Source organism: Anolis sagrei, chromosome 9, assembly GCF_037176765.1.
Source record: "Anolis sagrei isolate rAnoSag1 chromosome 9, rAnoSag1.mat, whole genome shotgun sequence".
NCBI classification, from domain to species: Eukaryota; Metazoa; Chordata; class Lepidosauria; order Squamata; family Dactyloidae; genus Anolis; species Anolis sagrei.
Genome location: NC_090029.1, coordinates 18314459 through 18602816, shown reverse-complemented (window position 1 = coordinate 18602816; position 288358 = coordinate 18314459). Strand labels below are relative to the sequence as shown.

The following is a 288358-nucleotide window of genomic DNA, read 5'->3' as shown; positions in this document are numbered from 1 at the left end:
AAGAGAGGGGAGGCCAGGGGACAGTACCATCTTCTCTCCTGCATATGCCCTCAGCTGGAGACCCTTCCCCTAGCACCAACTGACACTCTAGGCCAGAGCGAAGAGAGGGGAGGCCAGGGGACAGTACCATCTTCTCTCCTGCATATGCCCTCAGCTGGAGACCACTCCCCCAGAACCAACTGACGCTTTGGGCCAGAGCGAAGAGAGGGGAGGCCAGGGGACAGCACCATCTTCTCTCCTGCATTTACCATCAGCTGGAGACTCCTCCCCCAGCACCAACTGACGCTCTGGGCCAGAGCGAAGAGAGGGGAGGCCAGGGGACAGCACCATCTTCTCTCCTGCATATACCATCAGCTGGAGAACCCTCCCCTTTGCACCAACTGATGCTCTGGGCCAGAGCGAAGAGAGGGGAGGCCAGGGGATAGCACCATCTTCTCTCCTGCATATACCATCAGCTGGAGACCCTTCCCCTAGCACCAACTGACGCTCTGGGCCAGAGCGAAGAGAGGGGAGGCCGGGGACAGCACCATCTTCTCTCCTGCATATACCCTCAGCTGGAGATCCCTCCCCCAGCACCAACTGACGCTCTAGGCCAGAGCGAAGAGAGGGGAGGCCAGGGGACAGCACCATCTTCTCTCCTGCATATACCATCAGCTGGAGAACCCTCCCTTAGCACCAACTGACGCTCTGGGCCAGAGCGAAGAGAGGGGAGGCCGGGGACAGCACCATCTTCTCTCCTGCATATACCCTCAGCTGGAGATCCCTCCCCCAGCACCAACTGACGCTCTGGGCCAGAGCGAAGAGAGGGGATGCCGGGGACAGCACCATCTTCTCTCCTGCATTTACCGTCAGCTGGAGATCCCTCCCCCAGCACCAACTGACGCTCTGGGCCAGAGCGAAGAGAGGGGAGGCCGGGGACAGCACCATCTTCTCTCCTGCATATGCCCTCAGCTGGAGATCCCTCCCCCAGCATCAACTGACGCTCTGGGCCAGAGTGAAGAGAGGGGAGGCCAGGGGACAGCACCATGTTCTCTCCTGCATTAGCTGGAGACCCTTCCCCCAGCACCAACTGACGCTCTGGGCCAGAGTGAAGAGAGGGGAGGCAAGGGGAGAGCACCAACTTCTCTACTGCATATGCCCTCAGCTGGAGACCCCTCCCCCAGCACCAACTGACGCTCTGGGCCAGAGCGAAGAGAGGGGAGGCCAGGGGACAGCACCATCTTCTCTCCTGCATTTACCATCAGCTGGAGACCCCTCCCCCAGCACCAACTGATTCTCTGGGCCAGAGCGAAGAGAGGGGAGGACAGGAGACAGCACCATCTTCTCTCCTGCATATGCCCTCAGCTGGAGAACCCTCCCCTAGCACCAACTGACGCTCTGGGCCAGAGTGAAGAGAGGGGAGGCCAGGGGACAGCACCATCTTCTCTCCTGCATATGCCCTCAGCTGGAGAACCCTCCCCCAGCACCAACTGACGCTCTGGGCCAGAGCAAAGAGAGGGGAGGCCAGGGGACAGCACCATCTTCTCTCCTGCATATGCCCTCAGCTGGAGAACCCTCCCCCAGCACCAACTGACGCTCTGGGCCAGAGCGAAGAGAGGGGAGGCCGGGGGACAGCACCATCTTCTCTCCTGCATATGCCATCAGATGGAGACCCCTCCCTTAGCACCAACTGACGCTCTGGGCCAGAGCGAAGAGAAGGCAGGCCAAGGGACAGCACCATCTTCTCTCCTGCATATGCCCTCAGCTGGAGATCCCTTCCCCAGCACCAACTGACGCTCTGGGCCAGAGCGAGGAGAGGGGAGGCCAGGGGACAACACCATCGTCTCTCCTGCATATGCCCTCAGCTGGAGAACCCTCCCCCAGCACCAACTGCCACTCTGGACCGGAGTGAAGAGAGGGGAGGCCAGAGGACAGTTCCACCTTGTCTCCTGTGCTATTCTAATATAATATAATATAATATAATATAATATAATATAATATAATATATATTGTATAAACATATAATATTTATAATATTATAATGTAAAGCAATATAATAATAATAATAATAATAATAATAATAATAATAATAATAATATGATATAATTATATATTTATATTACATGTAATATTACTAATAATATTACAATATAATTGTTATAGTATAATACAGCAATATTTATAACTGATATTGTGCTATACTAAATATATAATATATTGTATGTATATATACCTTGTGAGCTGCTCTGAGTCCTCTTCAGGGTGAGAAGGGCAGCATATATATGTCGTAAATAAATAAATAAATGAAGAATTAGCAGAAGTAGAGGAGGAAGAAGAGCATGAAGTGGAAGAAGTGGAGGAGGAGGAAATTGAGGAGGAAGGACATGGGGAGGTGGAATAAGAGGATGAGGAAAAGGAATCAGAAGCAGAGGAATGGGAGAAGGAAGAGCAAGTGGAGGTAGAATGGGACGAGGAACCATGGGACGAGGAAGAGGAGGAAGAGGAAGAAGAGGAATATTAGAAACAGCTAGAAAAAGAGAATATTAAGAGTGCATATGAAGAGCAAAGAGTCAAAGATATGGATCTCTGGGAGCAGCAAAAAGAAGAACAGATCACAACCATGCAACTAGAACGTGAAAAGGCCCTTGAACATAAGGATGCATAAGGATGCAAGAAGACAGTGATTTATTTATAACTAGACTTCAAGACTGTAAGACTGTAACCTTATTTCTAATATTAATATCAACATCCAACGTGAAAAGGAACAGAGTTGGAACAGAGTTGGAACAGCGTGAAAATCTGTGAAAAAAGACATTGTGATTCCTTGTGCTACTTCAAGAGACAGAGCAGAATCTGCTCATGAAGACAAAGTGATAAAGAATGTATTCAGGAGGTACTTCATTGGCTGGTTGGATTAAAAATGGTGAATAAATGTGGCAAGCTTTGATTTATGAGAGTGCACTTCCAGATGACTGTGAAGAACAAGTAGAGCGGCCCATAGACCTAACTACTAAGAACATTTTTGTAGCTCTGATGGAAGAAATTGGAAAGATTTTGCTGTCAAGGATTCAAAAAAAAAAGCAGCGATTTATTTATAACTGGGCTCAAAACAGCAAGAAGATCTGTTTATGAGGAAAAACTGAAACATTTCAAGACTGGCAGAGGAAAGGTATAACCGCTTAGAAGAACGCAAGAGACAACTCAAAGAAGAAAGGCATACTACCTTGTACCAGGAGAAAGAGGAAGAAGAGCAACGATTGCAAGAAGAGAAGTTACTTAAAGAGCAAAAAGAAAAAAAAGTGTTCAACGCAAAAAACGTGAACAAGACATGCTTGAATATCAGAACGTGTTAAAAACCTAGAAGAGATAGAAAAAAAGATACGCCAAAGAGAGTTGGAGATTGGAGAGAGAGAGAGAGGAGAAATACTGAAGATCTACTTTCAAGGAAGAAATCCCATTGGGGTGACAGAGATGGTGAAAGCACTTGGATTAAGAGTCAGAGGCAGAATGGAGATGTCCACCACCAGAAAGGGACTGGTGTCATGGAGAAGCAAGGTGATGATGTAAAATCCGTGAAAAAAGACAGTGTGATTCCTTGTGCTACTTCAAGAGACAGAGCAGAATCTACTCATGAAAGAGCCGTAGACAAAATGATAAAGAATGTATTCTGGAGGTACTTCATCGACCGGTTGGATCAAAAGTGATGAATAAAAGTGGCAAGCTTTGATTTATTAGAGTCCACCTCCAGATGACTGTGAAGAACAAAGTAGAGCGGCCCATAGACCTAACTACTAAGAACATCTTTGGAGCCCTGACGGAGGAAATTGGAAAGATTTTGCTGTCAAGGATTCAAGAAGACAGCGATTTATTTATAACTAGGCTCAAAACAGCAAGATCTGTTTATGAGGAAAAACTGAAACATTTCAAGACTGGCAGAGGAAAGGTATAACCACTTAGAAGAACACAAGAGACAACACAAAGAAGATGTCCACCACCAGAAAGGGACTGGCGTCGTGGGGAAACACGTGATGATCTAAAATCTGTGGAAAAAAAAGTGTGATTCCTTGTGCTACTTCAAGAGACAGAGCAGAATCTGTTCATGAAGACAAAGTGATAAAGAATTTATTCAGGAGGTACTTCATTGACCAGTTGGATCAAAAGTGGTGAATAAATGTGGCAAGCTTTGATTTATTGGAGTGCACCTCCAGATGACTGTGAAGAACAAGTAGAGCGGCCCATAGACCTAACTACTAAGAACATTTTTGTAGCTCTTATGGAAGAAATTGGAAAGATTTTGCTGTCAAGGATTTAAAAAAAAGCAGCGATTTATTTATAACTGGGCTCAAAACAGCAAGAAGATCTGTTTATGAGGAAAAACTGAATCATTTCAAGACTGGCAGAGGAAAGGTATAACCGCTTAGAAGAACGCAAGAGACAACGCAAAGAAGATGTCCACCACCAGAAAGGGATTGGTGTCGTGGAGAAGCACGTAATGATGTAAAATCTGTGAAAAAAGACAGTGTGATTCCTTGTGCTACTTCAAGAGACAGAGCAGAATCTACTCATGAAGACAAAGTGATAAAGAATGTATTCAGGAGATACTTCATTGGCTGTTTGGATTAAAAATGCGGCAAGCTTTGATTTATTAGATTGCACCTCCAGATGACTGTGAAGAACAAAGTGGAGCAGCCCATAGACCTAACTACTAAGAGCATTTTTGTGGCCCTGACGGAAGAAATTGAAAAAATTTTGCTGTCAAGGATGCAAAAAAAGCAGCGATTTATTTATAACTAGGCTCAAAACAGCAAGAAGATCTGTTTATGAGGAAAAACTGAATCATTTCAAGACTGGCAGAGGAAAGGTATAACCGCTTAGAAGAACGCAAGAGACAACGCAAAGAAGATGTCCACCACCAGAAAGGGATTGGTGTCGTGGAGAAGCACGTAATGATGTAAAATCTGTGAAAAAAGACAGTGTGATTCCTTGTGCTACTTCAAGAGACAGAGCAGAATCTACTCATGAAGACAAAGTGATAAAGAATGTATTCAGGAGATACTTCATCGGCTGGTTGGATTAAAAATTGTGAATAAATGCGGCAAGCTTTGATTTATTAGAGTGCACCTCCAGATGACTGTGAAGAACAAAGTAGAGCGGCCCATAGACCTAACTACGAAGAGCATTTTTGTGGCCCTGACGGAAGAAATTGAAAAGATTTTGCTGTAAAGGATTCAAAAAAAGCAGCGATTTATTTATAACTAGGCTCAAAACAGCAAGAAGATCTGTTTATGAGGAAAAACTGAAACATTTCACGACTGGCAGAGGAAAGGTATAACCGCTTAGAAGAACGCAAGAGACAACTCAAAGAAGAAAAACATACTACCTACCTACTACCAGGAGAAAGAGGAAGAAGAGCAACGATTGCAAGAAGAGAAGTTACTTAAAGAGCAAAAAGAAAACAAAACGTGTTGAATGCAAAAAACGTGAACAAGAAGACATGCTTGAATATCAGTATGTGTTTAAAAACCTAGAAGAGATAGAAAAAAAAAGATACACCAAAGAGAGTTGGAGATTGGAGAGAGAGAGAGAGGAGAAATAATGAAGATCTACTTTCAAGGAAGAAATCCCATTGGGGTGATAGAGATGGTGAAAGCACTTGGATTAGGAGTCAGAGGCAGAATGGAGATGTCCACCACCAGAAAGGGACTGGTGTCGTGGAGAAGTAGGTGATGATGTAAAATCCGTGAAAAAAGACAGTGTGATTCCTTGTGCTACTTCAAGAGACAGAGCAGAATCTACTCATGAAGGAGCCATAGACAAAGTGATAATGAATGTATTCTGGAGGTACTTCATCGACCGGTTGGATCAAAAGTGATGAATAAATGTGGCAAACTTTGATTTATTAGAGTGCACCTCCAGATGACTGTGAAGAACAAAGTAGAGCGGCCCATAGACCTAACTACTAAGAACATTTTTGGAGCCCTGACGGACGAAATTGGAAAGATTTTGCCAGTGAAGAATTGTCACTAAGCAATATAAGAGAATAGTCACATTCCAGAGGATTGATGTTCTCATATACTATGGTTTTCCTGGCTAATTTCCTTGGCCAGTGATACAAGGGCCTCTGCCACTATGCATTCCTCCAACAAGTTACTTTTATTTTGTTACAACTTATTTTTTTATGTTGTTTCAATGACTCCACATGAGTCTGTTTGAGAACTGTTGTTTGTAACTTTTAGGATCACAGAATTCATCTCGTAAGATTTATGCAAACTTTTCCTGATTCTTCAACAAAATATTGGACAGAAATGTCAAATGGGGGTTGCTGATAGGTTTATAATGTTGTCATATCACAAATGTTCTTGCAGCAACAAATAAGAGGGGTTTTGTTAAGTTCTGTTTTGGGGTTTATACATAACTTTTAGGATCACAGAATTCATCTCGTAAGATTTATGCAAACTTTTCCTGATTCTTCAACAAAATATGGGACAGTAACAAATAAGAGGGGTTTTGTTAAGTTCTGTTTTGGGGTTTATACGTATCTTAGTTCAATACCCAGTTGCCCTGACTTTATATAGAAGAGAGATTTTATATAGAAAGCATATCCAGAAACCAAGTGAATGTCACCTGTTTAAAATCACTCAAATGTTAGTCATAATTATTATTAAGGATGACCGGAGTTTTCCAGTATTATATAACTGTTGTTCTGTGTTTATATTAAGCCTTAGTTTTTGTTGTAGATGTTTTAAAGAAATAAAAGATATTCATTTGAAAAAAAAATAATTGTTATGTTTGCGGAGGAACTAAAATGGGAGAAGCTTGGCCTTGGGAATCGAGAGAAGCTACAGTAGAAGATTGGAAGAGTCAGAATTTGACTGAAAAGAATATAACTTTCCATTTTTATTAATAATTTTTATTTTAAAAATGAAACAGAAAAAGGTGAAATTTTTAACAGCGAAAGTGGAAGAACATGATGTTTGTATATAGAAAAGGAGTAGAAAGAAAGATTTGGGAAGTGAGGGGGGGGGGGAGAAAAAAGAGTCCTATTGAGGTAAAAAAAAATAAAAAATAGAAAGTAAATCCAAAAAGGGAAAAAATAAGTAAGGAAAAAATTGAAATAAGGAAGGAAAAAAAGGTGACTTCCATCTAGTCTTTGAAGATCTTTAATGTCTTTTCCAATATATTTGTAAAATACTTCTTCCTTGTTGGTTTTTCTTTAACCATGATTTACTCTTTAATAAATGATCTTTATTTTCCGTTGTCTAAAGTAACTTTTTCTTTGGAATTCCTTGGTTTAGTGTTAGCCAATAAGTTAGTTCATCCATAGTTATTCTCTCCAAAATTTTATTTTGCCAATCTTCTCTTTGGGGTATTTCTTTCTGTCTCCAATTTTTAGCAAATACAATTCGGGCTGCGGTAGTTAGGTAGCTGTAGTATTCTTCGTGTCACAAACTCACCAGCCAGCAGAGTTCCTGAGGTAACGATGTTTATTCGAGGCAAGAGTAGGGATAAGAACAACCTTTACTACAGAGAGAGAGCTTTTATCACCCATCCAGTAGTAGAATACATTTCAGGTGTGGCCACCAAAGGCACACTATACTACATCGCCCCTTCACAACATAATAATTACACATTTTACAAAGAATACATTTTATATTAGTATTAAAAATACATATCAAAATTACAAGGAATAACTCATTAAAATCTACAAACTTCATTAACATAACTAGACAGATGAGAAAATACACTTGTCTTCTTTGGGGCCAGAGGTCACTAGTACTTAGCCCACCGTTGAAGATGGTCTTTACCACCATCCTTCTAAGGAGTATACCTTACAGGTTCAAACACTGGCCTGCCATACGATGTTACATATGTTGGCTGTCTATCTGTTGTTACGTGTGCATCACTTTTGTTCACAGAAACCCCTTTAAAACCATTATGTGTTGTGTCTCTTTGAATGATAGATTCAGGTATCTGTTTCCATAGTTTTAATTGCCACCTATTACGCCGATATACACAACCTTCCAGATTCTTTATTAGATATGACCAAAATTGTTTACATTTTTCTATTACCACGGCAGGAAGCCATCTTTCCTTGCGGTCATTAGATTGCATCCATACCAAATCTCCCTCTTTTAATGGTTGGAGGGGTCTTGCTGTTCGATCATTAAAATGTTTTTGTTTCTCCTGAGCTCTTTGTAGATCTTGGCGCACATTAATAGGAATCCTGGGACATAATAAGCCAGTTGTTATAGGAAGTTTACTTCTCAACATTCTGCCCATCAATATTTGCGCAGGGGAGTACGATAATCCTGTCACAGGTGTATTCCGATACTCCAACAATGCTGCATACAGATCCCCACCTGCGTTTCCTACTTTGTGTATAAGTTGTTTTATGGACTGAATGGCTCTTTCTGCCATTCCATTTGATTGTGGGTATCCTGGACTACTAAAACACTGTTCGAATCCCCATTCTTTAGCAAATATCTTAAATTCTTGACTTGCAAATGGCATATTATCACTCACAACAGTTAATGGAGTTCCGTGTCGAGCAAACACGGATTTCAGCTTGACTATGACTGTTCTTGCAGTTTTATCAGGTAAACTTATTACTTCTGGATATTTTGAAAAATAGTCAATCACCAACAGAAAGGAATGGTTGTCCTGTTCAAATATATCCACTCCCACCTTCCCCCATGGCACTTCCGGAATCTCGTGCGGTTTAAGTGGTTCCTTTTGATTATTTGGGGCAAAACTGGCACATACAGAACAACTTCCAACAATCAACTCAATATCTTTTGACATGCCAGGCCAGTACATCAACTGTCTTACTCTTTCTTTAGTTCTCTGAATCCCTTGATGGGACTCATGCAGCTGTGCAAGTACATTTTGTCTTTGGCTTGCTGGAATGATTATTCTTTCTCCCATTAACAGAACCCCATCCCTACACCATAACTGATCTTTAACCGGCCAAAAGGATTTTGCTATTGGAGCTACCTTTCGCATATATTTTGGCCATCCTTGCTTTAGGTATGTTTGAATCATCCTAAGTTGGGGATCAGTTTTTGTTGCTTCTTGCACTATACCCTTTTTTCTGGGTGCATGGCTAAGGTGTTGACTTCGTATATAACTTTCTAATCTCCCATCGGGTTTTCCTGACTTCCAGGCAAATCAACAGTGGCTCTTGACAAGGTATCAGCCAGATACATAAATTTACCTGGGGTATATACAATATTAAGCTGATATATTTGAAGCTGCAACAACATTCTTTGCAGATGAGCTGGGGCACTGCCTATTGGTTTTTTATAAATTGAGTCTAGAGGCTTGTGATCAGTTTGAACTAGAACAATTTTACCAAACACATACTGATGAAACTTTTGGACTGCATATACAACAGCAAGCAATTCTTTCTCTATTTGGGCATAATTTTTCTCTGTTGAACTGAGTGACCTTGAGGCATAGGACACTGGCTTATTGTCCTGCAGCAGACATGCTCCTAAGCCATCTTTTGATGCATCTGCTTGAATAACAACTGGTTTTGTCACATCAAAACATTGCAGTACAGGTGCATTGCATAATCTTTGTTTGATAGAATCAAAAGCTTTCTGATGTTCTGGCATCCATTGAAAAATTATATTTTTCTTTAACAAACTTCTCAATGGTGCTGTCAACTCTGCCTCTTTTGGAATGTATTTTGCCAAATACTGTACTGATCCTAAAAACCTAAGCACCCCTTGCCTATCATTGGGAGGTTTCATTTCTTGAATTGCCTTTACTTTCTCCGTGTCTGGCCTGACTCCTTCTGCAGTCACAATGTGGCCCATGTATTTAACAGTATCTACCCTAAACTGGATCTTTTCTTTGTTAAACTTGATATTCTTGGCACGTGCTGTTTCCATTACCTGGAGTAAAAACTCATCATGTTGTTCACTTGTCTCAGCTACTATAATCATATCATCAGCAATCATATATACACCTTTTATATGCCCAAATGTTTCTTGATTTTTCTGTTGAAAAACTTCACTTGAGGACTTGAGCCCAAATGATAAACGATTAAAACAATACCTTCCCCAAGGCATATTAAATGTACATAATCTTGATGATGCTTTATCCAGCTTTACCTGCCAATAGCCATCTTTCTCATCTATTATTGTAAAGATTTTCTTTCCAGCTAGGTGACTTAGAACTTCCTCAACTGTTGGGATGGTATAATGTTGTCTTCGCACTGCCTTATTTAGATCTCGAGGATCAAGACATATACGCAGATTCCCATTATTTTTTTTCAGTAATGACAAGACTGCTCACCCAATCTGTGGGTCCTACAACTTTTGTTATAACTCCTATACTTTCCATCTGACTGAGAGTACCTTTCAACCTGTCATGTATGGCAAAGGGCACTCTCCTACATCCTTGGATAACAGGAACCACTGTTGGATCAATATGTATGTGGTGATGTCCTTGAAACTCACCAAGACCTTGAAATACATCTGGGTATAAGCTGAGCAATTTTTCTTGTGTTAATAACCCCTCTGCCTGTACCAGATCTACCCTATGAACTAAGCCCAAATTCTCACAAGCTGGTCTACCTAATAATGGGGTTGTTGAGCAATCTGTCACATAGAACAATAGATTATACACTCCCTTTACTGTTGTGCATTCAAACTCAACTGTTCCGATTGGTTGTATTCTTGTTCCACCATATGCTACCAGCACTACATTACTTTTAGACATTTGCTTTGTACCGGGTATTCTAGAAAATATACTAAATGGTAACACATTTGCTTCAGCTCCAGTATCTAATTTAAAATTAATTATACAGTCTCTTATGGCAATATCAGCATACCTCCCTACCTTGTTTGCTACACCTGTATTTATCATTTCTTCATCCAGCTTTCCTATCATTAGATTACTTACATTCAACTCATGAATGTGTTGTCTGGCTTGTGTACTCTCAGGATTGGTGACCCTTGACCTGCATAATTTGGCATAATGGTTTTTTTTACCACACTTGTTGCACGTCTTTCCAAATGCTGGACACCTACGAAGTTCATGAGCAGTACCACAATAACCACACTTGTTCTGATTTTTCCATTTGCCACTGTGTCTTGACTCTCTGACGTTAAGAGCTTGAGTTGCAATTTCTTGGTTACCTCCCTGAGTCTGTTGTAGTTCACACACTTCTTCTGATGTTATTGCCATAGTTCTCAGCTGAGCTCTAGTTATCTCATCAACACGGCATATCTCCACTGCCTTCTCAAGTGTAAGATCAGCCTCTTTCAACAGCTTTTCTTTTAGTCTTTCTTCCTTGATGCTGAAGACAATTTTATCTCTTATCATGTCATTAACTGCCGTTCCAAATTCACAGCTGACTGCCTTCAGTTTCAGTTCAGCAATAAATTGCTCATTTTTGACCCCAGGACTATGTATATGGTTCCAGAAACAAAATCTTTCAAAAACAATGTTCTTCCGAGGTAAAAAAATAAGTCCTAAACTGTTCCAGAACCTCTGAAATATCATCTGGGTTCTCCTCGGCAAAAACAAACATGTTATATAAAGAAACAACTTCCTCTCCCACACAATGTAGCAGGATAGCTATCTGCCGCTTCTTTGATACACTTTCAAGTCCTGCTGCAGCAAGATACAACTGAAAAGCCTGTTCCCACCATCTCCAGTTCTCTGGCATATTGCCTTGCATAGCAAGAGGAGGACGCCGAAGACGAAATATGTCTTGTTATTCCTTATCTGGGAACTCTAGCTTCAGAGTTGCAACAAAAGAGAGGTTTATATCCCACTTCTGACACCATGTAGTATTCTTCGTGTCACAAACTCACCAGCCAGCAGAGCTTTTATCACCCATCCAGTAGTAGAATACATTTCAGGTGTGGCCACCAAAGGCTATGTCTTAAAGGCACACTATACTACAGTAGCTAAACAGTATTTCTTTGTTTTTCTCTCCATCAAAACCAAGCATTCCTATCAAGAAGAACTCTGGTTCTCTTTTTATTTGTGTTTTAAGAATCTTTTGTATGTCATTTTGTATCATATTCCAAAATTCTTTGGCTTTTGGGGCACTGTGGACTCAAAACAATGATGGATCTGGACCAAACTTGGCACAGATGCTCCATATGCCCAAATTTGAACACAGATGACGTTTAGGAGAAATAGACCTTGACATCTGGTAGTTGTAGTTACTGGGATTTATAGTTCACCTACAATCAAAGAGCATTCTTTATATTATTATATTATATATGGTCATCTATCTATCTATCTATCTATCTATCTATCTATCTATCTCAAACCAGAAGCTTCTCGAGGATAGCAGTAGAGTGTAATCAAATTACAGGAGCAGAGTCAAGCTTATTGAAAGGACTATGCTTTGTTTACACATCTCCACTGTAGGATGAATTCAGTTGGTCACTGTTTTATCCAATGCATTGCACATCTAGGATATGTAGTTCGGCAATGTTTGCAGCCTCTGCAAAAAGTTCATGTACCTAACCAAACTTTAACTCCCAGGAGGAGTCCACAGCATTGAGCCACAGAAGTCAAAGTAGTGTTATGCTGCATTAATTCCACAGTGTAGATGCACCTGAGGGCATTTCGGACTTGACCATCAGACACTTTGTTTTCCAACTCTTTTCTTGGGCCTCTTCCACTGCCGTTCAACTCAACGCCATTCTCCAAAGGATGCCCCAGTGATCACTGCATTCTTGGTTAAGTGATTAAGGTTTTAAAGTCCTGAAAGAAGAATGGAAACAATTGAGAGGAAGGGGGGGGGTTACTATCTGCTTAAGGGCTCCAGAGGATGAACTTAATGGCAAGAGCAGCTATCCAAACAGGGCTGGGAAGATTCCGCTTAATTACGGCAAGATTCTGGACAGAATTCCATTGCCATGAGCAACGCAATCTGGAAATGGGTTGTTGTAGTTTTTTCAGACTATATGGCCATGTTCTAGAAGCATTCTCTCCTGACGATTCACCTGCATCTATGGCATCCTCAGAGGTTGTGAGGTCACCTCACAACCTCTGAGGATGCCTGCCATAGATGAAGCTGGAACGTCAGGAGAGAATGCTTCTAGAAGATGGCCATACAGCCCGAAAAACCTACAAGAACCCAGTGATTCCAGCTGTGGAAACCTTTGACAGTGCAATCTGGGAATACTTAGGCTGGGATTGATGGCAGGATTGCTTGGTCAACGATGAATCTGAGTTACCTTCCTCCCCAGAGTTTCCCATTATTATGTTATCAAACATGACTACTCCCCATCCTCTCCAAAAATAAAAAGGATCTATACTTTGGGGATCTATAGTTTGCTAAAGACTTCAGGCTGAAATGATGTTGTTATTGTTCATTCGTTCAGTCGTCTCCGACTCTTCGTGACCTCATGGACCAGCCCACGCCAGAGCTCCCTGTCGGCCATCACCACCCCCAGCTCCTCCAAAGTCAGTCCAGTCACTTCAAGGATGCCATCCATCCATCTTGCCCTTGGTCGGCCCCTCTTCCTTTTACCTTCCACTTTCCCCAGCATAATTGTCTTCTCTAGGCTTTGCTGTCTCCTCATGATGTGGCCAAAGCACTTCAACTTTGTCTCTAGTATCCTTCCCTCCAGTGAGCAGCCGTGCTTTATTTCCTGGAGGATGGACTGGTTGGATCTTCTCGCAGTCCAAGGCACTCTCAGAACTTTCCTCCAGCACCACAGCTCAAAAGCATCAATCTTCCTTCGTTCAGCCTTCCCTAGAGTCCAGCTCTCACATCCATAGGTTACTACAGGGAATACCATGGCTTTGACTATGCGGATCTTTGTTGCCAGTGTGCTGTCTCTACTCTTTACTATTTTATCGAGATTGGAATGATATACAAAGGTAAAGTCTTGGCCACCCTATAACAGGACTAGCAGCAGCATGGACCTTGCTTCTCTCTGGCTATATCTCTACACATCTTATCAAGTTTTATATATATTTATAGCAGTTAAAGTGGAATCAAACTGCATTAATTTGGCAGTGTAGATGGACTGGATAAGATCCATTAATTTGGCAGCTTCTTAATGCTTTGCTGCCCTCCAGGGGTGGAAACCATTATTGGCATAAATACAATATTACATTTATTCTTCTTTCTGTCGACTTCTTTCTTCCTGATCAATGCATTCATTCAGATGTAATATAATATTATAATAGTATAATGATATAGTACGATATAATCTATATAAATAAAAATGTAATGTTCATTTGTGGGATTAACATAACTCAGAAACCACTGGGCGAATTGACACCAAATTTGGACACAAGACACCTATCAGGCCAACAAGTGACCATCACACATAAAAACACTGAAAAGTACAGCAGAAGAGACTTAAAAAGCCAAAAACCAAAAATACATTACAACACATGCGCAAAACCACATACATATACAAACACACATATCTACATATATACACAAATATATACACACACACATATACACACATACACAATACATATACACAGACTGGACCGCAGCAACGCATGGCAGGGGATGGCTAGTAATACAATAATTGTATATTATATGTTACATGGAATATTACTAATAATATAATATAATAATAATAATAGTGGTATAGTACAAAATAATAATAATATATAATAATAATATTGTGCCATGCTAATAATACAATATATTATATAGACATATATTAATAATATTATAATGTAATATAATATGCTAATAATGATACAATACAATAATATATAATATCGTAATATAATAATACGAATACATTAAATATAATACTACTGACAATACATTCATATATAATGATAATACTTTTTAAAATTATTATATATTTGCATATTTTAAATTGTAATGTTTTTGAAAGTCTCCGAATGAAGAGATAAAGCGGGATACAAATAAACAAATAAATACATAAATACATAAAATGTAAAGTGTTGGGCCCTTTACTATGCAAATAAATAAATAAATAAATAAATAAAGTGATGTACTCCAATATGTAAATAAATAAATAAATGCAAAGTGACTGACTCTAATATGCAAATAAATAAATAAACTGCAAAGTGATGGTGACATCGAGCTAGAATTTGGAGGCTCCTGCCCAGGAGAGAGGAGCTCTCAGACCCCCCAAAGAGGATCCGAACCCTTGGCAAGCGAAGAGGAAGAAACCCAGAATTTTCCCTGATTTTTCCCAAATAAATCTCACCAAAGTTGAAGAAAAGCCACCGAGTTGTTTTCTATTGCGATCCAGCTGGAAAGGATGTCAAACTGCGATAGTTCATCAGGAGAGACATGCATGCAGTACATTTAGATACATTTTTATAGAGAAACAGAGCTTTCAAAGTTCAAATTTCCCACCCCTCGCCCTTCAGCCGGCTGATTGGATGGGGTCATCAGCTGGAGAGGAGGTGTGGCCGGCTTGGCTGTGCCTCCGCCAATCAGAAAGCCAGCGCTGCTTCCAGCCTGCAGCCAATGAGAGTGGAGGAGGCGGTCCTTGGGCAGAACAATGAAAAGAATGTCCAGATGATTGAATTAGGCTGATTCCAATTGTCCAAACGACAGGCGATAAATCTATGAAAACATTCCTCAAAAGCTGGTCTGGTCTCTTGAAAGGATGTGATATGCAGATGCGGATGGCATGATTGCCAGCCCCAGTTTTTCCCTGGTCGCAGATATGAGTCCTTTGTGTAATCATATGGTTTTCCCAGTCCATGGGGGAAATGCAAAAGGGAAGGAAATGGGAACATCCTGGCCTCTTTTGAAAGCAGGGTGACCCTTGTTTGACCGTTTCTCCAAACGGTCCCCTTCAGTGGTCTTGCTCTGAGACTGAAGTGGGCCAAGGTATGATCATGCAATTAGTTCTTTGTTTAGATCCAGAGTCAATAGGGAAGTGCCTTGGGGTAAGGGTTACCCAAGGTCGTTGATATGCTGAAGATCACAAAAGGTGGCTTCCTTATATTTTCATATGTAGCAAAGGGGTCAGGGAGATACATAGGGAATAATAAGACATAAAGGGAATTTCATATACCCATCCCACCCACCAGAGTCCAAAGGAAGAAGAAAGTCCATAAGCATAAAATCATAATATCCCTTGATCAGGAGAAGGGAGTCCATAGGGCTTGAGAAAAGTTCCATAAAGTTTGCAAAGTTCCTTGAAAGTTGAAGAAAGTTGTCCAAAGTGGTAGAATCCAGAAAAGGCAAATGGGGAAAGGTGTCCCAGTGTCCACTGAGTCCTCATAATCATCCACCAGCTCTGGAGATCAAAATCAGGAGGAGAACTACAGATCCCTTCACACCAAGGACCAAGGCGCCCCACCGACATCTTAGGGGTTCCATGGGTTGACCGTGACAGTCTCCCGGAATCAGCAGGCTCCTTGGACATCCACAAAATGGTGGCAGCAAGGCAGCGCCTTGGGAATAACATCTGGACTCCATGGCATGGTTTTGGGGACAAAAAGGGTTATTCCCAGGGCAGAAAGGACAACGGAGCGAAACCGAGATAGCCATTAGTCTTAGAATTCTCCCAGGAGAAGATCGGCACCGTTTTTGGAGCAATCCGTTAACTCACGGATACCGGGGCCCGAGGGGTTTCCATATCTGCGGTTTGAGGAAACACAGTTCCGGCCTCCCTGGGATGCAAAAATCGTCGGATCTGATGGGCTCATTTGGCTGACACTTTTATGAATCCATGCTTAATTTTAACCGGGAGGCTATAAAAGCAGTTTTATAAGGATGTTTGCCAGGCTGGAAAATGGTCTGTAAAATTGGGACACCAATTGGGAATTGGTGTCCACTAGTAGTAACCCCAGTTACGATGTGTTTATGGTGGAAGAGTGAACCCACTTTGGATTGAAGTTGGAAAGGAACTGTATTCAAAGTGCCCAAAACATTTGAGACAGCGACTTTAAAGTTCAGACTAAAGTCTGGAGGAGAACGGTCACCCAATTGACCAGGAAGCTACGGAGAGAACACCTCCACTATTTATTTATTTATTTACTGTATTTGTATACAGCCCTTCTCAGCCAATTGGCGACTCAAGGCGGTTTCCAACAAATCAGTATACATAAGAACATAATATAGATTAAATCTGTGGTGGAGTCTCCATTTGCCTGGAGAGCCCAGTTTAGGTGGTTCTGTTCACCTTGGAGAAGGTGGGGTTCAGGGTTAGGGTTAGATTCTTTTTGCACAGTCTGCCAGGGCTTTAATGGTGCTCCTCTTTTGACTTGGGTGATGGTTGGAGTTTTTATGTAGTTATCTATCTGTGTGTGTAGGTTTTCTGTAAATTATGTAACCCAACTGTTGATCTGGTTTGCGGATGACTAGGAAGTGAGTGGAGGTACTTCAAGGCCAGGAAATCAGAAGATGCTTACTTCTTGGGAGGAGAGCAATGTCCAATCTCAATAAAATAGTAAAGAGCAGAGACATCACACTGGCAACAAAGATCTGCCTAGTCAAAGCCATGGTATTCCCTGTAGTCACCTACGGATGTGAGAGTTGGACCTTAGGGAAGGCTGAGCGAAGGAAGATCGATGCTTTTGAACTGTGGTGTTGCAGGAAAGTTCTGAGAGTGCCTTGGACTGCGAGAAGATCCAACCCGTCCATCCTCCAGGAAATAAAGCCCGACTGCTTACTGGAGGGAAGGATACTAGAGACAAAGTTGAAGTACTTTGGCCACATCATGAGGAGACAGCAAAGCCTAGAGAAGACAATTATGCTGGGGAAAGTGGAAGGCAAAAGGAAGAGGGGCCGACCAAGGGCAAGATGGATGGATGGCATCCTTGAAGTGACTGGAATGACCTTGAAGGAGCTGGGGGTGGTGATGGCCGACAGGGAGCTCTGGCGTGGGCTGGTCCATGAGGTCACAAAGAGTCGGAGACGACTGAACGAATGAACAACAACATCATCAAGGAATATGCAGTACCACTTAAAAAAATATTTTATTTATTTATTTATTTATTTATATCATTTCCCCCCGCCCATATCAGCCCAAAGGCTACTCAATCGGCACAATTCAATGCCACACATAAAAATACATACATCAATAAAAATAAAACATCACATTACATTATATCTCAAAACATCAAACCAGTGAACAATAAAAAAATTAAAACTATGGTGCATATGGGAAAGGTCAGGGGGGGTGGGGGGGAGAGGGGGTACTGGGGGAGGGGAAGGGGGGGTAGGTTGGGGAATAGTTTAAAAAAAAGAACTTCCATCTATTCAAGGAGGATTTTTACTAGTATTTTCAGGTTTGTATTGTCGAAGGCTTTCATGGCCGGAATCACTCAGTTCTTGTGGGTTTTTTCGGGCTATATGGCCATGTTCTAGAGGCATTTCTCCTGACGTTTCGCCTGCATCTATGGCAGGCATCCTCAGAGGGTGAGGTCTGGAGCTGGGAAAAAAAAATCTTATATTTTCAGGTTTATTTCTATAGCGTTTCTTCCTTCTTTGTGACTTAGTTTTTGTGATTTTACTCTTTTTAGTAAGTGATGTCAATTTTCTGTTTCCTAAGGTAGTCCTTCACCGGATCCCAATTCGTAGGTTTGTTTGGAATTCCATAGTTTGGTGTTATCCATCTTTATTGCTTATTGAATCCAAATCTGGTGGATCATCCTGTTGTTGGCGAATTGAGGAATGTCATTTTTACTCTTTATATGTGTGTGTGGGGGGGGGGGGGGGGCTAAAAAAATCTTATATTGTCAATGGCTAGGGTCATCCTATTGATCTACTCACATTTGCTAGGTTGGCAGGCCTAATAGCGGGAGCTCACCCCGCTCCCTGAATTTGAACCACCAACTTTTCAGTCAGCAAGTTCAGCAGCTCAGTGGTTTAACCTGCTGTGCCACCATGTGCCCTGTATACATTGGTTGTTGTTGTTGTTGTTGTTGTTGTTGTTGTTGTTACTACTTCAGTCAATAACCATCACCAAAAGTGAACAAACGTCAAAATAGGATTATGACAAATATTTAAGTATTAAGAAACATTGTCAAAAGCAGAGTTAAAAGCCAGTACTGAATATTATTAAAAGCCACCAATGACAGATAAGACCAAACTTGGCACACAGAGCCTCCATGACCAATTCTACATCCTGGTGCCGTTTGGAAGAATATCTCTGGATACTATTGAAAGCCTAGCAGAAGACACAGAGAGGCCCAAAGAAATCAGGTATCATCAAGGAATATGCAGTACCACTTAAAAAAATATTTTATTTAATTATTTATATCATTTTTACCCCGCCCATATCAGCCCTAAGGCAACTCAGGGCGGCGAACAATCGGTACAATTCAATGCCACATATAAAAATACATACATCAATAAAAATAAAACATCACATTACATTATATCTAAAAACATCAAACCTGTGAACAATAAAAAAATAAAACTATGATGTCATATTCAGTCCTCATCCATTCCATCATTTTAGCTGTTCCTAGGTGGTTTTCCAATTCAAGGTTTATCTTGTTAAGCTGAGGCTCCAAAAGCTTCCTCAAAGAGCCAAGTTTTCAGTTTTTTTCAAAAGCTTAGGAGGGAGGGGGTCAATCTGATATCCCTGGGCAGGGAGTTCCACAGCCAAGGGACCACCACAAAGAAGAAGGCCCTGTCTCTCATCCCCACCAGACGTGCTTGTGAAGCGGGTGGGATCGAGAGCAGGGCTTCCTCCGACATTCTCAAATCCTTAGTGGGTTCATAGGGGGAGATGCGTTCGGGTAGATAAGCTGGTAGAGACAGTAGTCAACCAAGGTCCTGGTAACTCTAATCAAGTCCCTATTCCCACTATCCAAGTACACTTCTTACAAAATGGAACACTTCCAAAGCTGGAAGACTTCCACGTGCCTCCAGTTGACTCACATCATCCCATCAGACCTGTCAGCTATCACTGCTGTCTTGGAACATTGCTGGCTGGCTCAATAAGATGGCTGACCACTCTTTTGGTGATTTGATTGGGAGATATGACATAATCTTGTCACAAAAATTGAATGTGCAGATTTGATCAATGTGGATTTAATATGATGTGTGGGAATGAATGGAAGAATGGAAGGATGTATGGAGCTAATAATTTTGGAAACAGCAGTAAAAGACCCAGGCCTGCTTGCTGGACTTTTAATTAAAAGTAAGCTGTGATAAGAACTGGGACAGTGATAACAGAAATGTTTGCAGCATTCCTTATGTTAAGAAGGAAGCCAGCGCAAGCCTTGTGTTTGTTTGTCAACACCAATCAAGAAGATCAACATCTGGCCAGGAAACTGAGATGGAGCCAGGATGGAAGATGTCTATCATTCATTTACAACAGGGGTCCTCAAACTAAGGCCCGGGGTCCGGATACGGCCCTCCAAGGTCATTTACCCAGCCCTCACTCAGGGTCAGCCTAAGTCTGAAATGATCTGAAAGCACACAACAATAATAATAACAACAACAACCAGGCACAGATTAACACCTCCCAGCAAGAGATTTTCCCAGGCTCAGGCAGGCCTTCAAATGCTAATGAAGGTGATCAGTTAAAACATTCACACCTAGCTGCAGCAGAGAAAAGGTCTTTGCCCCACCCCAGCCATTCCACAGATATATAAACCCATTGTCCTAATTCCAACAGACCTCACTACCTCTGAGGATGCTTGCCATAGATGCAGGCGAAACGTCAGGAGAAATGCCTCTAGAACATGGCTCTATAGCCCGAAAAAACCCACAAGAACCTAACAACAACCCTATCTCATCAGCCACAAGCAGGTCCACACTTCACATTGAAATACTAAGAAGTTCATATTTGTTAAAATTGTTCTTCATTTTAATTATTGTATTGTTTTAAAATGGGGTTTTTTTTTTGCACTACAAATAAGATATGTTGCAGTGCGCATAGGAATTCTTTCATGTTTTTTTTTCCAATTATAATCCAGCCCTCCAAAAGTTTGAGGGACTGTGACCTGGCCCTCTGTTTAAAAGTTTGAGGACCCCTGATTTACAACTTTGGGACGACATCAGCAAAATATTCCTATCAAAGACTCAGTCTTATCTTGCTCAAAGTCAAACCTGCATTTTGGACTTTAGGATTGCTGATTTCCAAAAAATGAAGGAAACACTGAGCAGCATTCCGTGGACACAGATACTAAAAGACAAGGGAGTTACGGATGGATGGGAATTTCTCAAGAGTGAAATACTTAAGGCGCAATTGCAAACCGTGCCATCACAGAGAAAAAATAGGACAAGTGCAAAGAAGCCAGAATGGATGTCCAAAGAACTTCTAACTGTGCTTAGGCACAAAGGAGACATACACAAGAAGTGGAAAAAGGGAGAAATCACCAAAGAAGAATTCAAACAAATAACCAACACCTGTATGGAAAAGGTCTGCAAGGCTAAAGCACAAAACAAGCTCAGGCTTGCCTGGGACATTAAAAACAATAAAAAGGGCTTCTTTTCTTATGTCAGTAGAAAAAAGGAAAAACAAGGAGGAGATAGGGCCTCTTTGAGGAGAAGATGGGGCAAAGCTGACAGGGGATAGGGAAAAGGCAAAACTACTTAATACCTTCTTTGCCTCGGTCTTCTCACAAAAAGAAAGTCATCTTCAACCTCAGCAAGATGGAGTGGATGAGGGATTAGAGGACATCCAACGCCAAATTGGGAAACAAGTCATCCAGGAATACCTGGCCACTCTAAATGAGTTCAAGTCCCCAGGGCCAGATCAACTACACCCAAGAGTATTGAAGGAACTAGCGGAAGTCATTTCGGAACCATTGGCAATCATCTTTGAGAGTTCTTGAAGAACGGGAGAAGTTCCAGCAGATTGGAGGGGGGCCAATACGGTCCCAATCTTCAAGAAGGGAAAAAAGGATGACCCAAACAATTACCGTCCGGTCAGCCTCACGTCGATATCAGGCAAGATTCTGGAAAAGATTGTCAAGGAAGTGGTCTGCAAACACTTAGAAACAAATGCAGTCGTCGCTAATAGTCAACATGGATTTATCAAAAACAAGTCATGTCAGACTAATCTGATCTCTTTCTTCGATAGAGTTACAAGCTGGGTAGATGCGGGGAATGCCGTGGATGTAGCGTACCTGGATTTCAGTAAGGCCTTCAACAAGGTCCCCCATGACCTTCTGGCAAACAAACTAGTCCAATGTGGGCTAGGCAAAACTATGGTTAGGTGGATCTGTAATTGGTTAAATGGGCGAACCCAGAGGGTGATTCTCCACAATGCTTCTTCTTCATCCTGGAAAGAAGTGACGAGTGGAGTGCCGCAGGGTTCCGTCCTGGGCCCGGTCCTGTTCAACATCTTTATTAGTGACTTAGATGAAGGGTTAGAAAGCAGGATCATCACTATGCTTAGGGAAAGAAGTTTTGGCGTTCTGGAACTATGCCTTGGCAGGCTGCAGGAAAGCAGGGTCAGGCATAACAGGTGTTTCTCCAAGGAGGGAGAAAAGGATATGGTAATATTTGAATGTCTGAGGACGAATGCGTGTACATGTGGTGTCAATGTTGAGTGAAAATGGAATTCCTCTTTGTTTGTTTGTTAACCAATATAATTGCAAATCCGATCTAGTTGCATAGAATCTGTATGTCTGTATGTCCAATGTCATTCTTTATCTAAATGTTTTCTGATATACCCTCTCACAGTGGGAATTGCAATAAAAAGAACCTATGCTTTAAAGTCATTGAAAAGTCATTCACGACAATCTTCCTACAAGAGACTTGGAACTGTGGCCATTTAGAACTAACTGGGTTCGAATCACACCTCCTTAAAGCAGAGCCCAGTGCAAGGGGAGGTCGCCCTAAGGGAGGACTCGGGATATTAACTTCTACAAAACTTCGGGTCATGATCTCTGGCCTTGATCTCTTGCCCAAAATTACTGCTAAAGTTGCTAGCTTCTGTGCAGCAGCAATAGCTTGTCAGTGCAAGATGCTGTCACAGTCTTAGAAGGTTTTAATAGTCATTTCAATTTTTACCATTGTCATTTTAGCATCTAAATGTTTAATACCATTTTAACTATCTTAATACTGGGTTTACAGTTTGCTTTTGACATTGTTTCTTAATACCCAAATATTTGTACATTTTTGATGCTGGTCATTGACTGTAATAAACAAATAAATATTTATTATTATTATTATTATTATTATTATTATTATTATTATTGGCAGTCAGGCTCTGTAGCTGCAAGGCTATTCAATGCTAATCAAGACTACCAATTGCATTATTCCCACTTGCCTCTGATAAGTTGGGGCCCCATCTACAGTTTGTGAAGATCTGGAGACTTGCATTATTGCATTGTGGCAGTTCAACTGGGAGCAACAAATGCTACTTCATTCAAAATCTGGCCAAAAACAAAACGAAAGAAAACCAAAAACCAAAAATGGAGAATTGAGAAAAATCCATTTCCTCACCTCTTCCTGATGCATTGAGAAAGACTGCTGCCCCTTATGGTTAAAAGACTGAAAAACTACTCTTGGACCCAAACGAATGTAGTAACCCCAGTGGATGCCCAGATTTTAAGTGTAGAATTCAATGGAATTTAACTAATGGGATGAAGTCCAAAAACGATGTCCATTAGACAAACGTGCCTGAATTAATGGCCAAAATGCACTTTGATTGTAGGTGAACTAAGAATCCCAGCAACTACAACTTCCAAAAGATTTATCCCCTCCCCCAACCCCACCAGTATTCAAATTTGGGCGTATCGGGTATTTGTGCCGAATTTGGTCCAATTAATGAAAAGACATCCTGCATATCAGATATTTACATGACGATTCATAACAGGAGCAAAATGACAGTTATGAAGTTGCAGCGAGAATAATGTTATGGTTGGGGGTCAGCACAACATGAGGAACTGTATGAAGTTCCATATGTCAGGAGTCCTGGCTGTGGGTTCACGGGTGGGAAGAGCGAGGTGGCGGGATTGGGGGAAAGGGGGGCATTTTGATGGAGGAGATTTCAGAAATTGTATAGTTCTTTGTTTTTGTTCATCTAGTATATAACCCTTTCTCACTGTTCTTGTGGTTTTATTTTACAGCCATGCCTCTCTTCTGGGCAAAAAAGACAAAAGTAGTGCCATTCTCCACGATTCAGCAACCTAGAAGACACCATAGAAAAAACAAAGTGGCACCTTTGCCAGCCTTGCATCAAAAGAGCACACACTACTGGGCCAACAAAGTAGAACCGTGTTCTTCCTCATCCATTGCCTCTAGGAAGGAACCCCCCCAGAAGCCTGAAAGACTATTTAAGAACGTAAAAGAGAGCCTTTTTTCATTCCTAACACCTGAGAAGAAAGAAGAGGAGGAAGAAGAAATAGAAGAAATAGAATATATAGAACAGAACATACAAGAAGTAGAAGAGGAGGAGGTAGATGAAGAATTAGTAGAAGAAGTAGAGGAGGAGGAAGAGCAGGAAGCAGAAGAAGTAGAGGACGAGGAAATTGAAGAGGAAGAAAATGGGGAGGCGGAAGAAGAGGAGGAGGAAAAGGAATCAGAATCAGCAGAATGGGAGAAGGAAGAGCAAGGGGATGTAGAATGGGACGAGGAACAATGGTACGAGGAGGAGGAGGAAGAGGAAGAAGAGGAAGAGGAGGGATATTAGAAACAGCTAGAAAAAGAGAAGAGGATTGATTATTTTGAAAGAGCAAAACACTTAGAAGAAATCTCACTGATTAAGACTGCAAAGAGTCAAAGATATGGATCTCTGGGGGCAGCAAGAAAAAAAAAACCCTGTTAACAACCATGCAGCTAGAATGTGTTAAGGCCCTTGAACATAAGGATGCAAGAAGACAGTGATTTATTTATAACTAGGCTTCAAGACTGTAAGACTGTAATCTTTTTTCTAAGATTACTATCAACATCCAATGTGAAAATGAAGAGTTAGAACAGCGTGAAGCTGAGGTTCAAAAACGCTTGGAAATAAGAAGAGGAGACATTGCGCCAGGAGGCAAAAGAGAGACAAAAGGAACGCATTCTGCAAGAACATGAGCAAATCAACAAGAAAACAGTTTGGGAACCTTTGGAGCAGATCAAGAAGACTGAGCTTGGAGCTTAGGCATTCAAAGATATTGACACTGAAGATCTGTAAGAATTGGATCTTGACTTCATTGTGGCAAAACAGGTTCAACAGCTAGAAAAGGAGAAGAGGATTGATTATTTTGAAAGAGCAAAACACTTAGAAGAAATCTCACTGATTAAGAGTGCAAAGAGTCAAAGATATGGATCTCTGGGAGCGGCAAAAAGATGAACGGATCATAAGCATGCAGCCAGAACGTGAAAAGGCCCTTGAACATAAGGATGCAAGAAGACAGTGATTTATTTATAACTAGGCTTCAAGACTGTAAGACTAATCTTTTTTCTAAGATTACTATCAACATCCAACGTGAAAAGGAGGAGTTGGAACAGTCTGAAGCTGAGGTTCAAAAACGCTTGGAAATAAGAAGAGGAGACATTGTGCCCGGAGGCAAAAGAGAGACAAAAGGAACGCATTCTGCAGGAACATGAGCAAATCAAAAAGAAAACAGTTTGGGAACCTTTGGAGCAGATCAAGAAGACTGACCTTGGAGCTGAGGCATTCAAAGATATTGACAAGATCTCTAAGAATTGGATCTTGACTTCATTATGGCAAAACAGGTTCAACAGCTAGAAAAAGAGAAGAGGATTGATTATTTTATTTATTTATTTATCGTGTCATCAGCAACCATTGTATTACAATTCTAACAGAGCAAAACAAACACAGAGATTAAAAAGAAAAAGAAAAAAAGAAAGAAAGAAAACCACACAGATTTTGTAAATTTGGTATTTGGTTAAATGTCCTTTGACCAGTATCTGGCCGCTTGGAGTGCCTCTGGGGTTGCCGCAAGAAGGTCCTCCATCGTGCATGTGACAGGGCTCAGGGTGCATTGCAGCATTGATTATTTTGAAAGAGCAAAACACTTAGAAGAAATCTCACTGATTAAGAGTGCAAAGAGTCAAAGATATGGATCTCTGGGAGCAGCAAAAAGATGAACGGATCATATCCATGCAGCCAGAACATGAGAGACAAAAGGCAAAAGAGAGACAAAAGGAACGCATTCTGCAGGAACATGAGCAAATCAAAAAGAAAACAGTTTGGGAACCTTTGGAGCAGATCAAGAAGACTGAGCTTGGAGCTTAGGCATTCAAAGATATTGACAACGCAAAGAAGGAAGACATGCTACCTACAACCAAGAGAAAAAGGAAGAATAGCAACAATTGCAAAAAGAGAAGTTACTTAAAGAGCAAAAAGAAAAAAAGTGTTGAACGCAAAAAAAGTGAACAAGACATGCTTGAATATCAGAACGTGTTGAAAAACCTACTAGAGATAGAAAAATATATACGCCAAAGAGAGCTGGAGATTGGAGAGAGAGAGAGAGAGCCGCTGAGAGAAAGAGAGGAGAAATACTGAAGATCTACTTTCAAGGAAGAGATCCCATTGGGGTGATAGAGATGGTGAAAGCACTTGGATTCAGAGTCAGAATCAGAATGGAGATGTCCACCACCAGAAAGGGACTGGTGTCATGGAGAAGCAGGTGATGATGTAAAATCTGTGAAAAGAGACAGTGTGATTCCTTGTGCTACTTCAAGAGACAGAGCAGAATCTACTCATGAAGGAGCCGTAGACAAAGTGATAAAGAATGTATTCTGGAGGTACTTCATCGACCGGTTGGATCAAAAGTGATGAATAAAAGTGGCAAGCTTTGATTGATTAGAGTGCACCTCCAGATGACTGTGAAGAACAAAGTAGAGCGGCCCATAGACCTAACTACTAAGAACATTTTTGTAGCCCTGACGGACGAAATTGGAAAGATTTTGCCAGTGAAGAATGGTCACTAAGCAATATAAGAAAATAGTCACATTCCAGAGGATTGATGGTTCTCATATACTATGGTTTTCCTGGCTAATTTCCTTGGCCAGTGATACAAGGGCCTCTGCCACTATGCATTCCTCCAACAAGTTACTTTTATTTTGTTACAACCCATTTTTGTATGTTGTTTCAATGACTCCACATGAGTCTGTTTGAGAACTGTTGTTTGTAACTTTTAGGATCACAGAATTCATCTCGTAAGATTTATGCAAACCTTTCCTGGTTCTTTAACAAAATATGGGACAGAAATGTCAAATGGGGGTTGCTGATACGTTTATAATGTTGTCATATCACAAATGTTCTTGCAGCAACAAATAAGAGGGGTTTTGTTAAGTTCTGTTTTGGGGTTTATACATAACTTTTAGGATCACAGAATTCATCTCGTAAGATTTATGCAAACTTTTCCTGGTTCTTTAAAAAAATATAGGACAGTAACAAATAAGAGGGGTTTTGTTAAGTTCTGTTTTGGGGTTTATACGTATCTTAGTTCAATACCCAGTTGCCCTGACTTTATATAGAAGAGAGATTTTATATAGAAAGCATATCCAGAAACCAAGTGAATGTCACCTGTTTAAAATCACTCAAATGTTAGTCATAATTATTATTAAGGATTACCGGAATTTTCCAGTATTATATAACTGTTGTTCTGTGTTTATATTAAGCCTTAGTTTTTGTTGTAGATGTTTTAAAGAAATAAAAGATATTCATTTGAAAAAAAAAAGAATTGTTATGTTTGCGGAGGAACTAAAATGGGAGAAGCTTGGCTTTGGGAATCGAGAGAAGCTACAGTAGAAGATTGGAAGAGTCAGAATTTGACTGAAAAGAATATAACTTTTTTATTTATATTTTTTATTAAAAAAAGAAACAGAGAAAAAAAGGTGAAATTTTTAACAGCAAAAGTGGGAGAACATGAACTTTATATATAGAAAAGGAGTAGAAAGAAAGATTTGGGAAGTGAGGGGGGAGAGAAAAAGGAGTCCTATTGGGGTAAAAAAAAAAGGAAAGTAAATCCAAAAAGGGACAAAAATAAGTAAGCAAAATATTGAAAAAAGGAAGAAAAAAAAGGTGACTTCCATCTAGTCTTTGAAGATCTTTAATGTGTTTTCCAATATATTTGTAAAATACTTCTTCCTTGTTGGAAAGATTTTGCCAGTGAAGAATTGTCACTAAGCAATATAACAGAATAGTCACATTCCAGAGGATCTGATGGTGGTAAAGCAAGTTGAGTGTATTATATACCTGCGGAATGTCCAGAGTGGGAGGAGGAACCAATGTAATTAACCAAGTGTAAAGGATGCAATTAGCAAGCCTGATTTGCAAGTGTTTGAGTGGGATCCATCCATTAGTGTGTAACTTTATTTATTTTATTTATTTTTATGTCAAAAGCATTGCATATGTAAAACAAGTATGAAACTGATAAAATAAAGGGAACATAAGTAGCTAAATAGTTTTAGACCAAAAACGGGCAACAGTGACTGTATTATCTATTAGGCCTGGGTAACAACGGAAAAATTTGTTTCTAAAATCGATTCGTTTTTTGGGGTTTTTTGCGTTTCGTTATTTAAAATAATTACAAAATTTTCCTTTTTAAAAGTTTGATATTTACGAAATTTCGTTAATATTAACGAATCAATTCGTTAAAATGGCGGACACGGTTGCGCAACGTGAAAATAATAGTTTTAAATAATAGTTTTAACCTCGGAGAAGGAAAGAGGGGGGAAAGAGAGAGAGAGGAGGGGTGAGATCTCTATTCTGGTTTGACAATGCTTCTCAATAATAATAATAATAATAACAACAACAACCCACTTTCTGCCTTCTTGCATGTAAGGCCCAGTGAAAGCACTACTGAAAGATGGCCATCCATTCTTAATAATAATAATAATAATAATAATAATAATAATAATAAATATAATAAATATAATAGTTTTAACCTGGAGAAGGAAAGAGGTTAGGCAAGCAACAGGCAGGTCTCTGAGTGCTGCACTGCTGTGTCTCTTTGCCCAATGCACATGCAGGCCAGAGTGAGGAACGAGGTGAGGTGACGACAGGAGGAGAGGAGAATTTGATCCACTTAAGCAGAGGCCAGGGACCCGGAGGTGGGGTAAATGCCGACCGCTTGCAACCAGGGAGAGGGGAGGGAAACAACTATAAAACTTGCACCAGACATACGGAAATAATAACGAAACAATTACAAAACAATTACGAAATAGCTTTAAAAATTCGTTTAGTTTTTTAGTTGCTCCTGAATGGTTTGTTATCGCTTCGTTATCAAGAAAAATAACGAATTATTAACGAATTACGAAATTAACGAACGAAACCGCCCAGCCCTATTATCTATACCTTTAAGCAATTCTTCCTCTGTGCATGAGGCAGGGCATTGTGGGAAAGCATACAGATGCGGAGTTGTTTGTTCTGCTCCACAGTTGCACAAGATGGACGATTCTTTTAGGTGGTACAATTTTGCCAGATTGTCTTTTGATCTGCCCACTCCCCTTCTGAGTCTGTTCAGGGACTTCCAAGTTGCCCATTCTTAATTTGCCCCTGGAGGCAGACCCTTGGCGGGGGGGGGGGCATCCAGTTGGAATTGCCTGATTTTGCTGCCCACAGGGATATTCTTGCTATTTCTGGAGGAACATTTGGCACTTTTTAGTTTTGCGCATTGGCTGGAAAAAAAATGGCAGGTTTGCTTCCTTTCTGCACTATTTTATTTATTATTTATTTATTTACTTTACTTGTATACCGCACTCTCTCAGCCCGTAGGCGACTCAATGCGGTTTACAGCCAGGACAATATACACAGTGCACAACATTAGCATTTAAAACAGTAACTAAAGCAACTACATAGATATAGCAATACAACAGTACATCAATATAACATCTATACATCTATATAACTAATCCATCACGTCTCATCAGTAAAGTCATAATCCGATCTCCTCGTCCATTATTCCAAGTTCCAAGATCAATCAGTTTGTTGCACTGCTTAATTAAACGCCTGTTCAAAGAGCCAGGTCTTTACTCTTCTCCTGAATGCTAGCAGGGAGGGGGCCGATCTAATGTCTGCGGGAAGGGTGTTCCACAGCCGAGGGGCCACCACTGAGAAGGCCCTGTCTCTCGTCCCCACCAGCCGTGCTTGTGAGGCTGGCGGGATCGAGAGCAGGGCCTCCCCGGACGATCTTAATGTCCTAATTGGTTCATTTTAACATCCTCTCCATGCTCACTAATCATGTCAAACTCCAAAGCAAATGCTATTTCAAATAACATAAGCAATTAACTCTCTGGTGTTGACATGGCTGTTTAGTGTCAACATTGGTTCTGCTAGCATGGCAGAGCTGCTATTGACATAGAAATCCAAACTGAGCAAAATAAAAGACCCAGATATTAAACTTTCTACAAGAATGGCATATATAAGTGGAGTTTTTCTGGGTTCTGTCTTGCCTTTTTCTACACAAGACCCGGAAGTTTCATAGAATTATTCAGATACAATTGAAGTCGACTATGACACCCCCCCCCCCCCCCCCAAATAAGAGATAGTAACTTATTGTTTTGATAAGGACAAGGACATCAGGCTGGATAATAGGGGTCAAGTCTTGGTCAATTTGCAAAGACACTAACAACAACAGGGACCTTTCCCATGTCAGATAGTGTGTACATTTAATCAAGGTTTTATGCCCTAAATTTCATATATAGCAGAAGGTAATAAATTTATCACTGAAAACCATGCCACAAAAGTTATTTGACTTTTTCCACCTGAGACACAACTGGGCTAGAGAATCAATGGCTCTCCAATTGGTTTCCCATCTCAGTCAATGACTCACAAACAAAAGGAACTCCCTTTTGAGCTGAGACCCATTTACATATCAAGGCTAAAGGTTAGCCAAGAAAAACATTATGCTCTCCATAATTTATGAGATGGACTCTGTGTGGCGGTGGGGAGGGTTGATATTTCTTTCCCCCTCTTTTTGAATGTATGCCTTATGAACCCCATATATATGTCTGTATAAAATATGAAATGCCACCTCTTCATGACCCCAGCACACCAAAGATCTCAGGAAAATCTTCTCATTTCCTGGCATAGATAATACCCTGACTGAAAGGACTCAACAGAAACCTCTTGCATGGAAAATACAATAGGCACACACCTTCAGGCTTTGGAGCATGGCCACCTGAAGGATGTGCCCCATGATGATATAATCATTCTTCACAAAGGGGACATCCTGCCTTCGGGAGGATTTGGATGTCCCAACTGCCTCACCCATTGTCTTCATCCCCTTGGTCAAAATCAGAGACAAGATATCATCAATTGATCCCATATCCAGGACTAAGGATTAGTGGGGTCTGGCATCCATGCTAGACCAAGGTGTTTATTTCATACACTGGAACAATACAAAAGGCTAACTTGAGGACTCTTGGAGTTATCACCAGCAGTTGGACAACCATTAAGCCATTTAAATTCTCTCATTTCTTTCATCCCGGTTCTTTGTTTCCCGCCTGGACCGCCTCCTCATCCCCCATTGGCCAAAATTGACGCTGGCTCCCTGATTGGCCGAGGTGCGGCAAAGCCAGCCGCACCTCCCTTCCAGATGATTACACCCACCAAGCAGCGTGAAGCCAGCAAGAGGGTGCAGGAGCAGTAAGTTTGAACCTTACAGTACTGTTTTCTCTATAAAAATGTACCGTTCTGCCTTGCAAAACATGTCAGCTTTTGGCAAGGAATTGCAGCTCTACATCCGTACCAGCTGGGATGAAATAAAACAACTCGGTGGCATTTTCTTCAACTTGGTGAGACTTTTATTGGGAAAAATCAGGGAAAATTCTTTAGTGCTTCTTTCTGTCTCACCAGGGCAAACTGACTCTCTCTGGTGGGTCTGATTGGTCTCTGCCCCCTGGCAAAGACCCCTAAATTCTTGTTCGATATCACAATGATGGGCAATATCATCCCCTCTTTTTAATTATGCTGCCTTATGTTCTAAGAGCTTCAACATGAAGTACACTAACATGATCAAATCCATATATATATACTCTGTTCGTTTTGAGTGGCATCATAATTCAAAAGAGATGGTTGAACAGAAGCTCTCCGAAGCTCTAGGTGCTCTTACCAACTGATCCCTAATCCATCTAAAACACAGACATGCGCCTTTCACCTTAAGAACAGACAAGCATCCCGAGCTCTGAGGATTACCTGGGAAGGAATCCCACTGGAGCATTGCAACACACCCAAATACCTGAGAGTCACTTTGGACCGTGCCCTGACCTACAAGAAGCACTGCCTGAACATCAAGCAAAAAGTGGGCACTAGAAACAACATCATACGAAAGCTGACTGGCACAACCTGGGGATCACAACCAGACACAGTGAAGACATCTGCCCTTGCGCTATGCTACTCTGCTGCTGAGTATGCATGCCCAGTGTGGAACACATCTCACCACACTAAAACAGTAGATGTGGCTCTTAATGAGACATGCCGCATTATCACGGGGTGTCTGCGTCCTACACCACTGGAGAAATTACACTGCTTAGCCAGTATTGCACCATCTGACATTCGCCGGGAAGTAGCAGCCAATAGTGAAAGGACCAAGGCAGAGACATCTCCAGCTCATCCCCTGTTTGGGTATCAGCCAGCACGTCAACAACTTAAATCAAGACATAGTTTTCTTAGATCTACAGAGACACTTGCTGGAACACCCCAGCAAGCGAGAGTCCAAAAGTGGCAGGCCCAAACCCAGCACCTCAATTCATGGGTGATACCAGATGAGAGACTCCCACCTGGGCACTCAGAAGACTGGGCAACTTGGAAGGCGCTGAACAGACTGCGCTCTGGCACCACAAGATGCAGAGCCAATCTTAAGAAATGGGGCTACAGGGTGGAATCCTCGGCATGCGAGTGTGGAGAAGAGCAAACCACTGACCACCTGCTGCAATGCACCCTGAGCCCTGCCACATGCACAATGGAGGACTTTCTTGTGGCAACCCCAGAGGCACTCCAAGTGGCCAGATACTGGTCAAAGGACATTTAACCAAATACCAAATTTGCAAAATCGGTGTGTTTTTTTTCCTTTTTCCTTTTAATCTGTGTGTTTGTTTTGCTCTGTTAGAATTGTAATACAATGGTTGCTGATGACACGATAAATAAATAAATAATTCAAAAACCACTGGACTAATTTTCACTAAATTTGGCCACAAGACATCTACTAACCCAAGGAGTGACCATCAGTTTTTTAAAAAATGATTTTGTCATTTGGGAGTTGTAGTTGCTGGGATTTATAGTTAACTTACAATCAAAGAGCATTCTGAACTCCACCAATGATGGAACTGAACCAAGCTTGGCACACAGAACTCCCACGACCAACAGAAAATACTATAAATATTAGAAACCAACACTTTTTCGTTACTTTTCCAGATCACCAGACTGGACCACAGCAACATGTCATTTGTTTTAAAAAGTGTGTTTCATATATTGTATATGGTCTATCTATCTATCTATCTATCTATCTATCTATCTATCTATCTATCTATCTCAAACCAGAAGCTTCTCGAGGATAGCAGTAGAGTGTAATCAAATTACAGGAGCAGAGTCAAGCTTATTGAAAGGACTATGCTTTGTTTACACATCTCCACTGTAGGATGAATTCAGTTGGTCACTGTTTTATTCAATGCATTGCACATCTAGGATATGTAGTTCGGCAATGTTTGCAGCCTCTGCAAAGAGTTCATGTACCTAACCAAACTTTAACTCCCAGGAGGAGTCCACAGCATTGAGCCACAGAAGTCAAAGTAGTGTTATGCTGCATTAATTCCACAGTGTAGATGCACCTGAGGGCATTTCGGACTTGACCATCAGACTAAGAAGAGTTGGCCCTTTGTCTTCCAACTCTTTCCTTGGTCCTCTTCCACTGCCATTCAACTCATCGCCATTCCCCATGGATGCCCCAGTGATCACTGCATTATTGGGTAAGTGATTAAGGTTTTAAAGTCCCGAAAGTAGAATGGAAGCAACCGAGAGGAAGTGGGGTTACTATCCGCTTAGGGCTCCAGAGGATGAACTTAATGGCAAGAGCAGCTATCCAAACAGGGCTGGGAAGATTCCGCTTAATTACGGCAAGATTCTGGACAGAATTCCATTGCCATGAGCAACGCAATCTGGAAATGGGTTGTTGTAGGTTTTTCAGACTATATGGCCATGTTCTAGAAGCATTCTCTCCTGACGTTTCACCTGCATCTATGGCATCCTCACAACCTCTGAGGATGCCTGCCATAGATGAAGCTAAAACGTCAGGAGAGCATGCTTCTAGAACATGGCCATACAGCCCGAAAAACCTACAAGAACCCTGTGATTCCAGCTGTGGAAGCCTTTGACAGTGCAATCTGGGAATATTTAGGCTGGGATTGATGGAAGGATGCCTTGGTCAACGATGAATCTGAGTTACCTTCCTCCCCAGAGTTTCCCATTATTATGTTATCAGACATGACTACCCCCATCCTCCCAAAAATAAAAAGTATCTATAGTTTGGGGATCTATAGTTTGCCAAAGACTTCAGGTTGAAATGATATACAAAGGTAAAGTCTTGGCCACCCTATAACAGGACGAGCAGCAGCATGGACCCTTCTTCTCTCTGGCTATATCTCTACACATCTTATCAGGTTTTTTATATATGTATAGCAGTTAAAGTGGAATCAAACTGCATTAATTTGGCAGTGTAGATGGACTCTGGATAAGACCCATTAATTTGGCAGCTTTTTAATGCTTTGCTGCCCTCCAGGGGTGGAAACCATTATTGGCATAAATACAATATTACATTTATTCTTCTTTCTGTTGACTTCTTTCTTCCTGATCAATGCATTCATTCAGATGTAATATAATATTATAATAGTATAATGATATAGTATGATATGGGCGAATTGACACCAAATTTGGACACAAGACACCTATCAGGCCAACAAGTAACCATCACACATAAAAACACTGAAAAGTACAGCAGAAGAGACTTAAAAAGCTAAAAAACAAAAATACATTACAACACATGCGTAAAACCGCATATATACACAAACACACATATCTACACATATGCACACATATACACACATACACAACACATATACACAGTCTGGGGCGCAGCAAAGCGTGGCAGGAGATGGCTAGTAATATAATAATTGTATATTATATGTTACATGTAATATTACTAATAATATTGCAGTGTAGTGGTTTAATACAATATAATAAGAATATATAATACTAATATTGTGCTATATTAATATTACAATATATTATAGACATATATTAATAATAATATTATAATGTAATACAATATGCTAATAATGATACAATAGAATAATATATATCGTAATATAATAATACGAATACATTAAATATAATACTACTGATAATACATACATATATAATGATACTACTTTTTTATTATTGCATATTTGCATATTTTAAGTTGTAATGTTTTGAAAGTCTCCGAATGAAGAGATAAAGCGGGATACAAATAATGAATAAATCCATAAAGACATAAAACGTAAAGTGTTGGGCCCTTTAATATACAAATACATACATAAATAAATAAAATGTAAAGTGATGGACTCTAATATGCAAATAAATAATAAAATAAAATAAAATGCAAAATGATGAGACCTTTAATATGGAAATAAATAAATCAAAAGCAGCATGATGGGCTCTAATATGTAAATAAATAATAAAATAAAATAAACTGCAAAGTGATGGGACCCTTAATATGCAAATAAATAAATAAATAGCAATATTATGGGTTCTATATGCAAATAAATAATAAAATAAAATAAACTGCAAAGTGATGGGACCCTTAATATGGAAATAAATAAATAAATGGCAATATTATGGGTTCGAATATGCAAATAAATAATAAAATAAAATAAACTACAAAGTGATGGGACCCTTAATATGGAAATAAATAAATAAATGGCAATATTATGGGTTTGAATATGCAAATAAATAATAAAATAAAATAAACTGCAAAGGGATGGGACCCTTAATATGCAAATAAATAAATAAATAGCAATATTATGGGTTCTAATATGCAAATAAATAATAAAATAAAATAAAATGCAAAGTGATGGGACCTTTAATATGCAAATAAATAAATAAATAGCAATATTATGGGTTCTAATATGCAAATAAATAATAAAATAAACTGCAAAGGGATGGGACCCTTAATATGCAAATAAATAAATAAATAGCAATATTATGGGTTCTAATATGCAAATAAATAATAAAATAAAATAAAATGCAAAGTGATGGGACCTTTAATATGCAAATAAATAAATAAATAGCAATATTATGGGTTCTAATATGCAAATAAATAATAAAATAAACTGCAAAGGGATGGGACCCTTAATATGCAAATAAATAAATAAATAGCAATATTATGGGTTCTAATATGCAAATAAATAATAAAATAAAAATGCAAAGGGATGGGACCCTTAATATGCAAATAAATAAATAAATAGCAATATTATGGGTTCTAATATGCAAATAAATAATAAAATAAAAATGCAAAGGGATGGGACCCTTAATATGCAAATAAATAAATAAATAGCAATATTATGGGTTCTAATATGCAAATAAATAATAAAATAAATAACAATATTATGGGTTCTAATATGCAAATAAATAATAAAATAAAATAAAATGCAAAGTGATGGGACTCTTAATATGCAAATAAATAAATAAATTAATAACAATATTATAGGTTCTAATATGCAAATCAATAATATAAGAAAATGCAAAGTGATGGATTCCTTAATATGCAAATACATAAATAAATAAACAAAATGCAAAGTGATGGACTCTAATATGCAAATAAATAATACAATAAAATGCAGTGATGGATTCTGTAATATGCAAATACATAAATAAAACAAAATGCAAATTGATGGGAGTTTTAATATGCAAATAAAAAATAATAAAATAAAATGCAAAGAAATGGGCCCTCCCATTTGGTGTACTGCGCATGCTTGCAAGGCTCCCTGAGTCAAGGGAATGCTTCCGCGCATGCGCGTTAGAGGGCAAGCAAACGGCACTGCTGGAGGGGAAACAGTGAATGTTTTCGAAACGGCGTTACTGAGCATGCGCAGGGCGGTGCCCAACCAAGGGCAAAAGGCTTTCCGTGTTGGTCACGGCTTCGAGGCTTCAGTGGGCGTTACTGCGCGTGCGCGGAAGGAGCGAGCGACGCATGCGCAGTAAGCTTATTGGGTAGTCCTCTAATCCAGCTCAGCGTTGCAACAACCTTTTGCAGAGGTAAGAAGGAAAGGACATCAGATATAATATATATATATATAATATATATTTAAGGTATACAGGGTATAGAGATGCATGATGATAGGAATAATAATAATATGGAATATAACAAGAATATGAAATATTATAAGACTAATATGAAGTATAATAATATAGATAGGAATATGAATAATAATGTGAAATATGAATAATAATATTAATATTAATAATATGAGATATAACAAGAATATGATATATAATAATAATATGAAGTATAATAATATAGATATGAATATAAATAATAATAATGTGAAATATGAATAATAATATAATATAAATAATAATAATATAAATAATAATAATGTGAAATATGAATAATAATATAATATAAATAATAATAATATAAATAATAATAATGTGAAATATGAATAATAATATAATATAAATAATAATAATATAAAATATAAGTATATTATGAAATATAAATAATAATAGTAATATGAAATATAACAAGAATATGAAATATTATAAGAATAATATGAAGTATAATAATATAGATATGGATATGAATAATAATATGAATAATAATATAAATATAAATAATATGAAATATAAGTATATTATGAAATATTATTATTATTAATAATAATATGAAATATAACAAGAATATGAAATATAATAAGAATAATATGAAGTATAATAATATAGATATGAATATAAATAATAATAATGTGAAATATGAATAATAATATAATATAAATAATAATAATATGAAATATAAGTATATTATGAAATATTATTATTATTAATAATAATATGAAATATAACAAGAATATGATATATAATAAGAATAATATGAAGTATAATAATATAGATAAGAATATAAATAATAATAATAATGTGAAATATGAATAATAATATAAATATAAATAATAATAATATGAAATATAAGTATATTATGAAATATAAATAAGAATAATAATATGAAATATAACAAGAATATGAAATATAATAAGAATAATAATATGAAGTATAATAATATAGATAGGACTATAAATAATAATAATATGAAATATGAATAATAATATAAATATAAATAATAATTATATGAAATATAAGTATATTATGAAATATAAAGAGGAATAGTAATATGATATATTATTATTAATAATAATATGAAATATAACAAGAAGATGATATATAATAAGAATAATATGAAGTATAATAATATGAATATTAATAATATAAATATAAATAATAATATGAAATATAAGTATATTATGAAATATAAATAAGAAGAGTAATATGAAATATATTAATAATAATAATAATATGAAATATAACAAGAATATGAAATATTATAAGAATAATATGAAGTATAATAATATAGATATGAATATAAATAATAACAATATGAATAATAATATAAATATAAATAATAATTATATGAAATATAAGTATATTATGAAATATAAAGAGGAATAGTAATATGAAATATATTAATAATATTAATAATATGAAATATAACAAGAATATGAAATATAAGGATAATAATATAAAGTATAATAATATAGATATGAATATAAATAATAACAATATGAATAATAATATAAATAAGAATAGTAATATGAAATACATAAATAATAATAATAATATGAAGTATAAATAATATTATAAAATAATAATATGGATATGATAATAAACCAAATATAATAATAATGAGTCCCTGTGATTAAACTGCTGAGCTGCAGAAATTGCATACTGAAAGATCAGCAGTTCGAATCTGGGGAGCAGGGTGAGCTCCCGCTGTTAGCTCCAGCTTCTGGCAACCCATCAGTTCAAAAACATGCAAGTGTGAGTAGATCTGGCGGGAAGGTAAGGTTCTCCATGCAGTCACGCCAGTGGCCACATGACCTTGGAGGCATCTACAGACAACGCCTGCTCTTCGGCTTAGAAATGGAGATGAGCCGGCGTTGTCCATAGGCGCCCCCAAGGTCATGTGGCCGGCATGACTGCATGGAGCGCCATTACCTTCCTGCCAGAGCGGTACCTATTGATCTACTCACATTTCAAACTGCTAGGTTAATAACTGGGACGGCATACAGGGAGCCCACAACTCCCATGTTATGTCAGCTCCACTGGCTGCCTGATTGCTACCAGCCATAATTCAAAGTGCGGGCTTTGGCCTATAAAGCCCTAAAGCCCAGTTTACCTGTCTGAACTTATCTCCCTTTACGAACCACTGCGGAAACTAAGATCTTCTGGAGAGGCCCTGATTTTGGTCCTGCCACCATAACAGGCGCATTTGGCAGAGACGAGAGACAGGGCCTTCTCAGTGATTGCCTCTCGGCTATGGAACTCCCTTCCTGGCAATATTAGATCAGCCCCTTCCCTCCTGTCCTTCAGAAGGATGGTGAAGACCTGGATGTGGGACCAAGACTTTGGGGCAGGGCAGTGAGGCAAAATGGTGTCCTGAGATGGTTTTAAAGCAACTTTTAATGTGAAAAACTTGGCTTTTTGAGCAAGCTTTCCCAAATGCAGGGTTGCAGACAAACTGATTTTCGGAACGACTGGATATGCGATTGGACAATGATTTTAGTCAATGAGACGCTGAGGATCTATATTTTATTGGTTTTATTATTTTATTTAATGTTAAAAAAGGTAAAAGTAGTCCCTTGACATTAAGTCCAGTCATGTCTGACTCTGGGGTGTGGTGCTCATCTCCATTTCTAAGCCGAAGAGCCGGCGTTATCCGTAGACACCTCCAAGGTCATGTGGCCAGCATGACTGCATGGAGCGCCGTTACCTTCCCGCCGGAGCGGTACCTATTGATCTACTCACATTTGCATGTTTTCGAACTGCTAGGTTGGCAGTTTAATTTAATAAATTAAATTATTTATTTAATGTTATTTATGCTAAATGTTTTAATTGTTTTTATGTTATTGTGGGCATCGAATCGTGCCATTTGTAAACTGCCCTTGGGCTGAGAATGGCTGTATATAAATATAGTAAATAAATAACTAAATATCTTGATTCCAGTAAGACCTTTATTCGACAGAGTCCCCCATGACCTTCTTGCAAGCAAACTAGTCAAATGTGGGCTAGGCAATGCTACTATTAGGCGGATCTGTAATTGTTTAAGCGACCAAACCCAAAGGGAGCTTCTCTTCATTGGATCCTTCATTGCGCGGCCATATTTCCATCTACGAACCCACATGATCCCTTCGATCTTCCGGAGAGGCGCTCCTTTCACTCCCGTGACTTGCGGGGACGAGAGAGAGGGGCTTCTCTGCGGTGGCCCCCCGGCTCTGGAACTCACACTGGCAATCTTCAGGAGGAATTTGAAAACCTGGTTATTCCAATGTGCCTTCAGTAATTGAATGTAAGATTCTCCCTGACCACACTTTGCACAAAAGGTCCTTAGAAGCACTTTATTTTATGGTTTGTGCAATGAAATCCTTCCTCATTCCCAGAGCCTCCTCCTTATAATTTACACAGTCCTATCTCCCAGTGTTTTAAACATTCTTTTAAAACAAATTATCCTTGCATCTGACCCTGCCTAGTGAAATTTCCTGTGTTTTTAATGCTTGATTTTATATTGTTTTGTCGTATATTATTTTGATTTTTCATTTTATGTATTTTGCTTGGTTTTATTATGTTTTGTGTTATATATTGCTTGTATTGTGTTATATATTGCTTGTTCAATTCCGAGCACAATTCAAGGTGCTGGTCTTAACCTACAAAACCCTATACGGTTCTGGTCCAGTGTATCTGTCCGAACGTATCTCCCTCTACGTCCCACCTCGGAGTTTGAGATCATCTGGGGAGGCCCTGCTCTCGACCCCACCACTCTCACAAGTGAGGCTGGTGGGGATGAGAAGCAGAGCCTTCTCAGTGGTGGCCCCCCACCTGTGGAATTCACTCCCGGGGGAAATCAGAACAGCACCAACCCTCCTCTCCTTCAGGAGGAGGGTGAAGACATGGCTGTGGAACCAGGCCTTTGGGCAACCAGGCAATTAGACAATGACAACCAAATAAGACAATCAGATGTGTAAGATCGGCAGGATTGTCGAAATGGAACCAAAACAGATCTTTGAGTTAATTGTACACTGATGGGTAGGAGGAAGATCCAGGTTTGTATTGTTTTTACTGATTTTATCATTTTACTGATTTTATTGGATAATGTTGAATTGTGGGAATTTGTACTGTTATATTTTTTTTTGTGATGATTGTTGTGTAGCAGGCGTCTAAGTGCGCCTTGCAGCTGTAAGCCGCCCTGGGTCCCCTTCGGGGTGAGAAGGGCGGGGTACAAGAACCCCAAATAAATAATAAATAAAAATATTGTATTGATGGGTGTGGCCTCATGTAAGCCGCACTGAGTCCCCCCGGGGGAGATGCAGGTTTGCAGCTTGGGAGTAACCCTGGACTCATCGCTGAGCCTGGAACCCCAGGTTTCGGTGGTGGTCAGGGGAGATTTTGCACAATTAAAACTTGTGCGCCAGCTGCGCCCGTACCTTGGGAAGTCTGACTTGGCCAAGGTGGTCCACGCTCTGGTTACATCCCGTTTAGACTACTGCAATGCTCTCTACGTGGGGTTGCCCTTGAAGACTGCTCGGAAGCTTCAAATGGTCCAGCGCTCGGCAGCCAAGTTACTAACAGGAGCGGCTCTCAGGGAGCATACCACTCCCCTGTTGCGCCAGCTCCACTGGCTGCCAATTTGTTACCGGGCACAATTCAAAGTGCTGACGTTAGCCTATAAAGCCCTAAACGGTTCCGGCCCTACTTACCTCTCCGAACGCATCTCCACCTATGAACCGACCAGGACATTAAGATCGTCTGGGGAGGCCCTGCTCTCGGTCCTGCCTGCATCACAGTCGCGCCTGGCGGGGACAACTGACAGGGCCTTCTTGGTGGTGGCCCCTCGGCTGTGGAATGCCCTACCTGCAGACATCAGACAGGCCCCTTCGCTGTTGGCGTTCCGGAGGAAGGTGAAGACCTGGCTTTTCGAACAAGCGTTTGGCTAATTAGTGTAATGGAATATAGGAACACGGTGCAATCGAACATAGGAATATGGAACAAAGGTTACGAGAATGGATTCTGATTTGTTGTTGAGACGCTATGATAATGATTGTTTATTGATATTGATGTTTACGTATAATGTATAATGTGTTTTAATTTGCCTATGATACTGTTTTGTGATAATTTGTATTATGTAAACCGCTTTGAGTCGCCTAAGGGCTGAGAAAAGCAGTATAGAAATAAAGTAAATAAATAAATATAAATAAAGTTTTATTATTATTATTATTGTACCATGAAGAGGGTTCAGTCCTGGACCCAGTACTGTTCAATATTGTTTCCTGCACAAAGGCAGAAGGGGTATGGTCCTTGGGCTCCCTTCCGACTCTAGGATCACTCAGGTTGTGTTTTCTCTTTGATAGGAGCCCTCCGGGGGATGCAGGAGCCAAATGCCAAGGATGCCGCCACCTCCGAAGAGCGGGTCCAGGAGGCCATCCAGAAGGACCTCTTGGCCGCCGACTTGAAGTGCAGCTTCTTCGCTTCAGCTCTGCAGAGCTACAAGCGGGACTCCGTCCTGCGGCCCTTTCCTGGGCTCTACGTCGCTGAGGAGACCAAGGACTTTGAGGCTTTGGTGAGTTTAATGCAAAAGCAAGTCTCTGAGTTACCAACATCCGACTTATAAATGGCTCCTAGTTACGGACATGGATGAGACAACCGGAAATGAGAAGAATCTACCTTTTAGGAAGGGAAATCTAGTCCTGGAAGAGTTATAGTGTCTAGTGTCTAGATCCAGAGAAGTCATGCTACCTCTCTATTCTGCCTGGAATATTGTGTCCAATACTGGGCACTACAATTGAAGAGAGATATTGACAAGCTGGAATGTGTCCAGAGGAGGGCGACTCAAATGATCAAGGGTCTGGAGAACAAGCCCTATAAGGAGCGGCTTAAAGAGCTGGGCATGTTTAGCCTGAATAAAAGAAGGCTGAGAGGAGACATGATAGCCATGTATAAATACGTGAGAGGAAGTCACAGGGAGGAGGGAGCAAGCTTGTTTTCTGCTGCCCTGGAGACCAGAACGTGGAACAAAGGCTTCAAACTACAAAAAAAGGAGATTCCATCTGAACATTAGGAAGAACTTCCTGACTGTGAGAGCTGTTCAGCAGTGGAACTCTCTGCCCCGGAGTGTGGTAGAGGTTCCTTCTTTGAAAGCTTTTAAACAGAGGCTGGATGGCCAACTGTCGGGGTGCTTTGAATGCAATTTTCCTGCTTCTTGGCAGAATGGGGTTGGACTGGATGGTCCATGAGGTATCTTCTAGCTGCATGATTTTATGTTTATGGGAAAAAGATGTCTCCACTGAAGCTGTAACTCAAATCCTTGTTTTTTCCAACAGTTTGTGCATTGGGGAGTAGGATTCAGTCATGGAAAAATCTGATTAAACAACCCTAAAGATGGGAAATCCTGTCTGATCTTAGAAACTAAACAGGTTAAACCAGGTTCCTGTTTGGAATGGTGAATCTGTGCTGAACATTTATAGCTTATGGGATTCATGGAGTCTCTAAGGCTGGATCTATATACCGTCAAAGAATACAGTTTGAACTTCATTATATGATCAAAGTAGTAGTAGTAGTAGTAGTAATAATAATAATAATAATAATAATAATAATAATAATAATACAGTTTGGACTTCATTATATGATCAATGTAAATAATAATAATAATAATAATTATTATTATTATTATTATTATTATTATTATCTGGGCATACTGCAGTTGGACAATATCAAGCATGGGCATGTGAAAAATGTGGTCAGCAAAGAATATATCCAAAGAGTCAGAAAGATTTTGAAGAGCAAATTAAATGGTGGAAATTCGATCAAGGCTATCAACACCAGGGCCATCCCCATCATTAGATACACTGCTGGGATTGTGAACTGGACACAAGCAGAGCTGGATGATCTGGACAGAAAAACAACTGATGACAATCCACTACGCATTTCATCCGCGTAGTGGTGTCGACAGACTTTACCTGCCCAGAAAATCAGGAGGCAGAGAGAAGAGGGCTTCTGCAAGTGAAACAAATGGTAGAAGAAGAGAAACACACACTGGCAGATTATGTGAAAGGCAGTCAAGAACCAACATTGAGGGAAGTCCATAGTAGTAAACTGCTTAAAGTGCAAAAGACAAAGAGTGAATACTGTAAAAACACAATCCAGAGCAGAAGAGAAAACTGGCGAAAGAAGGCTCTCCATGTACAGTTCCTGGGAAAAATTGAGAGCCAAATTGACAAAGAAAAAACATGGATGTGGCTCACAAATGGAACTCTGAAAAAGGAGACAAAGGAGGGCCCGATTCTGACAGCCCAAGAACAAGCCATTCGAACCAATGCCATCAAAGCCAGAATTGAAAAATCGATGACAGATCCCAAGTGTAGACTCTGCAAGGAAGCAGATGAAACAATAGATCACATCCTCAGCTGCTGCAAGAAGATTGTGCAGACAGACTACAAGCAGAGGCATAACACCGTTGCTCAGATGATTCATTGGAACTTGTGCCACGAATACCATCTGCCTGCAACAAAGAACTGGTGGGATCACAAGCCGGAAAGAATTACAGAGAATGAACACGCCAAACTCCTCTGGGACTTCCGGATTCAGACAGACAGAGTTTTGGAGCGCAATACCCCTGACCTCATAATCATGTTAATAAACAAAGTATGGATCGTCGATGTCGCAATCCCAGGTGACAGCAGGATTGAAGAGAAACAACTGGAAAAGCTGACATGATATGAGTATTTAAAGATCGAACTGCAAAGACTCTGGCACAAGCCAGTCAAGGTGGTCCCAGTGGTGATTGGCACACTGGTTGCAGTGCCTAAAGAACTTGGCCTGCACTTAAACACAATCAGCACTGACAAAATTACCATCTGCCAGCTGCAGAAGTCCACCTTACTGGGATCTGCATGCATTACTTGCCGATACATTACACAGCCCTAGACACTTGGGAAGTGTCCGACGTGTGATCCAATACAACAGCCAACAGAGTGTCTTCTATAGACTAATCTTGTTGTGTTTCAAATAATAATAATAATAATAATAATAATAATAACAACTGTATTTATATACCACCCCATTTAACTTGCTAACTTACAAGAGGAAATGCTTTTAGAGCAGTGGTTCTCAACCTGGGTCCCCAGATGTTTTTGGCCTACAACTCCCAGAAATCCTAACAGCTGTTAAACTGGCTGGGATTTCTGGGAGTTGAAGGCCAAAAACATCTGGGGACCCCAGGTTGAGAACCACTGTTTTAGAGTGTTCCACGTTGTTATATCTCCCGTGCAATGATGATACATTGCATCTTGCAGTCCTCTGGGTGGTATGAACCAAAATGCAAAGATAAGGTGCCATAACTAGGTGGAGATGTTGCTCTCTTTCACTTCTGGGGTCTCTAGGATTGCAGAATGACCCATAAATCCCAGAAGTGAATGCTTTCTCCCTTGGTATCTTTGCAGCTTGCAGATACAAATGCACTTGGGAGCCTGAAAGACCTGTGCGAATCCGCCCACAACGTTGACGGAAGGATCTGGGAGTTGCTCAGCTGGGTTTTGTCCTCTAAGGCCTTGCGTATACACAGCACCAGCAAAACAGAGGTGAGAGTCTTGCTCTTAATGGCGAATGAAGCCTTTGAATCCTTACATTTTGTACAATCCATCCCAAACAACTTTGAGCAACATGGCAAGGTGTTTGGGGGCTCTCCAGAGATCAGAGTAAATGTTAAGGATCTTAAAAGCAGGGTGAGGAAACCAGACTTGGAATAGAGCTCACCACCTAAAACAATTCTATATTATGATGATTATTTAATAATTCTAAAACGTAAAACAGGTGTTGACCAACTTCAGCCTTCCTCCAGGTGTTTTGGACTTCAACTCCCACAATTCCAAACATCTGTGGCTGGATGGCTCTTTGTCAGGAGGGCTTTGATTACATTTTCTTGCCCCAGTGAAGGGAGTTGGACTGGATGGCCTTAAGTATTTTCTGATGGTCATGGGGCTTCTGTGTGGGAAGTTTTCCCAATTCTGTCATTTGGGATCCAGAATGCTCTTTGATTGTAGGGGAACTATAAATCCCTGTAACTACAAATCCCAAATGTCAAGGTATATTTCCCCCAAACTCCATCTGTGTTCATATTTGGGCATATTGAGTATTTGTTCCAAGTTTGTTCTGGATCTGTCATTGTTTGAGTCCACAGTGCTCTCTAGATGTAGGTGAACTACAACTCCCAAACTCAAGGTCAATGCCCACTAAACCCTCCTAGTGTTTTCTTGTGGTCATAGGAGTCCTGTGTTCCACGTTTGGTTCAATTCCATCGTTGGTGGAGTTCAGAATGCTCTTTGATTGTAGGTGAACTATAAATCCCAGCAACTACAACTCCCAAATGACAAAATCAATTTTTTCGAGTGAAGGACATACATAGGGTTGTTAGGTGTATACTGTCCAAATTTGGTGTCAATTCGTCCAGTGGTTTTTGAGTTATGTTAATCCCACAAACAAACATTACATTTTTATATCTATCTATCTATCTATCTATCTATCTATCTATCTTCTAAGCTGCTCTGAGTCCCCTTCGGGTTGAGAAGGGTGACACACACACACACACACACACACACACTCATATAGATAGATATATAGATAGATAGATAGATAGATAGATAGATAGATAGATAATCCAATGCAATATTTTGAGGGTTGGGGATGATGCATGCCTTCAAAGCAAATAACCTTGTTGCATCTCAACTGGTGTTGAAGTACAAGAAGATCCAAGAGCTGACGGGAGCTCCCAGTGTGCCGGTAGCCGAGCCAGACTTCCTGTTCGAGATCACCTATTCCAGCCAGATGAACGCCAAATTCGAGGAGACCAAAGCAGGGAGGGACCTCCTCTATGCCTTCCACGGGAGCCGCCTCGAGAACTTCCACTCCATCGTCCACAACGGGCTGCAATGCCACCTGAACCGGGTAAGGGACGAGTCTCTGGCTTGCAACAAAATCAGAACTCTGAAAGAGCCCCGATCCGTCTGAATAAGCAGCAGTCAAGCTCCCAGCATTCTTCCTCTTTTGCTGTTCCCAAGCAGCCTGTGTAGATACCAGCATGTTATCACAGTGCATCAGATATTGCCTGAGGAGATGCACAGGATTTGGAATGACATATCAAGCAAGAAGCATCTCAGATGTTAGGACTTTTTGTAGATGTAAATACTTGTTTTCTGCTGCCCTGGAAACTAGTACTCAATGGAACCATGGGTTCAAATGGCAGGCAAGAAAGGAGATTCCACCTGAACATTAGGAAGAACTTCCTGACTGTTTGAGCTGTTCAACAGTGGAACTCACTGCCTCAGATTCTGGTGGAAACCCCTTCCTTGGAGGCTTTTAAACAGAGGCTAGATGGCCATCTGTCAGGAGGGTTTTGATTGTGTGTCCCTTGATGGCAGAAGGGGGTTTGACTGGATGGTCCTTAGGGTCCCTTCCAACTCATTTATGATTCTATGTCCCAATTTTTCTACGAACTTGCTCATGTTTATGAGGCTGGATGGTCATCTGTCAGGAGAGTTTTGACTGTGTCCCCTTTAATGACAGAATGGGGTTGGACTGAATGGCCCTTGGGGTCACTTCCAACTCATTTATGATTCTATATTCCCATTCCTCTACGAACCTGCTCATGTTTATGAGGCTAGATGGTCATCTGTTGGGAGGGTTTTGATTGTGTCCTCCTTAATGGCAGAATGGGGGTTGGACTGAATGGCCCTCGGGGTCCCTTCCAATTCATTTATGATTTTATATCCCCATTTCTCTACAAACATGCTCATGTTTATGCGTCTGGATGGTCATCTGTCAGGAGAGTTTTGATTGTGTCCCCCTTAATGACAGCAGGGAGTTTGACTGAATGGCCCTTGGGATCACTTCCAATTCATTTATGATTCTATATCCCATTTCTCTATGAGCCTGCTCATGTCTATGAAGCTGGGTGGCCATCTGTCAGGAGGGGTTTGATTGTGCTTTTCCTGCATGGTGGTTTGGGGTTGAACTGGATGGCCCTCAGAGTCCCTTCCAGCTCTTTGAGTGTAGGTTTTAACCCTCAATGCAGATGTTGTGCCTGTATTGATTTCTAGCTGCCTTGAATAATAATAATAATAATCATCATCATCATCATCTTTATTGATACCTCGCCACCGTCTCCCCAAAGGAGACTCGGGACGGCTCACATGAGGCCAAGCTCAAAAATACAATACAGCTGACTGTAATGCAGGCATGGGCATGTTTTGGACTCCAACTCCCACCATTCCTAACAGCCTCAGGCCCTTTCCTTTTGTGCTTTTCCATAATGGATGAGAATAACGGCTGTGTGTTTTTGGGAAAGGGAGGGTGCCAGGGTTTGGTCTGCTCGCTCCATGTAAACCGGCTTCCCGCTTCTTTCAGACCTCCTTGTTCGGGGAAGGTACCTACCTGACCAGTGACTTGAGCCTTGCTCTCCTCTATAGCCCCCACGGACTCGGCTGGCAGCGGAGCCTCATGGGCCCCGTCCTGAGCTGCGTCGCCGTTTGCGAAATCATCGACCACCCGGACGTCAAGTGCCAAGTCCAAAAGAAAGGTGAACCCTTTGGAGATAAATAAATATAATAACAACAACAACCCAAGATAGGCAGCCCCGGGGTCTGGGACTGAGCCCCGGCTTGCAGATTTCTAGCATGAAAATCCCCAAGGGTGTCTTGCCATGTATGAATATGCAAAAGGATGCCCTAAGGAAGAGGGAGCAGGCTTGTTTTCTGTTGCTTTGGAGCCATGGGTTCAAATGACAGAAAAGGAGATTCTAATTGAACATTACAAAGAACATCTTGATTGTAAGAGCTATTCAACAGTGGAACTCTCTGCCTCAGAGTCAGGTGAAATAGAGGCTGGCTGGCCATCTGTCGGGGATGCTTTGATTGTGCTTTTCTGCATGAAGGCAGAATGGGGTTGGACTGGATGACCCATGGGGTTGCTATTATTATTATTATTATTATTATTATTATTATTATTATTATTATTATTACAATTTGTTGGGGATGCTTTGATTGTGTTTTTCCTGCCAGGCAGAAAGCAGTTGGTCTGCATGGCCCCTGGGCTTGTTGTTTTTGTTGTTGTTGTTGTTACAAAGGCTGGTGGCTATCTGTTGGGGGTGCTTTGATTGCGCTTTTCCTGCATGAAGGCAGAATGGGGTTGGACTGGATGACCCATGGGGTTGCTATTATTATTATTATTATTATTATTATTATTATTATTATCACTACTACAAAGGCTGGGTGGCCATCTGTTGGGAATGATTTTATTGTGTTTTTCCTGCATAGCAGAATAGAGGAGGTTGGACTTGATAACCTTTGGGTGGTTTTTGTTATTACAAAGGCTGGGTGGCCATTTGTTGGGGATGCTTTGATTGTGTTTTTCCTGCCTGGCAGAAAACGGCTGGTCTGGATAGCCCCTGGATTTCTTGTTGTTGTTACAGAGGCTGGGTGGCCATCTGTTGGTGGTACTTTGTTTGCCCTTTTCCTGCATGGCAGAAAGGGGTTGATGGTCCCTTGAGTTTCTATATTTTTATTACTACTACAAAAGCTGGGTTGCCATCTGTCAGGGGTGCTTTGATTGTGCTTTTCCTGCATGAAGACAGAATGAGGTTGGACTGGATTGCCCTTAGGGTTGCTCCTCTTGTTGTTGTTGTTGTTATTTTTATTGCAAAGCCTGGGTGGCCATCTGTCAGGGGTGATTTGATTGCATTACAAAGGCTGGATGGTCATATATTGGAGGTGCTTTGATTGTGCTTTTCCTGCATGAAGCCAGAATGGGGTTGGACTAGATGGCCCCTGAGGTCTTTTCCAACTTTATGATTTTGTGAGTCTTCTTAAAAGGATTTTTCCCTTTCTTTTTCCCCCTGTAGATTCTAAAGAAATAGACAAGAAGCGAGCCCGAGTGAGGAACAGCGAAGGTGGCGACGTCCCCCAGAAATACTTTGTGGTGACAAACAACCAGCTGATCCGGGTGAAGTACTTGCTGGTATATTCGCAGAAGCAATATCGCAGGTGAGTGCCATGCCGCTTCTCGGCTGCGGGAATGGTTTCTCCGTTCTCACACCGAGTTTGTGCTGCCTTCTATCAAGCAAAGTCTCAGTGTAGTATATAATTATAGTGGAAATGGTTGGGTAACTTTTTTAAAAAAAGGAAAAACACATCCGAAGAAAAGATTTATGGAAAATAACTACATTTCTATATAAGAAAGTTAGGGCCTCTCTCTGTCTCTCTCTCTCTCTCTCTCTCTCTCTCTCTCTCTCTCTCTCTCTCTCTCTCTTTGGAGACATCTTGTCACTCTCCATGCTCACAGGAGAAGAGCAAAATGGGGCTAGAAACTTTGAAGAGAGAGACAGGCAAACAAAGGGTGCAATGGGCGAAGAGCCTAACCCAGTGTTTCTCAACCTAGGGGTCGGGCCCCTTGGGAGGATCGCGAGGTGGTGTCAGAGGGGTCGCCAACAACCATCAGAAAACACAGTATTTTCTGTATTGTCAAAGGCTTTCATGGCTGGAATCACTGGGTTGTAGGTTTTTTCAGGCTATATTGCCATGTTCTAGAGGCATTCCCTCCTGACGTTTCGCCTGCATCTATAGCAAGCATCCTCACAACCTCTGAGGATGCTTGCCATAGATGCAGGCGAAACGTCAGGAGAGAATGCCTCTAGAACATGGCCATATAGCTCGAAAAAACCTACAACAACACAGTATTTTCTATTGGACACAGGGGTTCTGAGTGAGAAGTTTGACCCAATTCTCTCGTTGGTGGGACTCAGAATGCTATTTGATTGTAGGAGAACTATAAATCCGAGCAACTACAACTCCCAAATTTCAAGCTCTATTTTCCCCAAACTCCACCAGTGTTCACATTTGGGCATACTGAGTATTAGTGCCAAGTTTGGTCCAGATCCATCATTGTTTGAGTCCACAGTGCTCTCTGGATGTAGGTGAACTATAACTCCCAAAACTCAAGGTCAATGTCCACCAAACCCTTCCAGTATAGATAGATAGATAGATAGATAGATAGATAGATAGATGACCATATATAATATAATAATATAAAGAATGCTCTTTGATGGTAGGTGAACTATAAATCCCAGTAACTACAACTCCCAGATGTCAAGGTCTATTTCTCCTAAACGCCATCTGTGTTCATATTTGGGCATATGGAGCATTCGTGCCAAGTTTGGTCCAGATCCATCATTGTTTGAGTCCACAGTGCTCTCTGCATGTAGGTGAACTACAACTCCCAAACTCAAGACCAATTTCCACCAGACCCGTCTAGTATTTTCTGTGGGTCATTGGAGTTCTGTGTCCCAAGTTTGGTTCAATTCCATCATTGGTGGGAGTTCATAATGTTCTTTGATTGTAGGCGAACTATAAATCCCAGTAACTCCAACTCCCAAATAGCAAAATCAATTCCCCCCAACCTCTTCAGTATTCAAATTTGGACATATTGGGTATTTGTGCCAAAGTTGGTCCAGTGAATGAAAATACATCCTGCATATCAGATATTTACATGACGATTCGTAATAATAGGAAAATGACAGTTTGAAGCAGCAACAAAAATAATGTTATGGTTGGGGGTCACCGCAACATGAGGAACCGTATTAAGGGGTCGTGGCATTAGGAAGGTTGAGAACCACTGGCCTAACCCATCTGCCTATCTATTTCCTCGATGAGGACTATAAACTTGTGCAGGATGTGGTTGAATTCCAGCATTGGTTTTACATGTTTTTGTAGAATCATGTTGATTGAGAGAGACCCCAAGGGCCAATCCAGTCCAACCCCCTGCTATTCATTCGGGAGGGCACAATCCAAGTCCTCCCAACAGAGACCCGATCCGTCATTGCTTTCTCCTTCCCTGCAGGTGTTCCAGCCAATCGTGGCTCTCCTCACACCGCTTTGCCTTGATGATGAGCCTCTACCTGCTGCTCCTGATGCTCATCGGTGCCAGCAACTCCCCGGCTTTCCTTTCCTATTGGAGCAGACTCTTTGATTCCCGGCGATGATGAGCTCGGAGAGGCTCTGCTCACTTCCACCCAAATGCCTTAATAACAAAACTTTCCTGAGCGGCCGTCAACCCTGCATTTCCGGACCAATGAAGAGGCTCGAGTGGGACATGTTTCCGCCGCCTTCATTCCCCGGCATGGCTTTTCATATTGTATTGGTTTGGCCTTGCTTCCCTTCCCGAGAGTCAGGAAGCAGCAACCTCTTTGTTATGGACTTTTTGGAAGGCCAATGGGACGAAACAGCAGCCGTTTTCCTGTTGGATAAAAATTCCCAAATCTGGGCTGTGTGTCATCCGCCATCGTGTAGCAATATCTCTATTCGTTTTGCAAAGAAGGGAGTCTGTTCTTTAACCAACATCTCGTGGGGAGCTTTTGTTTTGTTTCCAACCTGAGCGTCTGAAGCACCAAAATGTGGGGTTTGATGACGTATACGAGGTGGCGCAGTGGGTTAAAGCACTGAGCTGCTGAGCTTGTTGATCGAAAGGTCGCAGGTTCAATTCCGGGGAGCGGCGTGAGCTTCCGCTGTCAGCCCTAGCTTCTGCCAACCTAGCAGTTCGAAAACATGCAAATGTGAGTAGATCAATAGGTACCGCTCCGGCGGGAAGGTAACGGCGCTCCATGCCGGCCACATGACCTTGGAGGTGTCTACGGACAACGCTGGCTCTTCGGCTTAGAAATGAAGATGAGCACCACACCCCAGAGTCAGACATGACTGGACTTAATGTCAGGGGACTACCTTTACCTTTTACCTTACGAGTTAAGTGACAAAGAGTGGAAGGTCCAGGATCCATCAACATTGCCATTATAATGCAGATTGAACTGCAATATATATTTTTGTCGTGTCAGGAGTGACTTGAGAAACTGCAAGTTGCTTCTGTTGTGAGAGAATTGGCCGTCTGCAAAGACGTTGCCCAGGGGACGCCCGGATGATTTGATGTTTTATCATCCTTGTGGGAGGTTTCTCTCATGTCCCCGCATGAGGAGCTGGAGCTGATAGAGGGAGCTCATCTACCTCTCCCCGAATTCGAACCTGCGACCTGTCGGTCTTCAGTCCTGCCGGCACAGGGGTTTAACCCACTGCACCATCGGGGGCTCCACTGCATTATATGGTCAGTGTAGACTCACATAATACAGTTGATTTTTTTAAATTATTATTATTATTATTATTATTATTATTATTATTATTTTGTTGTGTCAGGAGCTACTTGAGAAACGGCAAGTCGCTTCTGGTGTGAGAGAATTGGCTGTCTGCAAGGATGTTGCCCAGGGAATGCCTGGATGATTTGATGTTTTTATCATCCTTGTGGGAGGCTTCTCTCATGTCCCCGCATGAGGAGCTGGAGCTGATAGAGGGAGCTCATCCGCCTCTCCCCAGATTCAAACCTGCGACCTGTCGGTCTTCAGTCCTGCCGGCACAGGGGCTTAACCCACTCCACCACCAGGGGTTATTATTATTATTATTATTATTATTATTATTATTATTATTATTTGAAACAACAAGATGAGTCCACAGCAGACATTCTGCTGGCTGTTGAATTGGATCACACGTCGGACTATTATTATTATTATTATTGACACAAAATCACAGTATGTCACAGCAAACGAGATCTCTATGCTGGATTTCGTATCACAAAATCACAAGTCGAACACTTCCCAAGCGTCTAGGACTGTGTGATGTATTTTCGAATGATACGCGCAGATCCAAGTAAGGTGGCTTTTATTGTTATTATTACTATTATTATTATTATTATTATTATTATTATTATTTATTTGAAATACAACAAGAGAAGTCCGCAGCAGACATAATCACTCTGCTGGCTGTTGTATTGGATCACACGTCAGACTGTGTGTAGGACTGTGTGATGTATCGGCGAATGATGCATGCAGATCCCAGTAAGGTAGCCTTCTGCAGCTGGCAGATGGTAATTTTGTTAGTGCTGATTGTGTTTAAGTGCAGGCCAAGGTCTTTAGGCACTGCATCCAGTGTGCCGATCACCACTGGGACCACTTTAGAATCATAGAGTTGGAAGAGACCTCGTGGGCCATCCAGTCCAACCCCCTGCCAGGAAGCAGGAATATTGCATTCAAAGCACCCCTGACAGATGGCCATCCAGCCTCTGTTTAAAAGCCTCCAAAGAAGGAGCCTCCACCACACTCCGGGGCAGAGAGTTCCACTGCTGAACAGTTCTCACAGTCAGGAAGTTCTTCCTAATGTTCAGATGGAATCTTCTTTCTTGTAGTTTGACTGGCTTGTGCCAGAGTCTTTGCAGTTCGATCTTTAAATCCTCATATTGTGTCAGCTTTTCCAATTGTTTCTCTTTTATTATTATTATTATTATTATTATTATTATTATTATTATCTTTATTTATATCCTGCCTTTTCTGTCCGTGAGGACTCTAAGCAACTAACAATCCCACACTTTAGGCAAGTTTTAAAAAGTTTCAATAGCAAAGAACAATTCAAAACACAAATAATTCCACAATTATTTTAGTATTGCTTCACAAACCAAACTGGGTTCTACTTGTGACTATACTATAACTCTAAGCAAGGTCTACATGAATGTTCAAAGGAAAATAGTACACATGTCCACTAATTATAAACACAACAACAAGAATCCCAGGTACACTATTCTTGTTTCGGGAATCCTTCAGGTTGTGAGTAGTCTTTTGGCGTATATTTTCTTCATATATTCCGCCAAAAGACTACTCACAACCTGAAGAAGGATTCCCGAAACAAGAATAGTGTACCCGGCATGTGTACTATTTTCCTTTGAACATTCATGTAGACCTTGCTTAGAGTTATAGTATAGTCACAAGTAGAACCCAGTTTGGTTTGTGAAGCAATACTAAAATAATTGTGGAATTATTTGAGTTTTGAATTGTTCTTTGCTATTGAAACCATTGTTGTTATATTGTTACATAGATATCTGTGCATTATAGAAGTTTTAAAAAGTGCAATGCAAAAGTAAAAAAAAAAACACAATGAAATAGAAACATATCGAAGGCTTTCATGGCCATGATCTGGAAGCATTCTCTCCTGCCGTTTTGCCCACATCTATGGCAGGCATCCTCAGAGGTTGTGAGGTCTGTTGGAAACTAGGCAAGAGGGGTTTATATATCTGTAGAAAGTCCAGGGTGGGAGAAAAAACTTGTCTGAGGCAAGTGTGAATGTCGCAATTGGCCACCTTGATTAGCATTGACTAGCCTTGCAGCTTCAAAGCCTGGCTTCTTACTGCCTGGGGGAATCCTTTGGGAGGTGTTTCTCTTTGTCGTCTGACATAGTAGTTATTAGAGTGGTGCAGCATTTCTATGTTCTCAAATAATACAAACTACAGACCCACTGTAGATTGGGAAAGGCGTACGGCAAGGCTGCATCCTCTCACCCAACCTCTTTAACTTGTATGCAGAACACATCATGCGATGTGCGGGGCTTGATGAATGCAAAGCTGGGGTGAAAATTGCTGGAAGAAACATTAACAACCTCAGATATGCAGATGACACCACTCTGATGGCCGAAAGCGAGGAGGAGCTGAGGAGCCTTCTAATCAAGGTGAAAGAAGAAAGCGCAAAAGCCGGGTTGCAGCTAAACATCAAAAAAACCAAGATTATGGCAACAAGAATGATTGACAACTGGAAAGTAGAGGGAGAAAATGTGGAGGCCATGACAGACTTTGTATTTCTAGGCGCAAAGATTACTGCAGATGCGGACTGTGGCCAGGAAATCAGAAGACGCTTCTTGGGAGGAGAGCAATGTCCAGTCTCGATAAAATAGTAAAGAGTGGAGACATCACACTGGCAACAAAGATCCGCCTAGTCAAAGCCATGGTATTCCCTGTAGTAACCTATGGATGTGAGAGCTGGACCTTAGGGAAAGCTGAGCGAAGGAAGATAGATGCTTTTGAACTGTGGTGTTGGAGGAAAGTTCTGAGAGTGCCTTGGACTGCGAGAAGATCCAACCAGTCCATCCTCCAGGAAATAAAGCCCGGCTGCTCATTGGAGGGAAGGATACTAGAGACAAAGTTGAAGTACTTTGGCCACATCATGAGGAGACAGCAAAGCCTAGAGAAGACAATTATGTTGGAGAAAGTGGAAGGCAAAAGGAAGAGGGGCCGACCAAGGGCAAGATGGATGGATGGCATCCTTGAAGTGACTAGACTGACCTTGAAGGAGCTGGGGGTGGTGACAGCCGACAGGGAGCTCTGGCGTGGGCTGGTCCATGAGGTCACGAAGAGTCTGAGACGACTGAACGAATGAACAACAACAACAGACCCACTAAGAAATTCCAACAAATGCTCCGTTCAGCAAAGACAAGAGGGATCCTCTCCCCTCTGCAGGAGTCTACCATATCCCATGCAGCTGTGGACAAGAAGTCTACATAGGGATCACCAAATGCAGCATTGCCCAAACATGAATCAGAAATGACACACAACATGCACCTGTGTATCTGAGTCCTTATTTTGAAAACACACCAAGGAACAAACAGAAACAGCTAGAGTTTGGAAACATTATTCTTTCTGAATTTGGTTATTTGCCATTTGCAGAATTTTCCACCTGAGTTATTCAAAATGAACTTGTGGTCCATGATCTGGTGCTTGTGAAAGAGCTATTAATTGCTGGTCCTTGGAGACTGTCCAGGAGGAGCAGTGGGAGCCAACAAATACAAACATTGTCCCATGTTTCCCCCCACAAAGTTGGGAATTAAAATGCTCCATCTTTTCCAGGGGCAGCCTGAAAAGTCTCCGATTGTTTGGACTGAGTCAGTACAGGTTCCCATTCATGAACAAGAACCAGGCAGCCCATTCTTTGGAATGGGCCATTACAACCAGGAGTTGCATTCTCAATAGACTCAAAGGGGTATAAATCAAATCCATTAACAGTGTTCCTTGTGTGCCCCACTTCACATGTGCCTGCTCCTTTGATACCCTCATTTTCACAATCAGTTCTTATATTTAGTTTCTGGCTCCTCACTTGTCCAGTTGCAGTTGGAGAGTTCAACATTCATGAGTGAATGGGTCCAGAGGACCTTCGCAATCCAAGCGCCTGACTCTTAAAAAGCAGTATGCATCGTCCCGCCGTTGGAAACGCTTGAACGGGGCCGGCTCTGTTCGCGGTCCTCTTTGTTTTTGAGTTCTGTAATAACGGCCAGGCTTTTCTCCTGGTGGGTCAAGGTGAGCTTCAGGCCCTTGAGGCACATCTTCATGTCCTCGCGGAAGGACGGGGTGTAGAGCCCGTAAACAATGGGGTCGGTGCAAGTGTGCAGCAGGCCAAAGAGGAATAGGAAGTGGCTGACGTATTCTGGCATTTGGCGTATCATGTCGGGCTGGAACCAGTACCACAAGCCCAGGAGGTAGTACGGAGTCCAGCAAACGATGAACGAGGCCACGATCAGGATGGTCATGGTGAGGGTCTTCATGCGGGCCTTGGAGATGTGGCCGTCCTTCCCTCTGGCTAGACCTGTGGGGAGAATCCCAGAGGGGTTAATAGTGCAGAAAAGGAGCCAGATTGGCAACTGAATGGCATAAATGTGGTGGAATTGAAAGCTTTATCTCTATGTGGGGCTGTGAAAAGCTACAAAAAAAAATTAAGAATGAGATGGAGGAAATATTATAGATTAAAAAATAAGAGTTGAACAAAAAACAATTATTGACTCAGAAAATAGGAGGGTTGAATGAAAAGTAATGCCTCCACCTTCGTTACTTGGGTTTGAGTGGGAATCTATATAAATAAAAATGTAATGTTCGTTTGTGGGATTAACATAACTCAAAAACCGCTGGACGAATTGACACCAAATGTGGACACGGTGTCTCTCAGGCCAACAAGTGACCATCACTCAAAAACACTGAAAAACACAGCAAAAGGGACTTAAAAAGTCAAAAACAACAAAAAATACAACACACACGCAAAACTACATATATACACACACACACACACATATATATATATATATACACACACATATACATACACATATATGCATATACACACACAAAACACAGAAAGGAGGAAGGAAGGAAAGAAGGGTAGAGAAGGAGGGAGAGAAAGAGGGAAGGAGAGAAGGAAGGAAAGAAAGAAGGGTAGAGAAGGAAGGAAGGAGAGAAAGAGGGAAGGAGAGAGGGAAGGAGAGAAGGAGGGAGAGAAAGGGAAAGAAGAAGAGAAGGAAAGGGGTAGAGAAGGAGGGAGAGAATGAAATAAGTGAAAGAGGGAAGGAAGGAGAGAAGGAATGAAAGAGACAAGGAAAGAAGGAAAGAGACAAGGAAGGATAGAACCAAAGAGCAAAGGAAGTGAGAAAAGAAACAGGTAGAGAAGGAAGAAAGAAGAAGGGAAAGAAAAAGGGAAGGAAGAAGAGAAAGAAGGAGAGAAAGAGGGAGAGAAGGTTGGCCACAGCAATGCGTGGCGGGTACAGCTAGCATTTTAATGAATGAAATGCAGAAATAATCCTTAGAATGTGCTCTTTAACTACCACTATTCACTTTTCTACATAATCACCAGACAATTGGATACATTTCTGCCAACAATGAGCAAGTTTTCTGAAACTGTCACGGAAGATGTCGACACTCTGTTTCCTCAAACAGCGTCTCACAGTTCTCTCAACGTCTTCATCAGAAGCATAATGATGTCCCCACAGATCTTTCCTTATCGGGAACAGATGAAGTCAGACGGTGCTAAATTTGGGCTGTATGGAGGATGTCGTACGGTGGTGATATCCAGTCTCTGAAGTTTCAAGTCTGTGCACTTTCATTTCAGGCATCAGCATCCTGGATACCCATCATGCACAGATCTTCCAAAAGCCATATATATATGGCAACCGAAAGATACTTTTAATGTAGGAGAATGCAGCCCTTATCAATTCTCATCATCCTAGCCAACCGTAATGAATGATATAAGCTATAAGTAATGAATGATATATGGCATCTACCTCCAGCCAAATCTGGAGGTAGATGCCATAGGTGCTTCTTATGTTGGAGGATTGCTGGGTTTTAATGCTCTCTCTGTAAAAGAGCTGTCCAACTTCTGAACACAACAATGTGCACCTTGTTTAGCTCATTAGAAGTGAAGCCTGGAGGGAATTCAATGCCCCATTGACATAGGCGCTCTACCCTGGTGGCGCAATGGGTTAAAGTGCTGAGCTGCTGAACTTGCTGACCGAAAGGTCGCAGGTTCGAATCCAGGGAGCGGCGTGAGCTCATGCTGTTAGCCCTAGCTTCTGTCAACCTAGCAGTTCGAAAACATGCAAATGTGAGTAGATCAATAGGTACTGCTCCAGCAGGAAGGTAACAGCGATCCATGAAATCATGCTGGCCACATGACCTTGGAGATGTCTATGGACAACACTGGCTCTTCAACTTAGAAATGGAGATGAGTACCACCCCCCCAGAGTCAGACACGACTGGATTTAATGTCAGTGGAAAACCTTTACCTTTTAACTACCTGCATGCTTTGTCTGGAGAGTCAACCTTTTCCTATGCCTGCTCTAGTTTATCTCTGATGTCTTTAACTCCATGGTGGATGTGTCTTTGGGAACAAAGCCAATTGAAAAGAGAAAATACAATAAGATGCGTAATTGCAGAACCCATATCCATAATTTTCACAAATATCTGTGCCCAGGGGAAAATGGTCTCTAGGAATTTGCTAGATCCTCGATGGTATCTTGGGACTGGAAGTCAGGCAATTTAATGACACTCGGTCATATACATGGTTTCAGTTAACCACAGTCCAGCTGGGAATCTAGATGCAGGGATTTGACAGTATTCGATAAAAGTCAATTGGCTATCCACACCAAATAGTCAAGAATCCTAGACTCACCTTGGTTAATTTTCAGCTGCTTGCTAATCTCAAACAAGATGCGGATGTAGCAGACGACCATCACGCTCAGTGGAGTGACGTAGAGAGTGGTGAATGTGAACATGTTGTAGGTGGTCTCCTGCCAGCGTTCTTTGAAGCTTCCATGCGTCACGCATTGGGTGAAATTGGCCCCTGGGACGGTGTAGAGGTGGAAAAGGAAGAGCTGGAATGGATACGGAGAAAGAAATTCAGACTTCTCTGGGAGGCCAAGATGCTCCCAGCAGTTATAAGAAGGAGAGTCCACCTAAACATGAGGAAGAACTTCCTGATCATAAGAGCAGCCCAACAGTGGAACTCTCTACCTCAGAGGAGGCTCCTTCTTTGGAGAAACAGCTCTCACAGTTAGGAAGTTCTTTCTAATGTTCAGGTGGGATCTCCTTTCCTGTAGTTTGAAGCCATTGTTCTGTGTCCCAATCTCGAGAGCAGTAGAAAACAAGCTTGCTCTCTCCTCCCTATGACTTCCCCTCACATTTTGATATATGGCCCTCATCATGTCTCCTCTCAGCTTTCTCTTCTGCAGGCTAAACATGCCCAGCTATTTCAGCCGCTCCTCATAAGGCTTGTTCTCCAGACCCTTGATCCTTTGAGTTGCTCTCCTCTGAACACATTCCAGCTTAGAGTCAACATCTCCCTTCAGTTGTGATACCCAGAACTGGACACAGCGTGATTCCAGGTAAAGTGGTCTGACCAAGGCAGGATGGAGGGGTAGCATGACTTCCCTGGATCTAGGCACTAGGCTCCTATTGATGCAGGCCAAAATCCCATCGGCTTTTTAAGACACCATATCACATCGTTGGCTCATGTTTTAACTTGTTGTCCATGAGGTCTCCAAGATCTTTTTTACACTATGCTTGGCCATCAAGCCAGGCATAGTCCTCCATTCTGTATCTTTCTTACCTGAGGAGAGGCCAACAAGACACTGAGCACCCAGGCCACAGAGAGCATAACCCGATTGCGACGACTGGAGTTTGCAAAGGAGAACGGGCGAAGGACGGCCGCGTGCCTGTCCAAGCTGATGACCACCAGTACCAGGGCAGCTGAGTACATGGCAAAGAGCTTGAGGAAGTTGAGGAGCTTGCAGAGGCTGTCTCCGGCATACCACTGGATGGTGATGTTCCACACAGCGTCCAGAGGCATCACGATGGTGGTCACCAGCAGGTCAGCTGCGGTCAAGCTGAGGATAAGCAGCTGGACATGAGACTTGCGCCTCTTCCGGGTCACGCTGTACAGGACCACCGAGTTGCTGCAGGCCGCCACCACGAAGAAGCAGCTGGTGACTACCACCCGGGTCCTGGCTGCCAAGGTGAAGACGGGTTCGAGCCAAGCCTCCTTGGGGCACGTGGAGAGGGACGAGTTCTCATCCGGAAGGCTGCATCCTTGGAGAGCGTTCATCGACGGTTCTCCGTCAGCCATGACCTGAAAACACAGATTACATTATGTAACACAATGTTTATTCCTGGGTTATCAATATCATTTTCTAATTGGTTCTATCATAAAAACATGGGAAAATGTATTGCTGAAGACTTTCATGGCTGGAATCACTGGGTTGTTGTAGGTTTTTTGGGCTGTATGACCATGTTCTAGAAGCATTCTCTCCTGGTGTTTCACCTGCATCTATGGCAGTCATCCTCAGAGGTTGTGAGATCTATTGGAATCTAGGAAAATTGGATTTATATATCTGTGGAATGTCCAGAGTGGGAGAAAGAACTCTTGTCAATTGGCCACCTTGATTAGCATTTGATGGCCTGACAGCTTTTAGGTGTGGCTTGTTCCTGCCTGGGGGAATCCTTTGTTGAGAGGTGATTAGCTGTCCCTGATTGTTTTTGTTTGGAATTCCCCTGTGTTTGAATTTTGTTCTTTATTTAGTGTTATAATTGTAGAAGTTTTTTTAATTTTATTTTTATTTTATTTAAGTAAACATACATTTGCAAGTGTTTGTTGCATATAGTGCAATACTTTCTATCTATTAATGTTCTATAATCCTTTATCTCATAATATATTTCTATTAAGGGGTCACAGTCTACTATCTAAATATTACATACAAAGATATCATAGATTCTTACTTTACATCCACTTCTTCCTTGTCTATAGTCTTATAGGACCCTCTATATACATTTTTAATTTAACTTTATATTAAGGTGTTGAATCATTGGTTGTCATTCATTAACGAAGTTGTCTAATATTTCTCCTCTTAATAATACAGTTATTATAATTGTAGAAGTTTTTTAAAAAATACTGATAGCCAGATTTTGTTCATTTTCATGGTTTCTTCCTTTCTGTTGACATTATCCACATGCTTGTGGATTTCAATGGCTTCTCTGTGTAGTCTGACATGGTGGTTGTTGGTGTGGTCCAGCATTTCTATGTTCTCAAATAATATGCTGTGTCCAGGCTGGTTCATCAGGTGCTCTGCTATGGCTGACTTCTCTGGCTGAAGTAGTCTGCAGTCCCTTTCATGTCCCTTGATTCGTGCTTAGAAAATGCTGCGTTTGGTGGTCCCTCTGTAGACTTGTCCACAGCTGCATGGTATACGGTAGACTCCTGCAGAGGTGAGAGGATCCCTCTTGTCCTTTGCTGAATGTAGCATTTGTTGGATTTTCTTAGTGTGTCTGTAGGTAGTTTGTATGTTGTGTTTCCTCATCAGCTTTCCTATGCGGTCAGTGGTTCCCTTGATGTATGGCAGGAACACTTTTCCTCTGGGTGGATCTTTGTCTTTACTCTCGTGGCTTGTTTTCTATGTTTTGCAGCTCTTCTGATGTCTGTGGTGGAGTCTCCGTTGGCCTGTAAAGCCCAGTATAGGTGGTTCTGTTCATCTTGGAGGAGGTGGGGTTCGCAGATTCTTTTTGCACGGCCTGCCAGGGTTTTAATGGTACTTCTTTTTTGACTTGGATGATGGTTGGCGTTTTTATGTAAGTATCTATCTCTGTGTGTAGGTTTTTTGTACACTGTGTGACCCAATTGTTGATCAGATTTGCAGATGACTAGAGCATGTAGAAAAGGCAGTTTTCCTTCATTTTCTTTTTCCATGGTGAATTGCTGTTTGGGTGGATGGTGTTAAGGTGGTCCAGGAACATGTTTAGTTCTTCTTCTCCATGGCTCCAAATGGTGAAGGTGCAATCCACATATCTGAACCGTATAATGGGCTTTTTTTGTTGGTGTTTCCAGGGCTTGTTTTTCAAAGTGTTCCAAGTAGAAATTTGCTATGACAGGGCTGAGAGAGCTCCTCATAGCTCCTCCATCTTTCTCTTCATAGAATTCATTGTCCCACTGGAAGTAGCTTGTGGTGAGAACCCCCATGACCAACAGAAAATACTGTTTTTCTGATTTCTTTGGCAACCCCTTGGATAGCCCTTTGCGACTCCCCCAGGGGCCACGAACCCTAGGTTGAGAAACACTGCTCTATTATTTGTTTGTTTGTTTGTTTGTTTGTTTACAGTATTTCTATTCCGCCCTTCTCACCCTGCAGGGGACTCAGGGCGGATTACAATGTACATATACATGGCAAACATTCAATGCCGTAGACACACAACATATATAGACAGACACTCAGAGGCTATGTAACATTCCAGCTTTTTCATGAGGGTATTCTGGCCACCAGGGGAACTGTTGCTTCACCGTCAATTTCTGACACTGATGAAGTACTTCCTCATTCTTTGCATGCTTGCTGGAGATTTTTATGGCGTTGTAAATTAACCTCCCTGCATAAGCAGAAACTAAATTTCCTACTTGACAGATGCAACTGTCTTTCGGGCTGTAAAGGTTGACAGCAAACTTCACAAATTGGTCAGAAGCTCACTCCAACCTGGGCTGACTTCGAACTCATGACCTTAATGCAACTGACTCCCAGCCAGCTGTGCCACAGTCCTATGTGATGAGGTAGCTGGAATATAGTCCAGCTTTGCCATAAACAGCTACTGAAACCAAAGTTCTGTAAGTACAAGGAGACTTGCTCACAGGGAAGTTAGTATATAAGACGGAATTTTTTTAAACCTAATCTCCCCATTACTGCAGCAAAATGGATGGGGGGGAAAAACCTGAGAGTGTGCCAGGAAGGGGTAAATCAATGCCAGGAAGTGCTCAGCATCATGTAAAACGCCAGCAAATACCACTCTGCCGATCAATAATTAAAATGTGAAGTCAAAGCAGAGATAGGTAAACAAAAACAGGGTCAGGCAAATGAATATTAAAAACAGAGCTCTGCAAAGAGAGACCAGCTCAGCCAGGAATGGAATGGGCTGCGGGTTTCTTTAGCAAGTTTGTTGTAAAAACACGCATACATACATGCAAGTGATCTTTAAAGATTCCAAGTATATCAGAATCAAAAAAATCAGAGCCAAATTGATCGGCTGGCTGAGTCAGCTCCTGATTTCAGGGATGTTTTATTCCCAAGGCTGATTGTTTCCATGTAAGAGGAGCAGTGGAAGCACACTGGGTTTTGGTCTTTCTGGAGCAAAGTGTTGAATCTTATCCATCGAATTATTACAGCACCCCATCAGCCCAAACTGGGAGCATATTGGCTGCTCCACAAGCACCCCTCTGGTTAATGTATTCTTTTCCTAGTTTCCAACAGACCTCAGAACCTCTGAGGATGCCTGCCATAGATGCAGGTGAAATGTCAGGAGAGAATGCTTCTAGAACATGGCCAGACAGTCTGGAAAACTCACAACATCCCTTTGGTTTCACTCCCATTAACAGAACAAGGCTATGATCTAAGCAGAGCAGGAATATCTTCATATGGAGATATGGTGCATCAGCACTACACAACCCCCCATGCACACTAGCAACATTTACACTTGCCTCAAGCAGACAATAGTTCTTTCTCCCACCCAGGACATCATTCCACAGATATATAAACCTCACTTGCCTAATTTCCAACAGATCTCACTATCTCTGAGGATGCCTGCCATAGATGTGAGTGAAAAGTCAGGAGAGAATGCTTCTGGAACATGGTCAGACAACCTGGAAAACTCACAGCAACCCATGCCAACTATTATGTGCCATTGTGCAATGCACAATGGCAATATTCATTGCGCAATTGTGTTGCAGTGCATAGCCACAATGTTCATCCAGTAGAGCAGTGGTTCTCAACCTTCCTAATGCCACAACCCCTTAATACAATTCCTCATGTTGTGGTAACCCCCCCACCCGTAACATTATTTTTGTTGCTACTTCATAACTGCCATTTTGCTACGATTATGAATCTTAATGTAAATAATTGATATATATTTTCATTCACTGGACCAAATTTGGCACAAATACCTGATATGTCCAAATTTGAATACTGATGGGGTTGAGGGGAGGGATGATTTTGTCATTTGGGAGTTGTAGTTGCTGGGATTTATAGTTCACCCATAATCAAAGAGCATTCTGAACTCCACCAACGATGGAATTGAACCAAACTTGGCACACAGAACTCCTGTGACCAAGAGAAAATACTGGAAGGGTTTGGTGGGCATTGACCTTGAGTTTTGAAGTTGTAGTTCACCTACATCCAGAGAGCACTGTGGACTCAAACAATGATGGATCTGGACCAAACTTGGCACAAATATTCAATATGCCCCAATGTGAATACTGGTGGAGTTTGTGGTAAACAGACCTTGACATTTGGGAGTTGTAGTGTTGGGATTTATAGTTCACCTACAATCAAAGAGCATTCCGAACCCCACCAATGATAGAATTGGGCCAGATTTCCCATACAGAACTCCAATGACAACAGAAAATATTGTGTTTTCTGATGGTCTTTGGCAACCCCTTTGACATTCACCTCGTGACCACCCCTCCAGGGGTCCCAACCCCCAGGTTGAGAAATGCTGCAGTAGAGTATTTTTCTGTGCTACAGGGTTGAAATGGATGCCTTTGAGGTCTCCTTCAACTTCATAATCCTATGGTTTTATGAATAGTTCATCCACTTGAGCAACGCAAGTGAGGCAAGCTGATGTTGCTAATGGAAAGCCAGTCTTAAGATGCCAAGCAAGCATCTCAAATGAGTATCCGATAAAAAGAAAGCAAGAGAGCATTCAGAGAATCATAGAGTGGGAGAGACCTCCAAAGGCTACCCAGTCCAACCCCATTCTGCCATGCAAGAAAATACAACCAAAGCATTCTTGATAGAGACAGCATGGGCAAACTTTGGCCATCCAAGTGTTTTGGACTCTAACTCACACAATTCCTAACAGCCTCAGGCCCTTTCTTTTTCCCCCTCAGCCACTCAGGCTATTAGGAATTGTGGGAGTTGGAGTCCAAAACATCTGGAGGGCCCAAGTTTGCCCATGCTTTTGATGGAGCCTTTGCTTTAAAAGCTCCAGAGAAGGAGACTCCATTATTCTCCAATGCCGAGTCAATACCCCAAACTCTATGCTCCCTTCAAGTGCCATCTACCGTACCTGGACACCCTTTGACCTTGAAAGGAAACAGGAAGAAATAAGACCAGGTCTCATTGTCTCACCTCAGCTGATGCCAAGTACTTCAAACTCCCTCTCTCTGTTGTAGCATCTCGAGTCTTCGGTGCAACCCAAGATCAGAAAGGTGAGCTCTAGAGCTTTGCTGTGGCACTGTTGTGCCAAGGTCTTCTCTCCAGACGAAACACCCACGAGAGCCACCGCCAAGGAGAGACAACTATTGATGGGAGATAGAAAAGTCACACCAAGGATAGCAAAGCCCACCCTGTTGGCCTCGGTCCCGTCTGCTCCAAGCAGCAAAGTGGTCTTGTCCGAACGGAGCACCGAGCTAAGCGGTGGAGCTGTGCAGCAGATAGCAAAACACAGCGCTTGCGGCGACTATTTTTATTCCCTCTGCAGCCAGCCAAGATTTTCTCTGCACCTACGGCAGGCGTATTGCTTTGGATTGATCCGAGAGTTAGGGGAAGAAACCAAAGCAAAGGTCAAGTTCGCGGACAGAGCCATGTGAGGACAAAGCCTTCGGTATATACGGCATTCTGGTCTAACATTATAGGATAATATACATCAGGTGCAAGGAAGTTTTTGGGAAAGGGAGGTGCAGGGGGAGTCACTTTGTTGCAGTATGCCTTTGCTTCTGACCTATGGAGAAGCTATAATGGGGTTTTTTTGGCAAGGTTTCATCAGAAGGGAATTACCATTGCCTTCATATTCTCTCCTTACATAAGGTCACAAATAGCTTTACATACCATCCCAGAAGTAGGGCCAGGTCTAACAGTTTGAAGTTACAGCACAGTAGGCTTTGTTGACTATTAGATGGACATTCTTGGCCTAAGAGCAATTCAGCAATAGAACCAATTGCCTAGAGTAGGAGTCCGCAAAACTAAGGCCCGGGGACTGGATATGGCCCTCCAAAGTAATTTACCCGGCCCTTGCTCAGGGTCAACCTAAGTCTGAAACAACTTGAAAGCGCACACAACAACAACAACAATCCTATCTCATCAGCCAAAAGCAGGCCCACACTTCCCATTCAAATACTAATAAGTTTAAATTTGTTAAAATTGTTCTTCATTTTAATTCTTGTATTGTTTTGAAGTGTTTTTTGCACTACAAATAAGATATGTGCAGTGTGCATAGGAATTAATTCATTTTTTTTTTCAAATTATAATCTAGCCCTCCAACAGTTTGAGGGACTGTGACCTGGCCCCCTGTTTAAAAAGGTTTGAGGACCCCTGGTCTAGAGGTGGTGGGGTCTCTTCTTTGGACAGCTTTTTGTTGGGAATGCAAACATGGGCAAACCCATGCAAGTATGGGCAAACCCAGGCCCAGGGGTCAGATGCGGTTCCTTTGGGATCTTTTCTCAGGCTCTCCTCTCTCTCATCATCCTATCCTTCCTTCCTTCTCTCTTTCCTTCCTCCTTCTCTCCCTCTTTCTCCTTCCCTTCCACCGTTTCATCCTTCCCTCTCCCTTTCCTCCCTCCCTCCCTTCCTTTTTGTCTTTACTTCCTTCTCTCTTCTTCCCTCTCTCCCTCCCTTTCCCTCCCTCCATTCCCTTCCAACCTTTCATCCTTCTCTCTTTTCTTCCTCCTTCCCACTCATCCTTTCATCCTCCCCTCCTTCGCTCTCTCCCTCTTTCTCCTTCCTTCCTTCTTTCCTTCTTTCTTTCTTTCCCTTTTGTCCTTCCTTCCTTCCTTCCTTCCCTTCCTTCCCTCTCCCTCCCTCCATTCATTTCCACTCTATCATCCTTCCTTCTCTCTTTCCTTCCTCCTTCCCACCCTTCCTTCCTTCCCTTCTTCCCTCCCTTTTGTTCTTCCTTCCTTCTCTCTTTCCTCCCTCGCTTTTCTCCCTCTTTCTCCTTCCATCCTTCCTTTTCACTTTTTCATCTTTCCTTCCTTCCATCTTTCCTCCCTCTTTCTCCTGCCTTCATTCCTTCTCTTTTGTCTTTCCTTCCTTTTGTCTTTCCTTTATCCTTCTCTTCCTTCCTTCCATTCTTCTCTTCCTCCCTCCCTCCCTTCTTTCCTTCCTTCTCTCTTTCCTCCCTCCCTCTCTCTCTTCCTTCCCTTCCTCTTTCTTCCTCCCTCCCTTCCACCCTTTTGTTCTTTCTTCCTTCTCTCTTTTCTTCTCTTACTTCCTTCCATCCTTCCCTTCCACTCTTTTGTCCTTCCCTCCCTTTTGTCCTTCCTTCTCTCTTTCCTCCCTCTTTCTCCTTCCTTCCCTTTTGACTTTCTTTCCTTCTCTCTTTCCTTTATCCTTCCCTTCCTTCCATCCATCCTTCTCTTCTTCCCTTTCTTCCTTTCTTCTCTTTCTCCTTCCTCCTTAACTTCCTTCCATCTTTCCCTTTTGTCTTTCCTTCCTTCCCTCTTTCCTCCTTCCTTCTCTCCCTTGTTCTCCTTCCATCCATCCTTTCCTCCCTTTTGTCCTTCTTTCTCTCTTTCCTTTCTCCTTCCCTTCCTTCCTTCACCGGGAAGTCAATCCTCTTAGCAGGGAGTGCTAGCATGTGACTCCCCATGCTAGAAAGTTTGTCCAGGCCTGCTCTAGTTGGTGACTCTGCATGGAGTCGAACCTCATAACCCATAGAGTCCCTTCCAATGTTATGATTCAATGGTTCTGACTTCCTCAATCACTGTCCCATGTCAGGGCTCTTACCTTCTTCAAAGAGCTGGATCATACAGATAGTGCATTTAAGTCTTATCACAAGCAGCGCATAAGCATCTTTCCAGGGTCATGCTGTGTCCATGTCCTTCTGCATTGTTTTTGGTGCCTGCCCTTGACAAAGTATAGAAATTGCCATTATCAAAGAGATGTAAACAGCTGGAGATGAAACGGTGGACCTTCTTGGAACAGCGGCCGGTCAGGTCACCCCACCTGCAAATGAAAACAAGCCTATTTGTGAAAGGCACTCAAGTTCATTTCAGCCCACGTTTAGAAGCAAAGGTGTGGGTGTTTTGAGGGACGTGTCCGAAGGAGAAAGCCAACGTGTTCTGTTCTGCTTCTTGGAAACGAAGCTGTTGACATTCTAAGGGTTATTTCCCCTGCTAGGTTACCATGGTCCTGTTTTCCAGATTAGGCCTGGTTTTAATCCTTCTTTTATCCCAGGGGAGGAAGGGGAGGGGGGGGGGTGGGCAACCTGCATCATGGAGCACATTTGAATCTACTCCATATCACAACCATTTCCCCACAAAGACTAGACACAATATAGAAATGGCCTCAAAGAGCCAGGCATCTCCAGCCAAGACATGCAATCCAAGCCACCAGCTAGGTTAATCCTTGCCAACAAATGGAGACTTGCTAACAGAAGTGGCTGGAAATGTGTAATTGTGTGTGTTTGTGTGTGTCATTTTTTTGTTTCCAAAATAGGCTGGAATTATTTTAACATAAATCGACTTACACCTACAGGTTGAACTTTCCCACTGTTTTGCAATGAAGGCATTTGTGTTTCCGGCATGGCAGCAGAGTCCCCAAGCATTCCGAGCTCTGAGGATTACCTGGGAAGGAATCCCACTGGAGCATTGCAGCGCACCCAAATACCTGGGAGTCACTCTGGACCGTGTTCTTACCTACAAGTAGCACTGCCTGAATATCAAGCAAAAAGTGGGCACTAGAAACAATATCATACAAAAGCTGACTGGCACAACCTGGGGATCACAACCAGACACAGTGAAGACATCTGCCCTTGCGCTCTGCTACTCTGCTGCTGAGTATGCATGCCCAGTGTGGAACACATCTTACCACACTAAAACAGTAGATGTGGCTCTTAATGAGACATGCCACATTATCACGGGGTGTCTGCGCCCTACACCACTGGAAAAATTACACTGTTTAGCCAGTATTGCACCACCTGACATCTGCTGGGAAGTAGCAGCCAATAGTGAAAGGACCAAGGCAGTGACATCTCCAGCTCATCCCGTTTGGGTATCAGCCAGCACGTCAATGACTCAAATCAAGAAATAGTTTTCTAAAATCTACAGAGACATTCGCTGGAACACCTCAGCAAGCGAGAGTCCAAAAGTGGCAGGCTCAAACCCAGAACCTCAATCAATGGCTGATACCAAATGAGAGACTCCCCCCTGGGCACACAGAAAACTGGGTGACTTGAAAGGCGCTGAACAGACTGCGCTCTGGCACCACGAAATGCAGAGCCAACCTTAGGAAACGGGGCCACAAAGTGGAATCCACAACATGCGAGTGTGGAGAAGAGGAAACCACAGACCATCTGCTGCAATGCAACCTGAGTTCTACTACATGCACAATGGAGGACCTTCATATAGTAACACCAGAGGCACTCCAAATATGGTCAAAGGACATTTAATCAACTACCAAGCTTGCAAACTTTGTGTTTTGTCTGTCTGTCTGTTTGTTTGTTTGTTAAAAAATGCAATGCAACTGTTTGGTTTGCTCCTGACATGATAAATAAATCAGCAGAGTCCCGCATGTAGTGCTGGGGTTGCCAGTTTAGGGTCTTCTCTGTGTTTTTAGTGCCAAAACCTAAGACCTATGGAGACAAGATAAGGAAAAATTAATCTTGTCTAAAAGTAAGACTTTGAGATGGAAAATCATGAGAAGGAAAGAGGAGGGTGAGCCCAAGCACTACAACACATGAGAACTGAGTCCAACAAAGCATGTTTCTCATTTGGAGAGGAAAAGCTGGGCTCAGGCCAGATGCTGAGATCTTGCCACCCTATAAGATGCCGTTGTGCATTGATGCACATTAAGTATTTGTGTGCATTTCATATCATAATTGTTCGGAGCCCATGGTGGTGCAATGGGTTAAAACCTTGTGCCGGCAGGACTGCTGACCAAAAGGTTGGTGGTTCGAATACAGCAGGATGAGCTCCCATCTGTCAGCTCCAGCTTCTCATGCAGAGACATGAGAGAAGCCTCCCACATGATGGTAACACATCCAGGCAACCCCATGGCAACAATTCTCTCACACCAGAAGCAACTTGCAGTTTCTCAAGTTACTCCTGACACGAAAAAAAAATCAGAATTGTTCTACAGTGCTCTTGATGGCCTATGGTTGCACATTGTGTACACATAGGCACTGCACATAATCACATATGCATCCAGCACAATACACATTTAAAACAGCTGAAGACATACCTTTGCTCACTGGCTTACGAGGAGGAGGAATAGTAGTTGGTAATACTACCATTATACCTCTGATTAATAGCTGGCATACGTATCCGTACCCTGCTCACCCTACCAGCTCAATTATTAATCCATTTGCCCCAATGATCAATCAATTTGCCCCAAAGAAATGGGAAATTATTGTTTCCATTTGATGTTTGGTGTTTTGTCTTATGTCTGTTATAACAGGCTGTGCTTTTTATTTAATTTTAGTTTGTTAAGTTGTAATTCGTATTTATATGTTGGATTGTATACGTTTTGTTAATATGGATGTATTGTTGTTGTATTCGGGCACTGAATGTTTGCCTTTTATGTTTGGAATCTGCCCTGAGTCCCTTTGGGGAGATAGAGTGGAATATAAATAAAGTTGTTATTATTATTATTATTATTATTATTATTTATTGATCAATATTGCAATTCACTTTATTTGTCATGTCAGGGCAACCAGTCAATTATTTTCCATTTTTAACAGAACAAAGCAAACAAACAGATAAAATACAAAATTTGTGAGTTTGGTAGTTGATTAAATGTCCTTTGACCAGTAGCTGGCCACTTGGAGTGCCTCTGGTGTTGCTGCAAGAAGGTCCTCCATTGTGCATGTAGCAGGGCTCAGGTATCAGCCAGCACGTCAACGACTTAAATCTAGAAATAGTTTTCTAAGATCTACGGAGACACTTGCTGGAACACCTCAGCAAGCGAGAGTCCAAAAGTGGCAGGCTCAAACCCAGAACCTCAATCCATGGCTGATACCAAATGAGAGACTCCCCCCTGGGCACACAGAGGACTGAGCGATTTGGAAGGCGCTGAACAGACTGCGCTCTGGCACCACAAGATGCAGAGCCAACCTCAAGAAATGGGGCCACAAAGTGGAGTCCACGACATGTGAGTGTGGAGAAGAGCAAACCACTGACTACCTGCTGCAATGCAACCTGAGCCCTGCTACATTGCAATTCACTAATGAGAATGCCCTTGGTCATCAAGGGCAAGATGGATGGATGGCATCCTTGAAGTGACTGGACTGACCTTGAAGGAGCTGGGGGTGGTGACGGCCGACAGGGAGCTTTGGCGTGGGCTGGTCCATGAGGTCATGAAGAGTCGGAGACGACTGAATGAATGAACAACAACAAATGAGAATGCATCCTATGCCTACCAAGAGACTTGGCTTGGTGCCACTGCCTGGCTTTTCAGGTGGGTTTTCGGGGTCATTTGCAGTTATGGCAATGTTCCCATAATCGTGCATGTGAATCAGAAGCAATTCAGGTTGGCTGATGACATCGCAACTGTCTTTGCCTCCAATTGTTCTCTAGCTACAAGAATGAAGTTGTAGATCAAAAAGCAGAACATTTTCCAAGGTATGGTTTTGTCCAAGCTTGAATATTCTGGATTAAGAATCTGCCGAGCTTCCAAGTGTTTCTGGATGGCAAATCCCGGCTGTAAATGGTGGCGAATGTTTGTAATAGGAGTCTGACAACATCTGGAGAGCTACCGTTTGCTCTCCAGATGCCTAAAAGTCTAATATGCTTCCTTTGCTGCTTATCCAGCCCATCTTTTCCTTGTCCGTGTTGTTGCAAAGTCTTCAGCTGCGCACAGGGAAACTTCTGCCTCATGTTGGATCCCACACAGAAAGTCTAGTCCTAGGGACCGTGTGGTATATGAATAAATATCAATAACCATTAAGTCATTTCCTTGAGACTGGAGGGTAATGAATACGGGAGGTACACCGGGTCCTCAACAGCAGCCAGAAAGGTCATGAGTTTAGAGAACAGCCTTGCCAAATGGCTGGGTTTCTTATTTTCATAATCACTAAAAGCATCACTATCTGGTCATAGGGAGCCAGAACCAGGCTCCTTTGGTCAAATCTCCACTTCAGAGGAGCCTTTTTTGCCATTGCTACACACAAACACATGCAACATGAAAGCCTGTCAGTGTTGCACCCTTTGTTTTGACATGCTCTGAACTAATTTCAGCAAACGATTAGTGTTCGAGTGCTTTAAACAAACAAACAAGTAAACAAATAAGCATTTTTGTAAAATTTTGTGAGCTATTCGTAGACAAAATTTGACTGTTTGTGCTCAGATTTCTCCCAGTATACTCTATGGCAAGCTGCTCATGTTTTCTGACTGGGTTTCCGCCTGTGAATTGCCTCTTTGTGCAGCAAGCTGGCTGCGGCTGTCATGGAAGCTTATTTCCAAAACGCAAAATTGTTTCCTCGGATTTATGATTTCCTGGATGGCACAGCTGCGTGCCATCATATCTCCCAACTTCTCTTCACTGCCAGCCACCTGTTTCGAGCTCCGTCTTCAATCCAGAAAGTTGAAGGCCTCAAATGTACATCCCGTGGCTAGATATCTGTTGGTACATTATATGCTGACGTAAAAAGTCATGGTGCAAAGACTTGTGCTTTCTCAGAAGTGGCAGGTTTGCCCGTGCCTTTTGCAAGTGCACACTTAACCATCTCTTTTGCAGAGCTGAACATGCAGAGTTAGTTAATAACAAAGGATATTAAGTCCTGATATACAATTACTTGTGCAATTGTATGATTTAGAACAGCAACCTGGTCATACATTTACACTGCACTAAAAATGTATAGGATTGTGATCTATAATTTTGAATTTTTTACTTGTTGTTTCCGTCTCCACTTCAGTCATAGAGCCTTTACTATCTGAGATCATTGTCGGAAACCTAGGATGCATCTACACTGTAGAATTAATGCAGTTTGGCCTCACTTTTACAGTCATGACTCAATGCTATGGAATAATGGGAATTGTAGTTCTATGTGATCTTTAGCCTTCTCTGCCAAGGAGTGTTAGGGTCCTACCAAATTACAACTCTCAGCATCCCATAGCTTTGAGCCATCGCAGTGATGTCGAACTGCATCAATTCAACAGTGAAGATGGCACCTCCAGCTATATTGATGGAAACCTCCATTGGACATCTGAATGATACTCTCCAGAAAATGTTGTGCCGCTCTGGGTAACCGCTGTCACAATTTGAACCCAATATGTAAGGATAGGAGTCAGGGAAATTCCCCTGGGAATGTATGTGTGTCTTCTCAGCGTGGTGTGTTTTGCATCCAAAAGATCTCCCCAAAACAAGCAGAAGCCAGTAAACAAGTTAACCTGGCATAATATTTATTGGCAGGACTATTTTTCAGTTGAATCGGTTCACTGTAGCTGAACGAATGGAACATCTGCTCACCGTGAAACCCTAATGGATGTCAAAGAGGAGTTTTGCCATGGCCAACATTAACAATCTCTTTAGGGAGATGCTAAAATGGGGACAGAGCTACTCAAATGGACCAATGCTGTATTTATTCCCCAAATGGGTTAATTGCAATTGGTCCACCGACGAGAAAGTTCACAAAGCTCCGACGCCTATGATTCCGTAGTATGGAGCCATGGCAGTTAATGTGGTGCCAAACTACTATAATTCTGCAGTATGGATGCAGCCTGCACCTGTCATTCCATTTCCGTAACCTTGAATATTTTGTGTTGGACCTGAATCTCCAACTCTATCCTTCTGCTGCTTCATTCCAACTTTCTTATTGCTCTCCCTTCTGCCTCATCTAAGCTACAACATGCAAAATAAATGTCAGAGATCCCAGGCTGTATGTACTTTCTGTACACATGAATACGTTGGATCATGATCATTCCTTTCGGCAACGCGTTGTTCACTCCAACATCCAGAATCGAAAGCGAGGAATCGTTTTTCCTTTGCACAATGCCGAAAAGAGAACATAAGGTTCCCGTTTCCTCTCCCGCCTTCCACCATTGGTGATCACATCTGCGGATTCACATTCCAGCTGGGAAAGATCCATTTGACAGATGTTCACTTCCTCATCCATCCCCAGCTTTCTCACACACAGATATTCACAAAACCAAGGCTTTCCAGTGTTTTCCAGCACCATTTGTGCTTTCTCCCAACATTCGGGAAAATGCTTGGATGAAAGACATCAGAAGCCAGACTGTTTGAGACTGAAATGTCACTAATATTAATGCTTTAATCTATGCGTTTTAACTGTGTTGCACCCCACTCAAATCAACAACAACAGAACACAAACGTTTCAAGAGCAGGCTGGACTGACTGAAGATTAGCGAGATTTCCCAGTTTTTTTTCCATGTTTCTGTTTTTCTGTTTTATATTAGTTCGTGTTTTAGACATTCTCTAAAGGACCAATTACCTCTTTCAGCATTCCAGTTTTTCAATATTCTTATCCAATGCAATTAGGTTTCAATTTGTTTGCCTGCATTCAGTCCATTATGGATAACAGGCACCAGTTTGTGACTCAACTGACCTCTTTGGGTTTGTCATGAATACTTTTTGAACCTTAAAAGTGTTCTTTAATCTGTTTTCATTGGGACAGATTGCATCAGGCACTTGTTTCCCTGGTTGGGTGCCAACCAGGGAAACAAAAGAGTGCTCAGGGTGTTGGTAAATTCATTGGAGACCCCAGAGAGGGGATCTGACCTAGCAATAATGGTGAGCAAACTTTCCCAGGAATTGAACTAATTCCTGGGAATGTCACCAAAAACATGGCACCAAAAACAGCTGAAACAAACCACCTCCTTCTGTTCTGTCTGTCTGTGTATTGTCTATACAAGGCGGCACTGAATGTTTGCCAAGTATATGTACTGTGATCCGCTCTGGGTCCCCTTCGGGGTTTATTTATTTCATATCAAAAGCATTGCATAAATTGGTATAAAACTGATAAAATAGAAGGTATGCAGGTGGGCGGCTAAATATCTTTTGACCAAAAAATGGGCAACAGCAACTGCATTGTCTGTAAGAAGGGTGGAATATAAATAAAGTGTTATTATTTATTTATTTATTTATTTATTCACATAGCCTCATTAGGTTTGTGCGGCACACCTACACGCTGCAGCTGACACACTAATGTGTCACAACACACAGTTTGGAAAGCTCTGACATAGAACTGCTGTGCAAATGAATTGAGCTGTTTTATGGTTAACAAGGCCACTGTTTTGTTCCTTTGGTTTGTCGCCTGCTAGAATTCACTTCTTTTGGATTTGCTGATCAGCACATTCCTGGCTCGATCCTGCCTGCTTCCCTCCTGGAGGAAATAAGGCAAAGTTTTTGGCCTGATGGGGAATTGGAAGAAAACGACACCTTATCCTTTGAACACGGGGATATCATGAATGAATTTCAGAGCTCACCTCCTGATTCAAATCCAATCTCACTTCAACGGAGGAAGAAAAAGCCAAAGGAGGATTTTCCCTTCCAGATTTCCACACAAGCAACATCTGCACTCAATCGCAAAAGACTGGGACATGCCAGATTGTGCGGTGACATAAAAGGAGCTGCTAACTAAATGGAGATGTCGTTGGTCATTTACTTTTTTTAAAGGAGTTATTTTGGTGAAAGGTTAACTAATCCTGTTTGGAATGTGTAGTTTCCCAGATGGACTACTGGAAATAAAGTATCTTGCAGACTGCAGAAATGTTAATATTTTGATATTGCAAAACTTCATATAGTGTAAAAATATAATACATTCATATATGGATTGTTGTAGGGGTTTTCAGGCTATATGGCCATGTTCTAGAGCAGTAGTTTTCAGCCAGTTTACCAGCTGTTAGGATTTCTGGGAGTTGAAGGCCAAAACATCTGAGGATCCACAGGTTGAGAACCACTGTTCTAGAGGCATTCTCTCCTTAATGTTGTCTATTTTGTCCTAGTCCTGGGAATTCATCTTCTGGCTGATGTTGATATGGAGGTGCAACAGTTCCTTGTCTGTGTATGTGAGTTCTTTGTGGATGGAGTGAATTCTCTCTCGTAAGAGGTTGCATACCAGGCGGTCATAGATCCGGTGAACCTGTGGTGTTTTGAAAGTCCTTTTGGGATGATATCTGTGTATCTGCAGTGTAGAAGGAAAGTCAGGGAGCACAGTAGATGCAGTAGTTTTTCCAATTTCCATGTGTCTTGGAACAGTTTCTCCTCGTAGAGATGTTCAATGTATTGTCAAAGGCTTTCATGGCCAGAATCACTGGGTTGTTGTAGGTTTTTTCGGGCTATATAGCCATGTTCTGGAGGCATTCTCTAGGAGAGAATGCCTCTAGAACATGGCCATATAGCCCGAAAAAACCTACAACAACCCAGTGATTCCAGCCATGAAAGCCTTCAACAATACATTCATATATGACTTTGGAAAGTATGTTGAATCTGTCTTTTGAGAGAGGGTGTCAATTTTTTGACAACACTTGAGTGCTTCTACAACTACAATTGAGTTTGTCACTGCAAAACACTATTGCATGGACAAGGTTGCACAAATCCCATTTGTGTTCTTGTAATTTTCAGTGTGGGGGCCAATAAACAAATTGCATCCAAGAGTCCAGGATTCACTTTGAATGCAAAGGTAGCTGGACCATTCATCTTCTTGTTGTTGTTATTATTGTCGTAACCCTACGTGATCTCATCTGTTTCTTTTCCTGGATCGCACAAACATCCATTGCATCGTGGTTCGTTCTGTGACAACTTTGCAAACAATGCTCTCATTCCCTTGGCTCATCTCACAGTAGAGTTGGGACCGTTTAAAGTAGAGGTAGCCCCAAGCAACATGAGGCCTCCCAAATCTCATTCTTGAATGCAAACTCATACCAAGCAGTCACATTAACATTAACGATTTAAGAACATTTTCTTTGAAAAGGTTAGTGAGCCAGAGCACTACCCCCACTGTCCAGAAAACCTTTGCCAACTATGGTTACATCCAACTAAATGGCCAGCTTCTTTGCCACGTCTGCAGCATCCCATTCTGCGAGGCTTTAAGGAACATCTACACCAGGCATTCCCATAATTCCTAACAGCTGGAAGGCTGTTAGGAATTGTGGGTTGAAGTCCAGAACACTTGGAGAGCTGAAGTTTGCCTATGCCTGATCTACACTATAGAATCAATGCAGTTTGATACCAATTTACCTTCCATGGCTCAAAGCTATGGAATGGTTTCCTCTGGATGTACTTTTTGAATGCATCTACACTTCAAAAATATTGCAGTTTGGCCCGTTTTAACTGGCATGACTCAATGCGATAGAATCCTGGAAACTAAGTTGTAGCTTGGTGAAGCATCAGCACTCTTTGGCAAAGAAGACCTTTTAAAACTAAAACTCCCATAATTCCATCACACTGAGCCACAGTAGTTTAAGTGATATCAAACTGCATTCATTCTACAATGTAGATCAGGGGTCCTCAAACTTTTTAAACAGAGGGCCAGGTCACATTCCCTCAAACTGTTGGAGGGCCGGATTATAATGTGAAAAAAACATGAATGAATTCCTATGCACATTGCATATATCTTATTTGTAGTGCAAAAAACACTTCAAAACAATACAATAATTAAAATGAAGAACCATTTTAACAAATATAAACTTATTAGTATTTGAATGGGAAGTGTGTGCCTGCTTTTGGCTGATGAGATAGGATTGTTGTTGTTGTTGTTGTTGTTGTTGTTGTTGTTGTGTGCTTTCAAGTCATTTCAGACTTAGGTTGACCCTGAGCGAGGGCCGGGTAAATGACTTTGGAGGGCCGTATTCGGCCCCCGGGCCTTAGTTTGAGGACCCCTAATGTAGATGCACCCTTAGATGGATAGAAGGGCACCATTTTATCTTCAAGCTTAGGCAGGAAAGGGCCCATCTATACTGTAGAATGAATTTGGTGTAACACCCCTTTAAGTGCTATGGCTCAATTCTATGGAAATATGGGTGCTGTAGTTTTACAAGGCCTTTAGCTTCTTGGCCCACCAATGCCAAACTACAACTCCCAGGATTCCATGTCACTGATCCATGGAAGTAAAGTGGGATCAAACTACATTCATTCTACAGTGCAGATTGAGTGATTTCAGCTACTGCAAGAACTATGATTTCAGGGCTTGGTGTGTCATCTCCCAAAGGATTGAATGAGACACAGATGAGTTGAAGGCAAAATCAGAGGTGTTGTGCCATCGCGCTTGTGGGCTATTTTTCTTAATGAAGGAGGGATGGACGTGGCATCTTTCCCCCAAGGGATTGCTTCTTGCCCTCCTTTAGGAAACTGGAACTCCCAAAATCCCAAAATGCTGTAAATAACTCAAAATAAGTTTTATTGATCACAAAGAGTTATTTCTTTAAAGCAATGAGCTGGAAACTTCAGAGGGGTGAAGGAAAATATACGTTACAGTCTCAATTAGTCCTGGGTCCAAGGTGTTTGAAGCTGAGAAGCCTCACCAAGTTTCCTCTTTCCTCAATGGCTGTGAATGCTGGAGCAAACCCAGTCCAGCTGGCCTATGTTTTGAAGACTCAGGATCTTCCTTTGGTGCCAAAAGAACCGGTTTGAAGGCGCTTGGGTCTCCTCAGTGTTGTCCAGGACAATCTGGACATAAAGCAGGAGTCCCAAGGGTAAAAAACCTCAGAATTGGTGCTAAAAGGTAACTTAAATCAGGGTCTTTTAGAGTCAAATCTCTTACTCACGTCCATATGGTAGGAACTCTGATGGAAGAATGAAAAAGAAAGGAAGCACTCCCCTCCTGCAGGAAGACGTGGGGCCAAACAGTACTGATTGACAGCTATAAGTAACCAATCCATACAACTATACATAAGCAGGGTAAAAGGGGCAGGATTAAGCATGACACAACAGTTTAAATCTTGCAAGTAACAGTTCTATACATAGGTGGCACCACTCACGCCATCACAGGTGTTTATTTCCCCTTGGCCAAAGCGAATGTTGGAAGAGTCTGCGCTCCAAACATACAGAAATAATTATTAGGCCTTGACAGTTTGAAACAAAGGACTTCCACAACTCTGAGTGTTTGATTGGTGGTTGCCTGGGATGTGCTGTCTGTTGTAGTTGCCGATTGGTCTTCGAGTTTGGAGGCAAATTTAATAAATTGTCATTGGTATATTTGAAGACTTGTGTTTATTATTTTGCCCAGGAGGAAGGCGCAATGGGGCAAGAGATAATGGGTTGAAATGGGTTTTGATGTCTCTGTTTTGGTCTATACCAGTGGTTCTGAACCTGGGGTCTCCAGATATTTTTGGCCTTCAACTCCCAGAAATCTTAACAGCTGGTAAACTGGCTGGGATTTCTGAGAGTTATAGGCCAAAAACATCTGGGGACCCCAGGTTCAAAACCACTGGTCTATACAATGGGTGCCAACCAGGGAAACAAAAGGGTGCTCAGGGTGTTAGTAAATTCAATGAAGAACCCAGAGAGGGGATCTGACCTAGCAATAATGATGAGCAAACATTCCCAGCAATGGAACTAATTAGCGTCAGGAAAAACTCTGTGGCTCTTCCTAAGCCTGTGTTCTGGTTGTCTTCTCAGGTCATTGTGAAAGAATTATGTTTGGACATTCCCTGAAGGGTGGGGTGTGTATAGTGCTTATACAACATTCTAGATAGGTTCAATGAAGGGTAGCTTGAAACTGGGGAAAAATATGATCACAGGTTCTCAATGGTTTCCTATAAAGTTGCAGATTCTGGGGTTCACTCCGTGGGGTTTTTGACAACACACCTGAACATCCCTGATGATTAGATGTGCATTCAGCGACATTCAGACTCTGCAAATCTCAGCCATTCAGACATTGGCTGTCAAAATAAGCTCAGTGCAATATATCTATGTATGTTTCTGTACATTTCTGTTTGGCCGTCTCTTTTAGGGCACTGCCTCTTTCCTTGCTGGCTGTGTTAGCCTTTCCCTGACTCTAGAGACAACTTTCAATTTGCGCTCCCTCCTTTTCCAGAGAGTCCGGAGAGCTCTGGTTTCCTTGCTGCTGGAGCAGGTTTTCCATCTGTGTGGCTCAATGCCACACACACACACATACACATAAGCTCTCCAACCGAGGGATATAAGGAAAGGCCCCCGCAGTTTGGGAACGTTCAGAAGGAGTGCCTTTTGGACAAGGGTGTGGGGAACGGCGCAAAGAAGAGAAGAGTTAGGTAAGTCTCCACTTCCATTACTTTCCGCATTCCCAACTTTCCTGATCATTACCAAATGCGACAAAATCCAAGCTTCACCATCCTTAACTCATGTTTAAACACATTTGGCATGGGATGGTTGTTATATTATCTGCGACATAAAGATCAAGAAACTAGGAAGGAAGCACCTGAAGTTCCATCGGTTTCAGTTCAATGGTTTGACTGCAACACCCATCAGCCTTCGTTGGCAAAGACAATAGTGGAAGAAGTTGTGATTTTACAATACGGAATATTTAAATTAAAGGATAGGGCAGGTATAAAGTTTTATATCCTTTTACCAAGTCTTTTGGTGCCTCGCCGTAGCAGTTGGCCATAGTTAAAGTGATGTCAAACTGCATTAATTATACACTGTAGATCTTGTGATCTTACCTTTGAGAATGTTACATTGCATTGATTTCAAGGAGATGCATTCCAATGAAATAGATAAACAAAGTTGGGGAAAATGAACCAAGAAAAAAAATGGTTACCTTTCTATCTGTCTGGTCAGCTTTTCTGTAGTGTATCTCCTCTTCCATTTTGAAAATGTGTGCATAATTTAGTTTTGTTAGTATGTAACTTCTTGAGAACTTAGAATTTAGCTTCTCAGGAACTTTTAAAATTGAAAGTTTCTAGATCCTGTGGATATAAATATAAACATGAGGTCCTGTGCCTCTAACCTAAGTCCTGCTATATGCATGGATGTATATTTACGTACTGCTATTTTTTAGAAGTAGTTATTGTTTAGCTCCATCATCGGTTGCCTTCACAGTGCTCTCTGGATGTGGGTGAGTTAAAATTCCCATCATCCCAGATCAATTCTCATTAAATTGCACCAGCCGTTGAAGTTTGTCATGGTGGGTTTGTGTGGCATATTTGGCCCAGATCCAACAAGCCATCTAGGAGCCATCCCTATACATACATATATATATATATATACAGGCATGTAGCCAGGGGGGGGGGCTCGGGGGGCTTCAGCCCCCCCCGAAATTTTCATGGTGGTTCGCGAAAAGGCCTTATTGGTGCATTATTTAAACTGTTATGTTTATTCATATCATGATCTGATCACCATACTCAATATATCCCATATGCATGGGGGTATTGGGGTAATGATACAAAAGGTTTGCTAGGGTAGACCCTCTTTCACTCAGATTCAGCCCCCCCCCCGAAACTCAGCCCCCCCCCCCCGAAATCCCCCCTGAAAAATTTTTTAGCCCCCCCCGAAACGAAATCCTGGCTACGGGCCTGTATATATATATATATATATATATATATATATATATATATATGCTTAAGTCAGTGTATCGCAACCTTCCTAATGCCGTGACCCCTTAATACAGTTTCTCATGTTGTGGTGACCCCCAACTATATATTTATTTTTGTTGCTACTTCATAACTTTAATTTTGCTACTATTATTATTCGTAAGGTAAATATCTGATATGCAGGATGTATTTTCATTAATAGGATCAGATTTGGCACAAATACCCGATATGCCCAAATTTTAATATTGGTGGGCTTTGGGAGCGGGGGTTGATTTTGTCATTTGGGAGTTGTAGTTGCTGGGATTTATAGTTCACCTACAATCAAAGAGTATTCTGAACTCCAACAACAATGGAATTGAACTAAACTTGACACACAGAACTCCCCTGACCAAGAGAAAATACTGGAAGGTTTTGGTGGGCATTGACCTTGAGTTTTGGAGTTGTAGTTCATCTACATCCAGAGAGTACTGTGGATTCAAACAATGATGGATCTGGACCAAACTTGGCACCAATCCTCAATATGCTGAAATGTGAACACTGGTGGAGTTTGGAGAAAATAGACCCAGACATTTGGGAGTTGTAGTTGCTGGGATTTATAGTGTGGTTACAATCAGAGCATTCTGAACCCTACCAACAATAGAATTGGCCAAACTTCCCACACAGAACTCCCATGGCCAACAGAAGACACTGTGTTTTCTTATGGTCTTTGGTGACCCCTCTGACACCCCCTTACAACCCCCCCCCCCAGAGGTCCTGACCCCCAGGTTGAGAAATGCTGGCTTAAGTACTCAGTTATACCTGGGTTAGATATTGATAAAATTGCACACCCTACAGGCTACATTTCTGTCTGATTGCGAAAACCATTGCTTATGGCAAGAATTCTGTATTTGCATGACTTTCTCAGCATCTGTTCCAGAAAATGTCCAGTTTTGCTGAGTAGGAACAGATTAAGTTACAGGATGGCCAAGCTGAAGCCTTCTTGGCCTTATTGGTCCCTCCCGGCTCAATCCGGAGGCGTTTAATGCTTCTCTGAAGGGGCCTCCAGGACCGTCATCTGCAGAATAGATTGAGGGGCGATGGTTAAGCGGATCAGCAGACGGGCTCGAGGATGCAGCCTCCGCTCAGTGCGTCTTCCCCATGGATGTTTGATGAATGGAGCCACGCCAGGAGTTTGGAGAAAAACAGCCACCCAATTTCCCCGTAAAACAGAACAGGGATAGGCAGCCAGGTTGCAAATCCTCTTGTCTGCTTCGTCCTTGGCCAAAAAGCCTTTTAGGGCAGACCCTCCTTGCAATGTCAGACTGCCCCGGTATATATACTAACCAAGAGAAGAGAAAAACCAAGGGTGTGTTTTTTGTTGTTGTTTCCCATTGGGAATCCAGACCAGATTGATGGAAACATATCCCTCTCCCTTTCTTTTCCATTTCCAGGCTGTTTGTGGAAGAGACTGCAAGGAAAAAAAGATAAAGGCCTAGATGCATTTCGTCTAACTAGGATCCGTCCTGCCTGGGAGAAAAGAATGGGTCTGATACAGCCATGGTGTCTCGCCACTTTGCTTTTTCTCAAAATGTCCTGCATCTTTGGTGAGCATCTTTAATAATGATAATATATTTGGAAAGGCAAAAGATTTAAAGAAACCAGAGCATGATGATATTTTATTTTATTTATTTACCATATTTATATACTGCCTTTCTCAGCCCGAAGGCGACTCATGGCAGTTTACATTCAGCACAATTCGATGCCCCCCCCCAACATATAAAATACAATTTAAAACATTAGCATATAAAATATTGGTTCATAAAAAGTCAATTAAAACATAAATCCTTTCGTTCCGTGGTCTATCATTGCCTGTTACATTGCATTTGCAAATGTCTACTCAAAAACCCAGGTTTTAACCTTTTTGCGAAATGTTTAGAGGGAGAGGGGCAATCTAATATCCCTAGGAAGGGTGTTCCCAAGCTGAGGAGCCACCACTGAGAAAGTTCTGTCTCTCGTTCTCACCATACACATCTAAAACGGAGGCGGGACCTAGAGCAGGGCCTCCCCAGATGATATTAAAGTCCTACATGGTTCATAAGGGGAGATTCGTTTGGACAGGTAAGCTGGGCCGGAGCCGTTTAGGGCTTTATAGGCTAAAGCCAGCACTTTGAATTGTGCCCAGTAGCAGACTGGCAGCTATATATATATATTTGGAAGACATGCATTTCACATTGACAAAGTGTCTTATAAGAAGGCTGGGGAAGAGATTCTCGAAGGATTACTGCAGCCTCCTTGAGTCCCACTTTCAGGGAAAGGACAAAATATGATGATAACTCAAGGGAAGGCAAATGATTCTTGGCCCTCCACATTGGCAGGTTTAATTATATCCAGATCCAATCAATATGTTCTTCTTAGGAATCTCTAGGTCTTCCAGTTTGACTCAGTGGTCAAACTCCATTGACAGAGTCATGTTGGAAGAGATTGAGATACCCAAAGGATTTTGAGGTCTTCCAAGGCAACATTAAGGAACATATCCATTGAGTTAGAGACCTCTAAGGAGAACATCTCTCTATGAGTATCCAGGTCTTCTAGAACAACTCAAGGCTGACAGAGTTGCCTTGGAAGATCTAGTAAATCCTGGAGTTCATTGCCAGGTGGACACTGGTGGTCTCTTAAGAGTCCTCCTGAAATTCTGAACCCCAAGACTCCATCAGATGGAGCCTTGGCAGTAAAAGTAGAATTCTAGAGGTGCTTTCTGCTTCCTCGTCCAAAGGAAATATGGAATTCTGGGAACTGTAGCTTTGTGAGGCATCAGCAGAATTATTTATTTATTTATTTATTGCTGGCCTCTCCTGATGGCTCGAGGTGGGTTACAACATTGCTAAAACACACATTCATCTAAAAACATTCTTTAAAATACACATATTAAAACATACTTCCACAAAATACCTATTAAACACACACACAAAAAGATTAAAGACATTGTAAAACTACAGCACTCATGATTCCATAGCTTGGAGCCATGGCAGTTCAAGTGGGGTCAAACTGAACCAATTCTATAATGTTGAGCTAGACTTGTATTGGAGACCTGAATGATGCTATCCAAGGTATTGAACCTCAGATCAGTTCAGTACCTTGGAGAGCTCTGTTTCCACCCTCAGCTTAAGCAGCTGAGTGGGAAAAGGAAAGTGCCTGAGGACAGGAATTATGGGAGTTGAAGCCCAAAACACCTGGAGGGCCAGAGTTTGGCCATGCCTGGTATAGTTGCACACACAACTTTTCTTAGTTTGTGACTGCAAAAATAGTTACTAGGAGTTTCCTGACTGGATGATGATTTTTTTTTTGCGCTAAGCGTATTTCAGTCAAATCCAATGCAGAAGATACAATAACATTGCACGCAGGCAAGAGGAAAAAAACGGAAAAACTTTACTTTTATCAGCAGAGTTAAAACATAAACTTACAATATTACAAACAGTGCAACAAACTTACATAGTCTTTGTAAGCAATACAGAATAAGGCTTCTTCATCTTGATCCAAACGAGAGAGCAGTAGAAATGGTTGAGCAAAATGACCGAGCAAAGGCTTCTCAGAGCAAAAGCTGAACTGTATTCTAAAAACCATACAGTTATACCCCACCAGGTATGGTCCAAACTTACTAGTTGACATACACTAGTAGCTCTACATAATAATTAACAGCATAAGGTTTTCTTTAACACACACATACTTGATCCTGTTAAGACTTACTGTAACAGATTTTGCTTATGATTAGAATGAAACAAACATTTCAAGCCTTTGGATTCATTTCGCACTTAGCTTTGTGTAAAATGGGGTTTAATCCAGCAATTAATGAAAAAAACAAAAGGCGAAGCTTTCCAGTGAGTGCTAAACATGCACAGAAAAGTGTAAATATCACGTTTGGACTTAGCTGGTCCATAAAGGCTCGTTCTAAGAGCTGTGGTGGTGCAATGGGTTAAACCCTTGTGCTGGCTTGACTGCTGACCTGAAGGGTGGGTTGATAACCTGAAGGTTGCTGGTTTGAATCTGTGAGATGGGGTGAACTCCTGTCTGTCAGCTCTAGCTTGGGGAGACGTGAGAGAAGCCTCCCACAGGATGGAAATACATTTGGTTGTCCCCTGGGTAACATCTCACAATTCTATCTCACCAGAAGCGACTTGCGGTATGTTCTCAAGGTGCATCTGCTACAATAAAAAGGTTTGTTCTAGAGTGAATTGTTATGTCTTTAGCAAATAAGTTTCCAAAAGAGATTAGAAGCGTTTAGCAGAGGCAAAAACAGAAACACAACTCAAACAGGACAAACAGAAACATTAAACGGATGCAAGCAAAATGAGAATATTCCCGAACAAACTAATCCCATAGTTGTAGTAAGACCAGCAGGAGGGTTGCCAAGATTGTGGTTCAGCAGTTTGCCTTAGGCGGCTTAAAATTTTCCATTGCTTTGATTTCAAAGGCTAAAAATAAAAATATATACCTCGAATAGTGCAGGGGATCAGCACCAAGAACCCTGTGGCCCAGAAACCTGAGGATTGGCCAAAGCAGTGCAGTAAATGCCAAATAGCGGCTGTATTGACTTATTTTACTTGCCTACCTTCTAGATTCCCCCAACGCACTTTTGCCTTTCTTTCATCGGCTGCCTGCCTTTGAAGTTTGATATTAAAATGACATCATGTCTTGTCTTCGCGCAAAAGGATGTGAGAGAGGCGCAATAAAGTCTTGCTGTTCGCCAGATTGTAGCACGCATCCAACTCTCCTTTGCATCAGCAGATGTCCCATGTTAGAGAATGGGAGCCAACTTGGGATGGCATAAGTCATGATGATAATGATAACAACAACAACAACAACAACAACAACAACAACAAGAACAAGGCTCTGTTGCTGTAGGACATGATTATGGGGTTGGCCCATAATTCAAATAAAACTTTGGCCAAGACAGTTGCAGAAGAGCTCATGTCTAAGAATGACCAAACTGATGGAAATGCAACAACACTTAGCACTGAAGAGTAGAAAGGAATAACAGATAGCTTGACTTGAAATGACCTCTCTTCGTGCTTCCTGAGCCTTCTGATCTTCTTAGAGATGTTTTCTCCACTTCTTCTACTTTCCATTACTCCTGTCTCAACCTTCTAAGAAGTAGTCAAGATAGATCATCACCCTGAGTAACTTTCCTCGCTCAGAATGGAGTTCCCACAATAAAGCGGAGTGCCTTTCTCCAAGCCATTGGTGTGTTTGCTGGTATAAAATCCTAGAGTTGGAAGAGATCCTCAAAGGCCATCCAGCCCAACCCTCTTCTGCCATGTATGAACACCCAATCAAAGCAGCAGTCACCAGCCAATCCCTCTCCAATGCCAGAAATACAGCTTAATGGTGTGACATTAGAAAATGGTGATCATTTCTGTTTCCTTGGCAGTCACCTCTCCACAAAAGTCAACATTGACACTGAAATAAACACCGCCTGAGCTCTGTGAGTGCAGCTTTTTCCAAATGAAACAGAGAGTGTTTGAGGACCGGGACATCCACAGGGATACCAAGGTGCTATTTAAAAAGCTATTGTCCTCCCAACCCTGCTTTATGCCTGAGAGACGTGGACTGTCTACAGACGTCACATGCAACTCCTGGAACGATTCCATCTGAATTGCCTCTGGAAAATCCTACAAATCTCTTGGGAAGACAAGTGTACAAATGTCAGCATGCTGGAAGAAGCAAAGACCACCAGCATTGAAGCGATGGTCCTCCACCATCAACTCCGCTGGACCGGCCACGCTGTCCAGATGCCTGACCACCATCTCCCAAAGCAGTTGCTTTACTCCGAACTCAAGAATGGAAAACAGAATGTTGGTGGACAAAAAAAGAGATTTAAAGATGGGCTCAAAGCCAACCTTAAAAACTCTGGCATAGACACGGAGAACTGGGAAGCCCTGGTCCTTGAACACTCCAGCTCGAGGTCAGCTGTCACCAGCACTGCTGTAGAATTTGAAGAGGATGGAGGGCAAAAGAGAGAAACGTGCCAAGAGGAAGGTGCGTCAAGCCAACCCTGACTGGGACTGCCTTCCACCTGGAAACCAATGCCCTCACTGCGGGAGAAGATGCAGATCAAGGATAGGGCTCCACAGTCACCTATGGACCCACCAACACACTGATCCTGGAAGACTATCCTACTCAGACAACAAGGGATTGCCTAAGTAAGTAAGTAAGGCAGATGGCCATCCAGCCTTCGCTTAAAACCTCCAGAGAAGGAGACTCCACTGGACTCCAAGGCAGCAGATTCCACTGCTGAACGTTCTTCCTAACTGCATTACTTCTACAGTATAGATACATCCTTCAATTTTGTCTGTGAAATGCCAAAGGGTATGTTGTTGTGGGAAATAGATGACGCTATCATTATCACTGGGATATATTTTTTTCCAGCTAATTTAACTTTGTTTTTTCCTCCCAAAGGTGAGCCAATTTTAAAGCAATCGGTCCGCAGGATCCAGCCTGGAGAGAGACCTTACAGCCTTTCTGCCAAACGTGGTTCAGACAGTAAGTCATGTCCCATCTTGGGCAGTTTGTTTTAAGAAAGGAGGATGTATTGCACTCCTCTGTTCCCTTAAAAGAAACAAATATACATAAATGACTTAATTTAAAACAGATCCAACCATGGCCTTCTTCCCTAATGGAAAACATGTTTAGACTTGCTGCTGCCCAACGCAGATGCCGGCTGTGGCCAAAAGAAATGCAGCTTCACTGTTTTGGCTGGAAAACTGGAAAGAGAGCATGGAAGTGCAGTTTGTGCCTCTATCTAGAACACTGCACAGAGCTGGGAGACAGGGAAACATTCCATAGATAAAAACCCATATTTGTGGACCTGAACCATACCATGCGTTCAAAAGGCAACAATGATGTCGAGCACGAATTTAGGAGGCCCTGCCGAGACAGAGGCCGGCCAGACCCAAAAAGAGGATCCGGACACCTGGCGAGACAATAAGCACCCAGAAAGAATGTTCCCCTATTTTCCCAAATAAATCTCACCAAGTTAAAGGAAAGCCACCGACTTGTTTATTTCATTCCAGCTGGAACAGATGACGACCACAATCATTTGCCCAGAAGGAGGTATATTATCCTTCCCAGTTGGTTCTTTGCTGATTAGGTTTAAAAATGATTCATTGTTGTTTTCTACAAATCTACAAAAGGCTAAATTGTGTTAAATTGATGTAATGTTTGATTCTTAAGTTTTGATTCTTAAGTTTTTGGCGCAGGCCATGTCGGATATCGAATCGTAAGTAAGAATTCAACAAATCGGATATGACTTACGACAACTAACGAAAAAATTGCACACCCCTAACAACTACATCAATGAATCCATAGCATTGAGTCAAGGCACTAAGGCAGTTAAAGTGGTGTCAAACTGCATTCATTTCACAGTGCAAATGCACCCTGTTTGAGCCTCTCCAGGCACTGAGGTTCTAAGGAGAGGATCTTCATTAACATGGTTTGTAGGAACCAAGTCATGGCCTTCTTGGTGGTTTTCCCTTTTTATGTCAGGCAGAATACCCCCTTTTTGCAGTCTTGCAACTGTAAATAAAGTTCTTCATCACTGATACAAAGGGTACCCAACATTTGGGAGAGACTAGGTTCTTGTGCGTTTTTTCGGGCTATAGGGCCATATTCTAGAGGCATTTCTCCTGACGTTTCGCCTCTGAGGATGCTTGCCATAGATGCAGGCGAAACATCAGGAGAAATGCCTCTAGAACATGGCCCTATAGCCCGAAAAAACCCCACAAGAACCTAATGATTCCAGCCATGAAAGCCTTCGACAATACATTTGGAAGAGATGTCAGTACTCCTTCTTTGTTGCTCAGACCACGGAACATGGACCACGTGGTTCAACATTGACCACCCCGGAGGCAGTGGGGACTATGAGCGCCTGGATGCCATCCGTTTCTACTACCGGGAGAGGCTCTGCCCAAGTCCCCTCCGCATTGAAGTCCGGACAACTGACTGGATCCCTGCAGCCAACACAGGCCAAGTGGTCCACTTCAGTACCCAGGAGGGGTTCTGGTGCCTAAACAAGGAGCAGCCGGAAGGGCAGACCTGCTTGAATTATGCGGTGCGCTTCCTGTGTCCAGCAGGTAAGGATTTCCGTTTGCTGATAGGACCTTCCAACAGCACTTTCTGTCCAAAGAAGAGAGAAGAGAGTGTAGTGGGTTGTTGTAGGTTTTTTTGGGCTATATGGCCATGTTCTAGAGGCATTTCTCCTGATGTTTCGCCTGCATCTATGGCAAGCATCCTCAGAGGTAGTGAGGTCTGAGGATGCTTGCCATAGATGCAGGCGAAACGTCAGGAGAGAATGCCTCTAGAACATGGCCATATAGCCCGAAAAAACCTACAACAACCCAGTGATTCCGGCCATGAAAGCCTTCAACAATACAGAGAGTGTAGTGTTCTTTTATGAAGGCTGATGGTGGGGGAACAGATGACAACAGAACATTTCACATTCCTGGCATCTGCCCTGATGGGAAAACCATTTTGGAGATTAAAACCCGGCCAATTTTAATCACTCACGTCTTGTGTTCACTATATTTTAATCTTTGTTCCGTGTGCTTTAACATATGTAGAAATAAGTTTTAATATGTGTATTTTATATAATGATTATGTGTCTCAGCTATGTTGTAGCATGCCCCAAGCCATGAGAAATAAAGGGCATTGCTTCCGATATTGGAGAAGAGCCCGTTCTAAAAATTATTGGAAAGAGAGAGAAAATGATGCAAGGTTCCTGTTGATTTGATAATACTTGCAGATAATTGCTGTTTCCAGATTCCTTACCTCAGGATTCAAAAACCCTGTGGTCTTCATGGTCAAAGTGGAGTGAGTGCTCTGCAAAGTGTGATCAAACTGGCATCCAGACCCGGACCAGGACTTGCTTAGCTGAAAGCCTTTTGGACCCACGCTGTGAAGAAGTGAGCGAAGAAGGGAGGCGCTGCCTGGGATCACCTTGCTCAGGTGCCTTATCCATAACTTCATCTCTAACCCTATCTAACTCTATCCAACTCTGCCTCTAACCCTAACTCTTACCCTAACTATCTAACTCTAATTTTATCTAACTCTAACCCTATCTAACTCTAAACCTTACCCTATCTAACTCTAATTGTATCTAACACAAACCCTATCTAACTCTTACTCTAACTCTAACCCTATCTAACTCTTACCCTAACCCTATATAACCCTAATTGTATCTAATTTTAACCCTATTTAACTCTAACTCTTACCCTATCTAACTCTAATTGTATCTAACTCTAACCCTATCGAACTCTAACCCTTACCCTATCTAACTCTAATTGTATCTAACACTAACCCCATCTAACTCTTACTCTAACTCTAACTGTACCTATCTAACTCTAACCCTATCTAACTCTTACCCTAACCCTATATAACCCTAATTGTATCTAATTCTAACCCTAACTATCCCTAACTGTATCTAACTCTAACCTTAACTTACCCTAACCTTACCTAATTCCAATCCTAACCCTATCTAATGCTAACTCTATGTAATGCTAACTCTAACACTAATTGTATCTAACTCTAACCCTATGTCTTACCCTAACTCTAACTATCTAACTGTAACCACAACTCTTAATCTAAACCTATCTAATTTTAACCCTAATCCTATCTAACTCTAATGCTAATTCTAACCCTACCTAACACTAGCCCTAATCTGTAGCAACTTTAAGGACCTATTGCCTTAATGTCCTTTTCTGTGCACTTGCAATTGTGCACAAAATATGACTATATACTCAAAGCAGGCTCTGTGGCTAGATCACAGGGATATCCATGTCATTTTGGAGTGTGTGGGGAAAACAATGTTTTCTAGTTAGCAAGACAGCCAAAAATATGGAGGATCTCACTCTCGTGTTTCTTTTTCATGATTAGGCTTTTCTTGACTAGGCTGAAATGTTGTAATACTTGCTTGGCTGTAGCCGCAAAACATCTGGAAGGCACTTGCTTGTGAACGAATGGTCTGGACATTGCAACCACAATTTTATGAGTTTATTTTCTTGGCTTTAATTGATTGGTTTTGAAACTGTATTTTAATGAAGGCTTCATTTTGTAAGTTGTAGTGTTAAACCAAGTGAGTGACACTTTTGGCAGATAGATTAGATCTAAATTAGGTAGGTAGATAGATAGATAATAGATGCATAGATAGATGGACAGATAATAGATGCATAGATAACACTATGTAACAAAATTTGAAAAAAAGTTCAGATAGATAGATAATAGATGCATAGGTAGATAGCAGTTTAATAAACCTTTTCCATATTTTTATGATATAACCAATTACGAAATGACATTTATAACCCAGGCACAAATATCGTTTTACATCTATATAAATAAAAATGTAATATTCGTTTGTGGGATTAACAGAACTCAAAAACCACTGGACAAATTGACACCAAATTTGGACACAAGACACCTAACAACCCAATGTATGTCCTTCACTCAAAAATTGATTTTGTCATTTGGGAGTTGTAGTTGCTGGGATTTATAGTTCACCTACAATCAAAGAACATTCTGAACCCCACCAACGATGGAACTGAACCAAACTTGTTCAGAATGCTCTGTGATTGTAGGTGAACTATAATTCCCAGCAACTACAACTCCCGAATGTCAAGATTCTATTTTCCCCAAACTCCACACGTGTTCACATTTGGGCACATTGAGTATTCGTGTAGAGTTTGGTCTAGATCCATCATTGTTTGAGTCCACAGTGATCTCTGGATGTAGGTGAACTACAACACCCAAACTCAAGGTCAATGTCCACCAAACCCTTCCAGTATTTTCTGTTGGTCATGGGAGAACTGTGTGCCAAGTTTGGTTTAATTCCATCATTGGTGGAGTTCAGAATGCTCTTTGATTGTAGGTGAACTATAAATCCCAGCAACTACAACTCCCAAATGACAAAATCAATTTTTTTTTAATGAAGGACATACATTGGGTTGTTAGGTGTATCATGTCCAAATTTGGTGCCAATTGCCCCAGTGGTTTTTGAGTTCTGTGAATACCACAAACGAACATTACATTTTTATTTATATAGATTATTATTATTATTATTATTATTGATAGAGGGAGCACGGGAGGAGAGGAAGAGGGTGAAAGAGAGGTCTTTAAATATTATCATTTAAACTTAGAGTAGAAATCACCCAATCTTCGAGATGTTTGGGACTTCAGTTCTCTACAGTCTAGCAACATTGAAGGGTCACCTTCTTCTGACACCAATAGCTGAATGTAACATCAACTCTCATGCAAGTCCCATTGATTCCATAAATCGTAGTGGTTCCAGAGGAAAAACATAATAATGTGTATTCAAATGCATTTTCTCCTCCCTGTCGAAGTGTGCAACCTGACTTGTTCCATGGGTCGTGTGAACGCGGAGTGCGATGCTTGCATGTGCGAGGAGAATCTGCTGCGAGGAAAGGTCTCCCTTCCGGACGGGGCCCCTGCGGTCGCTGCCTCCATCTACTTACAGGCCAAAGCAACCAAGTTGCTAACCATAACGGATGACAATGGAGCGTTTCACATTCCTGGCATCTGTCCTGATGGGAAAACAACCTTGGAGATTAAAAAGCCAAGATACAGGACCGCTTTGGTTACGGTGCCGGCGAATCCTGGACGTTCCTCTTTGGTCCAGGTTCACTTGAAAAGAGCAGGTAAAGAGAGATTCGGATTCAGATATCTTCAGCTTCAGAGGGGGGTGAGATCTGTTACCTCATACCTAAAACACTCTCAGAGGTGGCCCTAGGTAATTTTCAATGGTAAGCAAACAGTATTTTGCCCCCCCCCCCCCCCAACCAATCACTGTTATATATTTTCTGTTCGTCGTGGGAGCTCTGTGTGCCATATTTGGTTCAATTCCATCATTGGTGGAGTTCATAATGCTCTTTAATTGTAGGTGAACTATACATCCCAGTAACTACAACTCGCATATGTCAAGGTCTATTTTCCCCCAAGAGCACTTCAAGAGCACCCCTGGGCAAAATCAACTATACTGCAAATGCTTACTTTGCGTAATGGGTTGAGCCGCCCCTGAACACTCATAAGATCCTTTCCTTGTAAGGGAAAATGAGAACAGATCTAGTTTTTGCTGGTAGCCCTTATTCTCTAGTCCACAGGGGAAGAATCTCAGGGTGAGAGCACCGTCTTGAAAGATGGGCATACAATCATAACGTTGGAAGAGACCACCTGAGCCATCTAGTCCAACCCCATCCTGCTATGCAGGAAGACACTATCAAAGTATATATATTAGGGGTGTGCAAAAATTGAATTGTAAGACACATCAAATGTATGCATTCAAATTGATATTAGAAAGATGCAAGAAAGGGGGAAATTTTAGAATCGAAATACTCACCAATCATTTTTGTTAAGATTGTGTATCATTTGGATGCCTCCCAAAGTCTGTTTAATTTTCAATATAAGCATTAAGCAACTTTGGCCAAAAGGCCACTTATTTATTTATCGTGTCATCAGCAACCAGACCATTGTGTTACATTTCTAACAGAACAAAACAAACAAACAGATAAAAAAAAACCTACAAATTTTGCAAACTTGGTAGTTGATTAAATGTCTTTTGACCAGTATCTGGCCACTTGGAGTGCCTCTGGTGTTGCCGCAAGAAGGTCCTCCATTGTGCATGTGGCAGGGCTCAGGGTGCATTGCAGCAGGTGGTCAGTGGTTTGCTCTTCTCCACTTTGTAGCCCCATTTGTTGAGATTGGCTCTGCATCTTGTGGTGCCAGAGCGCAGTCTTTTCAACGCCTTCCAAGTCGCCCAGTCTGCTGTGTTTAAATTAAGACCTTTCTGCTGGTTGCCATAAGGAAGGTCAGCTAGAGCAGGAGACTGAGAACACAGTATTATGGGAAATGTAGTTTGGGAAGGTGAGCCCCCCTGTGGCAGAGAATGTAAAAGGCCCTGCCCTAAACTACATTTCCCAGAATGCAGTGCTCAGCATCAGAAAGCCCAACAAGGGCTGCAGCAGCCCACCATTAAAAGTCAGTCTAATCATAATAAATAAAATTATTGAATCTGCAAAGAGGACTAAGGCAAGTAAGTAATAGTATAAATCTGTTATGTGGGTTATTGTGTGTCATATAGGCATTAAAGAAGATTGTTGTTGTGACTTTTTGACCGGGGGGGAGGGGGCGGACCAAAGATTGGAATGACTTTTTAAAACATGTTTTTTATCGATCACACATATATTTCCCCCATTTATTAGATGCAATGTTTTCCATTTGAATGGCAAACTCTACAACTGTAGATGATGGCTCATATATCATATCGAACCTTGTGACATTACCAAGGTCTACCTGCCGTATGACATTACACGGAGTCACAGATGTTTTCCTTGAGACCTATCCTTTGCAACTCTTGAAATTGAACACAGGAGACAATAAATTAATATTGAAGTTCTCTCTCCTTCAACTTTAGAAAAACCATATATGGTGACCCATCCAGAAAGCAAGGCGAGAAGAGAGGGGCAAAGTGTTTCGTTCTGCTGCAATGCTGTTGGAGACCCAGTTCCCAGTCGATATTTTTGGTAAGATATTAAGAGAAGGTCATAAAAGACATATGCTGGTTTTGCCTCTAATACTGACCATGCTGAAAAATAAATGACAAAATATTGCCATTACATTGGTGGCAAAGCAGCAATTATAGCTGTATTAAACATTGATTACAGTTTGCCTTCCATATCCGCAGATTCTGCACCCATGAATTCAACCACCCATGTTTCAAAATAGCAATAACAACAACAACAATTAGAAGGGTCAGAAAAATCTTGAGATCAAAGCTCAATGGAAGAAAAACAATAAAGGCAATCAATATGTTGGCTGTACCTGTAGTACACATCACGGAAAGCATAATTAACTGGGTGCAAGCCAAACTGGACATCCTGGATAGAAAAACAAAATATTATTACCATAAACCGAGCGCTGTACTTAAGAACTGACAAGAGCAGAGTTGGGTAGCATCTGCACACAGATGATACTGATCTCCAAAACTCTCTCCCAGTGGTTTCATGTAGATGTTAAATAACACTGGCGAAAGTGATGAGCCCTGTGGGACCCACAGTCTAATTGCCATGGGTTTGAGCAGGACTTCCCCAACACTAGTTTTTGGCTGCAATCTGAGAGAAAGGACTGGAACCACTGCAAAACAGCACCTCTCAGCCCCATACCCATTAGTCACTCCAAAAGGATACCATGGCTAATGGTATTGAAAGCCACTGAAAGGTCCAGGAGATCCAAACAAGTCACATTCCCCTTATCTAGTTCTCCACGTAGATCATCCAGCAAGGCGACCAAAGCCGTTTCTGTTCCATGACCCGGCCTGAAGCCAGATTGAAATGGGTCAGGAAAATCCGCTTCATCCAAGGACTCCTGGCGTTGTTGGCCACCACCCATTCCAGAATTTTACTAATAAATAGCAAAATTGACACCAGTCTATAGTTTTTGAGCATGGTCGGATTAAGGGATGAGTTTTTACTAAGCTAAAACCAGAGACAGGAGACCAGGAAAACACAAAATGGTGAGGAAGTGTTCCAAAGAAACAAGATAGCTTTGACACTGAGCCTTGATGATTTTCTGTCCTGAAATGTGTATAGGTTCCACAATGAAACCCTTCTGGACCCAATGCTGTACAAATACAAGAACAACCTACTGCTCAAGAACTTGAAGGCGGACCATTCTGGGCAATATTTGTGCAAGACCAGCAACGAGGCAGGCTCTGTAAAGTCACAAGTGGCCACTCTTTCCATTATAGGTAAGGATGTTTTGGGGAAAGGTCAATTTATACACAATGGTAGGTGTTTTGTAACCCACCTTGAAGAGAGGAGGATAAGAAATAATAATAATAATAATAATAATAATAATAATAATAATAATAATAATATTTTTTTTTGTCGTGTCAGGAGCAACTTGAGAAACTGCAAGTCGCTTCTGTTGTGAGAGAATTGGCCGTCTGTAAGGACGTTGCCCAGGGGACACCCGGATGATTTGATGTTTTTATCATCCTTGTGGGAGGCTTCTCTCATGTCCCCGTATGAGGAGCTGGAGCTGATAGAGGGAGCTCATCCACCTCTCCCCGGATTCGAACCTGTGACCTGTCGGTCTTCAGTCCTGCCGGCATAGGGGTTTATCCCACTGTGCCACTGGGGGCTCCAATAATAATAATAATAATAATAATAATAATAATCACATTGAACCATTAGAAATGAAAGATGTCACTATATCTCAGCCACCCATGAAAGTATTTGGGAATTATGGATAAGGGATGTTCAACCTGCACTAACCTAGCTTGTCTAGCTATATAATAGCCCCTTCTCTGGAGTTTTTTAAACAGAAGCTGCATGGCCATCTGTCAGGGGTGCTTTGAATGCAATTTTCCTGCTTCTTGGCAAGGGGTTGGACTGGATGGCCCATGAGGTCTCCTTCAACTCTATGATTCTATTAATCTTTCTTCTTATGCCCCTAAATGAATCATTGTCCACCAAACCAATGTCAAAAATCTTTCTCAACAGGAAAGAATGAAGCTCCCTGCAACCCAATGCCTGAGAGTCATTTTATTCAGCTTCCCCATGACTGCTTCCAGAACTCAACCAACTCCTTCTCCTATGACGTTGGGAATTGTCCACCCAAGACATGTGCTGGAGCATTAGACAAAAGCCTCCGCTGCAAGGATGCCGTCGCCAACTGCTGTGGGGCCACCAAAATGGAGATGCGAGAGCTGTCGTGTGCCGGATACACCCTTCCCATCAAAGTGACGGTGGAGTGCGGTTGTCAGAAATGCACTGAGGCCAAAGTCGTGGTTCGAGGGAGAGCTGTGGCTTCGGACACAGATGAGCCCATGAGGTTTGGCCACATTTTCATGGGGAACCACCGGGTCGGCATGACAGGTTACAAGGGGACCTTCTCAGTTCAAGTGCCACCGAACACCGAGAGACTAGTGCTCACGTTTGTGGATCGCTTGCACAAATTTGTGAACACCACCAAAGTGTTGCCTTTCAACAAGAATGGTGGGTCCGTCTTCCATGAGGTCAAGATGTTACGGAAGAAGCCTCCCATCACTTTAGACTCCAATGAGACTAGTATGATCTCCTTGGGGGACATGGAGGGAGATGATCCCATGGGAAAACTGGAAATCCCTCCCAATACATTTTACAGACAGAATGGAGACCCCTACACAGGGAAAGTCAAAGCCAGCGTGACTTTCCTGGATCCAAGGAACGTCTCCAATGCAGCCATGGCACAAAGTGACTTGAATTTTGTGGACGATGAAGGCGACATGCTCCCACTGCGGACTTATGGCATGTTTTCCATGGATTTCACTGACGAAGCGGCCACAGAGTCTCTCAATGCAGGAAAAGTCAAAGTCCACCTGGATTCCTCCCAAGTTCGGATGCCAGAACACCTGGAAGGCATGAAGCTTTGGTCTCTCAACCCACAGACAGGCCTTTGGGAGGAAGAAGGGAACTTCCAGCTTGACCGGAGCCGGCGCAGCAAACGGGAGGAACGGACATTTCTGGTCGGCAACATGGAGATCAGGGAAAGGCGGCTTTTCAACCTGGATGTTCCTGAGAGCCGGCGGTGTTACATCAAGGTGCGTACTTACAGGAGCGAGAGGTACCTCCCCAGCGAGCAAGTGACGGGAGTTGTGGTTTCAGTCATCAATCTGGAACCCACACCAGGATATTCTACTAACCCTAGAGCGTGGGGCCGCTTTGACAGTGGGGTCACCAGCTCCAATGGAGTTTGTGTGCCGGCTTTCTGTGACGACCAAAACCCGGATGCCTACAGTGCCTACATCATGGCAAGTCTTGGGGGAGAGGAACTTGAGGCTGTCCCTTCCTCGCCAAGGCTTAATCCGTTTGCCATCGGAGTCCCACAGCCCTACCTCAGCAAGCTCAGGTATCAGCGGACAGATCACTTGGATCGTAATGTGAAGAAGACTGCTTTCAGGATCAGCGTGGCCAAGCCCTCCCCTAATGCTGCCGAAGAGAGCAACGGGCCCATTTACCCCTATGAAAAACTGCAAGAATGTGAAGCGGCTCCCTACACGGCTGCTCATTTCAGGTTTTACAGGGTAGAGGGGGACCGCTACGACTATAACACGGTTCCATTCAACGAAGATGACCCCGTCAATTGGATAGAGGACTACCTGGCTTGGTGGCCCCGGCCAGTGGAGTTTAGAGCATGTTACATTAAGGTGAAAATCAACGGGCCTCTGGAGGTCAACATACGATCCCGCAACATGGGCGGCACTCACCCCCGGACTGTTGGAAGGCTCTATGGCATCAGAGACGTGCGGAGCATCCGAGACCTGGACTACCCCAACCTTTCAGCCGCGTGCCTCGAATTCAAGTGCAGCGGCATGTTATATGACCAGGAACGTATCGATCGAACCCTTGTGAAAATCATCCCACAGGGAAGCTGCTACAGAGAGAGCGTTAACAGCATGTTGCACGAATACCTAGTCAACCACCTTCCTGTTGCCGTTAATAATGACTCCAGCCAATATACCATGTTGGCTCCTCTTGACCCGCTGGGCCACAACTATGGTATCTACACCGTTACAGATCAGGACCCGAGGACAGCCAAGGAAATAGCTTTGGGCAGATGTTTCGATGGCACCTCGGACAGCTCCTCAAGGATCATGAAGAGCAACCTCGGTGTCGCACTGACATTTAACTGCCAAGAAAGAGACGCGCAACAGCAAAACTTGTTCCAGGCTCTGCGGAACGTGCCCAGCCGGTATCCAGCAAGTCCTCTTCGAGAGAGGATAGGCGTACGAAGGCCGAGCCAAAGCCGCAGAGCTCTGATCCGAGGGAATGGCATGCCCTTGGTTAGAATTCCTCAAAAAGCCCAATAAGCTCCCAGCTGCCATCTCCGACACTACTAGCAGCTCTATGAAGATGCCAGACTATTTGGAAATGCATGCATCATTGGTGGCAACAGTTCCTTCCAGCAAGAGTAATGAGTCCACTCTGGATTTTCTTCTGAACTGTAAAGGAGCAAACACAGGGAGCTCCTTTAAAGCTCTGCCCAACCAATCAAAGGAATCTCAGATAACTCCTTTAAAGTTCAGACTAAAACCTGGAATGGATTTGTGGTCCCACTGACAAGGGAGCTACCAACTGTCACCATATGATGATACAAAGCCTCTTTTCCCAAACTGAAATGCTTGGAGATGGCCTTATAGTGACGTTCAGATCTTGTTCTAGGAATGCCACACAACAGTTTCTGGCAGACAGAATTCTACATTTCTACATTTCATCTTGTCCTAAGTTGGGTATTTTGGACTACAAACCCCACCAGCTCCGGATGGTCACTGGTTGGACTAATGAGAGTTGCGTCTGTTCAGATCTGCAAGGCAGCAAGATGGAACAGAAGCGAGGAGGAAAACAGGCATCCGGCAGCTGCTTTAGAATGCAACCGTTCTTAACACTCACATGTTGTTCTTTTCCAAAGGATGTCTTATTTAACAAAATCAGTTTGGCAGATTAGGAAAACTCAAGAATCAAATGCCTATCTACATTATTAGCTTGCACCTGCAAATGCTGAGAAAAATTAGCATAAAGAACAGTAGGCGGGATATGCAATGTAAAGGAATGTACATAAAATATTTTTTTAGTGGTACAACTGGCTTTGCCAACCCCATTAGCAAATATTATTATTAACCAATAAAGAAAAAGAAGTGATTTCTTAAGACTGGATTTAACTGTAAGATGTCCACCTGAATTGTGAACAATGGTATTTATTTTCCTTATTTGTTGAGTGGCTCTTTGTGTGCATTCGTTCCTGAAATACTTGGTGGATTCACTTATTAATGAGCTGAAGGCAGAACATGTGAAAAGGATCTAGGGGTCTTAGTAGACCAATAGGTAAAGATTGAATCAACTATGTTGGTGCAGCAGCTAAAAAAGCCAATGTAATTCTTGGCCTCATCAACAGGACAATGGTGTGTCCAGATCAAAATAAAAAATACCAGCATTGCTCTATTCTACTTTGGTCAATCCCACCTGGAAAAACATGTCTGGTCCTGGGCACCACAATTCAAGGATACTAGAAAATTGGGATGTATCCAGAAATTGATGAAGTGTCTTGTGAAACCCTCTTATAGTGCCAAGGCTTATTAAATATGGTTTTCTGTGGGCAAGTAGATGGCGACTACTGGATGGCACATGTTCTGTATCAGAAACTAGAGCTGATGTGGTCTATCCAATACAATTTTCTGAATCAGCACCCCAAATAATCAAATCAAATCTAAAGTTGACCAAAAACTGATTCGTAACTCTTTTGGTACTAATGTTAGAGAGTGGTCCCTGGTCAAAGTGGTCACTGGTCAAAAAAAGATTGGAAACCACTGAGATAGAGCAAGCTTCCGTTGTGCTGCTCCAGAGACTAGTAAGGTGCACCTTTCCCCCTATATAAATCTCTCTAAAAATGAGATGCATCTTAGAATTGCAGGCGTATCTTATGTATTGTTATTGGTGATAATGAAATTAGGGTACGTCTTACATTCAGTGGTGTCTTGCAATTTAAGAAATGCATTCAAATAGCCTGAAAAGCTGGTTCCCGGTCCTACTTCCAGCATCTCTTGCCCCAACCCTTCCAGAGAGAAATACTATATTTCTTATAATAATAATAATCATAATAATAATACTTTATATTCCGCCCTATGTCCCAGAGCGGATTACAGCATATATACAAAGGGGTTCCCAACTTGTGGTCTGTGGACCATCAGTGGTCTGCAAGAACTAAAATATGGTCTGCGTCCTCACTGTTACTACACCATTGAAACAAGAGTGACTGGTCTCGTGAAACCCTCTTATAGTGCCAAGAATTATTTATTTATTTATTTGCCATATTTGTATACCGAGTATATTTGTGAGCAGATGGCGACTACTGGATGACATAAGTTCTGTATCAGAAACAAGAGCCCATGTGGTCTATTCAATGCCATTTTCTGAATCAGCACCCCAAATAACCAAACCGAATCTAAAGTTGACCAAAAACTGATTCGTAACTCTTTCGGTATTAATGTTAGAGAGTGGTCCCTGGTTAAAAAAAAGGTTGGGATCCATTGATATATACAGACACAGGCAAACATTCAGTGCCTTGACGCAATGAAACACAAGTACACAAAGCCAAAGGCTTCCCCTTTCATCTCCAGCTCTGGGAGAGGTGCTAATCTATATTTCCAAGCCGAGGAGCCAGCGTTGTCCATAGACACCTCCTGGTCGTGTGGCCAGCATGACTGCTTGGAGCGCCCGTTTGCCTTCCCGCAGAGGTGGTACCTATTGATCTACTCACATTTACATGTTTTCAAACTACTAGGTTGGCAGGAGCTGGGGCTAACAGCAGAAGCTCACCCTGTCCCACAGATTCAAACTGCCAACCTTAAGGTCAGCAAATTCAGCAGCTCAACAGTTTAACCCGTTACACCACTGCAGCCCCAACTGAAAGGCACCATTGAATGTAAGATGCACACTATAATTTCATTATCACCAAGAATACATAAGATACACCTGCAATTCTAAGACACACCTCATTTTTAGAGATGTTTATATAAGCAGAAAGATGCACCTTTCTCTAGTTTAGGGGTCCCCAAACCAAGGCTTCCTCCTTGAATTTTAGACTTAGGGTCACCTTAAATCTGAAATGACTTGAAGTCACACAACAACAACAATCTTAATTCTCTTGACTCTCTCATCAGCCAAAAGCAATTCATGTGTCTGTGCATGTGCTCTTCAGGATGCTGGGCTGTGACATTGGTGGGTAGTGCCAGAGGCTCAGAGGGCACAGTAGTAGTATTACATGCATCTATAGTGAGCATGGGCAACTTTGGCCCTCCAGGTGTTTTGGACTGCAACTCCCACAATTCCTAACAGCCGGTAGGCTGTTAGGAATTGTGGGAGTTGAAGTCCAAAACACCTGGAGGGCCCAAGTTTGCTCATGCTTGATTTACGGTGTGGCAGAATAGACATTGTTATTTGGGAGATACAAACTTATGAAAATAATTTAATGCCCAATTTACTGGATCACAAACTGGTAATTTAAATGCAAAACCAAAACTATAATGCGCTTTATACACAGAATTGGGATACAGAGGCTAGGAAAGCGCCTTTGCTGGGCAGGAAATGCCCAGCAAGTTCCAACCACTTGACTTGGATCCAAGTCAAGTGGTTGGATCCAAGTTCCAACCACTTGACTTGGATACAGGATTCAAGGTGAGCAGATACCCTCAAGTCCTTTTGCAGGTGCAGACAAGGAGCAAAGCTCAAATGATATCACTTCTTCTCTTTCCAACCTTTGAACTGTGCCAGGGATATGCTTTGCTTCTGGAGCAGAACTGATATATGTATTATTACCAGCCTCCAGCTTATAGAAGCCACTGGCTCTTTTGGACTTGTATGCAGGTGGTTGTGACTATGACTATGTGTTGTGAGCCTGCAACACCGTTCCCTTTGGGCTCCTTTTTGCTGTGGCCAGCTTGAGAGTCTGAAACCTGCATCTCTCAGGAGGCATTTTAGCATTCTGCTGAAACCACGGGTGCAAGTAGCCATTGTAGAAATCGGCAGCAGTCAGCTTCTTCTTCAGGACAACTCCTTTCGCTCCGACCCAGCCTTCCTAGAAAGAGCATCAGCAATGACACTTAGAAAAGGCTCAGCAGGTCTGCAACCACGTCGCACAGAAATGAAATGTAACACAAGTCATTAGAAAGAACGTCTTAAACCCTGAGAGCTGTTCAACAGTAGAACTTACTGCCTCTTTGGAGGCTTTTAAACAGAGGCTGGATGACCATCTTTCAAGAGGGATTTGAGTGTAAAAAAAAATGCCTCTAGAACATGGCCATATAGCCCGGAAAAACCTACAACAACCCAGTGATTCTGGCCATGAAAGCCTTCGACAATACATTTATTTATTTATTTATTTATTTATTTATTTATTTACATTATTTCTATCCCGCCCATATCAGCCCGAAGGCGACTCTGGGCGGCACACAGAGTCGGCCCAATTCGATGCCATATAAAATACATACATTGATATAAAGCAAAAAAGAAACATTACAGTACATTTAGAACATAAAAACAATAAATAATAAAAAAATTAAAAAACTATGCATTCAAAGCACTCCTGACAGATAGCCATCCAGCCTTTTTAAAAGCTTCCAAAGAAAGAGCCTCTATCACACTCCGAGGCACATAGTTCCTCTGCTGAACGGCTCTCAGAGTCAGGAAGCTCTTCCTAATGTTCAACTGGAATCTCCTTTTTTGTAGTTTGAAGCCATTGTTCCATTACGTCCTAGTCTCCAGGGAAGCAGAAAAAAAGCTTGCTCCCTCCTCCCTATGACTTCCTCTCACATATTTATACATGGCTATCATGTCTCCTCTCGGCCTTCTCTTCTTCAGGCTAAACATGCCCTGCTCTTTAAGCCGCTCCTCATAGGGCTTGTTCTCCAGACCCTTGATCATTTTAGTCACCCTCCTCTGGACACATTCTATTTTGTAAAACCATGGCTTGCATCCTGTTAGTCAGGTATGTCGTTAAATTCAAGACATTACATTCTCATTTTCAATCGTGGCACTATTGCTACATATACAAAAGATCCTGAAACCTGCTTTAAAAGCTTGGTAGCCATTTGGACCAATGGAAATCAGTGCTAAAGGATGATGTGACCTGCCTTCTCCCACAGAGGTTGCAATGCCTGCTCCCTGAGAGCATTGTACGCTGGAGGGAGAAGGCTAGATGCATCACGCTGCAGCACCCTGCTCCTTCGCAGCAGCACTTGACTATCAAAATAGGTTTTCAATGGCTAGCCGGTGAAATAAGCAGCATTCGTGACAAGACATCAGTCTAGGTTTCCAAAATATAGATAGCAAATAGAAGCTTATGTGGGACCCCAAAAGACAGGGATTTCAGAAAGGTTTGATCACTCTACACATGTTGCAGCTCCAAGCCACAGAGAAGGACAATGCAGCCAGAATAAACTTAATTTGGAAGCAATGCATTCAATGGGAGCTGCATCAATGCAGCAGCTTGAGGAGACTTTGGTTACACTGATCGGCATTTATTGATATAGATATCAATAAGCAGATATCAATTGTACAAGTACTCCCACTTAAAAAGACGAGAGAGGCCTGTAATTGACATCATAGGTAGACTTCAACTATGAGAGACAACATGAGAAAACACATCCAGAAAATCACACTGTCTGATTTTTAACGAATGTATTTGCAAATTATGATGGAAAATAAGTACCATATTTTCCGGCATATAAGACAACTGGGCATATAAGACGACCCCCAACTTTTCCAGTTAAAATATAGAGTTTGGGATATATACGCCGTATAAGACTACCCCTCTTCCAACGCAATCAAATAAAAATTTAAAAAACATCAGATTTGATTTCAATATGGTAATTTTCCTATTACTATACCTCCTTCTCTGCCTCTCAGATCTCGCACATGCGCACCTGCACCGCTTCACTGAAGTCTTCAGGAGCGATATCTGAGAGGCAGAGGAGGAGGTATGGTAATAGGATACAAGGGCGGGCCAGACAGTCCACTCTATCTCTTTTTTCCATACCCCGGGCGCCTGCAGCTTGCTCCGCCCTTCACTTACACCTTCCCGGTGAGGCGCTCCTTCACCTCACCATCGGGACCACATTAAATCCACGAATCCTGATGAATGGATTTTCTTTTACCGTACTTGTACAGCATTGCCCTTAATGTTTTCATACAGTCGCTGCATACGGCACTGCCATTTTTGAGCTCCCCCCACCATATGCAGCAACCACAGAATATTCAATATGCTCAAATGTGAACATTGGTGGAGTTTGGGGAAAATAGAATCTTGACATTTGGGAGTTGTAGTTGTTGGGATTTGTAGTTCACTTACAATCACAGAGCATTCTGAACCCCGCCAATGATAGAATTGGGCCAAACCTCCCACACAGAACCCCCATGACCACCAGAGTGGGCCACAGCAACACGTGGCAGGGGACAGCTAGTCTATATAAATAAAAATGTAATGTTCGTTTGTGGGATTAATATAACTAAGAAACCACTGGACCAATTGACACGAAATTTGGACACAATACACCTAACAGTCCAACAAGTGTCCATCACCTCTAAAACACACACAAACACACCCACACCCAAAACCCCAGCGGAACAGACTTAAAACCCCCAAAAATACACCATAAATACATATACAAATGCACTCATATACATATACACACATTCATACACACACACATATATATGCACAAACACACATACATGTACACACACACATATACATACACACACATATATATATACACACTAAAATACATATATATACACACATATACATATTCACACATACATATATACATATACACACTAGCACATACACACAAATATTCACACAAATATTCATATAGACAAGCACACACATATACACAATATGCATGTACACATATAAACACACAAATGCACAAATATATACACACACCCATATATATATATATATATGTGTGTGTGTGTGTGTGTGTGTGTGTGTGCATGGATATATATATATATATGTATGTATGTATGTATGTATGTATATGTATATATACATACACACATGCAAACACACAGACTGGGCCACAGCAATGCGTGGCAGGGGACAGCTAGTAAAGGATATATAACAAAGTATTGAGATGAACTTTTTTTATGGACCAAATAATTATTTTCCATCATAATTTGCAAATAAATTTGTTAAAAATCAGACATTGTGATTTTCGGGATGTGTTTTCTCATGTCGTCTCTCATAGTTGAGGTCTACCTATGATGTCAATTATAGGCGTCTCTCATCTTTTTAAGTGGGAGAACTTATACAATTGGTATCTGACTAAATACTTCCCCCCCCCCACTGTATATAAATACACACATATATACGTTGAAACAAATATATATATGGACACATACCTTGCAATTGATTACCAGTGTCTCCGACTGCTTATGGTAGAACACTGATCCTGGGATGGCTCCCTTTTCTGCTGTTATCCTATCTGAACACAAAGCATATATTCTACATTTTGCTTCTCTGCAAGAGTCAACTGCCAACTTATTGCTATGGTGCCCTGACGTGACCTCTGGCACTTACAAAGCCAAACCAAACAGAAAGACCCTGCAATGCTTTCAAGTGTTTCCTGGAACTCTGGTTTTCCAAGAGGAGACTGTATGACTCAGAAAAGTGGCCAATGAAAACAACCGTGATTCCACATCATTGACGTTTGCTACGGAGGTCAGTGCAAATAGGTTACTCATTGCTAATCTTCCTTGTCCTGATGGGACACAGCCCTGTCAGCGCTCTCCGAGTTGGGTCATTTATTTCTTGTGTCTAAAAAAGTTGGTAGATGAAAAGCACCGCAGGCCAACAAACTTCGTAAGGCTGCACAGCAGTAATATCTTGCAGCAAAAAACAAGTCATGGAAATTAGGGTGCTAAATTCTTGCTTGCAGAAACCTTGAAGATTATTTATTATTTATTTATTTACTTATTTATTTATTTACTTTACTTATATACCGCTGTTCTCAGCCCGAAGGCGACTCACGGCGGTTCACAACCAATAAAGCAGCAAAAATTCAATGCAACAGTATAAAAACACTTAACAACTTAACACATTACATAAATTAGACAAATACTACAATTACTATTTATGCCAATACCTTGGATGTCAGGTAACGTCTCAACTTCAAGTAAATCCAACAGTTTGACAGCAGTCCCCATCCAGAGTGTTTGCAGGGGCATCTGGAAAGGTGCAGCACAATGAAGCACACAAAAGTCACATCCAGGGCAGATGTAGATTTCTTATTATGGTTATTGATCATTGATCATATTATGGTCATTAATCTATTTATTTGTACCCTGCTTTTCCTCAGGACTAAGATTCACAATCTTAAAACCATACAATTTTTTGTGTATGTGTTTATGTGTGTATATATATTTGTGTATATATGTGTGTTTGCATATATATATATATTGGGTGTGTATATATTTGTGTATTTGTGTGTTTATATGTGTACATGCATATTGTGTATATGTGTGTGCTTGTCTATATGAATATTTGTGTAAATATTTGTGTGTATGTGCATGTGTAAGTCGCTTCTGGTGTGAGAGTATTGGCCGCCTGCAAGGACGTTGCCCAGGGGACAGCCGGATGTTTTGATGTTTTTTATCATCCTTGTGGGAGGCTTCTCTCATGTCCCCACATGAGGAGCTGGAGCTGATAGAAGGAGCTCATCCGCGCTCTCTCCGGATTTGAACCTGCAACCTGTCCGTCTTCAGTCCTGACGGCACAGGGGTTTAACCCACTGCGCTACCAGCGGCTCCTTAAACCATATGATACAAAACACACAAAAAACGAATACTCTACATTGCATTGTTTTTAGCACTGTTCACCGTTCTGAGTCCCTGTTAAGAGGAAAGCATCATACAAATAAATATAGTAACAATAATGGAATTGCATCTCAGAATTGTAGGTGTATCTTATCTATTTTCATGGGTGGTGATGGTACTTACAATCAATGACGTCTTATAATTGAAGAAATACGGCAGTAATAATAATAATAAATATCAAAATAGAGTTAAACCTTACAATTGTTGAAACCATTTGGTTAAAATATTATTAAAAGACTAAGTAAAAAGAAATAAGGCAGGCATTTGAGCCAAAATAATTTGCTTCTCAATTTAACTACATTTTGAGTGGGGCCAAGCAATGGAAAGACCCCACTGTGTAAATCTGGCAGTATTTTAGTGTGTATTTCAGATTCTTTTGCCACAGCATCAAAATAAATAGCTAGATTTTTGCACTTGTTTAGACAAGAAGCATTCTGCCATTCCAACTGCAGGATGGAGTCCCCGGTGGCGCAATGGGTTGAAAAAAAAAAGGAATCGTTATGTTTTAATTGCACTGACACTGTTTGATAATTGTACCATGTAAACTGCATTGAGTCGCCTGTTAAGGGCTGAAAAATGCGGTATAGAAATAAAGCAAATAAATAAATAAATAATAATAATCGCTGTTTCTGTTAAACTGGGAAAAATACAGATGGCTCTGATCCAAGGAGTTGAATATAAATGCGCTTGGTGGGGATGAGGGACAGGGCCTCCTAGGTGGTGGCCCCGTGCCTATGGAACTCGCTCCCCAGCGAAATTAGGTCAACGGTTTCCCTCCTTTCCTTCAGGAAAAAGTTGAAGACATGGCTATAGGACCAGACATTCGGATGACAATAGAAATGACGATAATGCTATGGAAAAAGGACTATGGACAGGCTTCTGATTAAGTTGTTGGTCATAGAACGTGGACTTGACATACTAATTCAATTTGTACTATTTAAAATTGTTTTAAATTTAATTTTAATGTTTTAACTTATTATGTAACTGTTGTTATATATGTGGGCCATTGAATTGTTGCTGGCTGTAAGCCGCCCTGAGTCCCGCTTCGGGGGTAGAAAAGGGCGGGGTAGAAATATCCGAAATAAATAAATAAATGGGTTAAACTCTTGTGCCGGTTCAATTGCCTACACAAGATCAGCAGTTCAAATCCAGAGAGCAGGGTGAGCTCCCGTCTGTTAGCTCCAGCTTCCCATGTGGGCACATGAGAGAAGTTTCCCACAGGATGGTAAAACATCCAGGCATCCCCGGACAACATACTTGTAGAAGGCCAATTCTCTCGCAGCAAAAGCGACTTGCAGTGTCTCAAGTCGCTCCTGACACACACACACACACACACACACACACACAAACCCTGCAGGATTGGGGCATTAACAAGTTTAATTCCTGAGGGGACATTGGGGTGTCCATGCCACTGTATATCCCCAACAATGAGTTACTTTTATAGGCTTATTTGCCAACCAGCCTCACCATGGAGCCCAAGGCACGATGCATCCTCAGGATCTGCTCCGCTGTTTGCTCTTCCCACCGGATGCAACTCATTGCAGCAGTGACTTTGGGTGCTTTTGGGTCAAATAAAAGCACAAAGAGCAGTTAGAAATGCTTCCTTCCCTAAATAGCTCAATATTTTTTTCAAAACTAAGCCTTAGAGGTCAAAGTGTTCCCAACTAGTACTCATTTCCTGCAGTATAGGATGGCTTCCTTATCCAACCTGTCATAGCAATTAGTTGATACAGATATGGATTTACAACGATGTAGTCCACACAGGTTGCAAACATGCCCATTCTTATAGGATCAGAAAATACCCTAAAACTCACTGGAAGAGATATTTTTCACCAGCAAATGAAATGAAACAATAACAAATCCCAGAGTAATGATCAATACTAGCACCCCAGGCCTCAAAACACCTATGACCACTGCACCACACAAGAGTCCAGGAATATAAGCAAACAGTTTATTGTAAAAACATATAAAAAGCATATAAAAATCAGGAATAAAAAAGGAAGTTTTAGCAACAGGTGACAACCTGACAATAATCCAAATGTCTCGTAAAGTTCTAGAAGTAACAAAGTCCAGGAAAAGCCAGAAATCACAGATACAGCTTAAGTCCACAATATGGAAGATATAATTAGTAAAACCTGGATAGGAGCGCATAAAAAGGAACATAGAAAACTTCCTGGATATATGAAATCCAAAATCAAGGCTTGACTTTAACCAGGAACAAGAGAACTCAGAATTAGCTTCTCATTCTAACACAGAGTTGCCTGAACTGACCTTAAAGTAAACAACTTTTTGTTAATAGACACCCATGAAATCATTCTGTTTCCTGTGAATTTTCTTCACAACTTTCCAACATAATCTCTCTGCATAGTGCAACCTATTTTCTGCCCTGATTTTTAAACAAAGAATTTTTTTGATCTCTGAAGTTCCAGGTGGGTTCTCCTGGGAATCCTCCTTATCACTCAGCTCTTCACTCGATTTCTTATCTACTGTTGCTACTTCTGACTCCCCCGAATGCCCTTGAGGCCTTGCACTTTCTAAGCCAGTTTTCTCACAGAGAGAACCATCATTTCCCAGGCTTGAATTTCCCAGACTTGAGAGCCCATCACTTTGTGCCACAGGAAAGCTCACAATCCTCTCTAAATCATTGGTTAAAGCATCAGCCTCTGGTTGATCTACAACAAAGTCCATTAATCGATACCTAGATGGTGCATGAAACAGCCACTGCTTACCAAACGTGACTCCTTCCTTGGGTTGCTCTCTCATGTTTTGTAAACTTTCAGGTAAGTTTTGGAGGACAGCGATGAGCTGAGAAAGCGAAATCCAAAAACACAAGATTACATGAAATGAAACAGTTTATTCACATTCCTAATCAGGTTTCAAGTTGTCTAGAGTTAAGCGATCATAATGGATTCCTCTTCTGGAACCTTACATATTCATTGATGTAGAAAATATAGATTGTTGCAACTGCCTTGAGTCCCCCTCGGGGTGAGAAAAGCAGTATACAAATACTGTAAAAAAATAATAACAGTCGAATTCAGGAACCTTATCCCAATTTCACTATTTAAAAATCCCCAGGAAAAAGGAGTGATAATTTACCAGTTTTGCACCTAGACTGGACAATATTGACTCCAACTCTTTGGCTGAGCAGTGGGCTGGGACAGCGATCGACTCCTGCTTAATAATGGGACCTACATCAAACCTAGGAACATAACACAGAACATTAAGTTCTCTCTTTTAATATTTCGTTTGTGTACAATTTGTAAACAGAAAGCAAAGTCTAACAGATACTTTATAAATAAATGGTGGGAGAGAAAGAAGATAATAGAGGTAAAAACAAAGACTTTTTACACTAAGGGACACAAAGCAATGGCAAACTTCCTCTGAATAGATCTGGATTAAGAAAACCAGCAACCGTTCATCAGAAACTGGAGTTGACTCAAAGTGACCACTAGAAAAAAGTGTCCACTAGAAAAATCACCATAATTTAAGTTCCTTTAAAAAAGATGGTTATACTGAATGAAATTGCAATTATACCTTTTAGGTCTGATCTGCATAATTGTTGCCCCAGTCGTTTGATCTCCATGGAGCACGGTGTGGATGATGGGTGCTGGCCCTCGCCACCGAGGAAGGTAGCTGGGATGGACATTCAGAACACCACTGAATCAAAACATTGGGGAGTTAGAACTGGGTCAGTCATTCTGTAACATACATAAGTATACTTAGCCTTCAGTAGAATTTTCCAAAGTTGAAAATATGTATAAAGAGAAAGGCTATACTGGTCTTTTAAGGATAATTTGGATAAAGGTTTTCCCCTGACATTAAGTCCAGTCATGTCCAACTCTAGAGGTTGGTGCTCATCTCCATTTCTAAGCTGAAGAGCCGGTGTTGTCCATAGACACCTCCAAGGTCATGTGGCCGGCAGGAATGCATGGAGTACCGTTACCTTCCCAAAAATTGTTTTGGAATAACCCAAGCACTAAATGTGGAGAAAACAACGCAACAGCAACAAACAAAGAGTAACAATCATGCATAACCCGATGATCTGGTAAAAATAATGGCAGGCTACTAATCCCCACTGCAGTATTTCTCAGCCTTACTATGGGAACTTAAGGATGAGCTCCTCGCTGAGCAGGCGCCCAAAGGATGCCACAACGCCAACGTCAAAGTGTTCGCAGGGACCAATGTTGGGCCACAAGTGGATGGGGAGCTGGAGCTGCTCTGCGGTGTTCTCGACCGGGAGCCCCTTTGGCATTTTGGATGGCAGGGTCACCACTTCCAGGTGGTCCACTAGTCGGCATGGAGTTGGCTCTCTGAAACAAATACAGGCAGTAGTCAAGTTACAAACACCTGACGTACAAACGACTTCTAGTTAAGAAGAGGGGTAAGACAAATGCCTGTGAGTGTTTTCATTTTATCTGACGTTTTTAATCTGTTGTGTTTTACTTGTAATTTTGGGCTTGTCCCTTGTAAGCCACCCCGAGTCCCCTAGGGGAGATGGTTGGCAGGGTATAAAAATAAGGTTGTTGTTGTTGTTGTTACTTAATTGTGCTCAACTCCACTGGCTAGTGTCAGCCAGTGGAGCTGACACAACATGGGAGTTGTGTGCTCTCTGTATGCCGCTCCAGTTATTAACCTGGCTCCTTCTCGCTGGATTATCTGAATCTTCTGAACAGTCTTCAAAGGCAGCCCCACATAGAGAGCGTTGTAGTGGTATATCCTGGAGTGTGGACCACCCTGGCCAAGTTTGACTTTCTAAGACACATATTCCAAAATCCAATTCTCACAGGGAAACAGACAGCAAAACAAATACCACAGGGATGTTAATCCTTCCATACACTATACAAGGTAAAGGTAAAGGTTTTCCCCTGACATTAAGTCCAGTCATGTCCGACTCTGGGGTGTGGTGCTCATCTCCATTTCTAAGCCGAAGAGCTGGCATTGTCCATAGATACTTGCAAGGTCATGTGGCTGGCATGACTGCATGGAGCACTGTTAGCTTCCCGCTGGGGCAGTACGTATTGATCTACTCACATTTGTATGTTTTCAAACTGCTAGGTTGGCAGAAGCTGAGGCTGACAGCGGAAGCTCACGCCGCTCCCCGAAGTCAAACCTGTGACCTTTCGGTCAACAAGCTCAGCACTTTAACCCACTGTGCCACCAGGGGCTCCTATTCATAGCTATCTATATTTGTGTGTGTGTGTGTATGGAATTACACTTAAAAATGTACCTATTCCAATTTACCAACAGGTTCAACTTCAGAACAAAGCTACAAAACCTATCTTGTTCACAACTTAGGGACTGCCTGTACAAGATATTGATATTGACAAGCTGGAATGTGTCCAGAGGAGGGCGAGTAAAATGATCAAGGGTCTGGAGAACAAGCCCTATGAGGAGCTGCTTAAAGAGCTGGGCATGTTTAGCCTGAAGAAGAGAAGGCTGAGAGGAGACATGATAGCCATGTATAAATATGTGAGAGGAAGTCATAGAGGGAGGAGGGAGCAAACTTGTTTTCTGCTGCCTTGGAGACTAGGACACAATGGCTTCAAACTATAAGAGAGGACATGAGGAAGAACTTCCTGACTGTGAGATCTGTTCAGCAGTGGAACTCTCTGCCCTGGAGTGTGGTAGAGGCTCCTTCTTTGGAAATTTTTAAACAGAGGCTGGATGGCTATCTGTCGGGGGTGCTTTTAAAGCAATTTTCCTGCTTCTTGGCAGAATGGGGTTGGGCTGGATGGCCCATGAGGTCTCTTCCAACGGGACGGCTAGTTTATACTATAAATACTTTATATTATAGTATTTATTTACAAATATCCTTATTTATACTGTGTATATTACATTTATAATATCAATTTAAATTTATATTTTTATGTAATTTATTCATATTCATCTTAAAAATCATTATTTTGATTTAAGTTCAATATCAATATTTATCTCTAAACTGAATATAAATATTTCAATTGAACCTGAATATAAATAGAATTTTATGGATATTTCACTGAAATCTATTTCGATTTAAGTTAAATATAAATATTTCTGTCTAAATGAAACATCAATATTTCTATCTAAAGTAAGTATTTCTATCTAAATGAAGTACAAACATTCCTCTTTAACTTAAATGTAAATATAATTGTGTTGATATTTCACTGAAATCTAATGATATCTCTCTAAATATAAATATTTATCTCTAAAAGAAATAGAAGTATCTCCAAATGAAATATAATGATTTATCTCCCAACCAAATGTCAATATTCCTCCTGAACTTAAAAGACTTCCTATCCAGCACCAAACTGCACACTGAGGGTTTTGTCTCCCACTTCCGGTTGCCCTTCGACCCCCCCGCCCCACATTTCCGCCCCCCCTTCTCCGACCCACCGGGCCCTCCATAGTGCGCGCAAGGCCTGTCCGGCGAAGGCGTCGGTGCCGAAGAAAAGCACCCGCCAGGGCGGCCCGCCTCGCATGCCCACGCCGCTTCCGGGTCCTCGGCCACGCCCCTCCCGCCGCGTCATGGCGTCACGCGGCGGGGCGCCAATCCGGGCCCGCCTCGCCTTTGTGGGCGGTGCCCCAGAGCTCCAGTGGGCGGGGCCTCAGGGTGGGACCCACCAAGACCTCCACAGGCCCTCTTTGGCATTCATGTGCCTGACTGTGTATATATATATAATTATCTATATATGTATAGGTGTGTATATATATATATGTATGTGTGCATGCGTATGTGCGTACATGTGTATATATTTACATTTATATTTACATATTTACATATTTATATGTATTGTGTACATATGTGTACATATATGTACATTTGTGTATACATGTACATGTGTGTGTACATGTGTGTATATATACATGTATGTGTGTACGCATATGTGTGCATTTATGTATATACACACGTGTATATATTTATATACATGTATGTGTGTGCGTATGTATATATGTGTACATATATGTACCTGTGCATGTATATGTGTGCATGCATACATACATGTGTTTGCATGTATACATATGTGTATAAATACATGTATATTTGCATGTGCATATATGTGTACATATATGTACATTTGTATGTATATGTGTGTACATACATGTGTGTGCATGTATAATGTGTGTGTATTTATACACATGTATGTTGCGTGTGCATGTGTATATATGTGTACATATATGTACATGTTTATGTGTATACGTGTTCATGTATACATGTGTGTACACACATATGTTTGCATGTGCATGTGTATATATGTGTCCATATATGTACATGTGTATATGTGTGCATGTGTACATATATGTGTGTGCATTTATACATATGTGTGTATACACATGCATGTGTGTATGTATACAGGTGTGTATATACATGTGTGCGCACACATTTGCATGTGTACATATATGTACATAAATGTACATGTGTGTATACATGTATACACATTCATGTGTGTACATGTATACATGTGTGTATATGTATACACATACATGTGTGTGCATGTATACGTGTCTGTATATACATGTATGTGTGTATACATACTTGTGCATGTATACAAGTGTGTGTATATACATGTACACTTGTGTATTCCACACTGCCATATGGAAACGCAGTCCATTTAAATCCAATATGCCCGTCCTGTGATTTGTAGTTTGGTGAGGCACTATTACAAGGCTAGAGACCTTGTAAAACTACAATATATGTGTATATATGTACATGTGTATATATATTTGTGTATATATGCACACATAAAACCAACAGCAATTAAATGCACAATATGAAACATCAATAAAATATAACATAAACATAAATAAACATTTAAGAATCATATATATTTGTGTGTGTGTGTGTGTATTTGTGTGTGTGCACACTTCCACATATACGTATAAAGAGTGAATAATAATAATAATAATAATAATAATGGCATTGATACCCTGGCCCCTTCCCCTATGTGCTCAAGGAGAGAACACCAAAAGCCATGCAAAGGCCTATGAGAACCTTGGATCACTCCATTAAATTATGGACTACAACCTGGAGCGGACATGGTGGCCTTTGATGATTGATTCTTTGTCACAGTGCTCTAGCTATGGCTTTCCAGCATCATGTTTGTGGGTTCATCTACACAGTGTAATGAGTGCAGTTTAACCTCGCTTGAACTGGGGATTATGTGCTTTGAACTGGATTATTTAGCAGTGTAGATCCAGTTCAGTGCTATTGAATCCTTGAGGGTTGAGGTTTTATGATGCAACAGCTTCCCATAGCAATGAATCCTGACAGTTCAGGCGGGGACAGGCTCCATTCTGTGCAGTCTTCTGAAACGTTGCCCTTTGTGATACTTTCAACGGGAAGTTTTGAATGAAGATAGCACATGACCAAACCAATGTACGGGTTTCTTTTTTACTGTGTTCAAATCTTTCCAATCTCCAAAAAAGGCACAGAGAGCTAAACAAACGCCACAAGTGTGCCCATCCTTTCCTACGCTCTCCAAGGCTGGAAAATAAATTTGGCTGAAATAACCTGTTCAGACTTACAAAGAAATGCAACTTGAGAACAAAGCTACAGAACCGATCTTGTTCGTAACTTGGGAACAGCTTGTACTTGGTTTCTTTGGGGCGTATTCCTCTCCCAAATGAGCCTCGCACCAAATGATAGCCCTGGTTATTCTGTAACCAAGCAGTCCTGGGTCAAAGACACCGAATATGAAAGATAAAGAGTCCCAAGGGCAGAGAAACAAGAACAAACACACCAAATCTAGCTCGCTATTCCTTCTGAAAAATGCTACGAATGAAAACAGAGCAGGGAGTATCATTTGTTAGGCTGGTATCCCTTCCCTGGTGTTTATAGTTCTTGTAATGTGTTTTGCATTCGGCATTACAAAATATCAGATTTGGTCTGATCTGGGGAGCTAAGCAGGGCCTGCTCCGCTTAGCATTTGGATGGGAGACCGCCAACCCATTCCAGGTTTTCTTAGGCTCTATTTCAGAGGAAGAAACTTACCAAACCGCCTCTGAGCCTTCCTTCCTTTGGCTTCGGCATAAATCAACAGGCAAGTTGGGAATAGGTCTTGGAAGAACGGTCTTTATAGGATCCATTTTGGAAATAGTCGTTCCTCAATTGTAGATTGTGTTGCTGGAGGAGAGTTCTGAGAGTGCCTTGGACAGCGAGAAGATCCAACCAGTCCATACTTCAAGAAATAAGCCCAACTGCTCATTGGAGGGAAGAATAGTAGAAGTACTTTGGCCACATCATGAGAAGAAAAACAAGCTTAGAGAAGACAATGATGCTGGCGAAAATGGAAGGAAAAAGGAAGAGGGGCCAATCAAGGGCAAGATGGATGGATGGTATCCTTGAAGTGACTGGATTCACCATGAAGGAGCTGGGGGTGGTGACAGCCAACAGGGAGCTCTGGTGTGGGCTGGTCCATGACGTCACAAAGAGTCGGAAACGACTGAATGAATGAACAACAAGCAACAACAATTGTAGATCTCTAATAGTAAAAGCACAAGAGGCATTGTTACAAGGCTAGAGACCTTGTAAAACTACAATTCCCATTGAGCCATGGCCATTCAAGTGATGTGATAATGTTTGCATCGATGTTGTGGAATTAATGGAGTTTGACATCCCTTTGACTGTCATGACTCAATGCTACGGAATCCTGGGAGTTGTAGTTCAGTGAGGCATTGGCACTCTTTGGGAGAGAAGTCTTTGCAAAGCTACAACTCCAAGTACTCTGTTGCCTTCAGCTATAGAGGTTCAAGTGGTGTCAAGCTGCGTTAAGTCTACAATGTTGATGCACTTTGGGTTCTACTCACACTGCCATATACTGCAGTTTGAACTGCAGTATGATCAGTGTAGACCCATATAATACAGTTCAAACTGCATTATTTGGCAGTGTGTGTAGGTTTCCAAAGATGAAGGAGATTGGAATCTCAAGTCTTTCCCAGAGTCATAGTCCAACGCTCAAATCACTATGCTGCATTGGCTCTCTTTGTTTATTGCTAATTGCACCGTCCATAAAACAAAATTGCTTTATACATCAGTAGCACTATTCTTCCCAGATATACAACAATGTGCCTGTCTTAAGGAGCTGCAATTATGTGTGGTTTCATTTCACAGCAGATGATGGGGCTTTATCTGTGGAGCAACTCTGCAATCCTCAAGTCAATAAAAAGCTGAGAAAGAGTTCACTCACCTTTGGCAAAGAGAGCGGGGAGTCAAGAATGGGGAGGAGAATGCATGTTTGTTGGGGAAGGACAGCCATCCCAAGGGAGGGAATGAGCCATTTTTCATTGTGGGCAGATGCATGAATTAGAGGACACAACTTTGAGGCATTCTCCTTTCTGGTAAGTGCAGATATTGAATAGTAAAAAAAGGGGAAAATAATTAATATGTACCTGGGATGCAATAGGACCCTTCTTGGTTCACTAGAGTTCACCATTCTGGATTTGAATGAGATAGTCTCAATTGGTAATTTAAAATTCATGGTTCCAAGTTGAATGGGTTGGCCTGCCAGAAAAGTTTCATTATTTATTTATTTACAACATTTATATGCCGCCCTTCTCACCCCGAAGTGAACTCAGAGTGGCTTACTCTCTCTCTCTATATATATATATATAGTCGTGTCAGGAGTGACTCCTGGTGTGAGAGAATTGGCCGTCTGCAAGGACGTTGCCCAGGGGACGCCTTGGATGATTTGATGTTTTTATCATCCTTGTGGGAGGCTTCTCTCATGTTCCCGCATGAGGAGTTGGAGCTGATAGAGGGAGCTCATCCTCCTCTCCCCGGATTCGAACCTGTGACCTGTCGGTCTTCAGTCCTGCCGGCACAGGGGTTTAACCCACTGCGCCGCCGGGGGCTCCTATATATATATAATTATATTATTAGCATAGTACAATATCAGTATTAAATACTACTATATTGTATTATACCATTATATTGTAATATTATTAGTAATATTACATGTAATATAAATATATAATAATACATTAGATGTATTATAATATATAATTATGCATTCTCATTGAGCACTACGATTCCACCTTAATTGCCATGGCAACCTGCAACAAGATTCTAAGTCAGTGTTTCTCAACCTGGGGGTCGGGACCCCTGGCAAGCCACGAGAGAGTGTCAAAGGGGTCGCCAAAGACCATCAGGAAGCACAGTAATTTCAGTTGGTTGTGGGGATTCTAGGTGGGAAGTTTGTCCCAATTCTGCCGTTGGTGGGGTTCAGAATGCTCTTTGATTGTAGGTGAACTATAAATCCCAGCAACTACAACTCCCAAATGACAAGGTCTATTTTTCTCCAAACTCCACCAGTGTTCACATTTGGGAGTATTGAGTATTAACACCAAGTTTGGTCCAGATCCATTATTGTGTGAGTCCACAGTTCTCTCTGGATGTAGGTGAACTACAACTCCAAAACTCAAGGTCAATGCCCACCAAACCCTTCCAATATTTTCTGTTGGTCATGGGAATTCTGTGTGCCAAGTTCGGTTCAATTCCATTGTTGGTGGAGTTCAGAATGCTCTTTGTTTGTAGGTGAACTATAAATCCCAGCAACTACAACTCCCAAATGATAGAATCAACCCCCCTCCCCCCAGTATTCAAATTTGGGTATATTGGGTATTTGTGCCAAATTTGGTCAAGTGAATGAGAATACATCCTGCATATCAGATATTTACATTACGATTCATAACAGTAGAAAAATTACAGTTACGACATAGTAACAAAAATAGTTTTATGGTTGGGGGTCACAACAACATGTGGGACTGCATTAAGGGGTTGAAGCAATAGGAAGGTTGAGAAACACTGTTCTAAGTGCTCTCGCAAATCGCTGGATCTGATGGAATGAAACCACTTCAAGCTATGGTTGTGTAATAGGGAAATGTATCCAAATTGGAAGCAAAGGTAAAACCTCATCCATCACCATGGATGTTTAAGTTGCTTGTCTTTACCCCACTGAAAAGCTGATGGGACCTTTTTTTGCCTTCTTCCAGAAATATACTTTAAAGAGAGACACACAGTACATGGGAAAAAGAAAGCTGGGTGTCCCTGCAGCCATTGCCTTCAGTGCAAATGCCTGGAGAATCCCCTTTGGCCTTGGAATGCGAACTTTGAATTGTTCGGAGATTAAATTCAGGGGAATATAGCAGGAGGGGGAGTCACCCAGGAGGTTAGTCACCCGGAGAGCTAATGTTTGAAGCTACAATCAGCAACTGCTTTCAATGAAGATGACTCACAGCTTACAAGGCTGGTTACTCTGTTACGGTTGGAGGGGTATAGCTCAAGGTATGAAGAGCACAACCAGTGCTGAAAACTAGGGATTCAAATAGGTATTTACTATCCATGTTTGGAAGAAAGACTATGTTCTCATTTGATGTCTACATTGTAGAATGAATGCAGTTCAACACCCCTTTAATAGCCTTGGCTCAGTGCTATGAGATCCTGGGAATTAAAGCACTAGCATTCCTTGTCAGAAAAGGCCACCGATCTTGTAAAATGACAGTTCCCAGAGTTTCATAGCATTGAGCCAAGCAGTGCCAAACTTCATTCATTCTCTAATGTCGATGCAGCCTAGGGGTCTAGCCAAGGAGTTCTCCAAGGTACTGAACCTTGGTTTGAGTTCAGTATGGTAGTGGACTTCATTATAGTTTGGATGAAAACCCAGCCATGGCCTGTGAATTCAATTGTGGAGGTCTTCTCTTTTTCCAATTTTCAGATTCGGAGTGTGTTTCCTTCTTCTTTCATCTTCATCTGAAAGTCTCTTGGAAGACGTCCATCAGCCATCATGAAGACATTTTGGACCATCCTCTGTTTCATGTTATATGGTGAGCTCTTTGTACTGCCAAATGATATAGGGGAGGTGGGATGAGCTTAAAGTAGGGGTCATCAAATAGCGTTTTGTGTCCCCACAGAATGCCTCCATTCCACCCGTCCTCCAAAAATATGAGTCCCTGACTTACCTTCTAGGCAAGTGGCCCTGGAGTCCACATTTTGATTAATCACTGTGCCAAAGAATTGTAAATTATTCAGTCTCTCAATATAACTACTTTTAAAAGCTTCGAATGTGTTCTTTTGTGGTCCAACAGTGAACACTGACATTGGTGGACCCTCTGTCCTGGCCCTGGCTGGCTCCCATCACCCAGACAATGAGCAAGGTAGTCCGCCAGACTCCATGAAAGATGGGATGCCTCCAGAAGTGATGCAAGAGCTGCTGTGGTTTTTCCGGAGGGAAGACCGTAAGTTCTTCTCCTTATTTTAGACCAAGCTTGGGGTGTGATGGCCATCATTGTAGAGCATGGGATCCTTGAGATGAGAATGGTGCTGGGATTTTAAGAAACTCAGTGTTGATAGAAGTTGATCATAGGATTGCCTTAGAGGACCTAAAAATATCTAGACTAGTGTTCTCTATAGGAATCTCTAAGTCCTGCTGTGTGATTCCATGACCAACTTCTGACAGATGTTGACCATAGAATCATGATGGAAGTTCTCCAGAGGAAGGCGACCATGGAATCATGCTGGAGGACTTACAAATGCTTAGAGAAATGTTTGCTCTTCCTGCAGACATTGACCATGGGATCATGCTGGAGGGCCTATAAACGTCTAGAGAAATGCTCACTCTCAGAGGAAGTAGACCATGGAATCATGTTGGCGTACCTCCAAATGCCTAAAGAAGGGCTTGCTCTTCCAGATGAAGTTGACCATGAAATACCTAGAGAGATACCTAGAGAGAACACTACTCTGGGTATGTGTAGATCCTCTTGTAGGTCAACTTCTCTCTGTCAGAAGTGGCTCATAAAGTCACACTGGATGATTTAGAGATTCTTAGAAAGAACACTAGGCATTTGTAGGCCCTCCAGCATGATTCTATTGGCAACTTCCATCAGAAGATGGCCATAAAGTCAAACTGGAGAACTTAAGAGATTCTTAGAACAATTATCAAGGCTTTGGTAGAGCAAACACTTCTCTAGTCCCCCAGCATGATTCTGTGGTCAACGTCTGCCAGAAGTTGGCCATAGAAGCACGCAGCAGAATCTAGAGCAGTGGTTCTCAACTTGTGAGTCCCCAGGCAGTTTGGCCTACAACTCCCAGAAATCCTAGCCAGTTTACCAGCTGTTAGGATTTCTGGGAGTTGAAAGCCAAAACAGCTGGGGACCCACAGGCTGAGAACCACTGATCTAGAGATTCTCAGGGAGAATACTTCTCCATGGATTTGGAGGTCCTCTAACATATCTCTAGGTCCTTCAGCATGACTTTGTGGCCAACTTCTGACAGATGTTGACTGCAGAATCATGCTGGAGGACTACAAATGTCTAGAGGAGTGTCCATTCTTTCAGAGAAAGTTGACAATGGAATCATGCTGGAAGACCTCCAAATGCCCGGAGAAGTGTTCTGCCTTAGAATTTCTAGGTCTTGCTTTGCAATTCTATAGCCAATTTCTGACAAATGTTGGCCGTGGAACCATGCTGGAGGACGTACGAATGTCTAGAAGAGTGTTCACTCTTCCAGAGGAAATAGATCATAGAATCATGCTGGAGTACCTACAAGTGCCTAGAGAAGTGTTCTCCATAAGAATATGTAGGTCCTGTTGTGTGATTCTATGGCCAACTTCTGACAGATATTGACCATAGAATCATGCTGGAGGACCTCCAAATGCCTGGAGAAGTGTTCTAAGAATCTCTGTGTCCTTCGGTGTGACTTTATTGTCACCCTCTGAAAAAAGTTGCCCATTGAATAACACACTGGGGGACCCACGGATGCCTAGTGTTCTTTATGAGAATCTCTAAGTCCTCCAGCATGACTTTATGGTCAACTTCTGATTGAAGTTGCTCATAGAACCATGCTAGAAGATGTCCTGATGCCTAGAGAAGTGTTATCTCTTCTGGTGGAGGTTGATCATAGAACTGTGTTGGAGGACCTACAAATGCTTAGAGAAGTGTTCTCTCTGGAAATGGCTAGGTCTTCCAGTGATTATAGACAGAAGTATGTCCAGGATTTTTGCTGTGAACCTCACTGAATATGATAGGCAGAAACCCAATTCTCCCATCACCACGAGAAGAGGGTTTGTGGTGCCATATAAAGAGGTTGGAGGCAAGGCCACAAAATCATTTACTCATGTTTCTCCATTTCCTCTCTATTCCTAGCATCTGCCTGGAACTACAGCATCCTAGGGCTTTCGGCTCTGGTTCTGGTGATTGGCATGGGCCTCCTGGTAGCAAATATCAGGGCAAACAGGTATGGATAATGACAAGGTGATGGCATATATGTAATGGAGGGACCTTGCCACTGGAGTCTGCTTTGGTGGGGGTGCCATCATACTAGCTGGCCTCAATGGGCTTAGAAAGAAAAATCTCCCAAAGTCTGAATATTAACTGTAATTGAGTGAAGTGATTTAACTTCTCTTTTTCTCATCTCACACACCGTTTAGGGCCCGGAAGGTCCTCTTCCAGGATAAAGAAGGATATGGAACCACACAGCCCGCAGGGACAGAAATGAAGCAAGCCTTTGTGCTTTTGAAGGATGACAACAACCCAGAAGGCCTGGCAGACAGTTTGCTCCCCAAAACGCAGAACGCCGGAGAGGTGTCAATCCACTGGAAGGATGGAAATGTCACAGCTTTGTACGAAGAGAAGACAGACGTGGATATCTAGCAGTGTATTTCAGTGGAAGCCTGGCAGGATGACAGGACTGCCTTCAACCTTGAACATCAGTTGACAGAGCAAAGTTCATTGACTGAGATCAAAGGAGGATTGGTGCCCTCATGCCCAAATATGTTGCCTCTGCTCCAGTTTTTAAAACACTGCACAACATTGTGTTACCTTCCATGCAACAACCCTGTGGATAGTGAACCTGAGCCGGAGAGACCCAGGTGCCCAAAAAGAAGGATCAAATAGGCTAGCCATTCAATAACTATAGATCATTTTGCTTTATTTTATAGCCACAGTTTTGTATCAGAATCTTGGAAATGAACCTTTCCTTCTCCCATAGGATTCCCTTGAAAAGGGGGCTAAGTGTTGCAGGAAGCCAAGGATTTTGGATTTTGGGTGAGGCACGTAATCCCAAGATTGTACCGCCTATCATTGGGTGCATTTACACTGTATAATGAATGCAGTTTGACACCACTTTAACTGCCATGGCTCAATGCATCCTGGGAGTTGTAGTTTTGCAAGCCTCTTGAGCAGTGTTTCTCAACCTTCCTCATGCTGCGACCCCTCAATACAGTTCCTCATGTTGTGGTGACCCCAACCATAAAATTATTTTCGTTGCTACTTCATAACTGTAATTGTGCTACTGTTATGAATCATAATGTAAATATCTGATATGCAGGATTTTTTTTCATTCACTGGACCAAAGTTGGCACAAATATCCGATACGCCCAAATTTGAATACTGGTGGGGTTGGGGGGGATTGATTTTGTCATTTGGGAGTTGTAGTTGCTGGGATTTATAGTTCACCTACAATCAAAGAGCATTCTGAACTCCACCAATGATGGGATTGAACCAAAATTAGCACACAGAACCCCCATGACCAAGATAAAATACTGGAGGGTTTGGTGGGCATTGACCTTGAGTTGTGGAGTTGTAGTTCACCTATATCCAGAGAGCACTGTGGACTCAAACAATGATGGATCTGGACCAAACTCAATACTCAACATGCTTAAATGTGAACACTGCTGGAGTTTGGGGAAAATAGACCTTGACATTTGGGAGTTGTAGTTGCTGGGATTTATAGTTCACCTACAATCAAAGAGCATTCTGAACCCCACCAACGATAAAATTGAGCCAAACTTTGTACACAGAACTCCCATGACTAAGATAAAATACTGTATTTTCTGATGGTCTTTGGTGACCCCTCTGACATCCCCTCGTGACCCCCCTTGCGGTCCCGACCCCCAGGTTGAGAAACACTGCTCCTGAGCCTTTACTACCAAAGAGTGCAAGTGTCCTTCTAGCCTTTAGTTCCTAGTATTCCATGATATAGAATGTTGGCTGTAAACGTGGTGTCAAACTGCTTTGTTTCTATAGTATAGATGCATCCGTCAATGTCTGGATTTGCAGGTAAGCTGCCCTATATAGCCTTTCTCTTAGTTTCCCCCATTTTTTGGTTGACATTATTCCAACAGGACCCAGTTCTTGTAAGAATCTATTTAACTGGGAATTCCAATCTGTACGAATGAGTTTTGAGCACAGTCAGGAATGGTACCCAAGTAATAAAAATACCATGGCTATGAGGGATTACATGCAGGGTGTACATTAGTTCCGGATCTTCCAGCTGAATAAATACAAGCCTTTGTTGCCGAGATGGAAAGTTGCTCTCGCACCAATCGGAGAAGACTTCACTGCAGTTGGCTTCCCCAAAGTGTCCTTTATTAAACTATTTTCCACAACAATCAAGGGCAGTTGCAATCTCTTCTCTTAAAGGTCAGGGGCATTGCTTGAGGCAGGAGTGACAAGAGCTTGGGACAAGAATTTTCCACCCTGCCATGTACTGTATATACTTTGCCTTCACTATCTTCTCATATGAAAGCAATGAGATATTTTAGCTCAGGTCAAAGCAATAGGAGTTCCATGTACAGAGCCAAGCAAATGGGTGTTTTGGGTGCATCTACGCTGTAGAATTAGTGCACTTCGACACCACTTTATCTGCCTATGGATTCATGGGAGCTGTAGTTAGGTGAAGCCCCAGCACTCTTGGGTAAAAAAGGCTTAAGACCTTGCAAAACTACAACTCCAATTATTCTAGAGTATAGAAGTTCAAGTGGAAACAAACTGCATTCATTCTATAGTGCAGACTAATAATTCTCAACTAGTTGGTCCCCAGGTGTTTTGGTCCCCAACTCCCAGAAATCCCAGCCAGTTTACCAGCTGTTAGGATTTCTGGGAGTTGAAGGCTAAAAACATCTGGGGACTCCAGGTTGAGAACCACTGGTCTAAGCTGTAGAATTAGTGCACTTCGACACCATTTTATCTGTCTATGGATTCATGGGAGCTGTAGTTAGGTGAAGCCCCAGCACTCTTGGGTAGGTAAGTCTTAAGACCTTGCAAAACTACAACTCCAATGATTCTAGAGTATAGCAGTTCAAGTGGAAACAAACTGCATTCATTCTATAGTGCAGACTAATAATTCTCAATATGTGGGTCCCCAGGTGTTTTGGCCTACAACTCCCAGAAATCCCAGCCAGTTTACCAGCTGTTAGGATTTCTGGGAGTTGAAGGCCAAAACATCTGGGGACTCCAGGTTGAGAACCACTGGTCTAAGCTGTAGAATTAGTGCACTTTATCTGTCTATGGATTCATGGGAGCTGTAGTTAGGTGAAGCCCCAGCACTCTTGGGTAGATAAGGCTTAAGACCTTGCAAAACTACAACTCCAATTATTCTATAACATGACAGTTCAAGTGGAAACAAACTGCATTCATTCTATAGTCCAGACTAATTATTCTCAACCTGTGGATCCCCAGATGTTTTGGCCTCCAACTCCCAGAAATCCCAGCCAGTTTACCAGCTGTTAGGATTTCTGGGAGTTGAAGGCCAAAACATCTGGGGACACAGGATGAGAACCAGTGGTGTAGACAGTGACAGTGACTCTTCTTCCGCCAGAGGGCTCTGCACCCCTTCCATCCAATTCTTTCCTTACCTGTTTTTCCCCTCCAAATTCTTCCAAAAATATCGACAGATTCTGCAAAGCTTCAGGAATGTGAGCAAATGAGGCAATACAATTTATCCTTAATACAGACTCTATTTGAGATTGGGGCTGCGAAAAATACGAGAGAGGGAAATAGAATGGAAAAGGGGCTGCTGTGAATTTTCCAGGCTGTCTGGCCATGTTCCAGAAGTATTCTCTCCTGACATTTTGCCCACATCTATGGCAGGCAACCTCAGTGGTTGTGAGGTCTGTTACAAACTAGGCAAGTGATGTTGATGTTTATATATCTGTGAAATAATGTCCAGGGTGGGAGAAAAGTCTGCTTGAGGCAAGTGTGAATGTTGCAATGGGCCACCTCAAATTAGCATTCAATGGCCTTGCAACTTCAATGCCTGGCTGGTTGCTGCCTGATGGACTCCTTTATTGGGAGGTGTTAGCTGGCCATGATTGATCCATGTCTGGAATTCTCCTAAAAAAACTAAAAAAAACTCTAGAATCAGGACACTAAATAAAGAACAACACTCAAACAAGAGTGTTGTTCTTTATTTAGTGTCCTGATTCTAGAGTTTTTTTAATACCGGGAGCCAGATTTTGTTCATTTTCATTGTTTCCTCCTTTCTGTTGAAATTGTCCACCTGCTTGTGGATTTCAATTGCTTCTCTTGTTTCAAGCAGACAAGAGTTCTTTCTCCTACCCTGGACATCATTCCACAGGGATATATGTAAAGCCCACTTGCCTAGTTTCCAACAGACCTCACAACCTCTGAGGATGCCTGCCATAGATGTGGGTGAAACATCAGGAGAGAATGCTTCTGGAACACGGCCAGACAGCCCAGAAAACTCACAGAAACCCAGTGATTCTAGCCATGAAAGCCTTTGACAACACATAGAATAGAAAAGAATCCTTACTTTGGGTACAGTAGAATTAATGTAGTTTGACACCACTCGCACTACCATGGCACAACGCAATAGAATCGTGGGATTTGTAGTCTGCATCCTTTAGTAGAGAAGGCTTAAGATCTTGCACGTCAATTCCATTGAGCCACAGCAGTTGACGTAGTCTCAATTTGCTTTAATATCAAAGTGTAGATGCATCTTATGTTTGCTAGATCTGTTGACTTTAGCAGTGCAATAATTTCTAAAGAGTTGTAGATATCACATCAGATGATGAGGATGAAGATGATTATCATCAACAACAACAGAATACCTGTAGTTGTCCATCTCTGTCCTTCCTCATTAAGAACTTTTGCTATCTTAACCATCCTCTAAGCTTGTTTGTTCCCAATTTTCACCTATGAAATGTTGGTGGATGCCACCACCAGCTTGAACCACCAAGTGGCCTTCCATATTGCAGCTTAGGGTCAACATGGGAGCCATTAATCCAAGGTTGAGAGCATGGGTTCTTCTCAATGGCCACGGCACATTATCCCTTACATCCATCAGAACCAACCATAAGCCATAAGGAGAGGGACTCATGTCCATCATAACCAACCATAATGATGAAACCCAACTGTGTGTTGGGTTTCTCCTCTACAGTTTCCAAAACGGCAGAAAGCACCCCAACCAGTGGAGATATGGGCACTTTGATGGTTTAACACCAAGGACTTTTACCTGCTGCCCATTGCTCAACAGTTTGTTGAGTTTCTGCCAGTATGCTATGCTGTATTGCAAGGAATAGTCCATTGTTTGGCACAGCCAACCACTTCTGGATGGGTCCAATGGGTTGTCCAAGTTTCTTCTTCATCTATTAGCGCCTCCCCTTAAAACAGGGGTGAGGAAATTAAACCATTGAAGGTTGTTTTTGACATCTGCAAAAACCTTGGCTTTGTCAAATAGGGGTTTTTAGTCAAAGATGGCCTTCTATGCCAAGGAAAATGCCTCCAACAGTTAACATCAAGCAAGTCAACTGGTTGGCTTCTTGTTTAGAACAGAAGGACTAAAATGGATTAAGACTTCCCCAAAATGTGAGATTCTTAATCTGGGAGGTATTTTGGTGAGGAATATTTGAAAACTATGGTGATTCAAAGGAAATGGGGGAAATTGGTCATATTGTTGCCTCCCAATGGTCCTACGTCAAAGAAGTCAACTGGTTGACTCCTTGTTTTGAAAAAAGAGGGTTTCTTTTGGAGCCAAAATGAGATAGTTCTCTCCTCAAACCATGGATCTAGGGGTATTTTGGATATGCTATGATGGAGATGTAACATCTCAATGTCCTAAGGAATGCTAATGTAGTCTTATTGGCCTCTGGTGGTTGTCCATCCTGGCTTTAAAAGATCTTAAAGCCCTTCAGCAATGTCAACGTTGGCGCCTTCCTCTTGCTCTGAGCCCGTGAGGATTTGACCGTCACCAGCTTGGCTTGGGCCACAGAAGGGATTTCTTTGTAGTTCACTGTGGAAAGGGTGCTATAGGTGCAGTTGGCTACTCCTGGCTTGGCAGCCATGCTGGTTGGAGGCACGAAGTGGAGAGAAGGCTTCTCCTCAATGATGAACAAGGGCCGGACCGCCATGTTCCTCTCTCCCTCTCGCCTCACTTCACGCACGGCTTCATGGAAAACATGCTGCACCGATTCAAAATCCTGGCAGGCTGAGACTTCGTAGAAGAGAGCACCATATTTTGCAGCGACGGAGATGCCCTCAGCTTTGGTCACCTGTCTGAGGAAAGCAGATGGATGTAAACGTTCTCCTTGACTCTCAAGCAGAGCTTGAAAAAGGAAATGCTGCACATAGTTAGAATCATGGGATCATAGAATCAAAGAGTTGGAAGAGACCTCATGGGCCATCCAGTCCAACCTCATTCTGCCAAGAAGCAGGAAAATCACGTTCAATGCACCCCCGACAGATGGCCATCCAGCCTCTGTTTAAAAGCTTCCAAAGAAGGAGCCTCCACCACACTCCGGGGCAGAGAGTTCCAGTGCTGAACGGCTCTCACAGTTGCTCATGTGAGTCTCCAGATATCACCAGAGTGCAATTTCATTAGTTCCAATCAACATGACTAATGGTGAGGAATACACAAAGTCCCAGACCAACAACATCTGGAAAGTTTTCTGTCCCTAATGCAAACAATATTTGCGAATGTGTAGCTGATGTACATTATGGTTGCCACGGACAATGCCTTGTCATATCACAGGTGTTTTCAGATCTGTATGTTATCTTCAGATGTTTTAGATTTCAACTCTCATAACCTTGGCTCTGGAAGTTCAAGGGTGGAAATAATGCAGTTTGGCACCTCTTTAATTGCCAGGACTCAATGCTATGGGCCCCTGGGAGTTCTAGTTTGGTGAGGCACCAGCACTTTTTGACAGGGAAGGTGAAATATCTTCTCAAACTACAGCTCCCATGGTTCCATAACATTGACCAATCACCATTTAAGTGATGCTTAGATGCCTTCATTCTATAGTGTAGATCAGTGTTTTGCAGCTTTTTTTTTTTTTTTGCCTTCTCCAAACCTCTCTAAAACCCTGATGGCCCCACTTCTCTCCCGTAACGTTTAATTTTTATGATTCAGAAAGTGATCTAAAAGGCCATGAACTTGGTCTAAACTAGCTTCCAAAGAACATGGCATCCATGAAAGAGACAAATAAAAGAACAATTGCGTAATAGATGCACCTGAAGTCCCAAACACCTGGAGGACCAATCCTTGGGAATCACTACCTCCAATGGCTGCTGTTCCCATCTCCAATTGTCGTATCTTCTTTATGTAACATATTTGTTGGAACACAGGTTAACAAGAAAGAGTGATAAGAGGCCTGAGCTCCATGACACTTGGTAACACTACATAACATGATTTTTGTTCCTGGGTTATAAATATCATTTCCTACTTGGTTCTCTCATTAAAACATGGGGAAAGTTTGCTAAACAGTACAAACTTTGTCTTTGTGGGAGCGACGATAGCACATTTTGTCCTAGTTTTTCAATGCCTATTTCACCATAGAGTCTCAACCAATTCAACCTAGTTTGTGGCAGCCACAAAAAACGAAGTTTCTGGAGTAGAACAACTCCTTTCCAAATAAGGACAGCACAATGAAACAGGAATAAGACTTCCAAACCAGGAACAGATTTTTTTTTTTTTGCAGATTTTGTTACATAGTTTAGTCATTCCATATTCTGCCCTGACTTTTGCCTCTTGATTTGAGCATATTGTGGCAGAACCTACACTAAGAAGAGGGAGAAAAGGGAGGTTCCTTTAGGCCACTTGCTAGCTGGTTACCTGTACTGTTCCATGTCCAGCTTGTTTCCAATGAGAAGAACAGGTGCCTCATGCTGGGCATTCTTCAGGTGGAGCGCAATTATATCCAGGTACAGCTGGCTGGCCTCAAAACTCTTCCGGTTGTTGATGCTGTAGACGACGATGAAGGCGTTTGCCCAGTTGAGGTACCGCTCACAGCTCACAGGGACATCCTACCAGAGAAGAGGAATGGTCAATTGGAATGGTCAACTACATAGAAAGTTTTTGTCTCTAGGAATCACCAGCAGGAGTCTATGAACATTTGGAGGACACATCCTTAGGAATTGCTATGTCCTCCAGTAAAACACTATGGAGGACACCTCCTTGGGAATTGTTACATCCTCGAGTAAAACATTATGGAAGACATCTCCTTAGGAATTGCTACATCCTCTAGTAAAATACTATGGAGGACACCTCCTTAGGAATTGCTACGTCCTCCAGTAAAACACTATGGAGGACATCTAATTAGGAATCGCTATGTCCTCCAGTACAACACTATGGAGGACACCTCCTTAGGAATTGCTACATCCTCCAGTAAAACACTATGGAGGACACCTCCTTAGGATTCGCTATGTCCTCCAGTAAAACACTATGGAGGACATCTAATTAGGAATCGCTATGTCCTCCAGTACAACACTATGGAGGACACCTCCTTAGGAATTGCTACATCCTCCAGTAAAACACTATGGAGGACACCTCCTTAGGATTCGCTACTTCCTCCAGTAAAACACTATGGAGGACATCTCCTTAGGATTCGCTATGTCCTCCAGTAAAACACTTTGGAGGAAATCTCCTTAGGATTCGCTACTTCCTCCAATAAAACACTATGGAGGACATCTCCAGGATTCGCTACGTCCTCCAATAAAACACTATGGAGGACATCTCCTTAGGATTCGCTACTTCCTCCAGTAAAACACTATGGAGGATACCTCCTTAGGATTCGCTATGTCCTCCAGTAAAACACTATGGAGGACACCTCCTTAGGATTCGCTATGTCCTCCAGTAAAACACTATGGAGGATACCTCCTTAGGATTCGCTATGTCCTCCAGTAAAACACTATGGAGGACACCTCCTTAGGATTCGCTATGTCCTCCAGTAAAACACTTTGGAGGACACCTCCTTAGGATTCGCTATGTCCTCCAGTAAAACACTATGGAGGACATCTCCTTAGGATTCGCTACGTCCTCCAGTAAAACACTATGGAGGACATCTCCTTAGGATTCGCTACGTCCTCCAGTAAAACACTATGGAAGACACCTCCTTAGGATTCGCTACGTCCCCCAGTAAAACATTATGGAGGACATCTCCTTAGGATTCGCTACGTCCTCCAGTAAAACACTATGGAGGACACCTCCTTAGGATTCGCTATGTCCTCCAGTAAAACACTATGGAGGACATCTCCTTAGGATTCGCTACATCCTCCAGTAAAACAATATGGAGGACATCTCCTTAGGATTCGCTACGTCCTCCAGTAAAACACTATGGAGGACACCTCCTTAGGATTCGCTACGTCCTCCAGTAAAACACTATGGAAGACACCTCCTTAGGATTCAATACGTCCCCCAGTAAAACATTATGGAGGACATCTCCTTAGGATTCGCTATGTCCTCCAGTAAAACACTATGGAGGACACCTCCTTAGGATTCGCTACGTCCTCCAGTAAAACACTATGGAGGACACCTCCTTAGGATTCGCTACATCCTCCAGTAAAACAATATGGAGGACATCTCCTTAGGATTCGCTACTTCCTCCAGTAAAACACTATGGAGGACATCTCCTTAGGATTCGCTATATCCTCCAGTAAAACACTTTGGAGGAAATCTCCTTAGGATTCGCTACATCCTCCAATAAAACATTATGGAGGACATCTCCAGGATTCGCTACGTCCTCCAATAAAACACTATGGAGGACATCTCCTTAGGATTCGCTACTTCCTCCAGTAAAACACTATGGAGGATACCTCCTTAGGATTCGCTATGTCCTCCAGTAAAACACTATGGAGGACACCTCCTTAGGATTCGCTATGTCCTCCAGTAAAACACTATGGAGGATACCTCCTTAGGATTCGCTATGTCCTCCAGTAAAACACTATGGAGGACACCTCCTTAGGATTCGCTATGTCCTCCAGTAAAACACTTTGGAGGACACCTCCTTAGGATTCGCTATGTCCTCCAGTAAAACACTATGGAGGACATCTCCTTAGGATTCGCTACGTCCTCCAGTAAAACACTATGGAGGACATCTCCTTAGGATTCGCTACTTCCTCCAGTAAAACACTATGGAGGACACCTCCTTAGGATTCGCTACGTCCTCCAGTAAAACACAATGGGAGACACCTCCTTAGGATTCGCTATGTCCTCCAATAAAACACTATGGAGGACATCTCCTTAGGATTCGCTACTTCCTCCAGTAAAACACTATGGAGGACATCTCCTTAGGATTCGCTATGTCCTCCAGTAAAACACTTTGGAGGAAATCTCCTTAGGATTCGCTACATCCTCCAATAAAACACTATGGAGGACATCTCCAGGATTCGCTACGTCCTCCAATAAAACACTATGGAGGACATCTCCTTAGGATTCGCTACTTCCTCCAGTAAAACACTATGGAGGATACCTCCTTAGGATTCGCTACGTCCTCCAATAAAACACTATGGAGGACATCTCCTTAGGATTCGCTACTTCCTCCAGTAAAACACTATGGAGGATACCTCCTTAGGATTCGCTATGTCCTCCAGTAAAACACTATGGAGAACACCTTAGGAATCACTACATCCTCCAGTAAAATACTATAGTCAACAGCTGGCAAATTGGTACACATAGTTGCTCTAAAGGAGGAGCTAAAGATTCATACTGATTAAATCTGCAAATAATATCCTCCTCCTCTGCATATTTTGCATTTTTCTTTCCAAGGATTGCCTGGATCCCAAAGCAAATGGGCACATTTCTTGGCACAGCATTAAAAAGCCCATTGTAAAGATTGGACAGAGGTTGCAAAGAGCATTCCCTAAGGAGCTCTAAAAACATTGCAAGGTCAGTCCACGCCATTTGGTCACTGAGATAACCTTACAAGGCCAGCCCTGGCAAATGTCTAATGAATCCAAATTCTTTATTTTAATTAAAATGTCAGTTTCTGGCTTTAGAAGAAAGGGTAGTCTCTTCTCCTGGCTCTCCTGAAACAATCCCCTTGTCAAGATGCGCAGAGATGCACATTCCAGGACATGGAGAGATCAAAAGAAATCTAATCTGTCCAGTATCCAAAATATAATGGCACAGTTTTATATTGGACTGAGCAACTTTGCTTGGCCATTTTTCACTCCCTCCAACTGACCGTCAGCACCACTTCATGTCAATATGAAACAGGAAGCAACATAACCTCACCTCCGGTTTGGTTTTTCAGCTGTTGGGATGGATTTGATCATCGATATGAAAATGAGCCCTGATGGAGATGTGCCAATTTCACAGCAGGCCAGATTTGTTGCTGTTATGTGTTTTTACATTGTATAGGGCTCCTTTGGATTTCTTGCCTTGCCCTTCCCTTCCCCCTGGGGTTGAGAGTGTGCGACTTGTCTAAGGCCATCCATTGGGTTTCTATGGCTGAACAAGGATCCAAGCCCAGATCTCCCCTAAGTCATAGGGCTCAGAAATAATGCAGTTTGGCACCATCTAAACAGCCATGGATCACTGCAATGGAATAATAAGAGTTATAGTTTGGTAAGGCACCAGCACTCTTAGCCAGAGAAGGCCAAAGACCCTGAACAACTACATGCCAAACTACATAACTTCTATAGCATAGATGTACTCCTAACCTAAATTAAAACCATAACACCACCCTGACCCTCAATATCGGTGATGATATTTCATTTGAAATTTCAACATCTCCAAAAAGGTATTTGGAAAGCTTCTTTTACCTGGTCTGCTGTATCCATCACCTTCATCAAGACCGGCTGTTGGTCCACCACTTCTTCTGATGCATATGTGTCTTCTGCAAGACAATAATATATTTTTTTTCAAGAAGACATATGGCTCTGGAATACAACATTATTGAGATAATTGGAAACCATAAATACATAATGGACTCGAAATGCAAACCTATTGAGATGTTTAGTGGAAACCATGAACAAGGAATGGCTCTGGAGTGCAAAGCTATTGAGATATTTGATGGAAACCATAAACAAGAAATAACTCTGGAGTGCAAAGCTATTGAGATATTTGATGGAAACCATAAACAAGAAATGACTCTGGAGTGCAAAGCTATTGAGATGTTTGGTGGAAACCATAAACAAGATATGACCCTGGAGTGCAAAGCTATTGAGATATTTGGTGGAAACCATAAACAAGATATGACCCTGGAGTGAAAAGCTATTGAGATATTTGGTGGAAACCATAAACAAGGAATGGCTCTGGAGTGCAAAGCTATTGAGATGTTTGGTGGCAACCATAAACAAAGAATGGCTCTGAAGTGCAAAGCTATTGAGATGTTTGGTGGAAACTATGAACAAGAAATGACTCTGGAGTGCAAAGCTATTGAGATATTTGGTGGAAACCATGAACAAGGAATGGCTCTGGAGTGCAAAGCTATTAAGATGTTTGGTGGAAACCATAAACAAGAGATGACTCTGGAGTTCAAAGCTATTGAAATGTTTGGTGTCAAACTTAAACAAGGAATGGCTCTGGAGTGCAAAGCTTTTGAGATGTTTGGTGTCAAACTTAAACAAGAAACTACTCTGGAGTGCAAAGCTATTGAGATATTTGGTGGAAACTATGAACAAGGAATGGCTCTGGAGTGCAAAGCTATTGAGATGTTTGGTGGAAACCATAAACAAGAAATGTCTCTGGAGTGCAAAGCTATTGAGATATTTGGTGGAAACCATGAACAAGGAATGGACTCAGAGAGCAAAGCTATTTGGTGAAAGCCAAACCAAAATCCAATGTAAAATTAATTTGGGGTGAACTATCTTTAGCGAGAATTATCTCACAAACAATGGAGGTAGGTGGCTTCAGTGTAATGGATTCACCCTTGGTTTTAGGAGAAGGTTCAGGACCTTGTATGGCCCCATTAGTTTGATTAAATGCGTGTCATGGATGCCCCATCTCTGTGTTTTCTCCTGTATTGGCTGAAGAAAAATGCAAGGCAATCTTTCACCTCCCTTTGTCCCTGACCGACTTATGGCAGCCCTAGCTCTTGGCTCATTCTTCTCTCCCCGGATGCCCTCGTTAAACAGAAAACAAAGGCAGATGCATAATCCCAAATCTGGCATTGATCTAAAGCCTCTATTGTGGGAGCGGGTGTGTTCTGCCAAAAGATGAGATGAAAACTGTTGCAGGATTTCGGGTGGATTTTCAGGCAGAATGTTGTCAAAACCCACATAGAGCTGGAAGGAGGTGCAAGGACCGTGGACGTTGTTGGTCTAAATCCAGTTTGGTTTGCATGTGCATTTTGTTCTGTGTCCATTTGGTTTTTCTTTCAGTTTGGTCTACATGTATTTCACTTTGCTTGGTGGCTACTGCAATATGGGCTGCCCTTGATGTGGAGCAACTTGAAAGAGCAAATCTCTGAGCGTTTCTTCACCAACATACTCTGACCAAAGGGCCATCCGTTCCATTAGCATGTCCTCAGGTGCATCTACATTGTCAAATGAATCCTGTTTGACTCTAGGTGAGCTGTCATGACTTAATGCTATGGAATTCTAGGAGGTGTAGTTTTATAAGGCCTTTAGACTTCCCTGCCAAGGAGGGTTGGCGCCTCTCCAAACTACAACTCCCAGGATCCCACAGCATTGAGCTGTGGCAGTTCAAGTGGTGTCAGACTTTGTTTGTGGGATTAACATAACTCACAAACCACATAACGAACTGATGCCAAATTTGGACACTACACCCCTAACACAACAATGAGTGACCACTTGTAAAAACACAGAAAAACACAGCAGAAGAGACTTAAAAAGCCAAAAAACAAAAAATGCATTACAACACATGCACAAAACCACATATATACACAAACACACATATATACACATATACACAAATATACACACACATATACACATACAAAACACATATACACGGACTGGGCCATAGCACACATGTGCAAAACCACATATATACACAAACACACATATATACATACATACACAAATATATACACACACATATACACATATATACACACACAAAACACATATACACAGACTGGGCCGCAGCATGCATGCGCAAAACCACATATATACACAAACACACATATATACATATACACAAATATATATGCACACACATATACACACATATATACACACAAAACACATATACACAGACTGGGCCATAGCACGCATGTGCAAAACCACATATATACACAAACACACATATATACACACATACACAAATATATACACACACAAAACATATACACAGACTGGGTCACAGCAACACGTGGCAGGGGATGGCTAGTTTAATCTAAATTGGAACCGTTGAAGGCTTTCATGACCAGAATCAATGGGTTGCTGTGAGTTTTCCGGGCTGCATGGCCAAGTTCCAGAAGCATTGTCTCCTGACATTTCACCCACATTTATGGCAGGCATCCTCAGGACCCCTCAACCTCTGAGCATGCCTGCCATAGATATGGGTGAAACGTCAGGAGACAATGCTTCTGGAACATGACCATACAGCCCAGAAAACTCACAACAACCCATAAATTGGGACCCTTTTCTTCATTTAACATGGATTTTGTTGTCCACGTCCCACACTCCATGCAGGGTTGAAAAGGCAGCCTTAGAAATGAAAACTTTGGAGGAAATCTCCCTCCCTGCCTTTCAAACCTATCATGTTTTTCCATCTCTGCCTCTCTTGGTATGAGCTCTAAATCTGGCACTTTGTTTTTGAAACAGTGGAAAAACAACGCTGCAATGCAGAAACGCCAATAACTTAAAAATACTCAGGGACATTTCCGGCCAAGTTCTCTCCTTTCCCCAGGAGGCTGGCACAGCGGTTGCAGGCATCCAATGCTCCACCAAAAACACAGGCCTGCTTTTTTTTCTTACTGCACCTCATCTCCCCATTATATGCCCAAAATGCGGCTAAATACGGCCCATTGGTGGCAATTGGGGGCAGGGTCTTTCCAGGCTCCCTTTTGTATCATTTTTAGGGCTGTTGGGATGAAAATGACCATACTTGGAGGACACATCTTGTGTAAGACATGTCACAGCATTCTTCTAGGATGCGGAACAATGACTTCAAACTATAAGAAAGGAGATTCCATCTGAACATTAGGAAGAACTTCCTGACTGTGAGAACTGTTCAACGGTGGAACTCTCTGCTGCCCAGGAGTGTGGTGGAGGCTTCTTCTTTGGAGGCTTTTAAACAGAGGCTGGATGGCCATCTGTCAGGGGTGCTTTGAATGCAATTTTCCTGCTTCTTGGCAGGGGGTTGGACTGGATGGCCCATGAGGTCTCTTCCAACTCTATGATTCTATGATTTCGTTCTGATTGCCCCAACAGGCAATAAGCTGAAGAGAACCAACCACTCTGAATCTGTGCACAAGTCTACAAGCAACACACTCATATTAGGAAAGACTCTCCCAAAACATCAAAACCCAACCCTCACTAAAATCAGAGGTGACATCCAAATCTGGATAAACAAGACAGTGCAGCCTTCCAGACGTTGGGAGAGATTTGGCCCCGTAATCTGTAACTGTTTACAATCAGAAGCAAAAGGTTGAACAAAGCAATGAAACGTTACCTAGGTTGGGATCATATTCGCTTATAAACCTCTTAGTTAGAAACTTCACTGTCAGCGCTGCAAGAAAGAAAGAGAAAAGAGCACAAGTTGGTTACTCTTGGTGAACACTCATGCAAGGGCAAGATATTAAACTAATATCCTGGGAGTTGTAGTTTTACTAAGGACCCCTCTACACCAGTGGTTCTCAACCTGTGGGTCCCCAGATGTTTTGGCCTTCAACTCCCAGAAATCCTAACAGGTGGTAAACTGGCTGGGATTTCTGGGAGTTGTAGGCCAAAACACCTGGGGACCCACAGGTTGAGAACCACTGCTCTACACTCTAGAATGAATGCAGTTTGACACCACTTTACCTCTCATGGCTCAATAATAATAATAATAATAATAATAATCTTTATTTATACCCCACCACCATCTTCCCGATGGGGACTCGGGGCAGCTTACATGAGACCAAGCCCAAACAACAAATTACAACAGAGTAAAACCGAAAATGCAAACCGAAAATGCAAACAATAAACAACAACATCATAATTACATAAAACATGTGAATACATAACAATATAAAATTACAATAAGCACAAACACAATGACAATGCTATGGAATCCTCGGATGTGCAGTTTGGTGAAGCCCAAGCATAAGACCTTGTAAAACTACAGCTCTCTCATTTTTAATGTCTGTCCTGCAGGATTTCTATTTCCCTTATTCTCTTACCTTTTCACTCCTTCATCTCCTTCTAAGATTTATCTCTAAACTTATACAGTATTCTCTGATTACAGCTTTGCTTGCATCCCATATTACCATATCTTTAGTTACTTGTCCTCTGTCATTAGTCTACATGTATTGTGTCTTCCTGAGTCATATGTGCATCTATTAAAGTCAGGTTCTCCTTCAAATAAATCATGTTCCCTTATGTTTCACTTTCTATTGTTATATCACCTTGATACTAATTCCAGATTATAGTCTCCCACACAGTACAATTCCCCTTGTGCAAACTTATCTACCTTTTTATATACATTTTGATTTGGGGCATATATATACACACCAGAGTAATTCTATTTTTTTCTTCCTGTTTTCCCCTTTATCATTATCCTTCTTACATTTTTCCTTTGGAAGTATATCGTATTTTTAATTTAAATCACCACACCACTTGCATTATTTGTACCTCTCAATTCAAATATAGAAATCATGGTTCTGGGACCAGGCCTTTGGACAGCAGGCATGACAGCACTTTGGAGGTTGGACAGGACTGGAAATTGTTATATGGCTGATAATAATGTTTTAATTTGTTTTTAACTTACTGTTTTATTTACTGTTTTAAATTTTTGCTATATATATGTTATAATTGTTTTGTGCATTGTAGCATCGAATTATTGCCTGTGTAAGCCGCTCTGAGTCCCCCCCCCCCCCCCCCCGGGAGGTTGAGAAAGGCAGGGTAGAAATGTTGGAAAGAAAGAAATAAGTAAATAAGTGGTGTCAAACCGCACTCATTCTGCAGTGTAGATGCACTGAGGACATTGCCAAAACAGCCGGAAAAGTGGGACAAATGTAATGTCATCTTCAGGGCTGAACTTGGGAAAGAGGGATGGGTGGAAGCTACGGACATATTTCTGTAAGCCTCCAAAGTCCCATAGACACCCCCTAATTACATGCATGCAGACATACACAAATGCACATCTCCTGACCTGATTTTCCCGACCCTCGGCATCCTAAGATGGCCACATTGCATTCTGGGACCTGGCTGGAGAGATGGCGGTCATGAACACAAGGAGCTGGCCGAGATTTTCCAAACATGGAGGACATCTTCAGACTGAATGAATGCAAATACATCAATAAACATAAGTCAAAACAAACCCTCCCCAAAGATCTTAGACAGGCCCCTACATTGGCAGTCTTCAGAAAGAACTTGAAGACCTGGCTATTCCGATGTGCCTTCCCAGAATAGGAAATCTCCACTACCAAGTCCCAGAAGCACTTTATTAGAATTAAGACTGCTGCACATTGCACACTGCAATTGCCCTATAAGCCTTATATACCACCTGTGACATCAGCACTTTTAATCCTGTACCCATTACTCTGGCCCGGCCCAGTTCTATTGTGTCTTAGTGTATTGTTTATTGCTTGTTGTTTATATTGCTTTAATTGTTTTTAATTTGCCTTATGTTTTGTATTGTTATATTGTGTGTTGAGGCCTTGGCCTTTGTAAGCAGCATCGAGTCCTTCGGGAGATGCTAGCGGGGTACAAATAAAGTTTAATAATAATAATAATAATAATAATAATAATTATTATTATTATTATGTGAATATGTTCACTATTCGCTGTTCATTTGTCTTGGGGTTTTCTACAGCTGACGCCACAATGTAGAGTTACAGCCCGTTGACATCAATGCCCGATGGCAACCCGAAGAATTTCAGAGTCAACGATGATCTCCCATCTAGGTACTGACCAGGGCTGACCTTGCTTAGCTTCCAAGCTCAGAAGGGATCCAACGCATGTAGGGTTTTCAAGCCCCACACAGGTAATTGGGTAAAGCTTCTTTGTGCTTAGGTGCATTTGTGTCTCCTTTTGACATAAGGTGACTCCATAAATTGTATAGGATTGTCTTGAATGAATGCTTAGAGGTGTTTTGTTGGTTTCTTCTTCTAAAATAGAGCCTACAACACCTGGCAATCCTTCTGCCTGGATAAAACAAGAACCTGACTCAAGATAGATAGAGAAATAGATTGAAATCTACTTTTTAATTTATATTTTAAATACATTTAGCCACAGGATTGCATCCCAATTGAAGACAGGATTCTGCACATCTCCAGAAACACTCTAAACCAGTGGTTCTTAACCTGTGGGCCACGAGGATGAAAATCTGGGCCGTGAGCCTCCTTCCTCTTTATTTATTTTATTTTATTTCTGCTCCTTTCGTGCTGCCTGCCACTTCTTTTCTCTCGCTCCCTTGGATAGACCACATCAGCTCTAGATTATTAAATATGGTTTTCTGTGGGTGAGCAGATTGTGACTACGGGATGACATGTGTTCTGTATCAGAAACTAGAGCTGATGTGGTCTATCCAATGCAATTTTCTGAATCAGCACCCCAAATAACCAAGCCGAATCTAAAGTTGACCAAAAACTGATTTGTAACCCTTTGGGTACTAATGTTAGAGACTGGTCCCTGGTCAAAAAAAAAAAGTTGGGAACCACTGCTCTAAACCAATTAAATAAATACTCTTGAATAAACCAAATCAATCAGTCAATCTATCTGATTAGTCCCCATTCCCCATAGACTGTCAATGGGGAACAGAGACAACCAAGGGACAAAATCAATGAGAAACCACAACTGTTGGGTCTTTGGCTGCCTTTGTTGCCTTTCCAAAACCTCCCTTTTGCTTCCAGACACAAATCACTGGGAACCATAGATTCACCTGAATTTCCTCACCTACGTTTGGACTGTTGTGGGTGAATCAAGATTTCCATGGACCAGATCCTTTGCCAAAGTTTAACCACTTATATTTAAAAGGAAGGCCATGTTAGGGGTTTGCTCTGATTTACAAAGCACCTTTTGCAAGGTTTTAGCCTGAACTTTAACAGAGCTCTCCAAGGTGCTGAACCGGCTCTGTTTGCCAAGGTCTGGCACCTTAGATAACGCCTTTAAAGTTTGGGTTTGGATTTAGAGCAGTGGTTCTCAACCTGTGGGTCCCCAAACGTTTTGGCCTTCAACTCCCAGAAATTTTAAGAGCTGGTAAATTGGATGGGATTTCTGGGAGTTGTAGGCCAAAACACCTGGGGACCCACAGGTTGAGAACCATTGATTTAGAGCTGATTCCTGGTCCAGCAACATGGAAAAGGAAGCACCATAACTCTTAGAGTTCAACACAACATGCCAAAGTTTTGCCAATGGGAAAGAGATCACATAAGAGATCTACTCACCTTTAAATTAGAGTTGAAGCGAGGACCAGAATAGCCTGCGAGAGGAAGCCAGCAGAAATATTTTTGCAAAGCCTTTAAAAGCCTTTAGAGCTCCATGTCCCAGTCTTGTCCTCCTTTCTATCAATCTCCTAAAATCTTGCAGCAAGGAAGGAGCCAGCAAAGCAAATGAAGAGGTTTTCAGTGTCTCTGGGGCGCTCTTTCCCCGCTGCGTCACTGCGGGTCCCTTGAATGAATGAGGCACAGAGGAAGGCTCTGGTTCCCTACTTCCTTTTGCCAGCTGAGCCTTTGCCAAGCGCCTTGTAAGGAAAGCTCCCAATGCCGCTCCTGCCTCTCGCTTGGCCTCCGATGGACAGAGTTTTCCATCAGCAAAGGGCAGCAGGGAGGGAGAGGCCTTGCCTTCGGGACAAGGGACAAAAACATGCGCCGCAATGCTCCGAGGAGAGGAAATCATTTTTCTTGGCATCCTTCCGAAACCAAAATAACCACAGAAGAGCCGTTGCATGCCTCTTTTTGCAACCTGATGCAAGACAGAAATGGGGTGCCGAAGGATTTGGTCCTGGGCCCAGTTCTGTTCAGCATCTTTATTAATGACTTGGAGGAACGTTTAGAGCAGGGGTCCTCAAACTAAGGCCCGGGGGCTGGATACGGCCCTCCAAGGTCATTTACCCAGCCCTTGTTCAGGGTCAACCTAAGTCTGAAATGACTTGAAAGCACACAACAACAACAAAAACAACAAAAACAGTCCTATCTCATCAGCCAAAAGCAGGCCCACACTTCCCATTGAAATACTAATGAGTTTATATTTGTTAAAATTGTGCTTCATTTTAGTTATTGTATTGTTTTAACGTGTTTTTGGCACTACAAATAAGGCATGTGCAGTGTGCATTCATGTTTTCTTCCAATTATAATCCGGCCCTCCAACAGTTTGAAAGGCTGTGACCTGGCCCTCTATTTAAAACGTTTGAGGACCCCTGGTTTAGAGGGTGGGTAGATCAAGTTTGCAGATGGCAGCAAATCAGGGGAAGAGTGAATCCTCCGGGAGATGGAATCCGGATCCAAAATGAGCTTCACAGATTAGAGAGATGAATGGCCAAAACTAACAAAACGAATCCCAACAAGGAGAAATGTAGGATACTTCACTGAGGCAGAGAAAAGGAAATGCACAGAGGCAGGATGGGAGGGAAAGGCCTTGCCTTTGGGACGCCTGGCTTGAAAGCAGAGTGAAAGGGATCTTGGAGTCTTTGTGGACAACAAGTTGAACATGAGCCAACAATGTCAATGCATCAAAAGGAGTATAAAAGTGTCTAGATCGAGGGAAGACATGATGCCTCTCTGTTCTGCTTTGGATAGACCTCATTACCTGAAACACTGTGTCCAATTTTGGGCAACACAGTTTAAAAGAGAGACCGACTCTAAGCTGGAAGGTGTCCAGAGAGAGAGGGAGACTGAAAGGATCAAAGGTCTGGAGACCATGAACAATCCCTATGAGGAATGTTTTAAAGAGCTAGGTACATTTAGCCCACAGAAGAGAAGGTTGAGAGGAGACATGAGAGCCATGTATCAATATCTGAAAGAGTGCCACAAGGAAGAGGGGACACTAGGACTCAGTGCAATAGGTTCAAATGACAGGGAAGAAGATCCCACCTGAATATTAGGAAGAATTTCCTGACTGTATGAACTGTTCAACAGTGGAACTCCTTTCCTTGGAGTCTGTTGGAGGCTCATTTGGAGGCTTTAAAACAGAGGTTGGATGGCCATCTGTTGGGGGTATTTTGATGGTGCTTTTCCTGCCTGGCAAAAGGGAGTTGGACTAAATGGCCCTTTGGGTCTCTTCTAACTCTATGATTCTATGGGAAGTGGGCAAAGTGTGCATCTTTGACCCAAATTCCCAGCATTTCTGCAGTCTCAGAGCAGATGGAGGTGCAATCCAGAAACATTGCCCCTGCTTTACAGAAATGGAAAAGCCTCAATAGAATGCAATTCTATGCTCGTTTTGTTCTCATAGGTAGCAATTCCATTCCTAATGTAAAAGGAGTTCTGTATTTGAAAATTGTGCTCTTCACAGTTTTGGACTTATTCATGCAGAATTTGGACATGATGGGGTTGTGTTGCACAGAAAGCAGCATTTTCTGCCCAGAAAGTAATATTTAATAATATGTATTACAATATAATGGTATAGTACAATATAGAAATATATAATAATGATATTATACTGTAATAATATAATATATTGTGTGTGTGTGTGTATAGTAAGCCACTCTGAGTCCCCTTTGGGGTGAGACGGACAGCATATAAATGTAGTAAAATAAATAAATTTCCAATGCAGTGACTTTGCATATAAAAGGTCTCAGGTTGAGCCTTCAGTCCATCTTTTCCCCATCTAGATGCTTCTCCAGTAGTGGGTTGCTGTGGGTTTTCCGGGCTGTAAGGCCATGTACCAGAAGCATTCTCTCCTGGCGCTTCTCCTATAAGTTGGACTAGAAACCCCATCATCCTTTCCTCCTCAAATCCAAACAGGAAGGCTCTGTTTCAAACCAGTGAAAGCATTCTGTCTGCAGAGGAGTAAAACTGCGCTGCTATCTATGCTTACGCAAATGGTATTTGGCGTCCTACATCTTGCCACTTTGTTTTTCCCCAACAGAAAGAAGGATTATGTTCATGTAATGCAGTGAACAATGGGGTGTTGTCAAAATGGCAACTCCAAGGAGATAAAACAAGGAGGCAGCAGGGCAGGCTAAAGAAAAGACAACGTCTCCAAACACACCATTAATTTGAGAGTCTTGTGACCACAAGTCTTGTAGGTGAACTATAAATCCCAGCAACTACAACTACCAAATGACGAAATCAAAAATTTTTGAGTGAAGGACATACATTGGGTTGTTAGGTGTATGTTGTCCAAATTTGGTGTCAATTGGCCAACTGTTAATCCCACAAACGAACATTACATTTTTATTTATATAGATTTGGAAAGTCCAGTCATTTAGAGAAATATCTCTTTTCTCTTGCAATGGCTGGGAAAGCTGCTTTAGTTTTCCACATTGCAAACAAGGACAGCTGTATGGTGCATAATATGACAAGGTGAGCAAGGATGAAACATGATATTCTAAGATTTGCAGATTAGGAAATCGTATTTTGACTTCTCCCCAGAGAACTGCAAATCCCAGCGCTCCATGGGACAAAGCAGCCAAGTGGAACCCATGTGCTTTCACTGGGCATGATGTTGGGGCGTATTTCCCAGCTGTAACATCCAGATGCACGTTCTGTACTTTGCCCCCATCCCTTGGGATTCGACAGGATGTGAGCAACACATACTTGGACGCTTTGACTCCTTGCACTATGTTTATTTCGGCTTTCGCTGCATCACAATGGGCTTTGGGCAGCTCTATAGAGAGGGTGCAGCAATCACATAAACCCAAGCACTACTTGAGCAAAGGCTTGCCATACGCAGAGTTGGATTATTAGAGTTCAATCGGTGCTGATGTGCTCAGCAAATCTGCAAATGACATTACATTGGGAGGGATAGCAAACACCCTGAAGGACAGAATCAGGATCCAAAATGAGCTTTGCAGATGAGAGAGCTGGTGGACCAAAACTAACCAAATTAAGGTTCTTGTGGGTTTTTTTGGGCTATAGGGCCATGTTCTAGAGGCATTTCTCCTGACGTTTCGCCTGCATCTATGGCAAGCATCCTCAGAGGTAGTGAGGTCTGTTGGAATTAGGACAATGGGTCTATATATCTGTGGAATGGCTAGGGTGGGGCAAAGAGCTCTTCTCTGCTGGAGCTAGGTGGGAATGTTCGAACTGACCACCTTCATTAGCATTTGAAGACCTGGCTGAGCCTGGGAAAATCTTTAGTTGAGAGGTGTTAAGATGTGCCTGGTGTTAAGATGTGCCTTCGACAATACATTAACCAAATTAATTTCAGCATTTTGTATGGTGCTACACTTTGGCAATAAAAAATGGAGTACACAGGTATAGGATGGGGGTCTGGTTTGAAAACAGTATGTATGAAAGGCATCTAGAAACCCCAAATCCCTAAAGGAATTGTTTAGCATGGAGAAGAGAAGGATATGATAGCCATGTTAATTTAAATATATGAAAGGATGTTATTTAAAATGGAGACAGCCTGTTTACTGCTGGTTTAGAGACTAGGATACAGTGGAGCAATGGATTCAAACTGCAGGAAAAGAGATTCCACCTAAATGTTTGGAAGCAATAGATGCCCTTTGAGGTTTCCTTCCAAGTCTCTGATTCTTGGAATGTATGCAAAATTATTCCTCTCATTGCCATTTATGACCCATCCCTGCAGATACCACTCTTGAACATGCATGATGCTCCTGTGCACATGCTCTTATAGATTCACAGTGTGAGAAGGCACCCCAATAGTCATTCGGATTGTGCATTCGGGGTAAACCTTGACCCGTTTTGTGTCCTGGCTTTCGTTTAGGAGCCTCCCAAAATCGGGAGGGCAGATATCTGTTTTTGCTCTGGGGTGCCAAAAGATCTGTTTTCTATCAGACCATTATGGGTGGAAGGGCTCCCCGGGCTCCCCTTCCCATCATTTTAGGCATCTAGAGGAGAGGCACTCAGCTGCAGACAGACACACACTTTAAGGAGGCTTCTTACCTGTTTCTTACTCTAGAAGAGGTGTTTGGCTGCAGGCAGGCATGTGTGCTTTCTGGGCCTGATTGGCACACAAACTTTCCAAGGCAAGGAGGCAAGTTTACTCCAGAGGAAGCGCTCAGGTGTAGGCAGGTGTGCACTTTCTGGGCCTACACATGGCATGCACTTTCCAAAAGAAGGAGGCAAGTTCTCTTACTCCAGAGGAGGCCTTTGGCCGCAGGCAGACGTGTGTGCTTTCTGGGCTTGCATGGCGCACACACACTCTTTCTAAGACAAGGAGGCTACTCACAAAAAGCAGGCAAGGAGCTGGGATTGGCTCCCGCTTGCTTTTATGTTGAGCTGATTTTTGTGCCAGGAGGGGCCTTCCTTTTATGTGCTCCCAAAGGTAACGAAAGTAACGAAAGAATGGATGAAACGAAAGTAAATGGTTCCGCCCACAACCCTACTGTTTGCTGCTGGTTTAGAGACTAGGATACAATGAAGCAATAGATTGAAACTGCAGGAAAAGAAATTCCACCTAAATGTTAGGAAGGACTACATGCCCTTTGAGGTTCCCTCCCAGCTCTATGATTCTAGAAATGTATGCAATTGTTCCTCTCATTGCACACACCACTCTTGAACCTGTGTGCATGCTCATATGTGTTCATGCAGTTGCATCTAATAGATTCATAGCATGGAAAAGCAGCCCAATGGTCATCTGGAGAAGGAAAAACAGATAACTTGCTTCCTTTTCTTTCACAATGACAACATGAATATTCTTTATTTTTCTCTTACTGTCAACATTTTGTATGTTTCCTGAGCAACTGGGTCAAAATGCAAGTGATTGGGTTGCAGTGAAGTTGTGGGATTGAATATACTTTCCTTTTTTGGAGGTCTTTAAACAGAGGTTGGACGGGCCTCTTTCGGGAGGGCTTTAGTCATATATTCCTGCATGGAAGGATGGAGTTGGGTGAGCCAACCCATGATCCAATCAGAGTGTCCTTTTCATTGGTGTCCCACATTGCCCCCTAGAGGGTGAGAAGGGGGTCTTCCTCCCCTCACCTCTGACTGAAAGCGACCTCCCTTGACCTCCCTCGTCCTGTCTGACACTTCTTTATTTAAGCTGCAATTCTGCACTGAAGCCCAGCAACACCGCTGAGATCAGTTTGCAAATTGCCTTTGGAGAGGGACTGCTCTCATTGCCGGCTGCCCTGGTCACATGGACCCCCTGCTATCTTTAGAAGCAGGCATTTATATTGCAGAGTTTGCAGCTTCTGCGCAGCTCTTGAGCAGATACAGAAACGAATCCATGCCGATACATCTCAAGGGTCTTCCTATTCGCAGGTGATCAAAAGAGAATGAAGACATCCTGGCAATGAGAGGCTGTCCTTGACTCCACCATGCAGTCCATACAGCTTGCTGAAAGAGTCCGAATCCACTTGGAAGAAGAGTATTTCTCTGTGGACAAGGCCCTTCTGGTGGACCACAGTGAATACTTCCGGGCACTTTTCCAATCGGGCATGAGGGAGAGCAACCAGGAAGAGATCCAGATCCGAGATCTAAGTGCCATGGGGTTTTCTATCATGTTGAAGATCCTGGAGGGGAGTTTTCCGGTGCTGAGCTGTGAGGAGAACCTCAAAGCGGTGGAGTGTGCCTCCTTCCTACAGGTCAAAGCCATGGCCAAGTACTTGATTGCCTCCATCAATTCCGACAACTGCATTATTCTCTACCAAGCTGCGGCCATGTTCGGCCTCCTGGACCTCTTCCACAGTGCGGCGCTGTACATCAGAGACAGTTATGCGGACCTGGAGGAGTATCTGGACTGCCTCTCTCCAGATCTTCTCGATTACATCGAGTCACTGGTACCCAGCACGTTTGTGGCGGTGGGAGCACACACACCCACTTTTGAGTTCTTGGAGGACCTCTCACGAACCATCTGCTACCTGAATGAGGAGGACAACACCTGGAGGACCCTTTCCTGCATGCCACTGACCGCCAGCACATTCCTGGCAGGCATGGCCACCCTGGACAACAAGATTTACATTGTGGGAGGTACCTATGGCCACAACAAGCAGGTGGTGGACCAAAGCTTTTGCTATGACCCAGTGACGAATGTCTGGAGTGAGTTCCCCAGCCCTCAGCAGCTCCGCTATGACGTCACGTTGACAGCCCAAGAGGACTATCTCTATGCCATTGGCGGGGAGTTTGAGAAGATGCCACTCAAATCCGTGGAGAAGTTCAACATGTCTACCAACACATGGAGCTTCGTCTCAGACCTGCCACAGCCAGCGACCTCAGTACCGTGCACCCAAGCTATGGGGCACATCTTTGTTTGCTTGTGGAAGCCACTGGACACCACTATCATCTATGAGTATGAGACGCAGAAGGATGAATGGCTTCCCATCTCAACCCTCAACAGGTCTCAGAGTTATGGCCACTGCATGGTGGCCCACCGGAACAACCTCTACATCATGCGCAACGGGCCTTTTGACGACTTCCTGCGCTGCGTGATGGATTGCTACAACCTGACCACCAAGCAGTGGTCCTCCTTGCCTGGCCAGTATGTGAATAGCAAGGGGGCCCTCTTCACAGCGGTCATCAAAGGGGACATTGTTTACACAGTCAACAAGATGGCCACCCAGATCTACACAATAGAGGACAACACATGGAAATCCAAAAAAGAGAGAGCAGGCTTTCCAAGAAGCGGTTCTTTGCAAACCTTCCTCCTCCGGCTTCCAAGAGCAGACCACAGCATTGCAACATAGATAATCTCCTGTCTCCTATGGGTTGCTCAGAGGGCGACATCTTCTCTGGGTTCTGGATATTTCACTTTTGTTTATTCTTTTGTGGGGCTTCGGAGATTACGGCCAAAGTGGGCCCAGGATTATGAAATTCCCTTGGTTCAAATGCTCCTTGTACCTTTTGAAGCAACATAACCTAGTTGTAGGAGTGGTGTTGAAAGCCATCACAGAGTAGCTCTTGTAGCTGGTTTTGCAGACCTTGAGCCATGGATTTGTCATATAATCTATTTGCTACAACCAAATATGCCCTTCAAATAGCCTAATGCAGTAGGCCGCCCACTTTCATTAGGGTTAGGTCCTCCATGAAAGTTGGAAAACTGCAGATAAAAGTCCACTTTTTAACCTGTTGGAATAACAAATCTCTCTAATGAATCTTGAAGGATTCTGGTCAATGTGCTAAGCAGAGTGAGGAACAATGGAAGTTGTAGTCCAACGGGGTCTGTTGGGCTTGATGGTTCCCATGTCTGGTTCAGGTTCATCCATAGGTGAACAGAAGGATGTTCCTTCCTCTTTACTCATTTTGATGCCAACATAAGAAGTAGCTTTACATTGAGTCAGATCTTTGGTTGGTTAATATTGTCCACACGGACCAACAGTAGATCTTTCTGGTTTCAGATTTTTTTTTTTTCATGTCAGGAGCAACTTGAGAAACTGAAAATTGTTTCTGGTGTGAGAGAATTGGTCGTCTGCAAGGATGTTGCCCAGGGGGCACCTGGATGTTCTGATGTTTTACCATCCTTGTGGGAGGCTTCTTTTATGTCCCCACATGGTGAGCTGGAGCTGACAGAGGGAGCTCAACCCACTCTCCCCGGATTCGAACCACTGACCTATTGGTCAGGAAGTCCTGCTGGCACAAGGGTTTAACCCATTGCACCAGCAGAGGCACTGGTTTCAGATGAATATTATATCCAACTCTACTGGAGATGCTGGGGATACCTTTTGGCGATTCAAAAGGTATACAGTACTGGACTCTATCCTGATTTCCTGTGTTGAAGGTTGAGTGCCCTTTAATTCCAAACTGGCATTAATATCCAGGCAGTCCCCGAGTTACAAACATCCAACTTACAAATGACCATAGTCGAGAACAGGGATGAAACAACAGGAAGTGAGAGAAACCTACCTTTAGGAAGGGAAATCCACTCCTGCAAGAGTTATTATCATGGGGAAAAGTGACCTCCATTGAAGCTTTGTTACCAATCCTTGTTTCACAACAAGCTAATTTTTTGGAAATCTAATTCTCACCAGGATAGAAAGTGAGGTGAAATCTTCTGAAAAGGGGTGCAGGCAGCAAACAAATGTCACAGGAGTGTAAATCCCTTCCCTATGCTATCTGAAGCGCATATATATACTTGCTGACCAAAAGGTCACAGGTTTGAATCCAGGGAGCGGCATGAGCTCCTGCTATTGGCCCCAGCTTCTGCCAACCTAGCAGTTCTAAAACATGCAAATGTGAATAGATTAATAGGTAACACTCCAACAGGAAGGTAATGATATTCCATGCAGCCATGCTGGCCACATGACCTTGGAGGTGTCCACGGACAATGCCGTCTCTTCTGCTTAGAAATGGAGATTCCCAGAGTCGGCTTAGAAATTGAGAGTCCCAGAGTCGGACATTACTGGACTTAATGTCAGGGGAAAACCTTTACCAGATAGATAGATAGATAGATAGATAGATAGATAGATAGATAGATAGATAGATAGATTAAAACTGTACCTATTCTGACTTATGAACAAATTCAGCTTAAGAACAAACCTACAGAACTTGTCTTGTTCATAACCTGGGGACTGCCTGTATACTGTTTTTGGAAGAGGGAATATTTAAAGCCAGTAGATATGTTATAGACTGATGTGTGATATGTTTAAATCAGTGGGTTGCTGTGAATTTTCCAGACTGTCTGGCCATGTTCCAGAAGCATTATCTCCTGACATTTCGCCCACATCAGTGGCAGGCATCTTCAGAGCTTGAAAGGTCTGTTGGAAACTAGGCAAGTGAGGTTTACATATCTGTGGAATAATGTCCAGGGTGGGAGAAGAAAAAAAACTCTTGTCTGGTGGGGGCAAGTCTGAATGTTGCAATTGGCAACCTTGATTGACATTTAATGGCCTTGCAGCTTCAAAGCCTGGCTGCTTCCTGCCCGGGGGAATCCTTTGTTGGAAGGTGTTAGCTGGCCCTGATTGTTTCCTGTCTGGATTTCCACTGTTTTCTGAGTGTTGCTCTTTATTTGCTGTCCTGATTTTAGAGTTTTTTTAATACTGGTAGTCAGATTGTGTTCATTTTCGTGGTTTCTTCCTTTCTGTTGAAGTTGTCCACAGAATTTCAACAGAAATGTATTTTGTGTGTGTATATATATATATGTATATATGTATATATATATATATTGCCCTAAAATGACCCACAAGTTCATCAAGTATGTGTCCTGTTGAACCAAAAGAGACTGAGAACCAGTCTGAAGACAGATAAGCAATACTGTTTCTGATATAAATAAATGCATCTCCATACAACTTATTTGGGGTCGTTTCCTTGCATCTGAACCTTGATATGTTTGAATGGTGAGGATAAGGAGGGTGCCTGTTCATAGGTTTGATATTCCCAGCAATTCTGTTTGAGACAGGCTAAAAATAGTTGGAGAATTTGTGGCTCCATAACAAACATGGGCTGACTCAGATCCTAGACTGCGTTTGCTGAGATAGAATTGGAGAAAACATTTCTTTTTCTGCACTAAATGATGCTGATCTCATTCCAGATGGTGCTGTTTTAATGCCGACGGTTAAGTCTTCCCAGCCGCAAACAAGACAGCAAGCCACAAGCCCTGCTTTTTTGTTTTTGTAACTTTATACACTAGGATTCATTTCCGAGAGAAATAGCAGAATGAGGATGATCTAATAGCAAAACATTAAAAGCTAAATCAAACCTAATCAAATTGCTCACCTTTGGGTTAAGATAGCTTGGCTGTTAAATAACACTGTGTAACAAAATCTGAAAAATGATCTGTTCCTGGTTTGGAAGTCTTATTCCTGTTTAATTGTGTGGTACTTACTTTGAAAGTAGTTGTTCTACTCCAGAAACTTTGCTTTTGTGGTTGCCACAAACTAGGTTGAATTAGTTGAGACTCGATTATTGATATATTGATTGTGTCAGAAGTGAATTGAAGGTACAGTTATAATGTATTTAAAACCATAAAGTTTAAAAACTTGGCATTATACTAAATGTCCTTCGATGAGAAGATGAACACTTGGAGCTCCTCTGGTGTTGCTGAAAGAAGGTCCTCCATTATGCATGTGGCAGGAAACATATCTCATTGTAGTCAATAATCAGTGGTTTGCTTTTCTCCACACTCACACCCCATGAGCTCCACTTTTGGGCCCCATTTCTTAAGGCTGGCTCTGCATCTTGTTGTGCCAGCCTGTTCAGCACCTTCCAAGTTGCCCAGGCTTCTGTGTACCCAGGAGGGAGTCCAGTCTCAGCCATGGGTTGAGGTTCCGTGTTTTAGCCTGCCACTTTTGGACTCTTGCTTGCTGAGGTGTTCCTGTGAGTAGAATCATAGAGTTGGAAGAGACCTCATGGGCCATCCAGTCCAACCCCCCGCCAAGAAGCAGGAATATTGCATTCAAAGCACTCCCGACAGATGGCCATCCAGCCTCTGTTTGAAAGCTTCCAAAGAAGAAGCCTCCACCACAAACCGGGCAGAGAGTTCCACTGCTGAACGGCTCTCACAGTCAGGAAGTTCTTCCTCATGTTCAGATGGAATCTCCTTTCTTGTAGTTTGAAGCCATTGTTCTGTGTCCTAGTTTCCAGGGCAGCAGAAAACAAGCTTGCTCCCTCCTCGCTGTGACTTTCCCTCACATATTTTTACCTGGCTATCTCCTCTCCTCTCAGCCTTCTCTTCTTCAGGCTAAACATGCCCAGCTCTTTAAGCTGCTCCTCATAGGGCTTGTTCTCCAGACCCTTGATCATTTTAGTCGCTCTCCTCTGGACACATTCCAGCTTGTCAATATCTCTCTTCAATTGTGGTGCCCAGAATTGGACACAATATTTCTGTAGATCTTATGAAAATGTTTCTTGATTTAAGGCATTGGCTTACTGGCTGATATCCGAATAGAGGATGGGCCGGATATGTCACTGCTTTGGTCCTTTCATTTCTGGCTGCTACTTCCCGACGTATATCAGGTGTTGCAATGCTTGCTAAACAGTATAATTTCTCCAGTGGTTTTGGGCGTAGACATCCTGCGTTAATACGGCATGTCTCATTAAGATCATCATCCACTGTTTTAACATGATGAGATGTATTCCACACTGGGCATTTGTATTCAGCAGCAGAGTAGCCAAGCGCAAGGGCAGATGTCTTCACTGTATCTGGTTGTGATCCCTAGGTTGTTCCCGTCAGCTTTCATATAATATTATTTCTAACACCCACTTTTTGCTTGATAGTTAAGCAAAGTAAGTCAGAGCACGGTCCAGGGTAACTTCCAGTTATATTTTGGTGTGCTGCATGAAATATTCATTGAAAAACTATCACAAAATGTGCTGTAGCAGGATATCGCTTCCACTAAAACAATGCTTTTCAATTCCATACACCTTTTCCATGTCTTTATTATAGAACCAAATAGGAAACAACATTTATAACACCATACTTGCTAGAAGTTGAATGAATGCTGTTTTATTCAAGAATAGTATTCTGCATCAAGCTACCTTAAAAACTACATAAAAGATGCTTATTTACAACTCTCACGATTCCAGAGCATTGAGTCGTATCAGTTCAAGTGGTGTCAAACTGCATTAATTCTATTGTGTCGATCAGGCATGGGCTCTCCAAGTGTTTTGGACTTCAACAGCCAACTCCAATAGACTGTTAGGAATTGTGGGAGTTGAGGAGCGGCTTCAAGAGCTGGGTATGTTTAGCCTGAAGAAGGGAAGGCTGAGAGGAGACATGATAGCCATGTATAAATACGTGAGAGGAAGTCATAAGGAGGAGGGAGCAAGCTTGTTTTCTGCTGCCCTGGAGACTAGGATGCAGAACAATGGCTTCAAACTACAAGAAAGGAGATTTCATCTGAGCATTAGGAAGAACTTCCTGACTGTGAGAGCCATTCAACAGTGGAACTCTCTGCCTCGGAGTGTGGCGGAGGCTCCTTCTTTGGAAGCTTTTAAACAGAGGCTGGATGGCCATCTGTCGGGGCTGCTTTGAATGCGATTTTCTTGCTTCTTGGCAGGGAGTGGGACTGGATGGCCCATGAGGTCTCTTCTAACTCTATGATTCTATGATTTTAAGTCCAAAGCATCTGGAGGGCCAAAGTTTGCCCATACCTGGTGTAGATGCACTGTAAGTTTGCAGTCGGCACTTGGAAGCATGCCTTGAAAAACTGCATATGTCATTTACTGCTTAGAACTGGCAAAATACTGTATGTGTTTGGTCCATGATTCACACAAAGAAGCAGCATTTACTGGGTTCGGGCCATGAGTTCTTCCAGAGCAAGGTCTCGGTGGTTTTCACACAAAAGGAGGACTTCCTTGATGTCGGCTTGCTGGAAGCCCATGTCATTGAACTGCACCAGGAGGTGAAGGAATTCTGACGCCTGGAAGTCAAAGGAAGCAGAGGTGAAACAAACAAAAGTGTCTGCATGCTCTCCAAATCCTAAAGTATTGAACAGAACTTAGTTGGCATCTCATAGAACAGGGATCCCCAAACTATGGCCCACAGTCCAGATTTAGTCCTGCAAGGTCCTTTCTTTGTCCCTGCCCTAAACTTTAGACATAGGCTTGTCCTAAGTCAGAAACAACATAACTTACTTAGGCGATTCCTCGTTGTCCAAGTAGGATTGTCTTCCAAGATCAGTGTACTGGCAGTGGGTCCGTAGCTGACTATGAAGCCCTATTCTTGATCTGCATCTTCTCCGGCAGTGAGGGCATTGTTTTCCAGGTGGAAGGTAGTCCCGGTCAGGGTTGGCTTGACGCGCCTTCCTCTTGGCACATTTCTCTCTTTCACCCTCCATTTGTGCCTCTTCAAATTCTACAGCACTGCTGGTCACAGCTGACCTCCAGCTGGAGTGCTTAAGGGCCAGGGCTTCCCAGTTCTCAGTGTCTATGCCAGAGTTTTTAAGGTTGGCTTTGAGCCCATCTTAAAATCTCTTTTCCTGCCCACCAACATTCCGTTTCCATTCTTGAGTTCGGAGTAGAGCAACTGCTTTGGGAGACGGTGGTGGGGCATCCGGACAATGTGACCGGTCCACCAGAGTTGATGGCAGAGGACCATCACTTCAATGCTGGTGGTCTTTGCTTCTTCCAGCACACTGACATTTGTCTGCTTGTCTTGTGAATTTGCAGGATTTTTTGGAGGCAACGCTGATGGAATCGTTCCAGGAGTTGCATGTGATGTCTGTAGATAGTTCATGTCTTGCAGGCGTATAGCAGGGTTGGGAGGACAATAGCTTTATAAACAAGCACCTTGGTATTCCTATGGATGTCCCGGTCCTCAAACACTTTCTGCTTCATTCAGAAAAAAAACTGCACTTGCAGAGCTCAGGCGGTGTTGTATTTCAGTCTCGATGTTGATTTTTGTGGAGAGGTGGCTGCCAAGGTAGTGGAAATGGTCACCATTTTCTAATGTTACACCATTAAGCTGTATTTCTGGCATTGGAGAGGGATTGGCTGGTGACTGCTGAAACAGCAGACCAGAAGCAACTTGTAGTTTCTCAAGTCGCTTCTGACACAATTATTTTTTTTTTTACTAAACTCAAGATTCTTTAGCTTTTCATTAATGTCCTGGTCTTCATACAACATGAAGGCACACAATAGCAACAATCCTAACAAACTTGACTCTCTCATCAGCCAAAAGCAGGCCTACCCTTCTCATTGAAATACTGGTAAGTTTATGTTGGTCAACATTGTTTATGTTGGTTAAAATTGAAGCCCTCAGCTTGAAAAGTTTGAGGACCTTTCTCATAGAGGTTCCCTTGCTTATGGAAATGGTGAAGCTGGATCTACACTCTCCCTATAATCCAATTTCTGAATCCTTTCTTTGAACAGTGTTATTTGAATCTGCACCAGGCATGGGCAAAGGAATTGTGGGAGTTGAAGTCCAAAATACCTGGAGGGCTCATGCCTGGTCTTCACTACAAGCCGATGATCTGGGCCTCTTCCATACAGCCCTGTATCCCAGAATATCAATGCAGAAAATCCCACAATATCTGCTTTGAGCTTGGTTATCTGAGTCCACACTCAGATAATGTGGGATTTTTTTGGCTTGATATTCTGGGATATAGGCCTGTGTGGAAGGACCTCTGGATTCAGGAGCTGATTTATATGACAGTATAGGGGCCTGAGACATCTAATGCAAAATCTTCCAGATCTATGGAAGAAGAGTTATGCAACATCCATGCAGTCCCATTGGTTGCATGGTGTCCATCCTTACTTTCAAGGCTCATAAACAAAAAGCCATCCTTGGTTTCTGCCCACTCTGAGTAACTCTGAGGTTGAGCAGAAATGCAGATCTATTCCACATCAATATATTCATACTGCAAGTTGAGAGCAGAAACATGGCTAGAGATGAGAACATTTTCCTTTCTAAACTGTATCTCCCAGAGTGGCCCATTTGGACATAATTTGGGATCCAGAGTCCAAAAGAGTAATTAATTTTCCAAGCTTTGGCCCTTTCCCTCTTTCTCCCTCGATTGTGTTTCAAGGAGGCATTCAGTAATGTCTTCTCCAACTGTTGGGTGCTGACCTTCTTCTCCGAGTTCTGGAACATCTCCATAGCTTCCTCCACCTGGGCCTCTTCATAGCCTTGCTTCAGGAGTTTGTCACAGGCGCTGAGGTAGCTGAGAAACTGTCATGGAGAAGCAAAAGAGGGAAGCCAGAGTGAGTTAGCAGGACAAGTTTCCATCAGGAATCCATAGGATACATTGCAGAATAGGTGAATGGCCCTGGCTCAATGCTACGTGATCTTATATAATTTGGTGAAACACCATCACTCTTGGGCAGAAAACTGCACAACAAAAAGCCCAAGAAGTCATATTATAAGAGGTGCTATTTGACTACATTATTGTCTAGAAGGCAATTTGAACATCCACAGATGGAACTCTGCTTGACTGCTTTTATTTATTGTGTCAGGAGCGAACCAAAACAGTTGTATTGCATTAAAAACAAACAAATAAAGAAAACACAAAGTTTGCAGGCTTGGAATTCTTTTAAATGTCCTTTGACCAGTAGCTGGCCACTTGGAGTGCCTCTGGTGTTGCTGCAAGAAGGTCCTCCATTGTGCATATGGTTGCATTGCAGTAGGTGGTCTGTGGTTTGCTCTTCTCCACACTCACATGTCGTGTTGACTGCTGCTATGGAGGAACAAACCTATCCCCTCTCCTGATTGGGGCTTCCTGATGCAGAGCAGAATTCTGGGAAATGTAGTTCAGGGAAGAGCCTTTTGCATTCTCTGGCATAGGGTTCCTTGCCTTCCTAAACTATATTTCCCAGAATTCTGTACTCTCAGTGTTTTTCCCAGCAAACTCTGCTTTCTCCCTGCTGTCTCCCACTCCTCATCGTCTGCTTTGAACTAGATCATATGGCAGTGTAGGCTCATATAATCCAGTTCAAGGCAGATAATCTGGAATCAAACCCTGGATTATATGGAAGTGTAGATTTCCACCACCTAAAGTGCCTATATCATCACTTGAGAGGCCCCTCCCCTTCTGGCACCAACGGCTGCTCTGGCCAGAGCGAAGACAGAGGGGAGCAGAAGACACTTCCATCTTGTCTTTACTAATAATATAATATAGTATATTGTATATACATATAATATTTATAATATTATAATGTAATACAATATATTACTAGTAATAATAATTCAATATTATAATTATAATTATATATTTACATTACATGTAATATTACTAATAATAGTACAATATAATGGTATAGTGCAATATAGTAATAAATACAGATATTGTACTATGCTAATAATATAATATATTGTATGAAAATATATATTGTAAGCTGCTCTGAGTCCCCTTCGGGGTGAGAAGGGCGGCATATAAATGCCGTAAACAAATAAATAAACAAATAAAGTGGTGGGCTGGGTGGATGCTCTAGACATGCCGAGAAGCGATCAATCATCGCATCATATATGGACATCTAGCGAAATCAAGAGGCTATTCGTTTAAAGAGGAAAGGCAGCCTTTTTGGCTTTGCGTTGCTTCCTTGCGCTGAACATGAAACTCACTTTGGGGGGCTTCCGAGGTGCAAACGAAAAAGTATTGGATAACTTTTGATTCTTAAATTTTTGGCCCATCCATATGATATCGTGTTGGAAGTACAAATTTAACAAATTTGATCTGACTTACAAGGACTAATGAAAAAAAATGCACACCCATATTCTTACAAATCCTTGAATTCCATAGCATTGATCTATGGCAGTTAAATCAGTGTCAAACTGATTCATTCCACAGTGTAGAGGCACCCTTCATTCAAGACCAACTTGATGGGGCCAAATGTCCATTGCACTCCCCTGGTTTGCCAGATATAGAGAGGAAGGGCTTTTGCTCTGCTTACTGACCTGCCCCAAACTTTGGCTCCCGGTCTTTTGGAGAGCAAGGATGGCCCGACGTATAGGGTAGCCCAAGGCTAACACCGGCTCAATGAGGTCCCGCTCCTCTTGGCTCAAAGCCGAAAGCAAGTCCGATGTGGAATCGGGATGATCTTTCTCAGAAACGGGGACTCGTTGGACCCCAGGAAGGCAGGAATATGGGCTGAGGGACTGCAAAGAGACAATGGAAAAGGGAACAGAGAGTTGGTTAATTTGCAAGCCTTTCCCAAAGAAGGTTGGCTCTTTGAGGGAATGCATTATCATCCTGCTGTGTAGGAACATCAAGCAACTATAGACAACAAACTGAGACTAAACGAGGAGAATAATCATGGCAGGGCTCAAGCTCAAATGGAAAACAGCCTCTAATAAATACAACTTCGAATTTGGGGCAAAGTTTCCAATTCTTGTAATGTCTTTAAGAACATGGGTCACGATGCTCAAAAGCAATGCTTTCTTATCTTTGCAATGGCAAAACCAATTTAGACAAAACTGCAGAATGAGCCAAGAAAATTCCCTTACATGGGGCTGTTCCCCATTTGGGCTTCTGACTCTCAACATCCTGTTTTAATTTCATCCTGGAGAATTATTTCAAACATGGAGTGACCCTGGCTTGGGAAACAAATGCCTGGAAGCCTTATTATGTTTCCAAGGAGATGACAAAGGGCGATATAACAACGGACAACAACAGCAACGGGGACCGGAAACACATGTATATGTGTGTGTGTGTGCATAAGGACAAGTTTAATAAACAAACCAAAGCAATCTCATATTACTGTAATTGTGGGATAGGTGGTTTAAGTGCCATTGGGGACATGTTTCCTTGTGGATAGTATTTTAAATGCAGTGAGGCACTTGAGTAGGGTTTTTTCATCCAAGATTTCACAGCCCTGGGATACAACTTCGGTTCAAACATACATTTTGAGACCTAATTTTGAGCCTGAGATTTATAGTGAGGCACTAGCATGCTTTAGCTGAGAACATGCTTTAGCTGAGAACTACAGCTTGCATGATTCCACAGCATTGAACTGTTGTACTTGAAGTAGCGTTAAACTGCATTCATCCTACAGTGTAGACCAGGCTTAAGCAGCTAAGGGGGAAAAGGAAAAGGCCTGAGGCTGTTAGGAATTGTGGGAGTTGAAGTCCAAAACACCTAGAGGGCCCAAGTTTGCCCATGCCTAGTGTAGACACACCTCCTCAACCTGCAGCCCTCCAGGTGTTTTGAATCTCATCTCCAAGAATTCCTGACCATTGAATAAGGTGGCAAAAGAGACACATGGAGGGCCACAGGTTGAAGGTGAAAGGGGCCGGGCTTTAGCACAGCGGGTTAAACCGCCAGCTGCAGAAAATCTTGCTGATAGAAAGGTCGGCAGTTCAAGCCCGGGTTGGGGTGAGCTCCCACCGTCAGCCCAGCTTCTGCTTACTTAATAGTTCGCAAAGAATAATATGAGTGGATAAATAAGTACCCGCTTTGGCAGGGAGGTAATAAAAGGTGCCCCTATGGACATGCCAGTGATTAGAAAAGGACAACAAAGCTCCTTGGCATGGAAGATGGAGCGACAGCACCTCCTCATGGCCTGATTACAGCCTCCAGATGCCAGAGATGGAAAAAGATGGGAAGCCTTTACCTTTGTTTATGTACTGTCTGTCTTTATTAACTGTATAATCAGCATTGAATGTTTGCCATATGTGTGTTGTGTAATCCACCCTGAGTTCCTCGGGGAGATAGGGCAGAAGATAAATAAAGTATATTATTATTATTATTATTATTATTATTATTATTATTATTATTAAAGTTCTTACTACCAGCAACTAAACTTCTGTCATATAGTCCAGTTTCCAAAACCAGATTGTCTGCTTTGAACTGGATTCAAAGCAAATAATCTGGAATCAGACCCTGGACTATATGGAAGTGTAGATTTCCACCATTTAAAGTGGTGTGCTGGGTGGATGCTCTAGACATGCTGAGAAGTGATCAATTGTCGCATCTTATGGACATCTAGCAAAATATCTAGGTAACACAGGAAGACTAGATCCCAACTCGAGCCTTGTGTGCTTTTGTGTAAATACAATTTTCCTGCTTCTTGGCAGAATGGGGTTGGATTGGATGACCCACAAGGTCTCTTCCAACTCTATGATTCTGTGATGTCTGAAACCATGCCATTCTGTGAGAGTGTGACATGAGAAAGACAAGCAAAGCAAGCGGCCCCTTACCGGAACCGTGGGCTTGTGCCTTTGGATTGGAGGGACCCCTCCTGCGGCTGTCAGGGGCCTTGAGTCACAGTGTGGGGTTGATGGTGGTGTGGGAGTCAGGGTCCCCACCAGGGATAAGTCAGAGGAAGTCCCATATCTGAGGCTCCTGCTGCTCCGGGAGCGCTGGTGGAGGGAGAAAGCCCTGGAGGCCAAGGTGGGCTCCGTTGAGGTCTGGTTCAGAGGATGCATGAAGGCGGCCAGCTTCTTCTTGGCTCCTTCCAACTCATTCTTCATGCTGCTGAACAAAAACATGGAACGTCTCTGTTTTAGCGGAGGAGGCTTTGAGCAAGTGCTCTCTGTTGGGGTCTCCATGGGCCCTGGGGAGGTATTCGGTCTACATTGCGGAAGGCTTAGGAACCGAGGTAAGGTGCTGGGAACGCCATCAGCCTTGTCAGACGAAGGCCCCTCTTCTCCATCGCTTTCAGCACAGTTTGTTGAGGGAGACTCTTCTCCATCTGAGTGCTCCTCAGAACGGAGGTCCTCCTTCCCTTGGTTTTTGTTCCTGGCACAGCTAAAGGTCTCGGCTGCTGTGACCAACCTCACACACCTCTGGACCGGTGTTATGTCCTTGACTTTGCTGTTGGCCACTTCGTTGCCATTGGCCAAATTGTCTTTCGAGTCCACCAGGAGCAACCAACATGGAGGAGCTGTTGGGACCACGTCAGTGGTCACTTGGTACCAGGGAATGTCTTCCCGAGAAGCAGAATCTATCCAGTAGAGAACCTTCTTCTCAAGGGAGAAATCGTGCTGTTCGGATAGAAGAAGAATTATCAGTATATTTCCTCATATTTATAAAATAGTTCACACGGAGCACAGGTGAAAGTCTGTCTGTGTCGTTTGATGTGCTCAGTGATGATTTGTCTATGAACAGTTTTAAAAGTGTTTAGAAACGAGGGGAGAATTGCATGTGATGATGTCCTAACTACCACTGGCCATAGGAGCCCCTGGTGGCGCAGTGGGTTAAACCCCTGTGCCGGTAGGACTGAAGACCGACAGGTCGCAGGTTCGAATCCGGGGAGAAGCGGATGAGCTCCCTCTATCAGTTCCAGCTCCTCATACAGGGACATGAGAGAAGCCTCCCACAAGGATGATAAAAACATCAAAAATCATCAGGGCGTCCTCTGGGCAACGTCCTTGCAGACGGCCAATTCTCTCACACCAGAAGCAACTTGTAGTTTCTCAGGTCGCTCCTGACATGACAAAAAAAAAAAAAAAGCACTGGCCATCAACATATGGGGATTTGGCTTTATTTACAGATTTTATTAAATGATCTCTGTAATAATTTCAAAATCCTCCAGCACAACCTTATGGTCAAATAGCAAATGCAATTAGAAACAAAAGAATTCTGGGAAAAGCCATATCTATATAAATAAAAATGTAATGTTCGTTTGAGGGATTGACATAACTCAAAAAACACTGGATGAATTGACACCAAATTTGGACACAATACACGTATCAGGCCAATGAGTGATTATCACTCATAAAAACATTGAAAAACACAGCAGAAGAGAATTAAAAAGCCAAAAAGTGAAAAATACATTACAACGCATTTGCAAAACCACATATATCAACACAAACACACATATATACACATATACACAAATATATATACACACACATACACACACAAAACATATACACAGACTGGGCCACAGCAACATGTGGCAGCGGATGGCTAGTTATTACTAATTCTCTTGTTCCTATTATATCAATATATATGAAAGGATACCACTTACTTGCTTACTTACCATTGTGCACATTAGGATGTCTACACAGTTGGGCATCTCGAATTCCGGTGCAGACACAAAGTTCTCCTCGCCCATGGAAGCATCGACAAAATCTATGGTCATTCGGAAAGGGACGTCTTCCAGGCAATTCATGATTTCGCTTGTTATATCACACTCTAATAAAAGGGAATAAAACAAATATGAAGTGATTGATTTGATAATGTATTAAATTGTATATGGAACACTTTGGGCTGGGTTACAGAGCTTTAAACATTACATTTTTATTTATATGGAGATGTCTAGATGTCTGTCTATCTATCTATCTATCATCTATCTATCTATCTATCTATCTATCTATCTATCTATCTATCTATCTATCTATCGTTCTATCTATTGTTCTACCTATCTACAAAATGTAGCCAGGTGAAGTGTTTATAAATTCAACAACAGAGTTCTTGTTGAAAGGCTATTGATAGGTCTGTCTGTCTGTCTATCTATCTATCTATCTATCTATCTATCTATCTATCTATCTATCTATCTATCTTTCTATCTCTAAAATGCAGCCAGCTGAGTGTTTATAAACTCAACAACGGAGTTCTTTTTGAAAGGCTATTGATGACTATCTATCTATCTATCTATCTATCTATCTCTAAAATGCAGCCAGGCTAAGTGTTTATGAATTCAACAATGGAGTTTTTGTTGAAAGGCTATTGCCAGGACTGACTATCTATCTATCGATCTATCTATCTCTAAAATGCAGCCTGGCAAAGTGTTTATAAACCCAACAATTATTGAAAGGTGACTGCCAGGACCGGATCTCCTGTTGCTTTAGAAGGGTAGAGGTGGACAGAGACTGTCCGGCACGTGGACGTCCCTTAATGCCTTCCACATGCCCTGTTTTTGGGAAGCTTGCCAGGCGAAGGCCATCTGTCGCTATGAGGTGAAAGGCACGTCTTCCTCGCCAGCCAAGACTTACTCAGCTGCCACGATGAGTAGCACAGAGGAGGGAGGGAGGAAGGGAGAGGACCTGGCTGAAGCAAGAAAGAGACACTGGAGTACATTTCTGTTTCACTCATCCAGCGAGTGACATTTGGCAACAAGAGATGCTACCTATCTGCGTCCTTTTATTACTATTATGACTTACTGAAGAGCCAACTTGGTCGTTTTGAGTGTTGGGTTGTGACTTGGAAGACCAGAGTTTGAATCTGCTCCTTTCAGTTATGGAAAACCACTGGGTGACCTGGGTCAAGACACACTCTCTCAACCTTTAAGTAAAGATAAAGGTTTTCCCCTGACATGTCTTGATTCTGGGGTGTGGTGCTCATCTCTATTTCTAAGCTGAAGAGCCGGCATTGTCCATAGACACCTCCAAGGTCATGTGGCTGGCATCACTGCATGGAGCGCCGTTACCTTCCCGCTGGAGCGGTACCTATTGATCTACTCACATTTGCATGTTTTTGAACTGCTAGGTTGGCAGAAACTAGGGCTGACAGCGGAAGCTCACGCCGCTTCCTGGAATCGAACCTGCGACCTTTTGGTAAAGCAGCTCAGCACTTTAACCCACTGTGCCACCTGGGGCTCCCCTCTTAACCTTTAGCAAAAGTCAAAGGCCAACCCCCAACCGGGCTGTGGCACAGCTAGTTAGTAGCCAGCTGCATTAAATCACTACTGATTGAGAGGTGATGAGTTTGAAGCGGGTAAGCTCCCGACCATTAATAGTATAGCTTGCTGTTGACCTATGCAGCCCGAAAGACAGTTGGATCTGTCAAGTAGGAAATTTAGGTACCGTTTTATGCAGGGAGGCTAATTTAACTAATTTACGACACAAAAAAACCTTCCAGCAGCCTGAGTAAGAATGAGGAAGTACTCCATCAAGGACTCGGTGTCACAAGTGGACGGTGAAGCGACAGCTCCCCCTGTGGCCGGAATCAAGCATATACTCACGAAGTTGGAAAAGCTGGAATGTTAAATTGCCTCTGTGTCTACCTATATATGTTGTATGTCTATGGCATTGAATGCTTGCCATGTATATGTGCAATGTAATCCACCCTGTCTCCTGTGGGGTGAGAAGGGTGGAATACAAATACTGTAAATAAATAAAATAAATAAGCCCCAGTGGAATAAATTTAGCCAAGGAAAGAGAAGATAAAATCCTAGAGTTGGAAGAGAACCCAAGTGCCGAAATGGCAAGGGACTGGCAAACTATGACACCTAGAATAGTTTATATCGTGGCAACTGGGATGGGGGTTTAGTAACAGATAACCTGAGTCATGAAGAACTAGTCAACAAATGGCTGCAATCTGGGAACTAGTTCAAAAAGATAAGTTGCTATAAAAAGGTATTGATTGGCTGAAATTGACTGCTGACTCCAAAGTTCCTTACCTAAGTTGACACCAACATTTTAGTACTATTTTTGCTGACATTTATCCAGTCTTGGTACAAGTCATATGAATCAAACAGGAGATATTCAACACCATGCTTTTAGGATTTCCAAAAGCACTAGAAATTACCATATTTTCATGGTATGCATAAGGCAAAAAATAAAATAAAATTAGGACTTCATAAATAAATAAATCTGTCTTGAAATGATTTCCCCTTTACATCATAGTATTCCATATATATCAACACATACATGTCCTATATAGGGTTACGTCTTACCTTAGAAAAGAACCATCCAGCGACTTGTTGGGCAGAAGGCAGAGGAGTCTTGTTGACGATCTGCTTGTAATGTTTTTTTTGCGTGTTTACACAGGAAGTCAGCACAACGCAGGGTTCACTTTTCCAAAGCGGATTATCAGAGTTACTTAAGAGGTTAATCTTGTATCACCTTTGAGCGAATAAGGAGCCTAACCGCTGACGGTGAAAGAAGCCATTTTTATCAATAGGCTTTGCTGTCAAATGTTAACAAAACTCCAGAACTCAATGTATATCAAGCATGGGTGAACCTTGGCCCTCAAGGTGTTTTGGACTTCAACTCCCAGAATTCCTAACAGCCTCAGGCCCTTTCCTTTTCCCCCTCAGCCGCTTAAGCGGCTGAGGGGGAAAAGGAAGGGGCCTGAGGCTGTTAGGAATTCTGGGAGTTGAAATCCAAAATACCTGGAGGGCCAAAGTTTGCTCATGTCTGATGTATATATATATTTAACTGGATGGTGAATCCTTTTAGACTTGCTTTAATCTATATGATTGCAAAAGAGGGATTTTCTGGTAGAACTCCATCCTTGTATCGGTTCTACGGCATCATCACAACTCCAAAAGTTTGTATCAACTTTTACAGATGGAGGAATAATAATAAAAAAACACCAAAACAACTCAACAATGAGAAACATCCTTTATTGCTTCAAGTACAAAAATATTAAATAGCAGAACTTGACAATGTGCCAAACCAAACCATCAACAATTGATATGTTGATCAGATTACGCAACAATAATATTGTTTCAATGGAGAATATTGCATATCTTCCCACTCGGGCATTTGACAAAAGCTTTCGATCTTCACAGGGCTTCACGAGGTGCATAGTTTGCATTCAACCCCAAACCCAATATTCAACTATATTCAATGAAATCCTGTTGCGTCCTCGGTCAAAACTGCCATGGTATAACTTCCATTTCCATTCCAAACTAGGACTGAAAATCAGTTGGATCCTAATGTGCATGGTTCTTGGTTCTCCCAAATTATAATTTGTTACTCTGCAAATTGGGCTTCCACAAAAATGCTTAATTAAAAATGATCTTGAATGCAACCAGAGAAAAGCAAACTCAAACACAAAGCTTTTTCACTGAACACCAACCAGGTATTTTTGAACTGACAGAGATATTGTCTGCTCTCTATTATTCTTTGGTACTTTTATACTGTTCTATTATGTACGTCATCCAAACATGTCAATGCAACTTGCACCCACATATTGGCAACGCGGATGTTGATTCTCTCTCTGTTGCTCTAACTTAATGCTTTAGCTAAAGCACTCAACCAGGAATTGGCAAACTTAAGTTCTCCAGGTGTTTTGGACTCCAAATCCCACAATTCCTAACAGCCTCAGGCCCCTTCCTTTTCCCTTTCCCTTTCCTTTTCCGCTTAAGTGGCTGTGGGGGAAAAGGAAGGAGCCTGAGACTGTTAGGAATTGTGGAAGTTGAAGTACTTGCACTAAACCAAACTTGAAAGAAGGCGACAATTCAATCAATTATTTAATTAACTGTGCATAAGCCTAAGACAATGGCACACACACACACACATATACATACACACACACACACGCGCGCATTATTCATCCCTAACTGTAAAAATCCACATCTCTGCTCTTGGAACTGCAATGTTAACGGTGCATTCAGGACATGCCATTTCCTGCCACTTTAAAAGATAAGGGTGAAAATATTTCACTTCTGGAGGAAAGGTGTCTCGGCATTGAAATGCACAGCTGCAAAGCAGGCGGCAACACACACATAACAGTCGATCATTTACAATACTGTCATGAATGAGACATTAAAACATCAGTGTCTCACTTCTTGAAAACAACATCAAACTCCTGAACAAACTATTTCGTATCCCCCAGTGTCTCACTTTTTGAAAACAACATCATACTCCTGAACAAACTATTTCATATCCCCCAGTGTCTCACTTTTTGAAAACATCATACTCCTGAACAAACTATTTCGTATCCCCCAGTGTCTCACTTTTTGAAAACAACATCATACTCCTGAACAAACTATTTCATATCCCCCAGTGTCTCACTTTTTGAAAACAACATCATACTCCTGAACAAACTATTTCGTATCCCCCAGGTGTCCGTTGGCTCTGATTTGCATGAAAACAAATGCAATGCATTTTTAGATTAAAGGCATTTGCGGAATGCATTGAACCCCTCCTGAGTTGCGGAGCGCGGTTTTAAAGGCATCATCTGACAGCCGTGGCCCAGATATCGCTGGAAGGCGGACTGGGGAGGACCCATCCTGGAGGGACACCTTGTCCTTCTGGGTGATCCGCCGGCACCAAGAACCGATCCCATTCATGCCTTGAGAACAGAAAAGCAATAGGTGACGTATCCAGCATTGGGTCTGAAATTTGTACCCTGGAAAGTCAGAAATGTTGAGGTACAAGCACAATCCTGGTATGACAAAAAAGTGAATTTATAGACACAATGCTTTGTTTTGTTGGAAAACAATAGAATCCTCTGCTTTACAAAAAAGAAAGCAAGGAAATGGAAGAGAAGGGAGGCTCCAGCAGAACGTTCCCTTGATCTTGTTTCATAGAAATATGTTTTAATATATGTATTTTACTGAATGTTTTATAATTATGTGTTTTTAACTATGCCCCACCCCGGGTCGTGAGGGGAGGTAGGCAAAAATACAATTATTATTATTATTACTATCTTTATTCTTATAATTGATCTGTGACTCCAGGGTAAAGGGCCAACAAAAGTTTCAGGTCCCATTAATGATTTTGCTAACTGGAATCTGTTTCCATTAGAAAGCTAACTGCTGTAATAAGATTCTGATTAAAATTAATCTAAATGAAGGCAGGGAAGGAATGTCAAAATGTGGAATTACTGCTTCCAAAAAGAAAGAGAGAAAGAGAGAGAGAAGAGAGAGAGAGAGAGAGAGAGAGAGAGAGAGAGAGAGAGAGCGAGCATAATCCAAACTAATTTCCTTGCTCTAGTGTTGCTGATTCTTACCTGATCTGGATGAGAGCTGGCAGAGAATATTCAGCTTGCAAATAATATTGGGTAAAGGGCTTCAAAATGTGAGTGAGGGGAAATTCATCTGCAAAACATAAGACCACATCCCCAGAATCAGAAATAGGAAATTATTCCCAAAAGATGGAAGACATAAGTTATTAAATCTGCTTTTAAGCAGAGGTATTGACTACAAAATTTAATCTAGATGTCTGCAATCCAAATAGACCCTTTATATCTGAATTAGAAGGGTTAACACCCCTGTGGAGTGTATTTTGCTGTGTGCGCCCCTGTTCATAAGATCTCAATTCACTTTCTGTCCCTGTGAAAATTGGATTTTGAACAATTAGACTTGTTGTGGAAACAAGTACTGAGGATAAGGCTTCAGTGGAGAACCTTTTCCCCCACAATAACCACTCTTCCAGGAATAAATTTCTTTTTGTTGAATAGATTTATCTATTTCTCTATTATTTCTCTTACTTCCTATTGTCCCATTCCTGTTCTTAACTTTGAGTCGTTTGTAAGTCAGACGTTTGTAATTCAGGGACTGTCTGCAAATAACCCCATATTTCAAATGTACCCTCTCCTGCCCCAAGGACTTCAGCAAAGGGCTACAAAAGCTACCTGGGTCTCCAAAGAGTTTGGAGTCCATCTCTCGCTTCTGTTGCAGGAGTTTCTCCCTCTCCTTCCTCTGCTTCTTCTCTAGGTCTCTCTTCCTCTCCTCCTCCTGCTCCCCTTCCAGCATCACACGCAGAGCGCGCTCTTCAGCGTCGTAGAGCTCTGTGCGCTTCTTGATGGAGGCCCTTAAGCTCTGGACTTCGTTTTCAAAGGCCTCGTCTGCAGCAGCGGGTGGACAAATACCTGTGTCCCAAAAGAAAGGGAATGAAACAAACCAACAAAAGTATGACCTACAGCAAGTCAGAGGAGTAACCAATTCGTTTTTTACTTTAGCTTCACTCCTGAGGACCTTCCTGGGTTCTTTCCAAAATATTGTTTCACAAAACATTTAAATACAAGTAAAAGTTACATGGGAGTCTCCAGTGGCATAGTGGGTTAAACTGCTGACCTGCTAAACTTGCTGACCAAAAAGTTGGCAGTTTGAATCCGGGGAGCAGGGTGAGCTCCTGCTGTCAACCCCAGCTTCTGCCAACTTAGCAGTTTGAAAATATACAAATGTGAGTAGATAAATAGGTACTGCTCCAACAGGAAGATGATGGCGCTCCATGCAGTTATGCTGGCACATGACCTTGGAGGCATCTATGGACAATGCCGGCTCTTCGGCTTAGAGATAAGCACCATCCCCCAGAGTTGGACACAACTAGATTCATGTCAAGTGGAAACCTTTACCTTTTAAAAGTAACCAGAATGAAACATCTTTTAGAACAAATAAATATCTCATTTCCATGACTACTTGCAAGAAGGTGGTCCAGCTTGTCCAGCTACTTATGCAGTTGGAATTTAAAATGCAATGTCAATTTTGTAGCTGTGTTTGGTGCATGTTTATATATGTGTGTGTGTGTGTGTGTGTGTTTTTATCTATGTAACGTATGCATTGTATGTAATGTATGTAACGGCGCTCCATGCAGTCATGCCGGCCACATGACCTTGGAGGTGTCTACGGACAACGCCAGCTCTTCGGCTTAGAAATGGAGATGAGCACCACACCCCAGAGTCAGACATGACTCGACTTAATGTCAGGGGACTACCTTTACCTTTACCTAATGTATGTATATATTTTATGCTCAGATGATTTAGGCTTTGTTGTACCTCGCCTCGAGCTGTCAGGAGAGATGGGTAATAAATAAAACTTACTACTACTACTACTACTACTACTACTACTACTACTAAGGGGTTGGACTGGATGGCCCACAGGGTCCATTCCTACTCTATGATTCTATTCATTTGTAATGAAAAGTTTGGCTTACCTTTCCTTCCCGCTGCTTCTTTCCTCAGTTTCCTCAGCTTTTCCAAACCCCGCAGGATTTCGGCCATGCGCTTGGTGTCCGCTTGCTTTTTCCTGACTTCGGACAAGACACTGTCTGCAGCAGCTTTCAGTTCCTTTTCCTAAATGGGAGGGAAACAAGAACACCCTATGAAGAAGAAACTCCATGGACCCTTATCATCAACAGAGCTGCTGGAATACATTCTGCATAGGTAAAGGTTTTCCACTGACATTAAGTCCAGTTGTGTCTGACTTTGGGGGGTGGCGCTCATCTCCATTTTTAAACCGAAGAACCAGTGTTGTCCGTAGACACCTCCAAGGTCATGTAGCTGGCATGACTGCATGGAGCGTGTTACCTTCCAGCCGGAGTGGTACTTATTGATCTACTCACATTTGCATGTTTTTACAACTGGTAAGTTGGCAGAAGCTGGGGACCTAACAGTGGGAGTTCACGCCACTTTCTACATTCAAAGCTGCGACCTTCCAGTCAGCAAGTTCTGCAGCTCAGAATTTTAAACCACTGTGCACTGTGAATTTTAAACCACCGGGGGCACAGAGACAAGCTTAATTTGTGCACAGGGAGCGTACTACTCCACTGACTGCTGATCAGCTTCCGAGCACAATTCAAAGTGCTGGTTTTAACCTTTAAAGCCCTAAACAGTTCTGGGCCAGATTACCTGTCCGAACGTATCTCCTGTTACGAACCATCACAAAGCTTAAGATCGTCATACGAAGCTCTGCTCTCGATCCCACCACTCTCACAAATGCGGTTGAGGGACAGGACCTTCTCGGCAGTGCCCCCCCCCCCCCCTCCGGTCTGTGGAATTCCCTCCCTAAGGACATCAGGATGGCCACCTCCCTCCTGTCTTTTAGAAGACAATTAAAGACTTGGCTTTGGGACCAGGCATTTGTCTAGTGGACAGCGACAATCAGAAGAAAAAAAATTAGGACATATGCAACATTGGATTTTCCCAACTTGGTCTTGGTTTGAATTGACATCTTAATTTATTGTTTAATGAATTTGGTAATGAATCTGTATAATGTGTTTTAATGATTTTTACTGTTTTAATTGTAACCTTTGTTGTTTATTTGTTGCTAGCATCACATGATGATTATGTGAGGCTGCCCTGAGTCCCCCTTTGGGGGGAGAAGGAAGGGGTAAAAATGCATGTAATAAATAAATAAATGAAATAATAGGATTTTAATTTTTTTTTCTTATTTTAGGAAACCAAACAGGATTCTAAGGCTAAAACCAAACACTTTAAATCCACAAGGTCTTCGTTAGATGAAGTGGTCTGGATGGCAACGCTCAAGGACAGGTCCCAGGAGGTTTCTGAAAGGAGCCTGAGGCTGTTCGGAATGGTAGGAGTTGAAGTCCAAAACACTCAAGGGAGGGCCCAAGTTGGCCCATGGCTGATCTACAAGGAGAAACGGTGCCTAAGCTGCCCTTGAAGACGGTTCGGAAACTATAGCTGGTGCAAAGATCGGCGGCCAGTTAACTGGAGCAAGTTACAGAGAGCGGTCAACCCTCCTGTTTAAACAGTTCCAATGGCTGCTGATAAGTTTCCGGTCCCAATACAAGGTGCAGGTTATCACCTATAAAGCTCTAAACCAGGGGTGCTCAACCTTCCTCATGCTGCGACCCCTTAATACAATTCCTCATGTTGTGGTGACCCCCAACCCTAAAATTATTTTCCTTCCTACTTCGTAACTGTCATTTTGCTACTGTTATCGATCGTAGTGTAAATATCTCATACGCAGGATGTATTTTCATTCCCTAGACCAACCCACAAATACAAATACTGGTGGGTTGTTGGGGGGGGGGGGGAGGTTGATTTTGTCATTTGGGAGTTGTGGTTGCTGGGGTTTGTAGTTCACCTGCAATCAAAGAGCATTTTGAACTCTACCAACAATGGAATGTGCCAACATTGTGCCAACATTGAACCAAAGTTGGCACACTGAACTCCCATGGCAAACAGAAAATATTGGAAGGGTTTGGTGGGCATTGACCTTGGATTTTGGAGTTGTAGTTTGCCTACATCCAGAGAGCACTGTGAACTCAAGCGATGATGGATCTGGACCAAACTTGGCACGACTACTCAACATGCCCAAATGTGAACACTGGTGGAGTTTGGGGAAAATGGTCCTTGACATTTTGGGAGTTGTAGTTGCTGGGATTTGTAGTTCACCTACAATCAAAGAGCATTCTGAACCCCACCAATGACTGAATTGGGCCAAACTTCCCACATAGAGCCCCCATGACCAACAGAAAATACTGTGTTTTCTGGTGGTCATTAGTGACCCCTCTGACATTCCCTCATGACCCCTCCAGGGGTCCCGACCCCTAGGTTGAAAACCACTTCTCTAAACGGTTCAGGACCTGCCTATCTGCGTGACTGCCTCCTCCCTTATGAGCCCATGCGGTCCTTAAGCTCTTCCAGGGATGCTCTTCTCTCGCTCCCGCCCGTCTCAGGCACGGTTGGTGGGGACGAGAGAGAGGGCATTCTCGGTGGTGGCCCCCTGTCTCTGGAACTCCCTGGCACCCTCCTTATCCACATTCAGTAAGGAATTAAAGACATGGATGTTTCGTCGTGCTTCCAATTGACGACTCCTATAACAAATGGCCTGTATCATGACTGGAATTGTCATTCAATCTGATGTACTATATTATATTAACTGATCCTGTGAATTTGCTCTGTTTCCATGATATTTCTTATGCCGTTATATTGTTATCCACCTTACTAAACCACTTTATCCTTTAACTAGTTCATGTAGTGGTTCCCCCCCCCCCCCCAAATTAGTCTGCTATTATTGTTGTTGCTAGGTATTATTGTTATGTTGTTTATGTCTTAATTGTTATTGCTGTGTTTTTAATTGTATTCTGCCTGGGCTTGGGCCCCATGTAAGCCGCCCTTCGGGGAGATGGAGACGGGGTAGAAAAATAAGCTCCTGCTCCTTCCTCTTCTTCTAAGACAGCGTTTCTCAACCTGGGGGTCGGGACCTCTGGAGGGGTTGCGAGGGGGTGTAAGAGGGGTCACCAGAGGCCATCAGAAAACCCAGTATTTTCTGTTGGTCATGGGGGTTCTGTGTGGGAATTTTGGCCCAATTCTATCATTGGTGGGATTCAGAATGCTCTTTGATTGTAGGTGAACTATAAATCCCAGCAACTACAAATCTATAATGTCAAGGTCTATTTTCCCCAAACTCCACCAGGGTTCGCATTTGGGCATATTGAGTATTCATTCCAAGTTTGGTCCAGATCCATCATTGTTAGTGCTCTCTGGATGTAGGTGAACTACAACTCCAAAATTCAAGATCATTGCCCACCAAACCCTGTTCGGAAACTTCAACTGGTCCAGCGAGCGGCAGCCAGATTGCTTACCGGAGCAACATACAGGGAGCACACCACCCCCCTGCTGTGTCAGCTCTACTGGCTGCCGGTTCAATTCCGAGCACAATGCAAGGTGCTGGTTTTGACCTACAAAACCTTTTATGGTTGCGGTCCAGTGTATCTGTCCGAACGTATCTCCCTCTACGTCCCACCCCGGAATTTGAGATCATCTGGGGAGGCCCTGCTCTCGACACTACCGCTATCATAAGTGAGGCTGGTGGGGACGAGGAGCAGAGCCTTCTCAGTAGTGGCCCCTCACGTGTGGAACTCACTCCCGGAGGAAATCAGGGCATCAACATCCCTCCTCTCCTTCAGGAGGAAGGTAAAGATATGGAAACCAGATGGATAGGAGTGAAAGAACTGACAATTGTGGAATTGGAATTTAAACTATGAGATTGTGAAACGCTGACCGTCAATGAGGTTTGTATTGGTTTTATGGTTGTTTTTGCCTATAATAATTATTGTTTTCTGTTAATTGTTGTTATTGCTAGAATTGCTGTTTGCGTTAACTGATGTTATTGTCTTTTGCTATTATGTAATGCGGGCATCGAATTGTGCCTTGCTTTTGTAAGCCGCCCTGAGTCCCCCCTGGGGTGAGAAGGGCGGGGTAGAAGCAACTGAAATAAATAAATAGTATTTTTTATTGGTCATGGGAGTTCTGTGTGCCAAGATCGGTTCAATTCCATTGTTGGTGGAGTTCAGAATGCTCTTTGATTGTAGGTGAACTATAAATCCCAGCAACTACAACTCCAAAATGACAAAATCAACCCCCCCCCCCAAAACCCCACCAATATTCAAATTTGGGCGTATAAAGTGTTGTTGTTCATTCGTTCAGTCGTCTCCGACTCTTCGTGACCTCATGGACCAGCCCACGCCAGAGCTCCCTGTCAGCCGTCACCGCCCCCAGCTCCTTCAAGATCATTCCAGTCACTTCAAGAATGCCATCCATCCATCTTGCCCTTGGTCTGCCCCTCTTCCTTTTGCCTTCCACTTTCCCCAACATAATTGTCTTCTCTAGGCTTTGCTGTCTCCTCATGATGTGGCCAAAGTACTTCAACTTTGTCTCTAGTCTCCTTCCCTCCAGTGAGCAGTCGGGCTTTATTTCCTGGAGGATGGACTGGTTGGATCTTCTCGCAGTCCAAGGCACTCTCAGAACTTTCCTCCAACACCACAGCTCAAAAGCATCTCTCTTCCTTCGCTCAGCCTTCCCTAAGGTCCAGCTCTCACATCCGTAGGTGGCTACAAGGAATACCATGGCTTTGACTATGCGGATCTTTGTTGCCAGTCTGATGTCTCTGCTCTTTACTATTTTATCGAGACTGGACATTGCTCTCCTCCCAAGAAGGAAGCGTCCTCTGATTTCCTGGCTACAGTCTGCATCTGCAGTAATCTTTGCGCCTAGAAATACAAAGTCTGTCACGGCCTCCACATTTTCTCCCTCTATTTTCCAGTTGTCAATCATTCTTGTTGCCATAATCTTGTTTTTTTTTATGTTTAGCTGCAACCCAGCTTTTGCGCTTTCTTCTTTCACCTTGATTAGAAGGCTCCTCAGCTCCTCCTCGCTTTCGGCCATCAGAGTGGTGTCATCTGCATATCTGAGGTTGTTAATGTTTCTTCCAGCAATTTTCACCCCAGCTTTGCATTCCTCAAGCCCCGCACATCGCATGATGTGTTCTGCATACTAGTTAAAGAGGTTGGGTGAGAGTATGCAGCCTTGCCGTACGCCTTTCCCAATCTTGAACCAGTCTGTTGTTCCGTGGTCAGTTCTGACTGTTGCGACTTGGTCCTTATACAGATTCCTCAGGAGAGAGACAAGGTGGCTTGGGATGCCCATCCCACCAAGAACTTGCCACAATTTATTATGATCCACACAGTCAAAAGCTTTAGAATAGGCAATGAAGCAGAAAGAGATGTTTTTCTGAAACTCCCTGCCTTTCTCCATTATCCAGCGGATATTGGCAATCTGGTCTCTGGTTCCTCTGCCTTTTCTAAAGCCAGCTTGAACATCTGGCAATTCTCGCTCCATGTATTGCTGGAGTCTTCCTTGCAGGATCTTGAGCATTACCTTACTGGCATGAGAAATAAGGGCCACTGTACGGAAGTTGGAGCAGCCTTTCACATTTCCCTTTTTCTGGTATGGGGATATAAGTTAATTGTTTTGAGTCTGATGGTTGTATTTATTTATTTATTTTGCTTCATTTTTATACCGCATTTATCAGCCTGTTCGGTGACTCAATGCGGTTTACAATATAATTCATATAACAAACAATAATTAAGACACATCGTACACGGACAAACAAACACATAATCATCAACGCCTCAGTGAAATCAGATCCCGTTCTCATAATCATTCTGCCGTTTCCTTGTTCAATTATACCGTCGTCATGAGTTCAACTGCATTGCTAGCCGAACGCCTGTTCATAGAGCCACGTCTTGACCCTCCTCCGAAACGCCAGCAACGAAGGGGCCTGCCTGATGTCCGCGGGTAGGGCATTCCATAGCCGAGGGGCCACCACCGAGAAGGCCCTGTCTCTCGTCCCCGCCAACCGCGCTTGTGACGCTGGCGGGACCGAGAGCAGGGCCTCCCCGGACGATCTTAACGTCCTCGCCGGTTCATAGGTGGAGATGCGTTCGGAGAGGTAAGTGGGGCCGGAACCGTTTAGGGTGAAGTACAACTCCAAAATTCAAGATCACTGCCCACCAAATCCTTCCAGTATTTTCTGTTGGTCATGGGAGTTCTGTGTGCCAAGATGGGTTCAATTCCATTGTTGGTGGAGTTCAGAATGCTCTTTGATTGTAGGTGAACTATAAATCCCAGCAACTACAACTCCCAAATGACAAAATCAACCCCCCCCCCCATAAGGCCCACCAATATTCAAATTTGGGCGTATAAAGTATAAAGGGCCTCACCCTCCGCTGCTGCTCGTCCTCCCAGGCCCGGCGCGCCCTCCACCGCTCGGTGCGGGCCTCCTCCTCCTCCGCCAGGCGGGCCTGCTCCTCCTCGCGGGCCGCGCGGGTTGCCTGCCTCTGCTTGCGGCGCCGCAGTCGCTTCTTGCGGCTCCTCTCCCGGGCCGCGGCCTTTTCACTTCCCTCCTCCTTCTCCTCCTCCTCTCCTTGTAGCTCCGCCGAGGCTCGAGCTGCACAAAGCAGCGCCTGGAGGGCCTTGAGGCCTAAATCAACCGGGGGCGCTTTGGGAGGCGGCTTCTTCTTCTTCTTCTTTTCCTCCAGTTCCGAGCGGGGCCGGGAAAGGAAGCGGAGCAGCCAGGCCTCCTCCTTTTTCTCTTTCTCCGCCTCCAAGGCGCTACTCGAGTCCGGCGCCGGACTAGGCCTCTCTGCGGCCTGCAACGGTCGCCATGGCAACGGAGCCTGCTGTGGCAGTTGTTGCCAAGGAGGAGGAAGAGGAGGAAAGGCGGAAGGGAATGGAGGGAACGCGGGAGGAGGCATGGGAGGGGGAAGGCCGCGGAAGGGCCCCGGTTGGAAGCCGTGCGGCAGCGGGGGAGCCCCGAAGCGAGGCGGGAGCGGAGGTGGCGGCGGCGGCATCGCCCTCGTAGTAGTAGCAAAGCCGACGCTTCTCTTCACCAAGACTAGGCCCCACTTCCGGTTCGGCCAGCGGAAGTCTCTACCGCCCTCTAGAGCAGGCGTGGGCAAACTTGGGCCCTCCAGGTGTTTTGGACTCCAACTCCCACAATTCCTAACAGCCGGTAGGCTGTTAGGAATTGTGGGAGTTGGAGTCCAAAACACCTGGAGGGCCCAAGTTTGCCCACGCCTGCTCTAGAGCATGGAAAGATTCTCTTCGCCTTTTGAGTCGCCAGAGTTTGGCTTTTGAGGACTTCTCAGACAGATAACCCTTTATCCTCCTTTTCTTTCTCTTTTCTCTTCCTCCTTTCTTCCTCCTCTTCCTCTAGCTCTTCTTTATCTTCCTCTTTTACTTCTTCCGCTTCTACTTCTCCTTTCTCATCCTTCTCTTCTTTCTCCACTTCTTTTCCTCCTTTACTTCCTCCTCCCCCTCTTCTCTTCCTCCTCTTCCTTTTTTCTCCTTTTCTCTTCCTCCTTTACTACTTCTTTTTCTTTCTTCTCTTCCTCCTCCTCTTCCTTTTCTGTTTCTCCATTACTTTTTCTTCCCTCTTCGTCTCTTCCTTCCTTTTTTCTCTTCCTCCTTTACTTCTCTTTTCTTTCTCCTCCTCCTTTCTCTTCTTCCTCTTCTTTTTTCCTTTTCTCTTCCTCCTTTACTACTTCTTTCTCTTCCTTTCTTCTCTTCCTCCTCCTCTTCCTTTTCTGTTTCTCCATTACTTCTTCTTCCACCTCTTCGTCTCTTCCTCCCTTTATTCTCTTCCTCCTTTACTTCCCTCTTTTCTTTCTCCTCCTCCTTTCTCTTCTTCCTCTTCTTTTCTCCTTTTCTCTGACTCCTTTACTTCTTTCTCTTCCTTTCTTCTCTTCCTCCTCTTCCTTTTCTGTTTCTCCATTACTTCTTCTTCCACCTCTTCGTCTCTTTCTTTTTTCTCTTCCTCCTTTACTTCTCTTTTATTTCTCCTCCTCCTTTCTCTTCTCTTCTTTCTCCTCCTCCTTTACTTTTTTCTCCTCTTCCCCTTTTCTTTTCTCTTTTCTTCCTTTACTTATTCTTTCTCCTTCCTCATAGAATCATAGTTGGAAGAGACCTCATGGGCCATCCAGTCCAACCCCCTGCCAAGAAGCAGTATTTTGCATTCAAAGCACCCCCGACAGATGGCCATCCAGCCTCTGTTTAAAAGCTTCCAAAGAAGGCGCCTCCACCACGCTCCGGAGCAGAGAGGTCCACTGCTTTTTTTTTGTCATGTCAGGAGCAACTTGAGAAATTGCAAGTCGCTTCTGGTGTGAGAGAATTGGCCATCTGCAAGGACGTTGCCCAGGGGACGCCTGGATGATTTGATTTTTTTTATCATCCTTGTGGGAGGCTTCTCTGATGTCCCCGCATGAGGAGCTGGAGCTGATAGAGGGAGCTCATCCGCCTCTCCCCGGATTCTAACCTGCAACCTGTCGGTCTTCAGTCCTGCCGGCACAGGGGTTTAACCCAGTGCGCAACCGGGGGCTCCAGGTCCACTGCTGAACAGCTCTCACAGTCAGGAAGTTCTTCCTCATGTTCAGATGGAATCTCCTCTCTTGTAGTTTGAAGCCATTGCTCCGCGTCCTAGTCTCCAGCGAAGCAGAAAACAAGCTTGCTCCCTCCTTCCTGTGGCTTCCTCTTACATATTTATACATGGCTATCATATCCCCTCTCAGCCTTCTCTTCTTCAGGTTAAACATGCCCAGTTCCTTAAGCCGCTCCTCATAGGGCTTGTTCTCCAGACCCTTGATCATTTTAGTTGCCCTCCTCTGGACACATTCCAGCTTGTCAATATCTCTCTTCAGTTGTGGTGCCCAGAACTGGACACAATATTCCAGGTGTGATCTAACCAAGGCAGAATTGAGCGGTAGCAGGACTTCCCTGGATCTAGACACTAGACTCTTATTGATGCAGGCCAAAATCCCAATGGCTTTTTTGCCACCGCATCACATTGTTTGCTCATATTTAACTTGTCCATGAGGACTCAAAGATCTTTTTCACACATACTGCTCTCGAGCCAGGTGTCCCCCATTCTGTAACTTTGCATTTCATTTTTTCTGCCTAAGTGGAGTATCTTACATTTGTCCTTGTTGAACTTTATTTTGTTAGTTTTGGCCCATCTCTCTAATCTGCCAAGATCGTTTTGAATTCTGCTCCTGTCCTCTGGAGTATTGGCTATCCCTCCCAATTTGGTGTCGTTTGCAAACTTGATGATCATGCCTTCTAACCCTTCATCTAAGTCATTAATAATAAGATGTTTAATAGGACCGGGCCCTGGTTAGAACCCTGCGGCTCTCCACTCATCACTTCTTTCCATGATGAAGAGGAAGCATTGGGGAGAATCACCCTCTGGGTTCGTCTGCTTAACCAATTACAGATCCAACTCACCTGGGTTTTGCCTAGCCCACATTGGACTAGTTTCCTTGCCAGAAGGTCATGGGGGACCTTGTCGAAGGCCTTACTGAAATCCAGGTACGCTAAATCCAGGCATTTCCCGCATCTACCCAGCTTGTAAGTTTATATTTTAAAAAAATCGGATTAGTCTGGCATGACTCTTCCTCCCTTTCTCTTCTTCCTTTACTTCTCCTTTTCCTCTTTCTCTTCCCACTCCTTTCCTTTTTCAATTTACTTCATTCATTCTCTCCTCCTTTTACCTTCCTCCTTTACTACTTTCTCTTTCCACTCCTTTATTTCTCTTTTCTTTTTTCATTTATTTCATTTTCTTTCTCTTCCTTTTCCCTTTCTCCTTTACTTCTTTCTCTTCTCCCTTTTCTCCTTCTTTCTACTCTTCCTATTTTCTCTTCTCTTCCTTCTTTCTCCCTTCCTCCTTTACTTCTTTCTCCTTTGTCCTCTTTCTCTTCCTCCCCTTCTTCCATCTCCTCTCCTCTCCTTTTGCTCTTCTTCCTTCTCTTCTTCCAATTTATGTGCTACTTTTCCTCTTAAAAGTGACTCAAAGCAGTGACCACAGTGGTCACACCAACACAGCATACAATTTAAAACCTAAAATAAAATTGAACCTAGAACTATCCTTAACAACAAAGCACTAAAACCATTAAAGCTGATGTAAAGCTGAAGCCTGTTTTATATTTTGTATAATGTTGTTTATGTTGTTTTAAATTGCTGTTGATGCACTCAGATGTGCTGTTTTAACTGTTATCTGGGCTTGGTCCCATGTAAGCTGCCTGAGATGGAGGTGGGGTATAAAAATAAAAATATTATCATCATTATTATTTATTGACTGCTAAATCCCAGGTTTCCTGTTAGAATCCTATACTATAAACATGAAAACAGAATTAAACTGAGAGCTCTCTAAAAAGTAATAATTGAAACCAGCTTGAGCAGTCGGGCTTCATTTCCTGGAGTATGGAATGGTTGGATCTTCTTACGCTTCATGGCACTGTCAGAATTTTCTTCAACACCACAGTTCAAAAGTGAATGTATTACTATTATCATTATAAGCCATGTTGATTCTGCAGATTAACACAGTTGTCTTAAATCCAAATGAGGGAACCAGATGTAATAGACCCTAGACACATCTCGACACAAAGGAAACATCATACTTTTATGTACAGAGTTTAATTTCGGAAATCAAAAACATACAAGTCCTTTTTGTTTCTGTTTTTTTTACAAATACTGTACTAAAGGATCAGAGGATTTGTAAAACAAAGCAATCTTTGCTTCGCTAAAAGATTTAAAATGAACGATATGCAGGGTCCGGTGTCTAAATCGTATAACTTAAATTAGGATTTTGTGCAAACGCTGACAAGCGATGACACAGGGAAAAAAGTATTCTACAATTATATGTTAACTTTCTTGGACTTCTTAATGTTATAAGAAGGTCTCTGGGGGAAAAAAATATCTGGCACCAAAAAATTGATGCAGGAGGGTTTCCAGTACATTCAGTAAAAAGTACTATATTAAAATATTGGTATTTAGATATCTTAAGGTCTTGTTCCTTTCTGTAGACCTTTATCTCCACAGAGAAAGGTGTGGCGAGTTCTGGGTTCACCTGTTCTCCTAACACCCATGTTTTTTCTTCTTCCAAACCTACATATAATTAAAGAGAAACCTTTGGTATTATACCCAATTATTCAATGCACTGTTTTAGGAAAGTGGTGCAAAAATGCTCTAAAACCGGGTCGTAATTAAAGAGCACAGCTCCGCTTGCTTATAGAGCTGGCAAACCTGAAATCACTGTCCTTGCCTTAAGCCTCCGACACCCAGTTTCCATAATAAATGTAACAGCGTCCCTCTAGCACCCACTGCGTTTCAAACAAAAGAGAGATTTTATGATATTCAAACTGAAAAAGAGCCCCCCCCCCCCCCATAGCTTTGAATCTTTATATATATGTTAGCTTCCAAGGACCGGTTTGCAGGGCCAAAGTTCTCAAGTACGGCACTGAGGAAGGACAGTTGCACTCCGTTCTAGAACTGAAAAAGCTTGGGTAGAACGGAAGGACTTTCAAGTCTCCAAGTGCAAAAAAGAAGATGAAGACTTCAGCAAAGCCTAAGATCTTTCCCAAAGACCCTCCCCATATTTACTTTTGCTCCGTTTACAGCTCTGGCACCATCTTTGGATAGAAAGTTCCCATTACTCCCTGTTTTATGCTAGGAAGGCAATCAGAATTTTGTCACATTGAACAGCAAAGTTCAACAGCATCCCAAACTGGATTTCATCATTCTCAAAGACTATTGGTACCTAACCAAATCTAACTGGCTGCATTAATATGTCTTTGCTATCTGAAGGGTCTATTCCAAATCCAAAGTTGACCGAGGCTGAGAAATTCCCCAACGGAGACCTGTTGCAATCAAATATAATGGAGGAGGAACGTTTTGCAGGTTACACACACACATCTAATGTGCTAAGTGCTCTATCTCTGCAGTGCGCCTAAAAAGGGGGGAAAGTCCCCAATGTTCCGCTTTGTAGATAGCCAAGGGGAAGGGGAGAAAGGGTTGATCCGATGTCCCCCGAAACCCACTGGCATTTTGGCTCAGCAGGAAAAAAAATAAAGAAAATATCTTGTGTGTTTGTTTTTTTAAAAAAACTAGTACACAATTCATTTCTGAATATTACAACGCCGACATCCGAGTGTCCACAGGAGGGGGGAAAATCAATGTGATGTTACAAGAAAGACATGATCGGCTTCCCGTTAGCATTATCAAGGGTTTTCCTGACCATGTACTGTATTCGGGAGAGATCCAATGTTAAAGAATCAAACAAAAACATTTAAGTGCGTTTCCTGCAGGACGTTCCGACAGGGTTTTAATTGTTTGCGGCGTCGGCTTGGCGAGCCCAGCTTTCCTCTTCCACTCCCGAGTCGTAGTCTTCTTCTGCAGAATCTTTCGCTGGAGCCCTGTGATAAAATGTACGCATGGGTCAGTCCTCTGGAGTAAATAAGCAGGACAGGAGAGCCATTTCAGAAAGGATTACCCATAAATGATGGAATTGGAAATGTGAGATATGTGAACTGGGATCCAAAGAGAGACACGTCGGCCCAAGCACACTGATCTCTGTACCATTTTGCTTCTTAATAATCACAGCTAATATTATATAATTCTAGGATAGTAAAGGTAAAGGTTTTCCCCTGATATTAAGCCCAGTCATGTCTGACTCTAGGGGTTGGGGCTCATCTCTTTTTCTAAGCCGAAGAGCCAGCGTTCTCCGTAGACACCTCCAAGATCACGTGGCTGCCATGTCTGCACGGAGCACCATTACCTTCCCACCAGAGTGTTACCTATTATCTACTCACATTTTTTCATGTTTTCGAACAGCTAGGTAGGCAGAAGCTGGGGCTAACAACAGGTGCTCACACTGCTCCCCGGATTCGAACCGCCAACCTTCTGGCCAGCAAGTTCAGCAGTTTAACCCACTGTACCATTAGGGGGCCCAGTTCTAAGATAACACGGTATATACAAAGGTAGGCTGCTTTGTGAAGGCTTTAAAACAAATTGGACAAAAACAGCTTTTGGTACAAACACATGTATTGTTCGTTTGGAAGGGATATCATTAGCAAAAGAGTGATTTGTACCGAAATTGCTCTTTCTTCTGATCAGGTCCCTTCCAAGCAAACAAGCCCTGTTTTTGATGTTTACATTCTCTTATCGAAGCAAATATACTGCCTTCCCCATTAAAAAAAGGCAACACAGTTAAAAAATGCAATCTAATGTTGGTATTTGAAAATTACCTGACGTATCCAGGGTCCTTTTTCCCTTCCACAACCTCTTTGTCGACTTCCACACATACAATATCAGAATTGGGGACTTCAAACATGGGTTCCAGTAGTAACTTTTCCTAAGGGAGGAGGAAAGGAAAGGTTACTTCATAGAGGTTTGCATATCGCCTACTCTAACATATTTGCCAAGGGATTGATTCAACAGGGTAGGCGCACCCTTAAGAGTGAAGGCTTTGCAAACAGAGGTGCTGTGTTTTGATAGGAAAAAATATTTTCTGCAGATAGAACCACTGAGGCTGGAAATTCTCTCTCTTGCCACTAGAAAACTTCCAAAGCTTGCTTTCTTTTTGGCTTTCTTTTGCTTTACAAAGTTGACTATCTTGGTAATGCATTTTTTAAAATTCTGCAGTATCCAGAAACAAATATTTTTAATAAGAAGAATAAGAAGTATGGATTGTTGATGTTGCAATCTCAAGCAACAGCAGGATTGGTGAGAAGCAACTGGAAAAGCTTATACGATATGAGGATTTAAAGATCGAACTGCAAATTCTCTGGCACAAGCCATTCAAGGTGGTCCCACAGTGGCACACTGGGTGAAGTGCCTAAAGACTTTGGTCTGCACTTAAAAACAATTGGTGCTGACAAAATTACCATCTGTCAGTTGCAAAAGGCCACCCTACTCGAATCTGCACGCATTATTCACCGATACGTCACACAGTCCTAGACACTTGGGAAGTGTTCGACATGTGATCCAATAAAACAGCCAGCAAAGTGATCTTATTTGCTGTGTATTAACCTTGTGTGTCATCATCATCATCTCCCTGGAGGGACTCAGAGCAGATTACAACACACATATGAGGCAAACGTTCAATGCCCTTTACACACCGTGAACGACATACAACACAGACAAAGGTAAAGGCCTTCCTCTTTTTCCATCTCCAGCATCTGGAGGTGATGCTCAACTCCAGTCATAGGGAGGTGTTCTTGTTCCAATTTTCATGCTAAGGAGCCTGTTGTCTAAAGACATTTCCAATTGTGTTGCCACCATGTCTGCTTATTTGCATGGGGAATCCTTATACCTCCCCACCAAGGCGGTACCAAATTCATCTACTTGCATTGCATGCTTTCAAACTGCTAGGTTGGCAGAAGCTAGGGCTAAAAGTCAAGAGCTCACTCCGACTTGCGGCTTCAAACTACCAATCTTCTGGTCAGCAGCTTTCCTGCATGTAGCAGTTTAACTCGCTGTGCTACCGCAGCTCAACTTATTATGCAGATACTTAACAAGAAATTCCACTTCTTACCATTATAGATCGAAGGCCTCTTGCGCCAGTTTTGCGGTCTAGAGCCAACCTGGCAATAGCCTTTAGAGCATCCTCCGTTACGTTCAATTCACACTGGAAAACATAAGACAACATTACATCCTTTGCTTATGTGGTCTGCTTCCAAGTACTGATTGTTGCTTTTGTTCTGTGGAAATTCATTAGATGATCAAGTCAGGGGGGTGCTGTGGTTTTAGCAATATGGATAATTTTTAAATTGGGTTTTCATTGGGTTGCTGTGAGTTTTCCAGGCTGTCTGGCAATGTTCCAGAAACATTATCTCCTGACGTTTCACCCACATCTATGGCACTCATCCTCAGAGGTTGTAAGGTGTGTTGGAAACTAGGCCAAGTGGGGTCTATATATCTGTGGAATGATGTCCAGGGTGGGAGAAAGAACTCTTGTCTGTTCGTGGCAAGTGTTGGAATGTTACCATTGGCCACCTTGATTAGCATTGAATGGCCTTGCAGCTTCAAGGCCTGGCTGCTTCCTGCCTGAGGGAATCCTTTGTTGGGGGGTGTTAGCTGGCCCTGATTGTTTCCTGTCTGGAGTTCCCCTGATTTTCAGGGGTTGTTCTTTATTTACTGTCCTGATTCTAGAGTTTTTAAATAGTGGTAGCCAGATTGTGTTCCTTTTCATGGTTTCCTCCTTTGTGTTGAAATTATCCACATGCTTGTGGATTTCAGTGACTCTCTGTGTAAGTCTGACATGGTGGTTGTGAGATTGGTCCAGAACTTCTATTTTCTCAACATGGCAATACAGCCCAGAAAATTGACAGCAATCTAGTGATTCTGGCCATGAAAGCCTTCGACAACACATAGGTTTTCATTATGTATTTTAAATACTATTCATATTAATTCCATTTTAATGTTTATATACTTTTAAGATTTTAAATGATATTGAATTGGTTTTATGGCGAGCCGCTTTGACTTTCTTTTTTAGAGGGATAAAGCAGGACACAAATAACATTATGTAACAAATTTTTTAAAAAAAATTCTGTTCCTGGCTCGAAAATGTTATTTCCTGTTTTATTGTTTAGTCCTTACTTTGCAAATAGTTGTTCTACTCCAGAAACTTCGTTTTTGTGGCTGCCACAAACTAAGCTACAATTGGTTGAGACTTGATGGGATACTGATTGAAAAACTGTAGCACAATGTGTTGCGGGATGGCGTTCCCACAAAAACAAAGTCTTTGCCATTTAATAAACTTTCCCCATGTTTTTATGATTGAAGCAATTAGGAAATGATATTTATAACCCAGGAAAAAATCATGTTACATAGTGTAATGATAATAACTGCAACAAGACTTTAACATCCTGAAATAGCCCCTAGTGTTCTTAATGCATTTGATGCAGGGGACCACCACCAGCCTACAAATCTGAGTCCAAAAGCTTTATTTTGTCAAAATTCCCATTGGCTACAATTGTTCCATTCTTTCTTGGAAACTCTCCAGGGCCTTGTGGGCTAGCTCCGATAGTACTGTTCTAAACCAATATTGATTTCGCAACAGGGAAATAATGCCCCGAGTGAGATAGAGAAGCCATGCCAGACCTTGTCCATGCTGAACAGGGCCTGGTATTGGGGGATCACAGCGTTCCGGGGCTCCGTCAGGATCCGCACCAGCGTCTTCTCGTCGAGGCTGTGCAGGGGGACCACTACCGGCAGGCGCCCCACAAACTCTGGGATCATGCCAAACTCAATCAGGTCCCGGGCCTCCACGTGCCGCAGCAGGCGGTCTTTTTCTTCCATGTCTTGCTGTGTGTTGGTCTCGCTGCTGAGGTTGGCCAGATCGGCGGCGGCAGCAGCTCGACGGCCTTTCCCCAGATTGGACGGCGTCCCAAAGCCGAGGTACTGCAAGACAGGTATTATGTTTCTGTGATCAGTAAGGAAGCCACACCAGACTCTTCCACTTTACATAAAGATATGGGCACTGTTACTGTATATATCAGGGGCCTTTTTAAACAGAGAGCCAGGTCACAATCCCTCAAACTGTTGGGGGACAGGATTATAATTTGAAAAAACAAAACAAAACATGAATGAATTCCTATACACACTGCACATATCTTATTTATAGTGCAAGAACACTTAAAACAATACAATAATTAAAATGAAGAACAATGTTAACAAATATAAACTTATTAGTATTTCAATGGGAAGTTTGGGCCTGCTTTTGGTTGATGAGATAGGGTTGTCGTTGTTGCTGTTGTTGTGTGCTTTCAAATCATTTCAGACTTAGGTTGATCCTGAGCGAGGGCCGGGTAAATTACCTTGGAGGGCCATATCCAGCCCCTGGGCCTTAGTTTGGTATATATGATTTGTGTCCTATTTCTTGAGTTGCTTATTACACCAGGATGCAAATATCTGTCCATCTATATAATAAGTCAAAGTATCTACCTACCTAGCTGCCTACCTATGTATGTATTTTCCAAGACGCCTTCTACACCCAGAGAGCTTCAGCAGCAATGGATCTGGACCAAATTTGGCTCACAGACCCATCATGACCAACTTTAACTACTGGTGCAGTTTGGGGCCAATGACATATGATGATAGGAGTTGTAGTTTACCCAAATCTTTATGCGTTTTCTAACGGGACCATTCATAAAATTCAAAATCAAACAATGAATATTTCTAATAAACAGTATTATAAAAGACCTAACCTGGGCATTGTCAGGTACTTATGGTGGTGTGTGTATGTATACATATATTCCTTAGAGATTTGAATTTATATTGCATAGAAAAGCAACCCAAAACCTAAATTTCTGCTGTCAATAAATGAAACAGGAAAGCAGTCCATGTTCTTGTGCTTCAAAGGAATTAAGCCCTCTAGGGCAGTGGTTCTCAATCTGTGAGTCCCCAGGTGTTTTGGCCTAAACCTCCCAGAAATCCCAGCCAGTTTACCAGCTGGCATCGGCACACTGTAATCCTGTCCCTTTCCAAATCAGGCAACAGTTATTAAAAAGCGCAAAGGGGCCTTGTTCTGGTGACTAAAAATATTTCATTTTAACCATGCTTCTTTCTTACTTTTTCATTTTTCCTCCTGCTGATGATCCTATCCAGGCCATTGAAAGCACCAGACGCTACGAAGAGGATGTTGGTTGTATCCACCTGCACAGTCTCCCCACGCAACTTGCGGGAATTCTTTTCTGGAACATTCACTATGGTTCCTTCCAGTAACTTTAATAAGCCCTTCAGAGAAAATAGAGAGAATTGAATAATGTTTTCTCCACTTCAGAAGGTAAGACCCCCCAGAGTAAAACAGCTAGCAATATAACCCCCCCTCCAATTATATTTTCCATCAAAAGAGCCCCAGCAGAAATTAGAGAGGGTCTTCTATTGCTTGCGTCTTCCATGAGGAAGGCACATTACTCAGCTCCTAAACACAATACAAGGATTGACCTTCACTGCAATCTATTGTTAAAGTTGGATTGCACCAAGGTCAAACAAGCAACATAGACGTCATGTCAATTTCTGAGTCACTCAAAAAGGCAAGTCCTGAATGAGTAGGTATAAAGGGAGAGTTCCCCTGTGTGCAGAAAGGAAGCTTGTGCAACAAAGGCAGTAGTAATGCCACTGGAGGGACCCTAAAGCAAGAGATCCTGGGGAGGTGAGATGCAAACTCAGAGAGTGAAGACGATGGGAACATTAAAGTCTTCTAGGGTAGGGAGCAGAGCTGTTTATAAGAACCTGTTAACATGAACTAAGGCCCACCTGAACATTAGGAAGAACTTCCTGACCGTAAGAGCTGTTCAACAGTGAAACTCTCTGCCTCAGTGTGGTAGATGTCAGAAATATTAAAAATTAACAAGGTATTTTTAATTACAAAAATGTGAGTCAAGCACTGAAAGGGCTAAATGGATGTAATGAGTCAACAAAAGCTGTAGTTCCTTATAAGCAGGTGTGTCTGTAGCTTAGTAGTCCTCGGTGTTAGTTTGCATCAGTATATGAGAGGCGCCAATTTGAGGCAGCCCTCAGTGTGAGAGGCCTCAGTGAGAGAAAGGCCTCAGTGTGTTAATAGGCCTCAGTATGAGAAGGCTTCAGTGAAGAAGCCCAGGATTGAAGATATTGTGTGTGAAGCTCCAGTGTGAAGGCTGCTGTGTGTAAAACTACTGTGTGAAGTTCTAGTGTAACTTTGGTGTGAGAGGAGGCTCTATGATAGCAAAGCTGTTTATCTGCATGAGGAAAAAAGCCCAGCATGGAAGCAAAGAATGAAGTATAAAGAACTTTGTTCACGTTATGGAAAACTTGTTCTTGTAAATAGTGCAACCATATTATTTTATTACAAAGAAAAGCCTCCTATGGAAGAGGCTTTTCTTTGTAATAAAATAAGTGTTTTTGTACATCACTTTGGGCTACTGGTGCTGGGATACACTGCTGCTGATAAGTTACTCTGTTGTGCATTTATGAGGAAAGTCTTTTGTTAATAAGCCTACTCGTCCAACAAGTAGCACCTTTTTGGAGGCTTTTAAACAGAGGCCGGATAGCCATCTGTCAGGACTGCTTTGATTGTGCTTTTCCTGCATGACAGGGGGTTGGTCTAGATGACCCTTAGGGTCTCCTCCAATTCTTTGATTCTATGGGGAGAAAAGGGGACATAAAGGAAAACCGCCCCCTCCCCAAAGTTTCCAAGGACAGGGAAAAAGGAATTTCATGTGACATCCTTGAAGTGGGAGAAATGATGGGCATGTGAAAATATCCAAGTGGAAAACCAAGAATTTCAGGTGCCTCAATAAATTGCAGAGTAGCAACATCCCTGTGTTTTCATCATCTTGTGAATCATAAATAAGATGCTCAGTATATGAAAACTACTCTAAAGAGTAGTAAGGATGACAGAGACTTTGCAATTTTCGCTGTACAAGACACAAAGTTCCCAGGACTCACTTGCTGAACGCCTTCTCCTCCCACGTCCCGTAACTGGTGGATGCCGGGCACGCTGCCAATCTTATCCACCTCATCCAAGAATACAATTCCTGCAAAATGAGAGACAATTAGTAAGAAAAGCATTTGGACTCTGCAATAAGTACAATCTGTACAGAGAAAGCCGGCTTTTAAGAAAAGGAGCATGCTGCTATGGCAAGTGCTATGAAATGCTCCCATAAACCCTGAAGGAAAGAATAAATCAATACTTGCAAGGAGTGAATTTAAAGGTATAATAATAATAATAATAATAATAATTATTATTATTATTATTTATACCCCGCCACCATCTTCCCCAACAGGGACTCAGGGCGGCTTATATGAGGCCAAGCCCAAACAACAAATTACAATAAAATAAGATACAAGTTACAATAAAATAAAAAAAATATTGCAATAAAATACAAAACATAAGAATACAATAAACAATATACAAAAAAAAGGAAAACCAAACATAATAACAGTGAGCGGGCCACAAATGACTACAACATAATTAGAAATCCCAAGGGGTGAAGCATGAAACTCTTTGTTTGTGAACATCACGGTTTGCACATTACCTTGTTGGGCTTTTTCGACGTTGTAGTTTGCATCCTGAAGCAGTTTTGCAATGACCGATTCAATGTCTTCACCCACGTAACCAGCTTGAGTCAGAGTAGTACAATCACAGATTGCAAAGGGGACATCCAGGCATTTCGCCAGAGTCTGGGCCAGCAGGGTTTTACCTAAGTTTTGGTTTCAAAATGGTCTGTTATTAACAACCAGAAGATAAACATGCAATTTAATATATCCACATCCCAGAAAGAATGTCAATAATGCATTTTGTTTTGCTGGCCTTGTATTATGCAACTAGGCAGACCTAAAGCAAGATTAGATATTGGATAGCTCTACTGGCATTTCTCATGTAATGTTCTGAATTATCATGTTATTACCTTTGGTTACAACAATCTACTTATTTACTTAGAGAATCCCATTATTTTAACCCAATGAAGTTGTGCATATTATATATGTGTGTGACTGCTGAATAAAAATGCAACCCCTTTCTTTCTTCGTTTGTTAGCCAATGTAACTGTAAGTTGTTTGTGAATCCAGTACAGTTACATAGAATCTGTATGTCCAATGTCATTCTTTGTGTAAAAGTTCTGTAAAAGTTCTGATACCCTTTCTCTTACTGGAAACTGCAATAAAAAGAACCTATGCTTTAAAGTTATTGAAAAGTTATTCATAACATTATTACTGTTTATTTATACCTTACTTTTTCTCTCCAATAAGGAAATCTTTCCCACAAGATCTGAGAAATCAAAGGGAATTTTAAACCAAGCGTCAGGATATTATAACTTGAACTCTGGACAAGAGACTACCATCAGGACAGAATATGGAGAAAACTCAGTGTTTGTGTGCAAAAGAAAAAAAACTGTTTCAAAGTGAAAAGCTAGCTATCCTGTTCTCAATTTATGGATTCTAATTTTCTCTGCAATTTGGCTCAAATTTTCCTAGAGGTCAAGAGAATGACATTTCCAGAGGTTCAAATATATCCTTCCCCCCACATTGTTTTAGCACAATATATACATTAGAAACACAAGGTTTTGTGACAATTTGAAATCACCTTCTGGTCAGTTCCGTTTTGTCTAAAAGAGATGGCGACTCTTCAGTGCAGGAACAACAATCCCCAGAATTAGTGTCCATCCCGTTGGATTAACTTTGATATAATCCATGTGATCCGACATTGTCTCATTTTTTGTTTTAAAGCAAATTCACCCAACAGTCCCAGCTAAACTTTATGCAAGGATTGCTGTGACTGACCTACCTGAGCCCGTTGGTCCAAGCAGCAAAATATTACTTTTCTCAAGCTTGATGTCGTCGTGGGTTGAATCTAGCACTTCCCCTCCTCGCTTTTCCTGGGGCATCTGTTGATTCACTTGTTGTTGGACCGACGCTCCCAAAGCATTGCCATGGGGGCTGATGCCAGCGATCTGGAGCAGCTCTGGAACGTGCAAAGCATCATTGACCAAGAATGTCATGAAGTTCTTGCAACACGTATGAGATAGGCAGAAAAACATACACAAGTGGACAGGTTTCTATGCAATCTCAAGTACTGTGCCTTCTATTGAAGAGATCAAAGCATCTGAAGACAGGACTATCACAAATAAAATTCTGTAACACAATTTTTGTTCCTGGGTTATAAATGTCATTTCCAAATTGGTTCTATCATAAAAACACGGGTAAGTTTATTAAATTGCAAAAACTTTCTTTTTGTGGGAAGGACATCTTACAGCACATTTTGCTATAGTTTTCAAGGAATATCTCGACAAGTCTCAACCAATTCAATATCGTTTGTGGCAGCCACAAAAACAAAGTTTCTGGAGTAACAACTACTTTCAAACTAAGTATCGCACAGTTTGACAGGAAATAACACTTTCAAATCAGGAACATACTTTTTTCCCTATTTTGTTACATAGTATTATTAATGTCACAGGAAGATTTGAGATTGAAAGATATATTTTTTGAATAAACCGCTCAGTAAACACAGGGTTTAAAATGCAGAGGGAGATATTTCCATTTTGAGTGGCTACTTTTATACACTTATTGTCCTAGACAAATGACAGATTGAGTTGCTGTGAGTTTCCTGGGCTGTATGGCCATGTTTCAGAAGGATTCTTTCCTGATGTTTTGGTGACATCTATGGCAGGCATCCTCAGAGGTTGCGAGGTCTGTTGGAAACTGGGCAAGTGAGGTTTATTTATATATCTGTGGAATGTCTAGCATGGGAGAAAGAACTCCTGTTTGTTGGAGCATTTGATGGCCTTGCAGCTTCAAAGCCTGATTGGTTGCTGCCTGGGGGGGGGAATACTGTGTTGGGAGGTATTACCTGGCCCTGATTGATTCTTGTCTGGAATTCCTCTGTTTTCTGAGTGTTCTTTATTTACTGTCCTGATGTTAGAATTTTTTAGTACTCCCAATAAAGGATCCCCCCAGGCAGCAACCAGCCAAGATTTGAAGCTGCAAGGCTTAGCTAATCAAGGTATTTATTTATCGTGTCAGGAGCAACCAGACAGTTGTATTACATTTTTAACAAAACAAACAAACAGACAGACAGATAGACAAAACACAAAGTTTGCAAGCTTGGTAGTTGATTAAATGTCCTTTGACCAGTATCTGGCCACTTGGAGTGCCTCTGGTGTTGCTGGAAGAAGGTCCTACATTGTGCATGTGGCAGGGCTCAGGTTGCATTGCAGCAGGTGGTCAGTGGTTTGCTCTTCTCCACACATCAAGTTGATTAGTTGCAACATTCACACTTGCCTCCAACAGACAAGAGTTCTTTCTCCACCCTGGACCTTTCACAGATATATAAATCTCCCTTGCTCAGTTTCCAACAGACCTCACAACCTCAGAGGATGCCTGCCATGGATGTGGGCGAAATGTCAGGAGAGGATGCTTCTGCAACATGGCCAGATATCCCGGAAATCTCACAGCAACCCAGTGATTCCGACTATGATCAACACAAGATGAGAGGTTAATTTTGAAAGGAATTAAAAGGGTTAATACACTGATTACTTCAGAAGTGACTAATTAATGCCTTCCTCTTTATTCGTTTTCACTGAGTCCCACCAAGGGGAGAGATAACCTGCTTATCAGAGGCATTTCTGCCCCTGAAATTGTGATATTTTTTCCTTTGGTGGGACTCAGTATAGCCAAAGGCAAAAACAGTATCACATAAGTAATAATTTGAATGTAATATGTAGGCTGGATGTGAGAACTAGAGCATTTAGGGGATGTTTAACTAACTTAGCTCATGTAAAGAAAGTTCAAAAAGTGAAAAGCAAGGATCTCTGCTATTGTTGGGATTGTTGTCTTCCAACAAGGCCGTGGTATCAAAGAGAAGCATTCCAGCCTTGCTTCCTCACCTTGCAGGGCTTTTCCTTATTAGACATTTCAACAACGGGATATGTACCTACAGCCTCAAGTGGTCCTGCTTGAGTAGTACCAGTTTAACCAGTTTGCTAGGCCCAGCATGCCATTTATGAAATGAGCATAGGCTGGCCTTTTTCTATTTCTAAAGTCACAATTAAAATGCTGCTCACGGTTAAGTTTGAAAAAGAAAATATTGCAGAGGAGGACATGAGGAGAGGACACTTACTTGTAAATCTGTACTCATCCTCCCGTCTTCTTATTTCTAAGTCTATGAGAGAGGATGAAAACAGTAATATAGATATTGATATATATTTTTAAAAGCATTGCACTTTCTTCACCTCTTGCCCTCTTCTGAATACAGCTTTAGGGAGCAATGGATTTCATTGACAAGGAAAAAAGCACACCAGGAAATTATCATAACTGTGGCCAAATCTACTCTGCTATATAATCCAGTTTCTGAATCCAGATTATCTCCTTTGAACTCTATTATATGGCAATGTAGACTCACATAATCCAGTTCAAGTGAGATAATCTGGACTCAGAAACTGGGATATATGGCAAGTGTAGATCCAGTTTTAGTAGCCTCCCTCCATTGTGAGCTTTTCACGCACATGGAAACTGGTACTGGACAAATTGGCACGTTTATGCTTCTAAAACGAAGATGGAAACATTAAAAGCAAACGGGAAAGTAGATCAATTTGGAAGCAAGGCCCATTCGGTTCAATGTGATTTTCTGTCACACAGACATGAACAGGATTGCGGGATAAAGATTTCTTTTAGAAAGACAAAATTTATTAATTTAGTGAGTTTAGCCCTATTTCAGAGAGGATTAAACACCACTCCTCTCTAGTAAGGATATAAGAAAATAGCGATGAAAGCCCCTTGCTAAAATGTTACCGCTTTCAATGTTTTGGGCAGCTTTCTGACTGGGCAACAGAAAATGATCTTTTAGAAGAAAACCAGAAACATTCTCCATGTTGCAACTGTTTTTCAAACTTTCAAAACTTTCAAACATGGCATCAGAGCATCATTTGGTGGGTTTCCTATTTACAATTATTTTCCTTAAGCGCATGATTGAATTAGTAAATTTGCTCCCTTCACATTATTACTAAGGAGGCCCTGGTAGCACAATGGGTTAAACCCTTGTGCTGGCAGGACTGCAGACCAAAAGATCGGCGGTTTGAATCCTGGGAAAGCAAGTTGAGCTCCCTCTGTCAGCCCCAGCTTCCCTTGCAGGGACCTGAGTGAAGCCTCCCACAGGATGGTAACACATCCAGGCATCCCCTGGGCAACATCCTTGCAGACAGCCAATTATCTCACAACAGAAGCAATTTGCAGTTTCTTAAGCAGCTTTTGACATGAAAAAAATGTTATTACTGCATTCTGTTTTTATCCTGAATATGTGGCCCGCCCAATGTCATCCTTACTGTGATTGTGTTTATTGGATTGTTTTTTTAATGTTATTTTGATAATGTTGTTGTTGCTTTTTGTATATGTTTTGATTTCATTGCTGTATTATGTTGTCCGGGCTTGGCCCCATGTAAGCCGCTCCGAGTCTCCATCAGGGAGATGGTGGCGGGGTAGAAATAAAGTTTTATTATTATTATTATTATTCTGTGGTCGAAATCACAATTTCATTACTCTGTATTTATTTGTTTCAAACAGGAGGTATAACCTGCTGGTCATGGCTTCTTTGCTCTCGATGGTATGTTTTTGTGATAGCTTCATAGACACTGCATTGAAATGTTAGGTCAATAAGAGTGCCCTATGGCATTTAATATTATATCTCAAGGACACTTTAGTAGTAGTAGTAGTAGTAGTAGTAATTTGTTGAAGGATCATTTGAAAGAAATGCACCCTTTGTCTGCAACGCAGGGGAATATGGATGCAGTATGTTCATCATAAACATTGGGTTGCTGGGGGTTTTCTAGGCTGTATGGCCATGTTCCAGAAGCATTCTCTCCTGACGTTTTGCCCACATCTATGGCAGGCATCCTCAGAGGTTCTGAGGTCTGTTGGAAACTATGCAAGTGGGGTTTCTATATCTATGGAATAATGTCTAGGGTGGGAGAAAGAAATCTTGTCAGCTTGAGGCAAGGGTGAATGTGGCAACTAACCATCTTAATTAGCATTGAAAGCCTGGCTGCTTCCTGTGTGGGTGATCCTTTTTTGGGAGGTGTTAGCTGGCTCTGACTGTTTCCTGCCCAGAATTCCCCTGTTTTTTTTAGTGTTGCTCTTTGATTTTAGAGTTTTTTTAAAATACAGGTAGCCAGATTTTGTTCATTTTCATGAAAAACATTGTTTTTTCAAAGTGAGGGAAAATGTAATTCAGTGAAGTAGAAGCAGCAAGACAGGCAATACATAGCTACTTCCATCACCTCCAACGGACTTCAATGGACTCTTCCTCTTTGAATGTTTCCAGCAATCACTACAGGAATTACTATTTCATTCCAACAGTTGCCTTAATAAAATGTACCATCTTCTTCCCTTCTCTTTTCCTCTCAGTGATGTAGGGTGTCTTGTTATATTAATAATACATTATTTATTTATTTATTTACTGGTCTGAGATCGTTCCAGGTGCTTTAAACACATTTTAAACATGCCCCTCCCCGAACCTCTGAAATTTGGACCAGGATTAGACCAAGGTGGGCAACAGCTCAAATGATAGTCCCAGGCCATCAAAACATACAACAGAAAAGGCTATACGCACCTCTTGGCGTTATGGAAGTCTGCTTTTCCACTTCAGCTTGCTGTCTCAGAGTGGCAGGAATATTGTTATAGATTCTCTTATAATGATTGTACACAGCAACCGAAAGCACCTTCTTGGCAAAACACTGGCCAACTACATACTTGTCGAGGTAGTTATAAATCTGGCAAGCAAACAAAGGGAAAAACAAATTGATGTCTGACTTTTTTAAAAAAATACCTACTTAATACAAATAACCAATGAAACTTGTATTTCCTATTTAATTGCGGGTCACTATGGGGTTCACAAGTGGGCCTCTATTTTAAAATATCCTATTTACTCAAATGTAAAGCTAATCTAGGTTCTTGTGGGTTTTTTCGGGCTATAGGGCCATGTTCTAGAGGCATTTATCTTGACGTTTCACCTGCATCTATGACAAGCATCCTCAGAGGTAGTGAGGTCTGTGAGATAAAGCTAATCCTTTTTTTTTTTTTTTTTTTTTGCTAATTGGCTTTGCCAAAATTAGGGTGTGCATTAGATTCAAGAAATATATGAATCATAATGCTGAGTCAAAACCAAAGTGGAAGCTGCTTCAGGAGCACCTGGTGCTCCTATTTGAGGGACGTCATATCTAATTGCCCTGGTTCAATGCTATGCAATCCTGGGATTTGTAGTTTGGTGAGGCATCAGCATCCTTTGGCAGAGAAGGCTCAAGATGTTGCAAAACTACAGCCCCCATGACTCCATAGCATTGGGCCACAAGGAAGTTAAAGTGGATTCGTTCTACAGCGTAGATACACCCCATGATTTTCTTTTCCAATGCTGGAAGTTTTGCTGTCCTAACACTTTTTTGTTTAAGAAGGGATTCTAAGCAGCCAGAAACTGTAATGGCACCTTTTTGGCCAAATAACAAAGAGCACACTTTTTGCCCCTGTGCATTACATTTGCCAGCATTTTTTTTCAGGGTTTGGAAAATTGTAGTGTGCTTTACATTTGATGGTGCATTGGACTTGTGTACATACAGCGTATCCCTTTTCTTCATTCACTTTGAGGTAGTAAGGCTTGAGAATTCCTCTCCTTATCCTGTAAGCTGTTGAGCTCATTGTTTTAATCAATGATGAACAACTCATATCTGGACCTTGGTACTTTTTAAAGGCTTCCTTCCCCACAGAGCAAGTGGGCAAATCTGGCCCTTAAGGCTGCTCTCAGCTTTCAACTTCTTTCAGCTCTAGTCAGCATTAGGGCTAATACTGTAAGATCAAGCTTATTTATTTATATATATATATATATATATATATATATATATATATATATATATACAGGGTTAGTCAAAATGCATAGGCCAATAAGCCATTCAATTGAATGGCTTATTGGCCTATGCATTTTGACTAACCCTGTATATTGTGCTCATATCCAACCTTTCTCATCTTGGAGGGGTGGGGTGGGGGGCGACAACCTCAGGGCGGTTTACAAATTATGCCAATAATTCAATGCCAGATTCTGACAATAACAATAACATACAATATTAAAACTGTAAAAACATACAAATTAATTATAATCTTTCAAATGATTAAAACATATCAAAGGTCTAGCACCAACTAAGCCTTATAAACATTAAACCGATTGCTTCACTGTTCTTACAGATTCTGTCATACGTAAGGGTCATATTAATCCCCAAAGGTTTGCTGGAATAGCCAGGTTTTAAGATTTTTTTGAAGCTTAAGAATGAGGAGGGTGTTCTGATGTCACTGGGGATGGAGTTCCACAGTCGTGGGGCCACCACTGAGAAGGCCTTGTCTCTTGTCCCCGCCAACTGCGTCCGCGATGGGGGCGGGACCGAGAGCAGGGCCTCCCCAGAAGATCTTAAAAATCGTACCAGATCATAAAGGGAGATATGTTTAGACAGGTAACCTCCGGGGTGAGAAAGGCAGGGTAGAAATGCCTAAAACCAGCAAGCAAGCAAGCAAGCAAACAAGCAAGCAAACGGGGCTGGAACTGTTTAGGGATTTACAGGCTAAGGCCAGGACTTTGAATTGAGCTCGGAAGCAAACTGGCATATTTTTCTTAAGATTATGAAATTAGCTCATTCTCCCCCTTTTACTTAAAAAATGGAGACTGCTACACTCAATTAAAAAAACACTCCTTTACTTTTTTCGGTGGAGGTGGTGGCTTCTGCTGGAAGGCCAACTTCACAGCTTCCGCTGCAGACTCTGGTTCTTTAATGATGCTCTTCTTGGAGTCCGCTTCTGATAACACCACAAAGAAGTGGTGGCATTTTTCACATTTCACAAAGCGAGTAGAGGCTGTGAAACAATGGTAAAAACAAGTGAGTTCTGAGCGATTTGGCAACAACCACACGTCCAGCCCACTAGAGTGGATTAATATCAGCCCAATTGATAAAAGAACACATTGAACAGAAAAGCTAAATGTTGGGGTCATGAAAAATTTGGAACCTGTCAGAGGTTTCTGAATGCTACGGTTGATACAAATCTGTTAGCAACAACATGCCGCACTTACAATGGACTCGGAAGAAAATGCTTCAGTTGTACTCCACAAAAAGCAAGATCAGCCTGTTTAGCAAGCCTTGCAAATTCTGATCCGTGATCAGTAAACTAGTTCGTATATTTATTTTATATAGTTATTTTCCCACGTTGCATACAAATTTCTCAGTTGGAAAGGAGTTACAAACAGGAAAAGCTTACAAAAAAGCCCTAGTTGAGAGCACCTGTGGGGAATCTCTGACCTTCCAGACATTATGGATGAGAACTCCTCCAGCTCTTAATTACCTCTCAGGCATTTCTAACTCCAACTTCTCCAGTTCCTAACTCCCAGATAAAAGATCTGGGGGTTAAACCGCCAAACAATCTAGAGGACCAAATACTCCCTGATCTCGGTTTGAGCATTTATTTCTGTACTTTGATTTATACTCTCAAGGACAGTAAGTATCATCTCATTCTTTTATAACAGTAATGAGCAAAGTGCAGCCTTCTACAGCGTCCCCTGCGTTCCAAAACCTTGACTGTTTGTGGGCTACAGTTCAATCTGGAAGGTGTGCTTTGCCCTACTTTACATCACGATATACTTTTAACAAAACAATCTCTTAACATTTCCACAATCTGTTAAGTACAGGGGTCCTCAAACTAAGGCCCGGGGGCTGGATATGGCCCTCCAAGGTCATTTACCTGGCCCTCGCTCAGGGTCAACCTAAGCCATGAAACGACTTGAAAGTACACAACAATAACAACAACAACAACAACAACAACAACAATTCTATCTCATCAGCCAAAAGCAGGCCCACACTTCCCATTGAAATACTAATAAGTTTATATTTGTTAAAAATTGCTCTTCATTTTAATTATTGTTTTGTTTTTAAGTGTGTTTTTTTGCACTACAAGTAAGATATATGCAGTGTGCATAGGAATTTATTCATGTTTTTTGCAAATTATAATCCGGCCCTCCAACAGATTGAGGAACTGTGACTTGGCCCTCTGTTTAAAAAGATTGAGGATCCTTGTCTTAACATTTCATGCACAATTTACAGTCTTGAAATCACCAGTCAAAATTTCTTTCTACTTCCAAATCACATTTATACCAAACACTATCAGCTATTTCTTCTACATGCATAAAGAGAAAAATGGATGGAAAGCTGTTAAACAAATACAACACCGAGTCTAGCTCTGAGAGTGAATTCCAGATTTGTGTGCATTCAATTCCCAGTTCAAAAGGGAAAAATCCCACCACCTAGGACCCTTCACACCTACTCAGTATTAAACATTCCAATAATCCTCCATGTCAGATTTCAAACAGGGAATATGAGCTGGGCTCATACAAATTCCAGGGCACTGATAAGGTGGGAGGTGTTCTGGGCAGATGAACTGTAACTATATCAAGGAGCCCTATGCCTCTAAAAGGAGAAGAAGAAAAAACAGCAACTACTGCAAACTCTGGGGGCAATTGTCTTTTACATTGTCCAACCTTAAATTAAATCTGATGGTATTTATTGCGACCCAGGAAGATTTCCTTAGGACAGATGACTTATTGTGTGTTCACCCTTCCCCTGATATCAGGTCATATTTCTAAGACTATTTTTAGTGTGTTGAGCAAGGCAAATCAACAAGCGTTACTATTGTGCAACATATATTCTAGTAAGATTTCTGAGTTCCAAAGGTAGAAGAAAAACCATTAAGAACTGTAAAAGAAACTGTTATTTTTTTGTTTAAGGTACAAAGGTGCTTCTTTTGAAAACAACGTTTTCTCTCTCATCTGCTCAGAATGAACAGCAACTTGTAAGTCTTAGCAATGTAACAGATAAAAAAGAATACCGATTCAAAGGAATACCAAAACAAGGCAGCAAAACCGGTTTTTGTCCTACAGAAGTAATATAAAGCAAGTCTTTGGCTTTAAATGGCCAATCACTACTGGTTTAAGTGTAGTAGGTATTCCCCTAGTCCAGGCATGGGCCAACTTTGGCCCTCCAGGTGTTTTGGACTCCAACTCCCACAATTCTTAACAGCCTACTGGGTGTTAGGAATTGTGGGAGTTGAAGTCCCAAACACCTGGAGGGCCAAAGTTGGACCATGCCTGCCCTGGTGAATAATGACCAAGTAAGTACAGTTAGGGTCTAAATAGATGCATCCAATCTGCTACATTTGTCCACCCTACTCACAAAAACAGTGGTATTGAATCTTTTCTGATCTCTGTATCTACTACTATACTCGACTTTTAAGTGCAATCTGGTTCTGTTTTCAAAATACCCAACTGGTCTGGGTTGTCTTATTTTAGAGGAAAACCCTCCCCTAAAATAATTTCTGGCATGCTACTTTTACACAAGAAATGGAAAATATGTCACCACAAAGGCTGCACTGGTTAGGGGCCTGGCTCCCACAGGTTTCAAATAGATGCAAATAAGAAGACTTTGGTTTTGTTTCCTTTAGTAAGATTTAAATCAGGTTACCAAAGCTGTTCTGCAAGGTGACTGTTATTCCATAAGTCATTTTGTCCAAAGAAGTCTGCAGTAACACCCTAGGCACTCCTCAAGCAGGAAAAACCACACCAGCAACGAACATATGATGCCATAATTGACTGGCAAGACCCTTGGCATCCAAGGAGGCATGTTGCCACGTCCCTGCCACCCTTTTCTTTTTGTGAAGTAAAAGATGTATCTAGCCCCTTAGCCAACAAGGAGTTTTGCCGGTTCTCATTCAAGTATATCATCTCTTTGCATAACCAGAACTACATATAACAGTGTTCCACCAAAGAAGCTGTTATTTCCACAGCTGGGCCTAGGACCTTTTAAAAAATCTCCAAGAGGTTGTAGCAGATATTCTGTAAAATAGACTGTAAATAGTTGGGCCTTTCTAAGAAGAATCAAAGGAATCTTTGGAGTTAAAGGAGAAACAAAACAAAACTAAGCACCACAGCTATCATTCTTCCCTTTAGAATAAACGTGATCCTATCACTTATACAGTATTGCACAAATACAGAAGGATAGATTCCCATCCAACTGTTTCAGTTCTTGCTGATGTCCTAGAATGCCCTCAGGCTCATGTAGGTGCTGCATGACTTACTCCACATAAAAGATTAGTCACATGAAAAACGCTGCTACAGACCTTTGCACTGTTAAAGGCCTTTCAACAACTGAGATGCAATGACAAACAAATGTGCATTTGACCAATGGAAACTCAAATACCTCTTATTTATTATTTTTGTGCCTACTGTGCTACACAGGAACCAAATGATTATCAGGCAGTGGGAAAATACTATTTATATTTCAGAGTATTCAGCTGCTGTATAGTAAAATAATAATAATAATAATAATAATAATAATAATAATAATACACTTTATTTATAACCCGCCACCATCTCCCCAAAGGGGACTCGGGGCAGCTAACATGAAGCCAAGCCCAAAATAATACAACATAATAAACAGACAATAACAAAATACATAATAACAAAATATGAAATAACAGATAAAATCAACAATATAAAACAGCACAGTAAAACCAGACTTGACTCAACTGATGAGTATGCCTGCCCTGTTTGGAACAAGTCTGCCCATGCAAAGCAGGTGAATATAGCACTGAACGTAACATGCAGGATGTCTCAAACCTACACCTATTGATAGACTCTATAAGCTAGCTGGCATTGCCCCCCCCCCCAACCTGATGTGTGATGGGAAGTTGCTGCTGTGAGAGAAATAAGACTGAACACTGAAAGCATGGCTATCAGCCTCCTCTCAAGAGACTCAAAGCAAAGAAAAGCTTTCTGAGAATCACTGCTCCTCTTAATGTTCCTTCAGCAAGAGCAAGAGCATCCCTCTGGGCAGCTAAGCCAGGAAATCCCAATTGGATGCCCCCCCCCCCACAAGGGTCTACCTGGAGGGGCAAACCAAGAATGGGCAACTTGGACTCCCTGAACAACTCAGAAGTGGAGTGGGCAGAACAAAAGACAACCTGGCAAAATGGCACAACATAGAAGAATCCTCCACCTTGTGCAACTGCGGAACACAACAAACAACTCTGCATCTGTATGCTTGCCCACCATGCCCTGCCTCATGCAAAGAGGAAGGATTGTTTAAAGCTGCAGACAATGGGGTTGCTGTTGCCCGTTTTTGATCTAAAATTGTCTACCTGTTTGTGCTCCCTCTATTTTATCAATTTTATACTTATTTATGCAATGCTTTAGACACGAAATTTAAAACAAAACACCTTTTATTGCCGATAGTTTTCCTGGAAAATTCACAGTCATATCCATTCCTCTGTAAAAATTATACTGTTTATCCAAACCAAAAAGGCTATTTTAGACATGAAAAGGAAAACATGCTGGTTACTGTGGGACACATCTCTTTCTGCAACTAATCCTCTCTCAAATACAGACTGATCAGATTCAAGTGGCTCTTCGGAAAATAAAATGGGACATCTGCCTTAAATTTCATGTAGGAGACTGGATATCTAATGTGAGAAATAAAACTGAAGCAATTGTCATGTTGGAACTAAACCATCATGCCTCTTAAATCCCTCTACAAGTAGGTGGCTCTCAGACTGGTTTCTTCCAATAACTGAAATGATCTATTTCCAACCCTTCTGATTGCAAAAGGGAAGCACAGTCATGTTTGTGATGCAATATATCAGTAACAAAAGAAAGCCATGTTCTGACCCTGCCTCCCAGGCATGTTGAAAGGTGCCTATTGCTAAAATAAATACTGAGTCAGGCTCTGCAGTGATAAGGTGCAACTCTTGTCTCTAAAATCTCCAGTGTCTTTTTTCATGTCCTGGTTCTTGGGTGGAAAACAGCTGCCTATAAATCAACTACTACAAACAAAGAACACCCCAGGAAGAAAACAATAGGAAGACATTAATCTCAAAGAATTCAAAATCCTGCTCCTTATAACTTCACCTGACTAACAAGAAATGTGACACATACAATATCCAAGAGGTAAAATACCTTCCTAATTAAGCAATTACAAATCGCTTGGAAAGACCATGACTGTTATATGCTACAAATGCTGCTTAATGTAGGGGCTTCTGGGGTTCTCAATACTGTAATGCCCTTAAAACCATCAAATATGGCAATCAAATTGTTGGTCAATTGTGTTGCAAGCATTTTGAAAAGTGCAATTTGCTCACTGTTTGCCTACCAGTTAAATCAGAAAGATCACAATGCCTGGAGGCAAAGCCTTTTAAGTACAATGTAACAATCCCACACTGTGTGTGGCTACAACATATTCATTCTATCTCTCAGATGTAACATCAAACTTATTCCAGAATCATTTCATGTTTATAAATAGTCAAACTTGCTGTCAATATCATATATCACTTAGACAACAATGATATGAGATATTCAGATTCAAATAAATGCAAACAGTGAAAACTTACACACAAAGGTCTCGACGTGTGTGCATAAGTCACCACACTTTGGGCAACGCAGCTGGTTTCCACCTTTCCCAGAGCTTCCAGCACCAGACTTTTTACTGTTGCCTTCACCAGCCGTTTTCTAGTGGAAGTAAATGAAATAGTAGTTTGATTATTTAGATCCAGTCAGAACATTTCTAACTAGTTACATTTTACATGATTCCCCACCACTACGAAGAGTTGCCGATCACAAACTGGAGACGTTCTACTTGTACCTTGCCTGTTTTACCTCCCTTCAACTTCCCTTTATGCTAGTGATTTCTCAACCTTCCCAATGCCTCAACCCCTTAATACAATTCTTCATGTTGTGGTGACCCCCAACCATAACATTATTTTCCTTGCTACTTCATAACTGTAATTTTGCCACTGTTATGAATCGGAATGTAAATATCTGATATGCAAGATTAATTTTCATTCATTGGACCAAATTTGGCACAAATACTCGATACGCCCAAATCTGAATACTGGTGGGTTGGGTGTGTGTGTGTGTGTGTGTGTGTGTGTGTGTGTGTGGATTTTGCCATTTGGGAATTGTAGTTGCTGGGATTTATAGTTTACCCACAATCAAAGAGCATTCTGAACTCCACCAACGATGGAAATGAACCAAACGTGGCACACAGAACTCCCGTGACCAACAGAAAAATACTGGAAGAGTTTGGTGGGCATTGACCTTGAGTTTTAGAGTTGTAGTTCACCTACATCCAGAGAGCACTGTGGACTCAAAGAATGATGGATCTGGACCAAACTAGGAATGGATACTCAATATACCCAAATGTGAACACCGATAGAGTTTGGGGAAAGTAGACCTTGACATTTGGGAGTTGTAGTTGCTGGGATTTATAGTTCACCTACAATCACAAAGCATTCTGAACTCCACCAGCGATACAATTGGGCCAAACTTCCCACACAGAACCCCAATGACCAACAGAAAATACTGGAGGGATTTGGGAGACTGACAGTGATTTAGGGGAGATGTAGTTCACGTACATCTGGAGAGCACTGTGAACCCAAATAATGATGGATCTGGATCAAATTTGGCACAAATACCTGATATGGCAAAATTTGAATACTGGTGGGGATTGATTTTGTCATTTGGGAGTTGAAGTTGCTGGGATTTATAGTTCACCTACAATCAAAGAGCCCTCTGAACCCAAACCACAATGGTGCTCTTCCTCCTGATGCTGCTGGGCCAATTTCAGTTCCACATCATATGGGCACTTTCCCCCTGCGTTGAAGGGACATGAGCCTCTCTACAGCCTTACACGCTCTTCCTCACCTGCACATGTGCACTACGCTGCCAAGCATTGAGCATGCCTGTTCTCCCCTCCCCACTTGGGAGTCTCAGAAACAGCCCTCCCCTTGGCTGAGAGGCCGGCCAATCACAGCAGGAGGAGGGCTTTTGGTGGGAGGATTCACCATCTGTTTTCAAAAAGGGAGAGAAGGACAGGCAGAGAGCTCTTCAGCCTTCTCTGCCAAAGGGGTTCTTAAGGCCATCAGCAATGTGTTTTCTGATGGTTTTTGGTGACCTCCGTCCCCTGGGTCCCAACCCCCAGGTTTAGAAATGCTGCTTTGTGCAGTTTATTATCTAAACACGGCAGCCAAATATTTACAGCAAAGCTGTGACTCCCTGAAATACCTGTTAGAAATGGGCATGATGACTAAAGGATTAGTAGTGATAATTTATATTGAAGGAAACTTAAAGAAGAAAATAAACAACACTACCAGCTCCAGGTCTGCAAGGCAAGTTGTTCTCAGGAATTTATTTATTATGCCATTTCTACCCTACTTTTCTCCACCCCGAAGAGGACTCAAGGCGGCTTTACAACATAGGCAGCTATCCAATGCCATTAAAATAATGTAAAATTACAATAAACATTTAAAAATAGGAATATAAACAACATCGGAACATATAAAACATTAACCAGGATCATCACTGTTAAACCACGCTATTCATAATCATAGTCCATGCACCAAATTCAGAGACATCAGAATGGCCACCTCCCTCCTGTCTTTTAGAAGAAAAACCAAGACCTGGCTTTGGGAACAAGCATTCGACTAGTGAGCAGCAAGTAAAAGATGATTTTAACACTTATGGCAATGATTTGACCTGGACTGGATTTTAGACTCTTGATTTTAATAGGCGTGTGTTAATCAATTGTTTTAATTACTGTTTTAATATTTCTAATATTTTAATGTATTGTTGATTGTTTTATTATGATGACACCGTGTTTGTGAGTCCCTCCTCGGGGGTAAGAAGGGCAGGATATAAATATAGGAAATAAATAAATAAAATTTGTCTATTGCATATGTTCTGCAAAGGTTTGATCAAAGAGCGATGTTTTTACTCTTTTACAAAAGATCAAAAGGGAGGGGGCTGATCTGATATCCCTGGGAAGGGAATTCCACAGCCGAGGGGCCATTACTGAGAAGACCCTGTCTCTCGTCCCCACCAGTCACGCCTGGGAAAAAGGTGCGACTGAGAGCAGGGCCTCCCTTTCTCACTAGGCCAACATTCTTGCATTCTTCTTTTCATTGGGCCTAATGCCTAGAGGAAAAGTAGAAAATAAATGGAAGATTCATCTCCATCTCCACACACTTGTAATTTGCACAAACAAAGAATCCAGGTCAACAGGTAATGAGAGCTAGCGGAAGCTAGGCTAGCCTGCCCCATTAATTGGTAGTACACCTACAATAGGATTAGAGGTCAGGCAGAGACCCAATAAGGCTGATTAATGAAGCCAGCCCCACCTATAAACCATCAAGTGATCTTTCTACAGAGAACCACAGACTAAGTATTTCTAATAAGTGAAACAGCAGTCCTGAATAGAGAAGTAACCAATTTTTTGAGGCTTTTTAATGGCTCAATTTAGACATCACATTAGATTCTGGCTTACAGTTTAGATTATGCTTAATTATCTGAGTTTCCAAGTATTCAATCTGGAAACTGATTTTTTTTTTTTTTTGCTTTTGCCTTCCACCAAGACAAATTCAACAATTCTCTCCTCTGTAATGCATGGATATTGTTGTTCAATTAAGATGAAGTCAAAATGTTAATTCACAGTTTAAGTCCCCTTATCTATTGTCTGGCATGCTGTCTGACCTGAATGTCTTTGTTTCTGTGCTTTCTGTAGTTATGGATACTCAAATGGAAATTTCCATTAAATATTTCACTGGGAAAGTAGAGCGAATTGCTGTCCGTTAAGCGCAAGCTATATTTAAAATGTCACATACCTTAGTGCCATCTCCTGAACCATCTTTACTTGCACCATCTTTTGAAGCAAAGTATGTCGGTGTTTCTGAAAAAGTTCTAAAGGGAACAGTCCTTAGAGACTGAGTTTCAAAAGTCCCAATTATTCCTAAAACTGGAAAACAAGAACGGCCACACGTAATACCTGAAAAGAAAGAAGTTATTTTGCTTTAGATAATGAACACAGCCAACTTACATTAAAAACAGTTTGCCCATTTGCATATTTAGAACTTTGCTGCAATAAAGTAGTTGATTCCATCAAGGACTGTGATCAAGGCCATACAAAAGGTCCTTGCAAGTTTCACTAGAAGAGCATCTCTACTAGCAAGTAGAGATTTGTTGTTTTTTTGCTTTGACACTGAATGTTTGTCACTCTGTTACTTTTGATTGTCACCTGAGTGCCCCCTGGGGAGATAGGGCGGTATATAAATAAAGTATTATTTATTATATTCATCATGTTCCAAAATGTGATCACGAAACAACACTGCACTTGACTGTCATTATTGTACACCTGTCATGAATACTTTTCAAACAAAGGTTCTTTTTAATGCAATTTTCAGTATGAGAGGATGTATCAGAACTTTTACAGAACTACACAAAGAACAACATTAGACATACAGATTCTATGTACCATAGCTATATTGGATTCTCAGACTACCTACAAGGAATTACATTTTTATTCACCATTCACACACATCTATATTCATTCACCCTTATGCATACAAATATTACTATATATGTTTCTCCCTCCTTGGAGAAGAACATCTCTTAGGCCAGACCGCTTCCTTACAAATCTGCCAACGCACTAAAACTTCTAAAACTCCAAAATGCATCCTTTTCCCCTAAGAAAATGACTCCAAATCACACTCCTTTCTCTTCCCTTGAGAAAAGGAAGCCAAGTGTCCAGAATCCTGTTTTCCATTGCAGATTTGACACACTCCAAAGTACATACACCGCCTCTCGCCTTCCCAAGGAGCAGAGCATAGCAGGTGAACAGCACCATTGTCTGTCAAAATTTTTGGACTGTAATACAATCTCTTATATAGCAATATTTCTGCTAATGTTGTTCCAAAGTTGTAAATTACTGAAACAACTAAAACATGTTGATTCCATCAGTTCCTGAACAGATGTTGACTTTATTTAATTGGTTTTCCTTATCAAGGAGCCTTGTTTACTTCCTGTAATGTAAGGAACCTTGTATACATTTCCTTAAGTGATGTTGGCAAATGTAAGGAGCCTTGGTTTTACTGTGTTTATGATGTAATGTTTTGTTGATATTGCTTTATGTTTTTGATTTGCTTTGAGTTGTATTGTTTTATGTTGTTGTTATGTTGAGGCCTTGGCCTTTGTAAGCCGCATCGAGACCTTCGGGAGATGCTAGCGGGGCACAAATAAAGTTTAATAATAATAATAATAATAATAATACAGTGTTGAATTCCTTGCTTAAAAGAGTCATTGTCTCTGATTAATGTAAACAACTTGTTTTTGCCCAAAAGTTCATCAGTTAATCATTGCCACAGCTCTTATCAGCATCAGGAAGTTCAGCAACTTGTAATTATAGTTCCCAAGTTCTTCACCTCTTTCTTGTAGTTTTCCAGGCTTCCAATCTCCTAAGAATTGTGTCTTCAGCTCAATTAGGCCCCATTTCATATAATTAATTTATACCATACATATTAAATGCACATTTATCAAATCTGCACATAATATTTTTCATCATGACACACCAGTGAAATAAACAGATCCATATATACAAGGCATTGATGGAACTATGTCCATGTGTGCCAAGGAATTCCTACTTGGAGCCCCAGTTTCTACTGAAATGAATGGAAGATTGTGCAGCTGTAGCTTCCCTGCACAAAGCAAGCTTTTTTTTTTTATGAAGGAACCAAACTGTCAAGTGGGCCAGAGACACCAATGATCAAATTATCAATTTTCAATTTCTGGATCAGTTTTTAAAGCAAACTCTTGATTAGGCCTAAAAGTATCCCGGACAAATGACTTGAAAAAATGTAATAGATTAATAAATAATAGTAGTAATAACAGCAGCAATAATTTTATTTCTTACCCAAGGCGGGTCACAGCACATAAATGTTAGAAGAGCATCAACCTTGACTCTCCTTAATGACAACTACTCAAAAGAATGATCTCATGACAACATTGAGGGTTCCCAAGCAGAGATAGTATCCCAAGCATTATTATCCCAAGCATTATTCATCTTCACTGCCAGCCTAGCAATTGACACTAAAGTACTGCATACTAGAGGCTCAGATTATTTTAGTCCCAGTCCGAACACAACCTTAAATCAGTTAGTTTCCTAAGTTGGCAAAGCCCTGGATATCAAATCTACTGAAACATCAAAAAGAATGGTGGTATTGTGATGGGAAACTTTTTCAGTTCATGTACTGGGGAAACAGGAATATTAATTAATTGGGGCAGTAAGCCAAGAGAAGCCCTTGGATCACAGCTTTATTCTGCAGTTCAATTGTTTGAAGTACCAAATGATGGAATGGAGGGAGGGGTCAAGGTGAGAGCTCTTCTAAGCAAGGACAGACTTCTCTTGTACTATCTTTTGAAAACCATCCCACAGGCAATTTGTCAGATAAGGGGTATCTGCATCCCTACACACACACACACACCAAACACACACTCTTTCACAGAGAAATCATAAGCAACTGCTGAAGACAACTGAGATAAGGAAAAAGCCAACATCTTGTACTATGAACAATGTTGAGTGAGACAGCTTTAGGAAGCTCCCTTTAACCCAGTGCCAAAGCTGTCTGAACGTCATGCAATGAATAAAAGCATGGGTGGGCTTGGGTTTAAGTGTTTGAATGTGAATGCTGCATCCTTTTGATAGTTCAACTACAATACTTGCTTAGGATGATTATCACTATGGTTCCAACACTGCCCACCACCACTGGATTCACTGTAAAGAGTCTGAATGTGTTTAGGAATCGAGAAACATTTAAGTTAAGATTGTCAGCCAGGCAGTTGCATTTGGTACATCAGTTGCAATGGATGATGGACATATTGAATTATAAAATATCAATGTAATAAAATATAAATTAATAATATTATTACTTGTTTTATTTGCTTGCTTTATGAGTTTTTAATGAGTTTATTTATTGTTGTATTTTTTATGCTATTGTTTTATTGATGTGTTGGGCCTCGGCCTCTTGTAAGCCGCACCGAGTCCTTCGGGAGATGTTAGTGGGGTATAAATATTTATTTATTTACTTTGCTTGTATACCGCTGTTTCTCAGCCCATAGGCGACTCAACGCGGTTCACAACAAGAGCAGAAAGTCAATCATAACAACATACAATTTAAAAACCATTAACAGCATAGTATACCAAGTAATGACACATCAATAACAACACATTAACGTCTCGTAACTAGAGTCGTGATCCAATTTGTCATCCATAATTCCGTTCCTATAGTCATCATATTCATTGCACTGTTTATCCGAATGCCTGTTCAAACAGCCAGGTTTTTAATTTTCTTCGAAACACCATTAACGAAGGAGCTGATCTAATGTCCATGGGAAGGGCGTTCCACAGCCGAGGGGCCACCACAGAGAAGGCCCTGTCCCTCGTCCCCGCCAGCCGTGCTTGTGATGCAGGCGGGATCGAGAGCAAGGCCTCCCCAGGTTTATTATTATTATTATTATTATTATTATTATTATTATTATTACTGACATTAACACTTAAAATAAATAATATTGTAAATTATAATTAAGTGTTTATAAATACCCAAGGGGGTGCCATAATAATAAAAATAATAAATGTATTTTTATACCCTGCCTTCATCTACCCAAAGGGACTCGAACGGCTTACATGGGGCCAAGTCCAACAATTAAAACATAACACATTAAAATGCCTATCAACAACATAATAATAAAGCAATATAACAAAATAAAAGCAACAACATTAAGCAGCATATAAAGCGAACATTCAAACCAACAACCAACTGCAAAGTTCAATGTCTTGTAATGGGGTGGGCGGACTGGGGTCACAATATTAAATAAATAGTTTTAAATAAATAAATAAAAAATAAATATTAGAGGATAGAGCTAATGAGTGAGGTGCAGATAGCATATAGCAGTGATAAATATAAGGACGATTTATCATTAAAGATTTGGATGAGAGATTTTTGTACATTAATAAATGGAGATTTTTGTACATTAAAAAATAAAGACGTCCCCTAAAAATAATGTATCTTTTGGAGCAAAAATGAATATAATACCCAGCCTTATTTTCATGGAAGAGGCACGGAAGCTGGCAATATTGGTTCATCTGGGAGAACAATATATATATATATATATATATATATATATATATATAATACTAATATAATGCTCAATCAACTACCAAACTCACACATTTTGTATTTTCTCTGTTTGTTTGCTTTGTTCTGTTAGAAATGTAATATAATTGACTGGTTGCCCTGACACGAGAAATAAATTAAATTAAATATAATGCTATGGTTATAATATATTATATTATATATACATATACTATTGATAATATTATAAAATAACAGAATATAAGACTAATAATAATACAGTACAATATATAATAATAGTCATATAACAATACCAATATATTAAATGCAACACTGCTGATAATATATATAATGATAATATTGTGTTATTATTGCAATGTTATTGATTGGGAACCGCTTTAAGCCTCCGTAGGGAGAGATAAAGCAGAATATAAATCAATCAATCAATCATCAGATCCATAACATGGAAGTTAACACAGGGTTAACACAGGGCTGTTAAAAACCTAAACAAGGGCCTTGAAAAGCTCGAAACCAGGAGTGAGGCCTAGCGCGCGGCTGAAGCCTCGGTCTCCGTTAGGGAGTTACCTCTTCGCGCCGAAGGGAGGGACGCGCTGAGGAGCCGTGCCGCCGCCGCGCAGGAACCGCAGGCCGCCATCTTGGCGCCGTCGTTCTTCCCACCTCAGAAGACCGAGACCCGGATGTAGCGTCACAGCCTCCGCGAAGAACGGCGGTGGGACCACAACTCCCGGCAGCCCCCGCGCCGAAGAGGCCGCGCTGATCAACCTCGAAGCGTACGATTTGCCTTCTGGGAAGGAGAGGCCAATGCACGAGAGGCGTGTGCGCAGGCGCAACTCACTATCTAGGAAGTCAGAGCTCTTCTTACGCGTTTCCCCTCTAGGTGGCGGGCCATCCTAGGGTCTATCTATTTTCCTATCTATCTATCAGTGCGATGCTACTCTGCTGCTGAGTATGCATGCTCAGTGTGGAACACATCTCACCACACTAAAACAGTAGATGTGGCTCTTAATGAGACATGCCGCATTATCATGGGATGTCTGCGCCCTACACCACTGGAGAAATTAGACTGCTTAGCCGGTATTGCACCACCTGACATCCGCCGGGAAGTAGCAGCCAATAGTGAAAGGACCAAGGCAGAGACATCTCCAGCTCATCCCCTGTTTGGGTATCAGCCAGCACGTCAACGACTTAAATCTAGAAATAGTTTTCTAAGATCTACAGAGACACTCGCTGGAACACCCCAGCAAGCGAGAGTCCAAAAGTGGCAGGCCCAAACCCAGCACCTCATTTCATGGGTGATACCAGATGAGAGACTCCCCCCTGGGCACACAGAGGACATGGCGACTTGGAAGGCGCTGAACAGACTGCGCTCTGGCACCACGAGATGCAGAGCCAATCTTAAGAAATGGGGCTACAGGGTGGAATCCTCGGCATGCGAGTGCGGAGAAGAACAAACTACTGACCACCTGCTGCAATGCACCCTGAGCCCTGGCACATGCACAATGGAGGACCTTCTTGCGGCAACACCAGAGGCACTCCAAGTGGCCAGATACTGGTCAAAGGACATTTAAACAACTACCAAATTTGCAAAATCTGTGTGGTTTTTTTCCTTTTTTCCCCTTTTCTTTTTAATCTCTGTGTTTGTTTTGCTCTGTTAGAATTGTAATACAATGGTTGCTGATGACACGATAAATAAATAAATATCAGTGCTTCTCAACCTGGGGTCCCCAGATGTTTTTGGCCTACAACTCCCAGAAATCCTAGCCGGTTTACCAGCTGTTGGGATTTCTGGGAGTTGAAGGCCAAAAACATCTGGGGACCCCAGGCTGAGAAGCACTGACTGATCATGGAACAACAGGCTGGTTCAATGTTGGGAAAGGCATATAGCGAGGTTGTATACACTCCCCCAACATATTTAACTTGCATGCAGAACACATCATGCGACCTGTGGGGCTTGACGAATGCAAGGCTGGGGTGAAAATTGCTGGAAGAAACATTAACAACCTCAGATATGCAGATGACACCACTCTGATGGCCGAAAGCAAGGAGGAGCTGAGGAGCCTTCTAATCAAGGTGAAAGAAGAAAGCGCAAAAGCTGGGTTGCAGCTCAACATAAAAAAGCCCCAAGATTATGGCAACAAGAATGATTGACAATTGGGAAATAGAGGGAGAAAACGTGGAGGCCGTGACAGACTTCATATTTCTAGGTGCAAAGATTACTGCAGACACAGACGGCAGCCAGGAAATCAGGTGACACTTACTTCTTGGGAGGAGAGCAATGTTCAATCTCGATAAAATAGTGAAGAGTTGAGACATTACACTGGCAACGAAGATCCACAGAGTTAAAGCAATGGTATTCCCCGTAGACACCTACAGATGTGAGAGCTGGATCTTAGGGAAGGCAGAGCGAAGGAAGAGAGATGCTTTCAAACTGTGGTGCTGGAGGAAAGTTCTGAGAGTGCCTTGGACTGCGAGAAGATCCAACCAGTCCATCCTCCAGGAAATAAAGCCCGACTACTCATTGGAGGGAAGGATAGTACAGACAAAGTTGAAGGACTTTAGCCACATTATGAGAAGAAAGGAAGGCTTTAGAGAAGACAATAATGCTGGGGAAAATGGAAGGAAAAGGGAAGAGGGGCCGACCAAGGGCAAGATGGATGGATGGGATCTTTGACATGACTGGATTGACCTTGAAGGAGCTGGGGGTGGTGACGGCTAACAGTGAGCTCTGGCATGGGCTGGTCCATGAGGTCACGAAGAGTCGGAAACCACTGAACGAATGAACAACATTTATTTCATAAAATTGATTTGGATTGCTTGGGGGCCCTCCCAACTCGAGGAATATCTATCTATTTGATTATTTATCTATTCTGCCTATCTTCCCATCTTATCTATCAGCTATTATAGGATGGACTGGATGGTCTTTGATGTGTCTTCCAACGCTAGGAATCTAGAGTTGTGCTATGCTAATAATATAATATATATAGATATAATCTTGATAATATTTTTTATTTATTTATCATATTAGGAGCAAACCATGGGTACAGTTGCAATGCATTTAAAAAACAAGTTTTTTTAAAAAAAAAACTTGGCATATTAAATGTTCTTTGACCAGTAGCTGGCCACTTGGAGTGCCTCTGATGTTCCTGCAAGAAGATTCTCCATTGTGCATGTGGCAGGGTTTCTGTGGTTTGCTCTTCTCCACACTCGCATGTTGTGGACTCCAGTTTGTGGCCCTATTTCTTAAGGTTGGCCCTGCATCTCGTGGTGCCAGAGTGCAGTCTGTTCAACGACTTTCAGCTCGGTTGTTGTGGTTTTTTTCCGGCTATATGGCCTTGTTCTAGAGGCATTCTCTCCTGACGTTTCGCCTGCATCTATGGCAAGCATCCTCAGAGGTAGCCACCTCACCTCACTACCTCTGAGGATGCTTGCCCTAGACACAGGCGAAACGTCAGGAGAGAATGCCTCTAGAACAGGGGTCCCCAAACCTTTTAAACAGAGGGCCAGGTCACAGTCCCTCAAACTGTTGGAGGGCCAGATTATAATTTGAAAAAAAAAACATGAATGAATGCACACTGCACATATCTTAATTGTAGTGCAAAAATACTTTAAAATGAAGAACAAATATTAACTTATTAGTATTTCAATGGGAAGGGTGGGCCTGCTTTTGGATGATGAGATAGGATTGTTGTTGTTGTGTGCTTTCAAGTCGTTTCAGACTTAGGTTGACCCAGAGCGAGGGCCGGGTAAATGACCTTGGAGGGCCGGATCCGGCCCCCGGGCCTTAGTTTGAGGACCCCTGCTCTAGAACATGGCCATATAGCCTGAAAAAACCTACAATCCAGTGATTCCAGCCACGAAAGTCTTCAACAACAGACTTTCAGCTCGTCCACTCTTCTGTGAGCTCAGGGGGGAGTTTCCTCATTTGGTATCAGCCATGGATTGAGGTTCCAGGCTTTAGCCTGCCACTTTTGGACTCTCGCTTACTGAGATGTTCCTGTGAGTATCTCTGTACATCTTTGTACTATTTCTTGATTTAAGGCGTTGGAGTGCTGGACTGGGAATGTCACTGCGTCAGGAGAGAATGTTTCTGGAACATGGCCAGAGAGTCCAGAAAACTCACAACAACCCAGCTTCTGCTGGTGGTGAAATCCCCTTTAAACTTCAAGGCTTTGTGCGCATGCGTGGCTGGAGCCTCCACGTGATTCTTCCCTGCGTCCCCTTCCCGCCCCTTTATGGGGAGCCCCGCCCACTCGGCTTTGTGACGTCCGCTGATTGGCTGGCGCCGCACACCTTTCGTCTCCGCCTACTTGGAGAGACCAGGAAGTAGGGACTGGAAGATACCATTCGAGCGGGAAAAGGGGAGGGACGGTGTGTTTGTTAAGGTGGTTTCGTCCACCCGCCCGTCTCGAAACGGAGGAAAACCTGGTAAGGATTGAAAAAGAGAGGAAGGGAGTGCCTTTGTTCAGGTTTTTAGGCAGTGGGTAAGCGAGAGACCCCAAATCATGCCTTTGGGGGAGCCTAAAGAAGAATGGTAGATCCCAGCTTGCCTCCCTTAGAGGAATGGCATGCCCCTGATAGGGAAGCTGGGCTGAGTCAGGTGCCTTGTTTGTTTGTTTGTCTGTCCCTGATCTTCACCTTCTTCCTGTTGGTTGTCATTATTTGCATTATGCATTTCATAAAATACATCATGTGTATATATATTCTGTAGGTTGTATGGATTTTTGCATATATTTTTATTGATCTTGAGTTATATGAAACCTGGAACTTAGGTATATTTCAGTGATGCTAATGATTGATATAGTATTTTAATGGGGTATTTCCCCCTGCATTTTATAATCTGGTTTCTGTGTACCTTTTATGTATTATATATTATACAATATAGTACAATATATTATATCATAATATAATATAATAATTGTATATTACATATTGCATGTAATATTACTAATAAGGTTGTACAATTATTGGTAATATTACAATATAATAATATATTGTACTAATATTGTGGTATGCTAATCCTCACTTTGAGACACTTTGAGAGTGTTTGAGGACCGGGACATCCGTAGGGATACCAAGGTGTTTGTTTATAAAGCTATTGTCCTCCCAACTCTGCTATACGCCTGCGAGACGTGGACTGTCTACAGATGTTACACGCAACTCCTAGAATGATTCAACCAGCATTGCCTCCAAAAAATCCTGCAAATCTCTTGGGAAGACAAGCGGACAAATGTCAGCGTGCTAGAAGAAGCAAAGACCACCAGCATTGAAGCGATGGTCCTCTGCCATTAACTCTGCTGGACTGGCCACGTTGTCCGGATGCCCGGCCACCTTCTCCCAAAGCAGTTGGTCTACTCTCAAGAATGGAAAACGAAATGTTGGAGGACAGGAAAAGAGATTTAAAGATGGGCTCAAAGCCAACCTTGAAAACTCTGGCATAGACACTGAGAACTGGGAAGCCCTGGCACTTGAGCTCTCCAGCTGGAGGTCAGCTGTGACTAGCAGTGCTGTAGAATTTGAAGAGGCACGAACGGAGGGTGAAAGAGAGAAACATGCCAAGAGGAAGGCGTATCAGGCCAACCCCGACTGGGACCGCCTTCCACTTGGAAACCAATGCCCTCACTGTGGGAGAACATGCAGAGCAAGAATAGGGCTCCACAGTCACCTACAGACCCATCGCTAGGACACCAATCTTGGAAGACAATCCTACTCGGATAACAAGAGATCGCCTAAGTAAGTAAATATGCTAATAATGCATAATGGTGTAACATTAGAAACTGTTGACCATTTCTGTTCCCTTGGCAGCCACCTCTCCATAAAAGTCAACATTGACACTGCTATACAGCACCACCTGAGCTCTGTGAGTACAGCATTCTTCCAAATAAAGCAGGTGCTTGTTTATAAAGCTATACGCCTGCAAAACGACTGTCTACAGACGCCACACTTACTTAGGCGATCGCTTGTAGCCCGAGGATGATGGTTCTCCAAGTGTAGTGTCTTGCCGGTGAGTCCGTAGGTGGCTGTTGAGCCCTATTCATGATCCGCATGTTTTCCCATAGTGAGGACATCAGTTTCTGTGTGGAAGGCGGTCCCGGTCAGGGGCCGCCTCTTGGCAGATTTCTCCCTTTCATCATTCATTCGTGCCTCTTCGAATTCTGCAGCACTGCTGGTTGCAGCTGATCTACAATTAGAGCGCTCAAGGACCAGGGCTTCCCAATTCTTGGTGTCTATGCCACAGTTTATAAAGTTGTCTTTAAGCCCATCTTTCAATCTCTTTTCCTGTCCACCAACTTTATGTTTCCCATTCTTGAGTTGGGAGTAGAATAACTGCTTTGGGAGACGGTGATTGTGCATTCGGACAATATGGCACTAAGTCCGGTGGAGTTGATGGCGTAGGAGTATCACTTCAGTGCTGGTGGTCTTTGCTTCTTCCAGCATGCTGATATTTGTCCACCTGTCTTCCCAAGCGATTTGGAGGCAACACTGATGGAATCGTTCCAGGAGTAGAAAGTGATGCCTGTAGACAGTCCACGTTTCGTAGGCATATAGCATATAGCGTATTTTGTTCCATAGTGTTATTGCAAATGGAAAGAGACCATGAGACGCTCACCGCTTTGGTAGTGAGATATACAGTTTTCTTGGGGACTTTGCAAAGAATGTAAATAATGTCCCATAATCCTGAAGTGGAGCCTTTGGGCTGGATTGTCAAGGATCCAAACCCTTTACTTTGTCTCCCATTTTTTGTGCAGCTTTCTTCAAGTGGAATTGTACAAGGCGCACAGCTGCAGTTTGCCTTATATATAATGTAATGCATGACTGGTTTCATAGGAATTGTTTGCCCTGCCAGTGTATTTCTTGCTTTCTGTTCTTCCTGCCACTTTGTACGTAACAGACACAAACGCCGTGTTTTCAAAATCACTTCCCCTTTCTAAACATTTCTCTCAAACCGAGCCAAAGGAGCACAGTTCGAAAGAGAAGATTAATCCACTGCTCAGAGCGGCGAGCAAGCTTTGCCTTGAATGAATCCATTGTACGTCTGAGTACCTTTTGTGTTTTTAGCTGAAACGCATGTTCTTTTAGACAGAAACGTCTCCCTTTATGTTTCAGGTGTTCCTCACTGTGGGCTCGCGACCATCATGGGAGAGATTAAAATCTCTCCGGACTATAACTGGTTCAGAAGTACGGTTCCTCTCAAAAAGGTAAGTTCAACCTCTAAATATAGGCTACATCAGGTCAATAGATGCAAGGAAGCTTCTGGCTGGGTGGAGTGGCCATCTAGTTGGGTGGAGTGGCCCAGATCAAGAAATAAAATGCCCCAGGGCAGCAGAACAGAGGCCACTTTGAGTTTCCTTTGGGGAGATAAAGCGGAGAATAATAATAATAATAATAATAATAATTATTATTATTATTATTATTATTATGATATCTCGGACTTGGCAATGTTTACATGGCCTAAAGAAGTGGAGCTTCTAGGATTTTTAGTATAATGTTTTAAGTATAACCTTAGTGGCCTGAGGCCAGGGAATTTTAATAGTACATTAAATATAATATAATATAGTATAATATATTGTATAAACATATAATATTGATGTATATACAATATATATATATATATATATATATATATACACACACACACACACACACACACACACATAAATATTATATGTATATATATATTGTATATACATCAATATTATATATTAGGCTTGGGCAATCCATGGTTCTAAATGGTTCTAAAGTACTTACAAAACTAAAGTTCTGGTGGTGAAAATTTCAGAACTCTAACAAAACTCTCAAAATTTCATAATAAATGGCAGTTCCTAATTGGTTCTGTCATTAAAATCACCAATAATGAAATAATAATTAAATTTTGAAAGTTTTGTTAGAGTTCTGAAATTTTCACCACCAGAACTTTAGTTTTGTAAGTACTTTAGAACCATTTAGAACCATGGATTGCCCAAGCCTATTATATATATATAATATATATTGTATATACATATATGATATTATAATGTAATGCAATATAATAATAATAATAATAATATGATATTATAATTATATATTTATATTACATGTAATATTACTAATAATATTACCATATACTGGTATGGTGCAATATAGCAAAGTTTAATGCTGATATTGTACTATGCTAATCATGTAATATATTGTATGTAATATATACCTTGTAAGCCACTCTGAGTCCCCTTTGGGGTGAGAAGGGCGGCATATAAATGTCATAAACAAATAAATACATGTCGTATTTATTATTATTACGCTTGTATAGGGTTTATGTAATGTACTATTAGTTTATCTGGGGTTTTAATACTGTGCTTTTTGTGTCATGTAATTCTGTTGTTTTAACCATTGTTGGCCGCTTTGAATCCCATGCATGGGAGAAAAGCGTAATATAACTAAGTAAATAAACAAATGAATTTATTGTGCCAGAAGCAGATTGAGTGTACAGTTATAATGTATTTAAAAAGACACAAAGTTAAAAAACTTGGCATTATGCTAGATTTCCTTTGCCCAGAAGCTGGCCACTTGGAGTGCTTTTGTTGTTGCTGTAAGAAGGCCCTCCATTGTGCATGCGACAGGGCTCAGGTTGAATTGTAGTCGGTGGTCTATGGTTTGCTCTTCTCCACACTCTCATGTCGTGGATTCCACCCTGTAGCCCCATTTCTTAAGATTGGCTCTGCATCTCGTGGTGCCAGAGCGCAGTCTGTTCAGTGCCTTTCAGGTTGCCCACTCTTCTGTGTGCCCAGGGGGGAGTTTCTCAACTGGTCTCAGCCACTGATTGGGGTTCCAGGTTTGAGCCTGCTACTTTAGGACTCTCGCTTGCTGAGGTGTTCTTGCGAGTATCTCTGTAGATCTTCGGAAACTATTTCTTGATTTAAGGCATGACTGATATCTGTACAGAGGATACGCTGGAGATGTCACTGCCTTGGTCCTTTCATTATTGGCTGTTACTTCTGACAAATGTCAGGTGGTGCAATACTGGCTAAACTGTATAATTTCTCTAGTGTTGTGGGTTGTAGACATACTGTAATAATACGGCATGTCTCCATATCCACTGTTTTAACGTGGTGAGATGTATTCTACACTGGGCATGTGTATTCAGCAGCAGAGTAGCCAAGCGCAAGGGCAGATGTCTTCACTGTGTCTGGTTGTGATCCCCAGGTGGTTCCTGACAGCTATGTATGATATTATTTCTAGCATCTATCATGCTGCAAGTTGCTTCTGGTGCAAGATAATCAGCCATCTACAAAGACGTTGCCCAGGGGAGACCCGGATGTGTTACTATCCTGCAGGGAGGCTTCTCTCATGTCTCCAAACTTATTTAATGACATTAGATCTGAGGTTTCAGGGAACTGTGACCCGGCTGGGCAGGTGTCCCTTGTGGGTATCGAGATCTTGCTGTATGTCCTTCCGACAATCAGTTCCCTCAGTGTGTCTTGGTTTATGTATTTTAATTGTGTTTTACCTCTGTGTTTTAAGGATGTTGTATCCTGCCTTGAACCGCATGGTATTAAATAATAATAATGGTATTAAATATTATTTATTTATTTATTTATTTGCTATGCTTGTATACTGCCCCTCTCAGCCTAGAGGCGGCTTGAGTCAGTTTACATTTGGCAATCAATGCCCCACAAGATAAAATACAGTCAAAAACAATTACATATAGTATAAACCGTATAAAAACAATAACAATAAACAATTAAAATAATAAAATACAGTTCTCAGCATCTCATTATTAAAATCATTTTTCATCGCATTGTCCTGTCATTCCATGAATCTCAAATAATCAGTTATACTGCGTCTGCAAATGCCTGCTCAAACAGCCAGGTCTATATATGTATATGACCTTTTATATATGTATATGACCTTACCGTTACTATATGTATATGAATATTACTATATGTATTATGTATATTACTATATGTATATGTAGACATATAGTAAAGTTAAGGTCATATACATATATATGTATATATATGTATATATATGTATGTATATATATGTATGTATATGACCTTACCTTTACTATATGTGTGTGTGTGTGTATATATATATGTGTGTGTATATATATATATATATATAATGAATATATAACAATATAATAATAATAGGCTGTTTTACCCATCTGTCCCATGTAAGTATAATTATGGCACAATCACATGTCTCCCACAAAGGCTTGTGAGCTTCACTTCTCTGCATGGGAGTCTTAAGACTCCCATAAAAAGGGGCAGAACTCCTTTGCAATACACCAACCCATCACAGTGTGACTTAAGCAACTGTCTTTCAACACATTCTGTCACTTGGAGAAGAGAGAAAAAAAGGAGAGTGGCACAAAAGGCACGTGCAGACTTGTCTGTTGTGTGCTGCGTGAAGGAAAGTAAACTTCCAGGCTGCTATTGCTCCTGGGAAAAGGATCACAATAATGTTCCATGTTCCACCTCACCTCTGAGGAAGCTTGCCATAGATGCAGGCGAAACGTCAGGAGAAATGCTTCTAAAACATGGCCATATAGCCCAAAAAAACCCACAAGAACTGAGTGATTCCAGCCATGAAAGCCTTCGACAATACAATTTTCTATGTTGTTTGTATCTTTAAATGGGTCATATTTTGTCGTTGTAAATTAATGCGCCGTTTCGGACTTATAATGACCCTAAGGTGAATCAACGGCAGGGTTTTTGTTCACATGGGTTTGTCACTACCTTCCTCTGAGGCTGAGAGAGTACAACCCTCTTTCCAGGGGTTTTCGGTGAAAAAGCAGGGATTTGAACCAGAGTCTCCTGGAATCCTTACCCAGTGCTCAAATAATTCGGCCACTTTGGTTCTAACTGATGTGCTTGTAGTTGTTTGTTTTACATTCTGTTTGTAGTTTTAGATTCTGTTTATAGTTTAATGTTATTGTACATTTGTTTACATTTAGTTGTATCGTAAGTTTTGTAAATACATAGAGTCCCAGGTTTTAAAAGGAAGTAAAAAAGAAAGTGAAGGAAAGAAGAGAATGATAGAGAGAGAAAGAGAGAGAGAAAGAAAAAGGAAAGAAAGCGAAAAAAGAAATGGAAGGAAGGGAAAGAGAAAGGTGAAGATGGAGGGCGGAAGAAAGAAAGAAACAGAAAGAGGGAAAGAGAAAGGTAGAAAGAAAAGGAAGGATGGAAGGAAGGATGGAAGGAAGGAATAGAGAAAGAGAAAGGTAGAAAGAAAAGGAAGTGTGAGGAAGGAAGGAAGGTAGGAAGAAGGAAAGAAAGGAAAGAAAGAAAGAGAAAGAAAAGGAAGGGGGAGGAAAGAAGAGAGGAAGGATGGAAGGAAGGAAGAGAAAGGTAGAAAGAAGAAGGAAGGAAGAGAAATGGAAAGGTAGAAAGAAAAGAGAGGGAGGGAAGAAGGAAGTAAGGAAGGAAAGAGAAAGAAAGAGAACTGTAGAAAGAAGAAGGAAGGAAGGAAGAAAGAAAGATAGAAAAGGAAGGGGAAGGAAGGAAGGAGAGAAGAGAAAGGGAAAGGTAGAAAGAAAAGAGGGAGGGAAGAAGGAAGTAAGGAAGAAAGAGAAAGAAAGAGAACTGTAGAAAGAAGAAGGAAGGAAGACAGAAAGAAACAGAAATAGGGAAAGAGAAAGGTAGAAACAAAAGTAAGGGGGAAGAAGGAAGTAAGGAAAGAAGAAAGAAAGAAACAGAAAGGTAGAAAGAAAAGGAAGTGCGAGGAAGGAAGAAAGGTAGAAAGAAAGAAAAGGAAGGGAGAGGAAAGAAGGAAGGAAGGATGGAAGGAAGAGAAAGGTAGAAAGAAGAAGGAAGGAAGGAAGAGAAAGGGAAAGGTAGAGAGAAAAGAGAGGGAGGGAAGAAGGAAGTAAGGAAGGAAAGAGAAAGAAAGAACTGTAGAAAGAAGAAGGAAGAAAAGAAGAAAGAAAAAAACAGAGAAAGGAAAGAAATAAATAAAAGGAAGGATGGAAGGAAGGAAGAGATGTGTATCTTCCCTTTATGATATGCTGCCCATCTACTTGAATTGCAGCAGTATAAATTATTCTTCCATAGTTGAATGAACACAGTAACCATGTGGAAAGCATGGGGCCAACCGTATCTGCATTGAAGTTGAAGTCAATAAGTTTCGTTTGGGGCTGCTCTTCAGCCTCAGTGTTGTTGCTGCTGGTTGGCAGCATCGCTTCAGAGCTTCAGACAGGATTTTTTCTTGGTACTACCAGGGATTTAACCTGGAATCTTGGGAATGCAGACCTTTTTGTGGCCTGCCTTCTGTCTACCATGTGTACGGAAACTGATTTCATATAAGATGCTCAGCTTTAAGCTTGCCTGGTGAGTATGCATTCCCTCAGAAACATAAGCAAAGTCCCACTGGCCCTTGGCATCCACCGAGATTTGGTTCCCTTGTAAGATACCCAAATCCAAGTCCCATTGTGTGCAATGGCATAATCATATGGTCTCCCTTATATAAAACTAGCCGTCCCCTGCCACGCGTTGCTGTGGCCCAGTCTGGTGATCTGGAAAATAATGAGAAAGTGTTTGTTTCTAATATACGTAACTTCTTTATGCTTGCGGGTCAACAGTATTTCTTGTTGTTTCTTTGTCAGTGTTGATGTGGAAATTGTCTGGTTTGCTTACTTTGGAACATGCAACATATAATTGTCCTTCTTTAGATGTCCCTTTCAAATCTATGATACTATATCTGTGTTTGTGTGAATCATTCATATATCTATCTATCTATCTATCTATCTATCTATCTATCTATCTATCCATGGCTGGATGGCTCTTTGTCAGGAGGGCTTTGTTTACGTTTTCTTGCCCAGGTGAAGGGAGCTGGACTGGATGGCCTTAAGTATTTTCTGTTGGTCATGGGGGTTCTGTGTGGGAAGTTTTCCCCAATTGTGTCGTTGGTGGGGTTCAGAATGCTCTTTGACTATAGGTGAACTATAAATCCCAGTAACTACAACTCCCAAATGTCAAGGTCTATTTCCCCCAAACTCCATCTGTGTTCATATTTGGGCATATGGAATATTTGTGCCACGTTTGGTCAGATCCATCATTGTTTGAGTCCACAGTGCTCTCTGGATGTAGGTGAATTACAACTCCCAAACTCAAGGTCAATGCCCACCAAACCCTTCTAATGTTTTCTGCTGGTCATGGGAGTCCTGTGTGCCACGTTTGGTTCAATTCCATCATTGGTGGAGTTCAGAATGCGCTTTGATTGTAGGTGAACTATAAATCCCAGCAACTACAACTCCCAAATGACAAAATAGATTTTTTTTAGAGTGATGGCAGATGCTAATTATCTCCTGCTATTTGCTTTCCATTGTGGTTGGTGCTTTGGATTCGCAGACCTCTCTCGGCAGAATTTCCCAGTCTTATCAATAATAATCGAAAGTTGCTTTATCCTTTTTAAAATGGAGACTACTTACTGTTGGATTCCTGCTTTCCATCTGCCTTTTGGTGAAAAGTGCAGGTTTTCCTCGCAGCATGTGATCTTTCACATGCTTTAGAATACAGCGTTTGCTGCGGACGGACCTTCGGGATGAATTGGAGGGCTGCATTCCTTTCAAATGCCAAAATGCCAACAGAAGCATTACAATCCAAGAAAAAGAGGAAATGCCCGACTTTTGGTGTTATATCCAGTTTTAAAAGTTCAACAAATTTGACATTGAGTGAAGAAATCCAGGGTTTTTTTGATATGCAGAATATAAAGGGTCATCGTATATGGCCACTGAAATGGAAGAGAACGTTTGTCTCTGAGCTACATACATAGTGGGATCCAATATAGGATAGTTAGAGAAGTAGCTCTTATTAACACTCTCATTCAGATACACATCCAGAATTACACAGTTCTTATATTTCCCTATTATGACGATGTTTGAATTGCTCTGCAGCAGAAAAAGTTAGTTTAGTTTCCTTGTTTACTTTGATTTCTTTATAAAATAGCATTGCTTCCGTAACTGCTTTGCAACTACATATTGTTTGGCTGAGAGAGTTAAGCAAAATCCGTAACCTGGGGCTACTCAAACATGGACTGGGTCACTTTGTGAGTCATTGGTTGCTGCTCTATAGCAAGTATCCAGGAAACAAAAATCTTTTTTACTCAATGGACACATCAAATCACTCAAGACAGACTGGTTTATCTCATTTCACTTGCTCATGGGGTTATGATTTGTTTAGTTCTCCAGGAATTTTGTTTTCGTGGCTTCTTGGCTTTCATGTCAGTTTAAAACTTAATTGATGGAATATATTTTCCTACCAGTTAATTTATTTATTTACAACGTTTATATGCTGCCCTTCTCACCTCGAAGGGGACTCAGAGCGGCTTACAAGGTAACATATTACATACAATATATTATATTATTAGGTAAAGGTAAAGGTAGTCCCCTGACATTAAGTCCAGTCATGTCTGACTCTGGGGTGTGGTGCTCATCTCCATTTCTAAGCCGAAGAGCCAGCGTTGTCCGTAGACACCTCCAAGGTCATGTGGCCAGCATGACTGCATGGAGCGCCGTTACCTTCCCGCCAGAGTGGTACCTATTGATCTACTCACATTTGCATGTTTTCGAACTGCTAGGTTGGCAAAGCTAGGGCTGACAGTGGAAGCTCACGCCGCTCCCCAGAATCGAACCTACGACCTTTCGATCAACAAGCTCAGCAGCTCAGTGCTTTAACCCACTGCGCCACCGGGGGCTAATAATAATAATATTATTAGCATAGTACAATATCAGCATTAAACATTGCTAAATTACACCATACCACTATATCGTAATATTATTAGTAATATTACATGTAATATAAATATATAATTATAATATATTGTTATTATTATTATTATTATTATTATTATGTTGCATTACATTATAATATTATAAATATTATATGTATATACAATATATTATATTATATTATTAGAATAGCACAGGAGACAAGGTGGAACTGTCCCCTCGCCCTCTCTCTCTCTTCACTCTTTAAAGCCCCTCCTACCTGGATATAACACTCTGTGAATTGGATTTGCTATGCATTTATCTGTATCAAAACTACACACACACACACACACACACACACACATGCTAGGAAGGTGCCTATAAGTAATAATAATTTATACTAATAATAATCTAAGTATAAGTAAAGGTAAAGGTTTTCCCCTGACATTAAGTCCAGTCGTGTCCGACTCTGGAGGTTGGTGCCCATCTCAATTTCTAAGCCGAAGAGCCGGTGTTGTTAGTAGACACCTCCAAGGTCATGTTGCCAGCATGACTGCATGGAGCATTGTTATCTTCATGCTGGAGCAATACCTATTGATCTACTCGCATTTGCATGTTTTCAAACTGCTAGGTTGGCAGAAGCTGGGGCTGACAGCGGAAGCTCATGCCGCTCTTCGGATTCAAACCTGTGACCGTTCAGTCAACAAGTTTAGCAGCTCAGTGGTTTAACCCACTTCGCCACTGGGCTCCCAGTATAAGTATACCTATGATTATTGTTATTATTATTATCTAATAATCCCTCTATGAGGCCTCCGGTGGCTCAGCGGGTTAAGCCGCTGAGCTGCTGAACTTGCTAACTGAAAGGTTGGTGGTTCAAATCCAGGGAGCAGGGTAAGCTCCTGCTGTTAGGCCCAGCTTCTGCCAACATAGCAGTTCGAAAACATGCTAATGTGGGTAGATCAATGGGTACCGCTTCTGCGAGAAGGTAATGGTGCTCCATGCTGTCATGCTGGCCACATGACCTTGGTGCCCTCTGTGGGCAATGCCGGCTCTTCAGCTTAGAAATGGAAATGAGCACCAGAGTCAGACACAACTTAATGTCAAGGGAAAACCTTTACCTTTACTATATTGGCTAGCTGAGGGATTGGCTAGCTGTAATGCAAGAGTAGCTTTTCCAGGCCCTTCGTCCTATAATATTATTTATTTATTATTTATTTAAAACATTTATATTCCGCCCTTCTCACCCTGCTTTCGAGCAGTCTTCAAAGGCAACCCCATGTAGAGTGCGTTGCAGTAGTCTATCCTAGATGTAACGAGAGTGTGGACCACCGTGGCCAAGTCTTTTCTCGGAAATTATTTTCCTATTTGCAGAGAAAGAACCATAGAATCACAGAGTTGGAAGAGACTCCCAGGGGCCATCCAGCCCAACCCCCTTCTTCCAGGCACCATCAAAGCCTGCCTGACAGATAGCCATCCAGACCGATATTTCAGAATTAAGTGTTCAGAATCGGAAAACGTAATTTGGCCTGCCATCCTGTGTACATTCAGTCAGTAAGAAGGTTTATTAAACTTGATGGTGTGTGCTTTTGTGTAGGCAAGCACAACTTAGTGTGTTAGTCAGCATCTCCAGCTGCCCAAAGTCGATGCGTAGATTCACCGACACTTTTCTTTCCGAAGCGACTTTCCCTTTTGTTGCTCTGACTAGATCTGTGGTCACAAGTTCTAGAAAAGGAAACCGACTTCTCTTGTTTCTGTCCACTGAAGCTTGAAAAGCCAAACTGTTCATCCCGAGTGTGTTTTGGGTCTCATGATCTGGGGATGAGGAGCCCAGCGAAAGCCTGACTTCTGGGGATTTGAGAGCTATTTCCGTCTTCGCTTCCGAGGGAGAATGCCTCGATGCTCACATGCTTTGCTTTCCACCCCCCTTTTGCGTATTTCTTAAGGGAGGAGGTTTGCATTCACTCTTTAGGTGACTTACGGCCTTTGTACTTTGGCCAAGAGCTTGGCTTTCCTCAAACATGTTTGGAGTCCAGCCTGAAACAAACATCACTTGATATACTATGTTGACCCAAGTCAAATGCACCATTGAATTTAATAATAATAATAATAATAATAATAATAATAATAATAATAACTTTATACCCTGCCATCATCTCCCCCAACGGCTTACATGGGGCCAAGCCCGAACAACAAATTACAATACAAAAATACAAATTGCAATAAAATAAACAACATAACAATAATAATTTAAGGCGGCCCTCAATTTTCAAAACCCTGGAACTAAAAAAGCTGTTTAGCAATCATAGAATCATAGACTTGGAAGAGACCTCATGGGCCATCCAGTCCAACCCCCTGCCAAGCAGCAGGAAAATTGCATTCAAAGCACCCCTGACAGATGGCCATCCAGCCTGTTTAAAAGCTTCCAAAGAAGAAGCCTCCACCACACTCCCGGGCAGAGAGTTTCACTGCTGAACAGCTCTCACAGTAAGGAAGGTTCTTCGTAATGTTCAGCTGGAATCTCCTTTCTTGTAGTTTGAAGCCATTGTTCTGCGTCCTGGTCTCCAGGGCAGCAGAAAACAAGCTTGCTCCCTCCTCCCTGTGACTTCCTATCACATATTTATACATGGTTATCATGTCTCCTCTCATCCTTCTCTTCTTCAGGCTAAACATGCTCAGCTCTTTAAGCCACTCCTCATAGGGCTTGTTTTCCAGACCCTTGATCATTTTTAGTCGCCCTCCTCTGGACGCATTCCAGCTTGTCAATATCTCTCTTCAATTGTGGTGTCCAGAATTGGACACAATAGAAGGAGGAAGAGGAAGAGTAAAAGTAAGAGGAAGAGGAGGAGGAGGAGGAGAGAAGGAGAAGGAGTTTATTTTTCTACCCCGCCTCCATCTCCCCGAAGGGACTCGGGGTGGCTTACATGGGGCCCAAGCCCAGGCGGGCATCTGTTGGGAAGGCTTTGACTGTGTCTTCCTGCCTGATGGAAGGGGGTTTGACTAGGTGTCCTTTGGGGGTCTCTTCCAGTTCTTTGGGCTGCCTGGGGTTCCAGGGGAGTCTTTTTCTATTAAACTGAGGCTGGATGGGTGTCTGTTGGGAAGACTTTGACTGTGTCTTCCTGACTGGCGGAAGGGGGTTGGACTAGATGCCCTTTAAGGGTTTCTTCTAAATCTGTGGACTGCCTGGAATTCCAGTGGGGTCTCCGTCTATTAAACTGAGGCTGGATTGGTGTCTGTTGGGAGGACTTTAACTGTGTCTCCCTGCCTGGCAGAAGGGGGTTGGACTGGATGCCCCTTGGGGGTCCCTTCTAACTGTAGTAAAGTATGGACTGCCTGGGAGTCATTCTAGTTGGAAGGCAACCTTTGGGAGGTGGGGGAGAGCATTTTTCGTGCACCACACCTGTGAAGTACAGGTGACACACTCCTATGTTGCGACACACCATTTGGAAAGCCTTAGCAGAGAAAAGTATGCCTACGTGTGTCCAAAGCATCTCTTGCTTAAAATGTACAATTTTGGTTTTCTCTGAACGTGCCTTGCAGATCATCGTAGATGATGACGACAGTAAGGTTTGGTCGCTCTACGACGCGGGACCCCGGAACATCCGTTGCCCCCTGATCTTCCTCCCTCCAGTCAGCGGGACGGCTGATGTCTTCTTCCAACAGATTCTGGCCTTGTCCGGATGGGGCTACAGAGTCATTGCCGTGAGTCCCTTTGGCACAGCCTAGGCATTCTCCGCCTCTGAAACAAGGGCCAGACTAAAGTTAACACTGGCTTTTTGTACCTTATTAAAGCCGCATGAAAACGAGGTGCTTTTCTGCATAGCACCCATAGAAATCTCTGTCGTGTCTACTATAGCATCATAAAATCATAGATATTTAGAGTTGGAAGAGACCCCCTAAGGGCCATCTAGTCCAACCTAATTTGGCAAGGGAGAATTATGCATTATATATACTACAACTTAGGATATAGTGCAATATATTATATAATACTAATAGCATAATATGCTGGTAATGTAATATATATAGTCGTGTCAGGAGTGACTTGAGAAATTGAAGTTGCGTGCGTGTGTATATATATATGGATGGGTGTCTGTTGGGAAGGCTTTGACTGTGTCAATATATATATTGTCGTGTCAGGAGTGACTTGAGAAATTGAAGTTGTGTGTGTGTGTGTATATATATATATATATATATTGTTTGGGTTTTTTTGTAATGTCAGGAGTGACGAGAAACTGCAAGTTGCTTCTGGTGTGAGAGAATTGACAGTCCGCAACGACGTTGCCCAGGGGACGCTCAGATGTTTTGATGTTTTATCATCCTTGTGGGAAGCTTCTCTCATGTCCCCGCATGAGGAGCTAGAGCTGACAGGGGGAGCTCATCCATGCTGTCCCTGGATTCGAGCCTGCGACCTGTCAGTCTTCAGTCCTGCCAGCACAGGGGTTTAACTCACTGCGTCACCGGGGGCTCCATATATTGTGGTATAATAATATAGTACAATATAATAATATATAATAATATAATTGCATATTATATATTGCATATATATATTCTCACACCAAAAGCAACTTGCAGTTTCTTAAGTTGCTCCAGACACTATTTATATATATATATATATATATATAGAGAGAGAGAGAGAGAGAGAGAGAGAGAGAGAATGTAATATTACTAATAATATTGCAGTATTGTTGTATAGTACAATATAATAATATATAATACTAATATTGTTCTATGCTAATAATATTGTATAATTATACATTATAGTACAATATAATAATATATAATACTAATATTGTGCTATGCTAATAATATAATATAATTATACATATAATATTAATAATATTGTAATGCAATACAATATAATACTACTAATCAATATAATAATATATATTACTAATATTGTGCTATGCTAATAATATATTTTATATACATATAACATTAATGATAATAACAATAGAATAATATACTATTAGTATAAGCCTTAAGCGGCTGAGGGAGAAAAGGAAAGGGCCTGAGGATGTTAGGAATTGTGGGAGTTCCAAAACCCCTGGAGGGCTAAAGATTGCCCTTGCCTGATCTAGAAAGTAACCAGTACAGTACGGGACATTATGTACAGTCCCAAAGAGGAACATTCCCCTGCCTTGAGTTAGTACTGAAAAAAAAATGCCGGGTAGCATAAGGAGTGAAAATGATGGCTCTTTTCCGTTTCTAACCCACCTTTTTCATGATTTCAGTTGCAGTATCCAGTGTACTGGGAGATTTTTGAATTCTGCGATGGATTCAGAAAACTGTTAGACCATCTACAGCTGGATAAAGTTAGTATTCCCTGTGACTGAAAAAATATACCCTGTTCTTACAAAAAAGTGTTAAGATTGTTAATAATTTGGTGCATTTCTCCAAGGAAAGGGACAATCTTTCCTATTATATTTACCTATGCTAATAATGCCTTCTTGAAAGAAGACATTGGTGCCTTGAGTTCAATGATGTCTTGCTTTTTGAAGCCCAGAATGGATAGATTTCCTTTCTCTTTGGGGAGATAAAGCAGGGTATAAACAAATATAACAACAACAACAACAACTTGGGAAGTGTCTGACATGTGATCCAATGCAACAGCCAGCAGAGTGTCTGCTGTGAACTCATCTTGTTGTGTTACAAATAATAATAATACATACATACATACTACAGCTGGACAACATCAAACGTGAACATGTGAAAACTGTGATCAGCAAAGAATACATTCAAAGGGTCAGATCAATTCTCAAAAGCAAGCTCAATGGAGGCAATACCATCAAGGCCATAAACACCTGGGCCATACCTGTCATGAGATATACTGCTGGCATCATAAACTGGACACAGGCAGAACTGGACAATTTGGACAGAAAAACAAGAAAACTCATGACCATTCATAATTCATTACATCCTTGTAGTGATGTTGACCGGCTCTATCTGCCTAGAAAGTCTGGTGGCAGAGGACTTTTACAAGTCAAACAAGCAGTCGAAGAAGAAAAAACACGCCCTGGCAGAATAAGTCAAGGAAAGCCAAGAACCTGCTTAAATTGAAGTCGATAATCGGAAACTTCTCAAAGCACAGCAGACAAAGAACCAGTACAAGAAAACTGCACTCCAAACCAGAGCTGACAGCTGGCACAACAAAGCATTGCATGGGCAGCTCCTTGACAACATTGAAGGAAAAGGTGATAAGGAGAAGACCTAGTTATGGCTCATGAATGGAACAATGAAGAAGGAGAGAGAAGGCCTCTTTCTTGCAGCCCAGGAGAAAGCCATCAGAACAAATGCAATTAAGACCAGGATCGAAAAATCAGCTGATGGCACAAAATGCAGACTGTACAAGAAAGCTGATGAACCCATGGATCATATCCTCAGTTGTTGCAAGAAAATCGCACAGACGGACTACAAACGGAGGCACAACTCTGTGGCCCAAATGATTCACTGGAACTTATGTCACAAGTACCACCTGCCAGCAGTAAAGAATTGGTGGGATCATAAACCCGCAAAGGTAGTGGAAAATGAACATGCAAAAATATTGTGGGACTTTTGAATCTGGACTGACAAAGTTTTGGAACACAATACACCAGACATCATGATTGTGGAAAAGAAAAATGTCTGGATTATTGATGTTGCCATACTGGGTGACAGTTGCATTGAGGAAAAACAACAGGAACTTTGAAGACCTCAAAATCGAACTGCAAAGGCTCTGGCATAAACCAGCACAAGTAGTCCCAGTGATCATCGGCACACTGGGTGCCGTGCCAAAAGATCTCAGTTGGCATTTGGAAACAATAGTAAAGGTAAAGGTAGTCCCCTGACATTAAGTCCAGTCATGTCTGACTCTGGGGTGTGGTGCTCATCTCCATTTCTAAGCCGAAGAGCCAGCGTTGTCCGTAGACACTTCCAAGGTCATGTGGCCGGCATGACTGCATGGAGCGCCGTTACCTTCCCGCCGGAGCGGTACCTATTGATCTACTCACATTTGCATGTTTTCGAACTGCTAGGTTGGCAGGAGCTAGGGCTGACAGCGGACGCTCACGCCGCTCCCCGGAATCGAACCTGCGACCTTTCGATCAACAAGCTTAGCAGCTCAGTGCTTTAACCCACTGCGCCACCGGGGGCTCCCGGAAACAATAAACATCGACAAAATCACGATCTCTCACCTGCAAAAGGCAACCTTACTTGGATCTGTGCACATCATTCAAAAATACATCACAAGGTCCTAGATGCTTGGGAAGTGTTCGACTTGTAATTTTGTGATACGAAATCCAGCATATAGATCTCGTTTGCTCTGACATAGTGTGCTTTTGTGTCAGTAAAATAATAATAATAATCATCATCATCATCATCATCTTCTAAGCTGTTTTTGCTTTCTACAATTAGGTTCACATCTTTGGTGCATCTTTAGGGGGATTCCTAGCACAGAAATTTGCAGAATACACCCACAAATCGCCCAGAGTCCAGTCGCTGGTTCTGTGCAATGCCTTCAGCGATACCTCCATTTTCAACCAGACATGGACTGCAAACAGGTGAGATGCTGCCCAAATAAACAAGTCTCCTCGTTAGATGAGTGCATTGTGCTTACAAGCCATGTGTTAGGAAAATACATCTTGGCCTTGGCAAAGCTATATTATTATTTTGTCTTTACCCCAAGGGCTACACTTGATGCGCGAGTCCCACCAGTATTGTATTCCCTCCCATTGTCCCTGTTAGTTTAAACAAGCTTAACAAGTGTCTGTGTTGCCAAATATCAGTCTGTGTGCAAATATTTAACGTCAACAGTGCGTTCGATGCCATGTTTAGCTTGGACCGTTTCAGGGCTTTTCCTGGAGGCTAGGGAAAGAGGTGAAAACCACTGTTGCTTTGCTCTCTTTTCAGCTTTTGGCTGCTGCCTGCCTTTATGTTGAAGAAAATTGTCCTTGGAAACTTTGCATCCGGTCCCGTTGACCCCGAAATGGCAGATGGAATTGATTTCATGGTCGATAGGGTAAGGATTCCCTAAAGGTTAAAGGGCATAATGGGGGTCTCCTGGTTCTGAGGTTTATGTGCTGCTGCTACATTTTCCTCTTCCCTCCTTATTCCTTTTTCAATTTTTGTCATGGAAAAAGGTAGAGAGTTTCAGAAAAACATCTATTTCTGTTTTATTGACTCTTCTAAAGCCTTTGACTGTGTGGATCATAATAAATTGTGGCAAGTTCTTGGTTGTATGGTGATTCCAAGCCACCTTGCTTGTCTCCTGAGGAATCTGTATAAGGACCAAGTACTACTACTACTTAGACGATCCCTCGTTGTCTTCCAGGATCAGTGTGCTGGCAGTGGGTTGTAGGTGACTTTGGAGCCCTATTCTTGATCTGCATGATCTGGAGTGAGGGCATTGGTTTCCAGGTGGAAGGCAGTCCCAGTCGGGGTTGGCTTGATACCCCTTCTTCTTGGAACGTTTCTCCCTTTCGCCCTCCATTCGTGCCTCTTCAAATTCTACAGCACTGCTGGTCACAGCTGACCTCCAGCTGGAGTGCTCAAGGGCCAGGATTTCCCAGTTCTCAGTATCTATGCCAGAGTTTTTAAGGTTGGCTTTGAGCCCATCTTTAAATCTCTTTTCCTGCCCACCAACATTCTGTTTTCCGTTCTTGAGTTCGGAGTAGAGCAACTGCTTTGGGAGACGGTGGTCAGGCATCTGGACAACGTGGCCCATCCAGCGGAGTTGATGGCGGAGGACCATCGCTTCAATGCTGGTGGCCTTTGCTTCTTACCGCACTCTGACATTTGTCCACTTGTCTTCCCAAGAGATTTGCAGGATTTTCCAGAGACAACACTGATGGAATCATTCCAGGAGTTGCATGTGATGTCTGTAGACAGTCCACGTTTCACAGGCATATAGCAGGGTTGGGAGGACAATAGCTTTATAAACAAGCACCTTGGTATCCCTACAGATGTCCCGTCCTCAAACCAAGTAGCAACAACAAGGACCAAGTAGCAACAGTAAGAACAGATCACAGAACGACAGACTGGTTCAAGATTGGGAAAGGAGTATAGCAGGGCTTTCTACTCTCACCCGACCTATTCAACTTGTATGCAGAACACATCATGCAATGTGTGGGGCTTGATGAATCCAAGGCTGGAGTTAAAATTGCTGGAAGGTGTTGGAGGGGCTTTCTTTTTCTTTCCTTCTCTCCTCATATCTTTCTCCCTTTCCTTCCCTCCTTTTTCCTTCTTCTCCCTCTCCCTCCCTCCCTTCGTTCCTTCCTTCCTTCCCCCCTTCCTTTCCTGTTTCTTTCCCCTTCCCTTCCTTCTGTTTTCCTTTCTTTCCCTTCTTTTTCCCTTCCTTCCTTCCTTCCTTCCTTCCTTCCTTCCTTCCTTCCTTTTTCTCCTTTCTCCAGCTCCAAGGGGGTCTACTTCACATCATTTCCATGTCAACGTGGTTCTTTCCTTCCTTCATCTCCTCTCTTCGCCTTTCTTTCCCCAGTAACATCACAGATGGCCACTTCAGCTGGCAACAGCCAATCCAGCATCACCACAAAGGGCCACTTCACCTTGCAACAGCTTTTGTGGCAGAGGTAGAGCAACAAACAGGGAGGCAGGCTTTGACTGTTATATAAATAGATCATAAGTGTGGAGGCAGGAATTAAGTCACCAGCTCATTTTTGTGGATGAGCAGTTCAAAAATGCTTTCAGAAGTTAATCTTCTCAAACAGCTTAACCTTCTGATGTTTTCCTTTGTTTTGAAAGCTGGAGACCCTGGGCCAAAGTGAGCTTGCCTCGAGGCTCACACTCAACTGCCAAAATTCCTATGTGGAACCTCACAAAATCCGGGACATTCCTGTTACCATCATGGATGTAAGTAATGGCGGGCTTCATTTTTTGGGGTTGCACGTGAAGGTTGCGTGCAAGATGATCCCATGGTGCCAGCTATCCAAATCCTTTATTTTCCCAGCCAAACCTCTCTCTACACACACACTCACACACACACATATACACACACATACATGTATGCCCGCACTGTATATACTCGAGTATAAGCTGAGGGTGGGAAACATAGCAGCTACTGGTCAATTTTAAAATAAAAACAGATAGCAATAAAATTAGATGAATTGAGGCATCAGTAGGTGAAATGTTTTTGAATATTTACATAAAACAGTAATTTAAGATAAGACTATCCAACTCTGATTAAACCATTATTCTAGCCTTCTTCAGTGTAAATGTGCATATGTTTCTTTCCAATAAGAATAAAGAGAGTAAAATAATAGATGCAATGATAATAATAATAATACAGTAAAATAATTGAAATGTAGTAACAGTATTTATTTCCTAGGGAAAAGGGGGAAATAACATTCTTAAAGACAAACTCCCTAGCAGATTGCAAGGAGAAAATATAGACAAAAATGTATAACACCACCAAGGAGAAGAATGGAAGTCAAATTGTGTTTGTTTTATTTGTGCGCATGTTTTGTAGATTTTTTCTTTTTTCTTTCCCTTTCTTTTTTCTCAGCGACATGTAACGTATATGCATTTTTATCCTTATGAAACCCATAAGGGCCTCCTATGAACCAGCTAGGATGTTAAGATAGTCTGGGGAGGCCCTGCTCTCGGTCCTGCATCAAAAATACGGCTGGCGGGGACGAGAGACAGGGCCTTCTCAGTGGTGGCCCCTCGGCTGTGGAACACCCTTCCTACAGAAATTAGATCGGCCCCCTCCCTGTTGACATTTTGGAGGAAAGTAAAGACCTGGTTGCTCGAGCAGGCATTTGAATAGGCAGTGTAACGAATATAGGAATATGGAACAATTGGATGATGAGACTGGATCTTGATTTTAACGATGAGACGATAATGAGATGTTATGATGTTTAATTTATTGTTATAATGCTATTGTTTTAATTGTTTTTAACTGTTTTATGATGTTTTAAGCATTGAATTTTGCTATTGTGAACCGCTCTGTGTCGCCCAAGGGCAGAGAAGAGCAGTATACAAATATAGTAAATATATAGTAAATCTTGGAAATAATGAACATGGATGAACTAACTTATTGGCTATCTCCAAATGAAGGAATGCCAAAGAATCAAACAAACTGGGACTTGGTAAAAAGTTATTTTGAACACCAAAAAATAGAGATGATTTAAGCAAAAAGATGAAAGACACTTAAGGAAGCTGTTATCAAAATATTTTTTTAATATACAAATAGACATAAGATCTTCAAAGCAATAGAGCAGTGGTTCTCAACCTTCCTAATGCCATGACCCCTAAATATAGTTCCTCATGTTGTAGTGACCCCCAACCATGGATGGGGCCTCCTGCTCGCCTCTCGCGTCCCCCAAAGCCGGGGGGGGGGCGCAGGAGGCAAGCGGCAAAGGCCCCCTCCATGGCTGCAGCCATGGATGGGGCCTCCCGCTCGCCTCTCGCATCCCCCGAAGCCAGGGGGCGCAGGAGGTGAGTGGGGAAGCCCCCCTCCATGGCTGCAGCCATGGAGGGGGGCCTCCCGCTCGCCTCTCGTGTCCCCCGAAGCCGTGGGGCGCAGGAGGCGAGTGGGGAAGCCCCCCTCCATCGCTGCAGCCATGGATGGGGCCTCCCGCTCGCCTCTCGTGTCCCCCGAAGCCGGGGGGCGCAGGAGGCGAGTGGGGAAGCCCCCCTCCATCGCTGCAGCCATGGATGGGGCCTCCCGCTCGCCTCTCGCGTCCCCCGAAGCCGGGGGGCGCAGGAGGCGAGTGGCGAAGGCCCCCTCCAAGTCTGCAGCCATGGATGGGGCCTCCCGCTCGCCTCTCGTGTCTCCCGAAGCCGGGGGGCGCAGGAGGCGAGCGGGGAAGCCCCCCTCCATGGCTGCAGCCATGGATGGGGCCTCCCGCTCGCCTCTCGCGTCCCCCGAAGCTGTAGGGCGCAGTAGGAGAGCGGGGAAGGTCCCCTCCATGGCCGCGGCTGTTTGGCTCACATAGGAGCCGGCAGCCATTTTGGGGGGCAGGGCCAACCAAGGCGGCTTTGCAACCCCCGGAAAATGGCCCAGCGACCCCCTTGGGGGTCGCGACCCCCAGGTTGAGAACCGCTACAATAGAGGGAAGTCTGTTTTTATTTTATTTTTAACATATTTTTTTGTTTTTTGGGGGGTTGTTTTTTGTCTACTTTTTACTTTTTATTACTATTACTTTTTTTATCTTTACTTTTTAAGTTTTTCACATTGTTCAAATTCCCGGCTCAGCTCTTCTTTTTTTCCTACTTTTCTATCTTTTTAGAAATATTCCCCCACTTTCCATGTAACCTTATATTTTGCAGAAAAAATAAAAAACTATTTGGAAAAAAAGAAGAAGAGAAACTGCAGTAATAATAAAGTAAATAATAACAGTAATAATAAAGTAAAATAACAAATGCAATAATAATAATGATAATAATAGTTAAATAATAAATGTATAACAATAATAAATCGATTAAAATAATAAATGTAATAACAATAATAAATAGAGAAAAATAATAAATGTAATATGTTTTTGGTCTTGATGTTTTGAAAGTATCTTTGCTAAGATCCTAAAAGGAAATAAATGTGTGTGATGGGGAGGCAGAGAGAGATCTAGTGGAGCCTTTGTATATTTCCAAGATTCCAGTCTGTTCCTTCAGATGCATAGAGTGGAACCAGAGAAAGGAAAGGGAGTAATTTCCCATTATCACACTGAACTATATAGTCCTGCAAAGACATCAAGGCAGATCGCATGGGAGGTTGCAGACAATGACAGTTGGCACCACTAACTCTACTACTAATAATATGATATTATAATTATATATTTATATTACATGAAATATTACTAATAATATTACAGTAGACTTGATATAGTCCAATATAGCAATATTTAAAACTGATATTGTACTATGTTAATAATATATTGTATGTATATATACCTTGTAAGCTGCTCTGAGTCCCCTTCGGGGTGAGAAGGGCGGCATATCAATGTCGTAAATAAATAAATAAATAACTCTGTGTCTTCTAGGTCTTTGACCAGAGTGCTCTTTCCACCGAAGCCAAGGAGGAGATGTATAAGCTGTACCCCAACGCGAGGAGAGCCCATCTCAAGACTGGGGGCAACTTCCCTTACCTCTGCAGAAGCGCCGAAGTCAACCTCTATATCCAAGTAAGGCTCTCTTCATGCCATTTACCCCATGAACATATTGACTCGAATCTAATGCTCACCTTTTTTTGGCTAAATGACTTTGCCAAAATTAGGGTGCGTATTGGATGTGCATAATGTGGTAATGCCTCAGCAGACTACAAATCCTAGCATTGCATAGCATTGAGCCATTAAATTAGAGTTGAGGTCCCTCAAAGAAGAGCTCCTGAAGCAGCTTCCCCTTTCACTTTGATTCAGCACTGAGATTACCAACCGTATGACACAAATCTAACTGTTGTTGTTGTTGTTGTTGTTGGTCATTCGTTCAGTCGTCTCCGACTCTTCGTGACCTCATGGACCAGCCCACGCCAGAGCTCCCTGTCGGCTGTCACCACCCCCAGCTCCTTCTAGGTCAGTCCAGTCACTTCAAGGATGCCATCCATCCATCTTGCCCTTGGTCGGCCCCTCTTCCTTTTGCCTTCCACTTTCCCCAGCATCATTGTCTTCTCTAGGCCTTGCTGTCTCCTCATGATGTGGCCAAAGTACTTCAACTTTGTCTCTAGTATCTTTCCCTCCAGTGAGCAGTCGGGCTTTATTTCCTGGAGGATGGACTGGTTGGATCTTCTCGCAGTCCAAGGCACTCTCAGAACTTTCCTCCAACACCACAGTTCAAAAGCATCGATCTTCCTTCGCTCAGCCTTCCCTAAGGTCCAGCTCTCACATCCGTAGGTGACTACAGGGAATACCATGGCTTTAACTAGGCGGATCTTTGTTGTCAGTGTGATGTCTCTACTCTTTACTATTTTATCGAGACTGGACATTGCTCTCCTCCCAAGAAGGAAGCGTCTTCTGATTTCCTGGCCACAGTCTGCATCTGCAGTCATCTTTGCACCTAGAAATACAAAGTCAAATCTAATGCACATCCTAATTTTGGTGTAGTCGTTTAGCTCAAAAAAGGCAATCATTCAATTTGAGTAAACAGGGTAATTATTTCCTCCTTCTCCTGCTTTGTGAGGTTCTCATAAGTTATGTGCTGTGTTTGCAACATTCGGGGCATGCCTTGAATTATTGTGCTCATTGTGTGGGTGTAATTATACAAATGTCTTTGGATCAGAAAAACATGGTATTACACTACCTCGTTCCTATATGTCAGTTGGCTATATCATCGTTATAAGATGATACCAAAAAGTGGCATGATTAGTGAAATAAAGAAAAGCTGATCCCCCACCAGACTACAAATCCCAGCAGTGCGTAGCATTGAGCCCTGGCCATTAAATTAGAGGTGATATCCCTCAAAGAGGAGTTTCTGAAGCAGCTTCCTCTTATGCTTTGGTTCAGCACTAAGATGATTGTATGACACAAATCCTAATTTTGGCTTAGTCGTTTAGCCCAAAAATGTGGGCATTAGATTTGAGTAAATAGGGGACATACAGGGAATGTTGTGATGCTTGGAAGCCATTCCAGAAAGCAATACATGAATGCAAAGCCTAGTATAAAATGTATTCATTCATACATATTTTTCAAGAAAAGATGTTTTAAAATATCAACAAATATTAATAGCATTGTTTGTTAATGATAAAAGACAACAGTTTCCTTGTAATAATTAGAAAAAAATGAAAAATTGCCTTAGCTATTGGTCCCAGTAAAAATTCCATTGTAATTCATCCAATAACTTCACAGTGGTCTTCAAATTAGTGGACTTTCCTGAATCCATCTTTCTATGTTGTTTATTGGGTCTTCAATTGTACATACGAGGTTGTCTGCGAAAGCTCTCATTTTATATGACTCTTTACCTCTTTTTAGTCCCTTTAATTCTTCTTCATCTCGTATAGCATTTAGCAAAATTTCCAAGGCCATTATAAATATCAGTGGGGATAAAGGACATCCCTGTCTTGTTCCTTTTTGCACTTTTATCTTTTCTGTTACCTATTCATTTATCTATATTTTTGCCTCTTGTTCCTTATATATTGCCTGGATTGCATTGAAAAAGGAGTGTCCCACACCCATCTCTTTAAATCGTAGTTTAAAGAAGTCCCAACTTAGGTTGTCGAATGCATTTTCTGCATTGACTGATAGAATTGCAAGCTCTTTTTCGCTGTGCATTTCATAATATTCCAAGACATCAGTTATGTTTCTTACATTATCTTTAATTTTTCTGTTGGGCAGGAATCTGGTTTGCTCTTCTTTTATCCATGTAGTTAAAATGCTTTTAGTCTTTCTGCTATTATATCATATATATATGTGTGTGTGTGTGTGTGTGTGTGAATGATGTTGTAATCTGTATTGAACAAAGAAATCAGCCTGTAATTTTTTACATTGGTTGGATCTGTGTCTTCTTTGTGTATCATTGTTATATCTGCAGTTTTCCATGAATTTGGTATTATTCCTATTATTTCTTAGTTGATTTTTCATTCTTACTAGAGTCATTGTATATGAATTTGTTATACCTTTCCTGCCACCTTGTGTTCCGAATGGTTTATTTTATTTATCGTGTCAGGCAACCGAACGGTTGTATTACATTTTTGCCTCAAGAAGGTCCTCCCTTGTGCATGTGGCAGGGCTCAGGTTGCATTGCAGTAGGTGGTCAGTGGTTTGCTCTTCTCCACACTCACATGTTGTGGATTCCATTTTGTAGCCCCATTTCTGAAGGTTGGCTCTGCATCTCGTGGTGCCAGAGTGCAGTCTGTTCAGCGCCTTCCAAGTCGCCCAGTTTTCTGTGTGCCCAGGGGGGAGTCTCTCCTTGGGTATCAGCCATTGGTTGAGGCTCTGGGTTTGAGCCTGCCACTTTTGGACTCTCGCTTGCTGAGGTGCTCCATTGAGTGTCTCTGTAGATCTTAGAAAACTATTTCTTGATTTAAGTCGTTGACGTGCTGGCTGATGCCCAAACAGGGGATGAGCTGGAGATGTCTCTGCCTTGGTCCTTTCACTATTGGCTGCTACTTCCCGGTGGATGTCAGGTGATGCAATACTGGCTAAGCAGTGTAATTTCTCCAGTGGTGTAGGGCGCAGACACCCCGTGATAATGTGGCATGTCTCATTCAGAGCCACATTCACTGTTTTAGCGTGGTGAGATGTGTTCCACACTGGGCATGCATACTCAGCAGCGGAGTAGCACAGCGCAAGGGCAGATGTCTTCACTGTTTCTGGTTGTGATCCCCAGGTTGTGCCAGTCAGCTTTCGTATGATATTGATTCTAGCATCAACTTTTTGCTTGATATTCAGGCAGTGCTTCTTGTAGGTCAGGGAACGGTCCAGAGTGACTCCCAGATATTTGAGTGTGCTTCAATGCTCCAGTGGGATTCCTTCCCAGGTGATCTTCAGAGCTCGGGATGCTTATCTGCTCTTTGAGATGGTTGAACAGAAGCTCTCCGAAGCTCTAGGTACTTTTACTGCCTACTACAGGGAAAACCAGCAGATCCCTAATCCATCTTAAACACAGACATGTGCTTTTTCATCTCCAGAATAGTGAATTGTATGGTTTGCTTTACCAATAAATAAATAAATAAGGTACATACAGGAAGAGGGATTACTTCTGTCCATGTCTCTCTTCCCCAGATACACTTGCTCCAGTTCCACGGCACCAGATACGCCGCCATCGACCCTTCCATGATCAGCGCTGAAGAACTCGAGGTCCAAAAAGCCAATCTCCAAACCAGTGCTGAGCCGGATCCGGAGACGTTGTAGTCCTTAGGATCCCGCTTCTCCCAGACAACAATCGCATCTTTCCAACTTTTGCCTTTCCTTTACTACTAAAGCGGCGAGAGTCGTTTCCTTCTGCGAAGCTGGACCAGTTTCCGTGAAACGGAACACTTTCTCATACATGTCACATGACACAACGTTCAGGACGCCATGTTTGGAGGACTCCTTGAAAGCAACAATCTAAGGAAACTTTTGCTACCAAAGGCTTCACTCTTGTGTTCTTAAAGAAAATAATCTTTTTTAAAATATACATATATACATACATAGAGGTGTATGTATATATATATATATATATATATCCATACAGAGAGGGTGTGCGTGTGTGTGTATATCATGAGCATATTGCATATGCCTGGAGATTTGTTTATCATTTGAATATTTAGTTTTTAAAGCGATGTCCAAGTGCCAATGTTGGTATTACTTTTCTTTCTTTGCTTCTTATCGACTTTTTGCAATCAGAACATTATTATTATTATTATTTTGGGTAAAATTGCCTTGCTGCCTCAATAAACCTTTGGAATAAAAATTCAGCCGAAGACGAAGAAAGAAGTGTTTTGTTCCCAGCAGCACAATTGTATGTGGAGGTCGACATGTTTCCACAATTGCCTGCTCACTTAATAATCAACAAGGCTACTAAATCTGATTAATTTTGCTACTGAAGACCAACATCCAATTTTTTATTTTTATAAATTGAGAATACAGTTACAATATATAAAAAAACCACAATCGAAGTTTTAAAAAGACCTCACAACCTCTGAGGGTGCTTGCCATAGATGCAGGTGAAATGTCAGGAGAGAATGCTTCTAGAATATGGCCATATAGCCCGAAAAATCTACAACAACCCAGTGATTCCAGCCATGAAAGCCTTCGACAATACAAAGTTTAAAAACTTGGCATGATGCTAAATGTCCTTTGACCAGAAGCTGGCCACTTGTGTTGCTGTGAGAAGGTCCTCCTTTGTGCATGTGGCGGGGGCTCAGGCTGCATTGTAGTCAGTGGTCTGTGGTTTGCTCCTCTCCGCACTCGCATGTTGTGGACTCCACTTTGTGGCCCCATTTCTCAAAATTGGCTCTGTATCTCGTGGTGCCAGATCGTAGTCTTCCAGGTTGTCCTCTCTTCTGTGTGCCCAGAAAGAGTTTCTCATCTGGTCTCAGCCACTGATTGAGGTTCCGGTTTTCAGCCTGCCACTTTTGGACTCTCACTTGCTGAGGTGTTCTTACAAGTATCTCTGTAGATCTTAGGAAGCTATTTCTTGATTTAAGACATTGGCATGCTGTCTGATATCCGAACAGAGGATGAGCTAGAGATGTCACTGCCTTGGTCCTTTCATTACTGGATGCTACTTCCCAGCGGATGTCAGGTGACACAATTCCGGCTAAACAGTATAATTTCTCCAGTGGTCTTGGGCGTAGACATCCTGTGATAATGTGGCGTGTCTCATTAAGAGCCACATCCACTGTTTTAACGTGGTGAGATGTCTTCTATGCTGGGCATGCGTGTTCAGCGGCAAAGTAGCCAAGTGCAAGGTTGAATGCCTTCACTGTGTCTGGTGATCCTCAATTTGTGCCAGTCAGCTTTCGAAAGATATTATCTTTGGCACCACTTTTTGTTTGATAGTCAAGTAGTGGTTCTTGTAAGTCAAAGCACAGTCCAGAATGGCTCCCAGGTATTTGGGTGTAATGCTCCGGTGGGATTCCTTCCCAGGTCATTCTCAGACTTGAGATGCTTGTCTGTTCTTAAGATGAAAAGCACACATCTGCATTTTAGACAAAATATCCCAGACAGACAAAAGCTGTCTGGGATATTATTCATATCAAGAGTAAAATGTAATCAAAACTAGATGTTACATAGGAAATTTGGGATTTGTATTTGAATTAACATAAAACCATCCAGAATATATTGTGTCCAATTCTGGGCACCACAACTGAAGAGAGATATTGACAAGCTGGAATGTGTCCAGAGGAGGGCAACTAAAATGATCAAGGGTCTGGAGAACAAGCCCTATGAGGAGCGGCTTAAAGAGCTGGGCATGTTTAGCCTGAAGAAGAGAAGGCTGAGAGGAGACATGATAGCCATGTATAAATATGTGAGAGGAAGCCACAAAGAGGAGGGAGCAAGCTTGTTTTCTGCTTCCCTGGAGACTAGGACGCGGAACAATGGTTTCAAACTACAAGAAAGGAGATTCCATTTGAACATTAGGAAGAACTTCCTGACTGTGAGAGCCGTTCAGCAGTGGAACTCTCTCCCCGGAGTGTGGTGGAGGCTCCTTCTTTGGAAGCTTTTAAACTGGCTGGATGGCCATCTGTCAGGGGTGCTTTTTAATGCAGAGGCGGCCCTAGGTAATTTTCAATGGTAAGCAAACAGTATTTTGGCATGCCCCCCCCCCCCCCAACCATCCAATCATATTTTCTGTTTGTCGTGGGAGTTCTGTGTGCCATATTTGGTTCAATTCCATCATTGGTGGAATTCAGACTGCTCTTTGATTGTAGGTGAACTATACATCCCAGTAACTACAACTCGCATATGTCAAGGTCTATTTTCCCCCAAGAGCACCTCAAGAGCGCCCCTGGGCGAAATCAACTATACTGCAAATTCTTACTTTGCGTAATGGGTTGAGCCACCCCTGTTTGAATGTAATATTTCTGCTTCTTGGCAGGAGGTTGGACTGGATGGCCCATGAGGTCTCTTCCAAATCTATGATTCTATGAGTCTCCTTTTCAGGAGGCTTTTAAGCAGAGACTAGAAGGCCATCTGTTGGAAGGGCTTTGTTTGTGCCTTCTTGCCTGGTAGGAGGGGGTTGGACTAGATGACCCTTGGGGAACCTTTCCATCTCTTAAGTTTCAATGATCCTATTTTGATTAAACAAATCAGGGATAGAGTTAGGGTCCTGTGGAAAATAAATGTCTTGAAAGATTCCATGACCGAGAATGTTTACTATAGTATAGCATACCGTTTTCCCTCCATATCCATGGATTCAATCATCCACAGCTCGAGAATATCACCCGCAAATCATCCCAAAAGCAAACTTGATTTTACCTTTTCAATATGGGATATCATTTTATTATGCCATGATATGCAGTTGATCCTCTGGATCCATGGATCCATCCGTCTGTCCCAAAAACAAGCCTTGATTTTGCCATTAATTTGTACTCCATTGTATATAGTTGGCATTTTGTATCCAGAGATTCTACATCCATGGCTTGAAAATATTAGGGCTGGGCTTTAGCAAAGCGGGTGAAACTGCCAGCTGCATAAAATTTTGCCAATGGAAAGGTTAACAGTTCCGAGTCCAGGTTGGGGTGAGCTCCTGTTGTCAGCCCAAAACAGCACTATGAGTAGATAAATAGGTGCTGCTTTGGCGAGGAGGTATTAAAAGACAGCCATGGGGATATGCCAGAGAGTCAATCGGGAAAATGTCTAAGGACAACAAAACTCCTCGGCATGGAAGATGGAGCAACAGCGCCCCTCTGTGGCTGGATTTGAGCACAGCCTCCAGATGGCGAAGATGGAAAAAGATGAGAAGCCTTTCCCTCTGTTTATGTACTGTCTGTTTTTGTTAATTGTACAATGGCATCGAACGTTTGCAGTATATGCATTCTATAATCTCCCCTGAGTCTGAGATAGGGCAGAATATAAATAAAGTATTATTATTATTATTATTATTATTATTATTATTATTATTATTATTGTATTTAGAACTAAATTTCCAAAAAGCAAGTGTTGCTTTTGTTGTTGTATGTACTGCAACTTGAGCATCCACAGATTTCGGTATTTGCAGGCGGCGTTAAAACCAAAACGTAGGCGTGTCCTAAAAGCTCACTGTATGTATAAAGGAGCCCAACAAGTTGCTCAAGGAAAACCTTGTTTATTTGAAAACCAGATGCTTCAACACTGTTTTTTTTTTCAAAAAATACAAAAACGTCATGACAAATTTTAAGAAAGTCTGGCCATTGTTAGAAACAATCTGGTCACGATCTTTTCTAGGATCAAGTCCGCATGCTGCCTTGAAGTTGAGAATTCCAACCTGCAGGATTCAGGTGGGAAATGGGGGGCCATTTCCCCTATACGTTCTAGAACAAATCACTCCGTTGAATGTCTATGCCAAACAGAAGCCCTTTAGAGCAGTGTTTCTCAACCTGGGGGTCGCAAGAGGGGTCAGATGGGTTGCCAAAGACCATCAGGAAACACAGTATTTTCTGTTGGTCATGAGAGTTCTGTGTGGGAAGTTTGGCCTAATTATATAATTGGTGGGGTTCAGAATGCTCTTTGATTGTAGGTGAACTATAAATCCCAGAAACTACAACTCCCAAACGTCAAGCTCTATTTTCCTCAAACTCCACCAGTATTCACATTTGGGCATATTGAGTATTCTTGCCAAGTTTGATCCAGATCCATCATTGTTTGCTTCCACAGTGCTCTCTGGATGTAGGTGAACTACAACTCTAAAACTCAAGGTCAATGCCCAACAAACCCTTCCAGTATTTTTTGTTGGTCATGGGAGTTCTGTGTGCCAAGTTTGGTTCAATTACATCATTGGTGGAGTTGAGAATGCTCTTTGATTGTAGGTGAACTATAAATCCCAGCAACTGCAACTCGCAAATGACAACATCAATCCTTCCAACTCCACCAGTATTCAAATTTGGGTGTAGTGGGTATTTGTGCCAAATTTTGTCCAGTGAACAAAAATACATCCTGCATATCAGATATTTACATGATGATTCATAACAGTAGTAAAGTTAGAGTTATGAAGTAGTAGCAACCAAAATAATGTTATGGTTGGGGGTCACCAAAATCGGAGCTCCCGGTGGGTTAAACCCCTGTGCCAGCAGGACTGAAAACCGACAAGTCGCAGGTTTGAATCTGGGAAGAGCGTGGATGAGCTCCCTCTATCAGCTCCAGCTCCTCATGCGGGGACATGAGCGAAGTCTCCCACAAGGATGCTAAAACATCAAAACATCCGGGCATCTCCTGGTCAATGTCCTTGCAGACGGCCAATTCTCTCACACCAGAAGCGACTTGCAGTTTCTCAAATCACTCCTGACACGACAAAACAAAACAAAACAAAAAAAATCCTACAAGATGAGGAACTGTATTAAGGGGTCGCAGGATTAGGAAGGTTGAGAAACAGTGCTTTAGAGAAACAGTAAATGCTTATATTCAAGTCGGGTGGCCCTTAAAGATGGCTTCATGGCCCGTAATGCCCTCTGGATCCTTCTCAGACTGCCTTTGTTTTGGATGCATCTGCACTGCATTATTAAAGCACTTCGACACCACTTTAAACTACCATTGCTCAAGGCTATGGAAATATGGAAGTTGCTGTTCGATGTAGCACCAGCCCTCTTTGGCAGAGAAAGCTTAACCTTGTAAAATTACAGCTCCAATGATCCCATAGTCTTGAGCCATGGCAGTCAAAGTGGACTCAAGCTGCACTGATTCTACAATGTAGATGCACTCTAAGCGACTTGCATAAAAGCATTTCAATACAATTCTAAAATCCTCAAACATTAAGAGGACCCAAAGGGCTGGACATTGTTTCAAAGGGCTTTCCCTGGCTTGGCACCATATTTTCATGGCACTTTCACAACTCACGTCTTTCCTTGTATTGACGTTGCTGCCGTCGACATGCTAAGGGAGGAGAGGCTGGCCGGCTTATGGTCTCCATGTGCATAGCTTAAAAATGTAGTAGGGAAACGGTTAGCCGGAACCCCAGAAGTATTGGCTCAGTTGTACAATGGCTTCCTGGCACCGTTTATCGGCCACCCCAAATCCACATTGATATTTACATGAGGCTGAATAACCTGCCATTCCATGGTTCATGCAACCCCAGTTGGAGCATTGCTCCGAATGATTATGGATATGTGTTGTCGAAGGCTTTCATGGCCGGAATCACTGCGTTGCTGAGAGATTCCCGGGCTGTCTGGCCATGTTCCAGAAGCATTCTCTCCTGACGTTTTGCCCACATCTATGGCAGGCATCTTCAGTGATTGTGAGGTCTGTTGGAAACTAAGCAAGTGGGGTTTATATATCTGTGGAATGATGTCCAGGGTGGGAGAAAGAACCCTTGTCTATTTGAGGCAAGTGTGAATGTTGATTAGCACTGAATGGCCTTGCAGCTTCAAAGCCTGGCTGTTGCTGCCTGGGATCCTTTGCTGGGAGGTGTTAGCGGATTGTTTCATGGCTGGAATTCCCCTGTTTTTTGAGTGTTGCTTTTTATTTACTGTCCTGATTTTAGAGTTTTTCTTAATACTAGTAGCCAGATTGTGTTCATTTTCGTGGTTTCCTCCTTTCTGTTGACACTGTCCACCTGCTTGTGGATTTCAATGTCTTCTCTGTGCAGTCTGATATGGTGGTTGTGCAAGTCGTAGAATCATAGAATCATAGAGTTGGAAGAGACCTCATGGGCCATCCAGTCCAACTCCCTGCCAAGAAGCAGAATATTGCATTCAAATCACCCATGACAGATGGCCATCCAGCCTCTGTATAAAAGCTTCCAAAAAAGGAGCCTCCACCACACTCCAGGGCAGAGAGTTCCATTGCTGAACGGTTCTCACAGTCAGGAAGTTCTTCCTTATGTTCAGATGGAATCTCCTTTCTTGTAGTTTGAAGCCATTGTTCTGCGTCCTAATCTCCATGGAAGCAGTAAACTAGCTTGCTCCCTCCTCCCTGTGGCTTCCTCTCACATATTTATACATGGCTAAGTGGTCCACCATTTCTGTGTTCGCCAAAAATATGCTATGTCTAGGTTGGTTCATCAGGTCCTCTGCTATTGCTGATCAGTCCAACTCTAAAATCAGGGTAGTAGACAAAGAACAACACTCAGAAAACAGGGGAATTCCAGACATGAATAAATCAGGGCCAACTAACATCTCCCAACAAAGGATTCCCACATGTCCGATCATATTCTAAAGTACAGTGGATGCTCCACAATAACTGGTTTTAGTGGCTCAGGTGCCATGCAAAAAAAGTTAGAAAAATGCAAATGAAAAAAATGAAGCTGACCATAGAAACAGCCAGGCTTTGAAGCTGCAAGGCTATTCAGTGCTAATCAAGGTGGTCAATAGCAACATTCACGCTTGCCTCCAAGAGACAAAGATTTGTTTCTCCCACCCTGGACATCATTCCACAGATCTCTAAACCTCACTTGCTTAGTTTCCAACAGACCTCACAACCACTGAGGATGCCTGCCATAGATGTGGGCGAAACGTCAGGAGGGAATGCTTCTGGAACATGGCCAGACAGCCTGAAACATTTGCAGCAACCCAGTGATTCTGGCCATGAAAGCCTTCAACAACACAAATAAATTACCTGCCAGAATGGATTGCGGTGATGCACATTTTGTGTACTGTTTACCTGATATCTCAGGTGGAAAACGTTGCCATTTGTCATGGCGTGAAGCCCTTAAAGAGACAGGTTAATGACAACCTATTTGAACCATAGTTTTTTTTTTGTATCAGTTCCTTTGGTCGCGACTCATTGATAGCAATGGACGCTGGACTCTTGTTCCTTTCTCAGCCTTCACATTGCTGTGCACTTCCTTGGAGAAGTAGGTTCGGCGTTTGCTTGTTTCCGGATGCTCTCTGTCAAAAGAACCAAAGATTAGTTTATCCCAACAATTTCTCCCACTGCATCTGTTTGATATGTAAAGAGTGCAATCGCGTCCCATATTTGGTCCCCTCTTTACCATGCTCGGCATTTTGCATTTCTTTAAACTCTCCTCTCATATTTGGTTCTTCAGCCCTCTTATCACCCTCGTAGCCCTTCTCTGAACCCTCGCAGGATATTATAGCATTGAACCATGGTAGCCAGAAGTGATATCGAATTGCATTACTTCTACAGTGTAGATGCACACCTGGCTTATTTATTTACTTACTTATTTATTTACAGTATTTATATTCTGCCCATCTCACCTCGCAGGGGACTCAGGGTGGATTACAATGTACATATACATGGCAAACATTCAGTGCCATAGACACACAACATATATAGACAGACACTTAGAGGCTATTTAACATTCCAGCTTCTGGCCACCAGAGGAGTTGTTACTTCACTGTCCATTTGTGACACTGATGAAGTACTTCCTCATTCTTTGCATACTTTGCTGGAGATTTTTATGGCCTCGTAAATTAGTTAAATTAACCTCCCCACATTTATTTATTTACAGTATTTATATTCCGCCCTTCTCATCCCGCGGGAGACTCAGGGCGGATAACAATGTACATATACATGGTAAACATTCAATGCCATTAGATATACAACATATATAGACAGACACTCAGAGGATATTTAACATTCCAGCTTCTGGCCACCAGGGGAGTTGTTACTTCACCGTCCGTTTGTGACATTGATGAAGTACTTCCTCATTCTTTGCATACTTTGCTGGAGATTTTTATGGCCTCGTAAATTAGTTAAATTAGCCTCCCCACATAAGTGGTACCTAAATTTCCTGCTTGACAGATGCAACTGTCTTTCGGACTGCAAAGGTTGACAACAAGCTACACAAATTGGTCGGAAACTCAATCCGACCTGGGCTGGCTTCGAACACATGACCTTTCGGTCAGTAGTGATCTTAATTTATTAACTTTATTTATACCCCACAAAATCTCCCAAAGGACTTGATGCGGCTTACAAAGGCCAAGGCCACCAACAAACAACAGCATACAAATACAACAATAAAACTCATAAGCAAATAACAAAACATCAAGCAAAACAATAAAACACTAAAAACAATGACACCATGACGCATTTAAAACCTAAAGGCCGGGCCAAATGTAATGGATAAAATTTAAAAAGTGCTGGACTTGACAGGTGATATGTAGAGGTATTTTGGAGGTAGGTGCAATGTGCAGACAATGCTAAAACTAACAAAGTGCATTTGGGACATGATGCCAGGAGTTTCCTATTCTGGAAAGGCACACTGGAACAGCCAGGTTTTCAGGCTCTTCCTAAAGATTGTCAATGTTGGGGCTTGTCTGATGTCCTTGAAGAGAGAGTTCCAGAGTCAGGGGGCCACCACAGAGAAGGCCATGTCCCTTGTACCCACCAAACGTGCTTGCGATGCAGGTGGGAGCGTGAGTAGGGCCTCTCCAGATGATCGAAGGAAACGTGTGGGTTCATATATGGAAATGCGGTCACGCAGGTAGGTGGGTCCCAAACCGTTTAGGGCTTTGTAGGTGAGCATCTGCACCTTGAATTGGGACCAGAAGATGAACGGCAGCCAATGGAGCTCCTTAAACAGGAGGGTTGACCTCTCTCTGTAAGGAGCGCCAGTTAACAACCTAACCGCCGACCGTTGAACCAGTTGGAATTTCTGAGCTGTTTTCAAGGGCAGCCCCACGTAGAGCACATTACAGTAGTCAGCTGACTCCCAGCCAGCTGAGCCACAGTCCCTTATGTTTTTTGAGTTACAATGACTGAATTGTACAAAGTTGACGGAGTTGCCTTACCTGCCAAGTCTTTCCTTCCGATGCCCACCAAACCTTCGTAGAGCCCTTTGACCGGGTTCTCCCCCGCCATGATCACGCCGTGGAGCCAAATCAACAGCATCCTGTGGCCATGTTCCCTGTAACTTTTGGTGCCTGGGATGAACAAAGGACGCACAGAAAATTAAGTGGTGTTGTTGTGCAAATCAAAGCATATAGCTCATCTTTTAGCAACATGCATTTTGTTTTTATTTGCTGAATTATGATAAATCAGGTATGGGCAAACTTGGGCCGTCCAGGTGTTTTGGACTTCAACTCCCACAATACCTAACAGCCAGTAGGCTGTTAGGAATTGTGAGAGTTGTAGTCCAAAACACCTGGACAGCCCAAGTTTGCCCATGCCTGTGGTAAATCCATGGGAGAGATCTCAGCCAGGCCAAGAACAAAAGGGGCAAAGAAGTAGGAATGTTATTTATGGAAAGCATGGGTCTTTTCATCTGGTTTAATCCTCAGAGCCAGATCAAAAGCCCTCTATTCTCGGAAATATTCAGTGCGGGGTCAGTGAGCCCTGCAATGTTCAGAGATTTCTATGTCAGCTTTGAATGCATTTTTTAAGGATCAGTTTTAAGGATTTTAACTAATTTTAAATTACTACCACTAATCATAGAATCGTAGAATAATAGAGATGGATGAGACCATATGGTCCACCTAGACCAACCTCCTGCCAAACACAATCAAAGCACTCCCAATAGATGGCCATGCAACCTCAATAATAATAGGTTCTTCCCATGGTTCCTACCTGCCCACTGGTGTTCAATCGCTCGGATGTGCGCCTCGGTGAATTTCCAGTAATGCGCCAGCTTCTTCCACTCACTGGGTTTGAGGTATTTGGTAGCGAGTCTCCACATGACCGAACGGATGTGTTTGGTCTCCAGACGATGGTCCTGCTTAAAGGTTAAGTGCTTGGCTATCCAGGAGTCGGAGTCGCTATTGAGAGTGTCCTGCAAACAAAGGGCCAAGATCTCTTCCATTAATTTGAACAGATCTTTTAAAACGGATTGGCCAAGCATCCTTTTGGGAAGTTCTGATGTTGTAAGCTAATTTTATGGTACCATTGCCATGACCGCAAATGGACTCACCTTAAAAGATAGGAAGCTGCATCAAGACATTATTTATGTATTTATTTATTTATTTATTTACGACACTTATATGCTGCCCTTCTCACCCCGAAGGGCTCGGAGCGGCTTACAAGGTATATATTACATGCAATATATTATATTATTAGCATAGTACAATATCAGCATTAAACATTGCTATATTGCACCATACCACTATATTGAAATATTATTAGTAATATTACATGTAATATAAATATATAATTATAATATCATATTATTATTATATTGCATTATATTATAATATTATAAATATTATATGTATATACAATATATTATATTATTGGAATAGCACAGGAGACAAGGTGGAACTGTCCCTTGGCCCCCCCTCTCTTCACTCTGGCCCAGAGCGACAGCTGGTGCTGGGGAGAGGGGTATCCAGCTGATGGCATATCCATGAGACAAGATGGAACCATCCCCCGGCCTCCCCTCTCTTCAGCCTCCCCTCTCTTCACATCTATCCGTCTGCCCGTCCATCCATCCATTCATCTATGCATCTATCTATCTATGCAAGCACCCATCAATTCATGTATGTATGTATGTATGTATCTATGTCTATCTATCTATCTATCTATCTATCTATCTATCTATCTATCTATGCATCCACTCATCCACTTATCTATGCATCCATTCATTTATCTATGCATCCATCCATCTATGTGTCTATCTATCTATGCATCTGTCCATCCATCCATCCATGTATTTATCCATGGATCCATCTATGCATCCATCCATCTAGCTATGCATCCATCCATCCATCTATACATCCATCCGTGCATCTATCTATCCATCTGTGCATCTATCTACCTATGCATCTGTCTATCTATGCATCTTATAAACAACTTGAGAAAAAGTATTATGCACTAATTGAAGACTGATATTCAAAGAGTAATGGATGGATGCATGCATGCATAGATAGAGGGATGAAAACTATTATTATTATTATTATTATTATTATTATTATTATTATACTTTTTCTCAAGTTGTTTATAAGATGTTCCTATGCTACACACAACCAACATTCCAATCAAACTGCTCTGTTTCACACAAAATATATTCAAAGGTGTGTTGGGCCTTGCATAATAAAATCCAAAATCCACAGAAGTGCAAAACCACTGGAATTTTGTCTTCCAAAACAGTTGGTACTGGTGCACATCCCATAGCAGCCTTAGTTAAATTCTCCTTCCCCATCTTTCTCTTTTCCTGCTTTACAAAAGTTAGAATAATCTTTAATTTGATTTGCCAAAGCCTCTGCAATTGTGAAGTTCTGAATAAACTGTGACCATCCATCAGGGTGAAGCCACAGTTATGATACACTCCTATGGCTCCCTATGATAGAAGTATGATGTACCTATCCTTTACTACCAGACTGTTCCCCAACACAACTTTAAAACAAATTGATTGCAAAACTATGCATTTGTTTGGTAAGTCTGCCACTTTGTGGAAAAAGAAAGTACTGCAGGCATCAAATACATTTTTTGAAATTACAGATGTGTATATAGGCAAACATATATAACTCCTAGCTAAACACCCTTAGAGGCCCAATGGTATGTCTATAACTGGGTTTCCTACCTTTTCCCATTTGTAAAACCTATCTGCTTTGATGATCATATCAGCCAAGTTGACGTGGTTCCCACGGGCAGCAATATCTAGCGATGTTTTCCCTTGCTGTAAACAAAGGACAAAGCAGGAGAAGGGAATAAGAATCATAAAAAAAACCTCATTTATCATATCTTAAAATTAATGTGACTCTTGTCATGTCTTGAGAGCGCATGCCTCGTTTTCCTATAGTGACAAATACATGGAATGCTTCAAAACTTTGAACACCCCCTTTTTTGTATGGAAATTAGTTGGAATTTGCCTGCAAAGGTTTCCTTAAGGGAAGGAGAGGATATCGGGACTTTAGAAAATGGACAAAGGATTTTCTTGAAACAGCAATAGTGGAAAAAAACAACAACTGCATGTAAAGAAAACAGGGAAAGGCCACAAAGGTTAGGATTCTGAGTTGGTGTTGACTTATCCACTGATCATAACAAAATCCGTAACTTTGAATTCAACTTATATACCAGTAGATGCTGTTCTCAAATACAAGTGGTTGAGTGGATGTATTCTACATGGCCTTAGGGTCCCATGCAAGACACGCTTTACCTTGTCTGTGAGTTTCAAATTCACCCCGGCAATCAGGATGATCTCCGCAATGTCTTGCCTCCCATATTCAGCAGCAATATGCAGCGGGCTCTGCTGCCTCTGAATAAATAAAAAGAAAAAAACCCAAGAGAAGCAGGTTTTAATCAGTTTCCTGGGTTATATGAGCTATTTTGTTCTTTACAGGAATGCCATGATCTCCCCATCGGAGCCAAATTAACTTGCCTAAGAGGCACACCGTGTAGGATTTTGCCTTGTTCGTTACGACAAATCGGGGGAATGTGCAAAGTTGCAACGGTGGGAGAACAGGCTTGATGGGATTGTCAATCCACTCTGGGTTTTACTCCAACCTTGAAAGGAACGACCCAAAGTGCTGAATGCTGCAAATGGATTCAGCACCCTGGACAGCAGCTGTAAAGTGCAGCTGTACATCAGCTGTCCAAACTGCACCATGCCTCAAGCTTCCCGATTGTGCGGTTATACATTAGCTCCTTACCCACCATGTTTCTGTGAACTGTATTTATGCAATCCCCGCAAAATCATCATGATTACCATCATCTCTATGTCTTCCACCAGGCCTACCCAGACAGTTAAAAGTATTAAACTCATGTCCTCTGTTTTGGTCTCTGTCCTGTGTGATTAATGTGTATTTCACAAAAATGCTTTGATATGTATCTTTTATGGAACTGCATTTTAATATGTGTGTTTCTAGATTTTTTATATTATTTGTTTGTTTTGACTGTGCTGTGACCTGCCTCGAGCTATGGGGAGAGGTGGGTAAGAAAAATAGTAACAACAACAACAACAACAAAGCATTGCATGGGCAGTTCTTTGATAAAATTGAAGGAAAAGTTGATAAGGAGAAGACCTGGTGATGGCTCATGAATGGAACCCTGAAGAAGGAGACAGAAGGCCTGTTGCTTGCAGCCCAGGAGCAAGCCATCAGAACCAATGTCATAAAAGCCAGGATCAGAAAATCAGCTGATGATCCAAAATGCAGACTGTGCAAGGAAGCTGCTGAAACCATGGATCATATACTCAGCTGTTGCAAGAAAATTGCACAGACGGGCTACAAACAAAGGCACAACTCTGTGGCCCAAATTATTCACTGGAACTTATGTCACAAGTATCACCTGCCAGCAGTAAAGAATTGGTGGGATCATAAACACACAAAGGTCATGGAAAATGAACATGCAAAAATACCGTGGGACTATCAAATCCAGACTGACAAAGTTTTGGATCACAATACACCAGACATCACAATTGTGGAAAAGAAAAAAGTCTGGATTATTGATGTCACCATACCAGGTGACAGCCGCATTGAGGAAAAACAACAGGAAAAATTCAGCTGCTATCAAGACCTCAAAATCGAACTGCAAAGGCTCTGGCATAAACCAGTACAAGTGGTCCCAGTGGTCTTTGGCACACTGGGTGCTGTGCCAACAGATCTCAGCCAGGATTTGGAAACAATAAACATTGATAAAATCACTATCTGTCAACTGCAAAAGGCCACCTTCCTTGGATCTGCACGCATCATTTGAAAATACATTACACAGTCCTAGACGCTTGGGAAGTGTTCAACTTGTGATTTTGTGATACGAAATCCAGCATATAGATCTCGTTTGCTGTGATATACTGTGTTTTTGTGTCAGTAAAATAATAACAACAACATTAATCTTTCTTTTTATCCCACTTTTTTCCCAATACATAGACTCAAGGCACGTAAGAATAATAAAACTGATTGTGACTCTATTTACACCATTATAATGCTCCAACACATTTCTACTTGTGTTGTGATAGTCATGCCATGTACAATGTTGGGTCATTTTACCAAATGTGGTAATCTTGTGAAGAGGCAAGGAAATATTGGATTCAAATGAATATATTAGAAGAAATTGTCAAAGCTAACATTACAATGAAATCTTGCTGGTGATGCTGAGTGATTACTAGGCTTGTGTGCGGATCCATTTTAGCAGTTTTCATCTGCCAATCCAAGAGCCCAGCTGCCACGGTTTTCCATCCATATCGGGACCACATGGCAGCCGATCATATCTCCTACTCCCCTTTTCAGGAGCACGTGGCGCACAAAGAGATTGCCGCTGCATGTTCCTCCTCACATGGGGCTTCCCGAGTGCCCTGCCTGTTGGGCCAATCGGAATAGAAGAGTGACGTCTCTTATGCATGTTGTGTCCGCTTCCTTAGCCCTGTTGCTGAAACTCAGGCTCCCTTGAATGGAAAAAAGGAAAGGCTCCCAGGAACTGAAAGGGGTGCCTCGTAAGTTCCTCACTGCTGCCAATGGGGTGGATCTAAACATATTTTTCAGGTGCTGATTGTTTTTGAAAGGCACACGAAAACAGATACGGGAGTCTACTGGAATCTGGCCAGCAGAAATTGATTGAGGTTCAGTCAAAATGCACAAGCATAGTGATTACCTAGAGAGAAAACCTGGAAGATTGCTACGATTCTGAATGGAGAATTGTCTCCAATCAGAAATGGAAAGACTCAGCTCTCCAAACACAAGAAGACTGAAAGTATGTGAATTAGCTGAGATGCACAAGTTGATGATGTTGATCAAGGAGAAATCCTTGACCAGTTTTAAGAACGACTGGTATCTACTGACTACCTTTTTACACCAAAGATGGGGACACAATTACGCTTTTGTTTTTTGTTTTATTTTTTACTTAGAAGAGGGTTATTAAAGGGTGGTTATATAGGCATATTTCAACAAAACAGCAAATTGAGACATTAAAACCAAAAGGCAGATAGGGTCTTACATTATCAGGGATGTCCAGGTCACATTCAGCATCAATTAGGAGCTTGACCACAGCTGGATGATTGTGTAGCACCGCAATATGCATAGCAGAGGAGTTTTGCTACGAGAAGAAACAGCAACATTAAATGCTAATTTTGATTTTTTGGCCTCCAAATTGCAAATTATGTTTTTCTCATGTCAGTTCAGGGGTGGCCACCATTCATTTATGGCAATTCAATGGATACTACATTATGTAGGAAGCACTAGTTGTGATAAAGCCCTATGGGACTTTGGTTCCAGGATATCTGGTGGATGGTATCTTTCGACATGAAGCTGCCTGGACTCTAGGGTCCTTCTCTCGATCCCACAACCATTATAGGAAGAGTTGGTGGGAACACAAGACAGGGCCTTCTCAGTTGTTGCCCGCTAGGCTTCTTAGAAGGACAAAAACTTAACTCAGTTCTCAAGAAGTTATCAGAATCAGAGTCCTTCATTTTCCAACAGAAGGAGAGCTTCCTGCAAGCAGCAGGCTCTGTAATTCCAATCTCTGAACGAGACAATCAGAGCTTTCAAGGCTTCAAACTAGATCTAAGGGATGCATACCTCTCCATTCAGAGAAGCAAAGGTCCCCCGGTTGTCACTGATTCAATGAGCTACTTACATAATTCAGTGCATCTAGTTGAATCCCTGCATTGATCAGGATCCTGGCCATATCTTCGTAGCCATTCAGTGCAGCGTAATGAAGGCAGGTCATGTTTTTCTAAGGGGAGAATGAGACTGAGGAGGCATTGGAAGAAATCATTTCCGGGCTCACAAATGGTCTTCAGCTTGTTCAGTGATTCTCAAACTTTGGCCCTCCAGATGATTTAGACCAGTTTCCAGAATCCCTGAGTGTTGGGCTTTGGGCAACTGGAAGGTCCAAGTTTGCAAGTCAGTGAACAATATCTGTGCTGTTCCACGCTGGGCCTGTACATTAGACCGTACACAGGACATAAATTCTCTGTGCCCAACGGGACGCCGGGGCTGCCTCAGAATAAAGGCCCTTAGATTCCCCCAAACAGAGTCTTTAGAATGCTTAAAGTAAGTCCAACAAAGTTCTTTTATTAAGGAACAAACAGGTACTTTAACGGTTTTCTTAAGTCTATAGGCTCTTTCAATCTTGTCCACCAGGAACAGGCACTGTCTTCTTAACTGTAACTAACTGATGGGGAAATCCTAGCTTCTAATCTGGGCAGTCTGTACTTGCCTCTGTTGACGTGGAGCCCCTGCACCCGGTACCAACTGCGTCTGGCTTCCGCGAGTGACCCTTGCCTCAACAGAGCTTTGTAGACCTCCAGGGAAAAAGAAGGAGTTCAGGTTGCTGTGATGGCCGGCTGGAGTCCCTCAGCCAAGCTGTGGCTGTATGTCTCCTGGCCAAGCCGTAGGGCTGTATAACCCCGGCCAAGCTGTAAAAGACGAAGCTTTTCTACAGGAGCCACTTCGTTCTATGTCCTGTGCGAAAGGCTTCTCTGTGTGAACTAACTCAAAATGGCTTTTTTCCCTCCAAAACTCAACAAGGGGCGGGATCAGGGAACCTAACTATAACTGGCAGGTGGCTTACCCTATAAATGCAGCCTATAACAGGAAGCCACCCTGCTGCAAAATCCCAAGCCTGGGATTGCAAACAAACATTTAAACACAGCAAATACATCTGGAGCTCCTGGAACAGCTGTTCCAGAACAATATCCTTACCACTCAATTATTTATTTATTTATTTGCTATACTCATATACCGTTCCTCTCAGCCCACAGGTGACTCGGGGCAGTTCACAGTTAGTACCAAGACCATAAAATACAATTAAAAACATTAAACTATTATAAAGCCATAGCAAAATTAATAACAAACATATATCATTAGCATCTCCTTACTGAAAGCATTGGTCAATCACATTGTCTAATTGTTCCATTTCTATGTCAGTCACACTGTACTTGCAAACGCTTGCTCAAAAAGCCAAGTCTTGACTTTTCTCCGAAATGTTAAAAGGGAGGGGGTCAATCTAATATCCCTAGGGAGGGCGTTCCATAGCTGAGGGACCACCACTGAGAAGGCCCTGTCTCTTGTCCCCGCTAGCCGTGCTTGTGACGAGGGTGGGATTGAGAGCAGGGCCTCCCCAGGTGATCTCAACCCTTTATTTTATTTGCATTATGTGTTGTCTTCGATGTATGGCGATTCTATGAATGAGAGATTTCCAACAACTGCCATTGTCCACTAAAGTCGAAATTCCAAGCAACAGCAGCTTCCTTCCTTGAATCAATCCATTTACAATGTCGTTTTCCTCTTTTTCTACAGCCTTCTTCTTTATCAAGGATTATTATATTTTCCAGTAAGCCACATCATCTCATGATGTGTCCAAAGTATGACAGCCTCAGTTTAATCATCTTAAGCCTTTGCAAGATCTCTAACAATGTCTTCTTAGCAGAACTAAAGTATTTACCATCACCCTTCCCACCTGGGGACCTGAGAAATGGCCTCCTGGTACAAACAACTCACCTGAGTTTTGGCATTGATATCACAGCCAGCTTCTAGGAGTAGATTCAGGCAGCCATGGTGTCCTCCTTCGGCAGCCAAATGCAGCGTGGTCAAGCCTTCCTGCAAAGAGAGAGGAAAAGAAGAGAGATCCATTGATGGATTCATCATGACAAGAGAAAATGCAGGTGGGAATCGGAGAAATACATGCAAATGAAGACTGAAGGAATTTCAATCCTTATTACAGAGCAGAGCTCTTGAAGTAAGGGACAGCAACAGAGACTAGATAGAACATTTGAAAAAAAAGGAGAATTTGTGAAAGAGAAAAACTACAGTAAATGACAGAAGTGAGGAAAGTAAGGTTACTCTTGAATAATTGGCATTGTTGTACTGTTGGGCTTGGCCTCCTGTAAGCCACCCCGGGGTATAAATAAAGTTTTATTATTATTTATTAATGTATTTTGGCTGTAGATTGTTAGTATCCTTCACATGCAAAAGTTCCTTTCCACCTGTAGTTGTCCTTTTTTTGGCCAATATGTATCATCCATATTCAATTGGAAGCTGCAAAAGCAGAATCATGGATGTGGTGTCATTGCACATCCATAATTCTGATAAATAATAATAATAATAATAATAATAATAATAATAATAATAATGTATTTATAGCCTTCTCTATCCTCCCCTTGAGGACTCAGGGTGGTTCACAACAAATTCACAACAGGAGCCGCCGTGGCGCAATGGATTAAACCCATTTGGCTGGCTGAACTGCTGACCTGAAGGTCAGCGGTTTGAATCTGCGAGACGGGGTGAATTCCGGTCTGTCAGTTCCAGCTTCCCATGCAGGGACATGAGAGAAGCCTCTCACAGGATGGTAACACATCCATGCATCCCCTGGGCAATGTCTCTGCAGACGACCAATTCCCTCACACCAGAGGTGACTTGCTGTTTGTCAACCATTAAATGTCTTAAAGTGCAACCAAAAAACAATGACATGAATAAAACAGATCATATTAAACAAGAACATAAAATAATATTGTTCATAAGTATACATTGTCTGTATGGTTGTGCATCAATGTATAAATACACATTGATTGCACAATGCCACAATTTTGCAACAAGGCCATGCATAACCTAGGGAGTGTCAAGTTATTAGATCTCAGTCTTTGGCTATTGGCTTGTTTAGGTTTTTGTTCCAGGGAAAACCAGTCTTGGCATAAACTTACAATAGATATTTTCCCTCCGAAAGTCTTCTACTCACTGTATTCTTCTCATCAAGGTCCATCCCAATTTCGATAAGTTTCCGTAGCACCCGTGCGTGACCGTTCTTGGCTGCTAAATGGAGGGCTGTGTTCTTCTCCTGAACATCAGTTCAATATTATCCACCATAAATAAAATGAAGGGAGATCCAATAGTTAGGACAGTCTGTGGCCTCCTCCCAGGGCACAATAAATCAATAGATCTATTGACAGGTTGGGTGAGTATTGGCAGAAAAAACTCATTAAAACCTCAATGTAACACTTCTCTACAGTTTATTTATTTGCCCCCTTCTCCAAGCAGCTAGTAAAACAGGTAAGGGATAAAAGAGAGAAGCATAGCAATGCACTATCTGTAGAATAAAACTGGTAAATAATAATAATAATAATAATAATAATAATAATAATAATTATTATTATTATTAGCTGTCCCCTGCCACGCATTGTTGTGACCCACATGGGAGGTTCTGTGTGGGAGGTTTGGCCCAATTTTATCATTGGTGGGGTTCAGAATGCTCTTTTATTGTAGGCTAACTATAAATCCCAGCAACTACAACTCCCAAATGTCAAGATTCTATTTTCCCCAAACGCCATCAGTGTTCACATTTGGGCATATTGAGTATTCATGTAGAGTTTGGTCCAGATCCATCATTGTTTGAGTCCACAGAGATCTCTGGATGTAGGTGAACTACAACTCCAAAACTAAAGGACATTGTTCACCAAACCCTTCCAGTATTTTATGTTGGTCATGGGAGAACTGTGTGCCAAGTTTGGTTCAATTTCATCGTTGGTGGGGTTCAGAATGCTCTTTGATTGTAGCTGAACTATAAATCCCAGCAACTACAACTCCCAAATGACAAAATCAATTTTTTTGAGTGAAGGACATACATTGGGTTGTTAGATGACTTGTTCCAAATTTGGTGTCAATTCATCCTGTGGTTTTTGAGTTCTGTTAATCCCACAAATGAACATTACATTTTTATTTATATAGATTATTATTATTATTATTATTATTATTAAAGACCTACTTTGTCTTTAAGGTTCTGCGCACAACCCAAGGCAACCAGAAACTCCACTACTTCGAGGTGTCCATTCTCTGCCGCTAAATGGAAGGCAGTCCGATCCAACTTGGAGAAGAAAAAAGAAGCAGGAAGGGAAGGAAAAAAAAAACACCATCCTTACTAGCAACATGTTGTACAGCCAGCCCTCCGCATTCACTGACATTAAGTAAGGACACAGGACCTCCATGGAAGTGAAAAACCATGAATGAAGGTGTTTTTTCCCCATTCTTAAGGACATCTCGGCAGGAATCTCAAGGTCCTCTGGCACAACTTTGTGGTCAATTTCTGCTGGAAGCTACCCATAGAACTGTGTGTTTTTCAGTGCTTAGGACACTAGTATACTAAAACTAGTGAGGGTTTGGAGTATGTAGCTGTGATGGAAAAATATATGATGTATAGTTTGAATTGAACTGTATGAAAGGAGTATATATGGGGCCTAATTGGATTGAAGACACAATTCTAAAATATTGAGACCTGGAAAACAACTACATTCACGGATTGTCATTAGAAGTTACTGATGAAAACTGTGACAATGATTAACTGTTGAACTTTTGTTGAAAAACAACATGTTTATATGGTCAGAGACAATTGCTCCTTCAAGTTTAGGAAACCAATATCTGATAGGAAGAAAGTCAACACAAGGCTCCTTCTGTTTACCAACACCAATTAAGGAAAGTCTACGTCTGTCTGGGACTGATGGGAGCCAACATGTTTCAGGCTGGAAAAACACCTATTATTTATTTACAATTTTAGAACAACATCAGCAGAAATACTGCTATATAGGGGACCTTATTACAATCCAAAAATTGTGGCAGACTAGAGGAGACTGGTCCACCTGCCATGCTCTGCTCCATGGAAAGAAGAGAGATGTTGTATTTATTTGCATGGTGACAGATCTGCAATGGAACACAGAGTCTGGTCGCTGCCTCCTCCTCAGGTTGGAAAGAGTGCATTTCAGAAAAGTATTGTGCGTGTTTGGGAATGGCAGATCTGCAATGGAAAGCAGAACATGGTCACTGGATTCTTTTTCAGGGAAAGAGAAAGGATGTGTTTTGGCATTTTAGAAGTTTTGGAAGTATTGGAAAAGTGGTAGATTTGCAGGGAAGCAATCTGGCCTAAGAGGTGTTCTTCTCCCGGCCTCTTGGGACTATTGCAGGTGCTATAATAGTACAATAATATAATGATAATATAATAATATAACAATAAAAGTCATCTGTTCACCTTGTCTTTCTTATCCAGCCGCACATCCTCCAGATCTTCCATAATGAACTCAATCACCTTCAGGTGTCCTCTTTGGGCAGCGCAATGCAGCAAGTGGCGTCCATTCTGAAAGGCAAAAGGACAGGATTCAGATCATGGGAGTTGTAGTTTGGCGAAGCATCAGCCCTTTGGGACAGAAACAGTAGAAGACCTTGTGAAAACTATAACTCCCACCAATTCATAGCTTTCAGATGTGGCAGTTAAAGTGGTGTCAAACAAATTCCAGAACTGTTGGGGCTTGTTGTAGCTGCTCTTCTCTCTGGGAACGTTGAGAACTTCTCTTTTGGCCATCATCCAAATGAATACAAAACCTTCCTGGAGGATATCCCTTTCCTCCATCTTTAGAACCATGGAACGCCTTATTACTTTTGAGTTATTCATTACAAAAGGGAAAATCCAGGCAGAGGTACATTCTCGATGGCTGATGTTTCAGGTACATAACCCAGTGCATGCCCAGTGTGGAACACATCTCACCACACTAAAACAGTAGATGTGGCTCTTAATGAGACATGCCACATTGTCACAGGGTGTATGCGCCCCACACCACTGGAGAAATTACACTGCTTAGCCGGTATTGCACCACCTGACATCTGCTGGGAAGTAGCAGCCAATAGTGAAAGGACCAAGGCAGAGACATCTCCAGCTCATCCCCTGTTTGGGTATCAGCCAGCATGTCAACGACTTAAATCAAGACATAGTTTTCTTAGATCTACAGAGGCACTCGCTGGAACACCCCAGCAAGCGAGAGTCCAAAAGTGGCAGGCCCAAACCCAGCACCTCATTTCATGGGTGATACCAGATGAGAGACTCCCCCCCGGGCACTCAGAAGACTGGGCGACTTGGAAGGCGCTGAACAGACTGCGCTCTGGCACCACGAGATGCAGAGCCAACCTTAAGAAATGGGGCTAAAGGGTGGAATCCTTGGCATGCGAGTGCGGAGAAGAGCAAACCACAGACCACCTGCTGCAATGCACCCTGAGCCCTGCCACATGCACAATGGAGGACCTTCTTGCAGCAACACCAGAGGCACTCCAAGTGGCCAGATACTGATCAAAGGACATTTAACCAAATACCAAATTTGCAAAATCTCTGTGTGTTTTTTTTTCCTTTTTCTTTTTAATCTGTGTGTTTGTTAGAAGTGTAACACAATGGTTGCCGATGACACGAAAAATAAGGTACGTAACACTACGTAATATGATTCCGATTACTGGGTTATAAATGTGATTTCCTAATTGGTTCTTTCAGAAAACCAGGGAAAAGTTTATTAAACTGCAAACACTTTGTTTTTGTGGGACATCCTGCAGAACATTTTGCTCCAGAGTCTCAATCAATTCAAGATAATTTGTGTCAGCCACAAAAACAAAGTAACTGGAGTAGATCAACTATTTTCAAAGTAAATACCGCACAGCTAAACAGGAAATGACACTTTCAAACCAGGAACTGATTTTATTTTCCAAATTTTGTTACATAGTGTAATGCAAGGCTCGCCCCTTGAGCAAACACTGTCTGACTGAATATAGCAAGAGGAGATCGTGCTTCCTGCTCTGTAAAGCCCCCATGCCATTAAGCAGCCATTTCCGCATGCCTTTGACACGTTTCCAAGCCTGAGCCAAACAACAACACACATGCTTTAGGTTTCAAAGGGCGATACCCCACACTGAACCAAAGCAGAGAATGTGCAACTGAATGCACAACCAAGTGTGCACATGCATCCTGCAATATGCATTTGTGTGCAAGCTTGTGGTAAATTGCCGCACCTTGTTTGCACAGTTGGTTTTGGCGCCGGCGTTGACCAGGATCTGAAGGATGCGCAGATGGCCGAACCAAGCTGACAAGAGGAGGGCATTCATCCCAAACTGGGCAGCCAGAGAGAGAGAAAAGAAAGGTCATCTCAATTCTGGAATAAAATGGCAATGAATGTACAGCTTTGTTGTCCAGTTTTATAAGGCAAGAAGGGCAGAAGCTATTTTTTCCTTGCACCCTTTGCAGGACACACTAGTATGTTCCAACATGCTCAAAAGTAGTGCAGTATCCATCAATCTGGGAACGTTTTGGCTGGTTTTCCTTCTCACATATATTTGCTTTTCAGATCGATGTGAGAGTTCAAGGGAAGCAAACTGGATGCATTTTGCTTGACTGCATTCAAAGAAGACTTTGGGACTGACTATCTATTTACTGATGGATTCCATTTGTTTTATGGATTTATAAAGCGCCACCCAATATTTCCAGCCTGTTGGGCAACACTGAAAACAACACACTCTTTAAAAATGTCAATCCGATAAACCCACAAAGAAAATGAAGGACGAAACAGTGTTGCATTTGTGTCTGATGGTTCCGTTTACTCAAATAATGCTTTGTGCACAAAAGGATCAAGTATATTGTCTAAAGTGGAGCTTTCCAAACTGTGTGTCATGACACTTGAGTGTGTTAATGTATTGTTGAAGGGTTTCATGGTTGGAATCACTGGGTTGTTGTAGGTTTTTTTTGGGCTATATGAGTGTGTCTCGCGCATGTTCTAGAGGCATTCCCTCCTGACGTTTCGGCTGCATCTATGGCAAGCATCCTCAGACCCCACAACCTCTGAGGATGCTTGCCATAGATGCAGGCGAAACATCAGGAGAGAATGCCTCTAGAACATGGCCATATAGCCCGAAAAAACCTAGAACTACCCACTTGAGTGTGTCTCGCGCATAAAACTTGAAATCTCTTATCTATGTGAAATGACCAATAAATCATATATTTAGAAATAGGTTCTTGTAGGTTTTTTCAGGCTATAGGGCCATGTTCTAGAGGCATTTCTCCTGACGTTTCGCTTGCATCTATGGCAAGCATCCTCAGAGGTAGTGAGGTCTGTTGGAAATAGGAAAATGGGTTTATATATTTGTGGAATGACTGGGGTGGGGCAAAGAGCTCTTCTCTGCTGGAGCTAGGTGTGAATGTTTCAGCTGACCACCTTCATTAGCATTTGAAGGCCTGGCTGAGACTGGGAAAATGTTCTGTTGAGAGGTGTTAAGATGTGCCTGGTTGTTTCCTCTCTGCTGTTTTGTTGTTGTAATTTTAGAGTTTTTTAATACTGGTAGCCAGATTTTGTTCATTTTCATGGTCTCCTCCTTTCTGTTGAAATTGTCCACATGCTTCTTGTGGATTTCAATGGCTTCTCTGTGTAGTCTGACATGGTGGTTGTGAGAGTGGTCCAGCATTTCTGTGTTCTCAAATAATATGCTGTGTATATTTGTTTAGAAATATCTAAACAAAAGGTTTTTGTGAGATGTATTGTGTCTCCAGGCCTTTCCGTATGACCATTTATGTATGTGGCCATATTCCTTATAAAGGTTTGGCTGAACCTCAGTTTTGCTATAAAACTGAATTACGGTGTTGCAAAATGATGCGTGTCTAAACAGGTGTGTCACCAGCATTTTTGGAGAACTCTAATCTAAAGATTATGTGCATAAAGTATATATGAAACCCTGAATGAATTTTTGTGCTGAGATCTGGGTCCCATTTCCAACATATCGTACGATGTGTATGGAAATATTCCAAAATCTAGAAAAAATATATATCCAATATTCCAAACACTTTTGTTCCCAAACCTTTCAGATGAAGGATATGCAACCTCTGTTATCCCTGCTTAGAATAATAGAATAATACAGCTGGAGAGAGACCACATGGGTTATCTAGTTCAACCTCGTGCCATGCAGGAAAAGGACTTATTTCCAGCAATCTTAGAGACCTTGTTGCCAGGCAGAATAGTAGTAGTAGTAGTAGTAGTAGTAGTAATAATAATAACTTGTATCCCATGGGTTTTGTATTTTAGATTATTTTATTATTTTATTTTTGTTGTGTTTTTGTGTTATATTGTGTATATTGTATTGATGGGCATGGCCTCATGTAATTATTATTATTATTATTATTATTATTATTATTATTATTATTATTATTATTATCCTGCCACCAGACTCAGGGCAGCTTACACATGGCACAAAGTGCCAAAAACAGAACACAAAATAAAACACAATCTAAAATACAGTTGAATAAAACATATAGGCATATTAAACAACAACTTAAAACTCAATTAAAACAGTGCTCATCATCCAATGGTGGTAAGCTACTGTAATTGTGGCGATGCTGTCAACGATCGGACAGGGAATGGGATAAGAAAAATGAGGGACTGTTATCGTTGAACAAATAAATAAATAAGTATAAGAATAATTCAGTGCAAGCATTTCTCACTCCCTGATAGCAAATTATGGATTCTGTACTTGTATTTCTCACAGACCGTGCCCCAGCTTACGTTATCCACGTCGTTGACAGAGGCGTCGTGATCCAAGAGAAGGCGCACTGCCTGTTCATGCCCTGCTCCGGCAGCCCAATGGAGCGCAGTCCTGTCTATCTGGAAAGGAAGGGAGAAGTTAAGCAGCAGAAGGAGATGGGAGAGCAAGGCCGCTGCAAACATCCAAGGGCCAACCTCTCTCTTATCAGTTGGCAAATGAATGGTCACTGCCATTTCTTATCCATGCCATCTGACATTTCACTGGTGAAAATCGGGATGCATCTGGGCAACCAACCTGGGAAGGTGGTCAGAATAGCAATGGTATTGAATGCAGTTTGCTTTTGCCAGAGCCTACTGGGAAGATTTTGCCCCCTGTGTCCCTTCAGGAGCATAGGAAGAGCCACTAAGAAGACCTTGTACCATGTTTCCTATGATTGTAGAACCCTAGAGTTGGAAACTGCATGGAGCATCCAGTTCAACCCCATTCTGCCACACAGGAAAAGCACCATCAAAGCACTCCCAACAGATTCCATCTGAACATGAGGAAGAACTTCCTGACTGTGAGAGCTGTTCAGCAGTGGAACTCTCTGCCCCGGAGTGTGGTGAAGGCTCCTTCTTTGGAAGCTTTTAAACAGAGGCTGGATGGCCATCTGTCAGGGGTGATTTGAATGCAATATTCCTGCTTCTTGGCAGAATGGGGTTGGACTGGATGGCCCATGAGGTCTCTTCCAACTCTTTGATTCTATGATTTTATGATGGCCATCTTCTGATGGAGGTATGAAGGTAGTAGAACCGAAAACTGGACCTTCTGAGGACCCATTCTAGAGAGTTTAGGCTGCTATAATTCCATAGGAAGGAGAAGACCATTTTGTTTCAGCAAGTCTTTGGGGATGATAGCTCAGCTGTCATCACCATCACCATCATATCTATCATTTCCCCCAGTCTGGGATTCAAGGTGGCTTATAAAACTTAGAACTGATTCAACTTGAGGAACAAAATCCATTGCATAAAAGTTAAGGGGACTATACGTAAACTATCAATGAAATAAAAGCACTGAAGGACAACCAAACTAACATTATGTAACACGATGTTTGTTCCTGGGTTATAAATGTCATTTCCTAATTGGTTCAATTAATATCTTGTCGAGGCTCACCCAACGCAACCTAGTTTGTGGCAACCACAAAAACAAAGTTTCTGGAGTAGAAGAACTTATTTCAAAGTAACCACCACACGATTAAACAGGAAATAACACTTTCAAACCAGGAACAGAACATTTTTCAAATATTGATATTTAGTGTAATACAATAGACTTCTTGTTGTGTGGTTTCTGACTTTTGGCAACCCTATCGCAGGGTTTTCTCATCCAGATTCCTTCAGAAGCAGAATGGCCTATTGCCCTCCACAGAGGCTGAGAAAGTGAGACTTGCTGAAAGTCACTCAATAGGTTTCCATGGCAAAGCAGGGGGATTTGAACCTGAAGGATCTGTCTACACTGCCGAACGAAGGCAGTTTGGCACCACTTGAACTGCAATGGCTTAATTCGATAAAATCAAGGGGTTTGTAGATTTGGTGAGGCACTAGCACCCTTTAGCAGAGTAGACTATAGACAACTCTGGGATTCCATAGTCTTGAGTTATGGTAGTTAAAGTGGTGTCAAGCTCGAAATCATATAGATTCCAGGTGAGAAATGGGGCTCATATTCTGCCAGGCACAGACATGTGTTGTAGCACAGCAAACGCCTGAGGATTTTTCAGAGGATGAGGGGGATTTTGGATTTCAAAATGAGGAATCTGTATGTGAATTGCAGGTCTCAGATCAGAGAGAACTGCAGGCAGTTGAGGTCGAGGCAGTGGATGTTTTGAATGCTGATGCTGGTGTTTCCCAGGCAACAGGGGGAAGTGAAAGTCCTTGAGCCGATGGGGAGTTTTCCAGAGAAACTAGATTAGGCCTGAGGACGGAGGGAGTAAGACACAGACAAGTTAAATATTCTCACAGAAGCCATGGGAAGTCCTTGAAGTCCAGGTGTATTCGGCATGATGTCATGGGTGATTGGATGGACTTAAATTAATTAGTTTGGCTTCAAGCCTCTCAGAGGAAACAACATTGCTAAAGGATGGTTTTTCTGTCTCTGCTCTCAAGTTCATGATTCAAGTTTCCCGATCTTCTGTAAGGGTTTGCCTTGGAAGAAACTCCTGTTTCCTGGTTTATGGATTTATGTTTGGATAACTGCTTTGGATTTTGGTTCTCTTGACTTTATATACCTTGCCATTTTTGGATTACTGCTATTTTGTATTTTCTATTCTATTTACCCTTTTGGAATTGTCTTTTCCCCCCTTTGTACCTGCTTCCTTTAATAGACATTTTGAGATAGTATCCTGGACTCTGGTGTGATGCTGGGTGAAAAGGCGTTTCAGTGCTAGAGTGCAACACCATGCTCCCCAAACCACACACAATGAGTACTTACATTATTCTTGGCCCGGACGTCCACCCCTCTCTTGATCAGCTCTCGCATGCGCACTGTGTCATTTCGCTTGGCCGCATCGTGGAAATCCTTTTCCGAAAGAAGCACTGGAGGAAACACAGAGAACATTAAGAGTCGGACCAGACAGAGTTCTTAAAAGAGAGACAGAAATGAAACCCTAAACGCTGTAGAATTAATACAGTTTGACCTCACATTGCCGTGTGGCTCATTGCTATGGGATTGTGAGAGTGATAGTTTTGCAAAAGTGTTGTTTCTTCCCCAAACTACAACTCCCAAGATGCCATTGCTTTCAGCTTTCAGGAACTGCATTAAGTCCACTGTGTATGAGGGTTGAATTAAAAGTAATGCCTCCACCTTTGTAACTTTTCAACAGATGGCAGTACTGGTATGCGGGAGGTACTGACTTGTTCAGTAGACTCTCCTCTACAGTTCCATTTTGGTGAGAAGCCATAGCATTTAATGGTTGTGTTGTTAAAGTGCGAAGCATGGAACAGACGGTCGGACAATGCAACTTAAGCAACGTGCAGTCATTGAATTCTTGACATCAGAAGGTGTCACCCCAAAGGAGATTCATCAGAGAATGCAAGCTGTTTATGGTAATTTTGTTGATGTGAGTACTGTATGTTGTTGGGAGAGTAAGTTTAAAGATGTTGTGGTGGGAACATCTGACTTGTGTGATGAACAAAGAGTTGGACGTCCTGAGACAACAGCCACCGAGTTTCTCAAGCAAAAGGTTGACAGATTGATTCAGGATGATTGTTGTATCACTCAGAAAGAAATGTCAAGCATAATTGGCATTTCACAAGAATGTGTGTATCACATTATTGCTTTGCTTGGCTATTGGAAAATCTGTGCATGATGGGTACATTGAGAGAACTGTGAGACGCTGGTTACAGAAACAGAGAGTCAACTTCTTCTGTGATGGTTTCAGAAAATTTGTTCATCATTGGCAGAAATGTATCCAATTTGTGATTATGTGGAAAAGTGAATAGTGGTCATTAAAGAGCACGTCGTAAGGACTATTTCCGCAGTTGATTTATTAAAATATTCCCATCCAAACCCAAGTAACGAAGGTGGAGGCATTACTTTTCATTCAACCCTCGTAGATGCAACCTTGGATTGTGGCACTGGCAACTCTCCAAATTGATTCCATTACACTATGAAACACGATTTTTGTTCCTGGGTTAGAAAGGTCATTCCCAAATTGGAAATGTTGTATCTATAATATTATATCTATAAATATTATGGAGAGAGCCTTGGTCCAAGTTAGCAAGAAGCCAAGACAGATTGGTGCCTCCCTAGCATTGAGCCATGCTGGGGATGATGGGAATTGTAGTCTAATGCACCAGATTGGGAGAGACAGAGGTCAAGCAGGTCTTCCTTCATTCAATCAGGAATCCCTTTAGTAAGGAAGGCTCCTTGGCAAAGGGCAGTTTACATATCTGCCCTTGTGACTCACAGCCAATATTTACACACTGTATAATTATAATACAGATAGGATAAACAGTACTTTCCCTGAAAATAACCACCGCAATAGGGCAGAGATCAGAGTGGATTTACATAGTCAGGATTGGAATGGGGTTACATAGTCATTTTCCCTCCCAACTTCCTCGATTTCCTTAGAAGAAGGATGCAAAACAGAGAGAAATTCAACCCACTCTGGGTTATAATCTGAATTTAGAAAGACCTTTTCCCCAGTATGTCAAACATTGTTTTGCTTTAATCCAGATCCCGATTCCTGCCTTAGATCCAGACTTGGGGTGTAATCAACTCCTGAACTTCCTTGGCTCAATGTGATGCAATGATTGGAGTTGTAGTTCCCCAAGGTCATTGGCGTTCCCTTGCAACTGCAACTCCCAGGATTTAAGTGGGTTCCAACTGAACAATGGGAGCTAAAGAGTTGGAAGGGACTCCCAAGGGCCATCCAGTCCACCCCCTTCTCCCAGAAACGAGGCACCACTCAAACCCTCCTGACAGAGGCCCATCCAACCTCTGCTTAAAATCCTCCAGGGAAGAGGAACTCCATTGGGCTCCCAAGGCAGGACTGAACAGCTCTTACCATCAGGAAGTTCTAACGACAACAATAAAATAATAATGATGATGTAATAATAATAATGGGAGCCCCCGGTGGCGCAGTGGGTTAAACCCTTGTGCTGGCAGGACTGAAGACCGACAGGTTGCAGGTTCGAATCCGGGGAGAGGCGGATGAGCTCCCTCTGTCAGCTCCAGCTCCTCCTGCGGGGACATGAGAGAAGCCTCCCACAAGGATGATAAAAACATCAAATCATCCTGGCATCCCGTGAGCAACGTCCTTGCAGACGGCCAATTATCTCACACCAGAAGCAACTTGCAGTTTCTCAAGTCGCTCCTGACACGACCAAAATAATAATAATAATAATAATAATAATAATAATAACCATAGTGTCTAAGTGCACCTTGAATAGTGGCAAAGTCCAAAGCACCAGGAGGACCACCAGAGTTTGGGCCTCTCTGTTTTGCCCAGGCAATGCTTCCATGTTTCTGGCCTGACCCCAAATGAACCCGGCGTTTTCCCGGGCTGGCAACCTTATTTGCCCTCTTTGGTTGCGACAAATGCCTCCAAAGCCATGGTTTTGGGGGATGCCAGCAAACCCCATTCCAGCAGCACCCTCAAATACATCTTCCCCAGCCCACCTCCCTGGAATTCACCTCCCTCCATCCTTTCCCTCCCTCGCTTAATTCTTCCTTTCCCTCCTTCCTTCTTTCCTCCATCCTTCCCTTTCATCCTTCCTTCTTTCCTTCCTCTCTTCTTTCCTTTGTTCAATTCCTTCATTCTTTCCCTTCTTCCTTCCTCCCTGCCTCCCCTCATTCCTACTTCCTCTCTATCTTCTTGCCTTCCTCCTCCCTCCTTCCACTCTTCTCTCTTCCTCCCTCTCTTTCTTTCCCTCCTTCCTTCATTCCTTTCCTTCTTCCTTCCTCCATCCCTCTCTTCCCTCATTCCTTTTTCCTCCCCTCTTCCCTTCTTTCCTTCCTTTCCGTCTTTCTTTCTTGCTTCCCTTCTTCTCTTTCTTCCTTCCCCTCCATTCCCTCCCTCCCTTTCTCTGCATTTTACCTTCTCCCGCTCATTCTCTGCTTCCTTCCTTCCTTTCTTCTTCCTTTCTTCCCCCTCCGTCCCTTTCTCTCTCTTTTACCTTCTCCCACTCATTCTCTCCTTCCTTCCTGTCGCTTTCTTTCTTCCCTCCCTCCCTTTCTCTCTCTTTTACCTTCTCCTGCTTATTGTCTCCTTCCTTCCCTCCCTACCTATCCCTCTCTTTTACCTTCTCCTGCTCATTCTTTCCTTCCTTCCTTCTTCTCTTTTTTCTTCCCCTCTCCCTCCCTTTTTCTCTATTGTTACCTTCTCCTGCCCATTCTCTCCATCCTTCCTTCTTCTCTTTCTTTCTTTCTTTCTTTCCCCTCCCTTCCCTCTCTATTTTTACCTTCTCCTGCTCATTCTCTCCTTCCTTCCCTCCTTCCTCTCTTCGTTTCTTCCCCATTCCTTTCTCTTTCTTTTACCTTCTCCTGCTCATTCTCTCTTTCCTTCCCTCCTTCCTCTCTTTCTTTCTTCCTCCTCCCTCCCTCCCTCCCCTCCTTCTCTTTCTCTCTTTTACCTTCTCCCGCTCATTATCTCCTTCCTTTCTCTCTCTTTCTTCCCCCTCCCTTCCCACCCTCCCTTTCTCTCTCTTTTACCTTCTCCCACTCATTCTCTCCTTCCTTCCTTCCTTTCTTTCTTCCCCCCTCCCTTCCTATCTTTTACCTTCTCCCGCTCATTCTCTCCTCCCTTCCTTCCTACCCCCTTCTTTTCTTTTCCCCTTTCTTCTATTCTTTCCTTCCTCGCTCTCTTCTTCCTCCCTCTCTCCCTTGCTCCCCTCTCCCTCCCTCCCCTCCCTCCCTGCCTCCCTTCCCTACTCACGGGTATCATCCTCGGATGCCAGCCCGTCCTCCATGCCCCTGTGCTGGGCTCCTACCGGGGCATCGCCTCCGCCTGGCTTGCAGCAGCCTTGCCCTCGGGGCTCCTTGCCAGGGCTGGCCTTCCAACTCGCCTCCCAGGAGGGAAGGAAGAGAAGGAAAGGGAGAAAGGCACCCGCCGCTCACTCCACCCCGGAGACGCCTTTCGCTCCCATCGCCCCTTCTTCCTCTCCTCCTCCTCCTGCTTCTGCTGCTGTTTTTCTCTCCTCCTCCTCCTCTTCCTCCTCCCTCCTTCTTCCTCCAAGCGGGGCTTGTGGGAAATGGGCTAAAAATAGCCCCCGAAAGACTCCTGGCTCAGAAGCATCTCCTGCATCCTTGAAGCTGACAGGGCTCGAGGCTAGGCGGTCCTGGGAGTTGTAGTTTCCCGAGGTCTTTAGCAATGCACCTTGATCAAGGCAAGCATCCCCCCTATTGAATGGATGCCATGGAGCCTCTCCGCTTCTGACTGCTCTGGTTCAATGCTAAGGAGACCTGGGAGTTGTAGTTTCCCAAGTTCTTTGGCATTGCTGCTTGGTCAAGGGAAGTATCTCCCTTATTGAATGAATGCAATGGGGCCACTCTACTTCCAAATGCCATGGCTCAATATTAGGGGGGCGCTGGGAGTTGTAGTTTCCTGAGGTCTTTAGCAGGGCAGCTTGATCAAGGCAAGCATCTACCATATGGAATGAAAGCAATGTGGCTTCTCCACTTCTAAATGCTGTGGCTCAATCTTAGGGAGCCCTAGGAGTTGTAGTTTCTCAAGGTCTTTAGCATTGCTGCTTGGTCAAGGGAAGCATCTACACTATTGAATGGAAGCAATGTGGCATCTCCACTTCTAAATGCAATGGCTCACTGATAGGGAGCCCTGGGAGTGGTAGTTTCCCAAGGTCTTTAGCAGCCCAGTTTGGTCAAGGGAAGCACCTACACTATTGAATGGAAGCAATGTGGCCTCTCCACTTCTAAATGCTATGGCTCAATCTTAGGAAACCCGGGGAGTTGTAGTTTCCCAAGGTCTTTAGCATTGCAGCTTGATCAAAGCAAGCACCTCCCTTATTGAAGGAATGCAATGTGGCCTCTCCACTTCTAAATGCTATGGCTCAATCTTAGGTAGCCCTGGGAGTTGTAGTTTCCCAAGTTCTTAAGCATTGCTGCTTGGTCAAGGCAAGCATCTACCCTATTGAATGGATGCAATGTGGCCTCTCCACTTCTAAACTCTATGGCTTAATCTTAGGGAGCCCTGGGAGTTGTAGTTTCCCAAGGTATTAAGCATTTCTGCTTGGTCAAGGGAAGATTCCCCCTACTGAATGGATGCAATGTGGCCTCTCCACTTCTAAATACTATGGCTCAATCTTAGGGAGCCCTGGGAGTTGTAGTTTTCCAAGGTCTTTAGCAATGCAGCTTGATCAAGGCAAGCATCTACCCTATTGAATGGATGCAATGCGGCCTCTCCTCATCTAAATGCCATAGCTCAATGATAGGGAGCCCCAGGAGTTGTAGTTTCTCAAGCTCTTTAGCATTGCAGCTTGATCAAGGCAAGCATCTACCCTATTTAATGAAATGTGGCCTCTCCACTTCTAACTATCCTGGCTTCTTTCCTTCTCTTCTTTATCATTCCTCCCTTTTTTCCTTCTTCCCCAAAGGGATTGAATGAAGGAGTGAGTTCCTTTGGGGAAAATATTCAATAAAGCAGTGCAGTTTCCACTCTGGCCACTGGGTGGCGGTAAAGAACTGCCCATGGCTGAACTAGAGCAGTCTATGGCTCAGCTGTACTGAAAAGGTGCAATTTTCGCATATGGCCACTGGAGGGCGGCAAAAGGTGTGTAATCCAAGGCAAAAGGATTTAGAAAGTATAATTAACCAAAACAATACTAATGTATGGATTTTTTTTTTAAAAAAGGAGGATGAATGATACCCCAAAATAGTGAAGCTAGGCTAGAACTGTCTAGGCAGGTAAGATTTAGTAAGACAGCAGACCTGATCAAAAAAGAAAAAAAGAAAAAAAAAGACATAAATGTGGCCGGACTACAATTTCCATCATCCTTGATCAGTACCCAAATTTGTCCGGAAAAATCAAGCCGTACTATTTAAAAAATACAAAATCAGAAAAGACGAAAACACTAAACACACATAAAGTATGGTGAGTTAATTTTAATCCAGAAATAATAATAATAATAATAATAATTAAACTTTATTTCCAAGAAGTTCATAAGTGTCTATAAGAGACCATAAGAGTCCATAGGGTGCAAGTAAGTCCATGGGGCATGAGCTGTCACAGTTCATTCAAAGGAATAAAAGTTTATTTCATAATGTTTTACTCCATGAAAGGCTGGAGTGGCCTGCCAGAGATTTGGGGATCCCCGGGGGTGACCACGTGGGGCTTCTATGGTCTGGCAGTCTCCCAGGCCAGGGTGATGTCCACAATATGGAGACACACCAGTTGCTGCTGCAAGGGAACCATGGAAAATGACATTCTGGTACCCACATGAGGGTCCACCTAATGAAGTGGTTTTCCGGGGCACAGGGGTCCATTCAGCAGAAAGTAAGATAGCTAGGTTCTTGTGGGTTTTTTCAGGCTATAGGGCCATGTTCTAGAGGCATTTCTTCTGATGTTTCGCCTGGGAAAATCCCCTGTTGAGAGGTGTTAAGATGTGCCTGGTTGTTTCCTCTCTGCTGTTTTGCTGTTGTAATTTTAGAGTTTTTTAATACTGGTAGCCAGATTTTGATCATTTTCATGGTCTCTTCCTTTCTGTTTAAACTGTCCACATGCTTGTGGATTTCAATGGCTTCTCTGTGTAGTCTGACATGGTGGTTGTTAGTGTGGTCCAGCATTTCTGTGTTCTCAAATAATATGCTGTGTCCAGGCTGGTTTATCAGGTGCTCTCCTATGGCTGACTTCTCTGGTTGAAGTAGTCTGCAGTGCCTTTCATGTTCCTTGATTCGTGTTTGGGCACATCTTAACACCTCTCAACAGGGGATTTTCCCAGGCTCAGCCAGGCCTTCAAATGCTAATGAAGGTGATCAGTTGAAACATTCACACCTAGCTCCAGCAGGGAAGAGCTCCTTGCCCCACCCCAGCCATTCCACAGATATATAAACACATTGTCCTAATTCCAACAGACCTCCCTACCTCTGAGGATGCTTGCCATAGATGCAGGTGAAACGTCAGGAGAAATGCCTCTAGAACATGGCCCTATAGCCCGAAAAAACCCACAAGAACCTAGTGATTCCAGCCATGAAAGCCTTCGACAATACAGTAAGATAGCAGTTAGTCTTAGAATCAGTCCAGGAAAAGAATGGCACCGGTTTGGAGCCAATTGGTTGATTCGCGGATACAGGGGCCCAGTGGGTCTCCGTATCCGCGGTTCAAAGGAACGCAGTTTCGGCCTCCCCAGGACACTGTAAGAACATCCCGGGTGAGCTCGCAGTGATCCAAGGCTCAGGAAAGGAAAGGTTCATGTTAGAGAGTGTTTTGAGTCAGTAAGGGGACTCAATGTATCTCTATGGAAAGGAAAGGGTAGAAGAAAGGATACTTTTTTATTATTATTAAGGGTTGGCTACATTGAAACAGGGAGGCTTTGCAGGAAAGGAGAAAACACTTTTGTATTTTTTGAGCTGCTGGGGAAGGTGGAAGGTAAAAGGAAGAGGGGCCGACCAAGGGCAAGATAGATGGATGGCATCCTTGAAGTGACTGAAGTGACAGGGAGCTGGGGGTGGTGACGGCCGACAGGGAGCTCTGGCGTGGGCTGGTCCATGAGGTCACGAAGAGTCGGAGATGACTGAACGAATGAACAACAAATTTTTTGAGCTGCTGCTGGAGCCACAGTCACTTCATGCTTTTTAAGACTCAGCTCCCCGGAACTGCAGAACTCCCTGCTGCATAGTCAGATTAGCTTGAAAATGGGGGCCTGCGAGCTCGTCCTCAGATATATATATCACCGAAGAGAAGATTTTACTCAAACAAGTTTTTTGGCTCTTCTCCCAAATGGTTGTGAAAGCCGTTTTTCTCCAAAAGGTTATGGAGATTCTGGTTTTCCAAAAGTTAATGGTTAGCATTCCTTGCCAGGCAGAATTCTCAAAGTATTGCAGTTTAGATTCCACAACAAAAACCAGCAACTGAGGCCTTTTGTTTCTTTTGGTTGACGATCTTTGGCCTCTCCATAATGTCAATGACGGCTCTTTTGTAAATTAGCTGGAAACCACCTGCCTTTTGCAGTGCTTTGTTGTGCCAAATGTAATGCGTTGCTTGGCGCTGGTGCAGAAGATGATGGCAGCTCTGGCAGGGTCATGAAATATGTATTGTTTATGGGTTTCCTGAACTGAATTTTGGGCCATGTGCCGTTGATCCCATGCAGGTGCTTTGTTCGACTGCAGCCCACGGCGTCCTAATTCCCCTCCATCTTTTTTCCCCTTTGCATTCTGCAACGGATGCCTTTTGAAGAGTCACTCGATGCGTGCAATTGACAGGAATCCCCCCTCAATTATTTCATAGGTAGAAAAAGGAGAAACACCCTGAGCTCAAAATAGAACACGGCGAGCAACATTGGGAAGCTCGGCGCATTGCAGCGTTGCGCTTCTCAGTGTTGGAACTGAGTGGCCTCAATTTTGCCCTCATCTCCAATGGGACTTCAGCATTCATGGATTGTGGAATCCATAGAAGGCCTTGGAAACCAACCCCAAAGGCCCAGTGGATATCAGATCTTTATGGTTTTAGTTTCTACAACTTGGTTTGGAAACGTTAGTATTCAGAGTGAGATACCGGATTCATCACATAAGAGGTTTTGAGCGGAGTCTTAAGTTACGGAGCCCTTAGTGTCCATTCAGGTTTGGTTCAAGGATCCCTTTTGAATATCCCTTGAATATGTATTCAAGTCCCATTATGCTATGTAACAACATTTGGAAAAGAAATCCCATTCCTGTTTAATGGTGTGGTCCTTACTTTGAAAGTCATTGCTATACTCAAGAAACTTTGTTTTTGCGGCTGCCACAAACTAGGTTGAATTGGTTGAGACTCGATGAAATATTCATTGAACAACTAGAGCAAAATTTGCTGCTGCAAGATGTTATATAGTGTTATATGCAATGGCGAGGTCAAGTGGTGTCTCTTACATAAACATTTAAAAAATATTGCCAAGTTGTAGGTGGTTGAAACCGTGGATAAAGAAGCTGTGGATAGGAAGGACAGACTGTTATTCTACACTGCCTTAAACATTGTAGAAAGGTAGTATGGCGATTCTGTGTCTCTGGCCATGATTTTATGCTGTAGAATTTATTTATTTATTTATTTACAGTATTTATATTCCGCCCTTCTCACCCCGCAGGGGACCCAGGGTGGATTACAATGTACATATACATGGCAAACATTCAATGCCATAGACACACAACATATAAAGACAGACACGCAGAGGCTATTTAGCATTCCAGCTTCATGAGGATATGCTCAAATTCCAGCCACCGGGGGAACTGTCACTTCACCATCCATTTGTGACACTGATGGAGCACTTCCTCATTCTTTTGCATACTGCTGGATATTTTTTATGGCATTGTAAATTAGATAAATTTGCCTCCCCGCATAAAGTGGTGCCTAAATTTCCTACTTAACAGATGCAACTATCTTTTGGGCTCATAGGTCAACAGCAAGCAAGACTATTAATGGTCGGGAGCTCACTCCGACCCGGGCTGGCTTCGAACTCATGATCTTCTGGTCAGTAGTGATTTTAATACAGCTGACTCCCAACCAGCTGCACCATAGCCCGGTCTGAATGTAGTTGGACTCCACTTCAATAGCCCTGTTTTGATGCCATGGAAGCCTATGATGACGATGATGATTTATCAAACACAAGACCAGCAATGCTATTTTATGTGGCCCTTCAGATGCTGGACTGCTTTATTCCTCATCATTAGACATCATGACCAGAGCTGATAGGAGTTGGAAGGCTGAGGTTTGTTCCATTGAGTCAGGAGAGTGGCTTTTGAATTGAGATGCAAAGCTTGCAGAGATTATGCCTGCTTTTAAAACTTCACTTTTCCCAAACCTCAGAGCTACAAGGGCTGTTGGGTTGCAATCCCCTTTATTCCCAGTCTGAAAGATGGATAACCAAAAGCAATGGGAGTTTTCATTCAGGCATCCTATCCAAATGGGATGAAAACTAAAGCGTACTGACCACAATGTGTTTTATATATATATATACATACACACATATATCTGACCCTCTGAATCCATGGATTCTGTGTCCATGGATACAATGGCCCTTTGAAGGCAACCATAAGGCTGATGTAGCACATAGGACAGGCACATAGGCAGGCAGATATTGTATTTATTCAAATCTAACACTTACCTTTTTTGGCTAAATCACCTTGCCAAAATTAGGATGAACATCAGATTTGCGAAATATGGAACCAAAGCAAAAGGGGAAACTGCTTCAGGAGCAGCACCTGGAGCTCCTATTTGAGGGATGTCGCCTGTAATTAAACTGTCATAGCTCAATGCTATGCAATGCTGGGATTTGTAGTTTGGTGAGGCATCAGCCTTCTTTGGCTGAGAAGGCTCAAGATGGTGTAAAACTACACAATTTCATAACATTGAGCCAGGGCATTTAAAATGGATTCATTCGACATAGATGCACTCCAAAGTTTTCTTTTCTGTTGCTGGAAGCTTTGCTGTTATAACACATTTGTTTTTGAAGAAGGAATCCTAAGCAGGCAGCAACTGTCATGTGCCTCTTTTTTGGCCAAATTACAAAGAGCACACTTTTTGTTGCTGTGTGATACATTCTCCAGCAAATCCTTTGCAGCCTGAAGGTCTCATAAATTAGTTTCTGGGTTTTGAAAATTGAGGTGCGCATTAGATTTGATAGTGCATTAGATTTGTGTAAATACAGGTGGTTTTGAAGATGAGAGGGCGAAATCAGGAGCGGAGATAGTGTCATTTGCTCTATGTGTTCATGATGCTGAACATGAATTTGGGAGGCCCTGCCTAGGCAGAGACCAGCGAGACCCAAAAGGGAGATCCGGAACACCTGGCGAGATGGCAAGCGCCAAAAGGATTTTTCCCTAATTTTCCCAAATAAAGTCTCATCAAGTTGAAGGAAAGCCACCAAAACGTTTCCAGCTGGAAAGGATGACGATTGCACTTATCTGCCAACAAATCAACATGTTTGCTAGATAGATAAATACAGAATATATAGCTTTCAGATTCAAAAGTTTCCATGCCCACCTCCCTGAGCTGGCTTCATTGTGATTGGCTGTGGCATCAGTGAGCCAGGAGGAGATCCAATGAGGGCCCTGGCCCTGCTTTGGCCGCTCAGCCAATGAGGGGGGAGGGAGGCGGGCAACAGGAAAACAATGAAGAAATGTCCAGGCGCCTGGATGACAAATAACTGGTGTTTGCCAAATGGTTGGGTGATAGCGTTGGGCTCTTAAGCCTGGAGTGAGTTATTGTTTTGTCTCTTGAATTAACATGTTTGTCTGTCCCCAAGAGGCCATGTTCTTTGTTTTACTGTCTTGCGATATGGAGTTCATTGATGAAGCAGAAATAGGTTTCAGAGGTCAGGATGTGGCACAGCAGGGAGGCAAATCCCCAGTTCCTCACAGATGGGGAAATGTCATTTGTGTTGAATGATTCAATATGTCCATAGACTCCATTAGCCCTCCGAGGTCCAGAGAAGTAGAGACATTTACTTATTGTCTATGCAAATGGGTCTGGTTGAGTCCTTTGTTAGGGGATTATTGGCTCAGGAAGTTTGAAAACTCCAAGAGCCATGAGTTGCTGGTTTATGAAAAGGCAGCTTTGCCTCATATTTTCTTATATAGACATACATACATATAGGGAATGAGGAAAGGGGCATGGGAGCATACACAGAGTTCATAGGGAAGGGGGGATCATGCAGTGTTGAAGGGGAACTCATGCCAGCCCCCCCCCTCCCCCCAAGTTCATTCATAAAAACAGGAGGAGAGACAGTGGGTTATGGGATCATTCCAGTTCGATGTCCTTGGCAACACTATGAATCCCCTGATTCTGAACTATCTTTTACAGAGTCCTGGGAGGGGGGGGGGGTCACCTCCGATTAAACTCACATCCAAAGACAGATGGGCAACAAAGGCCCGGATTAACCCAGGCAACAGATTTGCCCATGCGTCCTCAATGAAGCACAGCAAGGACTTATTTGGAGTTCAAGGAACCCTCTCCATTGCCTCTGGCTCCAAAGGTGACTGTTGCCATTGGAGTTGTGCCTTGGGACTCAGTGACTCTCCACCGTCAGGCAAATATTAATTACAGATGGCACGGCCTCCTTCTTTGGCGCCTTGTGCTGAGTGTGGCGAATCTAATTCACACCAACAGCATTAATGGGATTCAGTGAATTATCACCGCAACGAAGGGAGAGATGTTCGAGAAAGGCGCATCTAGCAGTCCTTTGTGGGCTGACTCTGCGTAACCATGTTTCCCCCCATGGGATTTGTCACGCTTTCATCATGCAGACTTGCTTTGCCAATCCCAGCGAGTAACATAATTAAATGCATTCGTTGTTTGCAAAAGAAACCCCAAAGCAAAGCAGTGTTGTTCTTTCCTTCCTTGGTGCAGAAGACAAGATCTGGTGCTTGCTTCCATTACACGATGATCGCACTGAAGTGCCATGACATCAGGTAACAGAACCTTAGGATTTGTAGTCTAGGGAGGTCTGTCAAATTCTCTCCAAAGTGCTCCATCACCTCACCGAATGACTAATCCCAGGATTTCCAGCACTAGGACTGTGGTGCAACTGCATTAAGATCACTACTGATCAAAAGGTCACGAGTTCGAAGCCAGCCCAGGTCGGAGTGAGTTTCCAACCAATTTTGTGTAGCTTGTTGTCGACCTTTGCAGCCTGAAAGACAGTTGCATCTGTCAAGTAGGAAATTTAGGTAACGCTTACACGAGGAGACAAATTTAACTAATTTACAAGGCCATAAAAATCTCCAACAAGCATGCAAAGAATGAGGAAGTACTTCATCAGTGTCACAAATGGTCGGTGAAGGGACAGCTCCTCTGGTGACCAGAATACCCTCAAGAAAAGCTGGAATGTTAAATTGCCCTTGTGTCTGTCTATATATGTTGTGTGTCTATGGCATTGAATGTTTGCCATGTATATGTACATTGTAATCTGCCCTGAGTGCCCTGCGGGGTGAGAAGGGCGGAATATAAATATAAATACTGTAAATAAATAAATAAATAAATAAATAAATTCCATAGGTGGGAACTGAGGCAGATAATGAGGAACCACAATGCTGTATTCTTGCAGCCTTTTTGTGCGGGGAATAAACACACCAGAACCTTGACTGTTCAAATACGGATTATGGACAGCTTTAACTGCCTTAAAATAAATGATAACAACAGGCCTTTATGTTTCTGGTTCTCATCTTTGAATCTCATGAAAACGGTATTCATTGACGCTGATTGGAGTTCATTTGGTTGAGAGCAAAGGCACCAAAGTCAAAGGGTTCCTGCCAAAGGCAAAGCCAGATACATTTCTTTTTGTACTGTTTTGTCTACTTATTATAATACTGATATCCAGACCAATGTCTGAACACATAGTATGTTATACCTATTACCTAATCTTCTCCTTTTAAAAAGCCAGGACTTTTACCACTTCTACACTGCCATATAATCCAGGTTATCAAAGCAGGTAATCCACATTATCTGCTTTGAAATAGATTTTTTTTTGTCGTGTCAGAGTGACTGTAAGTTGCTCCTGGTGTGAGAGAATTGGTCGTCTGCAAGGACGTTGCTCAGGGGACGCTTGGATGATTTGATGTTTTTATCATCCTTGTGGGAGGCTTCTCTCATGTCCCCACATGAGGAGCTGGAGCTGATAGAGGGAGCTCATCCGCCTCTCCCCGGATTCGAACCTGCAACCTGTCGGTCTTCAGTCCTGCTGGCACAGGGATTTAACTCACTGCGCCACTGGGGGCTCCTTTGAAATAGATTTTATAAGTCAACACTGCCAGATAATCCAGTTCAAAGTGAATTTTATATGGCAGTGTAGAAGGGGCCCTTGAAGATCAGCCCTGGTTGTCATCTGATGCAATGGTAGTGACCATGGGACTGTGGTGAAGCTGGCTGGGAGTCACCGGCATTAAGATCAAGGTCATGAGTTCGAAGTTAGCCCGGGTCGGAGTGAGCTTCCGACCAATTTTATGTAGCTTGCTGTCGACCTTTGCAGCCCGAAAGACAGTTGCATTTGTCAAGTAGGAAATTTAGGTACCGCGTATGTGGGGAGGCAAATTTAACTAATTTATGAGGCCATAAAAATCTCCAGCAAGCATGCAAAGAATAAGGAAGTACTTCATGAGTGTCACAAATAGTCAGTGAAGCAACAGCTCCCCTGGTGGCCAGAATACTCTCAAGAAAAGCTGGAATGTTAAATTGCCTCTGAGTGTCTGTCTATATGTCATGTTTTTGATGATGAGACAATAGTGAATGGCTATTGTAGTAAGTGTTAATTATTTATTGTTTATTAATTGTGCAATGTGTTAAGTTGTTAACTGTTTTTATACTAACATTGAATTCTGCTGTCTCTTATTGTGAACCGCTGTGAGTCGCCTTCGGGCTGAGAACAGCGGTATATAAGTAAGGTAAATAAATAAATAAATAATAAATATATATGTTGTGTGTCTATGGCATTGAATGTTTGCCGTGTATATGTACATCGTAATCCGCCCTGAGTCCCCTGCAGGGTGAGAAAGGCAGAATATAAATACTGTAAATAAATAAATCTACATTGTGGAATTAATGTGGTTTGACACCACTTAACTGCCACGGCCCAAGGCTATGGAATTGTGGGAGCTGCCGTTTTACAAAGCCTTTAGCCAAAATGTGATTGTCCCACACCAAAATATGTGCTTGCGTAGCATGGCAGTTCAAGTAGTGCCAAACAACATTCATGCTCCAGACACTAGATCAAAGATTCAGCCTGGGT

General features: G+C 42.3%; 12 protein-coding genes across 17 annotated transcripts; 5 read left to right on the top strand and 7 right to left on the bottom strand.

Moving 5' to 3' along the window:
• Positions 1-36992: 36992 nt before the first annotated feature.
• PARP16 (poly(ADP-ribose) polymerase family member 16) lies at positions 36993-52469 on the top strand. Its single transcript, XM_060755613.2, has 7 exons — positions 36993-37079; positions 42497-42705; positions 45584-45721; positions 46878-47084; positions 48543-48714; positions 50035-50176; positions 52029-52469. Exons 2-7 carry the CDS (start codon positions 42511-42513, stop codon positions 52168-52170), a joined length of 996 nt encoding a protein of 331 aa, XP_060611596.2. The 5' UTR covers positions 36993-37079; positions 42497-42510; the 3' UTR covers positions 52171-52469.
• Positions 52470-56754: 4285 nt separating this feature from the next.
• Positions 56755-69452, bottom strand: LOC132762532 (gonadotropin-releasing hormone II receptor-like). Its single transcript, XM_060755614.2, has 5 exons — positions 69053-69452; positions 66458-66627; positions 60910-61428; positions 59974-60175; positions 56755-57624 (listed from the first exon to the last, which is right to left on the bottom strand). Exons 3-5 carry the CDS (start codon positions 61423-61425, stop codon positions 57218-57220), a joined length of 1125 nt encoding a protein of 374 aa, XP_060611597.2. The 5' UTR covers positions 61426-61428; positions 66458-66627; positions 69053-69452; the 3' UTR covers positions 56755-57217.
• An 11802-nt stretch (positions 69453-81254) lies between these two features.
• On the top strand, positions 81255-101756 carry CILP (cartilage intermediate layer protein). Its single transcript, XM_060755616.2, has 9 exons — positions 81255-81453; positions 84162-84314; positions 89164-89247; positions 90567-90836; positions 91522-91707; positions 94095-94409; positions 96182-96290; positions 97356-97513; positions 98271-101756. The coding sequence occupies exons 2-9, from the start codon at positions 84251-84253 to the stop codon at positions 100616-100618; spliced, it is 3534 nt and encodes a 1177-aa protein (XP_060611599.2). The 5' UTR covers positions 81255-81453; positions 84162-84250; the 3' UTR covers positions 100619-101756.
• A 2001-nt stretch (positions 101757-103757) lies between these two features.
• Positions 103758-115669, bottom strand: MTFMT (mitochondrial methionyl-tRNA formyltransferase). The gene is made up of 9 exons (XM_060755617.2): positions 115554-115669; positions 113279-113491; positions 112716-112838; positions 112278-112380; positions 111911-111986; positions 110649-110740; positions 108452-108533; positions 107709-107791; positions 103758-104379 (listed from the first exon to the last, which is right to left on the bottom strand). Exons 1-9 carry the CDS (start codon positions 115637-115639, stop codon positions 104185-104187), a joined length of 1053 nt encoding a protein of 350 aa, XP_060611600.2. The 5' UTR covers positions 115640-115669; the 3' UTR covers positions 103758-104184.
• A 3722-nt stretch (positions 115670-119391) lies between these two features.
• SLC51B (SLC51 subunit beta) lies at positions 119392-125414 on the top strand. 3 transcript variants are annotated; one of them, XM_060755619.2, is made up of 5 exons: positions 119392-119495; positions 121871-121979; positions 122241-122390; positions 124296-124386; positions 124580-125414. In XM_060755619.2, exons 2-5 carry the CDS (start codon positions 121940-121942, stop codon positions 124800-124802), a joined length of 504 nt encoding a protein of 167 aa, XP_060611602.2. In that variant the 5' UTR covers positions 119392-119495; positions 121871-121939; the 3' UTR covers positions 124803-125414. The 3 variants fall into 3 exon arrangements, with proteins under 3 accessions (XP_060611602.2, XP_067327412.1, XP_067327411.1); XM_067471311.1 differs by lacking the exon at positions 119392-119495 and adding an exon at positions 121416-121440; XM_067471310.1 differs by lacking the exon at positions 119392-119495 and adding an exon at positions 121462-121484.
• A 3437-nt stretch (positions 125415-128851) lies between these two features.
• Positions 128852-144116, bottom strand: RASL12 (RAS like family 12). Its single transcript, XM_060755618.2, has 6 exons — positions 143666-144116; positions 141430-141554; positions 139750-139806; positions 135930-136003; positions 132001-132191; positions 128852-130445 (listed from the first exon to the last, which is right to left on the bottom strand). Exons 2-6 carry the CDS (start codon positions 141545-141547, stop codon positions 130061-130063), a joined length of 825 nt encoding a protein of 274 aa, XP_060611601.2. The 5' UTR covers positions 141548-141554; positions 143666-144116; the 3' UTR covers positions 128852-130060.
• A 5385-nt stretch (positions 144117-149501) lies between these two features.
• KBTBD13 (kelch repeat and BTB domain containing 13) lies at positions 149502-151460 on the top strand. Its single transcript, XM_060755878.2, has one exon. The coding sequence runs from the start codon at positions 149668-149670 to the stop codon at positions 151030-151032; it is 1365 nt and encodes a 454-aa protein (XP_060611861.2). The 5' UTR covers positions 149502-149667; the 3' UTR covers positions 151033-151460.
• Positions 151461-156336: 4876 nt separating this feature from the next.
• On the bottom strand, positions 156337-167645 carry UBAP1L (ubiquitin associated protein 1 like). Its single transcript, XM_060755879.2, has 6 exons — positions 167279-167645; positions 164642-164796; positions 162855-163640; positions 160614-160814; positions 158790-158891; positions 156337-156642 (listed from the first exon to the last, which is right to left on the bottom strand). The coding sequence occupies exons 2-6, from the start codon at positions 164771-164773 to the stop codon at positions 156508-156510; spliced, it is 1356 nt and encodes a 451-aa protein (XP_060611862.2). The 5' UTR covers positions 164774-164796; positions 167279-167645; the 3' UTR covers positions 156337-156507.
• Positions 167646-167933: 288 nt separating this feature from the next.
• Positions 167934-179224, bottom strand: PDCD7 (programmed cell death 7). The gene is made up of 5 exons (XM_060755620.2): positions 178530-179224; positions 172212-172350; positions 170911-171147; positions 170287-170374; positions 167934-169626 (listed from the first exon to the last, which is right to left on the bottom strand). The coding sequence occupies exons 1-5, from the start codon at positions 179157-179159 to the stop codon at positions 169509-169511; spliced, it is 1212 nt and encodes a 403-aa protein (XP_060611603.2). The 5' UTR covers positions 179160-179224; the 3' UTR covers positions 167934-169508.
• Positions 179225-182756: 3532 nt separating this feature from the next.
• On the bottom strand, positions 182757-214332 carry CLPX (caseinolytic mitochondrial matrix peptidase chaperone subunit X). 2 transcript variants are annotated; one of them, XM_060755621.2, is made up of 14 exons: positions 214222-214332; positions 209338-209498; positions 206071-206188; positions 200345-200499; positions 198221-198380; positions 195737-195778; positions 193406-193582; positions 192159-192323; positions 191569-191657; positions 189712-189876; positions 188242-188541; positions 186674-186766; positions 185385-185491; positions 182757-184553 (listed from the first exon to the last, which is right to left on the bottom strand). In XM_060755621.2, the coding sequence occupies exons 1-14, from the start codon at positions 214289-214291 to the stop codon at positions 184463-184465; spliced, it is 1893 nt and encodes a 630-aa protein (XP_060611604.1). In that variant the 5' UTR covers positions 214292-214332; the 3' UTR covers positions 182757-184462. The 2 variants fall into 2 exon arrangements, with proteins under 2 accessions (XP_060611604.1, XP_060611605.1); XM_060755622.2 differs by lacking the exon at positions 195737-195778.
• A 3609-nt stretch (positions 214333-217941) lies between these two features.
• On the top strand, positions 217942-245651 carry SPG21 (SPG21 abhydrolase domain containing, maspardin). Of its 3 annotated transcripts, none has more exons than XM_060755625.2 (9): positions 217942-218082; positions 220762-220853; positions 231878-232039; positions 233569-233649; positions 235727-235872; positions 236222-236330; positions 238070-238177; positions 241306-241446; positions 244978-245651. In XM_060755625.2, exons 2-9 carry the CDS (start codon positions 220791-220793, stop codon positions 245104-245106), a joined length of 939 nt encoding a protein of 312 aa, XP_060611608.1. In that variant the 5' UTR covers positions 217942-218082; positions 220762-220790; the 3' UTR covers positions 245107-245651. The 3 variants fall into 3 exon arrangements, with proteins under 3 accessions (XP_060611608.1, XP_060611607.1, XP_060611609.1); XM_060755624.2 differs by lacking the exon at positions 217942-218082 and adding an exon at positions 218128-218254; XM_060755626.2 differs by lacking the exon at positions 217942-218082 and adding an exon at positions 220578-220684.
• Positions 245652-252316: 6665 nt separating this feature from the next.
• Positions 252317-277814, bottom strand: ANKDD1A (ankyrin repeat and death domain containing 1A). Its single transcript, XM_060755627.2, has 15 exons — positions 277372-277814; positions 273426-273529; positions 270983-271081; positions 268449-268547; positions 266653-266757; positions 265399-265497; positions 264376-264474; positions 263142-263240; positions 261274-261372; positions 260635-260733; positions 257864-257962; positions 257288-257383; positions 255340-255541; positions 254565-254696; positions 252317-252698 (listed from the first exon to the last, which is right to left on the bottom strand). The coding sequence occupies exons 1-15, from the start codon at positions 277403-277405 to the stop codon at positions 252637-252639; spliced, it is 1527 nt and encodes a 508-aa protein (XP_060611610.2). The 5' UTR covers positions 277406-277814; the 3' UTR covers positions 252317-252636.
• Between the last annotated feature and the right edge of the window lie 10544 nt (positions 277815-288358).

Coding starts and splice junctions, on each gene's coding strand:
- PARP16 (XM_060755613.2), top strand. CDS start 42,511: ATGCAGGAGCCAAATGCCAAGGATGCCGCCACCTCCGAAGAGCGGGTC. Junction 45,722..46,877: donor ACAGCACCAGCAAAACAGAG/GTGAGAGTCTTG, acceptor CTGGTGTTGAAG/TACAAGAAGATCCAAGAGCT. Junction 48,715..50,034: donor GTGCCAAGTCCAAAAGAAAG/GTGAACCCTTTG, acceptor TTCCCCCTGTAG/ATTCTAAAGAAATAGACAAG.
- LOC132762532 (XM_060755614.2), bottom strand. CDS start 61,425: ATGGCTGACGGAGAACCGTCGATGAACGCTCTCCAAGGATGCAGCCTT. Junction 60,176..60,909: donor TCTTGTTGGCCTCTCCTCAG/GTAAGAAAGATA, acceptor TATCCATTCCAG/CTCTTCCTTTTCCACCTCTA. Junction 57,625..59,973: donor GCAGCTGAAAATTAACCAAG/GTGAGTCTAGGA, acceptor TTCTCCCCACAG/GTCTAGCCAGAGGGAAGGAC.
- CILP (XM_060755616.2), top strand. CDS start 84,251: ATGGGTCTGATACAGCCATGGTGTCTCGCCACTTTGCTTTTTCTCAAA. Junction 91,708..94,094: donor CCTGGGATCACCTTGCTCAG/GTGCCTTATCCA, acceptor TCCCTGTCGAAG/TGTGCAACCTGACTTGTTCC. Junction 96,291..97,355: donor GTTCCCAGTCGATATTTTTG/GTAAGATATTAA, acceptor AAATGTGTATAG/GTTCCACAATGAAACCCTTC.
- MTFMT (XM_060755617.2), bottom strand. CDS start 115,639: ATGCGAGGCGGGCCGCCCTGGCGGGTGCTTTTCTTCGGCACCGACGCC. Junction 110,741..111,910: donor CAAGGAAGGAGTCACGTTTG/GTAAGCAGTGGC, acceptor TTGACCCAAAAG/CACCCAAAGTCACTGCTGCA. Junction 104,380..107,708: donor CACTGGTAATCAATTGCAAG/GTATGTGTCCAT, acceptor TGCTCTTTCTAG/GAAGGCTGGGTCGGAGCGAA.
- SLC51B (XM_060755619.2), top strand. CDS start 121,940: ATGAAGACATTTTGGACCATCCTCTGTTTCATGTTATATG. Junction 122,391..124,295: donor GTTTTTCCGGAGGGAAGACC/GTAAGTTCTTCT, acceptor CTCTATTCCTAG/CATCTGCCTGGAACTACAGC. Junction 124,387..124,579: donor GCAAATATCAGGGCAAACAG/GTATGGATAATG, acceptor CACACCGTTTAG/GGCCCGGAAGGTCCTCTTCC.
- RASL12 (XM_060755618.2), bottom strand. CDS start 141,547: ATGTCCTCCATGTTTGGAAAATCTCGGCCAGCTCCTTGTGTTCATGAC. Junction 136,004..139,749: donor CGAATATGATCCCAACCTAG/GTAACGTTTCAT, acceptor ATTGTCTTGCAG/AAGACACATATGCATCAGAA. Junction 130,446..132,000: donor CTGGACATGGAACAGTACAG/GTAACCAGCTAG, acceptor TGCTTTCCTCAG/ACAGGTGACCAAAGCTGAGG.
- KBTBD13 (XM_060755878.2), top strand. CDS start 149,668: ATGCAGTCCATACAGCTTGCTGAAAGAGTCCGAATCCACTTGGAAGAA.
- UBAP1L (XM_060755879.2), bottom strand. CDS start 164,773: ATGAATTGCCTGGAAGACGTCCCTTTCCGAATGACCATAGATTTTGTC. Junction 163,641..164,641: donor ACATCCTAATGTGCACAATG/GTAAGTAAGCAA, acceptor CTATCCGAACAG/CACGATTTCTCCCTTGAGAA. Junction 156,643..158,789: donor TCCAGAACTCGGAGAAGAAG/GTCAGCACCCAA, acceptor TTTGACTTCCAG/GCGTCAGAATTCCTTCACCT.
- PDCD7 (XM_060755620.2), bottom strand. CDS start 179,159: ATGCCGCCGCCGCCACCTCCGCTCCCGCCTCGCTTCGGGGCTCCCCCG. Junction 171,148..172,211: donor AGAAGCAGCGGGAAGGAAAG/GTAAGCCAAACT, acceptor TTTGGGACACAG/GTATTTGTCCACCCGCTGCT. Junction 170,375..170,910: donor CAAACTCTTTGGAGACCCAG/GTAGCTTTTGTA, acceptor TATGTTTTGCAG/ATGAATTTCCCCTCACTCAC.
- CLPX (XM_060755621.2), bottom strand. CDS start 214,291: ATGGCGGCCTGCGGTTCCTGCGCGGCGGCGGCACGGCTCCTCAGCGCG. Junction 192,324..193,405: donor GCTTGGACCAACGGGCTCAG/GTAGGTCAGTCA, acceptor ACCAAAACTTAG/GTAAAACCCTGCTGGCCCAG. Junction 191,658..192,158: donor CGTCGAAAAAGCCCAACAAG/GTAATGTGCAAA, acceptor CTCATTTTGCAG/GAATTGTATTCTTGGATGAG.
- SPG21 (XM_060755625.2), top strand. CDS start 220,791: ATGGGAGAGATTAAAATCTCTCCGGACTATAACTGGTTCAGAAGTACG. Junction 232,040..233,568: donor GGGGCTACAGAGTCATTGCC/GTGAGTCCCTTT, acceptor TCATGATTTCAG/TTGCAGTATCCAGTGTACTG. Junction 238,178..241,305: donor TTCCTGTTACCATCATGGAT/GTAAGTAATGGC, acceptor TGTGTCTTCTAG/GTCTTTGACCAGAGTGCTCT.
- ANKDD1A (XM_060755627.2), bottom strand. CDS start 277,405: ATGGAGGACGGGCTGGCATCCGAGGATGATACCC. Junction 257,384..257,863: donor ATTTGAAACTCACAGACAAG/GTAAAGCGTGTC, acceptor CTTTGTTTACAG/CAAGGGAAAACATCGCTAGA. Junction 254,697..255,339: donor GATTGAACACCAGTGGGCAG/GTAGGAACCATG, acceptor TGTTCATCCCAG/GCACCAAAAGTTACAGGGAA.